The following is a 263,559-nucleotide window of genomic DNA, read 5'->3' as shown; positions in this document are numbered from 1 at the left end:
CAGGGAGATGCACAGGAAGGGCCTAGAAAACTATCATTCTTCTTGTTATCTTTAATAATACACATAAAAACCAGAAGAGGATGTTCCAGTTAAGGTATTCTATAAGCTGCCCAGTGCGGGTACTGGGAATCAGACACTGGAAGGGCAGAACATGCTCTTTGTTTTGGTTTTTGGTTTGAGGTTGATGTTCAGGTTTTGGTTTGGTTTGACTTGGTTTGGTTTTGGTTTTTTGAGACAGCATTTCTTTGTGTAGCCCTGACTGTCCTGAAAATCACTCTGTAGACCAGGCTGGCCTTGAATTCACAGAGACATACCTGCCGCTGCCTCAAAGGTCCTGGGATTAAAGGTGTGTGCCCGCCACTGCCTGGCAAAAATTTATTCTTGGTGTGTGTGTGTGTGTGTGTGTGTGTGTGTGTGTGTGTGTGTGTATTTGCCACCTTCCTCCTGTGGAGGTCAAAGGCCAACTTTGTGGCATTAATTCTCTTTTTCCACCTTTACTGGGTTCCAGGAATTGAACTCAGGTCCCTGGGCTTGTTCAGCCAGCACCTTAACCTGCTGAACCATCTCACCAGATTTTGGGGAGGGGAGCTTTCTTTCGAAACAGTCTTCTTACGAGGCTATGTAGCCCAGGCTTGACCTCCTTATCCTTCAGCCTCCATCTCTCCAAGTGCTAGGGTTATAGAGATGAACCACCATGCCTGTCTTTAGTAACAAAATTTTGATGGGTAAAAGTTCTTAATTTTAACTTTAAGTTAAAAAAAATTAACATGTAGACCAGGCTTGCCTGGAACTCAAATCTTAGATACCCACCTCTCCCTTTCAAGTGCTGAAATTAAAGGCACATGCCGCCACTGCCCAGCTGTGTCTCTATGATGATACTTCTTTTATTCCTGAGGCGGCTTCTTTCTTTTTCTTTTAAGATTTTTTTTTTTTTATTGATGTGTATACGATTTGTGTGTGTGTGGCTGGGTGGTGTGTTGTGGAGAGGGTGGGGTGGCATGTGAGTGCAGGTACCTTTAGAGGCCAGAAGAGGGCACTAGATCCTCTGGAACTGGAGTCACAGGCAGTTGCAGGCTGCCTGATGTGGGTATTGAGAATCAAACTCAGTGTTTGAGGCCAGCCTGGTCTACAGAGTGAGTTCCAGAGAAACCCTGTCTCAAAAAACCAAAAAAAAAAAAAAAAAAAAAAAGAATCGAACTCAGTTCCTCTGGAAGAGCAGACTATCTTCTTAACTGCAGTGCTAATTTTGGGTCTACTCCTTCTCTCAGGTTGTGTCTTGTGCCCCAATCACCTCTTTCTCTGAATTTCTCCAAAGTTTCCTAAATTTTACTAAGTCTAGCGGCAGGAGAGATGGCTCTGAAGTTAAGAGTACTCACTACCCTTCTAGAGGATCAGAGTTCTGTTCCCAGAACCAAAGTCGGACAGCTCACAACTGCCTGTAACTCCAGCCCCATGGACCCAGTGCCCTCTTCTGGCCTCTACAGATACGTGTACGCACATGGTATGCGCACATGTACACGAAAGTTTTTAAACGTTTTTTATGAGTCTGGTCACTAACTTTTGGATTGGCTGGTCATTATAAGTTTTCATTAAATTTTCTTCCTTCTTCTCTCAGTGTTAATGTGTATAAGTGTATAAGTGCCTGCATATTTGTCTGTGCGCTGTGCTTGCCTAGTGTCCACAGAAGCTGTAAGAGGGCGTTGAGTTCCCTGGAACTGTAGTTTCAGATGGATGAACCTCATGATGGTTTGTATATGCTTGGCCAAGGGAATGGCACTTTAAAAGGTGTGGCCCTGTTGGAGTAGGTGTGGCCTAGTTGGAGTAGGTGTGTCACTGTGGGCGGAGGCTTTTAAAAAAAAAGACAAAATAACAAAAAGACCTTCATCCTAGCTGCCTGGAAGTCAGTATTCTACTAGCAGCCTTTAGATGAAGATGTAGAACTCTCAGCTCTGCCTGCACCTTGCCTGTTTGGATGCTGTCATGTTCCCACCTTGATGATAACGGACTGAACCTCTGAACCTGTAAACCAGCCTCAATTAAATGTTGTCCTTATAAGAGTTACCTTGGGCTGGGCAGTGGTGATACATGCCTTTAATCCCAGCACTTGGGAGGCAGAGGCAAGCGGATTTCTGAGTTCGAGGCCAGCCTGGTCTACAGAGTGAGTGCCAGGACAGCCCGGGCTACACAGAGAAACCCTGTCTTGAAAAAAACAAAACCAAAACACAAAACACAAAAACAACACCCACAACAAAAAAAAAAAAAAAAAAAAAGAGAGTTACCTTGGGGCTGGGCAGTGGTGGCGCATGCCTTTAATCCCAACTATTGGGAGGCAGAGGCAGGCAGATTTCTGAGTTCAAGGCCAGCCTGGTCTACAGAGTAAGTTCCAGGACAGCCAGGGCTACCCAGAGAACCGACCCCCTCCCCCCCAAAAAAAAAAAAGTTACCTTGGTCATGGTATCTGTTCACAGCAGTAAAACCCTAAGAGAAACTGCCGTGTAGGGTCCGGGAGCAAACCTAGATGGTCCAGAAGAGCAGCCAGCACTCTTAATGCTGGGCCATCTCTCTAGCCCCCTATTTTCTGTTACCTTTGTTCACTACTTTCTTCCTTTTTAGTGTATTTTGCTTTTTCAATTTTCAGAAATGAATGTTTATCCCGTGAATTTTTAGCCTTTTTTCTTTTCTAATATATTCATTAAAAGCTATAAATCTCGTTGTAGTCCAAGCTGGCCTCAAATTCTGGATTGCTTCAGCCACCTGAGTGCTGGTACCACCACCCTTAGCTGTCATGGTCTGACCCTCCATCCCCAACCGCCAATAGCTGTAGCCATTTTGCTCCATGCCTGCCAGTCACTGACACAGAGAAGTGACGTGCTGACCACATACCCTGGCTTGTTCAGTGTGTTCTCGATGTTCTATATGAGGTTTGCTAATCTTATATATACTTTTTAAAATTAATTTTTAAATTTTTTATGTATGTGAATACACTGTCACTGTCTTCAGACACACCAGAAGAAGGCATCAGATCCTATTACAGGATGGTTGTGAGCCACCAAGAGGTTGCTGGGAATTGAACTCAGGACCTTTGGAAGAGCAGTCAGTGCTCTTAACCACTGAGCCATCTCTCTAGTTTGAGGTTTGCTAATCTTAAAACACAAAGCTTTGCCAAGCAGTGGTGGCGCACGCCTTTAATCCCAGCACTTGGGAGGCAGAGGCAGGCGGATTTCTGAGTTTGAGGCCAGCCTGGTCTACAGAGTGAGTTCCAGGACAGCCAGGGCTATACAGAGAAACCCTGTCTCGAAAAACAAAAACAAACAAACAAAAAAAGACACAAAAGCTTTACACAGAACCCATCAAATCAAAGGTCAATATGAACTGTTATATCCAAGTATCCTGAGTCAGAGCTGACCACCAGGCAGCCCCTCCTGCACCTACATATGGACTCACTACGGTTTACAGTGTTTTATGGCTGACACTAAAGGATGTTACTAATAAGCCAAAAAGTTATGATTATAATGCACATGCTCTGTTATCTCAGTTTTCTGATATTCCTCTGTTCACCACCCATCCACCACGCCCCCATCTTACTCGGGACCAATCGGATTAAAGATTAGCTGATAATACTTTGCCTAGTGAGCCAACTGCTCCTTCCTTGCCCTTTAAACTTTTGAACCTGGTTTTTCCTATAAAAAGTCTACTGAGAGCAGATTAATTGCAATTAGGCTCCTGAGTCCATTTTGCAGCCCTGGGGTCCAACATTATGGTGTGCATTCAATAAACTATTCTTGCTTAGTGTTTGCACGGTTTGAGTGACGATTCTTGACCCCCAATATTAGCCTTGCAGACATTTTGTTATAAAATAAATGTGGGCTTACAGAAAGGTTACAAGAAACATAAACATGTGCTTTTCATTCCAAGAGGCAGGTATCCCTTACAATTTTTTGTTTTTTGGGTTTTTTTGTTTGTTTGTTTGTTTGTTTTTTTTTGGTTTTTCGAGACAGGGTTTCTCTGTGTAGTCCTGGCTATCCTGGAACTCACTCTGTAGACCAGGCTGGCCTGGAACTCAGAAATCCGCCTGCCTCTGCCTCCCAAGTGCTGGGATTAAAGGCATGCGCCACCACTGCCTGGCTCCCTTACAGTTTTTTATCATGCCAAGATTGCTTTATCATTCTCTGTCACTCACATCTCTATGTCACACACACACACACACACACACATACACACACACACAGGAGAGTTGTAGATGCTACCATGTCCTTTACCCCAAATTCTACAGCACTATTTCCCAACGACAAAGACACAATCTTTTATGTAACCACAGTACAACTGTTAAAATGAGGAAATTCAACACAGATGTGATACCATCTAACCCAGCACAGAATCTCATCAACGGTCCAGTAATGACAGTTGTGAGCTTTCTCTGGTACAGCATCCAGATCAGGATCACATATTGCATTAAACTGTCAAGTCTTCTTAATTTCATTTTTTTAGATTTATTTTTATTTTATGTAGATGAGTGATTTTTGTCTGAGTTTTCATACATATACCATGTGCATGCCCAGTGCCCAAGGAAGTCAGAAGTGAGCATCGGCTCCCCTAAAACTGAAGTTATAGATGGTTGTGAGCCCCCATGTGGGTGCTGAGAACAGAACCCAGGTCCTCTGCAAGAGCAACAAGTACTCTTAACCACTGACTGACTCATCTCTCCAGCCTCTTGTTTGTTCATTTTAGAGCCGTCTTTGATTATAAAAGACACCCAGACCTTAATCCAACTAATTCCATACAGAAGTACTACTCAAGCCATAAAACTTAGCATACAGGCAGCACCACCTGCCAAAACAAAAACAAAGACCTAACTCATCAAAATCCACAGCTCTGGGAAAGTCTCTAAATGTACCTGACAGGTCATTTCTCCACCGGTGAAACGAGTCGATTCAAGCACGATTACATTATATTAAAGCCAAGTTTATTGGGAAGCTGCTCTCTGGTGAGTTCACTGGTCCCAAGGACTGAGGCCAGGGGAGTTGCCGTGGGGAGAGAGAAGGGAAGGCAGGAGAGAGAGAGAAAGGGCATGGAGAAAGAGAGGAGAGGAGATGATGGGGGAGGGGTGCAAATTATCTGGATTATTTAAGGAGGAGCCTCTAGGGAAGGGCAGCTCAGCCCCTGGGCTGGAAAGTTCAGTGGGTTGGGGGTTGGGGATACCAGGTAGGGACTGAGGGATGCTGGGAGAATCTGGAGGCCAGGTTTGCTTTGATAGGTAAAATATGCACCTCAGTCCTTTGTTGGGGGTCCAAAAACCAAACAGTACTAACCTTGCATTTTGGCCTCTTTGATTCTGCTTCTGACTAACTGTCCTTGTTAACTAAAGTATGTCAACCCAGGATATGGCTTAAAAGCTCACCCTGAGAAAGGCTCTGTGTTGTACTGGGATCCCAAACAGGCAATGTAGTTGCCAGCCAGCTAATAAAGACTTTCTATTGGCTTAAATTCGTGTCTGAACAGTCTTCCCTGGTGGATACCCCCACAATATCATGTCATTGGAAAATTTCTAACAAGCTAGTTGTTTTTGTTGCTGTTTTAAATTTTATTGCTATTATTACTATTATTATTTTGCACTATACCGCACAATAAAATGTAGTGGTCAGAAGGCAACTTTGTAGTATCGGGTTCTCTCTCTCTCTTTCTCTCTCTCTCTCTCTCTCTTTCTTTTTTTGGTGAGACAAGGTTTCTTTGTGTAGCCATGGTTGTCTTGGCACTGGATCTGTTAATCAGACTGGCCTTAAAGTCACAAAGATCCACCTGCCTCTGCCACCAGAGTGCTGGTGTGTGCCACCACCACCACCTAGCCTCTTTCTTGCATATATGGGTGCCAGGGATTGAACTCAGGCCTCGGCTCACACAGTAGGTACTTTAATCTGCCGAGCCATCTTGCCATCCCAGAGGAGTTCTTTTGTAGAATGCGTGCGAACTTTAGTTGATTTTCTATATGCGGTAATTAGATTTACATTATGTGAGATCTCAGGCCAGGATTCAAGAACGACAGTGAAGCAAGTTGCCCTTTTGGAAAAAATGGTGCTTTTGGAAAGATAGCAACACAGGGGCTCTGAGAAATCAGACTCACAAAGCCGAGTGGGTCCTCCTCTTACGTGGTTCATAGAGTGACGGGGGGTGTGGGGGTGGGGGAGGGGGGAGGGGGGTGTAGGGGGGTTGGTGGGGGTGGGGTGGGGGTGGGGTGTTGGGAGGAGGGAGTGACGGGGGGAGGGGGGGAGGGGGGAGGGGAGGTCTCATGACACGTCGTTGCTGAGTAGTCATGGTACATGCTTGGAGAACAGTTGTCTGTGATTTCCAATCAGCAGGGGAAGGGAGGAAGTTCAACCCTTTAGTTAATGTGTGTCCATCAGAGAGCAAGCACTCCTGATAGTTTAGGGCACTTGGTAAACATCCTTTGGGGAAGTGAGGATTAGAGGATTACAGATTCACAGACAGAGCAGCTGTGAGGGCAGAGAATTTAAGTAAATTCAGATGGTGTTTGCCTCCTCTCTACACTGTAGCACTATTTTTTAAAATTTATTTATATATATTTTTTATTCTAATTAATAAGTCATTTATAGAATGGCATTTTCTTTTTTTAAAAAAACGATTTATTTATTTAATGACGTAAGTACACCATTGCTCTCTTCAGGCACACCAGAAGAGGGCATCAGATCCCATTACAGATGGTTGTGAGCCACCATGTGGTTGCTGGGAATTGAACTCAGGACCTCTGGAAGAGCAGTCAGTGCTCTTAACCTCTGAGCCATCTCTCCGGCCCTGGCATTTTCATTATGTATATATATTTCTTATTCTATATACATTTAAGTTTTCGCCACCGGTTTTAACATACGTTAATTGATTCTTTATATGGCAATGTTTAAGTACTTATAAAGTAATACATTTAATGGTGATATTTTCACTCAACATATAACATTATTAGCATTGCTGTTATTTTGAGCTAGGTCTCACTCTTTTAGCCCAGGATGGCTTTGAACTCACGGACAGGCAGTCCTCCTACCTTAGCCTCCAGGCTTATTTGTCCTCCTCTGCACCACTTTCCCTTCTCTTTCTGATCCTCTTCTTCTCTCCAAATAGTTCCTCTTGCTTTCATTGTAACTATTTATAGGGTTTTCCCCCAAATTGCGTATCACTAGAGTTGTTGTAAGAAAATGATTTCCTAACTCTGCCATTCCTTCTACAACTGGTTGACTCTCTGTCACTAACCTACCAGTCATCAGTGCTTACCCTGCTATTGTTCAATCGCTTATATCATCCATTTACTGTTGAATCGTTTTAAAATTAACCATCAAGTCAATGGAGACTTTTAAATGTCTTTCAAGATAATCTGAGATCAGTAAGATGGTGAAGATCCTTGCTATCGGGGCCTGAGGACTTGAGTTCCATCCCAGGAACCATGGCGAAAGGAGAGAACTGGCCACGGTAAGCTGGCATATTCATTCATAAACACAAACATGTGTGTGTGCACATACACACCCACAATGCAAAAGCCATTGAGGTATATTTTCTATACAGTACAGTTCACTCCTTCCAAGTGTACAACTTAACTTTACCAAAGCCATGCAACGTCCACCGTAGATTAGTCTGGGAACATTCCCATGGCCTGCATGGCAGGTCTTCTTCTACCCCCTTTACTTTCAGCTTTATCATTTAAATGTCTGGACAGTATACACTACAATGTTATTTTTTTATCCTTTCTGATTATCTCTGTCCTTTAACTGGATTACCTTCTTTTTTCCTTCTTTCATCTTCTTCTTTTTGTTGTTGGTTTGGTTTGGTTTGGTTAACAAGACAGGGTTTCCTGTGTAGCCTTGGCTATCCTGAAACTCACTCTGTAAGCCAGGCTGGTTCTGAACTCACAGAGCTCTTCCTGTCTCTGCCTCCTGAGTGCTGGGATTAAAGTCATGCTCCACCACCACCCAGGTCATCTATATTTACTAATGAAATTGAATAGTTGAATTTAGTGTTATTATTCCATATATTTCTATGTTTTCTGCTTGTCTCCTTTGTTGTTATTCTTTTGTTGTTCCTTTTTGCCACTTTGTATGGAATTAATTGCATACTTTTTAGGATTCTATTCTTATTTATTTGTTTGTTTCTTCGTTTGCTTATATTTAGTGTTCATATGCGTGAAATGTGTGGAGGTCAGAGGACAACTTGCAGGAATCAGTTCTCTCCTTTCACCTTGTGGGTCCCAGGTTTCAGGCCATTAGGCTTGGAGGCAAGGTTCCTTAACTACTTGAACCATCCTGCCAACCATAGAGGTCTATTTAATTAATTCATTTATTTTTGAGCCACGGTCTCACCACGTATCCTTAGCTGACCTAGAACTCACTATACAGAACAGGTGGGCCTCAAACTCAGAAAGATCTCTCTGCCTCTACCATGCAAAAGATTTAAGGTGTGTGCCACCAGGCCTAGCCCAAATTCTTTATGTGTATGAATGTCCTGCCTGCATGTATGTCTGTGTACCATGTGTGTGCCTTGTGTCCGCAGAGTCCAGAAGTGTTACAGTCCCTGAAACTGAAGGTATAGACTGTTATGTGCTATCATGTGGGTACTGGGAACTTAACCTTGGTCCTCCGGAAGAGTGGCAGTCCTCCTAACCACTGAAGCATCATTTCAGCAATCTGATAAATCTGATATATATACTTTTTTTTTGATGAATGGGTGTGTGCATTTAAGAGTCAGAAGAACATACCTCAATTGTCATCTTCAGGAATACTGCCCACCTTCTTTGAGACAGGGTCTCTCCTTGGTCCTTCCTTGGCCTGGAGCTCATCGATTAAGCTAGGCTGGATAGCCAGCAAGCCCCACTCTACCTGTTTAGCACTGGGATTACAGGTCCACACTGCCACACCCAGCTTTCCCCCTTGGTTCCTGGGGATTGAACACTGGCACTCCTGCTTACTCCAGTTTAGCTGAGCGTCTTCACATCTTGTGTGTGTGTGTGTGATTGTTATAGAGATTACAGAAGATAAGCTTCCACGTTTTCCAGTCTCCTTAGCACTAACTCCGTGACAGTTCCCATGGAATATGAGCCTCTTAGCACTTTTATAGCTTCATTCCGTTCTTTCGGTGGGGGTTTGGGTTGCTCATTTTATTTTACTTTTGAGACAGGATCTCTTTATGTAGCCCTGGCTGTTCTGAAACTCATGATATAGACTGGCTCCAAACTCATGGAGATCCCCCTGCCTCTGCCTCCCAAGTGCTGGGATCAAAGGCATGAGCCACTATTGCTGGATGTACCTCCATTCTTTTTGCAGTAGTCATCACATGCCATACATGCCATACAATGGTCTAATCCCCACATGAATTTTTTTTTTAATTAAGAAAGACAAAAGTTGAGCTGGATAGATGACTTAGCAGTTAAGAACACTGGCTTCTCGGCCAGGTGCACGTCTTTAATCCCAGCACTTGGGAGGCAGAGGCAGGCAGATTTCTGAGTTCGAGGCCAGCCTGGTCTACAGAGTGAGTTCCAGGACAGCCAGGACTACACAGAGAAACCCTGTCTCAAAACAAAACAAAACAAAACAAAACACTGGCTTCTCTTCCAGAGGACCCAGGTTCAATGCCCAGCACCCACATGGCAGCTCACAGCTGTCTGTAAATCCAGTTCCAGGGGATCGGATGCCTTATAAAATAAAATTAAATAAATTTTAAAAGAAAGAAAGAAAAGAAAAAAGAAAAAACCCTTTCGGATGCCCACATGTCTCATTCCTGGCGACGGGAGTTTGTCCCATGAGTTACTTGTTTCTTCCCTTCAGTAGAAGAACGCCTTTTACAATCCACAAGGTTCAGATCTAGCAGTGGCAAAGTCTTTGTTTTCATTTCTTTTCCCTCCCCTCTCACCTCCCCTCCCTCCCTTTCTTCTCCCACTTCTTCTGAAAGCCCTCAAACCTAGGGCCTTCCATTTGCCTCCAACTTAAATCTCTGGGCCCTGCTTTATTTTTTTATGATTATTATTCATGAAGAATATTTTCACTGGATCTAGAATTTTAGATTAGTACTTTAGTAATATAATTTCACTGTCATGAGCACACACACACAGAGAGAGAGAGAGAGAGAGAGAGAGAGAGAGAGAGAGAGAGAGAGAGAGAGAGAGAGCTAGTTACGATGTGCCTATGCGGTTTTCTTTGTATTTGTTCTGCCTGTGATTTCATAAGAATTTCTTGGAATCTTTTTTTCCTGCCCACTTCTTCAGATTCTCCCTCTCACTTCCCCTTTCCCTTTCTTCCTCTTCCTCTCCTCTTCCTTTCTCTCCCCATCTCCTCTGTCTCCCAGTGAAAACTCAGAAATGCGACAAAGTCTCTCGATGAAGCTGAGATTGGCCTGAATTTACTGTGTAGTTCAGGCTGGCCTCAATCTGGAAATCCTATTGATATTGCAGGAATGGAGACTTCTTGCTCTGTCTTCTTCTCCGACTCCAATTAAACAACATCAGTTTCTTGTATCATTGTTGGGGCAAAATACCTGAAAGAGAGCAACTTAAAGAAGGAAGGGTTTATTTGGTTTAAGGGATTGAATGTATAGTCCTCTCGTGGCAGGGTAACATGGCGGGATGACGTGGCGGGATGACGTGGCGGGATGGCGTGGCGGGATGACGTGGCGGGATGGCGTGGCGGGATGACGTGGCGGGATGGCGTGGCGGGATGACGTGGCGGGATGGCGTGGCGGGATGACGTGGCGGGATGGCGTGGCGGGATGACGTGACTGGTCATACTGCATCTGCAGTCAGGAGCAGAGTGAGATGAATGCAATTCCTCAGCTCCATTTCTTTTTATTGCCTTGAGCCCCAGCTCATGGGATGATGCGGCTCTTTCAGGATGAGTCTCCCTGCTTCATTTAAGCCTTTCTGGTAACTACTTCATAGGCACTCTCAAAAGTGTGTTTCCGGGCTGGTGAGATGGTTCAGCGGTTAAGAGCACTGGCTGCTCCTCCAGAGGTCCTGAGTCCAATTCCCTGCAACCTCATGGTGGCTCACAACCATCTGTAATGGGATCTGATGTCCTCTCCTGGTCCGATGCTGTCTCCTGGTGTCTGAAGAGAGCAACAGTGTATTCATATACATAAAAATAAATAAAAATCTTTTTAAAAAAAGTATGTTTCCATGGCAATCCCAAATTTACTCAAGTTGACATGAAGATTAATCATCATAATGTGTTGGACATATTTATTGACACAATCTCTCACTATGTAGCCTAAGCTAGTCTCAAATTTCAACAAGGCTTGGCCAGTGAGTGCGCAGGATCTGCCTGCCTCTGTCCCCTAATGCTGGGGTTACAGGCATTCAAAGCCAAGCCTGGCTTCCTATGTGGACGCTTGGTACTTGAAGCCAAATTCTCGTTACTAAATCTTATTAAACCATCTTCCCATTCTGCCACCTCCGTTTTACCCTGAGCTCTCTATCTCCTGGCTTCTAATTTTTATTCCCAAAGCTATTTTTTACAGTTAGAATTCTCTGTTAAAAACGTTTTATTACCTTTGCTCCTCTGTTTTTCTGTGGAGAAGTGGAACACTCATGCATGAGTACCGAGGATAACCTGCTCAGAGTTTGTTCTCTGCTTCCACTGTGTGGGTCCCAGGGATTGAACTCTGGCCCTCAGGCTTGGCAGCAAGCTCTCTTACCTGCCTGGTTTGGAGGCAAGGGCAGTGTTATTGGTTTGTTTGTTTTTTGAATCAGGGAGACATAGTCTTGTTCTGTTATTCAAGCTGGACTGGAACTCACTATGTAGCTCAGGCTAGCCTTCAATTTGTGGTGATCTTTTTAGCTGTGCCTCTTAAATGCTAGATTCATAGGCTGGAATTAAAGATTGGTGCTACCAAACTGGGCAGTGGTGGCGCATGCCATTAATCCCCAGTACTTGGGACACAGGAAATTAGATATCTGTGAGTTTGAAACCAGTCTGATCTACAGAGTAAGTTCCAAGCTATCCAGGGCTATTATACAGAGAAACCTTGTCCTGAAAAACAAACCAAACTAAACAAAAACAAAGAACAAAGGAAGATTAGTCCCACCATGTCTGGTCAGATTTGTAAGTTAGAGTACAGGGTATTTATTGTGCTTCATAATGGCATTTTTCCTGTATCAAGATTCCTCGTTTAGCATTTTACCAGCACACTTTCTTCTCTATCCTTGAACACAGTTGTAATTGTCTTACGACTTCCAGCTAATTCCAGCGTCGGGTTCATCCCAGGCTTAGTCTCTACTGCTTGCCTTTTCTCTTAAATATGGCTCAGATTTCCACTTCGTCCTTTGACTAGTAACTTTGATTCATAGCTGCGGGCATGGCAGATGACACTGTATAGAGAAAAATCTGAATTTTGTCACACTCCTGTGGAAATTATAAAAACTTTTACAGTCAGAGGAAATAAACTCTGAAGCTGCTGATTGTCTGTTTATCTTTAGCTAAAGGCTGTCCTTTGCATGCTGAGCTAGAGACTTGGGAGGAGATTTTAGTCTACCTTTCTCCCTTCGTTCCTTTGTTCGTTCGTTCCTTCCTTCCTTCCTTCCTTCCTTCCTTCCTTCCAGAAAGGTCTCACTAAATTGCCCTAACTAGCTTTAAAGTCACAGTCCTCTTGCCTCAGTCTCCCAAGCAGCTGGAACTTTCAGATGTGAAGCTCCACGCCTGGCTCTTAGCACTTTGTTCTCCTTTCATGAGATTTCTTCCCAGAATCTCTACTCAGTTTATCTTTTCCCTTTAAGTTTACGAAATTGTGGGGACTTTTTTCAGGGTTTAACTACTCCTTGTAGGTGTCTAGCAGGCTAAAAGTTGTTTTAAAAAAAATAAATAAAAAAGAAAACCCGGGCTGGGGGTGTCGTTCCCTTGGCAGAGGGCTTGCCTAGCATTTGCCTGATCTTTGGTTTCTTCCTCAGCACGACAGAATCCACAGATGCTGGGTAGTGTTCCTCCATTTGACACAAACAAGTGTCATCTGGGAAAAGGGAACCTTAACTGAGGAATTGCCTTGTTAGATTGGCCTGTGGAGCCATTGTTTTTTCTTGATTAATGATTCATGTGAGAGGGCTCAGCCAACTGTGGGTGGTGCCACCCCTTAGGCAGGTGGTCTTTGATCCTATAAGAAAGGAAACTGAGCAAGCCATGGAGAGCAAGTCGGTAAGTAGCTGTTCTCCCTGGTGAGAACATTGTAACACATTGCTGAAATCCTCAACTCTCTGGAATGGAGGTGGGAGGATGCAAGGATCAGCAGAGTGGCTTTGGAAACACTGGCTTGTCCAGACACGTGTTTTGTGTTAGAGTAGATATGCCTCAGCCTCCCACCCCCATAATGGCCTTGGCAACACTTTTGAGACTCTCCATGACCCTGATTATGGCCCAGACGTATTAGCTAGAATAACTGATATTTTATAAGCTAAAGCATAAAACTAAAATAACTAAAATAAGAGAAAGTCCAAATCAGGCAGGAGAGCCAAGGCTACATGGAGAAGCCCTGCCTTGAAAACGAGAGAGAGAGAGAGAGAGAGAGAGAGAGAGAGAGAGAGAGAGAGAGGGAGGGAGGGAGGGAGGGAGGGAGGGAGGGAGGGAGGGGAGGGGAGGGGAGGGGAGGGGAGGGGAGGGGAGGGGAGGGGAGGGGAGGGAGCCGTGGGCAACAGAATCTGTAGAGGGTGAAGGGAATGTATAAAAGCTTGTGTTCTCCAGAACATAAGATGTTTCCTTACTTATTTATTTTAGTTTTTTGAAACAAGGTTTCTCTGTGTAGCCTTGGCTGTCCTGGAACTCTGTAGACCAGGCTGGCCTCAAATTTGGCATGTCCCTGTCTTTTTGTCGTGAGTGCTGGGATTAAAGGCCTATGCCACCACCACCACACTCATAATAGAAGAAAATTATTCAAAAAGATGGGGCCTGGAAAGATGACTCGGCAGTTAAAAGCTCGTGCTGTCCTCACAAAGGATCCAGGTTCAATTCCCAGCATCTGTGAGGCAGCTCACCACCACCTGTAACTCCATTCCAGGGACTTCCGTGACCTTTTCTGGCCTCCTTGAATGTCAACCATGCATACGGCACATATACTTACCTACAGGCAACACACACACATAAAATAAAAGTATGTAAATCTAGAAGCAAGAGATCCTGAGTGGCCCAGTTGGTAGAACAATTTTCTAGCATTTGAGAAGCCCTAGATTAGCTCCCCAGTACCAGGTGAACTGGGCATAGCAGTCCATGTCTGTAACCTCAGCAACCTGAAGCAGAGGCTGGAGAATCCCGCAGTAGACACAGAGACATCCAGTCTGAAAGGAAAAATATTTGCTCAGGATCCCCAAGACCAAATTTGCAACACAAAGAAGATTTATTTGCCTCAAAGGAACAGAGGGGATTGAGTAAGAGACAAAGACAGGAAATAGAGGGGTGTTCTGGTACACATTAAAAACATAAAGAATCAAAGTTTGAGGGAAGAAACTACATCCCAGTCTCCCTTACTTTGTCCTTCAGGGGAAGACAGGGAACAAGATGACAAAGGACTGCCTCTGGATAGAGAGGAGACAGACCTGGCACATAGGAAAATGACAGTTTATAAAGAACACACACACACACACACACACACACACCGTGCTAGGATGAGGTGTTTAATTTTGATTGGACATGTTAATTAGTGAGCCAAAGGAGGCTTCCGATTGCTGGACTTTAATACTTCCATAGTTCAATCTTCTTAGCCTCAGAAGAAGTAGCCAAATAAGAGAGTAGACTTGGTAGCTAGCTTTAAGAATATAATCTAACAGTACCCAAGTGGAGTGGTGCACGCTTTTAATCCCAGCACTCAGGAGGCAGAGACAGGCAGATCTCTGAGTTTGAGGCCAGCCGGGTCTGCAGAGTGAGTTCCAGAAGAGTCAAGGCTACACAGAGAAACCCTGTCTTAAAAGGGAGAAGGGCAAAGCCATGCTATACACACTCAGGCTAGCCAGAGTCTGTTCATAGTCCAGGCCCAGTAGGACTACAAAGTGAGACACTGTCTCAAACAAAACACAGAGGTGGGGATGTAACTCAGTCGGTAGCGTGCTTGTCCAACAAACCTGCAGCCTGGGTCCCGACTCCACTCTGGTCAATGCAGGAGCAGCCGTGCACACCAGTTATCCCAGCACTCAGGAGACAGAGACAGGAGGATCTGAAATCCAAGGACATCCTCACCTACATGGGAGTTGAAGGACAGCCTGGGCTACATAAAACTGTTTCAGAAAAAAAAGAAAGGAACCAGAGACAGCATTGTGGCCACACAACCTCCGGGATCTCTTCATAAACACAGACCCTGTCTCTGCCTGTTGAAAAACCCCAGAAGCACTAAAACTATGCAACAGTGTACACACTTGATGCCAGGGGCCAGATTTTGAAATAGTATTCCTCTCTCAAAGGAGGCAGAGCTCCTTGGAGAAATGGACAGCAGAACAGGGAAGGTGTAAGCTAAACTGGGACACCTTCCTGTGACAGAAATTCAGCAAGTCCCTCCTGCAAAGGATGGGAACCTGTCAAAAAAACAGGAAGAAGCTCCCTTTCCAGTAAGAGCTGAGCTGTTCCTTCACAGAAAACCTTTCCTAAAAAAGAAGTAAACACACGTAGATAAAATATAAAAGGGAACTCCCTAAAGGCACCAGCAAGCCTGGAAAGATGGCGTCCTTAAAGACTGCTCTTCCAGTACCTGTTGCTGAGTTGTCACAAGTATTAGGTTTCAAACCTGGAATGAATGGCTGAAGTGTCTGTTTAACATATCAAAGCAGCAGAAAACTAAAAAGACAAAAGACAAAACAAACAAGCAAACAAAAACATATCAAAGCAGACCTGGCTGCCAGGTTCTCCAGCATCCTTCAGTTCCTACCTGTTACCGGGCCCTTCTGGCTGGTACACCCCACCCCTACCTCCCCACCCTTGTACCCTGACTCCTCCAGCGCAGGAGCTGGGCTGCTCTTTCCTGTATAATCCAGCCATTTTGGTTACATGTGCTCTCTTTGTACCATTGAGCCTCCTGATCCCCCTGCTCTCCTCTCTCCCTTCTCCTCCCCGTCACCCCAGATGGCCTAGCTCAGTCTGGTCTTGTCTCTTCTGGAGTCTCCCTGATGTCCCCGCCTCTGACTATGCTCTTTCTTATATCTAGAATAAACTTTCTCCTCTGCCATACCTAGGACAGTTAAGTTTCATGAAATGGCTATGTTTCATATGCAGAAGGAACGGGGGTGGGGGGGTGGGAGGATCGAGGGGGCTGGACATGCTGAGGTAGGTGTACCTGAACAATCATGCCAAGCAACAGGCTTAGTATAAAAGGAAGTTCATTGGGAGAAAGGAAGGGGAACTGGAAAAGGGTAGAGACGGAGAAAGAGGGGACGGAGGACAGAGAGAGGAGTAAGAGGCTGGCAGGAACACGTGGCAACAGAGAAAGAGAGAGTGTGAAGGAGGGGGAGAGAATAGGAGATAGAGAGAGCCAGGGTGCAAGCAATCCTCTTATATACCTGGCTGGTACCTGGTGGCAGGTGATGATGTAAGCTGTTGCTAGGTCACTGTTGCTAGGCTCCTGGAAGGAGCCTAGTGGAACTGTCTGTAAGAAAACAGGACTGTTTTCTTCACTTTTTATTCCTTTTTTCTCATATATCTGATGCTGAAACCTGGGACCAATCATGTTCCTTTTCTTTCTTATTTCTTTTTTTTCACTCAGCAACTACCTGTAACTCCAGCTCCCTGGGATCAGAAGCTTTTCTAGTTTCTGAGACACCTGCCCACATGTGACACACAGACACATTCGAGGAACACACACACATGCACACACTTCAAGAACAGGTCTCTAATTCAGGCTATCCTTGAATTCCTGAAATTGTTGAGGAGGATCTTGAACTTCTAGTAAAATGGTCCACTTACAAAAGCTATGACAACCACCCTAATTAAGCCAATTAAAAGTATGTAAGTCCTCTCATTAGCCAATGACCAAGAACGGGCTCTTGCCTCAAAGTCTCTTGGTGCTGAAGCTCTGGGGTGCAGCATTCTTAAGAACAAAACCACAATTACCACAGTGTTTGAAAGGAGTCAGACCTACATCTGTCTCTTTTTTGCAGAGTTTAGCGGTATTTTCCAGACACCACATGACTTTAATCCCAAGTGCTAGGATTAAAGGCATGAACCCCATCGCCACCACTCAGCCAACACCTCCCTCCCCTCCCTCCTCTCTCTCTGTCTCTCTCTCTCTCTCTCTCATCTTTTGGAACAGGGTCTCCTTGGAACAGGGTCTCCTGTATCCCAGGCTGGCCTTAGACTCACTGTGTACCTGGTTCCTAAGATCACAGGCCTGTGGCACTGCATCTGGCTTAACTGAATCTTTTTTTCTACTAGAATCTTCAATGTCTTTCTCACTCCAGGTGAATCAATATAAAGTCAACACACTTATAAATGCTAGATTATTTCTTCAAAAACCTAAAGCTGGTTTCTCAATCTTCTGGGCGAGTCTTTGAGGTCTGAGGTCATACAGACTTGTCTGGCCTGTGTGGTCCACCCCATTGTTCATTCCCAGCATGCTTTGTACATTTAACTTAGTTAGGACTCCCCTTTGCACAGCATTCCAAGGCCCACACGATAAAGGACTTCCTGCCTCATGTGTCTGAGAGTCATAAGGGTTGCTTTAAAATGCTGCCTGCCTTAGGCACACTCTCATCTCCTTGTCTGTGTAATCATTAATAGAACTAAAGGGAGTTGACCCTTGAGGCATCAAAGGCTGCCTCTAAATGCATTTTGAAAGCCTTTTTTTTTTTTTTTTTTTTTGCATTTTACCAAAAGACCTTTATCTTAAACATTCTTGAGATTTGAAAGTAAAAGCCTCTGGGTGGGGGTGGGGTGGGGAAAGGGGATAACATCTGTAATGTAAATAAAATATCCAATAAAAAATAATTTAAAAAAAGGACAACATTTAATTGAAAAAAGAAAGAAAGGAAGGAAGGAAGGAAGGAAGGAAGAAAGAAGGAAAGAAGGAAGGAAGGAAAGAAAGAGAGAAAGAGAGAAAGAGAGAAAGAGAGAAAGAAAGAAAGAAAGAAAGAAAGAAAGAGAAAATGCCTGAGTATTATTTTGGGAAACTCAAGAGGAAAATTGAAAAATAGACCCCTTCCATGGAAACAAACTGCCAATCAACACCTCACGAATGTCCAAAGGTTTAGTAGGTAACATATAGGTTCTTGTACAACTCTCTCTCACCTCAAACTCAGATTATTTACTGAACAAGGTAAGAAATAGAATCTATTTTTTTTATACAACAGGAAGATACTTTAAAATTACTGGACTAGATACAGATGATCATTGATTTTCTGTACTTTCAAAATGTGCAGAGATAAGTTGTGTGTCTGTATGTGTGTGTACACATGTGTGTGCAGCATGTATGTGTGTGTGCATGTATGTGCACGTATGTATGTGTGTGTACACATGTGTGTGTACCCCTATGTAGACCAAACTCAACACATGTGTTGTTCCTCTGGTTTTGTCCAACTACTTATTTTATTATTTTTATTTTTTGAAACAAGTTTTCACTATGTACCTCTGGCTGTCCAGGGACTCACCATGTAGATCAAGCTGGTTTCGAACTCACAGAAATCTTCCTGTGTCTCCCAAATCCTGTGAGTAAAGGCTTGTGCCACCACAGTCAATTAGACTAGTCTGACTGATTAGTGAGGCCCAGGGATCCTCTTGTCTCTTTTTCCCCAGAGACAGGATTATTCATGAGCACCATTCCTGGCTTCTTTTTATTTGAATCCTGGGGACTGAATTCAGATTCTCATGCTTGTGTGGCAAGGTCTTTACTAAATGAGCAATCTCCACAGCTCTCACAAATAAATTCTTTTTCTTTTCTTTCTTTCTTTTTTCTTTTTTATCTCTCAGATCTTAGGACCAAACCAGAACCTTGTACTTTCTAGGCAAGGACTCCACCACAGAGTGAAAGCCCAACCCCTATAAATTCATATAGTTGAAAAATCATGTACAGCAAATTTCTTTACCAAAATCTATACAAGAAGTATAATGGATTGAACAGTTGTCCCTCACATTTACAGCTAATCTAAACCTGTGACTGTCCCCTTATTTGGGAGTAGGGTATTTTTCAAATGTAATTGAAACAAGGCCCTATTGGACTCATGTGGGTTGTAATCTAGTAACTGAATTGAGCCTAATTCATGGTAAACATGTGTTTTTATCTCTGAACCATACCCCCAGCTTCAAAAGAATTTACATTTTTATCTTGTTGGATAATGCCTCAAACCCGCCATATCCTCTGATAAATGGGTGTATCTACCTCCTAGGGTGATTTCGATAGTTAAACTAGTCTGTATTTACAAAGCATCGAGGAAATTTCCTGGCACATAGTACAGTATTAATCATTGCACTCACCTCTTTCCCTTGTCATTTCTTTAGATGCTTTGTTGATCTACTTAGCCTAGGTATTCACTAGGAGGCAACCCTCCTGAGTCAGCATTCCAAATTACTAGGGTTACTACAGGAGTGAGCCATTCTTTCTCTCTCTCTCTCTCTCTCTCTCTCTCTCTCTCTCTCTCTTATATTGAAGTGTACTTCTCAAGGTATTTTTTTTTTTTTTGGATGGGAAATGTACCTGCTCCATTTTCGTATCTGCAGTACCTAATACTGTTGGGTTCATAGATGTAGACTTCATCAAATATATTACCCATGAGGTATCTAACAGACAGAAATGCCCTCTCTGACCATAAAGAAAGGTGGTGGATAGAAAAATAGACATGAATGCCAAATCATAGGATGACCAGGAATAGAGCATGGAAAGAGAATGAATGAACACTGGGGAGAGGTGTCTGGCAGAAGATGAAAAAGAAAAGGAGCCGTGGCTTAACAAGGTAAAGATTTTTTGGACAAGCCTGATGCCTGAGTTCAATCCTGGGGTAACAAGGGGTTAAAGAGAGAACCAACTCCCACTAAGCTGTTTTCTGATCTCCATACCTACACCATGGGACGCATGCACACAAATACACCTGATGTTGTTGTTATTATTATTATTGGACCTCTAAGAGGATGTACTTTCAGGGAAACCACTGTGTGGGGTATAGAAACAGCTCAAGTGAATTATAGTCCGGGATAGGCTTTCTTATAGGTAGTGTGTATGAAACATTTGTTTGTGGTTAGGAAGCAGCTGACTCTGAGGTTAGCTTTTTTTTTTTTTTTCAAGTCTGTGAGGAAGGAAGTGACAGACAGTCACTGTGAAATACTTGGCAGGATTTCAAATTTTGGTCCCTCTCTGCCTTGCCAGGAAAGTAGAAGGAGCTTCAAAATGTGAAAATGGTAAAGTCTAGGTCTCAGAAATGCTCCTTCTCAAGAGAATTGTAATGAAGCGATACCTTCAATTACTATATGCAGTAGAAAAATTCAAATAAAATGTCCACTGTGTCCATCATTTTGTTCGGGCTCACAAAACACATTTTGTAATACTTTTGCCAGGCAGACAAAATTATCAGTACAAGTTGTTTTTTTCTTTTTTAATCCGAAATACATCCTTCACTACACTTGAATCTCAATGAGTTCTGCCACCCACAGAGATTGACTGACCAGTTCTCCGAGTTCCTCCTGATGTTTCTGCTGTCCCTACTCCTCCTTTCTAATAGGGGAAAAAGGACTCTATCAATATTTATTAAAGGAGCTTTTAAAAAAAGGTAGGTATCATTTGCATTCAAAAAGATATATGAGGAACTGAAAACTCCTACGTGGTCAGATGGGTTCACAAGAACCTAGTAAGCAAGATAAAAATAATTACTTTGTCAACGTATGATCTTCCGTGGCTTTTCTTATCATTAAAGTGTAAATCCTAGGTAGCTGCTGGAAGAATGAATCTGACACTTTGTAAGTGGACGAGATCGAATGTCTCTATTATAGGATTTATCTTAAGTTGCCCTCCAGTCTGGGGCTCGAATATTTTCAGAGGTCTAAGAACGACAAAGGATGCGTGTATGTAGAGAAGACGAGCTTTGAGGCCCCCTGCACCTCTCAGATCATTCTATCATGTGCTTATTTCTTTCTCCAAGAAAAGGTTGCGAAATGGTTCTCTGGAAAGTAGAGATGACAGGTAACCTTGCTCCGAGAATAATAGAGAGAAAGGATTCTAATGGGCTTGGAAGGCAAACACTTCAAAAGTCACACGCGCAGCCCGGATGACTTCCAAGCTGGGATAGAAATCACAACGCCGGAACAAAGATGGCGACTGCACACCAGGACTCGCCCGAGCCCCATAGACTCTGCACTGCGGCAGCAGGGGAGAGGCAGCACCCCATTGGTCAACTGAGATGAAGTCATCTTGGGGGCGGGACTCGGCGGTGGCGTGGGGGCGGAGCCTTGCTTGCGTACGCTGGTCGGCGACTCTGCTCAGCCTGAGCCGGGGGCTTTGCTGCGGCGGCTGCGGTCGCGGCGGCGGGGAGGACGAGAGGTGAGCGAGGGTTGTAGAAAGAGCGCTTCCCCGAGTGGCCTTCGAGGGGCCGTGGAGCGCACTCCGATACCTCGGACGCTTGTCAGAAGAACTAGCCAGGATCTTAGGTCTTTGAGAGAAATATGGGGGGCTCATCTCCCTCTTCGGACACCCTTCCTGTGGGCAGAGGAACTGGAGAGCCACTGCCCAGGGATGACCCGGGAGGGGAGGAAGCGAAAGGACAGAGGAGATCGGATAGGCAGAGGGATCTGGGGAGGATTTCTTAAAGGGTCTTACAATTTGGGGATTTCTCCCTTAACCAGGAGACAGGTTATGCCTGGTCCAGAAATTTTCTGCTATCTCACTGTGCAACCTAGAAATGAAGAGGTGAACGACAAATGCTCCCTGCTGGGAAGGGAGGGTTGGAAAACACGAGCAAGAGTCCTCCTGGGAGGACCTTGGGTTTGGATCACCCTTTTGCAGAGTTACTCTTTCTTCGCATTTCATTTCGCGACTCCCTCCCCCGAAACTGTGTTTCCAATTTCGTTTTGTGTTTGGTTTCAGTGGGGGTATAGATAGTCTTGGAGAGGCCTGTAATCATGAAGGAACAGGAGGAGGGCGGCAACTCATTGGAGGTTGTCATCCCTATCAGCTCCTGGTCTATGCCTGTCAGACATGATTTCATTTATTTTGAAGTTGTGGCTTTTATCCTTGTTCAAGGTGGAAAGGACTGGTTATAGCTGATGTGGGTGATTCAGATTCTTAAGTCAACCCACATAATCTCTTGAGAAATGCTTGCTTTAGTCGAGTGTGTTGATTTGCTCTCCTTGAACACCAAATGCAGAAAAGAATTGTCATTCAGGTTCCTCAAAATGTCTTCCTGCCTTCCCGAAGAGCAAGCAAATCTTTCCTGAAACATCCATCTTACCTATCAGTTAACATGGAATATGTATGACGTTAGGACATTAAAAGTGATGCAGTGTATGATCTGCTGAGGATAGATATTGCAGATGGTGCTGTACGTTAAACGGAACGGGAGCTTATTGCGAATAAATAATTGCATTTTCAGTACCACTGATAGCGCCAGCTGCTGACCTGAACGGAAACCTTCAGGCTCCTAGGAGAGACGTGACAGATGGAAGAAGGCAGTTGTCTAGAGGATGGGGATGAGTCGTAGGAAGCTGCAGAGGTGGAAAGCTTTTCCTTTGGCTTGTTAAAAGTGCTTTGTCATTACCAATGTTTTCCTGTCATGCCTGAATTGAAATTAAGCTGTGTGGGCTCCTTTGTCTTTCTAAAAATGATGCTAATATGTTGGGATTCCTTAGGAGAGGAATACTGTTTTCCCAGAGTTTGGAAACTGGATCCCTTTAGCCATAGCTTTCGGATAGTGCTGGGAATTTTAGATGTTGGAAATGGGATTTAGATGTTGGCAGAGAGAGGGGAAGCCAGTCACATCTTTTATATAAGAGGGTAATTAAAGTCTCTTTTATTGTTGCCTGCTCACAAAACAAAACAACCCCAAAATGAAACAACAAAGAGGAGGGGTTTAGCAAGAAAATTTGTGTCAAGTGTGAAAAATCAAACAGTAAGGACAAAAAGCTCTGGGCATGTTGGTGTAACCCTACAATCTCAGTCTAAAGAGATGGAGGCAGTGCCATTGGTGGTGGCTCACTAGCCCAGCACTCAGAGGCAGAGAGGCAAATGGATCTCTGTGAGTTCGAGGCCAGCCTGGTCTACAGAGTGGGTTTTAGGTCAGCCAGGGCTACACAGAGGAAACCCTGTATGGGGGCCGGGGTGGGGGGAAAGCAAAACAAAAACCAAAATCAGGTGGGAGGCAGGAGGATCAGGAGTTCAAGGCCAACCTCCACTATATATTGAGTTTGAGGCAGGCTATGGGTTGTCTAAGACCCTGTCTCAAACAAAATAAAACCAAACCCCCAGGTACTGTGAATGTCACTGCCTCATATTAAAGAGCTATTGGGGTTCTCAGTTTCTGTCCTTATTCTGTGTATATTCTTTTGTATTGTGTTGTTCTAAAACACGGTCAGTCAATCCTGATTCCTTGGTTTGATTACAAAGGAAATGACTCTTAGTCTAGGCTCCCTAGTCTGGGATTTAGTAACCGCTTTTGGCAATTTCTCTTTTGCACCTTTCTAAACCAGATAGCAAGAAGTGTTAAGACTTTCCCTCAGGGCATGCAAGAAAAGGATCTCACCTAGGGTATTGTTTGTTCTTGGTCCTATAGGTTAATTCTCAAGCCACGTCATTTTCTCCTTGCCTCTGATCGGACTGAACTACTGTCGCCACCATGGGGGAGCTTTTCCGGAGCGAGGAGATGACGCTGGCCCAGCTCTTTCTCCAGTCTGAAGCTGCTTATTGTTGCGTCAGTGAATTAGGAGAACTTGGAAAGGTTCAGTTCCGGGATGTAAGTGAAAGTGAAGCTGCTTTCCGAGCACCATTGAACCGATTTTTGTTTGTCATGTTTAATAACTCTATCATGAGGGGTTTCTTCTTTTTTATTTGCAAAGTAACAGCATAGCACACTGGCTTAGTTCTGGTAGATATGAGCTCAGGTCATCTTTTGTCTTTCTAGAGATAGAAATGGTTTTTGCTAAGTTTTCCTTGGACAATTATCTTAAGCTGGGCATGATGGTTCATCTCTATAATGTTAGCACCTGGGAGGCTGAGGCAGTGAGGTGATGAACCTGAGAAGGAGGGGGGGAGGGGGAAACAACAAATTCTACCAAAACAAAAAAAAACTAAGCATGATGGGAAATGACCTGTGATCCCTGCACCCCAGCACTTGGGAGGTAGAAGAGCAATATTTGAATTCAAGGTCATCCTTGGCTACATAATAAGTTAGTTTGAAGCCAGCCTGAGCTACATGAGACCTTGTCTGGGGGGAAAAAGAAGAAAACTATTTTAAGTACTCTTGAGGTAGTTGTTAGGAATGCTGGTAGGAAATTTTTACTTTGTTTAGATGTCCTTTAAAATTACAGCCTGATATTTAAAACAAAAACCGAAAAACAAAAACTAAAAAACAAAACAAAAAACAAACAAAAAAACAAAAAAACCCTGTTGTTTCCCATACAATAGGATCTAAAAGAAAAAAAATTAAAACAAAATCTGAAACATCTAGGTTCATCAACAAACTTATATAGTATATAAAAAAGTATATACTAATAACTTACTGTTTTGGATACTTGGAAAGGATCTCAAAACTAAAAAGATAGTCTAAGATTTTTTTTTTTTAAAATGTTCTGGGAGTTTATAATCTGAGCAAGAAGACACCGTGCACATGACTGAAGGCTGTGGGTAGTCAGGGGTTGGCCAGCATGTCCCAGACTCAGATCCTGCCGGCTCAGAGTTCCAGGTACTTTGTATAGTTTTTATAATGGTCACAACTTCACATTTATCAATGGGAACGGTTGATTAAAGTTCCACCTCACAATGATCTCAGTCCCACGGAGAAGACTCTCTGTATACATTTTTGTGTCTTTAGTGCCTGTACAAGGTATTCACATTGCTTGGTTGGAATGAATTCGTGAATTAAACAAGAGTGATCAGAAACAGGCAGGGTTAACTAATAAAGTCCTGGAGCTGGCAAGCTCTTAAGACGTTAGCCGATAGGTGGTTCTTCTGGTACTACTGAGTATACACTGTGCTGCTCACCCTGTCTTCAATACACTTGTCTTTTTCTTTAAAAAACAAAAACATAAAAACCAAAGCTAGATAAGATAACTGGAATCTCCAGTCTCCTCATAGTCCTTGGGAGGCCAACATGGTCTACATAGTAAGTTCTAGTCCAGCCACTGCTAGATAGTTTTTGAAACTAAAAGGTTATCGTGGGGTTGCAAAGGCAGCTTAGCTGGAAAAATGCTTGCCACATGGCAACCTACATGGAATTCCTAGCTCTAAAAAGGTAGCTGTGGTAGGTAGCACGTGTTTGTGATTCCAGTCCAAGGGAGGCTGAGACTTGTGGATCCCTGGAGCTTGTTAGCCAGAGGGCCCAGCCTCATCCGTAAGCCTCACGTTCTACTGAGAGATCCTATCTCAGAAAGCAAAACCAAAACAAACCATGGTAGATGGCTCTTGAGGAACGACATGAAGGTTGACTTCTGGCATCCATGTGTGAGAGTGTGCTCAGACATACACACACACACACACACACACACACACACACACACACACACACACACCACAGAAGCACCACCAAGTATCACATGGATCTTTAACACTTTTTATGTTGTCATAGTGTACTTGACAATGGACACGCATGTGCTATGCTCCCGTTGGCTGTCATGTTCAAGTGTGTCAATAGGTCTGTAAATACAATAATTTTACAGGTATGCAATGGGCTTTTGTTTTAATCTGTACTTTCTGTATGTATAGTTGGCATTTGTCTGCTTGTGGACAGGGACATTCCTCGTCTGTGAACTGTGTGTCCCTTTCCTTTGCCTATAGCTGTCTGTGGGGTTCCCTTTTGCTTATTGACTTGGGAGGTTTTAAATTTTTCCCATGTGTCCTAGGTGTGCTCTTCTCTCTCTCTCTCTCTCTCTCTCTCTCTCTCTCTCTCTCTCCCTCCCTCCCTCCCTCCCTCCCTCCCTCCCTCCCTCCCTCCCTCTCTCCCTCCCTCCCTCCCTCCCTTCCTCCTCTTGCCTGCCCTGCTTCTTTTTGTGACAAGGCCTTGCTTTGTAGCATGGACAGTCCTGAAACTCACTAGGTGGTCAGACTGACCTTGAATTCACAACAGTCCCTTCTGCCTCAGCCTCCCTGGTACTTACGTGTGTCTGCTCTGCTGGTTTTGTTCTATTATTTGTGTATGTATTTGTGTATTTGTGTGTGTGTGCTTGTTTGTATATACTTGCACGTGCACATGTGTACACATGCGAGTAGAAGCCAGAGGTCAATATCAGGTATATTCCACAGTTGCTTAGTATTTTATTTGTTTTTTTTTGACACAAAAACTCTCTATGTAGCCCTGGATATCCTGGAACTCTGTAGACCAGGCTAGCCTCAAATTCACAGAGATCTGCCTGCCTCTGCCTCCTGAGTGCTAGGATTAAAGGCTTGCTCACCCCCACCCTACTTCCACCCTAGTTTTTGAGACATGGTTTCCTCACTGAACCTGGAGCCTGTCCAGCTTTTTTCCCTGGGTTTGATAGTGAACTCAGGCTCTCAGGTTTCCATGGCAGGCCATTACTGACTGAGCTGAGTCCATCCCTGTTCTATTATTAAAGATAGATTTGATCACTCAGTTAATGCATTAGTTCTTAGATTTCTCCAATGTAAAAGTATCTCATCCCTTGTATAATTAATAAGTAATCTGGGGTCATACTTCTGAAAGCTGTGTGACTATCTAGTTTACCAGAATTTTTTTACCCAAAAGATTTTTAAAAATATTTATTATTAGTATTGATATTTGAGTTTGGGGGGATTGTTTTTGTTTGTTTGTTTTTTGAGACGGGGTCTCACTATGTAGCTTTGGCTATCCTGGAACTTGGTATGTAGACTAGGCTGGCCTCAAACTCACAGCGATCCTTCTGCCTCTACCTTCTGAGTGCTGGTAGATGTGCAGCACTACCCAGCCTACTTATTATTTTTAAAATTATTATTATTATTATTATTATTATTATTATTATTGTAATTTATTTTGCTTTTTCAAGACAGGGTTTCTCTGTGTAACAGCCCTGGCTGTCCTGGAACCCACTCTGTAGCTCAGGCTGGCCTTGGACTCACATAGATCTACCAGCTTCTGCATTTCGAGTGCTAGGATTAAAGTCATGCGCCATCATGACGAGCTTTATAAATTATTTTTAATCATGTGTATTGTATGTGTTTGTATGTGGATATGCACACGTGAGTACTGGTGCCCGAGGAGGCCAGATTCCCTGTGGAGCCAGAGTTGCAGACAATTTGAGCTACAATGTATGTGGGTGCTGGGAGTTGAACTTGGCCCTCTGGAAGAGCAACAAGTGTTCTTAGCTGCCTAAGTTTCAATGTGGCAAACATAGTTTTTTCCTTTATAGCTCGTGGAGTTTTTTGTTTTTATACATCTTAACTTTTCAATACTTGAAAGGCAAAAGCAGAATGCTAGCCAGCTTAGGGCTATCCTGGGCTATAGCAGGTTATATTTTTGCTACTTTTTTCTGCTGTGACTGAGTAGCCAGTGAGGTGCACTGCTGTAATCCTAGCGCTTGGGTGGTGAAGACAGGAGGCTGGGGAGCTCAGGTCACTCTCCTCAGCTCCATGTTAAGTTCAAGGCTATCTTGGCTGTATATTAGACCCGCTCTTAGAAAGTCAAGTGGAGGGGCTGGAGAGCGGTTAAGTGTACTTGCTGCTCTTTCAGGAGACCTGAGTTCAGTTCCCAGCACCCATGTCGGGCTCTGCTCTTGTTGCTCTGGAGAGAGGCACTGCTGTACCGTTTATTTATTTACTCACACTTGTATTCGATTATGTAGTTATTCTTGGTGCTGGGAATTGAACCCAGGTCCTCATGGGTGTTAGGTAAGTGTTGTGCCTAATGAGCTATTTCCAGCTCTTTTTATTTTGAGATAGAATCTTACTAAATTGTCCAGGCTAGCCTAAATTTGCTCTGCAGCACTGGCTGGCTTTGAACTTAGAGTTCTGTTTTAACCTCCTGAAGAGCTGGGATCATAAGGCCTTTACCACATCCAGCTCTTTTAGTTGAATGTCTAACAGTCTTCAGGCTTGATCTCTAACTTCTGATGTGGCTGAGGAGAGTATTAAACTTCTCATCCTCCCAAATGTTAGGGTTACAGTCATGGACCCGAGTTCACCTTCGATTTTGTTTTAAGTTTTATTTACTATTGCTGGTGATGGCGGTGGCAGTGGCGGTGGCAGTGGCAGTGGCGGTGGTGGCATGTGTGTGTGTGTCACACACATGTGGAGGTCAGAGGACAGCTTTTGGGAATTGATGCTGTTCCTCTAGCTTTATGGAGGCTCTAAGGTCACCGAGCTTGCCTTGTCTCCAGGCACACTCCTTTATACACTGAGCTGTCTTGTCCACCCTGCAGTGGTTGAACAGTTTATTTCTGGGCTCAGTGGTTAAAGCATTAGCTGCTCTTACAGAGGAGCCAAGTTTAGTTCCCAGTTTCACATCTCTCCAGTTATGTGGAATCAGATGCTCTCTTCTCCATGGGTACCTACACCATACACACACACACACACACACACACACACACACACACACACACACACTAAAATGTATTACAGGAGTCAGCAAGAAGGCTCAGCAGGTGGATATAATAGCACTTCTTGTCAAGTCTGACAACCTGAGTTCGATCCCAGGAACCCACATGGTAGAAGGAGCAAAGCAACTCCTGCCACCCAGTCACCTCCACATGTGCACTATGGCAAGCATGCACCCACACACATGCATATGCATTCACACGCGCACACACACACACACACACACACACACACACGAAGTACATAAGTAAATGTTTTTTAAAAAATGTATCCCTAATAGCTCAGACTTTTTACCCTTTGATCACTACTTGACATTTCCTCTTCTATCTGAAAGTTTGTGAACTCTGACCTACACCTTCCCCTGCTGGCCACACCTCCTCTCTGTCTCCCTCTCCAGTAGCCACTTACGTAGCCACCTTCTTCTCAATACTTCTGTGGATTCAAGTGTCTAAAATGTACATATAGGGGCTGAAGAGACGGCTCCGAGGTTAAGAGCAGTGGCCGCTCTTCCAGAGGTAAGGTTTGGCTCTCGGCACCCACACGGCAGCTCACAACCATCGCTCATTCCAGTCCCAGAGGATCTGATACCCTCTTCTGGCCTCTGAGGGTACCTTGTATGCACATGGTACACATTCATGTAGACATACCACCTACCTAAACACATAAAAATCTTGAAAAACAACCTAAATAATAACATAAAATTGTATGTGTAAGTGAGATGCAGTGTGCCTGGTGTATTTCATTCAGTATAATGCCCCATGTTTTCTTTGTCTGTACATCTCCTGGTAGGTTGATTCTGTATATTAGTTACTGGGAATAGCTTTACATATTGAGTTTGGTTTTTCTGTGTGTACCCAGAAGTGGGGCTGCTGGTGTATGGTAGTTCTGCCCATTCTAATTTATATTCTTATCAACAATCCACCAGAGTTCTCTTTTGTCGACATCCTCATCAGTTCATAACACTTATCTTTTTAGACAGGTCTTACTATGTAGCCCAGGCTAGCCTAGAACTTGCTTTGCTCTCTAGGCTGGCTTCGAACTCCCAATCACCCTGCTTCTACAGAGTTGGGATCACAGCCTGTACCCCCAAGCCCAGCCCCCATCTTTTTTATGAGTCATTCTAAGTGGTGCGAGGTGATACTTCTTACGGGTTTAGTGCATGAATAAAATCAGACTGTCAACAGAAGGTGACAGCCTGGGGTAGAAGAACAGATACTTGCCTTCTGTCTTCTTTGCTTGGGAAGAAAGAGAGAGGAAAGCCAGGCAGAGAGCCTGTGACATGGCTGCCCAAGTTCCAGGCAGAGAGAAGGAAGGGAGCTCAGTGCTTTGGCTAATTTGTCTTGTGCTGCAGTAGCGCAGGAGGCTTTTAGCTTTGCTCGTGTGCCTAGCTACAGCCCTTTCTGTTGATCAGCAGACAGTCTTGATTAGAGTTGCACTGGAGACTGGTTCAAGATTACATTTCCATTTATGGTGTGTGTTGCTTATAATACAGATTGTATGTAGACTTGGTGTTTGAAGTCTTGCTGTTATGTTCTTGTTCTTTCAGTTAAATCCAGACGTGAACGTTTTCCAGAGGAAATTTGTGAATGAAGTTAGAAGATGTGAAGAAATGGATCGAAAACTCCGTATGTGCAATTTGGTCTTGTATGACATTCCTGTGCTGAGTCATTTGTCTCATGTTAGAGTCATTAGTCCTCTCAGTAAACGAATAAAAACTCTACAGTAGAAAAAGGAGTTCAGGCCCCAAGCCTGAGTAAAAGAAAGCCAGATGTAGCTGCCAGCAGGATCTTAGTTACCATCCAGCCTGCTGGCCCTTTACAGTGTATTCAATAAGCAACAACAAATAGTAAGAACCGGACGTGCTGGTACACATAGCAACCTCAGCATCCCTCCAGTGTGGTGGGAGGGGGAGACCTGCGGGCCAGCCAGCCTGGAGTACACTGTGCAGCAGAAACAAGAAGCAGGGTGGAAGTCAGAAACCAATCCCCCAAAGCTGGCCTCTGAGCGCCACACTCACACGTACATGTACACACCTACGCACATACACAATCTAACTACACACACATACACAATCTAAATAAGTTTGTTAAAAGATTTTAAAAAGGAGAGGGGAAAATCGGCAGCCACAACATTAAGATGAAGTTCTTGTATATGAACAGATTTTATGGACTTTGAGCTAGGTGGTGCTTAAGGGAAATCGTGTTCAAACAACAAGCCGAAAGAAACCACTGTGGTTGATTTTTGTTGTTGTTGAATTGTTTTTGTTTTCTTCTTCTTCTTCTTTTTTCTTTTATTCTTTGACACCATGTAGCTCAGGCTGTACAGCTCTGTGTAGCTAGCTAGCTCAGGCAATGATCCTCCTGCCTCTGCTTCTCTGGAGTAATTTGGTTGCCTGTATATGCCACTATTCTCAGGTTCTCGGGGGATTTTGTTTTGTTTTATTCGTTTGTTTGTTTGTTTGCTTGCTTGCTTTTCAAGACAGGGTTTCTCTGTGTAGTCCTTGCCATCCTAGAACTCACTGTGCAGACCAGGTTAGCCTAAGTTTAGAGATTTACTTGCCTCTGCCTCCCATGCATTGGGATTTGAGCAAGGCACGCACCACCTCAGCCTAGCTAGATTCTCATGGGATTTTAAAAGCAGAACTATGTTTCAGAATTCTAAAAGATAGGACTCAGAATACTATCAAATTTAGATGTCATTGGAGCAGCTTATGAGAAGTATAACATTTTCTAAGGCTTAGGGTACTGATGAGTGATTGAAAACTTGATTCATTCCTCACAACATGCCTTTAAGATGTAGTGGCATACACCTTTAATGCCAGCACACAGAGACCTACGAGACCTACCATCTCTCTTAGTTCCACGTCAGTTTGGTCCACATAGACACTGTCTCAAAAAAAAAAAAAAAAAAAAAGATAGGTGTTACCCTCATGAAATACTAAGGAGCCTGTAATTTACTTAACTTACTTTAGGGCATACGCAGTCATAATGGAGTCAGCATTTGAAACTAGGTCATTCTGTCTGGCTCCAAACCCATGATCTTGCCACTCAGCCAAGTTGATAGGTAAATTGGTCCCTATTTAAAAAAAAAAAAAAAAAGTCAGTAGTTGTCATGGAAACGTTTTCCTCTTTCAGTGTTTTGGGTACTTTCATGCTTAATTTTTGATGTTTAAAAAAAATGACCCAATTGTTTCTAAATTTAATGAATCCTTTTTCTTATTCACTGTATTCTTCTTGCACATCGATTGGCCAATCGTACTTGCAAAGAGAGCTATCTTACCTGAAGGGAGTGCGACACATGGGTGGCGAGGTGAAGGGACTTCGGGCCAGTTTTAAACTAACAGAAAGTCAGCCCTGGCTGTGCATCAGGGAAAGCTGCTTCTTTTGTCTGCCAGTTGTTGGCACCGAGTCTTCGTAGGCGTGTTTTCTCAGTGAGAATTCCAGGCGTGTGCACCGCATGTGAACGCTCTGCCTCTGTCACTTTTAGGATTTGTTGAGAAAGAGATAAGGAAAGCTAACATCCCAATTATGGACACTGGTGAAAACCCAGAGGTGCCCTTCCCCCGGGACATGATCGACTTAGAGGTAAACAATTCTCAGATAACTTTCTACGTAAATGCAGGAGTTGCCTTCCTGACTGGTTGGCACAGAGGCATTCTTGCCAACCTTGTGAGCGCTGTTTTTTATTCTAAGTTTTTACTAGATGGGATTGAATCCCTCTTTTATAATGTCAAACAGCATCTCACAGAGAGGTAATATAATATACCACCAAATTCATGCTCACTGGCTTACTGAGCCCTTGTGGGATGATGACCCTCACATACTAAATGGGTTTTTGATTATTTTGAGTGTCTGAGTTATCACTGAATGTATAGTGGAATCTGTAGACAAAGGCTCATTTAAGTGGAATGTTTTGCTTAAAGTTGTTGGGGGATGGGGAATCACAGTATTTGTTGGAGCTGTAGATCATTCGTTACCATGGCAACAGTTGGGGGTGCAAATTCAGTTAATGTCTTTTAGAGTGAGCACAGCAAGCTGAATTTGAGTTAACTTCTTAATTTTTTCTTTCTCTTTCTTTCTTCCTCTCTTTCTTTCTTCCTTCTCTTTCTTTCTTTCTTAACCCTAGGCCAATTTCGAGAAGATTGAAAATGAACTGAAGGAAATCAACACTAACCAGGAAGCTCTGAAGAGAAACTTCCTGGAACTGACTGAATTAAAATTTATACTGCGCAAAACTCAGCAGTTTTTTGATGAGGTCAGACTATTGTTTCTTCTAGTCCTAGAGCAGCTGGTATACCTGCGGAAGGGGGCCATGTCTTTATGCCAATGATTCTTTTAACTTGTTAGTTTGGGAGCAGCTGTTTTGCACCCTGTTTTAGTTAAAGAACTCGTTCCATTCTCCATGTAGTACACGGTCAGCCATGGCTTCATATGTGTTTTACATTTTCTGCAAGCTTTCCTCTCAAGATAGGGGTAAGGTGGGGGAGTCAAGGGGGAAGGAACCCTCAAGCTGATGTGCAAGTATAGTTGAAATGTTTATGTGATACCTCTAGCTGTGTGTTATAAGGTAAGTATAATTTATATGAAGCTGGAGAAACAAGTCTGGTTACGCACAAAATTACAGTGAAGTTTCCATCTCCAGACCTTTAGTCATGAAATTATTTTGTTCACCACATTTGGGGTTGTTCAGTACTTCAGATCTCACGTCACTGTTTTTTCTGAGTTTTCATTGTGTCCTATGGAAATAGTGATATGATGCTATCATAGACACATAGACACAGTTTATTATTTATAAGGAAAATGTTACTAAGTTCCCGGGTTAATATAAAGGTACTGAGTTGCCAAATGACAGCTTGCTAAAGAGACCCCTGAAAAGAGTTAGCTCACATTTGTAGATGGCTTCCTTCTAATTAATCGTGGGAAGGAACATTTGCTTCCAATCCAGAAGTGTTTTTTTCTGATGGTCTAACAGGTGTCTTTGCCACACTGTAGACACTTTAGATATCACCCTAGTTACTATTACTGTGTTCCACCCAGAACGTTTATTTCCTTTACTTGACAAAAAGCCTTGACAAAGATTTTTAGATATGAAGGATCCATTTCAGTTAGTATCTGGTAGGTTCTCAGGTTCACTTTCAATTTGCCTCGCTTGAGAAGAGACCAGTCCTCCATAGTTGTTAAGGTTTCCAGCCAGCAACGACAGCCTCACCTGGAACCTTGGGAGGAGTGTAAATGATCAGTGCCCACCGCAGACCCGCTGAGTCAGACACTGGGGTGAAGGCCGGGTCAGGGCCCAGCTAACCGTTTTAACACGTTTTAACTCAGGCATGCAACTGTGAAAACCACTATGTGGAGAAAAGTCTGCCGAGGATGTGATACACTCTTTAGTAACCACGGATTTTGATTCAGACAAGTCACGCTAATCCAAGGAATCTATGGAGGGAGACAAGGAGATGAGGAAAGTTCATATGAATGTAACTACCCAGTCTTCCCAAGAGTAGGAATCTGGTTATAAACTGATAGAAATTTCCTACGAATATTTGTTTGCCATTTAAGCTGAGAGTTTTGAGCCTGGTCACGTTTGGAGGCTCGAGGCAATGAGATCAACTCTCTGCAGGTGCTTACATCTTTGCCAGAGGCAAAGCCACTTGTGCCATTCAATCCCACTGAGTGTGAACTCCTGGATGCTCACTGCCAAGTAGCAATGTATTCTTATGCGTTAACTCCTCAAGTGTATAATGAGCACTTACTCTTTATGAAGTCTAGGTTGAGAAAGACCCAATCCCTTCAGTCAAAGGATAGATCATTCATTATATCAGGAGACCCCTGAGCATGGCTCTGCATATGCTCACAGATTCATACTTTTCTAAGTGTGCCCAAGCTGCCCTAGTATATCCTACCTGGCCTCAGAGTCAAAGCTTAGCTACTTTTACATTCATCTGAAGCTTCTTTTACTAGTTGTGCAGCCATGAGGGAAAGGATCTCATTATATCACTCAGCCAGGCCTTGAATTTGAGATCCCTCTGGTTGCCAACTCAAGGCCAGCATAAGCTGTACAGTGAAACTTTTTCCCACCCCCAGCTCCCCCAAGGGAAATCACTAAAAATAAGATGAACTATTTAGAAAAATGAGTTGTTACTTCAGAAGCATAGTTAGGACCTGGGTGTGGTGGTGCATACCTGTAATCCCTGCATTTGAGAGGTGGAGGCAGGAGGACCAGGAATTCAAGACAAGCCTCAGAGTCATAGTGGTTTTGAGTCCAGACTGCAATACATAAGACCCTCTCTCAAAACAAAACAAACAAACAAACAAACAAACACAGAAAAGACAGCCCCAAAGAAAAGAACATAAATGGGATTTTTAAAATGATTATTAAGTCTAAACATTTAGTTCCAGTCTTAAAAAGAGACTCCAAGTCTTTATGGCCTCCATGCTCTATCCACGGTGGGTTGTTCTCTCTTTCTTATGCTAAGCCACCCCAGCCCTGATCTCCTAGGGCCTTTGAGCATAAGGCCTTGGCTCTGAGAGCTTCTCCACTGCTTTTTTCATCATTCTCCATTTCAAGCACGACCCAGCAGCGCACAGTCTTCTGGCCACAATCACTGTGCTTTCTCTCGCAACTTGCAGCTGGCACCTGGCCCATTTTTGCCATTGTCCCACAGTCTCAGCTGGGTCCCTTTCCATAGACCTTGCCCTACTGCCAAATCACAATTGCAGATGCTGCTGCCTTTACCAGAGGCAAAGTCTCACTGGGTGATCACATTATATGTGCAGTTAAGCAACACAGAAAGGTGAGCAAACCTGGGACATCAGATGCTGGAAATTCAGTTTGTAATAAGATTTTGCTTAATGTTTGCAAATGGCACCAAACACTGCCAACCACAAACCTCTCCTCTTTTCTTATAATTGGGTGAACTCAATCAATAACTCAGAGTAATCAGTCAAAAGTGGCTAAATCAGAAAATGATGCTTTTCTATTGGTGACAATAATTGGCAGGGTGTGTAGAAAGGGAAAAGTCAACATATTGAATATTCTTATGATTTAGGATGATTGTTAATTCAACGTAGCCATTTCTTACCCAGAGCATTTAAGATGATTTATTAATGATTATCCTTTTCTAGTCTTCTTGCTTATGAAGAACTGTAAGAGCTGGAGAGGTTTCTCTACATCTTTTACCATAAGCACCATAACATATGCGAACGTAAAGAAGACTGGGAAAGTAATGGTTAATGGCATGCAGATCCCCGCCTCCCCTTCCTTCTCTGTTCCTCACCCGTCTGCTTTCTTTATTTTTCTTTTCCATCTGCCATCTCTGCTGGGTGAAGTAGCAACATTTCATTTCTTTCTCACTGTAGCTAGACAGCTAAAGTGTTGGTAGTAGTTGACATAGCTTGACTGGATGTGCTGTTTATATTGAACTGCTACAGACAGAGCTCAAGTTCCATCTAGCAACTTGCTGTCTGTAAGGTGTGGTTTTCAATGTTCTCAATGGAGAAGGGGAAACATCGAGGAAATAACAGGTGATTTAGAAAACTTGGCAGTATTATCGTGACTAGAGAACCATTGTCTTGGGTTGGAGAGATGGCTCAGTGGTTAAGAGCACTAGCACTGCCTGCTCTTCTAGAGGACCTGGGTTCAGTTCCCAGCACCCACACAGGAAGTTTTCAACTGTCTGGGACTCCAGGTCCAGGGCATCTGGCACCTTCACACATACAGATATCCATGCAGATGAAACACCAATGTACATAAAATAAATAAACAGAGAGAGACAGAAACAGAGAGACATACACAGAGAGAGACAGAGACAGAAGGAGATACCCAGAGAGAGACAGAGACAGAAGGAGACACACACAGAGAGAGAGAGAGACAGAAGGAGATGAGAGAGAGAGAGAGAGAGAGAGAGAGAGAGAGAGAGAATGAGAATGAACGAACACTATGGTCTCTGTGATCATGTTTTGCTTTTAGATCTTTTTTATACAGGCTCTTAAGTTCTGGTCACTGTAGTCTCCCAACAAGCACAGTTTTATTTATAATTTTTTGACTTTCCTATCTAAGATTTGGTGTTCTTAAATATGAAGTGGTGAAGTTAGTATTTAGAATTTGATCTTTCTGTTTAATTTTAATTCTGTTGTTTTTTTTAAGTCTCAGCCCCAGATATCATCTTTGGAGCAGTTGAGTCTAAGTACAGTCTGTTCTTGTCTGTTGTCCCCTGTAAGAGCACACATGCCACACAGACTCTAGTAAAAGCCAGGTTCTGAGAACCACATAAGCCACTAGGAGAGTCTTGTGGGGAACAATTAGTGCTATTTACTTTGCCAATGCACACCCCAAGAGCCATTGTAATATAGTAATTTGACTATTCAGATTGTTTTCAGTTGGCTTATTTGTTTCCTGGTTGAAAAAAGAAACCCTTATCTACCCATGTGACAGAAAGTAGTAGCCAACAGTCCCATTATCTCACCTTAAATTCTAATCACATGGCAATATTCCTCTGCTCTGTGTGCCAAAAAAAAAAAAAAAAAAAAAAAAAAAAAAAAAAAAAAAAAACAGCCCTGATCCTAACATCACAAAACAATTACTTTTTTGCCCTTCAGAATTATCTGGTTTACACTGTTGTTTGTTATATGTATGGTCCATGACTTTACCATATAAGGCAAGCATATGCCTTTGTTCCCTCTCATAGACAGGATTAAGGTGAAATTGAAATTTGGAATGAAAATGAAAGAGAACTTCTCCTGGTGTTTTGTTTGATTTTGAACAGCTGGGTAGATTAGGCAGTGAAGGTGGATATTACAGCTAGGTAGATTAGGCAGTGAAGGTGGATATTACAGCTGGGTAGATTAGGCAGTGGAGAAGTTGATTGGAGTCCATGTTCTAGGGCAGCTTCTTCATTCTGATGAGACTAGAGATGTTAAAGGGAGAAAGGTGAGAAACAACAGATCTCTGTGGGAAATCCTTTGCCTTCATTTCATTGTATAAACTGTCCTAGTGGAAGTCATTTTAAGTCTCACCAATTAAGCAAGGGTAGTAACTCTAGACTATTTATCTGTGGCCCTTTATTTATACTACTTGGTTGTTGTTCTGTGCTGGAGAATCTGTACAGATTTTTCAGTATCCCCTTATTTGTAGTCAGAAATTATAACCATTGGATGTTTTACCTTTTTCTTGCCTTTATGAATGCAACAGAGCCCCAGCCCTGTCCAGCTGCTGCACTTCTTATCCTCATGAAGAAACTCTCTTTAAATCCTGTGCTTTGGGGCATTTGTGTGTGGCCATGCTGACAGTCCTCATGCTTTGCATTTACCAAAGGCTAGTCATGTCCTTTCTAGCTCCAGGTCACTGCTTACTTGAAAGAGTATCCCACCTTCAGCATGCTTGCACAGACACTTTCTGCTTGGTAGCTGCCTAGAAATGAAGTATTTGCACTATCTCCAGAGCTGTTTGGGAGTTTGTTTGTTTGTTTGTTTGTTTGTTTTACTCTCAGAAAGGAGAACTTTGTGGCTTACTGCCCAGGTTTGTTCAGGAAAGCATTAGAACAAATGACTTCCACCTAGTAACAGATTTATACATGTCACCATCACTTCACATTTTCCTTCTGTTCTATTTCCCCAAATGCTTTTCTGGGGAAGTTTTGCTTTCTTTACCTTGTGTGTAACCTTTGTCTTTTCTTATTACTCTTCTCTTCTTTTTGTGGGTTAGCTCTATCTTTTGGTGTTTTGGGTTTTTGTTTTGTTCTGGTTTTTTTTCTTCTTTCTTTTTTCATTTTTATTTTCTGAACCCATCTCCTGGTTCCTCGTTCCCTGCATGCCACTAACTATTTTCATTAGATATTAATTGATTTGTGAATTCAGGCTGAATTGCATCATCAGCAGATGGCGGATCCAGACCTGTTGGAAGAGTCCTCATCACTCTTGGAGCCAAACGAGATGGGAAGAGGCGCGCCTTTACGACTTGGGTAAGCAGCACTTCAGCCTCCATGGGTTTGTGTTCTTCTCTGCTGTTCAAAAGAGCAGTGGGTGCTACATGCATGTAATCTCATCCCTCATCAGGCAGATGAAGGAAGACCATACATTTGAGGCCAGCCTGGGCTACAGTGAGGTCCTATGGAGACATAGATCAGTGGTAGACCTGGCCCTGGCTTTAATCTGAGGCAGTGTGTGTGTGTGTGTGTGTGTCTGTGTGTCTGTGTGTCTGTGTGTCTGTGTGTGTCTGTGTGTAGAATCATGAGTGTAGGGATTGATTTGCTGTCAGGAGCCACTTTGTTCTGAGACACTGAGAGCTTTTCCTAGATTTGTCTGGATTTTCTAACAACCCACTGGTGTGTCCAGAGATGTCAGGAAAAAAAGGAGTAGCAGACAGCCCTCTTGACACCATAGTGCAAATCTCCTGAGCAGTGTGTAATCTTTCCGTTTCCCCCCTCACTCTCCTGCTTTGTCTTAAGTCTCCCAGCCTGGAGTTCCCAACCTGACTCTTTTCCCCACAGCTTCGTGGCTGGTGTGATTAACCGGGAGCGGATCCCGACCTTTGAGCGCATGCTTTGGCGAGTGTGCCGGGGGAATGTGTTCCTGAGACAGGCTGAAATCGAAAACCCGCTGGAGGATCCTGTGACTGTAAGACAAGGAAATCATGTCTTGTGGAGTAGGTCTAGCCCAGAGCAGTAGCACAACATGGATCTAGATCTGCCATTCACTAAAGGAGCCCTCGCTTGACCAATACTTGAGGGCTCACTCCCTTCTCTCTAACTTAGCTCCTTCTATGTCTACACATATGTAGACATGACATACACATATTTTCAAACTTTACCCATGTAAGGGTTTTTTTTTTTGCATGTTTTCCTTAATTATTCTAAACCTTAGCTTTTATATAGTTCTTGTTATTAATCTGAGCTGAAATAAAAATGGCCTTTTATGAAAATTAACATAAAATCAAGATACCTCATTACAAATTTGGTAATATTGTGTATAAAAAGATAGATTCCCTAGACTTTAATCTTTATAAGCTGGTGGAAACTTTACTCTCAAGATTTATCTGCTTATTTCTTGGGAGAATCAGAAACTTAATTTAAGCATAGATACATGCATGGTGAGAGTGATCTTGACCACCCAACTCTTTGGAAAGTAGGAATTGTATAATGTCTTGGCATTGGACACAGGCAGGACAGTGCGCATAGCAACATCTACATGGCGTGGGTTCAGGTGCGCCACAGGGACTGCCTGTCATTCTTGCCTGAGTATTAGTTAGAAGCCTATAGCTTACCTTACAAACGTCTTAAGACGTTTTTTTTGTCCTAAGAGAAATTTAACTTGGAAATTTGTGAGCTTTGGTGGGTGGCACTCTGTGGCTTTTGCCCCAGCCCCCTCACTGAGTAGGAGTGTGGTGATGACAGTGTAAATGCTTCAGTCTTGGGGTACATTTTTTCAGGTACCTTGGGTTGTGGAAGCATTGTAATCTGTAGCTATGTCCAATATGGAGCCCCTCTCAAGAGTGTTTAGTCAGGTTTCCTCTCCACAGCAGAAAGATTATCACAAAGCCCCGAAAGCAGGGCATGATATCTTGAGCTGAGCGGCCATGCCAAGAGTGGGCCCCAGTTTAGCCAGGAGTGTTAGGGATTGATTGTCTGGAATCTAACTTTCCTCCCTCTTTATCTTGAGGTAGCCAGCTGATGTTGTTTTCTTTTATAAAAGCAATACATACTCTGTATGTGAGGTGTTATACACAGCCAGATGAATGGAATCTTGGTAAATAGCTCACACACATATTTTTTTCTGATTTTTCCTGGCTGCCCTGGTACTCGAGGTGTGAGCTTGGCATTTGAAGTCTAAGTTACTACACTTCTTAAGATTCAACACCACTGTTTCTGCCAGTGACAGTCCCTTGCATTCAGTCAGCACTTTTTATCTGCGCAGGAAAAGACAGGTTTCCTTCTGTTTCCTCTGTGCCTTTGTCATCCTGGAAACACAAGAGTTGAAGTACAACTGGAGAAACAGGCTCCACTGTGCTCTGAGCATCTCTCTGTGCTGAGCATCCCTCTGTGCTGAGCATCCCTCTGTGCTGAGCATCCCTCTGTGCTGTGAGCATCCCTCTGTGCTGTGAGCATCCCTCTGTGCTATGAGCATCCCTCTGTGCTGAGCATCCCTCTGTGCTGTGAGCATCCCTCTGTGCTCTGAGAATCCCTCTGTGCTGTGAGCATCCCTCTGTGCTCTGAGAATCCCTCTGTGCTGAGCATCCCTCTGTGCTCTGAGCATCCCTCTGTGCTCTGAGAATCCCTCTGTGCTGTGAGAATCCCTCTGTGCTGAGCATCCCTCTGTGCTCTGAGCATCCCTCTGTGCTGAGCATCCCTCTGTGCTGTGAGCATCCCTCTGTGCTGTGAGCATCCCTCTGTGCTGTGAGCATCCCTCTGTGCTCTGAGAATCCCTCTGTGCTGAGCATCCCTCTGTGCTATGAGCATCCCTCTGTGCTGAGCATCCCTCTGTGCTGAGCATCCCTCTGTGCTCTGAGCATCCCTCTGTGCTGAGCATCCCTCTGTGCTAAGCATCCCTCTGTGCTGTGAGCATCCCTCTGTGCTGTGAGCATCCCTCTGTGCTGTGAGCATCCCTCTGTGCTGTGAGCATCCCTCTGTGCTCTGAGCATCCCTCTGTGCTGTGAGCATCCCTCTGTGCTCTGAGCATCCCTCTGTGCTCTCTGCATCCCTCTGTGCTCTCTGCATCCCTCTGTGCTGAGCATCCCTCTGTGCTCTGTGCATCCCTCTGTGCTCTGAGCATCCCTCTGTGCTCTGTGCATCCCTCTGTGCTGAGCATCCCTCTGTGCTGAGCATCCCTCTGTGCTGAGCATCCCTCTGTGCTCTGAGCATCCCTCTGTGCTCTGAGCATCCCTCTGTGCTGAGCATCCCTCTGTGCTGAGCATCCCTCTGTGCTCTGAGCATCCCTCTGTGCTGAGCATCCCTCTGTGCTCTGTGCATCCCTCTGTGCTGAGCATCCCTCTGTGCTGAGCATCCCTCTGCTGAGCATCCCTCTGTGCTCTGAGCATCCCTCTGTGCTCTGTGCATCCCTCTGTGCTCTGAGCATCCCTCTGTGCTCTGAGCATCCCTCTGTGCTCTGTGCATCCCTCTGTGCTCTGAGCATCCCTCTGTGCTCTGAGCATCCCTCTGTGCTGAGCATCCCTCTGTGCTCTGAGCATCCCTCTGTGCTCTCTGCATCCCTCTGTGCTCTCTGCATCCCTCTGTGCTGAGCATCCCTCTGTGCTCTGAGCATCCCTCTGTGCTCTGAGCATCCCTCTGTGCTGAGCATCCCTCTGTGCTCTGAGCATCCCTCTGTGCTGAGCATCCCTCTGTGCTCTGTGCATCCCTCTGTGCTGAGCATCCCTCTGTGCTGAGCATCCCTCTGTGCTCTGAGCATCCCTCTGTGCTCTGAGCATCCCTCTGTGCTCTGAGCATTCCTCTGTGCTGAGCATCCCTCTGTGCTCTGTGCATCCCTCTGTGCTGAGCATCCCTCTGTGCTGAGCATCCCTCTGTGCTGAGCATCCCTCTGTGCTGAGCATCCCTCTGTGCTGAGCATCCCTCTGTGCTCTGAGCATCCCTCTGTGCTCTGTGCATCCCTCTGTGCTGTGAGCATCCCTCTGTGCTGAGCATCCCTCTGTGCTGTGAGTATCCCTCTGTGCTCTGAGCATCCCTCTGTGCTCTGAGCATCCCTCTGTGCTCTGTGCATCCCTCTGTGCTGAGCATCCCTCTGTGCTGTGCATTCCCTCCCTTTTCCCCTCATCCTTCTGGTTGTATCTGAAAGCAGGAAGGTGTTTGTGAGTCTGGGGCTGTAGGGAAGAGAGTCTCCACATGGAGCTTAAGGGATCGAGTAAGGGTGAAGCACAGAAGACAGTGTCCTTAAAGGATTGGTTTTAATGCCACCCAGGTTTAATTGTTCTAGAATTTTAAAGCTAGGCCTGTAACCCCAGCACTCAGGAGCCTGGGGTAGGACTGCTGTGAGTTCAAGGCCAGTCTAAGCTACACAGTGAAGCCATGCCAGCCTGAGCTGCAGTGTAAACTGTATCAAAAGTTTTCACCCATAATGAGAATTCTGAACTCTTGGTTTTCCTTCTGGGGCCCAGGGCGACTACGTGCACAAGTCCGTGTTCATCATTTTTTTCCAAGGTGATCAGCTGAAAAACAGGGTCAAGAAAATCTGTGAAGGGTAAGAGATGTCGCCTGCAACCAAGAGGCACAGCTATGCTGTCTGCTAAAGGCTCAGAAAAGTGAAGCGCAGATCCATTAGTTCTGTGTTACTCTGTGAATGATGTTAGGAATATTTGAAACTGTCAGAAGCAGCTCAGGTTTTACTTTATGTACTTTTCAAGTCTCAGAATTGCGGCTCGGGCTGTGGAGATGGCTCCATGGATAAGGTGCTTACTGCATATGCATAAGGCCTGGAGTCTGGATCCCTAAAACCATAAGTGCCAGGTGCACATGAAAGCTATAATCCCAGCATTTGGGAAGCTGAAGACGGGATCTCAGGAGCACGCTGGCTAATTAGGTTCTCTGCATGGGCGAATTCTGAGGCCAATCGAGAGCCCACCTAAACGACTCCTGGTGTCAACCTTTAGTTCCCGAGACATGCACACACACATGCACATACAAGTTCCTGACCACACACATACACATATACACACATGTACACTACACATACATACACATGTCCCCACCCAAAAACCCCAGCAAAGTCATAATTCCTTTATTCAGGGACAGTGGGTTTACATGCCAGCATAGTGCCATAGGCATTATATAAACTTTCTGATATTCTGGTTATGGGCAGAAATTTTACCATGCCATTTTTCTCTATCAACTTATAATAAAAATTGTTTTTATTTTTTCAACATTTTTTTGCAAAGATTTATTTATTTTGTGTTTATGAGTGTTTTGCCTGAATGTGTTATGTGCACCACATGCATTCCTGGTGCCTTTGTAGACCAGAAGAAGAGTGTCAGATCCCCTAGAACTGGAAGTACTGGCAGGTGTGACCCACCCCCCTGGTGTTGAGAACTAGACCTGGGTCCTCTGAAAGAGAAACAAGTGCCCATAACTGCTGAGCAATCTTTTCAGCCCCTTATTATTTTTTTAATCTCAGAATTATTTCATAGCTACAGAGAATGTCGGGACTGTTCAGCATTACTGCTGTCTGCAGACCACTTCACAGAAGTGATTAATGTTGATTACCACAGCAGGCCAGTCTAGTTGTGATTATCCTATAGTAAGCTAGGATTATTTTCTAAGGGGATTTACATTGAATGAACTAAGAAACTTCAGTGTTCCTAAAGCTCTTCCTGTCCCCTCCAGGTTCCGAGCCTCACTCTATCCCTGTCCTGAGACTCCACAGGAAAGGAAAGAAATGGCTTCCGGAGTCAATACCAGGATTGACGATCTTCAAATGGTACAGGGGGACCATGGGAATCGGACTTTGTGAACTACTACAGTAGTGAGCCAGTCTCCTCCCTTAAACCCTTGACAGTTTATTAAGACACCTGCAACAGTTGGATACCAAAAAAAGAAATGTGTGTGGGTAGGAAGTCCCCCTGGGAACTGGCAAAAGTCTCAGGCTAGGACTGTTAAAAATAGCGTTAGTCATTCTCCAACACGAAAGGAATGCTGTGTCTCTGGAATCCTTACTGCTTAAGGATTCCCCTCCATTTCATGAATCTGCGATGGTTTTTACATTTTTCTTAAAATATGCTGCATTTGAACAACCCAGAACTTCATGTAATGTCAACTCTATGTTCACACAGTCTTCCCGGTAGCCTCTTACAACAGCATGATATGTCTTCTTTGGTCCACATGGTCCAGTCAAAGAGCCCAGAGCTGACTCTTGAACCCAATAAGAGATTGTTAGATTTTTATCAGTTTACAATGCAAAAGTCATGCACATCATAGTCCCAACGGGTCCTAAGGGAAGAGTCATGATTAGCGCTTATTTGGAAGGAAAAGGTGACCAGGGGCTTGTTACTTTAGAAAAGAAAGTGTGGTAGTTGTTTGTTTTCTTTAAAACATTAACAACCCCCCCCCCATCCCAAGGCAGTTTTTTGTAGCAGTGACATCACAGATAAGGGATGGCTCTCGTTGCCCCTCCAGCCTCCACTGTCTAGGACCCATGAGCTTGACCTGCTGCTAGCTTCCTTGATACACTTACCCATTTAACCATGGGAAAGACAGAAGGGTGATGTTTGTGAAGAACTGTTGTTGGGTGATGCAGGCCATTTTTAACACAGCCTGGCATCTAAGCCGTCATATTCCCTTCCAGGCTTTGGGTAGGTTTATGGAGCATGTGTAGGAGCCGTTATTAACGACTAGAATTTGATTTTTTTAAAAGTCCAGCTAGGGGCCAACACAATGACTTAGCAGATAAAGGCATTTGACACCAAGCTCAGCATTTCTATATCACACACTGTGACACGGCATGCTTGCACACACACACTACACACACAAGTTTTTGAAAAGTTACAAAAAAAAAAAAAAAAAGTGGCCAGGGGCTGGAGAGATGGGTCAGAGCATTGGCTGTTCTTCCAGAGGTCCTGAGTTCAATTCCCAGCAACCACATGGTGGCTCACAACCATCTGTAATGGGATCCAATGCCCTCTTCCGGTGTGTCTGAAGAGAGCAACAGTGTACTCATATACATTAAATAAATAAATAAATAAATAAGTAAATCTTAAAAAAAAAAAAAAAAGTCCCGTTATAGAAAACTTTTCACAGGGATGGAAAACCAAGGAGAAAGAGAAAAGCAAATAAAACCTAAGAGCTTGCAAATTCAGACAATATTCAGATAGAATATTAAGAAATTTCAGTGTCAGCTGGGCAATGGTGGTGCACACCTTTAATCCCAGCACTTGGGAGGCAGAGGCAGGCAGATTTCTGAGTTTGAGGCCAGCCTGGTCTACAGAGTGAGTTCCAGGACAGCCAGGACTACACAGAGAAACCCTGTCTCAAAAAAACAAAAAAACAAAAAAAAAAAAGAAGAAAAGAAAGAAAAAGAAACTTCAGTGTTATTTTTTGTTCAGTTTTGTTTGTTTTTTGAGACAATTTCTCTGTGTAGTCCTGATTGTCCTAGAATTACCTCTGTAGACCAGGTTGGCCTTGGATTCTGTCTCTGCCTCCTAAGTGCTGGGATGAGAGGTATGTCCCACTACTGCCTGGCAGCTTGAGGTTCTGAGCCTTACTCTATCCCTGTCTTTCCAGAAGAAAGTGGAAAGAATTCTGAAACAGTCACAATTAGCAGGGAAGAAATGAGCATAACACACTCCTAAAGTAACACAGTGGCATGTCAAGCATGGTGGCATTTTATTTTATTTTTTTTACACTTACAGAAGTCACCTCTTTTGTGCACGACAGTTTTTCTGGGATTAGCTGCTGCCCTGTGAGTGGAGACTTTTCCTTTACATAACTAATATAAAACTTTCCTTTTCAAAGAATTTTAAAAATCTCTTCAAAGCTTTAAGAGATTCTCACACAGAAGTGTGAGGGTGGGTAGCTCCTTCTAATTGGGAGCAGCGGGCTTAGCTTCATTTTTATTTTTAAATTACCTTTTTATTTCATTGTATTTATTGTATACATATGTACATCATGGCACATGCATGGAGGTCAGAGGACAACTTGTGAAATGCATTATCTCTTTCCACCTGGGAATGGTACTCAGCTTATCAGGCTTAGTGGCTTACCTGTTTAGCTATCCATCTCACTAGCTCCTCAGTTTCCTCCAACTACTACCGTCTTACATATTTGACGATAAACAAGACACGGGAACATAGAATATCGGTGTCTCTTCCTCTAAGGGCGTACCAGTTTTTACAGGTCCAGCACACAAGCTGTTTTCCTCCTTCATCAGCTGTGTTTGTTCATTTGTAAGCGCCTGGACCTGTTCTTGCTCACTGTCCATTGATCCTTTAAAAAAAAAAAAAGATTTATTTTTATTATTTTTTTATTATATGTGTGTATGCGTGTTTATGTGGTAATGTGCGTGTGAGTGCATGTGCCTTTGGAGACCATGGGATCCCCAGGGCTGGAGTTACAGGTGGTTTGGAGCCCCGGCATGGGTGCTGGGAACTGAACTCTCGCCCTCTGGAAGAGCAGCTCTGAACTGTGAGCCATCTCTCCAGCCCCTAGAAAGTCACTGACCTTACCCACTGCAAGCAAAGCCAGGGGTCTTTCTGTGTTGTGCCTTGGATTAGTGGTAAGATTGAATATTGAGAAAAAAATCTAAAAAATATTTTTCTGTTCGTCATCAGCTTGAAGCTAAAGCTATGAAGATAGTTATTATCAGAACTCATTTTCCTGTGTGTGTGTGTGTGTGTGTGTGTGTGTGTGTGTGTGTGGTGGTGGTGGTGCTAGAGCCTCATACATGCTGGACAATTTCCTCTACTACTGAGTTATATTCTCCACCAGAACTCAGATTTTGCGAGCTAGAAACACAACTCTGTGGTAGCATGCTTTTATAAGATGTACAAGGCCCCGAGCTCCATCCCTAGCACTGTAAGAACTCACATTTCTTGCAATTTGACCCCCACAACCCTAAGCCCACAGTACCCCAAATAACACACATTGTTAGGGAAGAATAAGACTGTTTCCTGGCAATCCTTTTTTTTTTTTTTTTTTTTTTTTTTGGTTTTTCAAGACAGGGTTTCTCTGTGTAGCCCTGGCTGTCCTGGAACTCACTCTGTAGACCAGGCTGGCCTTGAACTCAGAAATCGCCTGTCTCTGCTTCCCAAGTGCTAGGATTAAAGGCTTGCGCCACCACCGCCCGGCCTGGCAACCCTTTTTAGAAAGCAATGCCAACTCGACATCCTGCCCTGTGCTGAAAGACTTGTGTTGGAAAGATCCCTTCCCCCTACTCCTTCCTCTCCCAAAAGGTTCTGAATCAAACGGAGGACCACCGCCAGAGGGTTCTGCAGGCAGCTGCTAAGAACATCCGCGTCTGGTTCATCAAGGTGCGGAAGATGAAGGCTATCTACCACACCCTGAACCTGTGTAATATAGACGTGACCCAGAAGTGCCTGATTGCAGAAGTCTGGTGCCCTGTCACTGACCTGGACTCCATCCAGTTTGCACTTCGAAGAGGCACGGTGAGTCTCCAGCTAGCACTGAGCCTGGTGGGCAGGAGGCGAGCCTCCTACTAATCAATTTCGTATTTACGACACTTTGGTTTTCAGAGCTCTTTAATGTGTTCTTCTACCCTGAGAGTATACTCTGTCTGTTGTCTGGAGGACTGGCCTTATTTCACAGAGCGGAAACTGCAGCTCAGTAGTGTGAAGGGATTTGGTCATGGCTGTGATTCCTCAGGGCAGACCATGCTGGAGCATTAGCTTCCTGACTTGCTCTCTCTGTTGACTGCTCCTACTTGGTAGTTACAGCAGCCTACTTTCCAAGACACTGACCTCAGTAAGCCAGGAGGGTGTGTACATGCATATGTATGTATATATGCACATATATATGTGTGTAGGGAGTAGTTCTCACCCTTCCTAATGCTGTGGCCCTTTAATATAGTTTCTCATGTTGTGGTGATCCTCAGTCACAAAACTATTTTCATTGCTACTTCATAACTGTAATTTCACTACTGTATTGAGTGGTAATGTAAGTATCTGATATATAGGATATCTGATATAAGACCCCTGGGAAAGGGTGGTTCAAACCCCAAAAGAGGTCTTGACCCACAGGTTGAGAACCACTGATATAGAGGGAGGGTGGACTTGTTTCCAACGAATGTGACTAGAAAAAAAATGACAAGAAAAAGTGGAGTTTGGTGGAACAAGGGGTGTCACTCAACAGCAGAGAGTTGGCTTGGCATGTGTGAGTCCCTGGGCTCGGTCCCCAAAGCTGAAAAGAAAAAAGCAAACAATGAAAGGGTAATGTGTGATCAGGAGCCAGAACGGTATGATGGGTACATACATGGGAAACTGTACAGACAGGGCAGGGGAGGCAGCTGAGCTGGGAGATTGCTTGACTTGCATGTATAAAGCCCTGGTATTTTTGTTTGTATGTTTTGTTTGTAGGTTTCCCTATGTAGCCCCTGCTGTCTTGGCACTCACTCTGTAGACCAGGCTTGCCTTGAACTCAGAGCTCCACCTCCCCTCTGCCTCCTGAGCCCTGCCCGCCCTTGCTATCTGAAGCCCTGGTTTAATCTCCGGTGCTGCATAAGCCAAGGATGGTGGTGTATCCTTGTAATTCCAGTGATTGGGAAATAACAGCAAGGGAGATCAGGATTCAGGGTCATCCTTGGCTATCTCGTAAGTTTGAGACCAGCCTGGGCTACATGAGACCTTGTGTTAACAAACAAAACCTAAAACAAAAGGGACATCACTGCAGATAGTGCACAGTGTTAGGCGAGAGCAGGGTTTATAGTGGCTCAGTTGGAAGAGCAGCAGCTAACCATGCATCCAATAGACTGAACGCAGCTATGACTTCTCAAAGGTTACAGGATTTAAAACTTACTCTGGGAGGTTAGAGAGGCCATGAGTTATGTAGCTGCGATCAAAGCAGATTCAAAAGCATGATCAGCAGACCATAAAGAGCGGAGAAATACTGAGGGTTGGTGGCCAGTCCCGAGTCTACTGTGAGCATAGAGCCGTCACTAATGAGGGCTTTGGGCAGGACTTGGCAAAACCTGATGGATCTGTGAGACATTCTCAAGGGAAAATAGTGCATAACCTCTTTTTTTTTTTTTTTTTTTTTTTTTAAGTACAGGAACGAGAATTATTAAAAATGGTTCTTAGGCACCAAAGCTGTGTGTCCTAGTTGATTAAAGTTCATGGGAGGTGGAGCCCAGCAGGAGGAACTTCTTAATAGGAAGGATGGTAGGTTGAGCGGCAGTGACACTGAGGCCCTGTCTGTGAGAAAATATCAAGCAGACGATGGGGCTAAACTAAAGAGATCAGAGTGTTAGCAAGTGTGGCAGCACCTCCGGGGACCTCTCCAGGATCACCCGAGGTCCCCGGAGGTGGGAGTCCCCCAGAGCCCTGCAGTGTCCCTGGGTGGGCAGAGGAAGAGCTGGTGTGTGGTCAGTTGTTTCATGAGCATCTTAGCTGAACCACAGGCCTTCAGGAAGGAAGAGTGGGTGGGGAGCAGGGCAGAGCGTGTGTTTTGCTTTCTCTGGTCTTGAATTCTCCAATTCAAGGGATCCTTCCCCCCTAGCCTCCTGGATGTACTTACTTTTTTTTCACCATAATGATGCACTTTCTAAGAATCCATTAAAGTTGACTTTTTATTTTTATCTATTTATTTGCCTGCAGATATTCACTCTGTTTGCTTTATTTATTGCTGTTTTCAATTATTGAAACCATTTCTCACTCTTTAGCTCAAGCTGGCCTTGATGCCCAGGCCTCTTACCTCGGCCTTGTGGAGCACTGGGAATCACAGGCATATACCACCATGGCGGGCTCCAAGACTTACAGAAATCTTCTGTTGTCAATTTTAGATCTAGTCCCAGAAAAACATAAAATAATCTTAATTTTTCTTAGTTTAATTGGAATGTATGTATGTAAAAAAGATATATGTTTTATGTGTACAGCGTGAATGATAATATGTATGCACACCTGCATAGCCATGAGGACAACCTAATTCTGACATGTTGCTAATGTTCCCCAGGAACACAGTGGGTCCACTGTCCCCTCCATTCTGAACAGGATGCAGACAAACCAGACACCCCCGACATATAACAAAACCAACAAGTTCACACATGGCTTCCAGAACATAGTAGATGCTTATGGGATTGGCACTTACCGAGAGATTAACCCAGGTAAACACATTTGATCTTTACCCTTAGCAGGTGTGTCTGGTCATCCTCCTATTGGCAGCCTATGCCTTAGGATAGCTATGAGTGCAGCCCTGCACGACGCTGCAATTTATTTAATGTTTTAAGGGGTGTGTGTGTGGGTGTGTGCAGTTCTCTAGTACAAACTTTGAAAATGACAACATTATGTCACAGGGTCAAGAGACTGGACATGTTTGCTACTTCTTTTGGTTTTTTTTTTTTTTTAATACCTTAAACTGTTTTTGTTGTTGTGTTGTTTTGTTTTGACAAGGTCTCATTGTTTATCCCTGGCTGGCCTGGAACTCACTCTGTAGACCAGGTTGGCTTTAAGTCACAGAGATCTGCCTGCACCTGCTTCCTAGTGCTAGGATTAAAGGCATGTGCCACTGTGCCTGGCTAGTATTTCAGTTTTAGACTCTGCTAGACAGCTGTTTTAAAGACCTAAAGATGGCCAGGCTTTCTGTGAAACGCGCCCATCAGACATGAGCAGATCTGTCAGTGACTCACTAAGAGCTCCTCAGCGGGTGCTTGTGTGTCCTCAGTGCTACAAAATACCTGGCCTCTCAAAAGAGTGACATCACTGTGAATGGTGGCGCACACCTTTGATCTCAGCACTCAGGAGGCAGAGGCAGGCAGATCTCTTGAGTTCAAGGCCAGCCTGGTCTACAAAGCAAGTTCTAAACCAGACAGGTCTACACAGTGAAACCCTGTCTCAAAAAAACCTAACCAAACATACACTTGGCTTTGGGAGAGCTGCTTTAAACATGTTTTTTTTTTTTTTTTCAAGTTTTCTTTTATTTTAGAATGATTTCTTGGTTTTCCTATCCTGAGGCTAGACAGAAAACAGCAATAGGAACTGTTTTCTGCCCAAGTCAGGGGTCTCCTGTGTTCAGTTAATTGTTGATTCAAGGGTGTGAGCATTCATTTTTAGTCTGCAGCTCAGAAGTGGTTGCTGCACAGAGAGGCGACAGCTGGCCTAGCCCAGAGCAGAGTCCTGAGGCTGAGGAAAGGAAAGAGGACAACAGGCTAGTGTTGTCAGGGCTCTGTTTCCCCTTTCATCTTCTTAGTGTTAGGAGTTGGCTGTAACAGACAGCCGTCAGCTGCCCTGTGAGGGTGTGGATCTCACTGTGACAGATTTTCCTGAGAGAGGGTCTATTCATGCAGCATGCAGGAGTAAGCATCCCATGTCAGCCTCAGAGTACAGCCAGGAGTGAGGCATATGGGGCCTCGTGCCTTTACTCAGCCTCGTGTCTTTCCCTCTGGCTCCTTTGTAGCCCCGTACACCATCATCACCTTCCCCTTTCTGTTTGCTGTGATGTTCGGAGATTTTGGCCACGGCATTTTGATGACGCTGTTTGCTGTGTGGATGGTGTTGAGGGAGAGCCGGATCCTCTCCCAGAAGAACGAGAATGAGGTACTGTTCCAGTGACCCCTGCACTGGACTGGGTGGTGTGCTCTCTCCAGCATTTGTGATGAAAGTAATGATCAGAAGGTCCATGAAATTACAGAAAGGGAATAGAAAGTTGTTTAAATATTGAAGAAGCCATGTGCTGGGCCAGTGAATTTATTTTAGCATTTTTCTTATTTCATTTGTGGTTCTGGGGGTGATCCTTGGCTTCACTGGGGCTAGGCTAGTACTCTGTCATTGATCTGCTTCTCCGGCCATCTTAGCCTTATATTTTGGTTGGTAGCTGAAGCTTTCAGAGTCAGGATGGGGTGGGCTGCTGTGTGGTTGGTGTAAGTAGCATTGTCACAAGGGCCACTGCCACACTTCACTCTTGTAACCCATTTCCTCTGGCTCCCAGATGTTTAGCATGGTGTTCAGCGGCCGATACATCATTCTTCTGATGGGACTGTTCTCCATCTATACTGGACTCATCTACAATGACTGTTTTTCCAAGTCTCTGAATATCTTTGGGTCATCATGGAGTGTTCGGCCAATGTTCACTCTAGGGAACTGGACGTAAGTTGCGGAAGCCAAAAGCCAAAGCTAATTCCTTGTATGTTCAGATCTGACTGGTAGGACCAGCAGTAAACTAACACCCATCAGGAAGGAGTGGAAAATGTTTGGTTCAGAAGGATACACTGTCTCCTCGTATTTAGTCTGTGAAGGGCTTTATGATTTCCTCAGCAAATATCAAGGATCTGAGCCTATAAATTAATGTAATCTATCTACTTATTGGCTTGTATATTAAAAGCAAGTTACCTAAATACCCTACTTAGTTATGTATTAGTGCTTAATTTTTCTTTTTTTTTTTTTTTAAGATTTTTTTTCTATTTATATGAGTACACTGCAGCTAACTTCAGACACATCAGAAGAGTGCATTGATCAGACCCCATTACAGAGGGTTGTGAGCCACCATGTGGTTGCTGGGAATTAAACTCAGCAAAGAAGAGCAGTCAGTGCTCTTAACCGCGAGCCATCTCTCCAGCCCTTAATTTTTCTTTATGTTTGATTCCCTCTTGTTCTTAACTACTAATTCCTCTTGTTTTCTTTTTGTGTGCTCGTGTGTGTGTGTGTGTGTGTGTGTGTGTGTGCTTTGATTGTGTAGAGATGCATGTGTGTGTTGTAGAAGCCCAACGTTGTTGCTGGTTGTCTTTCTAACTGACATTCTCCTTACACATGGAGGGTCTCCTTACACATTCAGGGTCTCTTCCTGAACCTGTCTTGCCATTCAGCTAGGCTGGTTAGCTGGCTTGTTTGTTTCCACCTGACATAAGGGCTGCTACACCTGCCTGGCTTTTATGCAGGTTCTGGGGATCCAACTCTGGTCTCCATGCTTGTCAGGCAAGCACACTCCATTCTAGCCATCTCCCCCAGCCCCTAGTTCCTTCATTTTCACTGAGGAATAGAGATAGCTGTAGTTGTTTGGTTTGTGCTTGTTTTTTAGACTGAGTAGTTTCCTTTTCTCAATTAAAAATAAATGTGACTTTCTCTAACGAAATAGGGAAGAGACACTTCTGGGGAGTTCTGTTCTCCAGTTGAACCCAGCTATCCCCGGAGTTTTCGGTGGCCCGTACCCATTTGGCATTGATCCGGTAAGTGCGCCTCTTTCTGACATGCAGCTTTTCCCTAAAGATTGTTGCTTGTTTGAGTACTAAGAGTTGAAGCGAAGGCCTTGTATATGCTAGACAAATCTCTGTAGCTCTTAAGCTGTGGGCCAGCCCTCTGTTTTGTTTTGTTTCTTTTTAAGATAAATTCTCAGCAGGCTGTCTTTGAACTCACTCTCGCTCAAGCAGGACTTGAACTTTTTAATCTTCCTGCCTCAGCTTTGAAGTTTTTACCTGATCTTGAAATGAGAGGTTTAAAGTAGGGATAGCTAGAGCACACTCCTCAGCACTTGGGGAGCTGAAGTAGTGAGATCACCCCAAGTATGAGACTAGCTCAGGCTCTGTACAAACACCACCACCACAAAAAAAAAAAACAACAACAACAAAAAAACTCCCAACAACAAGAAACAAAACAAAAAACCAAACCTGACTTAAATACTAAAAATTAAAGCAGGAGCTGGGAGATGCCCAGTCAATCAAGTGCTTGTTGTACACATGTGAGGACCCAAGTTCAGATCCCAGCAGCCACATAATGGCTGCCGTGTGGGCGTGCACCTTTAATCCAAGCGATATGGCATAGAGACAGGCCGAGCCTGGGGGGGGTCATTAAGCAGGCAGTTGCTGAGCAAGTGAGTGGTGGGATCAGGGAGAGACCCTGCCTCATCAGCCTCTAGCCGCCATGTGCACACGTACACATAGACACACTCAAAGTATCCAAGTTTTTAAAAAATGTAAAGAAGTGCAGATATGTTAAAAAATTACAGATTTTTAAATGTGTCTATAAGGGCTTCTGTTCTTGTGGAAATTCAGTCGTATAATTACGGGAAACAAATAATGTTTCCTGTCACTGCTCCTCAGCGTCTAAGTGTCAAGGCAGCTTCTCTTTGGGTTGTGTTCTCCTGTTGGAACGTTTGGTTTTTATTTTTTGTCTTAGTGTGGATTGGACCTAGCATCGTCTCAGGCAGGCTGGGCAAGCCTCCTAGCCACTGCGTTATGTCTGCACACACTGTGTCTGAGTCACTTGCCTTAAGTTCATTTAAGAGGGAAAAAAAGACATTAAATGAATCTTGTGTGAAATTAGGACAGAATTTCCAACAATGTTTGCAATGAACCAAATATACTTGCGCAGTTTTATACTATGTACCTCTGCCAGAGCGCATGCGTGGGCAATAATCATAAAGTCAGACGATCGATCGATCGAGTCTGAGAAATGTTGGAGATGCTTTACATCAGACAATATCAAATTCTCAGTCAACATCTAACTCTTGAGTTTGTTTGTTTGTTTGTTTGTTTGTTTGAGACAGGGTCTCACATAGCCCAGGCTGTCTTCAGACTCATAATGTAGTGGAATGTGGCCTTGAACTTCCAATTCTCATGCCTCTACCTCCTAAGTGTTGGCATTACGGAGCTGTGCCACTATGCCTAGTCTAGGATTTAATTCTTTATCTAAAAATAAGCACATCTAACTCATTGCTGTATTAATTTGCTTTCTTCTTGAATAAATGATGAAATTATACCAAAATTGTTTTCAAAATAAGTTTATGATTCACTTTGCTTGAGTGTTTGATTGCCCAGCCTAGTTTATTTACCTATCTAACCAGGGTAGTGGTTTCTGTCTCACTTCTGAGACAGAAAGAGGTTAGAAAAAAAAAAATCTGTGAAACCTTCATTTAGGTAATGTGTCTTGATGGCTCCATAAGGGAAAGCAAAAGAACCCAGCAATGTAGCAAGAATTCTCACATGAGCCAGGCAGTGGCGATGCAGGCATTTAATCCCAGTGCTCAGGAAACAGGCAGGTGGATCTTTAAGTTCAAGGCCAGCCTGATCTATAGGACCAGGACAGCCAGGGCTACACAGAGAAACCCTGCCTTCAAAAAACAAAACAAAACTTCTTATGTGACAAGAGCTATGCCAGTGATACTTGTGGATTTGCCTTTATTTTTCTCTGTTCTGAGTATGGTGCTTTTCCTTGTCTGTGCATCACATGTATGTGGTACCTCAGGAGGCCAGACGTTAGACGCTCTAGGACCAGAGTTATAGATGGTTGTGAGTCACCCCGTGGGTTCTGGGAATTGAAACCAGGTCCCCTGGATGAACAACAGATATTACTAAACAACTGAGCCCTCGAGGCCAGCCTGGTCTACAGAGTGAGTTCCAGGACAGCCAGAGCTATTACAGAGAAACCCTGTCTCGAAAAACAAAATCAAATCAAATCAAATCAAATAAACTGATGGGAATGATCAAAGCTGACTGATAGGTACATAAACGTGTTTTAGTATCATCTTTATTTGAATAAATTGTTTCGACTTTTCAATAGAAAGGGTATTCTTTTTTTTTTTTTTTGGTTTTTCGAGACAGGGTTTCTCTGTGTAGCTCTGGCTGTCCTGGAACTCACTCTGTAGACCAGGCTGGCCTCAAACTCAGAAATCCACCTGCCTCTGCCTCCCAAGTGCTGGGATTAAAGGCGTGCGCCACCACCGCCCAGCAGAAAGGGTATTCTTTAGGCAGATGCATAGTGTTTTCCCACTTGAGAATTCTTTGTGTAGTACCTTCTAGTTTTCTGTCATTGTAACAGATTTGGAACATTGCAACCAACAAGCTGACTTTCCTCAACTCCTTCAAGATGAAGATGTCTGTTATTCTTGGGATCATCCACATGCTGTTTGGAGTCAGCCTGAGCCTTTTCAACCATATGTGAGTCCCTCTGTCCCTGTCATCATACATTAGTCAGGTAACACCTTTGCTTAAAGATAGCACACCTTTGGAAAAGAATCAGTAACTCAGGACTCCAGCCTATATTGTAAAGCAATCTGTATTATACAAACCTCATGGTCTTAAATGAAGCTTCATATTAGTTCCTTATCTGTTTATAGGTACAAAAGAAGACCTTTGAAAAAGGATGCAGCAATTTTCTTGTGATTTAGAGAATTCTTATTTAGAACTGTGTGTATGGGGTGGATATGTGCACATGTGTGCGGGTGCCCACAGAGGCCAGAGGCATCAGATCTCCTGGAGCTGGAGTTACAGATGGTAGTGAGCTGGCTGATGTGGGTGCTGGGATTTTGTACTTGGGTCATGTGCAGTAGCAGTAGGTGCTTTTAACTGATAAGCCATCTCTCCAACCCCATTTTTTCTTCTCGTACAAAATTACAAAGTGTGTCTCTATAGTTAGATCTTCCAGGCACTTCCTTAGAGAGTGGTGGAGGTGGGTCAGGAGCCATTCGAGGCCCAGAAGTTTGGAAGAGTAGTGTCTGTTGTCTCCAGTGCTCGGCCTGCTGCTTCAGTGTGATGCAGACAGAACTGAGGGAACAGTGCGTGGACAAACCTATCGAGCACTCCCGTCAGTGCAGGGAGCCATAGGCCTGGCGCTCTTCATGTCCTTTCTCTTTCCCTTCTTAGCTATTTCAAGAAGCCCCTGAACATCTACTTTGGCTTTATTCCTGAGATAATCTTCATGTCCTCGTTGTTTGGCTACCTGGTCATCCTTATCTTTTACAAGTGGACAGCCTACGATGCCCACTCGTCTAGGAATGCCCCAAGCCTCCTGATCCATTTCATAAACATGTTCCTCTTCTCCTACCCAGAGTCTGGTAATGGAATGCTGTATTCTGGACAGGTATGTCAGCCCTGAGGAGAGGTGTTGTAGGTGGCTACCCAGGTCACAAAGCCCCATGTAACTCTGACCTGAAAAAAAGCCTAAATTGTTCTGTAATGCCTGGTTTTTGGTTTGTACCCCCATATTGTATGAACTATATAGTACCATAGAGTCAAACCACTCCCCCTGTACCTCTTAGCTCGGGACAGTGCGATGATGATTCCATTCTCTAAAGGCTGAATTTGTGGGGCTCAGTGCCACAGGCCTGTAAGCTGAGCACTCAGCAGGCTGGGGTGGGAGCAGCCAGAGATCTAGGCAAGCCTGGGCTACCTAGTGAGGTACATAGTAAGAGCCTGTGTCAAACAATTAGAAGAGTAAAGGGGGCATAATTTAGAACTACCATTTGATAGGACAGTTACTGGGTTTGCCATGGTACCTCCTCGTTATTTAGAGAACACAGATAATACTCATAGACCAATAAGAATATATCGTTTGGGGGAAATCTGTGCTGTTGTTGGAAGCAGTCTGTCTGACTAGTGGGCTTTGCTGTCTCCTACTTTGCAGAAAGGAATTCAGTGCTTCCTCATAGTGGTGGCAATGCTCTGTGTCCCTTGGATGCTGCTGTTCAAGCCGCTGATCCTTCGCCATCAGTACCTGAGGAAGAAGCATTTGGTGAGTGTGTTTCTATGACTGAAGGTTACTGGATGTTTTCCTTGTTTAAGACGGAGGCAGCTCCTTAGGGGATGTAGTTAACTATGCACACATGCATGGACTTGGGTTACTTATGAGCATGACCACTGGGCCTGCCCATGTCAGAGAACGACATATTTGTTGCTCAGACAGACACCTGGATCGGAGAGAATAAATCATGTTTTTACCTTTCCTGGTCGTGACTTTTCTCACACTCTCCGCAGCAGGGTCCAGCCCTGGGCCCACCCGTCTAGATGCAGCATCAGTCAAAACAAGGGTAGAAGAGCTGCAGACAGCGGGCTCACTCTGATTTGCCTGGGCAGCCACAGGACTGACACAAAGACATTTTTCTTTTGAAATGAAACTGTGACACTTTCACCAACTGAAACACCTGGGAAAGGGTCTGATTTAAAGCACACTGATTTTTTTTCTTCTTCATTTAAGAAACAGCATATGCACGCAGATGTTTACTTAACATATGTGTGTATACCACTCTACACACATACACACAAAGTTAAGCTTGCCAAATGTTCCAGACTGCGTGTAATTTCTGGCTATCCAATAATGCTTACTTCCTGCATTGCCCGGGAAAACCCAAGAGATCTTGTTGCATGATCCCCATGGCTGTGAGATGATCCCTCCGTTGGAGAGCAGCTGAGTTACAAGACCCTCCTTCTCCCTTTTCTGACCATCTTCATCCTTTCATGTGCCCTCCATTCGTCTCTCCTCCCCCTCCCCATCCCTCTCTCGTTCTCTTCTCTCTTCTTTTCTCCCATTCACTATCAGGAAGGGCAACCCGTGGAGGCCCCAGTCACACCAACCCCGAGCCAACAGGGACTAGAGGCAGCACCGGCTGCAACAGTGAGTCACTTAACTCCGGCAAAGCAAAAATGTTTGTTTAAAGAGGTGGCAGACAGTGCAGCTGAATTCTTTTTTAATGCTTTTGAGAGTGTGGGACATGTGCTATCAAGAAGGGTGGCCTTGTTGCTCACTGAGACCATGACAGAGGAGCCGTCTACCTCTTGGGAATAGATCAGGTATCATCTTTACCATTGGCCTACTAAGTTTCTGTTTGGATGTGTAAGTACAGTCCTACCTTCTGGAGCCAAGTGGCCGCTGTATCCCCTCTTCGAGTCCTATCATCTTATTTCAAGACAGCACCTTTTGGGCTCATCCATGTTTTTGTCTGTATCCTGTGACCACGTGTGGGGTGGGTTTTCAGCATGGAGACAAGCAGGGCTCGAACTCTTTCATTGATGTCTCTTCTCTGTACTTGCAAGCCCTTCTTTAAGGGATACTTGTCCTTGTTTTAGGGGGTTCAGTCATGACTTGCCTTCTTCAGAGAAGGTCACAGAAGGCCTTGTGTGCTCAGCTGTTTTCCTGAGCCCCCCTGCATGCTGCACATCTGTCAGCCACCAGAGCCATCTGTCTAGACCTTCCCTTCTTCTATACTAACTTACAGTTCAGTGACAGCACTTCAAATGTCAGACATTTGACATCATTTCAGCAGAATCTTAGAAAGCACTGTGTCTGTGCAGCCCAACATCGGAGATTTTCAGTCTCGCTGGTCAGGATTGTTCTGTTAGCATGCACTGCTTTAAGGGAAACAATGCATGTTTATGCCAGATGAAACTTCAATCTTGCCATGTGAAATTATTTCCAAGTTGAGAATCTTACTGCCCAGCATTGATTTTCTTTCCACATCATTTTCTCGTTTGCTCGGCATTGCTCTTGATGCCTTTAAGTGTGGCTTCATCTTCCACACTGAGCTCCATAGTAACCCTCCTTGTCTGGAGGCTCTCACACTCGCGGTGTCTGCTTAGCCACTGATCTGTAGCTGAATCTATGGAGAGCAGCCCAACAGCGTCAGGATGACCACACTCCAAGAAGGACCCTGAACCCTTGAGCCCAGGGGCCGAGGCTGTGAGCACACATCTGCTCCTGCCCTGCTTCTGTCTCCTCGGTTGTCCTTGTAAGAGGCGTTGTCACAGCTCAGCATTTCCTTCCTGCCTTTGCTAATGTCTCTCATCTCTTTCCTGTAACTCTTGTTCCCTGAGCCTGCAGGGAACTCATTAGAGTCTGCCTGGGAGGTCTAACCTGTTCTCACCTCTTCTGCTGGCTAGGGAGATTTTAGGGAAATGGACTCTGCTTTGGAATTTTGAATTTGGAAGCTTTCTTCCTCTACCCTGTATAACCCAGGCCAAGATACAATGGCACCTCCCCTGTGCCCTTTATAATGCTTAGAGCCCTCCTTTAAAGGTAGTTAGGCGTCATGAGCCTGACCTGGAAGTGCTTAGTGATTCCCAGGGATCATTTGAGCCTGACCTGGAAGTGCTTAGTGCTTCCCAGATCTGAATCACCTAGTAAGCTTTGAGCATCGGTATTAAAGCAGATAAGAGGAAGAAAAAAAAAAAAAAAAGCAAAGTGGCCCATAATTCCATGCATGACCCCGACTGAACAGGGAGAAGGGGAGGGAGAGAAAGCAAGCAAGCAATAGGTACATTTTGGCTGGAGAACTCTTGTACTAACTAAGAAGCCTCAGTGCTCCAGGGCATTGCTATCAGGTGGAGGCTTTGCGTTTAGCACATGTCTGTCGTCTGTGGAGACATGTGTAAACATATGTGTACACCTAGAAGGAGAGAGATGTCTCAGGACCTGTTTTAAACTGACGCAATCTTCTGCCTCTCAGTGTTTCTCAATAGAGTTGTTTTCTTAGAGGTTGCCAGTCTTTTTATGGTACCTAACATTGCCTAGAATCCGCTGGATATGCCACGATCACTATTGAAGATGCGTACGGTAATTGTTCCAGTTTTTTGCTATTATAAACAATGATGCAGAGAGTATCCTCATGCATATGTGTCCTACTGGATTTTGTAGATGTAGATGTCTTGGCATTGGGACTGTTGAATCTCCAAGGGTCAGTGCGTTTTGTATTTTGGTGTACCCATCACAGTGAGTGTATCATTTCTCAGCGGTGCTTTCCTGCACCCTTCCCCAGACATACTGAGTCTATACTTTCTGGGGATAGCATATGAGAATCTATTGAGAGTGTAGCTTCCAGCTGGGTGTAGTAGCACATGCCTTAGTCCCGAGCAGAGGCAGGCAGATCTGAGTTCAAGGACAGCCAGGGCTACACAGAAAAACCCTGTCTCAAAAAACAACAATAACAACAACAAGGCAGCTTCCATAGAGTTCCTCCTGTGTCCTTTTCTATGAGCCTTGTAGGACTGCTGCTACAAGAAAAGGAGAATCTACCACATAAACCCTGGGGTCTGAACTGGCCAGTGAGTCGTAGTAAAAGAGGTCCCCAAAAGTTGAACCTCGGGAGGGGAGCCCAGGGATGTTCCCAGCCCTACTTCCACGTTGTTCAAGCTTACTGGAGCAGCCACACTGCAGGGAGGCAGTCCTCCAGCTTTGTGTTGAGAGAACCCATAGGAAGTGGTCCAGGGACTGCTTCCTAAGTCCCTTTCACTCTGCCAGAACCCTCTGATGAAAAGGGGTCTCTTCCTTACTTTACGGTTTTTAAAACTCAGAATTCTTTAGTCACAAATGAATGTCTGTTAGGATGTTGTGATGTTTTGTTTTTTCTTCCAAGACCTTGGGAATCTCTTTGTTCCTAGACAGGCCTGATATATTTCTGGTGGATGTTGCTGGAACCCTTGAGCTCCTGTTGAAAGTCTGTCAGAGCAGGGTATAGTCATCGTGTCACCCACTGCCCTCCCTACCCCCACACCGCACTCGGAAAGTCTCATCTTCAGTTTCAGCAATGCTTGGGCCCTCTCAGACTTTACAGATTGCTGTGCTCACTGTGAGGGAGTGTTCATGTTGAGCTTCTCACTCACACAGAACTCTGTTAGTATTAACCAAGGCAAGGTTGCTTTGTCTTGGTGTCACCAGAGGAGGTGGTAAAAGGCAGGCTGTCATTTGTGGGGTCCAGAGTGGTGGTGGTGGCTGGGGTGGGAGAGTTACTTGTTTTTACATAGCTTGTCCCTTTGGTGGCCGTTGCTTCTGTTGATAGGATGTATGCCTTTCTGAGGATCGTATGTACTAACCATCGCCCTTCCCCACCTCACAGAGTGCCACATTAAAGCCCAGGCAAATACTGCTCTTTCTGTTCGTCTGTGTAGGGAACTCTCAACTTTGGTGGGATCAGGGTGGGCAACGGACCGACAGAGGAGGATGCTGAAATTATTCAGCATGACCAGCTCTCCACCCATTCAGAGGACGCAGAAGAGGTAAGAGCCGGTGGCGTGGGCTTCCTCTCCTTACCTTGGGCAGGTCTAGTCTTGTTTTCTACAAGGCTTACTCAATCATCAACTTGAAAAATAAAACTACTAATGATAGGCCACTGTCAGGCCTTTTTAGGATGCCACGGCTTGCCCTGTGGGGCCTGCTCTAATCTGTGGCCACAGAGCCCACACAGCTTTGCTCTGCTCTGCTCTTCTTGAGTTCCTCGGGTCTGTGGTGCACTGCATGTGACCTCGGTTGCTAACTGCTCTCCACCCAGGCAGCGCCTAGCATCTCACCTCTTGGTAACCAGAAGCATGGGAGTCTTCAGGATAGCTTCTTCATCCTCCGATCCCAAGAGCCCGCAGCCACACTGCCTCGCAGCTAGCTGTATTCAGTGCTTCTTTTTGAGCCTGCCCCATCCATGTGTTCTTGATCCAGGGGTTTTTGTTTGTTTTTCAAGAGCTTTTAAATTTTGCTATCTGTCTTCTTTTTAGATTGAGAGGAACCAGGCCAGGCTAGCTTTTCTTTTTGACCCTACTTCCAGTTTCAGCTATTTAAAATTCATTCTCCTTGCTCGAGCATTCGTGGTGTAATGCCTGCAAACTGAACTAGTAACTCTCACCTATTCAATATATAAATATATTTTAAGCAAATAAAATAGCAGCGAGCAAGGGACCTAGGCTGTTTTTGGTCTAGCCACTCTAACTATAATTTTGGTTTTTTTAATGTGTGGGTTTTTTTTTTTTTTTTTAATTGCAAGAGTTGGGGTGCCTTTAAAAAAATCCATATCTTAATTCTGTGATTTCCTTTTATGTGTATGCTAAGGAAGAGTGCCTTTGACACACTATCCCCGTTAACCATCCTCCCCCCAAATAGTCAGAAATGCTTATAGCTTGTGACCTTGTGTGTGGCACGGCTTCCCACTAAGTGTGAATTTGTGTTTTCAAGCCTACCGAGGACGAAGTGGTAAGACTCGAGCCTTCATGTCTATCTGGGGCTTCTCTCTTCCCATCCTTGTGCTCACTCTGTCCACCCCTCTGCACCCTGGGGCCACACACATGACGCCGTGCATCCCGCATCTCACTGGCCATGTCTAACCAATTTGTGAGCCTGCATTCCGAAACCAACTCATCTCCATTAACTGCATCCGTGTTGGTCACCTCTGTCCTTGTGTTGTTGACTGCTGATCTAATACCTCTGAAACTGGCTTGGAAGGAGCTGCAAGTAATGTCTATACAGGCATTCTTGAAGTCACTGCCTCCGGGGTTAAGTCTCAGGAGTCTCCTCCACCTTCCTCTCCTGTAATGTGTTGGTTGCTCTGCCACCGGGGTAGTGGTTCCCACCCTGCTCCTCTGAGTGCTTGCAAGCAAAGCTTACCCTTCCTCCCGTCTGAGATGCAGCCTCTCCTGCTGCCTCCATCAGCTTGGTGGTACTTCAGCTTAGGGCCACAGGACCCTTGCTTGGAGTCAGTCCTAGCTCCACATGACCTGGTTGAGAAGTGAACAGCCTTCCAAATGAGCTCTGCCTCTCAGGTACATGCAGGGAAAAGAAACCCATCTGTATGAAAGGCCTTCTATGTTCAGTCCATGAAGAAGAAACAGAACGGAAAGGATGCTAAGTGCTCAGGCCATGTCTAGAGTACCAGGCCTCGTAGCTCAGCAGCAATTCACTTACCAACACTCACGTTTTGAGATAGGTTTTAAATGACCTTTCTGCACTGTTTGCATCTTTCCCCTAAACTTCTCTCTGACATACCTGTACCTGTGAACTGTTCCCTTCCCTCTCCTGGTCTCTCCAAGGGACAATGCATGACTGCAGGAAAACCTTTGCTGTTCTGTGTCAAAACAGGCAGTGTTTGGTCTCCCTGATGGCTGGAGAGACTTTCCTTGCCTGCATCAACAACCTTTGCTCCTGGACCAGGTGTCTGTGCAGAGTTGCTGGCTAAGCTGCCTGACATGGCTGAAGGGGATGGGGGGGATGGGACTCCATGTTGCTGAGGAGCCTGGCCCCTCAACCTGCATCACCACCTCCAGCAACACTGCTTTCCAAGTGTCTACCTTATGGAGTCAGCTATCTGCCAGTGTCCCAGATAGCCATGTCCCTGGGAGTTGGACAATCCAGAAGATGGGGCTCCGGTGCAGTCTTCCCATTCTCTGGCCCCAAACACACTAAGGAAGTTGCTTTTTCCTGGCTTCTGCCATGGTTATAACTTTGCCTTTTTCCGGCATTGATTCCCCACAGCCAAAATTAGAAAACTGTTATTTTTTGTAATGATTTCAAAAAGAGTCCTGAGAAACAGTGCAGCGAACCTTTATAACTCCTCACATCACTTGGGTGTATACCCGTGTTTGTTCCAGGCAGGGCGACTGTGCCCTCACCCTAGGGGCACTCAATCCAGGCCCAAACCAGAGCTAGACTAGTTGATATCTGGGAATCTTTGAAGGCTGTAACCATTCAACAAGGGTCAGTGGCTCCTTCCCCACTGTGTCTTCTCACCTCCTGCTTTCACCAACTCACCACGCTCACCCACCCCTCTGCCAGTCACGTACCCTCAGTGTGTCAACTCACCACGCTCACCCACCCATCTGCCAGTCACGCACCCTCAGTGTGTCAAGCACTGTGTGGTGCGATAGAAATGGAGAGACCGTCCAGACAAGGTAGGGACCTGGTCTGTTGACAGACACCATGATGGATGTGTGCCCAGGATGCTTTGGGAGCACAGAAGAGCGACTGGCAGGCACTGGGGGAATTAGAGAGAGAGAGCAGGAAAGGATTCCCTTTGGTTCCTTCTGGGCTGAGCAGGAGTGTCTGGAGGCAGGGAGAGAGGAAGAGGGGCAGACCCACCACCATCTACAGTATTAAAAAAGATGCAGGCCTACAGGCTCAGCTCATGCTCAGGATTGGTCCAGCTTTAATATGGGAGCTGGGGACTCGTAGGAGGAGGGGCTGGCAGAGAGTGACAGAAGTTGTCTTATTTTGGCAACAAGGAGCTCAGAGTAGTGAAGCTGAGGAATGCAGGCCCTGCTGCTGAAACCCGTGGGCAGAGCTGTAGAGTACAGTGGGGGGGGGGGGGGGGGGGGAGGGACACATCCTGAGGCAAGGACATCCTATAGTGTGATGTGATGTAGTAAAGGACTGGATAGCTTAAAGTGAATTAAGTCACTCATGTTGAGGAGGAGGGGTGGAAGGGAAGGCCCTGACTTGGCTATGGAATAGCAAGTATCATCTTGGTGGGACCAGAGGACAGACTGCTGTGTTTCAATCGGTGATATTGAGTCTGGAGACCTGTGGCACATCCCGAGACAGCATAGCTAGCCAAGGGTGGGCATCACAGGGGTGGAAATGTTTGCTTGAGAATGAATTACTCCTGGGGTTCCCCCGTGTGGCTATGTCAGTCCTACAGAAAAGACTTAGGGCGAGGCCATGGCCCCATGGAAGGACACGATGCACAGGAAGGAGGAAGGCCAGGAGGCAACAAGCATCTCTTGGGGGGGGGGGTGTGACCACAGTGACAGGTGCCACAGAGTGCAGCCAGGGGCACAGTAACTGTCAGATGTAGCCGCTGGGAGACGGTGTCGCTACCTCCCTTAGAAAAGCCATCTGGAGGATAAAGGGTGAGAGCCAGGGCGTAGAACAAACAGGCCAGAGAGAAGCTGGGGGAGAGCATGGATGGAGACCAGAGAGGGACTTGCTGTCACAGAGAAATGCTTGTGTTAGGCGAAGGACAACTCCTTCCAAATGCAAGAATACATTTCCCCCTTAATTCTTATCCCTCCTGAGAAAACATTCCCAGGAAGCTGAGAAGGAAAGAAAAGAAAAAGCAAAGTTATTGCCTAAAAGTGAAAGTTTTCCCCTTCTTTCCTTCCCTCTGGGATAGACATGGAGACAGTGTCTCCTGTAGCCCTGGATAGCCTAGAACTCACTACATAGCCAAGGATGGCCTTGACTCTTCACCTTCCTGCGTCTGCGTTTCAAGTGCTGGCATCACAAGTGTCCACAACTATACCTGGGTCTCCTTTATTTCACTTTTTCCTTTTATTGAAAATACTTTTTTTTCCTCACACAGTATACCCTGACCATGGTTCTCCTTTTTTAATGAGAGAAAATTGGGCTGAATGAAGTGAAAACACTGAAACCACCATCCTTTTACTGAGCCCAGGAAAAGAAGACTGGGTCTCCTTAGAGGTCCAGGCGTTCTTCTGCATTAGCTCATGCAGCCAGCCTGCCTAGGAAAGGGTTCTGCATTGCTGGGCTGGGGTAGCTCAGGGTAACAAGGGCCACTCATTTTCAGAGTAAGAGGCCTGAAGACAGAGAAGTCCAGAAATTCACAGGGTTAGACATGAGGCATTCCCCAAGGTAGCTTGCTGGAAGTAGCTCCTTTCCTACTGGCCCTACCCTTACATATAGAAACTATGGCATATGACAGGCCCTGACATAAAGACAGGGAAGGCTGACCAAGCCTCAGGAGCCCGGAGGCTGAGAACATGCCGTGCTGCTCTCCAAGAGAAAGAAAAGTATGACTTGATCTGTGGTGGACTTTTTGATTTCTTCACCCAAGCCTTCTAGAACATACAAGTTCAGAAAACTGCTCCTAAAAACTCTAAAGAACTCCGAGAGCCTGAGCTCTCCCCCGTGCCCACTCCCTTTATGTAATACACAAAGTCAGATGGAACCCAGGCCAGGCAAGTGTCCCAGCTGAGCTAGCTGTACCCTGGCTCCCCAACACACTTGTTTGGTTACTGTTTTTTACAGACATAATCTTACTATGTTGTCCAGGTTTTCCTCAACTTCACAGTCCCCCCACCTCAGCCTCCTCAGTGCTGGGATTACAACATGAGCCACCAAGCCAGTGAGCCACCAGGCCAGCCACACCTATAGTATTTCCCAACTAGCTCTTCATGTGGGAAAGTTGTGTACTTTTGGCAAAAATTTCTCCTGGTGATCTTCTCAGAAGTCAAAAGGAAGTCGTCTAGATCTCAGAAGACTGGGAGGAAGAAGTAAGGAGGCTTGCGGAGCTCGGTGTGCAGTGGCTTCCTGCCTGGGAGTTACCTGTCTGCCCTTGCCATAGTTCAAGCAGAGTATGCCCAGAGCTCTGCTGTAAGGTGGGAATCAATAGGGCCAGGCTACTGGCAGGGCCCTACGGTCTCTAGGATGAATGCAGTACATGGGACGGTTAATGTTAATTGTCAGCTTGACAACATCCGGAGTCACCTGTTCGGGTCACGCCTCTGAGAGGGTTATTGCAGTTCAGTTAACAGAGGTGAGAAGATAGGGTTAAAAACAAGTGGCAACGCCGGGCGGTGGTGGCGCACACACCACCCACATCCCAGCACTTGGGAGGCAGAGGCAGGCAGATTTCTGAGTTCGAGGCCAGCCTGGTCTACAGGGTGAGCTCCAGGATAGCCAGGGCTACACAGAGAAACCCTGTCTCGAAAAAACAAAAAAACAAAAAAAAAACCAAACAAACCAGGTGGCACCATTCCTGGGCATGGGCCCTGCACTGAAGTGGGGGAAAGCAGACAGACATGCACTCACTCAGTGCACTCTGCTTCTTGGCTGTGGATGTGACATCACCAGTTGTTGTAAGCGCCTGCTGCTTTGAGTTCTCACCATGATGACTGTACTCTGAACTGTGAGCCAAATAACCCTGTCTCCCCTAAGTTGCTTTTGTCAGGGTATTTAATCCTAGCAACAGGAAAAATAATAACACAAGTGGGTTTTTTTTTTTTTTTTTTTTTTTTTTTTTGACTCAGAATGCCCCACTGTGGAGATCAGAGCCCACCAGGGAGAGAAAAAATTGTTGAAGACAGTGTGGCCAGGTGGTGGTGGCACACTCCTTTAATTCCAGCACTCAGGAAGCAGAGGCAAGCAGATCTCTGTGAGATCAAGGCCAGCCTGGTCTACATAGTAAATTCCAGTACAGCCAGTGCTATACAGAGAAACCCTGTCTGGAAAAAAAAAAAATTAAAAATATAAAAAAGATGTACAATATAGTGGAAGTGGTGGCTCACACCTTTATGGGCCAATGGAACTCTGAGTTCAAAGCCAGCCCGGTCTACAGAGTGAGTCTACAGAACAGCCAGAGCTACCCAAACCATGTCTTGAAAAAACAACCCTCCTGTCACTGTCCAGTTATACAGTGTGGACCTGGAGAGATAGTTCAGTGGTCAAGAGCATTGGCTGCTGTTCCAGAGAACCATGGTTCAATTCCCAGCACCCTGCATAGATGCTCACAGTCTCTTAATTCCGATTCCAGAGGTTCTGGTGCCTTCTGCTGGCCTCTGCAGGTACTGCATACACATGGTGCCCAGACATACATGAGGAAGATAAGTCTTTGGGGAAAAAAAAAAGATAGACAGTGAATGTGATGAGCATGGTGGCACACACCACTAAAGCCAGTGCTTGGGAGTCAGAGGCAGGCAGATCTCTGAGTTTGAAGCCAGCCTGATCCACAAGGTGAGTTCCAGACTAACCAGGACTATATAGTGAGACCCTGTATGAAAGAAAAGATACACATTGAAGCTGGAGAGATTGCTGTTCTTCCAGAAGACCTAGGTTCGTTCCCAGCACCAACATAGTGGTTCAGAACTACTTGAAACTCCATTTTCAGAGAGCCAACTCCATTTTCTAGACCCCAAGGACACTGCATATGCACCTACTTGCAGGTACAATCTTACACACACACACACACACACACACACACACACACACACACACACACACACACAAAGATAGGCAGCTGGATGGTGGTGGTGCACACCTTTAATCCCATTTCCAGGCCAGCCTGGTCTACACAGTGAGTTCCAGGGTTCCAGGACAGTCAGGGCTACACAGAGAAACCCTGTCTCGAAAACCAAACCAAAAGATAGACATTGCCTGATGCAGTGACCCACACTGTGAAACCAGTACAAGGGAGGCCAAGGAGGTAGGGTTCCAAGTTCAAGATCAGCCTGAAACTACATAATGAAATTCTGTCTTTAAATAAAGTAAAAAAAAGATACAGTGTAGCGTGTTGATAGGTATTAGGGTGCCCCAGTTGGAAGCCAGGCCAGGAAGGATTTCTGGGGAAGTCATTGCTGAAATCACCACTCAAGCAACACCAGTACTCAGCCCCTCTACCGGTGAGAGGTCAGCTATGAGAAGTGTAATCCCTGCCCTGGCATGGGCTCCGGGACCACTCAGTTCCTGCGTACTCCCCTCCTCACCTGATCATCTCTGTGGTTTCCTCCCATGCCAGTTTGACTTTGCTGACACCATGGTCCACCAGGCCATCCATACCATTGAGTTCTGCTTGGGCTGCATCTCCAACACTGCATCGTACCTGCGGCTCTGGGCCCTCAGCCTGGCCCATGCACGTGAGTGTGTTCTCTCTCTCTCTCTCTCTCTCTCTCTCTCTCTCTCTAGCCCTCCTTCCCTGGAAACTCCCTTAGAGTGGTGGGGCTCCCTCAGCACGGAGATACATGAAGGTTCTGGAATCCATCCAGCTCCTGTCTCCAAGAACGAGTGTAGATAAAGTGTGTCATGGACTCGGGATAGCTAGCTGTCTGTAGTGACCCGGCCCAAAGCGGCCAGGGATACAAGGAACTCACCACAGAAATGGTGGAAGAGCAAACTGCAAGACCTACATCCCTGCCCTTTTGCAAAACCCAATTGCACCTTGTGTCTCTCCCGACCCTAGAACTCTCTGAAGTACTTTGGACCATGGTGATCCACATCGGCCTGCATGTCGGGAGTTTGGCAGGGGGTCTAGGGCTGTTTTTCATCTTCGCCGCCTTTGCCACGCTGACCGTGGCCATCCTGCTGATCATGGAGGGCCTCTCAGCCTTCCTCCACGCGCTGCGGCTACACTGGTGAGTGGCCAGGGCCGGGGGTGGGGCAGGCCACACCTTGGCTCACAAAGAGTAGACCGTCCTCTTGCTTAGCACCAGAAGTCTGTCCCTTCTCCAGTTCTCACTGCAGTGCCCTTCCCCCACCTTCCCTGGCACAGAACCCTGAGAAAAGGGCCACAGGAAAGCCCAGCTTGGCTTATGGCTTCCAGGAAAGGCTCCCACCCTTTGCATCAGTATTCCTCAGTGCTTCTGGTTGTGCTTTTAAAGTGGAGGGGGAGTTGTGGTAACAGGTCTTGCTGTTGTTTGTTTGTTTGTTTGTTTGTTTGTTTAAACAGGGACTTACTATATAGCTAGGCTGGTCTTGAACTCTCACTATTCTTCTGCTTCAACTTCCCAAGTGTTAGGATTATAGGCAAGAACTACCGTGCATGGCTGGCAGTTCGTTTTGTGTGAGGCTGTTTCTGTTTTGTTCTGGCCTGTGAGGCCGGTCTTTAGAGCACTAGACTGGACCCCATCCAGGAACTTGTAGAGCATACTCTATCCCAACTGTCCCTTTACTGGACCGCTATGCCAGTGCTGCCTTGGTGGGATGCTAGGTACACTAAAGCAGCTTTTCCAAAGGTGTGTCCGCGTGTGTCTGTGCGTGTGCGCGTGTGTGCTTGTGTGTGTGTGTAGGGGCATGGTGTTTGTTCTCTAATGTACTGTGTGACTGACCCTTAGGGACTCTATATAAAGAAATGGCTGTGGAATAGAGGAGCTAGGGGCTGGGCTGCGACTGTGACTTCAGATGAGAGTTTCTAGGCCTAGCAACTGCGAATACAAGAGAAGTCTAGCAACGTGGCACAGTGGGGTAAAGCATTTGCTATCAAGCCTGCCGACCTGAGTTCAATCTCTTAGAACCACATGGTAGAAGGAGAGAGCCAACCTTTGCAAGTTGTCCTCTGACCTCCAGATGTGCACACTTAGACCCCCCAGACACACACACACACATGACAAGTAACTGTAATGTAAGAATTCTTTAACACTACAGGGTGTTCAGTTAGAGTTTCAGATAAACAGTGAATAATTTTTTATGACAATTTAGTAAATGTGCCTGAACTGTAATTTCCTAATGGCCAGGAAGCCTCTGTCTCTTTGGGACTCCATCTATACTTCTTTATGTTGTGTCCCCATTTCAGGGAAGGGTTAATCCCAGAATCCTGGGAAGCTCTAGGTGACCCCACACTGTGAAGGGGTCACAAACTCAGAAAGCTCTGGCTGAGGTGATGGTGGTGTGGGTGACCTCGGGCCCTCATTGTTCTCCCCTGGCTGCTTGCAAGTTTAAGATCCTGCACCTGGCTATTCAAGCTGTGGGGAGACTTGAGGCAGGTTACGGGTGGGTTGTAGTCCTCCCCCCATAGCTGCTTTAGAAGGCCTGTGCTGCGTCAGCAGAAGCTGCTCTCTGGAGCTGGCCCTCTCCCCCTGGCTCCTCTGCACCCAGTGGTTTGTTTACTGTAAGCCCGGGAGGTTGGGAGTGCTTCGTGCTTTCAGCTGCTGGCTTGGCACCCTCTCTTCAGTGTATCAGCCAGCTTACCTCCTCAGCCGCTCCCACAAGGGAGTGTCCATGCACCCAGCCCCCCTGCCCCGTGACTCACTAGGTCTCCTCCTTTTGGCCCCCTTGCTTCATGTTCACATCTGTGTCTCCTGAGCTCTAGATGTAAGAGAAGAGCACCTACCTCTCCTTAATTCCAGCCTGTGTTAAAGCCTGGTTGCCTCCCACTCTGGGCACGGTGAGGAGCCATGAAGGTTGGATCAGAACCATCAGGCAGATCAACAAGGTAGCAGCGCCTTGTCGTGAGGAGGTTGCCTGGCCGTGGGTCTCACTTTTGTCAGGAGCTGAGGCAGTTTGGGATGCTATGTTTTATTGCGAGATCCCCCATGATTACAGGCTTACCTTTGACCTTTAAGTGACCATGTGTCTTCCTCTACTCTCCTAAAGGAACATGGAGAAGTAGGGTGGTGTGAAGAAGTAGGGTGGTGTGAAGTAGGCTCCAACCTCACTGGTGGCAGACCCTGAGCTCTCTGAGCGTGACTTTGTCTCATGTGGTGACAGAAGACAGTAGCCACATGGCAGACCTGGCTGCATGCCCCATAAACAGACTTCTTAGGCTGGTTAGAGGATGGGGAGACCCTGAAGGAGGCGGGGCCGCCATCTGAATGCCCTTATGCAGTCTGCAAGCACCAGCTTGAATACATGTCTCACATTATTTGTCTGTATGCTAGTGTGAGTACTGAGTAAAGAGGAGAATCAGAGGAAGCTTCCTACACTGGTTTCGAAACCCTGGCTTTGGAGGGATGAATGGCTGCTGAGACGTGGCACCAAGTTTAATTGGTGCTTGAGCGCCCTCTATTGGCCAAATGCAGAAGTATGCCAAGACCTGGAAGGAGCTGAGCAATAGCCTTTTGGTGAGAGAGGGACAGCCGAGAAACAGGGGTAGTGCCGCTGATTCCTGGCACCAGACACAAGTGTCTCCACGCCCCTCACAGCATCCCTGCCATTTCCCTGACACGCAAGTTCTGAGTTTCTTTGGTGGGATTGAGAAGAAAAACATTTGATTTTGATTTGATTTGATTTGATTTGATAACACAAACCACTAGTCTGAGATTTGTGAAGGTTGTAAGGTCAGTGACATTTGAAAATATAGTTTCTTTCTCCTGGGTTGTATCTCTTCCCACCTATCACGGAAAGTATGCCTGGTAATCATGCCCACCATAATTAGACAGGAAGCAGGGATCTGGTTGTAACCAGCCATCAAGATGATACATAAAACTGTTGTCACAGGGCAAGGGTCCATCAGTGTTCATGCTAGTTGATGAAACAGAACCAAGGAGCAGCCTGAGGAACGGTGTGGTGCTGAAATAAAAAACCCTGGGAAAGTAGTTCCAGGCTGATGGCGCTGTCTGATGTCCAAGGCATCAGATGATGTGAATCGTGGAGGCAGAGCCAAGAAGCAGCCGATCCAGGCCTCTTCCAAAGCTGCCTCCCTCCATCACACCACACCAGGAAGGGTTGGGCCCCACAACCCCTTTCTCCTTCGCCCAGCCCTGAAAAGAATGGACCATGGCAGGAGCACTCGTATCTGCTCCCTCAGCCCCGTCCCCGCCCCCCATGGCTTACTGGATGGCCTTTGCCAGGAGCTGAAGCTGGCAGGGGTGACAGAGAAGCCCGTTTGCCCTCCTGATACTCTTGAGTTGTAGGTTCATTTCAGCAGAACTGAACAGCACAAGAGCTTGCCGGAGTCGGCACCTCTCACCCCACAAAGCAACTTTGGGTCTGTTCCTTCTCAGGAAGCACTCATTTCCCTGGCTGGGGGGGAAAGGGTGGGGCCAGAGGGAAATTGTTTTCCATCTCTGTACTTGGAGCTTGAGGTGAGGACCCTGGGTGGGAGGAAAAGTCAGATTTGACCTCTAGATAACCCCAAGATACTGGCCGTGTGTGTGTGTGTGTGTGTGTGTGTGTGTGTGTGTGTGTGTGTGTGTGTGTCATAAAACACTGTGGAAACAACAGAAATCTTAAAAGATCCAAGATGTTCCTGGTTAGGACTGCCCTGAGCTCCTGCTGGTGGGAAGGCTTGCCCCAGCGGGACCTTGTCCATCGGTCCACACAGCAGAGCTTTTATGGCTCAAGCCAAACAGGCAAGCAGGCCTTTTGCTGAACAGGCTGGGAGCCCTTGATCCTCCAAGGAAAACTCAGGTTCTGTTTGCCCTGTTCGGAAATTAGAATTGTCTGACTTTGGGATCGAACAGCCAGGGAGCTGAGACCCGTGAGGGCACTCTTGGGCCAAACAGTGTGGACTAAAGAGAGGTGCACATCTTTTGTTCAGTTGTTTGCAAATACCCCTACCTGTGAATGAGACCTACTCAAACCCAGTGGGAGCGAGAGCAAACAGGAGGCTAGCTGCCCTCCCCCAGAGCCAGCTAGGACTTAAGAAGGACTTAGAAGCCAGCACTGCAGTGGTGGCTCTGGCCCTGGAACACTGTAGCTGATGTTAGCGCAGGGCTCCATTTCCCCCCCCCCCCCCCAGGCCTTGGGCCCTGCCCCTGCAGAATGTGGGGGCGGGGCACCATAGAGTCAGTTCTGCAGCTTCTCCCCACTTCTCACAACAGGAGAGCCTGTAGCTCTGACACTGTGTCCTCAAGCAGGCATCCTGGAACTGAAGGGGCAGCTGGGACTCTGATCCACCACTGGCCACCTCCTGCCTGCCGTTGATAACTAAAGCTGAGGGGCAGGCTGTGGAGCTGGGTTAATCTCCAGGCCTTAAAGCCTTTGTCATCTGTCCCCTCAGTCCCACAGTCCCATCCCTGTCTGTTCTTGCAAGAGTCACAGGGTGCCGAGTGGAAGCTGTGCTCCAGAGCTTTTTCTCTGAGTCACGCGTGCCTGTTTTTGCCCATATTTGGTCGTGGTTTGGCTGCTGGGCTGCTGTCCAGGGGAGTGTGCGGGAGGAAACAGGCAGGCAGGCAGCCCTGGTGTTTTCCTGTCTCTCTGAGTAGGAAAAAGCCCCAAAGCCCAGCAGGGATGGCTGCCTGCAAGCTGCCTGGGAAGACAGTTAAGGCCCTGTTTTTCCTTTTAGTCTCTAGAGAAGAATTCTTTCTCAGATGTTTTTGAGGTTGGAGAATATTTTTGCTTTGAGAAGAATTTCCCCTCCCAGCCTCCCCTCCTTCCTCTGAGTTTCCTCCCCTTCAACATTTGCTCCTGGGTCTCCTCTCCTTGGTGGTGGAGTTGGGGTGGGGGTTGTTTACCCAGAACCTGGAGGCTTCCCTGAGAGGTGAGCTCCTACCAGGAAGGGATTTGTGGGACTTTTCTTTGTCAGCTTATTGCTGCCACATTGTGCTTTCTGGGCCACTACAGTGTTTAGCACAAATACCAGAGGACAGAGAGAATGAGATGTTAGGACAGACAGACTTACCCAGGCATCCTCTCCTTCGGGCTTGCTGAGGCTGGGTCTGGACTCTAAGGAGGTGGCAAGGTAGGCCTGTGGGAAAGATGCAGCCACTCAAGCCTGGCGAGCTGAGTTTGACCCCCGAACACAGAAAAGGTGAAAGAGGAGAACCGAGTCCATGAAGCTTGACCTCTGACCTCCCCTCGTAATAAATTTGAAATGTTAATTTTTTTAAAGATTTATTTATTTTATATACATGAGTGCACTGACACACCAGAAGAGGGCATCAGATCCCATTACAGATGGTTGTGAGCCACCATGTGGTTGCTGGGAATTGAATTCAGGACCTCTGGAAGAGCAGTCAGTGCTCTTAACCACTGAGCCATCTTTCCAGCCCCCTATTGTTTTATTTTTAAAACACTTTTATTTATGTGTCTGGGGTGGGGGGTGTGGAGACCAGAAGAGCCTGTCAGATCTCTAGGAGCTGGAGTTACAGGCAGTGTGAGCAGCCATGTGGGTGCTGGGAACCGAACTCAGGTCCTTGAGAAGAGCAGCATGTCTCTAACCACTGAGCCGTTGAACCTCTTTATTTTATTTTTGACAGGGTCTCACTATGTCACCCTGGCTGGCCACAGATCCCCCTGCCTCTGTCCCCTACAGCTGAAGCGTGGGCCACCATACTCACTCAGCCCTCTTTTATTTTCCCTGTGAAATGACAGCTTTGCTCTTCTTCTTTCCAGGGTGGAATTCCAGAATAAATTCTACATGGGGACTGGCTTCAAGTTCTTCCCCTTCTCCTTTGAGCATATTCGGGAAGGGAAGTTTGATGAGTGAGTCCCAGGCAGGGCGCACGCCCAGAGCAGCTCTCCTGCCCGCCTCCACAGTGATTGTCTGTCTCTCTTGCCTGCTGGTCGTGATCCCTGGATACCTGGGTGTGCATTTGTGTTGCCCTGCAACCCCTGCCCCTCTGTGACTCACTTAGGTAGTGCTGGCCTTCCTTGGGTCTCTCTACCCCAAGCCTTGTGTGTAACGTACAGACTGGTACCCATCCATTCCCACGGCACCAGCTTAGCCTCCTGGCCTCCAGACAGACAGCCCTGTTCCACCCCTGCTGGTGAGCCAACCTGTACAGCCACATGGGGGCACGGAGCCCTCAGGATGCAAGGGGTCCCTCTTCAGTCCGGGAGTTCTTGGTCAGACCTTGGAGGAGGATGGCAGTCTGTACCCTTCTAGATGGGGACATTGCTTATGGAACATATCCCACTCCACTAGCAGGGACAGTCAGGAAGATGCCACTGTCATCCCTTGCCTAGCCCTCTCCAACTAGTATTCAGGAAATTTGGCTGGCCCCACCTGGGCTACCCCAAGGGTCCCAGGATAACCACCATCCTCCTAAACACCCTCCTCCCCCAGCCCTGTTGGTACTGCACAGCATATCTGGGAATGGGAGGGGTCTCACTGACTTGCACTGGGCTTCTGGATCTTAGATTCCCTTCTGCCCAGTCTGTGGGTGAATGGGCCTTGCCCAACACTACACCCCAAGGCAGAAGTTAAAATTGGCACTCTCCTGGTGCTTCCCTGAGCCCTTTTGCACCCTGATCATGATGTCCTGAGGCTGTGGTCAGTAAGGCTGGTTCTGCCGGCAGGCCTGCCTTGATCTGCCCACTGAGACTCCCTCCCCAACCCCCACACTGACCCAGGTTTCAGGAGTGGTGTCCTGGGCAGGGCAGGGCAGTGTCATTTACAATTTGCTAATCAGAGGTGACAGTTGGGCTGCTGGCACAGGTGTGGGGACAGACGCTGCCCAGGCCTACCAAGCCCCGGCCTACCTCCTGTACTGTGGATCTCAGACCCTTCTAATCATGTGCTGACTCCCCAATTCACTCACTGCCTTCCCTGTGGAGGTAACACTAAATCTGCAAGGCCCCTCCCCTCCCCCACCCTGGTGCCCATGAGAGCTGCCCCCCCCCCACTTGCCCAGGCAGGGCTGGCCCAAGGTGACCTTGTCCGGAACCCCTCTGTCCTTTTGTGCCCGGTTTATGTGATGATCTTTGCTGTGTTCACAGAGAGGCCTGTGGCAGAGCTCTTTGCAGGGACCCTGCCCAAGGCCTTCTGTTCAGACATTCTTATCTGGAATAAAGTGTGTTTGACTCTCACAAAAGCTGCCTGTCTCTTGAGTGTGGACAGGAGGGGGGTGGGGGGTGAGGGCTGTCACTCTAGCTCCAAGCCTGTCTGGTACCCACACCCTCTTCTTCCTGCCAGCATTTCTGCTTTTCTTCCTGATCTGAGGCCACAGTTGCCACAGCCCTGGCTGGGCAGTGAGTCTGTGAAATCAGCACCTTATCTCAAGTTGCCCAGGCGCCTTCCCACTACTGTGAGCCAAGTTAACTTTGCATGGCTTGGGCAGTCGTTATCTCCCTTCCTTTCCCTGTGTATCCCAACTGGAGAAGGGGCCCTGGGTGTCCGCCCCGACTCTCTCCAAGTGCATTCTCCATGGCCTGGCTATTTTGAGCCCGAATGCCTTTGGCCTTGGTGTAAGTAGAGGCTTGGCAGACTCCTCAGGGCAGCTGGAGAATGTGACGTGCTGAAGTAGCAAGCTAAGGGCCAGAGAACCTGTAGACTATGCAGGGAGATGACTGGGTGGGGAGGGCACGTCCCTTCTCTGAGACATACACATTCTTTCTCTGCCCTGCCCCTACACACACACACACACACACACACACACACACACAGAGGGTTGGTTTATGGCACAGGAATGTAACACCTGCTTCTCACAAGGACAGGGAGAGGCTGGAACATCCTGTTCATTCCATCTTCTTAGCCCACCCTACCTAAACCCCTCTCTCTCAACCAGCAGGTCACTTCCCCCTAGAGCAGTGCTCCCCAACTCCATCTTTACATGAAAGCCCCAAAGGGAACTCTGACCTTGCTTATAGGGAGGCCTAACTAGAATAGCCAAGTCAAGAATCCAGGATCAAATCCTAATTTACAGTCAGCCAAGTTTAGACAAAGAGGCCAAGGTAATTAATTCTCTGCAGAGAGAACAGAGCATGACACTACATGCCTGTAGTCCTGGCCCTCTCGGGGTGGATTGGGAGGATTGGGAGTTCAAGACCAGCCTGAACTGTATGAGACCCAGTTTCCAAAAACAACACAACAAAAACCCCTGTGTTTTCATTAACTAGAACTAACACAACTGAGTGTCCACCTGCAGGGAGAACACATTTGGATTGCTCCTTAACCATAACAAAACTAAAACTCAAACACCAAGCCTGGGCCTGGGAGCCCAAGATTTAAGGGCCTAGACCAGAAGGATCCTGAGTTTAAAGCCAGCACATGCTGTATAACTAGGTCATATCTTATCAACCATAAATTAATAATTAAAATTTTAAAAATTAAAAAATTAAAAGTAGATTACAAACCTACATGGAAGAATTAATGCTATAAAAATTTGAGTGGCCTTCGAGCTAGGCAGTGAATCTCCATGTGAGTAACAAGATAAAAACACAGATGTTAGCCTTCAAACTGCTGGTAAGCTTTTGTGATTGAAGGTCAGAACCCAAGCGCCTGGAGATAGAGAAAGATAGCAAAAAGGTCACAGCCTGATACCCAGGCAGGTTCAAGGAAAGGGTGAAAGGCCCCCAAAAGACTGGAGAAGGCGGAGGATCCGAGATGCCATCTCCACGGAGTGTGTGTCTGGGCAAAGGTGACTCTGCTGCAGGATCTGTTCACTGCTTCTCCAGCCCACGTGTCCCTCCCACAGAAGACCAGCTCTGTGTAAAGATGGAAGGTTGCTTTCCTTCCCTTTCTTTAAGAAAGAAAAGGAGTAGATCCCCCACCCCACCCCCCCATGCCTGTATAGTTCCCGAAACTTGGAGTTGAAGCTAGAAGGAGTAGCATTGAAGGTCATCCTCACCCTCGGCTGCATAGTGAGTTTGAAGCCAACCTGGGCTACATGAGACACTGTCAAAAATGGTTTTTAAAAATCTGGCACGAAATAAGAAAAAAAAAATCTGGCACGATGTCTTAGCAGATCAAAGCGCTCTTCACACAAGCCTAATGACCCGTTAGATTCCCAGACTCCAAGTAAAGTCTGGGAAGTCTTGGTCTTGGGAAGACTAAGTCCAGAGATCAATACTGGGTCTCTTCCTCCATTGATCCTCCCTGTCTGGCCTGCTTGAGACAGTTTTGTCCTATCCCTGGTTGGCTCTGAACTCACAGATGCATAGGCATGCCCCACCATGCCTGGCTAAAGTACACACCTGGAAAACTTGTTAATGTCTTAGTTACCTCTGCTGCTGTATACCCACCCTGGCAGAAATCAACAGAAAAGTCTGCTCCACTACATTCCTGAGGGAGACTCCCTAATGGCAAGAGGCGGGGCTGCAGATGGCCAGAGCCTGTCTTTGACCACAGCAAAGAGGGCAAACTAAAGCGGAGTAAGACTGTAATATACTCTCATCAACTCCTGAAGCAGAGGTTGTCAACCTTCCTACTGCAACCGTCCTGTTGTGGACACCCCAACTGTCGCGCCCCCCCGCCCCCAGATCAGCAAGGAAGACGCGACAAACCGGATCCTTCTCAACAGCCTTTATTGGAAGTGCTCTTTTAGATTTCTGGGAGAGACCTCGAATGCCCAGAACGGGCTGTTTATATACCCCCAGCCCTGGGCGGAGATAAGCGCATGGAGGTGCACGATTGGTCCATTTGCAGTGCTTCATTAGCATACACCTCAGCATACCCCTGCCTGGGAGGGGGTGATTGGTCAGGTTCGTGGTACCCTAGTGGTACCTCATTTGCATGCCCCTTTCAGGAGGGGCTGGAGCCAAATTCCAAAGTGCACTGCATGCTTTACTCAGCCGACAGATCTGCTGCACCATTTCAGTCAGCCGGCTCCGTTTAGTCAGCCGTCAGGTTGAAGGCTTACACCCAACCATAGTTTTATTGCTCCATAACTATCATTTTGCTACGGTTATGGATTGTAATATAAATATCTGTGTTTTCCAGTGGTCTTAGGCGACGCGACCCCTGTGAAAGGATCTGCTGACAAACACAGGGGTCGCGACCCACAGGTTGAGAAAGTACGGTCCTAAAGATTCTATAACCTCACCCAAACAATACCAGTAATCCAGGACCAGGCGTTGTAATTCATGCGCCTACGGAGGACATTTCTCATTCAAACCACCACAGTATATAATCTGAATCAAGCAAGTAAGAGAAGGGAGAGGCCTAAGACTTCCTTGGAAAGTCTCCCGTCTGGCTGATCAGAGTGGAGAGAGAGAGCATAGTCCTTTGCTAGGCTGAGTTCTCAAAATCCAGAAGCTTCTGGTTTCCTCCAGCCTGGGATGACCTGGGCTGGAATGTGTGGAAAGTTAGGGATGAGGAACAGGCTCCCTGTGCCTGTTTCTAAGGCGCCTGTTCTTTTTCCTCTCCAATTTCCAAACGCCACCCTCAGATCCTGAACAAGCTTTAGAGATGGTAGCCGCAGGTTTCCTGGAAGGCCCAAGCTTCTTCACAGCAGCGGGGACAAATCCATCACCTTCAGTGATAGTACCAGCTGTTTTCCCCCATCCCGGGTGAGATGTAGCATCTTCAATCCACCTGTGGGGCAGCGCCCAGCCTACCCAAATCATGTGCTGGGTGTAGGCTGCCCCCTGGTGGCCACCCAGGGAAAGAAGGTCTCATGCTTCACACCAAATGGTTAATTAAGGCTGTAAATGTCCCAGGACTTTCAGGGCAGGGCAAAAAGAATTCTGGGGTTGTTCTGGAGTGCGTAGGCAGAGGGACAGGATGGTCAGAGAGAAAACCAAACAACAACAACAAAAACAAAACAAACAAACAAAAACCCATAGCTGGAGAGCAGGCTGAGACCCAGCCAGCTCACTTCACGCATTAGTGAAAGAGTGGTAACACCTGCCACACTCAAAATGTTCTTAAGCCCTATTGTGAAAGTGAGTTCCATCTATGCCAGCACCGGAGGAACAACCTACATGTTAGCACTCAGGAAGTAGTGGCAAGGGAACTAGCAAATTTGAAATCAACCTCATCAACATAGAAAGTTCCAGGCAAGCGGGTCTATTTAATGAGATCAAAAGAAAAAAAAGAGAGAGAGAGAGAGAGAGAGAGAGAGAAAGAAAAGAGAAACAGAGGGAAAAATGACAACAAAGCCCATGGCACACTCTTTCTTCTTTATTTTGTTTTTCAAGACAGGCTTTCACTGTGTCGTCCTTGCTGTGCTGTCCTGGAACTCACTGTGGCTGGCCTGCAACCCAGAGATCCACCTGCCTCTACCTCCTGAGTGCTGGGATTAAGGGAGAGCACCACCACTGCCCAGCTGGTGGCACATCCTTTCAACCCCAACGCTTGGGAAGCAGAGCTCTGTGGAATCAATGCCAGCCTGTACACAATGCGTTCCGTGCTATCCAGAGTTGCACGGTGAAACCGTTGTCTCAAAAAAAGGTGTGTGTGTGGGGGGGAGCTAAAGTGAGGGTTCAATATTTAAGAGCACTGGCTGCTTCCAGAGGACCTAGAATCTATTTCTGGCACCTACATCGTGCCTCACAAGCCTCTGTAACTCAAGTCTCAAGGGGTCTGTAGTCCTTCTCTGGTCTTGCAGGTGCCAGGGGAGCATGTGGTACATAGACACACATGGAGGCAAAACACCGATAGACAGTTAGTTAGTTGTTAGTTACTTAAAAGTAGGCCGTCCATCCCTAGTACCCCACTTTAGTGCACCTGTGCACATGCCATGATTGATGCGTGGAGGTCAGAGGTCAACTTTCAAGAACCAGTTTTCTTCTTCCTCTTCCATCCTGTGGGTCCCAGGGACTAAATTCGGGTTGTCAGGCTTTGTGTGGAGTGCATTTGTCTGCTGAGCCATCTTACTCTGTCTTCCCTACTGGTTTTTGAGGTTTGCTCTCGTTCAGGCTGGTCTTAAACTCCTGGGATCAAACTACTATCAACATACAAGTCCATAAGCCTACCACAACTTCCCTGTTCTTAAAAAAGTTAGGTATACCTATAGTCACAAGAACTTGAGATTCTGAGGCAGGAGCTTTACCTTGACTTCAAGGCCAACCCAGCCTATAGAATGAGACTTTGTCTCAAAACAAGAAGAAATTAGAAAATGAATTGATAAAGGAAAATGGATCTGTCTAGAGTTTGGTCTGAAGTCAAAATTTCTGGTTTCTTTGAAGACTCCTTTGTGCCATGTGATGTTTTTCTAAAAACTATCTATGAGAAAATGTTTTGCTAAAGACGCTTAAAAGGGTGTTTTGCTAAGAACAGACACATGATGTTGTTTTAGAGACAGCCTAAAAAAAGGGCATGTGATCTTTTACTAGAGCAGGTGCTTTTTGAAAACACATGATGGCCGGGCGGTGGTGGCGCATGCCTTTAATCCCAGCAATTGGGAGGCAGAGGCAGGCAGATTTCTGAGTTCAAGGCCAGCCTGGTCTACAGAGTGAGTTCCAGGACAGCCAGGGCTATACAGAGAAACCCTGTCTCGAAAAACAAAAACAAAAACAAAGTAGATTTAATGGCTGGAGAGTTGGCTCAGCAGTTACGAGCACTGACTGCTCTACCAGTGGTCCCAAGTTCAATTCCCAGCAACCACATGGTGGCTCACAACCATCTGTAATGGGATCTGATGCCCTCTTCTGGTGTGTCTGATATCAGAGACAGTGTACTCACATACATAAGATAAATAATTTTGTGTGTGTGTGTGTGGGGGGTGGTTGGAGACAGGGTTTCTCAGTGTAGTCCTGGCATTCACTCTGTAGACCAGGCTGGCCTCGAACTCAGAAATCCGCCTGCCTCTGCCTCCCAAGTGCTGGGATTAAAGGCGTGCACCACCACCGCCCGGCTCAATAAATAATTTTTTAAAGCCTACATTGGTCAGATTGGGAGACATTTCAACCAAACCGTAGCCAGCATGGCTGTCTTCAATGTCAGTCCATTCTGAAGTGACTTCTAACAAGTTGAAATCTTCCTGTCTGCCCAGAGGGCCTCAGCCCTTTGTAGCTCCCAGCATGAGATCCTCGGAAAGTTTCTTAGTGTGCATGGTCTCAACATCTAACAGACAAGAAGAGGAATGCAAATACCTCCAGAGCAGTGGTTCTCAACCTGTGGGTCTCGACCCCTCTGTGGGGTCGAATGACCTTTTCACATATCCGATATCTTGCATATCGGATATGCACATTATGATTTGTAACAGTAGCAAAATTGCACTTATGAAGGAGCAATGAAATGATTTTATGGTGGTGGTAGGGGGGTGTGAGTCACCACACCATGAGGAACTGTATGAAAAGGTTGCAGCATTAGGAAGATTGAGAACCATGGATTTAGAATATCCAGGATATTTACTATATCACTTTAAAATTATTTTATTTTATGCACATGTGTGAATGTGTGTGGCGTATGTGCATGCATGTTTATGCCCCATCTGTATACAGAGGCCAGAGGACATCAGGTGCACCCTACCACTCTCTGCTAGCTTTCCTTGAGACTTCTCACTGAATAGACAGCTGGCGGCCAGCAAATGCCAATGATCCCCCTGTTTCTGTCCTGTTGAGGCCCGCACTAGTCCCACGGTTCGGGCGCCAAAAAATGTCACAGCCTGAGCAAAATGTTAAGGCCCCAGCTGCCCCGCGCTTGGCGGCCACTGTATCCTGGCCCAAGCTGCCGCTCCGGTCCGCGGGTCAGGGTTCAGCAAGAGAGAGAGTGAGGACGAACTCAAAGAATGGAGACCAGAGTGTGATTCAACCCCGTTTATTCTTCAGTCTCTCTTCCTAGTCCAAGTCCCAAGTCTAGCTGTACTCTCTAAAGAGTCTCCCTAAAGAGTATATTTCCTCTAAGTGTCTGATTGTCTCATCTCTCTTCTGTCTGCCTCTCACTTCTAAGCCATGACTTTTGGTCACACCTTTAATCATGCCCTTAGGTCTTGTCTCTAAATCTGATCTCTAGGTCACACTCTTAAGTCACACACCTTTAATCTCATACACCCGAGGAAAGTCCTGGGTATCCAAAGCAAGATGTTATCAGAGTGTGCTCAGCTGTTGTAGGCTATTGTAATCCAAGTCTCATGTCAGAGTATATGGCTCTAGATGGCTGCAAAGCTGATAGCTGCTTTCTGCTAAAAGTCGGCCCCCAACAGTGTCCCTCAACAGTGCTGCCTGGGGGGAGGGGTGTGAAAACAGAGATGCTGTGGCTAGCAGGAGGCCAGAGACCCTCCTGTGTATTGTATGGATGCCTCACCTGTAGATTAAAAGGCCTATGGCATAAGGCTTAGGCAGGAAACAGAGGTGGGACATCATCGGGAGGAGAAAGGATTCTGGGAGAGAAGAAGGTGAAACGGACCCTGAAAAAAACGTGAGGAGACAGATGCATGGATGTATGGTACCTAACCACAAGTAACTGCCACGTGGCAAAGTGTAGGTTAAAATAAATGGATTATAATTAGTTATGATCTAGTCAGAGTCAAGCCTAGCTATTTGATCAAGGTATCTGTAAATATAATTTGCGCCTGAGTCTTATTTCTGGGAGTATGGGGCTGGAAGTCAGAACAGAGTCATAACTTCAACATGTTCCCAGTGTGCTGTTCCTGCCAAAATAGTCACTTAAAACTGCCTTTTCTAATAAGCACTTGAGGGGCTGGAGAGATGGCTCAGTGGTTAAGAGCATTGACTGCTCTTCTAGAGGTTCTGAGTTCAATTCCCAGCAACCACATGGTGGCTCACAACCATCTGTAAAGGGATTTGGTGCCCCCTGCTGGTGTGTCTGAAGACAGCTACAGTGTACTCACATACATAAAATAAATAAATAGATATTAAAAAAAAAAAAAAAAAAGCACTTGAGTCCAGAGGGTAACTCACAGCAGGCTGAAAGTCCGACTCCCACCTTCATTTTTCATTTGTCTTCCCCCACTTTGGGTCAGCTGCTTCTGCAGCTGGATAATCTCTCCTTGAGTAATTAACCTATCTCAGCCTCTTCCAGGATAAGGCAGATAAGACTTGCTTGGGTCTTTTGTTTTCGATTTCATGCTGTTCTTGAACTTCCAAAGATCTGCCTGTCTCTGTCCCAAATGCTGGGATTAAAGGCAGGCGTGACCATGCTTGGCTGCAGAGAGCACAGCCTGTGAGCTATAAGGCACTCAGCAATTAGGATGTCCACACAAGATGCTTCTTTTCGATATGCTCAGTTTATTCACACAAACATCCCTTATAATGTGATGCTAATACAAAAGATAAAACAGACATCTCACCAAGTGGGGAACGATTATGGTAGAAACTCTCCAAGTTTCCACTGGGGAATCCTCTCTGGTGAGGGTGCTTCAGTAGCGATCAGGCTCGGCCCACATATGCTGCAGACACGAGGGTAGCACTGATGGAGGTCAAGGAGGTTGTTGAGTGTGTAGGCCAATGGCTAGTGCTGTCGTGCAAACCTATGTGGGTCCACCGAGGCTCAATGGTCACTGAAGCTAGTGCCTGAGGTCACTGAAGCTAGAGCCATGCACAGTTTCAAGTTCTCTTGTGAATGGACATCAACACACAGGCTAGAGACGCTGTGTCTCAGGAGCACAGCAGAGCCACCCTAAAGACCAAAGTTCCAACTTTCGTATCATTTCATTGAACTGTGGCTCTGGGCTCACAAGGCTCACGACCCTGGTAGTACAGCAACACCATCCAATGGTGTCTTAGTCAGGGTTCCTAGTCCTACACAAATGCCGTGATCAAGAAGAAAGTTGGGGAGGAAAGGGTTTATTCAGCTTACACTTCCACACTGCTGTTCATCATCAAAGGAAGTCAGGACTGGAACTCAAAAAGATCAGGAGTCAGAAGCTGATGCAGAGGCCATGGAGGGATGTTACTTACTGGCTTGCTTCCCCTAGCTTGCTCAGGTTACATTCTTATAAAACCCTGGACTACCAGCCTAGGGAAGGCACCATCCACAATGGACCCTCCCACCCTTGATCACTAATTGAGAAAATGCCTTCCAGCTGGATCTCATGGAGGCATTTCCTCAAGGGAGGCTCCTTTCTCTGTGATAACTCCATCTGTGTCAAGTTGACACACAAAACCAGCCAGTACAATTGGCATATCAAGCCTGTCCCTGGCTAGGCTGGTAGGCTGGTACCTGAGCAGCCAGCAGCTGGCCCTGTGGCCTACCTGGAGCTCAGTTTTGAAGCCTAGGTCCTATCAGAACTTCCTGGAGGCAAGTTTCGACATCGTATTATTCTAAGTCACGCAAAATGGCTTTTGAGTTACACAAAATGGTTTTTAAAGCTGTTATTAACACCAGTTAAAATGGGTTTCCCCCTTTGTTCTGTTGATTGTTTGTTTTTTTGAAACAACCAGGCTGGTGGGGTTGCCTCTGTGTCCCGTGTGCTGGGATCAAAGGCTTATACCACAGCACTGCTGCTGCCGTCGCCACCAGACTCCCAAGTTCTTTTTAGCTGATACTTTCTCACAGCATCAGAAAAGCAAACTAGAACAGACACCAGTCTCTAATGACAGCAGCATTCATGGTGACCAGCTTAACAGCTGGTGTTTCTGGACTGAATGAGTATTTAAAGTGTCCTATAGCACAATTAACACAAAATTAAATATTTATATTTTGCTAAAAAGTGACCACAACGACAGTAGCTTCTTCTACAGTCCTGTTTCCATTTTTTTTTCTTCTTCTTCTTCTTCTTTTTTAATTTAAGAAAACTCTTTCAGCTGGGCGGTGGTGGCACACACCTTTTCTCCCTGCACTCAGAAGGCAGAGGCAGGCACATCTCTATGAGTTTGAGGCCAGCCTGGTCTACAGAGTGAATTCCAGGACAGCCAGGGCTACACAGAGAAACCCTGTCTTGAAAAACTAAACAACAGGGCTGGAGAGATGGCTCAGTGGTTAAGAGCACTGACTGCTCTGCCAGAGATTCTGAGTTCAATTCCCAGCAACCACATGGGGGCTCATAACCATCTGTAATGGAGATCTGATGCCCTCTTCTGGTGTGTCTGAAGAGAGCTACAGTGTACTCACATACATAAAATAAATAAATAAATAAATAAATAAATAAAATCTTTAAAAAAAAAAAAGAAAGAAAGAAAGAAAAGAAAAACTAAACAACAACAACAAAAAGAACTCGGTGGAGGGAAGGGTCCACCATTGTGGTTAGCCAAGACAGGGGCTCAGGGCAGGAGGACCTCGTTCCCTACTGCACAGGTGACCCTAATTTGTGGCAAGTTGCCATTACAACCAACCACCACAAGCTCTTTTGTGTAATCGAATTAAGAAGACCCGCATAAAAGCCAGGTACAGGGTTCTCATCTCCAATGGCAGCACCTGGGAAGTGGCAGGTGAAGGCAGGCGGATCCTTGGGGCTTTCTGGCCACCTAGCCTCACCCAGGAAAACTCCAGGTTCAGAGAGACCCTGTCTCAAAAGCGAAGGTGGAGCATGAGGTGAAGGCAGGGCCCTCTGGCCTCCACAGCTGCACACGGCAACCTCTACTGCTCTGCGAGCATACAGTGGGGCTGAGGTCCCAGGGGCAAACCTTTCCATTTCCATCCTCCTTTTGCTTCCTCAGAAAGAATGAGAATGCCCCGATAACGGAACTGGGAGGGAGCAGGGGCCTCTCCTACTCCAGGCACTGCTCTGAGAGCAGGAATAGAAGTTTCTCCAAGCCCCACCCCCACTCCAGTAGGGCTGCTCAGAAACTCACCCAGGTCTTGAAATCTAGGTCCTCCTTCCTCAGCCTCCCCAGTGGAATCACAGGTCTGCCACCATGGCTGGCTGGCTCCAGCCCATTGCTCTCCGCCCCCACCCAGCCCCAGGTGCCCCTCCCAACCTCCCTGCCCTTCGATGGGCATCCTGAGCACTTGCGAGGTTTGGAGCATCTTTTGGGGCCCATATTGAGCTCTAGAAACTAAGAATCTTCATCCGCCTTCAAGTTCCCGGAGCTAAGGCTTTCCGTTTTTCCATCAGCTTCTCTCCTGCTGGGTCTTACCCAGGTCACCTCCTCACTTCCAGGTTAGTCAGGTAAAGGGACAATTCCTGTTCTGCTCTCTTTGAGGAGCCACTGAAAGCCTTCTTGACCTCCTGCTGGCTAAGCTGGGCTCATGTGGTTCCTTTCTCATCTATCCATGCATCCCTCTGCCTAGAAAGTTCCTTTCCTTCCATCATTTCTAAATTCCTAGTCAGCCTTGGGTTCCAGATAAAATGCCACTGCCCCTTTGGAGACCCTGATATTCATCATAGTTTACAACCCAACGAGAAATTCTGTGTGTACGGGGTGTGTGTGTGTGTGTGATGAGTGTAGGTGTCTGGCACACAGGTGATGGTCAGAGCTTTGAACCAAAGCTCTGGGAAAGCAGTTTCTCCCGAACCTTCTGCAGTACTGAGTGGCTCATCAGAACTTCAAGGCTCTGAAGAATTTGAATTGTTGCAGGCCCAGAACCAAATTGGGCCGTTTCCAGCCTTCTCAATAGCCATGGTTACCTACCCTCCTCTGTACCCAACCTTTATAACAATGGGTAAGTCTTTTTGAATGTACCAAACACCAGTGTTTCTTTGAAATGCATTAATTTAGCAGACCACCAGCTTCCAGCATCCTGGAAGCTAAGAATGTTATCTGAAGCCTGCAAGCGAAGTTTCCAGATTCACTATAACCCATCTCTGATGTCTCCACCAATGTATTCGAAAAAGCATCTTGATTTATGGCTTTTTGCTATTACTATAAAAACTTCATCAAATTCTTTCCACGTTGGAACATGGAAACTGGGGAGACCTAAAGCTGTTTGGGGGACATGGTCATTCATATTTGGCTTCCGAATAAGTACTCGGTCCTTTTGAAGTGAGAGTTGTGGGTTTTGGCGGCAACAGAGGACAATCTTGGGTGTTACCTTCTACCTTGAGGTAAGGTCTCTTCTCTGTTTGTCACTTTGTACACCAGGGCCACTGTCTCCAGTGCTCATCTCCCCGGAGCACTGGGATTGCAGACTGTCAATACTGGGTCAGCTTTATGTGGGTTCTGCTGATTCAAACACGTGTCCTCACGTGCAAGCGCTAGCTCCTCGCCCAGAGAAACGCTTATTTGGTTTCTAGCTCTTTAGCCAGGAATGACAACTGAGGCCACCCTTCACTAATACAGTAGCAATGGTGGTGTCTGATACGAAATAAAATCCAAACACACATTTATTAGATGAGGGGTTAGGATATGGCTTAGTGGTAGAGCCCTTGGCTGGCTTCAATTCTCATCACTTAAAAGAGTGCCTAGATGTTTGGAAGGGAAGTGACTTGCAGAAGAAAGCGGGCCGCATCCGAAAGAGCTTGGGCATGCGCAGCGTCCCATCTGACCGAGGATGTTTCATAGGGTCACGCACCCTCCAACCACGCGCGGGCGGTCAGCAGACCCAGAGGGTCTGGGTCCGGAAACCGAGTCCTCCGGACGGGTAGCAGAAGCCAACCTTCAGGCCACGTGGCCAGTGGTCAGTAGCCGATTGGATACTGGCAGCCCCGCCCCGCGGGTCCCGAACTTGGTATTGGTTGTGAGCGGGCCACCGCCTCGAGGTTGGCATCATGGGAGCCGCGGGGCTGGCTGTGATTCTGGGGTTCCTACTCCTGGTCAGGGGCTCCGTGGGTGATGAGGCTCGGGAGGCAGAGGCCGTACGGGAGCTGGTGGTCCGGCTACTGGGACCCAGGCCAGCGGCCAATTTCTTGGTGTCCGTGGAGCGCTCGCTGGCGGACGAGTCGGGCCTGGACACCTACAGCTTGAGCGGCGGCGGCGGGATGCCAGTGCTTGTACGGGGCTCCACGGGCGTGGCAGCCGCCGCAGGACTGCACCGCTACCTGCGTGACTTCTGTGGCTGTCAGGTGGCCTGGTCCAGCTCTCAGCTGCACCTGCCGTGGCCGCTTCCCGCTGTGCCCGACGGGCTGACCGAAACCACGCCCAACAGGTATTGATACTGTGGGTCCCAGCCGGCTGGGGCAGCTGCCTGCACCGTTGGATGAGAACCTGCACGCCTGGGTTGGGGCTGCAGCTACAAACACTCCTGGAGACTGAGAAGGAAGTGCTGGCTTCTGGAGTCTGTGCCTTCAGATCTTGGCTCCCCTCTAGCTGTGTGTTCTTGAGCCGAGTCACTTAGCTTCCCCGCCCCGCCTGCTGCAAATAATGATCGAGCCCTGTTGGCTGAGAACCTGCGCATGATAGTAGAATTTCAAAGGCGTTCTTGTGATCCATGCATGCATTTCATGTCCCTCCTTTGACCTCTCTGAAGATGCTTCGGAGTGACCCTTCCCGAAGCCCTGGGCCTTTATTCTAGCACTTGCCACACTATATGGGCATGACATGTTTGCACATGTCTCCCCTATCAAACTATAGGAACTTCAGGACAGAGACCAATTTTGCCTTATGGCTCTGACACCCTAAGACACCACAGAATGCACTAGGGAACCCTGCGGGAAGTCCTAGCTTCACCTGAGGTGGATCTGGAATGAGCAGGAGAGGGGCCATTTTGAAACCTTTGCCCACTGTCCTGTATGTATACTGTGTTGGGGGTAGTAGTCCAGCACCAGGCTGCCTCTGAAGTGTTCCAGAGTGGTGAGTTGAGGCATCCCATATGTCCCCAATAATGTCCCCTACCTGCAGGTACCGCTATTACCAGAATGTCTGCACTCACAGCTACTCCTTCGTGTGGTGGGATTGGGCCCGGTGGGAGCAAGAAATTGACTGGATGGCGCTGAATGGCATCAACCTGGCACTGGCTTGGAATGGACAGGAGGCCATCTGGCAACGGGTTTGTGCCATCCTGGCCCCTCACACTCTCCTACCTGCCTTACACACCCCACTGGCCCTGGGGATCTGAGGCTTCCCACGGTGGGACAAACTATCTGGCAGTACACGCCCATAATTCCCAGGTAGAGGTAGGAAGACTCAAGAGTGAGTTCCGAGGCAGGAATTGAAGTAGAGACCTTGGAGGAACACTGCTTCTATCGGCTTGCTTCCTGACTTGGTCCATTTGCTTTCTTATATACCCAGAACCACCTGCTTAGGGATGGCACAGCCCACAACAGGCTCAGCCCTTCCGTGTCAATCACCATATCAAGAAAATGCCCCAAAGGATCCCTTTCAGGCCAATCTGATGGGGGTATTTTCTCAATGGAGGCTTCCTCTTCCCAGATGACCCTAGCTTAAGTAAGGTTGGAAAAAAAAAAAAAAAAAGCCGGGCGGTGGTGGCGCACGCCTTGGGAGGCAGAGGCAGGTGGATTTCTGAGTTCGAGGCCAGCCTGGTCTACAGAGTGAGTTCCAGGACAGCCAGGGCTACACAGAGAAACCCTGTCTCGAAAACCAAAAAAAAAAAAAAAAAAAAAAAAAAAAAAAAAAAAAAAGCCAAAGACTCCCTGGTTTGAAGAAAACCTCTTTACCTCTTTGTATCCCAGATCATCACAAAGGTGACACTTTAGTGTACGTCCTTCTCACAGAGCTGTTTAATGGACCCTGAGCTCCCTGTAGGCTGAAGTCCAGATCTAGCTTAGTAGCAATAGAACCCAGCTCAGAGAGGAGGAGCAGGAACTTGTTCAGTGACGTGGTGAATGGGGACTCGTGTTGATAGGTGGGGGCTCCTCCTGCTCCACAGGTATACCTGGCCTTGGGCCTGACCCAGTCAGAGATTGATAAGTACTTCACCGGTCCTGCCTTCCTGGCCTGGGGACGCATGGGTAACCTGCACACCTGGGATGGCCCCCTGCCCCGTTCCTGGCACCTCAAGCAACTCTACCTGCAGGTAAAGTGTGACTAAGGGAAGGTGGAATGGGTGCTGGGTGTTCACAGACCCAGGGATGGGTGTTTAGCTAGCTTCAGGGCTCCTGAATGGCCTATACATCTATCTAAATTCCCTCCCTGAGAGAGCAAGGGACTTCCCCAACAGAGGTCCTGTCACATTGACCTCTATCCCTCCCAGCATCGAATCCTGGACCGGATGCGTTCCTTTGGCATGATCCCCGTGCTGCCTGCCTTCGCAGGGCATGTCCCCAAGGCCATCACCAGGTGAGGTCCTCCCTCCCTGTTCAGCTCTAAGGGAAAAGGGTTGTCCTGCAAAGCATGATGTAAATGCTGAAACTGTGGATGTTGGTGCAGCCACTGCAGTGACAGATTACTTGGTGACTGTGACTTGGTTTTCTTGCTTGTAAGATGGAATCATTGTTAGGTATGATGGTACACTCTTCTGACCCTTGTACTCAGGAGCCTGGGGCAGGAACCCCACCCCAGAGCAGCCTGAGCTACATAGAAAAACCCAGTACACACACACAGACACACACACAGACACACACACACACACACACACACACACACACACACACACGTATATACACACTCAGGAGACAGGCCTGCTGGAGAGCTGTCTCAGCTAAGAGCACCTGCTGCTCTTACAAAGGACCATGGTTCAGTTCCTAGCACCCACATAGTAGTTACCAGCCACCTATAACTCCAGATCCTGAGGAGCTGGTGACCTTCCAGGCACATCATACACGAGGTGCACAGACATAAATGCAGAGAAACATTCATACCCATAAAATAACAATCAATCTAAAGTATTCCCAGGATTCCTAAACAGTTAACATCAAACTTAGAAAACTCACCACATTTTAAAAGGTTTTCATTTATTTTATGTGTATGGGTGTTTTGCCTGTATGTACGTCTGTGTACCACATCCATACCTGGTGCTCTTGGAGAGCAGAAGAGGGCATGGGATGTCCTGGTGCTGGAGTGACAGATGACTGTGAACTACCATGTAGGGGCTAGGAATCAAACCTGGATCCCCTTGAAGAGCAGTCAGTGCTCTTAACTGCTGAACCATCTCTTCAGTCCCTAACTTTAATATGTGTGTGTGAATAATTTATATATGTTATATATAATTATTTAATTAGGGAATGTTTAAAGAAAAGGAATGAAGAATTACTCAGTAACCAGATAGCTCCTTCACCTGCTGGCCTGAGTATTGCCAGGCACAGAACGTTAGCGAGTAGCTACTCTTGTGGGTGGCCTAGGGAGTGGGCTGCTCTCTGTCCTTGTTTTTGAACTGTCTTCTCTTCTATGGCTGGAGAGAGAGACCTTCAAGGTCTGGATGAGGCTCCTCCCCCTTTGTGAAGCTTTGCCAGCCAACACCTGCAAGAACCCTTGTCACACCTGGGAGCACCTGCCTCCCACCACTGTCACAGTGTGTGCTGCCAGCTGCCGGCTGCCCGGGATGCCCATGTGTGCCCGTGGCTCTGTCCCTAACAGGAAGAGATCATTGGTAGAGCAAGATAGCAGAAGCTTTTTAGACAGGTGACTCTTAGGGACAGTGAGGAAGAACCGGTAGATAAGCCTTAGGGGTGGAGGGAAGGATACCAGGCAGGGGACGGAGCATGCATAAGTATGGGGACGAGAGAAACCCAGGCACCATCCAGAAGGCCACAGACGTGAAGCTGGTAAGGGGTGAAATGCCAAGACAAGCACTGTATCAGCCTCTATCAACTCTAAGCCTTCCCTCCCCCCCCCCCCAGGGTGTTTCCACAGGCCAATGTCATCCAGTTGGGGAGCTGGGGACATTTCAACTGCTCCTACAGTTGCTCCTTTCTTCTGGCTCCAGGGGACCCCGTGTTCCCCCTCATCGGGAACCTCTTCCTACGGGAACTGACCAAGGAGTTTGGTACAGATCATATCTATGGGGCTGACACCTTCAATGAGATGCAGCCTCCCTTCTCTGACCCCTCCTACCTCGCCGCCGCCACCGCAGCCGTCTATGAAGCCATGGTCACTGGTATGGCGCTTGGGATAGGAAACCCTCTGAAACACCAGGGAGGGAGGCTGGGTGGGAGGAGGACCTGTATCCAGGTGATACCATGCTTTCCTGCTCAACAGGCCTCTGTGCACATATGCCATCCTACTTAAAGACACTGGGTGCTGAGTGGCCAGTGACCTGTGACCTTGGGCATATTCTTTCCCTTCCACAGTTTGTCGCTTCATCTGTGCAGTGGGGCTTGCTCGTGGACCAGGATGCCTAGCCCTGTTTAAAAAAAAAAAAAAAGTCACCGAGTACAACCTAATGGAAAAGATTTTAAGCCAAGCATGGTGGCATATGTCTGTAACACCAGTGCTTGAGAGGTAGAGGCAGGAGGATCAGGAGTTCAAGGCCAGCCTGGGCTACTTGAGACCCTGGACTACTTCAAAAGGGGGTGGTGGCAGCAAGGAGATGGCTTAGCGAGCAAAGGCACTCAAATCTAATGACCTGAGTTTGATCCATGAAACCCACAAAAGATTGGAGGAGAGAACCAGCTCCACAGAGTTGTCCTGTGACTTCCACATGTGTGTTGACATATACATGTCATACCCATGAACAACAACCATCATCACCACCATCATCATCACCATCATCATCACCATCATCACCATCATCACCACCATCATCATCACCATCATCACCATCATCTTCATGTTTTTATTTGGAGCCAAGCATGGTGGCACATGCTTTTAATTTTTGCACACAGAAGGTAGAGGCAGACAGATCTCTATCAGTTTGAAGCCAGCCTGGTCTATGGAGAGAATATCAGGACAGCTAAGGTGATATAGAAAAACCCTGTCTCAAAACAAAACAACAATTTTTTTTTTTTTTGCTTTTCTTTTGTTTATTTTTTTCAAGACTGGCTTTCTCTGTGTAGCCTTAGCTATCCCGGAACTCACTCTGTAGACCAGGTTGGCCTCAAACTCAGAGATCTGCTTGCCTCTACCTCCTGAGTGCTGGGATTAAAGGTGTGCACCACCACCGCCCAGTAACAATAAAAATGTATCTGTTCTCCACCTCATTGTTAAAGTAGGTTGTGTGGGCCAGACATTACTCGTGTATCCTGTCACACAGACGTGAGGCCAAGACTCTGTTCTACCACTTATAGAGTAGAAGGGGCCCAATTGAGAGAGAGCCCTCTGAGAGGTGCCCTGTCATCCTTGAAAGAGAGGGACACATTGGTACAGTCTCTCATGCCGTGGTGGCCCCTCAGCCATCAAATTATCTCATTGCTACTTCACAACTATAATTCTGCTATTGTTATGAATCATAATGCAAATATCTAGTATGCAGGATATCTGCCATGTGACCCCCGGGAAAAGGTCATTTGACCTGCAGAGAGGTCCAGACTCACAGGTTGAAAACAGCTGCTTTTAGAGCCTTTGTTCTTTCAATTGAAAGTTACGTTTATTTGCGTGTGTGCGTGTGTGCGTGTGTGCCACACCTGGTGCACATGTGGAAGTCATCGGATAGCTTGTAGGAGTCTGTTCTTTCCTTCCAGGATGTGAGCTCCAGGGTAGAACTCTGGTTGTCGGGTCTAGCACAAAATACCATTCCTAGCTTGAGCTTCTCAAAGGCCCGAGGCTTGACCTTTTTTATTTCACAATGGAGATCAGGTGTGAACTTTAACCTTTAATCTTGAGCCCTTGGAAAACCGTTAAAGCTTTATGCAAACCCAAATATGCCAGTATTCGGATATAAGGATTCTCAGACCCAACTCCTGGATGTCCTGATCGGCAGGTCCAGAATTTGGGGACAGGCATCCGTGTCTTCATTTCTCTGGGTAGCTCTGATATCTAAGAAGCTAGATCAGTAGTGTCCCGGAATTTCGGGAGGCAGATGGACAGTGGAGCCCCGATGATGGCAGAATAGCCCGATTTCCTCAACAAAACCACTTCTCTCATCGCCTCTCTTTGTCTTCTGCCCACTGTAGTGGACCCTGATGCTGTCTGGCTGCTCCAAGGCTGGCTCTTCCAGCACCAGCCCCAGTTCTGGGGCCCCTCTCAAATCCGGGCTGTGCTGGAGGCCGTGCCCCGTGGTCGTCTCCTGGTTCTGGACCTGTTTGCTGAGAGCCAGCCTGTTTACATGCGCACAGCCTCCTTCCATGGCCAGCCCTTCATCTGGTGCATGCTCCACAACTTTGGGGGCAACCATGGCCTGTTTGGAGCCCTCGAGGATGTGAACCGAGGCCCCCAGGCAGCCCGCCTCTTCCCCAACTCGACCATGGTTGGCACTGGCATAGCCCCTGAGGGCATTGGCCAGAATGAAGTGGTCTATGCTCTCATGGCTGAGCTGGGCTGGCGCAAGGACCCTGTACCAGATTTGATGGCCTGGGTGAGCAGCTTTGCCAGCCGCCGATACGGGACCTCCCAGCCGGATGCAGTGGCAGCCTGGAGGCTTCTACTCAGGAGTGTGTACAATTGCTCTGGGGATGCGTGCAGTGGGCACAATCGAAGCCCCCTGGTCAAGCGGCCATCTCTACAGATGAGTACCGCTGTCTGGTACAACAGATCAGATGTATTTGAGGCTTGGCGACTGCTGTTAACAGCTGCTCCAAACCTGACCACCAGCCCAGCCTTCCGCTATGACCTGCTGGACGTCACCCGCCAAGCAGTGCAGGAGCTGGTCAGCCTGTGTTATGAAGAGGCACGGACTGCCTACCTGAACCAGGAACTTGATCTCCTGCTCAGGGCTGGAGGCCTGCTGGCCTATAAGCTCCTGCCTTCACTGGATGAATTGCTGGCTAGCAGCAGCCACTTCCTGCTGGGTACCTGGTTGGATCAGGCCCGGGAAGCGGCTGTGAGTGAGGCTGAGGCCCAGTTCTACGAACAGAACAGCCGCTACCAGATTACCCTTTGGGGGCCTGAGGGTAACATTTTAGACTATGCCAATAAGCAACTGGCAGGACTGGTGGCCGATTACTACCAGCCACGCTGGTGCCTCTTCTTGGGGACTCTGGCTCACAGCCTAGCCAGAGGTGTCCCCTTCCAACAGCACCAGTTTGAGAAGAATGTTTTCCCACTAGAGCAGGCTTTCATCAACAACAAGAAGAGGTATCCCAGTCAGCCCCAAGGGGACACTGTGGACCTCTCCAAGAAGATCTTCCTCAAATATCATCCCCAGCCTGACTCTTTGTGACTGTGCAGCCATCCCCGGGACCTGCTGGAATAGGTCCTTAACTCCAGACAAGCACAGGCTGCTCCCATGTCTGGGAGAAGGAGCCAGGGTCTGACAGTGAGTGACAGTAACGGCTTGGAGGGAAACGAGGTGCTTTCTTCCACCCCAGACTTGGGGATAAAAGTACCGTTCTCTATGAACAATAAACTACTGAATCTGCCTGGGTCTATTAAATTAAAGTTCCATACATTGCTGGCGTCCTTGGAAGGGCTCAGGTGCACATGGGAACCCTGGTGTGGAGATGGTTCTCCCTGGCCCTCACATCAGCTCCATTTTAATACTGGTCCCCAACCTTAGAAGGCCTACAGCAGCAAGCTGACAGTTATAACTGTCCCTGAGAGTGTAGTGAGTGGTATGCGCCTGGAATAAGAACCCTGAAAAAGTAGAGGCAGGAAGATCAGAAGTTCAAGGCCAACCTCGGCTCCATAATGAGTCTGAAGGCAGCCTAGGGTATACAAGGTAGCCAGCCTGTCTCCAAAAAGCTAAAAATGAGGCCCTTGCCTTTAATCCCTGCGTTCATGGGTCAGAAGTAGATGGATCTCTCTGAGTATGAGGCCAGCCTTGTCTACTCGGTTGTCTCAAAACCAAACAGGAAGTTCCATGGACAGAAGTGCTTTCCCTGTAGTCAGATCTGCCTAGCACTGGTCAGTTTGAACCTAACAACCAGCTGCTACGACTATACAGAGCTGTGTGCTACTTTGTAGAACACCCTTCCCCTGACCAACTGAGGTAAAAAAACAACACCCTTTTCTTGTGCTTTGACCCACACCAGGCTGGGGAAAGCCTGCCAGGGACCCAACTCAGCCTTGAGATTGCCAGCAGACACAACAAGGGGTGGGGACACTGTGGGCAGGAGCAGAGCAAGCAGATACCCAGCCCTAGCCTGCCACTAGGACCCTTCACGCTCTGAACTTAAGTCATTTTCCACATGGACCCCACAGTAGTGCTCATTACCGGCTGCTCCTCTGGAATTGGCCTACACTTGGCCGTTCGTCTGGCTTCGGACAGGTCCCAGGGCTTCAAAGGTATAGGAAGGGAAGAAAGGTCTGGAGGCCAGGGGAGAGTCCCTAGAGGTAAGCAGAATGACGAATCTTTGTCCTCTCCCAAATTTTAGTTTATGCCACATTGCGGGACCTGAAGGCACAGGGACCATTGTTGGAGGCAGCTAGGGCTCGAGGATGCCCTCCTGGCTCCCTAGAGATACTGGCATTGGATGTCAGAGACTCTGAATCTGTGGCAGCTGCCCAGGCATGCGTGACTGAGGGTCGTGTGGATGTACTGGGTAAGCCTCCCTGAAACATGTGATAGGAGTCCAGTGTCTAAACTGTGCCTGGAGTTCAGGGAGCATGGGAGGATGACAGGGGAGGGGAGAGATCGGTGCACAAGTGGGGTCTGTTCTCCCCTCAGTCTGTAATGCTGGCCGCGGCTTGTTCGGGCCTCTGGAAGCCCATGAGTTGAACGCTGTGGGTGCTGTGCTGGACGTGAATGTGCTTGGGACCATTCGGATGCTGCAGGCCTTTCTGCCAGACATGAAGAGGCGCCACTCCGGGCGTGTGCTGGTGACTGCGAGTGTAGGAGGCTTGATGGGTGAGCAAAAGGGACAGAATAAGAGGTTCAGAGTACAGTGAGGAGCCGCAGGGCCTCTGCAACCGTGTCTCCCTTTCTAGGGCTGCCATTCCACGAAGTGTACTGTGCCAGCAAGTTTGCGCTCGAAGGTCTCTGCGAGAGTCTGGCGATCCTGCTGCCGCTCTTTGGAGTTCAGTGAGTTACCAGCCCTCTGGGACACTCTGAAGCGTGGGAACCCCAGCACCAGATCTAGCAAATGCTCTGCCTCTGGCCCTCCTTCTCCAACTCCGGTTGTATGCTAGATACTATGCAGGGAGCTTGGCACAGGTTATCTCACTTCAGGAGCCACCCTAGCTCTTAAGGCATACTGGGATTCGTAAACAGAGCGAGTAGGTGACTGGACCCCAGATGGACATGGGAGCCCTTCCCTGGCAGCACTCTGGCTCTGTAAGCGCTATGGTTCTGTCAGCATCTGCTACCAGTGTTCAGTCCCTTTCGGTGCCTTCCCTTAACTAGGGTCAAGCTTGTGGTCCCGGCCACTAACTGTTGTCGTCACTCCTTCCCCTTCTTCTACCGCTTCCTCTGCCTTCCCCTTCCTTCCCCTTCCTTCCCCTTCCTTCCCCTTCCTTCCCCTTCCTTCCCCTTCCTTCCCCTTCCTTCCCCTTCCTTCCCCTTCCTTCCCCTTCCTTCCCCTTCCTTCCCCTTCCTTCCCCTTCCCCTTAGTGTGAGCCTCATCGAGTGCGGGGCAGTGCACACAGCCTTCTATGAGAAGCTGGAGGGCGGCCTGGGCGGGGCTCTGGAGCGAGTAGATGCGCAGACCCGCCAGCTCTTTGCGCACTACCTGCGTAGTTACCAGCAAGCCGTGAGCGAAGCGCAGGACCCAGAGGAGGTGACGGAGGTGGGTGCAAATGGGGTCTCAGGGCGCAGTCTCTGGGTGGGGCGTGGTGATGCTCTCCCAGGGGTGCCACGCAGACACAGGCTGCTCCTCCTGCTTTAGGTCTTCTTGACTGCAATTCGAGCCCAGCAGCCCGCGCTGCGCTACTTCTCCACGAACCGCTTTCTGCCGCTGGCCCGGATGCGCACAGAGGATCCCAGTGGCCGCAGCTACGTCGCGGCCATGCACCACAAGGCCTTCTCTGATCTGCAGGCCCAGGAGGATGCCAAGGCTGGGGCCCAAGTCCCGGGGGACCCCGACACGGCCTCCAGCGCCCCCATTTGTCTCCCTGAGTGTGCAGCCCCTAGGGTGGCATCTGAATTGGGGTGGTCAGCCTCGGACAAACCGGGTCAGGACAAATCCTGTTACCGGCAATAGATCTAAACCAGCATATCTCTCTCTCTCTCTCTCTCTCTCTCTCTCTCTCTCGTTAGAATGTGTTTTGTTTTGAGACAGGATCTCACTATGTAGCCCTGTCTGGATTGTAACTCATAAAGATCCACCTGCCTCTGCCTCTGCCTCCTGAGTGCTGGAACCTTAGGCGTGTGCAACCACACACTTCTCAGAATCCTTCGAAATAGTGCAAGCGTCTTCATGGGTCAAGATAAGAGGGCTGATATCCAAGGTGCTAGGTTAAGGGGTTTTTCTTTCAATAAATAAATAAATTATTATTATCATGCATGATGTGGAGGGGAACCCGTTCCATTGTTGCAGAGTATGGAGATTAGGTGACTAGAGATTAGATTTGTTCCCTCCCCCACCATGGGGTTCAGGGATTGAACTCAGGTCTTCAGGTTTGAACTGTACGTGCTTCTAACCCAGAAGCCAGCAAGTTGGGACAGGCTTTAACAAACCACACCCGATTTTTGTTGAATAGTGTCTTGTGTAGCCCAGGCTGGCCTAGAGCCTGCTATGTTGCTGAAAATGACCGAAATGTCTAATGCTCTGTCCTCCCCTTGTGTTACTAGGGCCAGGCTTGGGGGTCCCTACCACTAACATATAATCATGTATTCCCACGTATATGGGGCAGGTGTGTGTGCATGTGTCGAGGTCCATTAAGTCAGGAGTCTTGACTTGCTCCTTATTGTTGACACAGGGTCTCATTGGAATTGGAGCTTATGATTTCAGCTTGTCTAGACTAACAGCTTGCACTCAAGAATCCTAGGTCTCTGTCGCCCTAGTGCTGGCATTACAAGAGGACACCAAGGGAACACCTGGGTTCTGGGGAATCTGAATGGGGTTCTCTGGGCTTTATCCAGGAGTCCCTGCATCCTTTCTCTTCCTCGCTTCTGATCTCATGGCCTCCTTAAAAGCTTCACTGACAGTTGTTTTTGTTGCTGTTTGTTTGTGTTTGTTTTTTTTGAGACAGGGTTTCTCTATAGCTCTGACTGTCCTGGAACTGGAACTGTAGACCAGGCTGGCCTCAAACTCCACCTACCTCTCTGCCTCCTGAGTGCAGAGATCAAAGGTGTGTGCCACCATCGCCTGGCTTTGACACTAATCTTTTAACTGGTTCACTTTCCCTGGTTTATGATTGTACTGGGTTGTCAGGTCTTTGCTATTTTCCTGAGTCATCCAACCTAAAAAAGTATTCCTTCCACTCCAGCAGGGGTCTTTCCATCTGTTTTAATCTTTAGTGTCTAATCACCACCAGATGTATTCTGGATTTATTATGTATCCATCCCATCCCAAGCCCTTCACGAATCAACTTCAGTGACCTTTGTTCTCTGTTCTCTCCTTTCTACCTAGAACAGTACACTAAAGAGACACTCACTGAATAAAAGCTGTGTAGGCTACATAGTGAGATTCTGTTTCAAAACAAAAAAACAAGCAAATAAAAAAAGTAACTGTGCCAAATGTAACATTAACACTTGCTTTGATTCCCTTAAATGCCTCTCTAAAATCCAGTTTGGATTGTTTCCTGCAAGAGGTTCGATTCCTTAACAAATTAGTTACTTTACAAGGCCAAATTTCCGGATCACAGCACAAGTGTCTCCTCTCCCCCCTGAGTGGCTGCAGCACTCCAGTCCCGTCCCCGCCCCTCCCCCGGCCCCGGCCCCGGCCCCGGCCCCGCCCACAGTTTAGGGCTTCGCTATATAATTCAGGCTGATCTCAAACTCAAGCAATGCTTCTGGGGTCGCACATCGAATCTTGAGGCTGGTTTGCTTTCTTTTTCGCTATCTCCGTAGATCTGAGATGTTTTCTGATGGGCATCTGGCTTTCCCTCCACGCCCGCGACTACCAACTTAACTTTTCAGTCTTCATTAACTTCTCCGCGAATCCTGACCCTAGGTCTTCTTCCTCCCCCACCCCCACCCCCGCCCCGTGGCCAGTGATCCCTGAAGCCCAGAGAATTCTATAGAAGGCACCAAGACTTCGCCTCTAGGTGTCCCAAAACACTCAGGAAACCAATTTCCCGTGTGTGGAATAGGGATGTGGGTAGAGATGTCCAGTAGCTTAGCTTGGAACTCTGGCCAGAGCAAGCACAGCAAAGCGATCCGACTGTCCCCGGTCCTGGCTTTGCTACCACCTCCTGGCGAACTGGAGGAGGCAAAGAACACCAGGAATCCCCAAAATTAGCTTTGCAGCCGGCTCTGCCCGCTTCCTCTCAGTGGATCCGGTGCCAGGGTTTCGCTTAGCCCCGAAGGCTCTGCGCTCAGCCCCGCCCCGCCGCGCCCCGCCCAGCCCAGCCCAGAAGTCTCTCGGAGTTGCAGTGTTTGATTGCTCTGGCTTCCCGTAGCGGCGTGCCTTGAGGTTGGAGGGTAGTGCTTCCGGGCCGCAGCCTAGGACGCCTCCACGGCGGTGTAAGTAGAAGCAGAATCCCAAGAACTCAGTGAGTAGGGAAGCAGCCCGAGCCATAGCGTCCCCTCTAGTCCCCGCCTCCGAGGCTTCGCAGATCCCGGTTCAGCTTAGCAAGAGGGGCTAGGATTCCTGAAACCCCGCTCCTATGATTTAGGGGTTCCTGGCCGGTTCCCCCTGCCAGGATTCCGGTTTCTGTCAGCGAACGGCCCCCTGCCCTGCTCCAGGTCCCTCCTCCTGAGTCCGAGTTCCCCTGCAGGCCTCGGCCTCAGCCCGCCTAGTCACTCTCGCTTCGTCTCCCTGACTGTCTGCAGGCCTGGATAGCATGGCCGTATTCCGCTCAGGCCTCCTGGTGCTGACAACGCCGCTGGCCACCCTGGCCGCACGCCTGCCTCCCATCCTGACCTCGGCGTCCCGCCTGGTGAATCACACCCTCTATGTGCACCTGCAGCCGGGCATGCACCTGGGGGGACCCGCTCAGCCCCAGGCCAGCCCTGTGCAGGCCACATTTGAGGTTCTGGATTTCATCACACACCTCTACACTGGTGCCGACCTGCACAGGCACCTGGACGTCAGAATTCTCCTGACCAATATCCAAACCAAGAGCACCTTTCTCCCTGTGCTGTCCTCAGTTCAGAATCTGGCCCACCCTCCAGAAGTAGTTCTGACGGACTTCCAGACCCTGGATGGGAGCCAGTACAACCCTGTTAAACAACAGCTAGAGCGTTATGCCACCAGCTGTTACAGCTGTTCTCCACAGCTGTCTTCCGTGTTGCTGTATCCGGATTATGGGACTGGAGAGCTGCCTTTGGAACCCCCGAATGCCCTCTTACCCTCTACCATAAGGCCAGCTTCCCCAGTTGCCAGATCTCCAAGGCAGCCTGTGCGTGGCTACCACCGTGGGGCCGTAGGTGGCACTTTTGACCGCTTGCACAATGCCCACAAAGTGTTGCTCAGTGTTGCGTGTGTACTGGCCCAGGAGCAGCTTGTGGTGGGAGTAGCGGACAAAGATCTGTTGAAGAGTGAGTGAAGGGACCTGGATTAGGGCAACGGAGGACACCCTTCACGTTTTCTTGTCTTCCCCAATGTCAGGATCAAGGAAGGGTAGGGCCGTTTCTCACCTTTGCAAAATGTCACAATGCCTGACACTCTGTTATTGTTAAGGGACTTTTTGTTAAATGAATACATGTGGTATCTTTAGTGTGTGGTTCAGTTACCTTCACTGAAGTCAGAACTTCCCAAATGGGAACTAAGAAATCTGCACATCATGGTTGTCCAAGTGACCAGTCGGAGGTTTGAAACACTGAGGATAAATGGATAGGACATGATTGTGGGTGATCCAGTACTGCCATGGGCAGTGAGGGGACTCTAGAATAGAGTAATTCTTGGGGTTCTCCACCAACTGAAACCTACTGGTACTGCTGCTCTGTGGGCTTGTCTTAGCTTGTTCTCGGGGTACATGCCAGCCCCCACAGTGACTGATGCTTGTTTTCCCCCTTCTGTCCCCCAAACCTGTCCCCATTTTACCCTTTCTTGCTGCCTCAGTTTGGGATGATTTCAGTGCTGTGGGACACGCTTCCCCAAATGGGCTCGCACGTCTACCCCAGTGGAAAGATCTCACTGTTGCTCCTCACTCCTTCCTCAGGCAAGTTGCTTCCCGAGCTGCTCCAGCCTTATGAAGAGCGTGTGGAGCATCTGACTGAGTTCCTGGTGGACATCAAGCCCTCCCTGGCTTTTGAACTCATCCCCCTGCTGGATCCCTATGGGCCTGCTGGGTCTGACCCCACCTTGGAGTTCCTGGTGGTCAGCGAGGAGACCTACCGTGGGGGGATGGCCGTCAACCGCTTCCGCCTTGAGAATGTAACTCCTGAAGGAGACTGGCAGAGGGGATGGGAGGGGGAGGCCTGTGAGAAGTACTGTAGTACCAGAGCAGGGAAGGGAGGGTTCAGCGCCTTGTCTGTGGAGTTGGAAGAAGAGGGGGCTAGGTAAAGAGCAGACTGGGCTCCAGATTCATTCTCCCGTCTCTTACGCCTCTCGGCTTCTCCCTTTCCCTAAGGGCAAAGAGGAACTTGCCTTATACCAGATACAGCTGCTGAAGGACCAGAGTCACAATGAAAACGAGGAGGACAAGGTCAGCTCCTCCAGCTTTCGCCAGCGGATTCTGGGAAACCTGCTTCAGCCTCCAAATGTGAGCCTCTCATCCCCCTCACTGGTTGGACATGGTGAAATGCTGAGCGACAGAAACAGGCCCTCCATTGGAAGCTGAGTTTTGACTTCCCTGGTCACCAAGGTCCCCTCTTCCTTATCTCTAGGAGAGGCCAGAACTCCCCTCCGGACTCTATGTGCTCGGGCTGACCGGCATCAGCGGCTCTGGGAAAAGCTCAGTGGCTCAGCGGCTGAGGAGCCTGGGAGCGTACGTCATTGACAGCGATCATCTGGGCCACCGGGCCTACGCCCCTGGGGGCCCTGCCTACCAGCCTGTGGTGGAGGCCTTCGGAACAGGTACTAACCGGAGAAGGCTGGAAGTGGCCTGAGGTGAGGAGATGGCTTGGCCTCTTTGCTTAGCCTTCTTCCTCTGTCACCCAGATATTCTCCATAAAGACGGCACTATCAACAGGAAGGTCCTGGGCAGCCGGGTGTTTGGGAACAAGGTAAACACACGCCTCTTCAAGAGTTTTTCAGCTGCTACTGCCAGATCCATGGGCGGGACCCAGTGGACTCCCTAGTCTGGCACAGGAAGTCAGTCTCTGCTCCTCTGCTCCCACCCCCACCTCCCAGCTGTATTTCTCAGGAAAGTTAACCTCTGCCCACTCCCTCTGTCCCCCTCCCCAGAAGCAGCTGAAGACCCTCACAGATATTATGTGGCCAGTTATCGCAAAGCTGGCCCGAGAGGAGATGGATGTGGCTGTGGCTAAGGGTGAGTGGGAGGGATGACGGGAGCAGCCAAAGTGGGACAGTTAAGCAGCAGCGCCCTTTGGGATCTTCCTTGGCCCCAGGCAGACCATTCACTACCTAGGACAGCATTGGGTGCACTGACAGGTAGCTAGTGTGAGGTGCTGTTGGCAGTGACTGGCGTTTCCCCACAGGAAAGACCCTGTGTGTGATTGATGCTGCCATGCTGCTTGAAGCTGGCTGGCAGAATATGGTGCACGAGGTGTGGACCATCGTCATCCCTGAGACTGAGGTATCTGGACCCCAGTCCACCCCATCTGAGCCCACTGCAGACAGTTTCCTGCTCTGATCCAGTAGACTGGGCTGGGACCCTTCCTGACCAGTGTGTCATCTGTGCTCAGGCTGTACGACGCATCGTTGAGAGGGATGGACTGAGTGAGGCGGCTGCTCAGAGCCGGCTGCAGAGCCAGATGAGTGGGCAGCAGCTGGTAGAGCAGAGCCACGTGGTTCTGAGCACCTTGTGGGACTCACATGTCACACAGCGCCAGGTTGGTGCAAAGGGAAAGATGAGATTAGATTGTGGGAAGGGAAGGTTCGGTGGTCATCTTCTCTGACCCTGTCTTTTCTTCTATCATTCTGGACTGGTCAAAGGTGGAGAAAGCTTGGAATCTTCTACAGAAGCGCCTCCCTAAGGCTGACCAGACCAGTAACTGACAGTGGATTTCCTATGGCCCTTGGAACTAGCAAATCTAATGGTGAGGAGAAATGGGGGCCTCAGTGTTTACCCTATATCAGGCCTCAGGGGCTTCACGCTAAGCTGTGCAGGACACAGAAAAAAAGCTTGGAAGTCCACCTAGCATGCTGGAATTTGGCCAGCAATGAGGACACAGTTAATGGGGAGTGGCCCCCTCTCCGGTTCGGTTCACTTTTTGGTGGTGATGTGATGACTACCTAGTGTTGATGGGCTTGATGAAGACTGGACCCAGTAACTGAATTAAAGATGTTTCCAAGGGATGTTTGTGTGGTGTCTGTTTCCTCTCCAGTGACTCTAGGTATCTTTGGATCGTTAGGCTCCAAATTCAGGGGCAAGGCCTGAGCTGGAAGCCAAGGAGTGCTGTGGTTAAGTATAACCTAGTAGTGACTAACTATGTTAGTATGTTTGAGTATGTTGTAGACTTTACTGTAAGCTTAACTTAAAAAGTTTTTTACACACAAAGCGCCCTGTCAGACACTTGCTGTGTATTGGGAGATCAATGCTGGAGGTGGCTTTGTGACCCCTTGGATCAGATCATGTGATGTACGGGAAGTGTTCTTGACACAGCTGCTATTGCCGGGCGGATCAGCTGTGCGCGTGCGTACATGGTGTCAGACTGTTCAGACGATTTTTTTTTTCTGAGATGCTAGGGCTCTCACACGGGTTCTACCACTAAACTAATTACATTTCTAGCCGTTCTGACAATATTTTTGGAGGTACTCCATTGCACAGAAAATCGCCCCCAAAGAAGATTCTCATTCGGAGGCGAGTAGAGACCTTCAGGGGTTGACACTGCCTACATTAATGCGAACTGGCCAGATTTAGCCACCTCTAATATTCACTTTAACAACTGGAGCCGCGCAAGCGCAGCGCTTTTGCACCGCTCATGACAGCAGTTGCGGATTGGTGGTTTGGATCACGTGATCGAACCTCGCCTCTTCCTGGAGGTTGGGGCCCAGTCCGCGGGCTTGTTTCCGGTTCGGTAGGTCCACGATGACGGAGCCGGGCGCCTCTCCGGAGGACCCTTGGGTCAAGGCAAGCTCCGCGGACGCGCACGCCGGCGAGGGGAGGGCGGGTCGGGCTCGTGCACGTAGGGGGTCCGGAAGACGTGGGGCTCCCCAACTATCCCCAGAGTCTCCCCTGCTGTCTGGGCCCCGGGGCTGCAGAGAAGACAGCTCTCACCCGGCCTGTGCTAAGGTGGGGAGACAAACGGGGTGTGTGTGCGGGAACCAGGGGGTCATGGCTGGGAGATGGGGCGGGGACGGTAGGGAGCGTGCAGAGGGGGCGGCGCCTCCGCGGCCTAGCCAGGCCTTAGCTTAACCATTCAGTGGTCCCTGCACCCGTGGTACATGTATTCACGGATTGGTGCCTTCCTAGAGGCAAAGGTCTGACAGGATTCTCCCTTGCTTGGTGCTGCAGGTGGAGTATGCCTACAGTGACAACAGCCTGGATCCCGGTGAGTGCCTCCCCTACTGTCCTGTTTCGGCTCTGTAGATTCTCATGGTCTTGCCAGCCACACCTGAGCACAGTCCACTGTCGCTGCGCCAAGGACTTGGCTTGAGAAGTGAGGGTGGAGCTGGAGAATAGGCAGGAAGCAACCATGGGTCACACCTGGTTCCTCTGCTCTAGAACCGGAACCGATGGAAACAGTGACAGCTGGTCATGTTCACCGCATCCAGGTGCTCCTTTGTGAGCCAGAAATAAGTCCTCTTGGGTAGTGTAGACACTGGGACGGGAGCATTGCAGCATGAGATGGGGAGCCCGTGGTGGCTGGCTTTGCAGTTGATGGGGAAAGGTCAGCATTTGAAACCATTGTGCTCATAGGTAACTGAAGACATGGCAATGTTCCCCACTCTTTAGTGATTGAGGCCTCTTTTTTCCAGGGCTTTTTGTAGAAAGCACCCACAAAGGGAGTGTAGTGTCCAGAGCTAATAGCATCGGCTCCACCAGTGCCTCCTCCGTCCCCAACACAGGTAGGCAGCAACATAGCGTGTCACACACCCGAGGAGACTTAGCTCTCCCATCATCTTAGTATCTTTCCTAGATAGGGAGCTCCGCTGTCCTCAGGGGGGTGGCTGGAACAAAGCCTGAGTCTCACTGTCTTTCACCTCATTGGAGATTAACTATTCAACATCTCTGGGCACCAGGTTCTTCCAACTGGGGAAGGGTGGGCTAATTGGGTTTCGTGTACCCTAAAGTGACCTCTCCTTCCTCCATCTCTGAGCTTAGACGATGAGGACAGTGATTATCAGCAAGAGTCCTACAAGGAGTCCTACAAAGACCGGAGGCGGCGTGCACACACTCAGGCTGAACAGAAGAGGAGGGATGCTATTAAGGTGACTGGGAGCCTGTATCCAAGGCAGCAAGGGAGGACCCTGCCCTGACCCTTCAGCCCCAGATGTCTGCAGGGGTAGGGGTGAGGGAGCTGGGCTGGTTTTGTGCCTGCACCTCTCCCTTCCAGCCCTCTATGCTTTGAGTCTCTGAGCGAGCATGAACTGGTATCAAAGGTGTGTGCTAGCCTTTGTTGTTCCTGCTGAACCCATTTCCCTGCTGTTTCCAGAGAGGCTATGATGACCTTCAGACCATTGTCCCTACCTGCCAGCAGCAGGATTTCTCCATTGGCTCCCAAAAACTCAGCAAAGCCATCGTTCTACAGAAGAGTATGTCCAGGGCGAGGGCAGGGGGGTAGTAGTGGCTGGGAAGTGGCCGGGACCTGGTCCCACCCAGGTGTGGCAGCCATAATGGGAAAGTTGGGTTATAGGAGGAGGGCAAATAAGCCCTCTTCCTGGTTCAGACTTCTTCAGTGCCCAACCTCTCTCTTGGCCCCTACTCCAGCCATTGACTACATCCAGTTTTTACACAAGGAGAAAAAAAAGCAAGAGGAAGAAGTATCCACACTGCGAAAGGATGTCACAGCCTTGAAGATAATGAAAGTGTAAGAGGGGTGCTGAACTGAGGGGCTGAGGTCAACTCTGGGGCACTCTTGTTCAGAGACTATTGGAGAATGTATGTAGGTGACACTGACAGCTAGGCAGTTGCTGTAAGGCACAGCTGACTGGCCCCACCAGTCCTTTACAGACGTATAGGAAGTAAACACGCATCAGGATAACAAAGAGGTCTCACTGTTTCTGACTTACAAGTGTTTAGCTGATACTTAATGTATCCCCAAAAGTCTCTAAGAATCCCCATGTGGCGTGGCCTATGGGATTATCCCACCATGCTTTTCAGGTTGACTGAGCAGCCATAGCAGCTCAGCCCTGTTTGCTTGTACGCTTTCAGGAACTATGAGCAAATCGTGAAGGCACATCAGGACAACCCTCATGAGGGAGAGGACCAGGTCTCTGACCAGGTCAAGTTCAACGTCTTTCAAGGCATCATGGACTCCCTATTCCAGTCTTTCAACGCCTCTATCTCTGTGGCCAGCTTCCAGGAGCTCTCGGCTTGTGTCTTCAGCTGGATTGAGGAACACTGTGAGCCACAGGTATGTGGCAGTTGGGGTCATGGTGCCTGAGGTTCTCTTACTACCTCCAGGCAAAATGGTCCAAGCCATTCAGAAAAGCAATGAAGCTGCCTTTAAGTTTCTTCAGGGTGTATACAAGGCTTAGTACTCTGTCTTTGCTGCCTAGCCCAGTGAAGGTCTCATCTGGCAACTAGGATGTGAGCATTCAGTGCCAGGGTCAGCTTGGGCCCATGTCACTCGTTAGCTACTCTACTCCTTGGCTGTCCTGTGTGGAAGCCAACAGCTTGAAGTTTCTGGAAACAGGAAACATGCAGACTATAAGACACCTTCACTTCCCCCCCATCCCCAGGGCTTTTGATTGTGCTGGCTTCTACTCTTGAGTCTTGAGGCCTGTTTTTTCTCAGACTTTCCACTTTCATGTTTCTCAACATTTTCATTGTGAAATACTTTACACAAACACTGCACCAGTCAAGGACTGTTGGAGTGAACACCCATATCTACTATGTCAGTTAGACCAATGACACCCTCATCTCTGTCTCCATCTTAGTCCAGGGACTTTGAAATTAAAAGTAGGCAACATTCCATTTCAGGGGCTTTGTTTCCTTTTTAAAAAACATTTTATGTACATGGGTATTTTGTCTGCATAAATCCACGTACTACATGTGTGTGCCAGAGGCCAGAAGAGGGCACTGGACCCCTGAAACTGAACTTGCAGGTGGTTGTGAGCCACCAGATGAGGGTGCTGGGAACAGGACCTGGGTCCTCTTTAAGAGCTTTAAGTACTCTTAACCACTGAGACATCTCTCTAGCACCCTCCCCTCACCCCCCCAATAAACAATTTAGTGTGTGTGTGGTCAGAAGCGAATTTTTAGTGAGTTCTTTCCTTCCACCTTTATGTGGGCTTCAGAGACTGCGCTCCAGTGACCAGGCTTTCATGCAAGAGGCTTTTCTGCCGAGTCACCTCACCAGACCTTTTTTCTTTGAGTGCTAGGAAAACTCCACCAAGCTCCAGACCTTGGGTGACTATTTTATATGCCTTCAAGAACATGGCCAGTCTGTTACCTTAACATTGTCTTTCCTAGACTCTACGAGAGATTGTGATTGGTGTCCTTCATCAGTTGAAAAACCAGCTCTACTGATGGTCCCTGGAAACATGCAGGGCAGCCAACAAGAGGCCTTTGAGTGTGTTTGGCCATGGAACTGCTGGGCCTATGAGATTGGACTGCAACACCTCACACCGGTCAGCTGGTTTCTACTTGGTGTTTGGTTTTCCCAGCCCTGCTTCAGCTTTGGTGGGGCTGACTGTTTCATAAAACCTTCTGATTAATTTATTATATTGCTTATAATGTTGAACCTACCCAACCTTCCCCTTCCTAGGAAAAGTCTCTAGGATAAGAGTCTGTTCAGGGAACCTCACAAAACCCTGAGCCTCTCGGCCCTTTCTCTACCCATTGGGTTCTTGCTCACAATCTATATACATAATTTGAAATTTGTTTGCCTCTGCTTGGTCTCTTGGGCAACATTTGGCTCAAGTTTGGGTATTTTGGCAGTTCTTAAGTTGGAGAAAAGAAATAGCCCCATGGCCATGAAGGGTAAAAGGCTACCTTGGGGTTAGGCTAGGGTTGTGTGGTTGGTGCTGAGTAAGGCCAGGGTGTTCTAGCCAGCTCAGGGTAGGGCTACCAGGTTCCTGCTGCCCCCTTCTTCAGCTGCTGGGACGCTACAGGAAACAATGTCCCATCAGCTCTTGTCCTATCTTCCCTAAGACAGCATTACATATTTGAATTTATTTTCTAAATACCAACAGTGAGAGCATTTTTGTTACATGTAGTTTTCCAAAATTCTTAGTGGACCTCCAAAGCACCCCAGCCTCTTCTGCATAATGTGTGTATCTGCCTCAGCAGTGTGTTGCCTATATTTCTCCTAGGACCTGGGGATACAGAAGATACTCAAGTCTTCTGGGGGTAGGCCAGGGTGATACCTTGGGATTTTCAAATGTTGGTGTGTGACACCCTTTCTGTACTTTTATCCCATGTTCCCTACTGCCTTCCCCAGGTTTGATATCTGGGAGATTTGATCATCCAGAGGAAATTAAGTATTTTTATATCAAATTATATTACAATAAATACTACAGATACCTTCCTTTAGCATTGTTAAAAGTCTTTGTTGAGGCCTGTGCAAAATGGATGTGACCGTCCTTATCCCCAGCCTCTAAAACACTAATGCCTTTGTGCTCCTCTGTCCACTGCTCAAAGGTGGAGAACAGCAAGAACAAAAAGTCCACCTAAGTAAGGTGGCCAGCGCAGGACGGTCTGTTCCCACCTCCACCAGGGGCCCCTTAGGGGTCCGGCAGCGAAACATTATGATCTTCATCTGTCTCTATTCCAACTTCCTCCTGTGGGACAAGGAAAGTACTGAAGGCGTCCTCTGGGCACAGATCCCAGGGGAGCGAGAGGGGAGTCACTTACAAAGAACTGCTTCTTGCTCTTGGGGTATCCTTCAAGGATTGCATCACACAGCTCTGTGGTCTGACAAACAAAGCCCCCTATGAGATGAGCAGCAGCAGCACAAGGCCCTTCCTGCCGGCTGGATCAGTCTACACAAACTTCCCTGTTGACTGTCACTTCCACGAGCACCCTTGGGATTCCCACTCACCATTCTCTTCCGCTTCCTCCACTCTCTACAATACTTCTGTCTGTCTCTGTACACCTGAAAGGAAGGCACATGTTTGTCTGAGCTCTGGTGTTTGTTCCTGCAGACCTGCACAGGCAGCCTGCAGCCTCCCGACTTACCTTCTCCTTCTCTTCAGGAGTGACATGGTTGGTGGCTGCTTTGATGTTCTTCAGTCTCTCTGTGTAGTGAGCACACTCCTTCTTTAACTCCTGAATCTCTCTCTGCATCTCAGGAGTGGTCAGCGCATTTGTTAATTCCTTCAACTCTGAAACCATATGCACTCAAGAGTTACTTGGAAGGAGTGAGGAAGGGATTCTGCCTTGCCCTGCAGGCACTTCCCAGAGGTGGGATCTCTCTAGAATAGGACCCCATTCTGGAAAAGCTCAAGAAAAGGCTTATAGCACGATCAGTCTGTTTTCCTATTTTTCTTTCCTCTTCCATCTAAAAGCAACAATGGCTTGTAAGGTTGAGCAGAGGGCTGTACAGGTAATTAAAGAAGTGGAAAGAAGATGCAGTGTACTCGCAGTGGCAGTGAGAGTCTGTGGCTTGTCTTGCTCTATTGTACACAGAAGCCATAGCTACTTCTGCGTTTCTTTCAGTGCAACATCATAGGCACCTGGCAGAGGGGTCATAGCTGCAGTGAGATGTTGCAGACAAGGAACCTTTCTCTTAGCAATTTAAGACCTCCAGACCACAGCACTTTGGAGGGGGTGCCCAGTCTTACCAGCCTCCATGTGTCGGCAGCTCTGCTGCAAGCTCTGCACTTTGGCAGTGAGGGCCACGATACTGGCATCCAGGCTGTGGAGGTCCGTGTCACTCACTGTGTCAAACTGGTCCTGCCAGCCAAAAGAAATACAGCTGATTCCATGAGGCACAAATCGGGAAAAACAACAACAACAACACATCTGGGGAGGCAGCATTCAAATACGGAAGAACCAGGTACACCCCTAAACCCTACAGTGAGAGAGAATGCTGGGGTTAGTGGTACAGGCCCCTAACTCCAGCAACCTGGAAGGCTGAGGCAGGAGGACTGTCTATACTAATAGATGGCTGGACATATAGCTCAAAGGCAGAGTAGAGCTGAATAAGTGAGACCAAATGCTTTAGAAAGTCTGAAAATACAGTGAAGCTACTGAGCTATCTTACCAGCCCTGATTTGCATTTAGATAGATCATTCTGGATACAACATCCAAGATGAGATCTTAGTACATTACTTTAGACAAGAGGGTCTGACAGAGAACAGTGACGACAGGTTAGATTCAACTGCAAAAAAAAATTGAGCCAGTCTGGGCTACATAGGGCCAGTTTAAAAAAAGAGGGCGGGTGGGAGTAATCAGATATAATTGACAATGAGCCACACATGTCAGATGTGTAAGGTAAAAAAAAAAACCAAAGAGTTACATTTTAATCTCTGATCTGAGAAAAGCGGCCCCCTGACAGAAGACTGCTAGGAAGACAATTAGGGGGCAGAGAGTAAGCATTCTACATTGCCCATACTGATACTGATGCTTACTTAATATTACCTGGATAATAATTATCCAGAGAGAAGGCTGGGTGGGAGAATACAAATTTGATGTGTTTGGGGTAGAGAGGCAGAGGAAGAGGAAAAATGATTTGGCAGAGGTGGGGCTAGACGAAACAATAGTAGAGATGAGGCTGGGAGTTGTGAATCGGGGTCTTCTGTTTATAGCTCAAACACCAAGTGTTATTACAGGCAGCGTACACCTGACTTAAGGATATCTGAAGCCCTTTTATAGCACAGATGAAATTAATTTTGTGAGATGCCGCAACATTCCTAACTGCTGAGGGCAGATTCACTCAGGCAGGCTCTTAGATGGGCGTTAATCTGCTGGAGTTCTCACCTGGTCGGCAAAATATATTTTCTGCTTGCCGTACGTCTTCTCTTTGATCTTGCCTTGCTGGGCCAGCTGATCCAGTGCCTTCACCACCGCCTGGCAAAGGGGAGGGTGGAACTATTAGAGCGACCCAGGGCAGGGGAGATTTCGGTTGGTGGTCACCGAAGGCAGGACCCAAACCTAATAAGGGAGTTCATCGGGGAGGGAACCCCTGCAAAGGGGTTCTCACCGCCTTGCCCAGTCCATGTTCCTTCTGCAGGTTCCCGAACACGTCCTGGGCACTGTAGGGCCGGTTTTGTTCTTGGAGGTACCTCAGGATGATCCCGGGGGCTGCGGGAAACGGGGTAAGAGATGGGGTCACCTCCAACCCTCTCTCGCCCTCCCTTTCCGGGTCTTGCGGGCGCTGCCGTTACCTCCAGCCGCAGCCTCCGCCCGGCTTTTACTCATGTCCTTTCCCGCCACCAAACTCGAGAGCTGTACCGGTCGGTTGCTCTGGGAAACGCCTCCTTCCGGTGAGGGGGCGGGACCTTAGTGTTGATTGGTTAAGGAAAAGTTTTCCGGAAGCGTGCCCGGGCCTTCCGGAACCCCGTAGTCCCGATAGCCGCCGTCCAGAAGTCGCAGCCCCCGGCCTTTGCCACAGGTCAGCCACCGCCTCCAGGGCCCGCCGTGCTGGTTGCGGTGAGCGGCCCCTTCCACTTTAAGCCGCAAGACCCAGTTGGGCCGTGTTTGAGCACTCATGACCTTGAGCTAGACCCGTGTGGTGTGGGAACGGGAAGAAACTTTATGGTTCAGCTCCCACGCCGGTCAAGATTACACAGAGCTGGTCATCCACGGGTGTGGGACTAGTTTTCTCACGTGTAAAGTAGGACCTGTGGCTACTTTTGTCAGAGGGTGGCTGCGAACGCGAGCATACTAACGATCCCTTTCCATGTGCCGCATGTAGGGGGCGCTCGACACCTACTGTCGTTTGAACGCCCAAGGACAGTTGGGGGCTACTCAAGCCACAAAGCTTGACATCTCCAGTTAGAGCAGCAACATCTGGCAGGTGCTTTCCATTCCTGACCACAGTGGCCAGTCCGGAGGCGCCCGAAATAAATATTTCTAGTTTCTGAGGTCTGCTAATGACCAAAGAGCAGCTGTCCTTGCAGCTAAGTGGAAGGGCACAGTATTAATTTTTCAATCCTTCAATCTAAAACTTGATTAGCTGCTGGGCAGTGGTGGCGCACGCCTTTAATCCCAGCACCTGGGAGGCAGAGGCAGGTGGATTTCTGAGTTTGAGGCCAGTCTGGTCTACAAAGTGAGTTCCAGGACAGCCAGGGCTACACAGAGAAACCCTGATTCGGAAACCCCCCCCCCGCCCCCAAAAAAAGCAATTATTCAGAACATGTATTTGCTTGTCCCTACTTGTTTAAGGAACAAGGTTAAGAATTAAAAATGATGGAACGCTGAGGCTGGAGAGAGGATGGCTCAACAGTTGCTTTTCTTTGCAGAGGACCTTGGATTGGTTACTAACACCACAGGGCTGCTAAAAAATTGTCCTAACTCCAAATCCAGTAGATCTGTTTTCCACAACTGGCAAGCACGTGGTGCACACACACAGACAGAACATTCATGTACATAAGATAAATCTTAAAAGAGGGAAAAAATAACAATTGACAAATGCCAGCAAGGGTGTTAGCTGTATTTATGTCTTGGTTGTAGGGGGGAGACGTGACCTTGAGGGAAAAATAGAAAGGGCACAGGAGGGCCCGACATCTACCTGGGCTTCCTCTTCTGAGGGTCACCACCCCAGATTAGCTATTATCAGATTAATGCGAAGACCTATCAAGGAAGTACACAACATAACAGCAGTCTCTTAAAAGATTGTTCTCATACAAGATTTATTCCCAGCACCCTCCCACCCCACCCCCAATTCACAGTGGAGGCATTGGGAGATTCAGAGCAGGATCTCACTGGTACAAGACCTGGATTTGCTCCCCTTCCCTCCCTCTTCCTATTGCCAGCTCCCAAAGCATGAAGCTACACACATTCATGCAAACACGTAAAATCCCAAGCCTTTCCCTCACCTCCCTTTTTTTTTTTCTTCCCACATCAGAGTTCACCCATAAGACATCTGGTTCTAAGGAAAGAGATGTCCAAAGTATTGAGAACCCTAAAGTGGGGAGATGCCATTATTATGCCTAACTTTCACACTCACTGACTATGAAACAGGCACCTGCCATTCCTCTTCTCACTGTTATTTTCAATCCCTGGCCTCTACCTTGTCCATTAACCAAGAGCAAAAGTGTTAGCACAACCCCCAACCTGCAGCACATGAAAATGGGTTCTGTCCAACATCCCTCACCCAAACATGGGAGTGCTGGGGGAGTGGTCCCTGAGGATCAGCAAAGGGTTAATGCAAGAGGGAAAAAGGATAGAAGAATTTGGCTTGAGCTCTGATTTGGGAGACAGAGAGGCAGTATGCTGGCACAGGTTTGAGAACCACTGATCATTTAAGGGGTTTTGTTTCACACAATTTGATTCAGGACTGCATAACACCTACCCTTCAGAAGAGTCTCTGCTGATTACCAACACATCCTTACTAACTGGGCTCATCCTTACAGGAGTTAGGAAGCAGTATGGTAAGAGCTGGTGGCTCCTGGGATGAATGCCATGGCCATTTGTAAAGTGCTACTTTGCCATCCCCCGTGGAATTATTGCTTCTCCAGAGGAGGAGCAGGGGAAGAAAAAGGAACATAAAAATGGATATGATATTGCTTTGCTCACTACTCAGACTGATGGTCAAATGGAGCCAAGGGTTAACAGCACCAAAGACAACCACACAGCTCCAGAAGATTTTGGAGACCTCAAAATAGGCACTCACCAACCCTATCAGCCAGCTGATCCTTTAGCTCACGGTGATATAGAAGAGGCTCAGCCCATGTTCACATTTCTCAAACTCTGCAAGCACTCTGGAGTGCTCAGGGTCAGCCATCTAGAAATGAAGATGGGCTCAGAGACAGGAAGTGGGCCTGCTCTACAGAACCGAAGGATAAACTTGCTTTGAGAACACAAATCAAATCATGGTAAAAGTTGTCACACAGGTGACAACTCCTGCTGCCTGACTTCTGTGGCTCCAGTGAGGTGAGAAGAGATGGGCTCTTGTATCAGTGAGGGCCCCTGAGCACCCAGACCTAAAAGCAAACAGCACTACCTCCTCAAAGGGGAATCAAGTCCCTATCTTGTTGCCCGTAGTACCACCCTGATGGACAGAAGCCTCCCTTGAGGGAGTATGTTCTCACTCCAGTGACTAAGCAGAGATGGCGTCTCGCTGGCAGCAGGGTAAGAGTATGTTCTCTCAGCAGGCCTCTGCATCAGCCAGATCACCCAGCACACAGATAAAATTCAGAGGACAAGACTGGGTTCTTCTCTTGCCCCATCACAGTAAGTGGGGTGGAGGAAAATAACCTACATCACAGTGACCCCCTCAAAGGAGTCTCTCAGTGGCTCCTAGAACTGGCAGGGTCTAGCTGATTCAGCTCTGATTGGTCCAGAAGTTCAAAATCATCTCCCTCAGCATCAGTGTCCAGGTCTGAACTAGGGGCCCGGAGGAAGCCTCTTGTTGCTCTTCGGGGAGGTAGGCCAGAAGGGTCTGTCTGGGAGGCCTCTGACAAGGCCAGTTGGATCATACCCTGGGAGACCAGGCTGGCAAGATTGCTGGTAAGGTTAGATCCTCCAGGAAGGGAACTAAGCAGGAGCTCAGGCAGTGCAGCCTCATTCCGACTAGCAGGCAGGCCCTGGGTGTCCCCAGCCCCTGGTGGGGAGCGGTACATCAAGCTGGGCATCCCAATGCTGGTGTCATCCTCATCATCCAGGCCAGCAGGATCCACATTAATGGAAGGGAAGTCTGGAAGGTCTCTGGCAAATGATTCCTCTGGATCACTGTGACCATCTAAGTCTGAGAGAACACAGCTGTGTGAAACATGGTAGCTACCTGGTCTCTGTGCCCAGACCCACAAAAAGTCAGCCCCATACAACTAGGTTTTCCCACCCTGTACTGCTTAAGATGAAGCAAAACCTGTGGGACTGGTTAGTTGTTTGTCACCACTCACATGGCCATGACTGCTGATGGGCAGAGAACTGCCTGACTTCCTTCACTGGACTAGTAAGTGACTGGGGGCGTCAAGGGCAGCAGCACCAGCCATGTCAGATCACACCCTCAGACGGTTCTACTACTTACACCATAACTCAGGAGAGGAGGGACACAAGCAAGCCCCTGTCCAAGGAAGCTACAATGCAAAAATCAGAGTTACCATCGACTCAGGTCAAAGGTTCTTACCTTCAGAGCCTTCTGTTAGAGGTGTTTGGCCCCTTGACAGGTTAAATGTGCCGTTTTCTGTACAGGAGACCTCAGCATCAGAGTGCTCCGAATCTGTGATAGCCAATTCCCTGGCAACAGTAGAATCATCCAGCTTAGAAAAAGAAAACAAGTCTGAGATGATGCCATCTGCAATCGTCTTTATAAACTGCAAGCCCTGGAATATCCTCAAGCTGACCCATGAAACCAGGGATAGATGGAAACGGCATCCACAGTCCTGACTCGTGAGGCTGCTTCCCTAAAGGGAATTCTTTCTCATCAACCTCTTGAGCTCAAGCAGTCTTGAGTAAGCAGAAAAATATACTTATTAACCAAAACTCTAGATGGGGGCTGCTAAACCAACAGATTTATGTCACTTCCAGTTTATTATGTTCCATGGTGGCAGGGTAACAGCAAACCCGAGTTGAATGTGATGTTCTTCAGGCTCAATCATAGTTCTAAGGTCCCACACAACCCCAGGTTCTCTCTCAGCTCTGTACGAAGAGTAAGGGGAATCTAAGGTCTCTTGAGGGTCCCTGATAGGCTTGAAACCTGGTTACCATCTCAATGTGTGTTGCCAGATGGATGAAAAGGGCCAGTGGGGCAGCGTCCACACATAGGATACCTGAGGACAGAAGGCAGCAAGCTCCTCTTCACTGTCACTGTGGTTGTCCACGGCGCGTTCTGCGTGTAGTGCCCTGCGGCGCACTGTATGGAAAGAGCAGAAGGTTCTGATGCTTGAGAGAAAAATCTCCCTTTGGACTCCAAAAGCATGTATCAACACAAGAAGAAGCCCTCTATATATGGCCCTAGGACTCCATAGCAATGTCTGAAGGTAAGGATGCTAAGTCTAAGTAGTAACACATGAAACTACATATCTTCTCCAATATCCCTCCTTGCAACCCAACATATCTCTAGAGATCCTGGCTAATATGAACTACCAATCTAGCCAGCAACTCTGAGCATCTCCTAGGAGTAAATACAAAGCAAGGTGGTACGTGGGCACAGTCATGGGACGGAGGAGGAAACTGCTCACCTTGGGTAAATGAGGCTTTTAAGGACTGATACTTTTCAACTAGTTGGCCCAGATGAAGCTGGGCTTGGTGACCACATACGAGATTCTTTGAAGGCCAGTGCTTAATGAAACACCCAAACTGATAAAACCAAAGAGAGGGACACATTTGCACCACCCTCTTCGTGTCAGGTAGAGCTCAGGCTAATAACAGTGCCCTCCTGGTGTCTATGGTGGCTGTTCTCAAATCATCTCTGGAAAACAGCTTTCATTAATGCAAAGAGGCTGCTTAGAAGTGCAAAATACCTGCACCAACATTTGCTCAGTTTGAAACCACTTGAGTCTCATGGTTAATGCGGATTATTTAAAACAGTGCACAAAACAGTCAGCCCAGCACTGGGACACTTGGAAGGCGTCTCGTAACAGCGGGTGGTACTACAGACCTCTACCATATCTTTTACTGAATTTGGGAGTTTTTTTCAAATCAGTTTAAAATGGAATTTTAAAGCCTTTGTAAGGAAACCTGGCAAGCCTGCCTGGTTTCTCAGAGAAAGAACATTACCTTTCCTTACTACTTTGTGCTCCTATCAACCACCCCCCACTTCTACTTGGAAAATTTAAAATGACTCTTATATACAGCTGCCTGAGGCACTCACAGCACAGCTGTCGTGCGTGCATCCTGAGGCTCCTAGGGATTGAACTCAGGTAAGTCACCAGGCTGGTGGCAAGCCCCTCCACCTGCAGAGCCATCGCATGGGCCCTATTTCTCCCACTTTTTACTTATCCAGTTTGTGAGGCCTGGCTTCTCCTCTTTCCCTGTTAGGAAGAAGAAAGCCATCCCATGACACTTACATTGCCTTTCTCTCTGCTTGGACATCATGTAGCCACGGACACTGAAGTCCAGACGCTGCAGAGCTGGCTTCAGTCGTACATAGGCTCGATCCCACAGTCGGTGATAGATAGCAAGAGGCCACATCATAATGATGACAACTGAGAAAAGTGGAAACAGGAAGAAAATGGAGATTGCACAAAGCAGTCCTACCTGCCCCTCTGCTATGTGTCCTTAGGACTCTGGGCAGAACAATTCAACTTAATTCTGGTTAAGTTGAATTACCACTAGTGACCCCTATCATATACAGTTTTTGAGAGCAGGGACTTCTGTAGCCATCCCCAGGATCCACATCATGGCTATACACAACACAATATGCTATAGAACCAGGCAGTGTGGACATGTAAGTAAAACGATGACAACTGGCCATGTGATTCTGAGATAAAATTACGTATATAAAATACTACATATGGATGTCCAGCATGGCGGCACAAGCCTTTAATCCCAGCACTCTCAGGAGACAGAGGCAGGGAGTTTGAAGCCAGCCTGGTCTACATAATGAGTTCCAGAATAGCCAGAGCTCCACAGAGAAAACCTGTTTTTCAAAACCAAAAAGAAAGAGATGGGCTAAGGGAAAGTCGCTGTTGGAGAACTAAAATATAGAGGGTCTCTTCCTAGACAGCAGTTCTCAACCTGTGGGTTGTGACCCCTATAGAGGCAAACAATCCTTTCATGGGACTCACATGTCAGAATAGCAAATTTAGGTTTATGAAGTAACAACGAAAATATTTTTATGTTGGGGGTCCCCACAACATGAGGACTATATTAAAGGGTTGCAGCGTTAGGAAGGTCGAGAATCTCTGTTGAGAACCACAGTTGATGATGACAGGAAAAGCTATGAACAACCTACAACTTGTAAGGAAGCACTTTGACACTTACCCATCAAGTAGGACAGCAGGAGCCCAGGGATGTAGCGGCCCAACACGGCCAAAAAGGTCAGAATCCCACAGCTCAGCAGGCAGAACTGGGAGAAGCAAAAAGCAGTATTAAGTCTCTGCTACATGTCAAGGGAGTGGGGGACTAATGAGGACATGATTAAAGACTTCTATGATCTGAGTCAAGCATGGACATGCCAGAATGACAGCCTCAGCTACCATCCAGTAGTGACTCTGTTTTGGCAGACAAGAGAACACTCCTTTCTACTCAAGCTTCCTTCACATGAAGAACCCCATATGGCTGTACCTTTCATGCCAGGAAATTGGTTTAAGTTTTAGCCAAAAATTCTCTCTGAAAACATGCATTGGTAGTGGGTTTTTAAGTAAAAATAAGAAAACAGAAATATTAAAACCCAACAACTTAGCATGTTTAATGTGACACAGAACACACATAAGCAAGCTTTCCTTCTCTTCTTGAGACAAGAAAATGGCCTGCTCTGTGGGGCTGGAGACATGGCTCAGTTGTAGAGGCTGCCTAACACACAGGAAGCCCTGAATTCATACCTAGCACAGAAAGAAATTTAAAGAGAAAAAAGGAAAGGAAAGAAAGAGGCTACTCCAAGGACAAACAGAGCAACCATGGAGTCAGGCTCCTGCCTCTACTACAGCAGCCGGTCAGAACCCTTCCTATCACCTCCCTTTGCTTCTATGAACCTCATGTCTTTTATGAATGAAGGTACATGGGGAAATAGTGTTTCAACTTAATGTGAACTGAGCTGAAGGCCAGAGCTGAAAGTGAAAAGGGAGGTCTTACCTTGCCTGGGTTTTGCTTTTTGAAAAGCAAAAGATTCCTTATGAAAATGGTCCCACTAACCCAGACTTCAGCTACATGGTGGCAGAGCTCGGGCACGCTGAGCAACCGAGGGTGCACAAAGCCCCAACTATGGGAGAGAGAAGGGGAGCTGTGAAAGGAGGCTGTTTAGGGGCCCCCCATCTTGCTATGCTGGCAGCCAATGCTTCCGGGTTTAAAGAGGGCTTGGGGAGCAGCTAGTCCCAGGTGCTTTAGAGGTGAAACATGTCATTCTTCTTGGCTTACCAGGTTAAAACTTGATTTTGGGGACTAGGAAGACAAACTTGTTCTGACAACTCCACCCTATGAGCAAGTGGCTCCATCCACATGTATAAACCTGCCACCAGCCCCAAGGCCCTGTGTGCTTAAAAACACCATGTTCATCACACTCAGACCACAGCAATTCTGTGCAACTGCAGTCCACGGACACAAGCAAAAGCCTGACTGATTCCTCTGCAGCTGAGAAGGAGGCAATGTGAGGGCACAAAGCAAAGCCAAAATAAACCTCAGCCTCAGCAGAGGGAATTCCTTATCAAACATACAGGTGGGTGGATAAGGGACGAAAGCAGAGGCTCTAAGACACACGAGGGATCTTCAGCACTGGCTTGCTGATGCCAGGAACCAATGTTTTCTGACCCAGAACTTAAAAATGGCCACAGGTCACAGAAAACACCAAATGATGCAGTACAAAAGCCAGGAGACAATTAGTTGCCTCTAGGTTTTCACACTGTGGCTTATTAATGCAGCTGCTTCCCTGGCATGTCAGGTTGTAAGTCACTACTACTTCTTTTCCAGAAATGTCTCATCCTATAAAGATGAGAAGACACTGAGTATTCTCAACTTGAATTTTAGAATTTGTTATTACTTGAAGCAGACTAGGAGTATTATGTTGCATCCAGAATTTGGGGCTAAGAACATGTTACCAAAAACCAATACAACAGACTCCATTAAACAACAGAAGGGAAGTAACTGGCGCTCCATACCTCTCGTTGTCCACTGCGTCAGGTCTCGGCACTACAACATTAAAAACAAACATCAGTATTAGCTGGCAGGCAAAACTAAACATGAAAATATTAGGCTGTCTGATGGTCTGACCAAGTTTTATTATGTTTAGGAAAAAGTAAGCATTAGTAGTCAATAAAAAGGAGACCCCATGTTATATTGCCAGAGTTAGGAAGCTGCAGACAATGGAATAATGGTTTATGTGTCTTCAAATGAGAAAATAAAGGATTTTTCCATGGGGAAGGAGAGGGTACAAATGGACCGCAAGAGCTACAACTAAACACTTCAACTTCCAGCCACGGTGTATGAGAGCATGGACCACCGTCCCCTGAGTATGTCAGATGCTCGCTCATACATCACTGTGTGCCAAGCTTCTAAGGCGTGTTGTGACTTCTCCAACCCTAGAGATCTGTCTGTTTTTAGAGATTCCTATTATCTGCTCTGAACAATTCAGTCTTTTGACATTTACATATATGAGACAGGCTGATTTCTTGAACTCTATAAAATAAAGAGAGTGATGTACTTAAAAGCTATATACTGTAGTGAATATCCTGCCAGCACTCCAAGCTGATGTGTCCAGAATCGCCATCAGTTCTCCTTTCAGACTCCCACCTGAACCAATCCCCACTGCCTCTGCCTATTGCTGGCAAGTGCATGCAATTCTCCCACTCTTACTTTAAAGTCCCAAGTCTATTCCTAACCATCTGTTTTCTATTCCTAACCATCTGTTATGTATACTTAAGTCCCTTCATTCTTCGTACTCTCCAAAACACCCACCATCAAACGCTGGACATCATGGTTCCCCCCACCAAGGATACAGCTGCAGTATCCTAGCAGAGCTTCTACTTCCCCTTTGGCTCACTCTATCCCACCCTATGAGATGCTATCAAGTTAATCTTTACTCTCTACTCAGTATGCAGCTCTAATTTAAACAATCTTCAATGATCATGTACTACCTAAATATCTAAGCCTAACTTTCAAGGACTTATAAATCTAAGTTCTCTCTTGAAAACAGACTCCTCATTCCTACCAAAATGTTCAATTTTCTGTTCCCAGAAGATACTTAGCAAGTTGTGGTTCTTTTGTGTGTGTGGTTGTAGACAGGGTCTTGTGTACTCAAGCTAACCTCCAACTCACTACATAGCTGAGGCTGACTCTGAGGGCCTGTTGTGCTGGCATAAAGAACTACTTGCCTGTGGTTCTTTAAGCAAGCTTCTGCCCTGCCTGGAAATGTGTTCTCCCTTTTTATAGTCACTGATTGACTGGAGATAACATATATAAATCTATCAACTACACACTACACAGTATCTCTGATTTATCCCTTGGGTTGTCATTAATTTTTCTTCAATTGTCTATAGTTTTTTAAAAGAGAAACTATATTTCTTATTGCTTATTACATAATTTAAAAGAAATTCCTGGGAGGTAAAACAGATGCTGCCTGGAGCTGGACATGGTAGTATATACCTGTAATCCCAACAGAGAGTAAAGACACAAGAATTAGGAGTTCAAGGTTATCCTAAATTACACAGTGAATTGGAAGCTAGTTTGGGCTACATAGACACTGGGTTTTGTTTTTGTTTTTAAGTAATGGCCAGGCATGGTGGTGCATATCTTTAATCCCAGTACTCAAACAGGAGTGTTAAGTGAACCTGCATGAAATTGAGGCCAGCCAAAGCAACATAGTCAGACCTGGTATCAATAAATAAATGAATAAATAAATAAGAAAGAGCTGGAGAGATGGCTCAGCACTTAAGAGCACTGACTACTCTTCTAAAAGACCTGAGTTCAATTCTCAGCACCCTTGTGGCAGCTAACAATAGCCTATAACTCCAACTCCAGGGGATTCCTCTGTGTACATCAGGTACAAGTGGTATCCAGACATGCAGGCAAAACACCTATTCAAATAAAATAAGAATAAATTTGTTGGGGGCCGACTTTTAGCAGAAAGCGGCTATCAGCTTTGCAGCCATCTTGAGCCATATACCCTGACATGAGACTTGGATTACAATAGCCTACAACAGCTGAGCACACTCCGATAATCTTGGTTTAGATACCTTGAGATTAAAGGTACGTGAGATTAAAGGTGTGTAACTTAAGAGTATAACTTAGAAGTATAGAGATCAGAGTTAGAGATAAGACCTAAGGGCATGATTAAAGGTGGCTTAGAAGTAAGACATATAAAAGGCAGAGACAGAACAGATCAGAATCAGACTGAGATCAGAGAATCAGACACATCAGACATTAGGTAGAAGACACTTGGCTCCAGACAGAATCAGACACAGCAGACAGAGGAGACAGAGAAGGAGACACTTAGAGGAAGAGAGACTGAAGAATAAACGGGACTGAATCACACCCTGTCTGGTCTCCATTCTTCTGCCCTCACCCTCGCTCTTGCTGAACCCCGACCCTCAGACCGGAGCGGCAGCTTGGGCCGGGATACAGTGGCCGCCCAAACGTGGGTCGGCCCGGGCCTCAACATTTTGCCTGGGCTGCAACATAAACTGATGCTGTCTCAGTAGCTAACAGTATCCAGTAAGGTCATCTGAGTCCAAAAGATAAATAAGAGTGGTAAAGACTTTGTACTCCTCAGGCCGGTTGCACCATTGACATCAGCTCAGGTGGCAGACACAGACCTGCCAGCATTAATGTGGCGACAGAAAAGCAGGTCCCGGCTCTACAGGCCCACAGATGAGCCATGAGCTTTTCTTTTCTTACTTGTCTTTTTGAAGACAGGGTTTTTTCTATACAGCCCTGGCTGTCCTAGAACTCACTAATGCCTGCCTCTGATCCAGAGTGCTGGGATTAAAGGTGTGCACCACCCCTGGACTGAGGCTTAAACTTTTCAAATGTCTCCTAAAGCAACTAATTCAGACTTCAGCAATCAGTCCCCAGCAACCCATACTCCTCAAAACAAACAAACAACCCTAAAGGCAAAAGTCCCTTAAAAAGTTACCAGCTCAAATTGTTCTAAAAGCTACAAACCTTACCATTTATCTCAGGCCAAATTTTATTCTTCCATTGGTCAATACAGACAATGATCATCAAACTGAATGCAAGTAAAAACACAAAACGAAGGGATGTCAGTGCAAAAAACCTAGAGAAAGAAAACAGAAGAGGGTTACTAAGTAATAAAGCCAGTTCAGAAAAGACCCATGTACTCTCTGGGCTAGGTGAACAAACCCAAATTCTAGTTCTAGGTTTTGGTGGTTGTTCACATGTTAACTAGTTATATATACACCTTGGTTAGGTAACTCCAATTTTCCAGACCCCAGCTATTTTCCTATGGTGATAGTACTTTCTTCTGTTAAAGTAAAGGACGAAATCAAACAACCTCTTGGACACCCTTCCAACCTTTCAGTCTATTCAGCAGGAACAAGCTGGGATGAAAGCGATTATTTATTTACTAAATTTAAGCCCTAATACAAGTCAATAACTGACACATGCACATAACAACACATTTAATTTAATTAGGTATGCTGCTACAGATGAAAGGACCAAGCTGCTCCCCCAACCAAAATGACTCAATTAAGGTCACACAGAAAGTCAACACTCAAGGTATATCAAAAAGGTACCTCAGGATTAGCACCAATACTCAAACTCTTGTAAAGAAACCCACAGGAAAAACCAGGTGTAGCACTCCATGCCTGTAGTCTCAGCACTTGGGAGGTGGAGACAGGGTGATCAGGAGTTTGAGGTCATCTTCATCTAAATCATGAGTTTAGGGCCAGCCTAGGCTATCTGAGACCCCTCCTTGGGGACGGAGTAGTGGTGGTGGTTAAAAAAAGCAGTTTTTAGAGAGGACAGTATTACCGTTACTGACGCTAGACATAAGCGAACGGCAGATCTTATCCCTTATGATCACAGATGCAAACTCTTCAATAAAATAGAAACAAAATAAATTTAGCAGTATATTAAAAATTTGTGTTTATGAGTGTACATGGGAACACACTCATACACGTATGTGCTGTACATGGGGCACGCTTCATCTCCATGCCCTCCATTTCTCACTCTTCCCCATCATTAGTTCTCTTTGTTCCCCGAGAGTTTCATGTCAACTGTCATGTCATAAGTAAAACATGACTTAATGTAGCTATTTACAATCTAAGAAGCACAAATCAAAGAAAGCATATGGTATTCATCTGAGACTGGCTTATTTAATGTGATTCTCCCCAGCTGCATCAAGTAGGAATGTGTGTAGGTCAGAAATCTCTATCACTCCAGACAGGTCTTCCAATACAGTCCTGGCTACCCTAGGATATGTAGTCCAGGGTAGCCTTAATCTCAAAGAGTCCTGCCTACCTCCACCTGAGTCTTGGGAGGAAAGGTGTGAGCCACTATACATGGCACTCCATTTATCATTTAAAACAGGGTTTCTACTGAACCCAGAGCTCATCAACAAGAAAGACTTCTGGCCAGTGAGTTCCAGGGATCTGCCTGTCCCTGACCCCTCACTGGAGATACAGATGTGTGAACAGTCCAGGCTTTTACACGGATGTTGGAGACCCATGCTCAGGTCCTCCTGCTTGCATGTCAGGAGCTTTAACATATTTTTAGTTTCCCATTCCCAAGTGAGGTGTATCTTACAACAGCAAGGGTCAGCAAGATCGATAATGTAGCACTTCATCACCTCAATAAGATGAGGGACTGGTTGGTACAGTGCTTGTCTAGCATGCATGAAGACCATGGGTTCAATCCCCAGGACTACATAAAGCAGGCACACTAGTGCAGACCTACAGCCATCACTCCAGAATGCACATTTTAAGGGCTGAAGGAATCTCTTGTTTCAGCCTTCAAACTCTGAGACTACAATCAAATACCACTGCACCAAGCAAGATACAGCTTCTATGTAAGAGGGACTGAGAGATGGCTTGGTGGGTCAATTACTTGTAGCACAAGCCTGAGAACCTGAATTGGATCCCTAGAATCCAAAGTGAAGGGAGAGAAGGACTTTGGGAAGTTGTCCTTTGACTTCCTCGTGTATATATCTACACCAGCAGACACACAAACAAAAATCACAGAATTATATACACTAGTGATAAAACAAAAATTAGGCAAAACATGGTGATACACACCTTTAATTCCAGCCCTTCTAAGGCAGAAGGTGAATCTCTGAGTTTGAGGTCAGCCTGTTCTAAATCCCAGGCCAGCTGGGGTCATACAGTGAGAAGCCTGTCTCAATAATAATAAAAATAACAATAATAAAAAATTAAATTTAAATTAAAAATAAAATCAAATGACCCTGAGTTTGATTCCCTAAATAGAACCATTATGTGAACTTTAATGATTAATCTATTTCCTCACTCATAATGTGATGCTAACAAGTCTTGAGTTAGGGATATAGCTCAGTTGGCAACCTACTTGTCTTGCATGCGTGAATACCTAGTTTGATCCTCAGCATCAAATAAAACCAGTGTGGCAGCCAACACTTACACGCCTACCACTTGGAAGGTAGAGGCAGAGGATCAGAAATTCAAGGTCATCCTTAGCAGTATCCTGAATTTGAAGACAAGCAGGATTATAGAAGACTTTCTCTTTTTTAAAAGGAAAACAACAGACTTAATCACCTATAAAATATCACATTTGATTCTGGCCAAAAAGCCAAGAAGAAAATGTAAGGCACCTGCCCCTGCCTAACAGTTCTCCTCAGCTGTTCCACATCACAGAGGCACTAGGTATTAACACAGCAGCTAACCAAACAGGTAAAGATGATCAGAAGCTGCTCATAAGTCACCATTCTGGAATACCCTCAGCTCAATACTTGATTAATAGTGTTCTATAATCACAGAGCAAGCCTTAAGGATAGAATTCTCATACTATAAAAAACAAAAGGCCAGGGATAATGCTCAATTGGTAGGGCTGTCTGGGTGAACAAAGGCCGGTCTTGGATCCTTAGCCAGGAGGGAGAAGCAGGACAAGCCAAGCAGCCTCACAGAGTTTAATACCACACGAGGCCCATGAGACAGTCTCCGAATAATAGGCTGGACATGGTGGCACACGCTTTTTATCCTAGCACTTGGAAGACAGAGGCAGAGTCCAGCCTGATCTATATAGTAAGTTCCAGGACAGCCAGACAAACTCTGTTTCAAAAAATACAGTAAAATAAAAGTAAATTTTTTAAAAATTAAAAGCTAGGGCTGGAGAGATGGCTCAGTGGTTAGGAGCACTGACTGTTCTTCCAGAGGTCCTGAGTTCAATTCCCAGCAACCACATGGTGGCTCACAACCATTTGTAATGGGATCTGATACCCTTTTCTGGTGTGTCTGAAGAGAGCAAAAGTGTTCTCACATACATAAAATAAATAAACCTGTCGGGCAGTGGTGGCACATGCCTTTAATCCCAGCACTTGGGAGGCAGAGGCAGGCAGATTTCTGAGTTCGAGGCCAGCCTGGTCTACAGAGTTCCAGGACAGCCTGGGCTATACAGAGAAACCTTGTCTCGAAAAACAAAACAAACAAACAAACAAACAAAAAAAAACCTTTAAAAAAAATTAAATACAAGACACTCAGAACAATCTCCAGCACCAAAAGTAAAGAAGCCTCATCTGAGCATGTATGTGAAGAAAATACATTCACAGTAATTGCCAAAGGAAATTCAGATTTTTGTCTACAGACATTTCTGTACAATAAACATCACTGCATACTACCTGCATGTTTTTTTTTTAAATATATTAAAATGAAGGAAGAAAGGAAATGGAAATCAGGAATCCAGTCACCAGTGATAACTCTATCCCAGTTCCCCTACCTATCATTTAAAGGGCACAATCACACATGAGATTAAAGAAGTTTAGCAGAGACAGACTGAAGAGCTGCCCCAGGTCATTAGACTCCTCAAAGCCAGCATATCTTCCCAACAAAGAAGCAACTTCAACAAGGCCACACTAAGGGCTCTGCTACCTAGTACTTGAAGGTGATCTCCGAGGGGTAAGCCAGGCTACAATCAGAGCACTGACTGCCCACAAGAAGAAACTCAGGCAAGAGGAGGATGTTTTGCTCTCCTTTAGAGGGTCATTTTGCACAATAACACATGCCTGTGAACCCTGCACTTGGGAGGTGAAGGCAGGAAGATCAAGAATTCAAGATCACCCTCAGCTACATAGTTTGTTGCCATTCTAGCATGAGACCTTGTCTCAAAACAAACAAGAAATCATTCCAAACTAGACTATCAGAGTAGCCTGTCACAACCTACCTTCCTATTCCCACTGCCTATACTTATGTGAACAAACCAATCTGAGGGCGTACTAGCCATGGACGAGCAGCCCAAGCACAGAGTAGCAAAGGCAGGGTATGGCAGTGGGGACCTTTAATCCCAGGAATTGGGAGGCAAAGGAAAGAGGATCCAAACAGACCTCTGTGAGGAGCCAGGGATACACTGAGACTCTGTCTCAGAGCAAATAAAACAACACAGTAATAAGGCATGTGCCTACAAAGTACAGTTGTATGTGTTTACAGTATCACGGGACAAAGTAATGATGAGGGAGGAGGGTGTATAAAATGATTTGATAAGACAAGGGATAAGAAGACAAAGAGCAAGGAAACAAATGGTAAGAAATCCAGACAAGAGGAGTAAGAAGAAAAGACATCTGGGCTAGGAGCAGGGCACACCTATAATCCTAGTACCGAGGAGCTGAAGCAGGAGGACCAACAGTTTGCAGCTAGTCTAAACTATATAATGAAATCCTTCTAGAACACGAACACACACACCCCCAAATCCACAAAGCTTGCTAAAATAGCATACAAAACACTTTCAGCAACTACAGTCTGCATAAAAACTTTTCAACTAAGCAAAAAGCACCTACAAATACAACCAAATAGGAATATGCACACATGAATTAGTCACCTGGGACTCCTCCTGTCTGTGTCTTTCTGATCATTACGGGATCATCTCTTTTTTCTTAATGATTTTTCCTTATTTCTAAGGCCAAGCATATTTGTTAAAGGTTTAGAAAATGCAAGAAGTAATAAAATGTCAGGTGAGGTGGCACATGCCTTTAATCCCAGCACTCAAGGGGCAGAGGTAGGCAGATCTCTGTGAGTCTGAAGCCAGCCTGGTCTCCAGGGTGAGTTTCAGGAAAGACAGGACTACACAGAGAAACCCTGTCTCAAGAACAAACAAAAAGAAGTAACAAAATAAAAATGAGTATATCAGTATAAAATAACCTGGCTTACACAGTGGCTTACACTCTAGCTACCTAGTGAGACAGGAAAAAGTCGAGAAAGGGAGAGATGGAGAGGAAGGGGTACAGAGGAAAGAGGAGAAAAAAGAAAAGGAAGAAGAGAAAAAGAAAAAGGAAGAGAAGAGAGAAAGAGAATTAAAAATCTGTATCTGTCCAGGCTTCTGAAGTCACCGCTGATTTACAGGAAATATGAAACAGGAGAACATGCTAAGCCCCAGGGAGGCGGCCAGCAGGGTCTCAAGGGTACCCTCTGGACAAAGGATCTGCTCAGAGCAAATGGTCACAGTGTATACACTTCATTTTTATTTATTTATTCATTTATTAACCTTGCAAGTGAATAAAGTTTTTTGGTTTTTGGGGTTTTTTTTGTTTTGGTTTGGTTTTTTGTTTTTTTGAGACAGGGTTTCTCTGTGTAGTCCTGACTGTCCTGGAACTCACTCTGTAGACCAGGCTGGCCTCGAACTCAGAAATCCGCCTGCCTCTGCCTCCCAAGTGCTGGGATTAAAGGCGTGCGCCACCACTACCCAGTGAATTAAGTTTTTTTATTGTTTTATTTTATGCCAAAAAGTAGTATTTTTGAGGGGGATTAAAAAAAAAACACAAACATTTCAACAGTGCACGAAATCATTTTCCATATGATAAAGTTAGTGGCATTTTAAGTGTCTATTTTACAGAAGCATATGTAACAATTAATACCTTTAAACTATTAACATACAGAATCAGTGGGAGGCCAGCACCATGGCTCAGGATAAAGGCACTGGCCACCAAACATGGCAACCTGACTTCAATTCCTGGAACACATAGTAGGAGGATAGAGCCAGACTCTGGCAAGTTATCCTCTGACCTCTACATTTGTGGCCCTGAGTGTGTACACACATACAAAAATGGAAACTGGAAAGATGGCTGGGGGACTAGGGGAACTGGAAAGATGGTTGGGGGGTTAAGAGTACTTGTTCTTGCAAAAGACTTAGGTTCTATTCCCAGAACCTACATGGAGGTTTACAACCATCTGTAACTCCACTCCTGGAGAACCGGACACATCCTCTGAAGGCACTAGGTATATACCGTACAACATCATGCAGGCAGAACCCTCATGCACATAAAAGACTAGGCTTAGTCAAGTCTAATAACAAACAAACGTAAACAAACAAACCACTGGGAAGTAAAATGTAGTGGTTTGAATGAGAATGTTTGAATACTCTGTCCCCAATTAGTGGAACTATTTGGGAAGGATTAGGTGTGACTTGTTGGAAGAGGTGTGTCACTGGGGATGGGCTGCAGAGTTTCAAAATCACACACCAATCCCTTTCTCTTTCTCTTTATGAAATTCTCAGCTACTACTTTAACACCATGCCTGTCTGTTTCCCGACTAACCATTTAAAACTGTAAGCAAGCTCCCAATTAAATGTTTCTAAGAGTTGCCTTGGTCATGGTGCCTCTTCAAGATAGAAAACAGTAACTAAGACATATACCTAATTATAAAACATTTTTATTTAATACATAAGCATGTTTTCTCACGGTGCAGGAACCTTTAGTACAATCACTTGGGATAGGGAGGGGACATGGAGGCAGACAGATCTCTGTGAGTTCAAGGCTAGCCTGGTCTACAAAGCAAATCCAGGACAGCTAGGGCTTGTTACACAGAGAAGCCCTATCTGGAAAAACCAAAACTAAAACAAACAAAAGGATTGCATCATATATTACTACTTTTTTGTCAACTGTACACACTCAGGAAGCAGAAACAGGTGAGTTTGAGGGCAGCCAGGACTACAGAGTGAGTTGCAGGACAATCGATGTTACACAGAGAAACCAGGTCTCAGAAAGACAATCAAAAACAAAACAACAAAAAACCAACCAAACAAACAAAAACCCCTAAGGCTGGGGATGTGACTTAGAGCCTACCATGCACAAGGTCCTGGGTTTGAGCCCAATCACTATATAAACTGAGCACAGTGGTGTGCACAAGTAATTCCAGCACCAGGGAGGTAGGGGAGGAACTATCAGGAGTTCAAGGTAATTCCTGGGTGCAAAAGGCAGCCTGGGCTACAGGAGACCCCAACTGAAAACAAAAAGCAAAAAATATATGAATAAAAAACCAAAACAAACAAAAAACCAAAATTGGGCCAGTGAAATGGCTCAGAGAATAAAAGCAAATGCCAAGCAAACCCAATGACCTAACTTTGATCCCTGGAACCAACAGCAGAAAGAGTAAATTAACTCTGACCTGCACAAACACACCAGGGCTAGTGCCTGCCCACATTCTCATTCTCTCTCTCTCTCCCTCTCTCTCTTCTGCCTACATTCTCTCTCTCTCTCCCCCTCTGCCTACATTCTCATTCTCTCCCCCCACATACACACACACACACACACACACACACACACAATATGTACACATACACAAGAATAAATTAAAAAGAAATAAGAAAGAGGAGCCGCACTACATAACACGAAACACAAGCCTCTGACCTTACCGTAATTAAATCGGTAGAACATTAGGTCATGATGTATTCATTATTTTTTATAACAATATTACCATAGATTCACCCTTTAACATACCTAATGCAATGGTCTGGAGTATATCCAGAGTCGTGCAACCGTCACTATTATCTAACCTCAATAACCGCATCCCCATTATCAGCCACTCCTGTCCCCTCTGCCCCAGAGGAGGTGCTAATCATTTAGCTTAGCAAATGTTGCCAAACTATTTCCTAGAAAAAACCATCCAATGTTGGCTTCTATCAGCCATAATTCAGTTTTCTCATATATTCCCAAGAATTAAACATTATCAGTTCTTAAAACTTAATAAGCAGTTAGGCAGAGTGGTATACAACTTTGATATCAGTACTCAGGACGCAGAACCAAAACTCTGAGTTCTAGGACATCTGTGGCTACATACTGAGACCCTGTCTCAAAATAAAATTCAAGAAATAAAACTTAGTAAGCAGAAATTGGTAACACAACTTGATTTCTATTTTTTAAATTAATTTATCCTATGTGTATAAATGTTTCACCTGCATGCATATACATGTACCACATGCCTGCCGGATGGTCCCCAGGACTGGAGATGCTGGAAGCCACCACGTGGATGCTGGGAATCAAACCTAGTTCCTCTGCAAAAACAAGAGCTCTTAACACCTGAGCCATCTCTTCAGCCACTACACTTGAATTTTTAAAATACAGTGACAGTAAAGTTTTATATACCCAGTTTTTTGGGAAGGAAACGAGACAGTCTCATGTAGCCCAGGATGGCCTAGAACTCACTAGATAGCTGAGGATGACCTTTAACTCTTTATTCTCTAACACACACACACACACACACACACACACACACACACACACACAAATGCCTAGATTATGGGCTTGCACCCCACCACATGTGGATTTTCCTTTTGTAAACGGTCCTTTTATTTGTTGGGGGCTAAAATCCAATTAGACTGCCAGCCCAAATAAAATGTATTCCTTGGAATAGCTATTTGGTGTTCAAAAAGACCATGAGAAATCCTAGAAATAGTTTTCTGGGAGTTAGCTACAGCACGGATTTCCAGTAGTAACAGAAGCTCGAGTTTGTTATATAAATAATAATAGCTTGCCTAGAATACAGGAGACTCTGGGCTCAATCCACAGTAGCAGATACAATCGTAAACAATGACTACCCATCTATTTTCAATGAAAAAAAGATGCTGTTTCTGGGTTTCTTTGTTGTTACATAGCATGCTTGTCTCTGTGGCACTTCAGAACAAAGCATCCCATTCTATAGGGACAAGGATCCTGTTATTGTGCAACACTTGTGACTGCCTAGTTAATGAGCCAGTAAATGAAAAGGAAAAAAAATTAACCCAACCTATATCACATGATAGCTGCTGCTTGCGCGCGCGCAAGTGAAACCAGCTAGATGCTAATGATCTACCCGACCCTTAAACAGAGAAAGTGTCAACCTTAAAATTACAGACAAAACTCCAAGGCAACGCTGGCTGCAGAGCTCAGAGACTATGAAGCCACAGGTTTAATCCCAGCATAGAAACAAACAAATGACCAATCAATCCACCTTTAAGAAAGGCAAAGCTGAGGAAGACATAATTAACAGCCGGCTAGGTTACCAACCACACAAGAGAGTCCTACCAATGCAATAGACTCCCAAGAGCAGAGGCCAACTTTGGCTGCACAGACCCAAAGGCAAAAAGACAAAGAACTGATCATCAGAAACACTTGTCAATCAGTTTCAAAGTTTGCCCTTACAGTCCATGTAGTCCCAGCCAGGAACTCACTATATAGAACAGGCTAGTCCTGATCTCGCAGAGACCTGCCTCCAGAGTGCTAGCTTGCACCACTCTGGTTCCACAATTTTTTTTTCTTTTCCATGCAGAATAAATGTCTATTGAAATGGGCTTTCCCTGTCATTTAAAGGAAAACTAAAATCTTAAAATGTTTACTTTTCTAAACATCTCCAGAACTCATTAAAGAGGAAGAAGAGGAAGATGAGAAGAGGCTGGGTAGTGGTACACACCTTTTATCCCAGCAGTTGGAAGACAAGAGGCAGGTGGATCTCTGAGTTCGAGGCCAGCCTGGTCTACAGATCCAGAGTTCCAGAGCAGCCAGGGCTACACAGAGTAATCCTGTCCTTAGGGAAAAATAAGGGAGGTAGGGGCAGGCTCTCCCCTCCTATTAATTTCCTATTAGCCAATAGGAAATGGAAGGCTCTCCCTTCCATTTCCTACTGGCTTCTAGTTGGATTCTAACTTTGTAAATGAGAACTGTTGTATACCTTTAATCATTTCTCAGATCATTTTTAATTTTGTTTAGGAAAAAAAAAAAACTTTAAAAAAAATTCATTCGAATAACATAGTCCATAATCACAGACCCCCTCTGAGTACAAATTGTTAACACAGGTTAAGATTGGTGACTGTGAAGCAATCCCCAAGAGTTCAATAGGGCATCAGTTGTGGGTTATACTCATGTCCCCAAAGGCTACTTAGAATCACAGGGACAACTCTGGAAAGGCACCCTATAGTCTATAACCACCTGTGAGCTCTGTGCTGTTCATGAAGTTAGGGCCAGCGTGCCTGCTCACGTCTAGGGCTCCTTTACCCTCACGCTCCCTTATGGCCTATCAGTCCAATCAAAGTTCCTGGTCCTGTCCTTTTCTGATCCTGTCATGATGCACTCCTGCGGACTTTCATGTCTCCCTGTAGACCACTCATCTGCAGATGGGGTAAGACTAATGAAAAAGTAAGCTTTTAGAGGGAGGCCATCATTATCCTAAAGACAGTAACAGATCAGGGACCAGAAGTGAGGCAGGTTACAAGATTTTTGATAGGGTCACCCTAATTCCTCTGGAACCTGGGAGGGGACACCCTGGAAATACATTGTGACACAGTGCCAGATGGATTTCTTTTATGAACCTACTGTGTTTAGAAAGTAAGACGACATATAAGGTAAGGGAAAACTACACCAGAGAATGCACAACACTAGAAGCACTATGTGCCCTGAATTTGGAGGACTTGGGAAAAAAAATTCTTTCAAAGAGTGTGTGTGTAAGTCAGAGGACAGCTTACAGGAGCTGGGTTAGGGCATCAGGTTCGGAGATAGGCTCCATTACCCTAAGGTGCACCCCAGCACTCAGGTGATTTCTCTGCACTCCTAACTAAGCTTCTGACACATCGAAACCCACCTTAGCTTTTGATGCATCGTTATTCCTAATAAATAATGAGAAGTATTTCAGATTTGTTTCTGACCTAACTTAGCGATGTTTCTTCAAAACGCTCAAAATCTAAACAGGCATTGTTTACTTTCCCAAGTGAAATGTCAACACCACAGACACTGCTGACAAGTGAACTATGTTTATTTAACCCTCAAACTTCGAAGGAAGTTCATTCCTCCCAAAACAATTCTATGAGTGCCAATGTCTGACTACTTTAGACCCTTAGACCTTAATACTATTTGTACCCTTCCCAAGGTATGCGTCCCCTCTACACATGACAAGCTCAATTGTTCTGTAAGTCTTAAACCACCCTCACTTTGGAGGATCCCTCCCTGACGTCCTATATTGTGGCTAAAAGCAGGCAAACTACCAGGAAATGCCAGAGACAAAGCTCAGTCCCAATTTTTAAGAGGGTCCAAAGCACAAGAGGGGCTCTGAGAAAGACTCTAAATACAGACTTAGCTTAAGCAAACAATACTGGTAGAGCCTGGTGGCCAATGTCAATACTCCCAATCTTTAGGTGCCGGGAGCAGGAAGATCAGAAGTTCAAGGCCTGCTATGTAGAGTGGATATATGGAACCAAAAAAGAATACACTGTTGAGGACCAGCAAATACTGTTGCAGTTTTCAAATGTGTTCAGGGCTGGAGAGATGGAGAGTGGCTAAGAGCACATACTACTCTTCCAGGGAAGTTCAGGTCCCAGCACCTCCACTGGGCAGCTCAGCCATCTCCAGCTCCAGGGGGATCCAGTGCTTCTTAAGCCTCCACAAGTACCCACAACTCAGTCACACATACTCCCTCACCACCAACACCACACACACACAATTAAAATGATAAAAACAAATCTTTAAAAACACGTTTCATCAGCCAGGCCTACTGGTGAACTTCTTAAATCCCAGCACTTGGGAGGCAGAGGCAGGTAGATCTCTTGAGTTTGAGGTCAGCCTGGTTTACACACAGAGTTCCAGGCTAGCTAGGGCTATGTAATGAAACTCTAACGCAGTTTAAAAAAAAAAAAAAAAAAAGTTCAATCAGAACTGCCCATGATGCACACCTGAAGCCCACATTCTAAAAACTGGTTTAATAAACATCAATTTCTTTTTCCTGGAGGTTCTGACTGGACAAACACTAACAATGGGGAGGAAGTTGGTATCTGAGGTCAAGAAAGAAGCATGACCAAAAACAGCTGATAGTGGCCTGAAGTGGGGCTTCACTGCTAGAACACTTGCCTAGCATACACAAGGTCCCGGGTTCGAGCTCCAGAACTACACGCACGCGCACACACACACCCCACTTTGTTGTTCCAGGCTTATTCAAGATAGTCTCATCTCTTTTGGCTATAGAGGCCTCAATAAAGTGTCACTTCCCTTGGAATTTGACCAGCATTACGGTTATTAATAAACCCAAACCATGGTTGGGAGACTCAATGAAGCCCAAACTCTTCCTAGGTGCTCTCATTTTTCTACAGAATGAAACACACTTGAACATAAAGCCACATGTCCGGGTAAAGAGAACTGACCCCTCTCAGACAGCCTCAAACCCCTTGAACTTTAAACCACTTTAAACTTTTAAGGTCTTTCTGGTATCTTGGGAGAAGGGTTGCAATCCTAAGTGACTCTGAAACAGATGAAATCTCATCACTGTTTTGTAATTCTTTTTCTTAAGACATCTATTTTTCTCTGAAGCTGAAACGCCATACCAACTTCACCAACTTGACTGGGTGAGACAGTATCTAACATGCTAATCCAGGATAACCAGCTCTAGCCTGTGTTCCTCCTCACACCCATGGTTACCATTTTTTTTCAAGCCCTTATGCCTCTCCTCTCACCCAGTCAAGTAAACCCAGTAAGTTAAAATCTCTGGGAACCACTACACTGGGACAAGCAAGAGAAACGGAGGAAATGGTCTCAAAGTGAAATCGCTTTCTCTAGCTAACAAGGGGCACTCTGGCTTACTGCGAGCCACTGGGGATGTTACCAGAAGCTCGAGGAGAGTGTCCGGGGCGAGGGTGGGGGCGCGGGGAAGGCAGGGAAGACCGGGAAGGCTCTGTGAACACCCGGGATGCAAAAGACTGGAAGCGGGAGGGATGTAAGGGAAAGTGAAGCATCATTAGGCAAGTATGAGAAGCAGCCAGGGCGGCGAAAGAAAACAGGGCAGGGCAGGTGAGACAGACCCCCCAGAGCAACCTGACGAATTCCCGCCTAGTAGGGTCAGCGAGGGTCCGGGTCTCTCACCAGAACGCCGCGTTCAGCCCCAGGCACCACAGGGCGCTCCTGGCCGGCCGCTCCCACACCAGGGCTGCCTGCACCCGGCTCAGCAGAGGCTCGTAAGGCCCCAGCACCTCCACCAGGGCCCGCTGCGTCGCCTCAACCTGCTGGTCGCGCTCCCAGGAGCCGGACATAGCTCGGCGGCCCCTGAAAGCCAACCCTGAAGCTGGGCCCGGGGCCGCAGCCACCCCTTCTGCCTCCTCCATCTCCCCTCCAGCAGCCACAACATCCGGGGCCACGGCCCGGCAGTCACAATAACACCAACTGCGCAGAAGCGCGATTTGGCTGCGGCGAGGCGGAGAAGGGCGGGGGGCGGGGGGAGTGGGTAAGCCGGTTCGTCCCACGCGCGCATGCGCATAAGCTTCTGTGCGCATTTTTCCCCAGACGGAAGAGAACGTTGCGTCAAAAAAGCGTTCCCGGCGCTGAGCGCGATTCGGAGCCGCGCACGCGCAACCTGCCCGACTGAAGCCCAATGAAGGAGGAAATTCCATCTGCAGAGCTTAGCTCCCATTGGAGCGGAGAAAGATCAGGGGGTGGAGCGCATTGTCCAGCGCCTGCGTCTTGCGGTCGAGCGCGCTAGCGGTCGGCGGCGTTGCTGGCGGGAGTGACTGCAACGCCGATGTCTGAGGAGCGATGCCGAGAGAAATCATCACCCTACAGTTGGGCCAGTGCGGCAATCAGAGTGAGCGAACCTCCAGACCCTTTGCCTGCCAGGTTCCTTAGGTGCTATAGGCCCTCGCAATAAGGTCGTAGATTCGGTCTGTCCTCAGAATCCTAGTTCTCCCCCCCACAAAGGCGATCCCCAATCCTGTGCCCAAAGCCAGTGGACCTTCCCCCTGTCCAGTTGCTGGCCTGGACACTAGGGAATCCCAAGGCTAATCTAGATCCCTAGACCCAGGCGTTCAATCCCCCACTGGCTATTTGGAACCTACCCAGACCCACGTATCCTTTTCTTCTCCTCCCGCCACCCTCTCTTAGTTGGGTTCGAGTTCTGGAAACAGCTGTGTGCTGAGCATGGCATCAGCCCCGAGGGCATCGTAGAGGAGTTCGCCACCGAAGGCACTGACCGCAAGGACGTCTTTTTCTACCAGGTGCCTCCCCTCACTCACACACCCCCTCCCCCAGTGACTTGACCAGGACCCTGGGGACCTGAAGGGACTGGCAGCGGCCTGGTGCTGGGAAACTCACTGGGCAGATGGGAACAGAATGGTAGTCTTGAGGGAGGGGGCCTGCAGGAGCCAGAGTTGGGAGGATACAGGACTTGACCCATCCTAGCTCTCTGGGCTCATCCTGGCTTCCCTTTGACAGGCAGATGATGAACATTACATCCCTCGGGCTGTGCTGCTGGACCTGGAGCCCCGGGTGATCCATTCCATCCTCAACTCCTCCTATGCCAAGCTCTACAACCCAGAGAACATCTACCTGTCTGAGCATGGAGGAGGAGCTGGCAACAACTGGGCCAGCGGATTCTCCCAGGTCATTTGCTGTTCTCTTGCAGGGCTCTCAACTCCTTGGGTGGGCACAGGCCGTATGAATTTTCTACAGATGAAACGAGGTCAGAGACTTCTGAGTGCTGAGCAAGAGAGCCATGGCTCCTGGAACTAACTGGAACACTAAGGAGCGGTTCTAGCTAGTGCTTCATCGCAGGCCATTTAAATACTTTATATGTTAGCTTTGTAAACCTCTGACTAACCTTAGAAGTAGGTACTGTGGGTTTATGATATTTTATCTACTTTTTCAGACTCAAAACAAAACTCTGAAACCAAAGATGTTTCAAATTTTGCTTAGCAAAACCAAAGCTCCATGGAGAAAGCTATGTTGATACTTCTAGTCAACTTATTGTCATCACTCAGACCTCTTGCTGTAGAAATATTACCATGTCTGAGAACACACCTCCAACCTCCACGGTTGTAGTATTGTTTATTTTGCAGGTTCTAGGAATGTGTTAAACATCACATACTAGACAAACTTAGACTGCTGAGCTGTATATCATATTCCCAACCTTGATGCAGTCTTTTTGTTAAATATGAATATTTATTTATTTATTTATTTATTTGGAGACAGTCTCTCTGTGCAGCCCTGGCTGTCCTGGAACTCACTGTGTAGACAAGGCTCCAACACACAGAGATCTGCCTGCCTCTGCCTCCCTAATGCTGAGATTAAAGGTGTACACCACCACTGCCCAGCTAATATGCAATTTATATTTGTATACACAAAACTACTTTTTAGTACCTGAAGTGTTTCGATTTCTAAAAATATCTGGCCCCATGAATATTAAATAGAGGAGCGAGGAACTCTGTTTTACCTGAAGTCACATGACTAGGTGACCATGAAGTGCAGTGGTAGAGATGGCTGGACATGTAGCTCAGCTGGGAGAATACTGGCCTAGTAAGTATGAAACCCTGGCTTTAGTCCTTAAAATTTCATGAAACTGGGCAGAGAGGTACATTCTGGAGGTGGACACAGGAGAATCAGGATGTCAAGGTTATCCTCAGCTAAATAGAGAATTTGATGCTACATGAAACCCTGTCTCAAAAATAAATAAATAAATAGATAGATAGATAGATAGATAGATAAATGTAGAGCCCTTGCTAGCATAAACAGGGTCCTGCAGGGGCCCCAGGAATTCAAAACTGTATATGAACAGATCGTCATGGTTGGGTTCTAAAGTACTTGCTTGTAACCACTGTTGTACCTCTCAGTGTAAAGCAAGGCAGCTATGATGCATGTAAGAACCAAGGGTGGAGGGCCGGAGAGATAGCTCAGCGGTTAAGAACACAGAGGTTTAGAGTTCAATTCCCAGCAACCACATGGTTGCTCCCTATCATCTATAATGGGATCCGATGCCCTCTTCTGAGTGATGCTGCCTTCTGTCATGCAGGCATACATATAGAGTGCTTGTATGCATATACATATATATTATACGTATCAATCATGGGTGACTACTCTGAGGTCATTTCCCGTCCTGAGCTCTGTCCCACCTCACCCTTCTCTACGTCTGTCCAGGGAGAAAAAATCCACGAGGACATTTTTGACATCATAGACCGGGAGGCAGATGGCAGTGACAGCCTAGAGGTGAGTGTCGCAGGAATGTCAGTGGAGCTGGACATGTGGAGAAGTCCCCTGTTACGGGCCACTGAGAAGGCTGAGAAAGTAACAGTGCTTGTGTAGAAGCTTGACGATCTGCGTTTGATCCGTAAGACCCATGATAGAAAGAGAGAACTCACTCCAAAAAGCTGTGCTCTGACCGCACGTATGTAATGACACGCACACGCAATAATGATAACTTTTTAAAAGCTACCTATTCGATACAAGACCGACTCATTTATCCTTTGCGTTGGACAGAAGCCACTGAACCTTACTGAAGAGAAGGCAGAGTCTCCTAGGCAGTGAGGGGACTTGGGAAGACAAGAGTCCAAGACATTGTAGGATGTGTCTAGTTGGATCTTGGGGCTAGAGAGATGGCTAGTGTGGTTAAGAACACTTTCTGCTCTCGTAGAGCATCTGGGTTTAATTTCCACCACCATGGTGGTTCACAGTTACCTATAACTCCAGTCCCAGGAGATCTGATGTCCCCTTCCAACCGCCACAGGCACCAGGCACACACATGTATGCACGTATGCATGTACATACAGACAGGCGGGCATGTAAAATAAAAATAAGCTTGAGCTTTTAAAACTAAATCCTGTCACACCGAAGTGCTTATAGCCCCTTTCTTACGCAGGGATTTGTACTGTGTCACTCGATTGCTGGGGGGACAGGCTCTGGCTTGGGCTCCTACCTCTTGGAACGGCTAAATGACCGGTAAGCCTGTGTCTGCGGGACTAGGTGAAGATGGGTCCTTTCTCTTTGTTTTCTAAGGCACTTGAGGCCCAGCAGACGTAGCTCCCTGTGTGCTCTAGCCCTTCCCCTTTGACTGGGAGGAAACTGAAGGTGTAAGGCAGAAACCCAGTAATGCTCAGAGCCCAGCATGCAGGCCCCGCTTTGAATGGCCAAGGGATGTGTCCAGGTTTGGAACCTAGGATTTTAGTGTCTCTTCCCTTGCCCTTTGGCATTTTATCCTTTCAAAAACTGTGTCCTCCTGTTCCGCTGTTTATGGCCCCACTCTGTTTTTCCGGTTCACAGAAGGTTGATGTTCACCAAATCTCTGATCTGCTGCCTCTTCTCCCAACCCCACCAGGTACCCCAAAAAACTAGTGCAGACATACTCCGTGTTCCCCAACCAGGACGAGATGAGTGACGTGGTGGTCCAGCCCTACAACTCCCTCCTCACGTTAAAGAGGCTGACCCAGAATGCCGACTGTGTGGTGAGGCCTGGATTCCTGTCCCTGCTCCCATCCCCTATCTGTTCATCTTCATTTTGAGCTCTCTTGTGCCATAAGCCTGAGAAAGGCCCTTTGGAGTGAGTGTTTCTGACCATTAGGCTCAAGGCTAGACTCAGGCCAAGCTCCCGATGTTCTTGTCTTCATAAATCTTCAACGACTTGCTAACCTTCTAGGTGGTGCTGGACAACACGGCCCTGAACCTGATCGCCACAGACCGCCTGCACATCCAAAACCCATCTTTCTCCCAGATCAACCAGCTGGTGAGTCCCCCTCCTGGAATGCAAGCCCACTGTCTGCGAGAGGATCATCAGAGGAGACATGCTCCACCTCCATCCAGTCCCATAATGCAGTCTCTTCCATTGCCAGGTGTCCACCATCATGTCAGCCAGCACCACCACCCTGCGCTACCCTGGATACATGAACAATGACCTCATCGGCCTCATCGCCTCGCTCATTCCCACCCCTCGGCTGCACTTCCTCATGACTGGCTATACCCCCCTCACCACGGACCAGTCAGTAAGAGCCCCCGCGGTGTCCTGGAACTGTGGCCTTTCCCTTTTCCATACTCTTCCAGGAGCCACTCTTTGCAGCTCTTCTCCACCCACCTCCCCAGGTTCTGTTCTCAGGGACTGACACTGCCACCAGCTTGTGGCCCTGTCTCTTCTTTCTCCTCCTACCTTTGGCTCCTGCAGGAGCAGAGCCCATGGGGATCTGCTTCTGCCCATTGCTCAAGGGCATGGGATTGGTGAGCTGAGAGCCATGATCCTAATCCCATGTCAGAGACTCAGCACAGACCTGGACTAAAGACAGTCCCCTGAGACCATGCCACCTGCAAGCCAGTGGGGACAGAGTTGACTCTTCTCCTCTGTCCATGTATCTCTGGGTTGCTCCCTGACTGCTGACCTGGTCCCTGTTCCCTCAGGTGGCCAGTGTGAGGAAGACAACGGTCCTGGATGTCATGAGGCGCCTGCTACAGCCCAAGAATGTGATGGTGTCCACAGGCCGGGATCGTCAGACCAACCACTGCTACATCGCCATCCTCAACATCATCCAGGGAGAGGTGGACCCCACCCAGGTAAGGGAGGCCCCTTCACCCTAGCCTGGGACTCACAGGATGGAGAAGCAGCAACCACCACCTCTCTGCCCACCCCAGGTCCACAAGAGCCTGCAGAGGATCCGGGAAAGGAAATTGGCCAACTTCATCCCCTGGGGCCCAGCCAGCATCCAGGTGGCTCTGTCAAGGAAGTCTCCCTACCTGCCCTCAGCCCACCGGGTCAGCGGGCTCATGATGGCCAACCACACCAGTATCTCTTCGGTGAGCACAGTCTCCTATTGTCTTTGTGTTACCAGAAATCAAACCAGGGGCTTCAGGAATAGTAGGTAGTTCTCCCTGCTCTGAGCCACACCCCTAGCTTCTGGTCTTTGGCCACTCTGCTCCACTCCCTAGTGTTGTCAGCACCACCCCCACCCCCGCCCTGTCTGTCTGTCCCTAGTTCTGTGTCCTGCACTGGATGCCGTTCTGAAGCTCTCCTCTCCAGCTGAACAAGCAGCTTGTACTTTACCGACTATCTCCACTCCTTACACACACACACACCCACTACTAGCCTCTGCCTGTGGAGAATAACCCTGCCTTGGTTCCCTGGCTCTCTGGGCTGTACTGTTTCTTGATTTCATTGTGACCCTCGATACCTCTGTGCCCTAAGCTTTTTGAACGGACCTGTCGCCAGTTTGACAAGCTGCGGAAACGGGAGGCCTTCATGGAGCAGTTCCGAAAGGAGGACATCTTCAAGGATAATTTTGACGAGATGGACACCTCCAGGGAGATTGTACAGCAGCTGATTGACGAGTACCATGCGGCCACGAGGCCAGACTACATCTCCTGGGGCACCCAGGAGCAATGAGTCGCCCAGGACAGGGACCCTCATCTGCCTTACCGGTTAGCCCAGGCCCTGCCTGCCTGACCACCCCTCAGAGCACAGATCAGGGACCTCACAAATCACTCACATACACATGCACTGTCTGTTGGCTTGAGGGTGGGTTTACTTCTCTGAGAGTATTTATCTTTAATAAAGCACTGGATGTAAGTCAAGTCACTCACCGGTCTCTGAATTCACACTTAGGAGCAGGGGGTGGAGGTGTCTGTTTCTGCATCGCTGACAGCTTCCTTCTGCTCTTCCTACATCTTCAACTCCGGGCAGAAAGCTGCCTCTAGCTGTGCCTTTGGCCTAATAGCAGAGGACGCAGATGGCTCTTGACCCTGCTGGAAGTCCTTTCCAGAATAAAAGGGACCACAGATAAGATCTTTTTCTCTGTCCAACCTCCTCTGGTCTCAGTTCCTCCACGCTGTATCAGATGAATGCTCCTCTTTGCACATTTCCACACTGGAGTGCCTGTTTGCAATGACACGCCTGGGGCCACCATACTACCTACCTCTAGCCCCTTAACCAGTAAATCAGCCTGTGTGCCTTCCAGCTTCTGGCCCCATGATGAAGAGCCAGTCCCAGAGAGCCTTGACTGAAGTCTAGGGAACATCAGGAGACCATATCTAATGCCCAGACCAAGCAGAGTCAAAACTGGTTCCATTTCTGTTCTCAAAGGATCTTCATTTATGTAAAGTTTTTTATTACTTTTTAATTCTTTCAGATGTAATTTTGAGTATGTATGAGCCTTGGGGTATGTGTGGAAGTCAGAAAATAACTTGGGAGAAGTTTCTCTCCCACCATGTGGGTCCAGGGAATGGAACTTAAGTTGTCAGACTCAAGGGCAAGCCAAGTCACCTCACCACCCCATTTTTTTTTTTTTTTAATTTATTTTTGATGTATGGATGTTTTAGCTGCATGTATGTGTGTACCATGTACATGTAGTACTGGTAGAAGCCAGAAGAGGGTGCCAGGTCCCATGGAACTAGAGTTACAAACAGTTGTGGGTTGTGAACTGCCCATGTTGGTGCCGGGAACAGAACCCTAGTCCTCTGGAGTGCCCAGTATTTATCCTCTGAGCTGTCACACCAGCATCTTCCACCATTTTAAAATTTTCTGTTCTTTAAAGGGCCAGTGGGGGGAGATAACAAAGAGTGAATTTGTGGCTCTTAAGAGTCCTGCTGGGCAGTAGTGTGCGCCTTCAGTCCCAGCACTTGGGAAGGAGAGAGAGACGGATCTCTGACTTGGAACCCAGTCTGGTCTAGAGTGAGTTCCAGGACAGTCAGGGCTACCCAGAGAAACCCTGTCTCAAACAACAACAACGAAACCCAAACAAAACAAAACAAAACAAAATCCTTGGGATCCAAGCCAGACAGTAGTGAGGCACAACTTTTCATCCCAGCACTCTGCAGGCAGGTAGATCTCCAAGTTCGAGGACATCCAGGGCTACACAGAGAAACCCTGTCTCAAAAAACAACAGAAAACCTACCTACTCCCCAAAAATCTTTGGGATCCACAGGGCAGATTCTCCCTACATTATGAAGGACCGCAAAGGACCCCACTAAACTCTTCCCCACCCCACAGGAAAGAACTGCGATGGCTGTTGAACATCATGCATCATGTACATTGGTTTGTTTCATTGTAATTACAAAGCTATGAAAGGGTCGATGTCATTACCAATCTCATTTTATAGACGAGAAAACAGCCAATTAGATCACAAAGACACCCCGTTGTTAAGTGGCCTTAAGTGGCAGAGTTGAAACAAGCTCTGCTATGCCTGGCATCTGTGTTTTTTTTTAAGTAATAGCCAAACAAGCCATGTTTTTAGATGCATTTATTTTATCTCTACACGGGTGTATGTGTACTGTGCTTGCCTGGTTGCTCACAGAGGTCAAAAGAAGAAGGTATTGGATCTTGTGGAATTGAGTTCCTGATGGTTACAAGCCACTGTGCGGGGGCTAGGAACGCAGATCCTCTCCAAGAGCAAGGATTTTTAGCCCCTCTTCCCTTTTTGGAGATTATATCACACTATGTAGTCCAGGCTGACCTCAGGCTTGCCTTACTCCTGCTTCTGCCATCAACTCCACCTCTGTCCCCGCCCCTGCCACACCCACACCTTTATGCCCCGCCCCTGCCACACCCACACCTTTATGCCCCGCCCCTGCCACACCCACACCTTTATGCCCCGCCCCTGCCTTGTACTAGGACTAGGTTATGTGCATCCATTATTGGCACATACACACCACATTTGTGCGGTGCTGGGGAGCAAACTTAGAACCTGTGTGAATTAAGCGAGCACTGTGCCACTAAGCTACACTCCCAGCAATGGTGTCTGTCTCTAAACATTGGCAATAATGCTTCCTTTTGTATCTTCCAGGCCAGTATCTAACCTTCTCATTTCTGGAGGGCTTCTGGAGCCATGAGATGATCCCATCTCATGGTTTGCAAGGACGTGTGGACCTTGACTGCTTATGCAAAGAAAGCATGTTTGATTCTTATCTTGAGAACTTCAGCGTTAACTGGCTACACATTCAACTGCCAAGTATCCATCTCATAGCCCAAGGTAGCTGGTGACAAGCCTGCCCTCAGGCTGTTTCAAGCAACTCCTTCCCGGCTCCCAAGGCTGGGAGGCTGAGTCCGTGGAAGAGCCCTTGCCTTGTCTGATAGTCAACAGAGAGAGGAGTATACAAACCAGCCCCCTGTGATAAGATGAAAGCCTCATGGAACTAGTAGGCAGAAAAAGGGCAGTCAGACCCAAGTCTCAGACTGTCTTAGGAATGAGGACTCCACAAGCCAGTTCCACCACAGTCAAAGCAGCCAGCCTGTCCCTATCTTTTGCCAAGACCTATAGGGAGCTGACTCAGGGACAGGCAGCATGATCATGACTAACCAGCTGCCTGTTCCCTCTCAAGGAGAAAGGTGACTTCTGTGAAAGCCAGTGTGCACCTGGTCCCCCCTCAACTCCACCTCCTACTTCTGCACCCCTGGGTGCTCAACATAGTCCTTCCTATTTGCTGACCTTAATCCTGACAACCAAACTTTTATCGTCCTCTGGAGCCCTCCGCATAAGTGATCTATTGGCCCACCTCCAGGCCACAAGCAATCCCTGAGCCCTCCTTTGTATGTCCAGTTAAGGCAAGTATGGATTCCCAGGCTTAGACCGGGTGTGGTGCCTTTAATCCCAGCACTCAGGAGGCAGAGACAAGTGTATCTCTGAGTTCGAGGCCAGCTTGGTCTATATAGTGAGTTTCAGAACAGCCAGGGCTACACAGAGAAACTGTCTCAAAATAAAACAAAAAGAAAGGAAGGGAGGGTATACAGGGAGGGAGGGAAGGAGGGAGGGAGGGAGGGAGGAAGGAAGGAAGGAAGGAAGGAAGGAAGGAAGGAAGGAAGGAAGGGAAGAAAAAAAGAAAGTTAGGTTTGCGTAGTAGTGTGTTCACCAGCCCAAAGAGGTGAATAAATTCCCTAGCCTAGCAGAGAGGAGTAAGTCTGCAAGGACGCCTGTGTTCTCTGACTGGGGAGTACCAGGTGTTAGAAGCATGGACTGTACTTCAATACCAGCCTCAGCCAGGCCCCTCCCCCAAGGCTATTTCCAGATCACCCAACACCCCAGACAGACTACAGGGCCGGCCCCTCCCAGTTCTTGGCCAGCAGCAAACCCTAAACTGTGTCAACCAGAGGGCAGTACAGGGGCCAGGTGGAAAGAAAGAGGCCTCTGGGAATCAGGGCAGCAGGTGGTACTGGTACTGAAAAGGTCTTGTCGTTAGAGGTACTGCCAGGCACAGCTATAAAGTGTCCTGACTGGACAGCAAGGGTTGCTGTGGAGAAAGCAGAACACCCAAGCTTGGAACAGGATCGTCTTTAACCAGATGACAAGAGAAAGTTAGCCATTTAAAGGTGATGTTCTCAGAATATTCCATGGGAGGTGATGTAACTCCAGGGGCCCTGGAACGTGGGTGAGACAGAACTTGGAGCAGGAAGTGCATATCCCAAAATAGACTCGAGTAAGTGAATCTGACACATAGGGACAGTAACTTGGGAGAATGTGTTGACGTTAGGTCAAGAGGTGACAAAGCGACAAGCAGAAGTGGCAGAGGGTGAGCAACTAGACAAGGAGTTGGTAGGTTAGTTAGGTAGTCCATCGGGTCTCATTCAGGGTCTCCACCAGCCATAAACATTCACCCCTCCCTAGAAAGTGGCACTCCTCTGTGAAGAGCTGGTTTAAACCCAAAAGAAAACACACACTCTGATAATGCCACCTCCAATATGTCTCCCCTCATACTCTCTCTACAGTGTCTTAGATGAGGAAGAATCTACTCTGAAAAAGAAACAAAAACATTTAAGTTTGATGTTTGGGAACTGTGAATACGGCTCGGTGGTTACAAGCACTTGTTCTTACACTTGTCTTTGGTTCCCAGCATCCACATGCCAGTTGACGACCATCTATAACTCTAAGTCCAAAGGATCTGATGCCCTCTGACCTCAGGCACCAGGCACACATGTGGTGCACATATGGACATTCAGACAAAGCACACAAACACATAAAACAACTCTTTAAAAAAGAAGTAAAAAAGGGTAAAGTGAAACAAAAGTGACATTCCGGTTTTTAACCCTATCACGAGTCATTGGATCACCTCGTTGTTTTGTGACAGGGTTTCATTTTGTAGCCTAGCCTTGTCTTGAACTTGTAATTCTTCTGCCTCAGCTCCCCAAGTACTAGGATTAGGGGCTCATGCATCTGCACCCAGCTGACACAAGCATTTCCTAAAAATAGAAACTGAAAGGCTGGCCAGATGGCTTGGCAGATAAACACTCTCATGAGGAATGATGGCTTTCTGGGCCCTTCCTGTGTGTCTCCCTGTAGTCTTTCCTCCCGTTCTCCCTTTACTTCTGTGTCTTAGTGTCCTCTTCTCAGCAAAGACTTCTAAAAAGAGAGGGAGACCGTATTAAATTCCATAGAAACTTCTGGAGAGCCTCTGCTTTCACTGAAGGATCCATAGTGTGCAACAAATGTTCTTGATATCCTGTCTGTCTGACTGCTTTTTTGTTTTATTTTCTTTTGTTTGAGACAGGGTTTCTCTGGCTCTTCTGGAACTTATTCAGTAGACCAGACTGGCCTCGAACTCAGAGCTCTACCTGCCTCTACCTCCTGAGCGCTGGGGTTAAAGGTATGTGCCAGCACATCCACCAATAGTTTTTACTGTATAAGTATTGCCCACAGAAATCTGAGGCTTTAAAAAAAAGGATTTATCTTTATGTGCATAATTTAAGAAGATTTAAATTATGTACATATATGTTTACATATGGGTACGTACTCATGTGCATGCAGGTCCCCACAGAGTCCAGAAGAGGGAGCTGGAGCTACAGATGGTTGTAAACAGCTGGACTTGGATGCTAGAAACTGAACTTGGGTCCTCTGGCCTTGCAGCATGAGCTCTTAACAGCTGAGCGTCTCCCTAGCCCCTTTCTTTCTTCTCTTCTCTTTTCTTTTTAAAAACCATCCTAATTTTTTTTGTTTGTTTTTTTTGAGACAGGGTTTCTCTGTGTAGCCCTGGCTGTCCTGGAACTCACTCTGTAGACCAAGCTGGCCTCGAACTCAGAAATCTGCCTGCCTCTGCCTCCCAAGTGCTGGGATTAAAGGCATGAGCCACCACTGCCCGGCCATCCTAATTTTTAAAGGAAAGAAAAGCACATTCTTTTCTGGTGGACATTGAATAACCTAATTCAATCCCTGCAGCCCACAGTGGAAGGAGAAAACCAAATTCCAAAAGTTGCTGCCCTTGGACTTCTCCAGAAGGCACTATGACATGTGCTCTCTCTCCTCTCCCTCCCTCTCCCCCCCCTCACACACACACTAGTAATAAATTAAAAACTAAGAATTTAAAACATCCTTAAGATTTATTTTATGTGTATAAGTGTTCTGCATGCATTCATCCATGTGGACCACATGAGGTCAGACAGCGTTGGCTTCCTCTGGAACTGGAGTTACAGACGGTTATGAGCTGCCCTGTCAGTGCTGAAAACCCCAAACTGTAAGAACAACAGTGCTCCCGACGGCTGCAGCATCTCTCAAAACCTCTAAGTAGCAATTTCAAAAGATAATAAAAACTGAAACTTGGCTGAGGGTTAAGCTTCACAAGGGGCCCCTAAGGGTTTCCAGTGACAGAGGGGAGGAGAGTGAGACTGCTGCCGTTTGTATGGGAGCCCTTTACCCTGCATGATACACTCACACACACACTGATTATCCTGCCCTTTGAGGAAGGATATTTGCCATTTGTCATCAGAAGGAAACGGGCACGGGAAGATAAGGAACTTCCTCGAGTTCACATACTGGTAAGCGAAACAGCAGGACCTCTGGCTCTAAATCAATACTCCAGTCCCGATGACCCAGTATCTAGGAAGCACTCGGAAGCGTGCTTCAGTCAGCACTGAGGATGGAGGTTCTTGAGCTAGGAGGGGGTATGGGGGAGTCTTCCCTTTAGGATTCTTCATCCAGCACTGTCTTGGAGACGGCTGTGATTTGAAGCTGGATGTTCCCTACTGGCTCATGTTTTGGACACATGGTCAACAGCTTATGGGTGTGTGTGTGTGTGTGTGTGTGTGTCTATGTGTGTGTCTGTATATGTGTGCCTGTGTGTCTTGTTGTTTTGCCTGTATGTATAACTGATGCCCATGGAGGCCAGATATACACAGATAAAAATATTCTTAATAGACTCATCCTCTTGGCATCTCAAATCTATACTAACAATTCCTGGTAGCAAAAAAAATAAGGACACTTCTTTACGGGCAAGGAGGCAAAAGAATGAAAGCCCACTTTTTGGAGTATGTGGGTACCTTATGAAAGATCAGAGGATAACCCTGACGAGTCATTTGTCTCTTTGACTGAACTCAGGCTGTCTGAAGTCAGACAGCAAGTGCCTTTAGCTGCTGAGCCGTCTCACTGGGCCAGAAGCTTAACTCTAATTTTTCTCTAACTGTTCTCCACAGACATAAAACTCTGCAGAAGATTTGAAAATAAAAACTGATTAGTTCATGTGTGGTATATACCTACAGTCCTAGTCATGGAGAAGCTGAGACAGGAGGATCATTTAAGTCCATAGTTATGTGTGGGTGGGGGAGTAGGGGTGGGGAAGTGCAGCGTGGGTATAAGGGTGTGTGATGTAGAGGGGCATTGTAGGAGGGGGTATGGGGTATGAGAGGTGTGGAGGTGTGGGTGTGTTCATGTGTGGGTGTAGGGGTTGGGATGGGAGTGTTGACTGGGAATGAAGCTCAGCTGACAGCATGCTTGCCTGGCATGCACGAAGCTTTGGGTTCAATCCCCTGGAGCACATAGAACCGGGCAAGGTGGCGCTCTACTGCAATCCGAACACTCATTGGGAAGATCCGAGGTTCAAAGTTATCTAAGGACACGTAGTGAGCTTAAAGCCAACCTGGGCCATATATCAAGACCTCACTTCAGAGGAAAAATAGGAATTATGAAATCCATGAGGTGGGGGAGAGAGAGATGGCTCAGCAGTTAAGAGTGCTGACTGTTCTTCCAGAGGACCTTGGTTCAATTCCCAGCACCCACAGGACCACTCACAACTGTCTGTGACTCCAGTTCCAATGAATCTGGCACCCTCATAGCAACGTACCTGCAGGACACCAATGCACATAAAAAAAAAATAGAATCTTTAAAAAAAAAAAAAAAAGAAAAGAAAAGAAATCTACGAGGTGCTGTTGTCTGTCCTTTGTCCACTGAGCTCAGGCCACAGGTAGGTACATTGTGACCAAACGAGGCAACATCTTTCCTCTGAGACTGACACAGGCTAGCCCTCCTGCTCTCACCTGTACACCTATGGCTCTAGCCCAGACCTTAGGCCCTTCCCCTCCAGACAACCAGGCCAGCCAGAATAGTCTGGCTCTTAATTGTCACTTTGTAACAGTGGGTGAAAAGGACTTCTAGCTGGCCAGCCACACAGTTCTCTGTCCCTACTTCTCTGCCTTATCTCTCATGCCCTCCAGCTGCTGTGGAGAAACCAGAAAGCATGGATACCAGGACACTCTTGGGGCAAATTTTCTGGAATCTATATTCTGGGAAGTCTCTGCTTCACTCAGTGAGGTCTGCCACTTGGCCACTGGCCAGATTACATTTTCTGGGTCACGCTGACCTCTTCAAAGGCCACAGTTCCTAGGATTCTCCCACGCTGGCATCTTACTCCAACTCTGTCTGCCTCAACAGAACCAAACGAGCCTCCATTCTGGCACCAGCCTAAGCGCTCGTCCGTACAGAGAGGATCACTCAAGCCTCCCCACAACCTAGGCCCTAGAGAATGATGGCATTGCCCCCTTTATTCAAGGTCTGGCTGCTTCCCAATTCAATTATGTCTCCTCTAAGCTAAGTGTGGTGGTGTGTACCTATCATCCTAGAGCTCAGGAGGTGACAGTAGGAGGGACCAGGGCTTCAAGACCAACATGAGACCCTATTGCAAAACAAAGATAAACAAAGCAAACCAGTGGCTGAAAAATAATAGGTGAAACTTCCAGAAAGAACAACTCATTCACTCTACTGAACTATATCCCTCTGGGGAAGTTCTTCCAGTCAAGCCTTTCCCAACTGTGAGACGCCAGGCAGCTCCTTCCACAAATACAGACCTATTTATTCCTACAGGTACAGGCAGGCCCTAAGGGCCATCTTGGAGGTTGTAAATTATTACAGGACATATTTTAAGGTTTTGTTTTTGTTGGTTTTGTTTTGTTTTGTTTTTGTATCTCATGTACCCAGCATGGCCGAAAAATAAAATTAAAAGAAAAATAAAATCCCTCTAGAACCACACAGCCATGAATGTTTGAACTCTTGCCTCCACCTTCAGAGTGCTCCACCAACAATATGTTTTTATGAATATTTGTTTTTTTAGCATTTTGCCTGCTTGTGTGCCTGTGTACCACATTCCTGATGACCTTAGAGGCAAGACAGAAGGGGGCATTTTTGTTTTGTTTCCAGAATTTTTCTGTGTAGCTTTGGCTGTTCTGGAATGCACCCTGTTGACTATTAGGCTGGGTTTGAACTCACAGAAATCCACCTGCCTCTGCCTCCTGAGTGCTGGGATTAAATGTGTGCACCACAGCCACCTGGCTAGAAGAAACATTTTGATCCTCTAGACCTGGAAATTATTGAGAGATGTGACCTGCCACGTGGTATGCTGAGACTCAAACCTGGTCTTCTGCAAGGCCAAGTGTTCTTAACTACTGAGCCATCTCTCCAGTCCCAACCCAGTTCTTTAGTTTTATTTGTTTGGTACAGGATCTTATTCTACAGGCTAGGGTGCCCTGAAAGTCACTATGTAACCCAGGTTGGCCTCTAACTCATGACAACACTCCTACAGGCATGAGCCAACCACATTCATCCCACAAATTGTTAATTCTGTAAAAAATCTGCCACCAAAAGTTTATTTCAAGATACAGTTTAACTGGGCATAGTGACTATACCTTTAATCTCAGCACTCAGGAGGCAAAGGCAGATGAATCTTGTTGAGTTTGAGGTCAGTCTGGTCTACATAGGACAGCTGGGGTCACATTGTAGACCCTGCACCAAAAGAGAGAGAGAGAGAGAGAGAGAGAGAACCAAGATATACCCCAATTCTGGCCTCTGACATTTTTCTTTCTCTCTCTCCCTTCCTTCTGTGAAACAAGGTCCCAATATGTACCTCAGGCTGGCCTGAAAATTAGGTCTTTCTCCTTCTTGTCCTCAAGCGCTGGGTTGCAAGTCAGTACACCATACCCGGACTTACGACTCTTTGAAATAGTGCAGGTCAATTAAAATGTCTTGGTAATCTCCCTCTCAGAAAGTTGTTAAGTAGATTTGTGATCTTGGGCAGGTCATTTCCTGTCCCTGGCTCTTGGTTTCATCATTCATTCATTCAGACAAATATTTATTGAGGGACTACTAATTTGTAGACACCTGTTAGGTGCCGGAGACAACAAAGATGGGCAAGATATCACAGCGGTAAGATTCCTCTGCCCATGGTTCTCCTGTCAGTGTAAATAACTCATCAAGTTGCTGTGTGATTAGGGCTCTGATGAGGGGGTTGGACAAGACACTGGAGGAGCTGGAGGGGAACACATAAGTCTCATTAGGGGTGCAGGGGTCTGCAAAATAAGGGGTTGCATCTCTAGAATGGGGTCTATTATACGGTTGAGATGCATTTTTAAAGCACAGAGGTTGCTAGGATGCTCAGCTTCAGGAGAACTGCATGAAACACCAGCTCTGCACAAATGCACATCAGGAGTTGGCCAGCTATGGCCCAACACCTTCCGGCCAGGTTCAATGTTAGAAGCACATTTACACATTTGAGCTATGCGTGCAGTTAGGGGATTGAAGACACGAATACATCATTTGGCAAAGAACTCAAATCTAGACATACATAAAATGAACCCATCCTAATGTTTTCTCTCAAACAAGCCAAGTGTGGTGGCAAACGCCTTGAATTCCCAGCACTTGAGAGGAGCTTCTCTCCAGAGGGAGAATCGGGAGGATGGGGAACACAAGGCCAGCCTCAGTTCCATACGGAGTTGAAGGCCAGACTGAACCATAAGAGACTCTGTCTCAACAAAACAGACCAAAAATAGCAGCAACAGAAGTTGTCTTTAAAACAAAGCTACAAAGAAAGCTTTCTTGCCAGAAACTCTGTATTCACCCCAGTACCATTGAATTAGTAACTTACTAGCTGTGATTTATGCCTAAGTCAAACACCAGCTGATACTATGTAAATCCTTAAGTGCTGAAGAGAGTAGTTATCCATTCCTAAAAGCCACTATGAATCCTCCCATGCTACTCTGGTCTATAGAGCAAGTTCTGGGACAGCCAGGACTACACAGAAAAACCCTCTCAAAAATAAAAATGAAAAAAACCAAGATTTTTGTTAGCATATGGGTGTTTTTTTCTGTGTGCCATGTACATGTCTGGTACCCCTTCAGGCCAGAAGAGTGTATCAGATCCCCTGGAACTGGGGTTTCATGGTTGTGACATGTCATGTGGGTGCTGGGAACTGAACCTGGGTCTATCTGGAAGAGCATCTAGTGTTCTTACCCACTAAGCCATCTTTCCATCTCTCCTGTGTTTTCTAGACTTACTTCAATAAATACTTTTATTGTTGCAGTGTTTATTTATTGACTGATTTCTGGACTTTTGGTCAAGCCAGAGATGGACCTCGGGGCCTTGCACATACAGGCAAATGCTCTACCACGGAACTACATCCCTAACCTGGTTGTCAATTTAAAGATTGAGAGAAGTTACTTTATACAGAATGAAGTGTGCCTCAGGATTCTCTACTTACAACCATACCTGATTTTCAAGATTTATTCTTTTTATGGATATGAGTCTTTTGCCTGCCTGCATGTAAGTGTACCTACCATATGTGGGCCTGGTGCCCTTAGAGGCCAGAAGAAGAATTCAGATCCCCTGGCACTGTAATTACAAATAGCTGTGAACTGCTGTGTGAGCTGCTGTGTGGGTGCTGGGAATTGAACCCAAGTCCTTCCCAACTGCAGCTAGTGCTCTTAATTACTGAGCCATCTCTCCAGCCTCGAGTCCTGTTGTCTATAAACAAACAAACAAACAAAAAAAAAAAAAAAAAAAAAAAAAAAACCAACTTTATTTCCTCCTTAAAACAATAAAATAAAACAAGACATCTCCACATTAGCAAGTAAAAGACAACAGGGACTGTAGTAAGATTTTTTTTTTTCTGTATAAGATATTTTTTTCTGTACCGAGGTCACTTCCAGATAGGCTCTGGGGGGTGGGGGAGAGCCTGCTAGATAAGGAAACACAAGATTAAAATCACTTTGGTTCCAACACCTGAGAACAGCAGAAAACACCTCAAGCCATGTGTGTGTCCCCGGAGCCATGAACAAGGGTGTGACGTAGAAGAGGGCAGGATCCAGCTTGTGGCTCTGTCTCTAGGGTCCCTTGGTTTTATCGGCTCCTTATTATTAGGGCACAGGGTGATTCAACAAGAGATCAGTTCTAACCTGTTTGGTCCACCCTGGGAACTTCCTGGTTCACTTGCTTCTTGCTTTGTCACCAAGGTGCAGATTGTAGCCGCTCTCACCACTGGGGACTCTTCAGAGACATCACACCTCCACTGCTCCAGGGTCAACAGCCAGAGTCTTACTCAGAGTAGGTAAGTACGGGAAGGCATTAGGCAGGTGACCAGAGCTGCTGCTCTCCACGAAATGCTGGGTGTGGTGGGCATGAGACTGTAATCACAGCACTTGGGAGGAGGAGCCTGGTGGAGGTGGATCAGGAGTTTAAAACCAGCCTAGGCTACATGAGACTCTGTCCAAAACAAAACAAAAACCAACCAACCAAATAAAACTCAAAAGTCTCTTTTCCTCACCCATGAAATGAAAAGGTGAATCAGGCTTGTGAACAACATTGAGACCCCTCACCTTGGTGCTTGCTGCCTCTAGCAGCCCATCCAGGGCAAGCTGTTTCTACCTCCCTGCTGTATGACATCATTTCCTGTGTGAACGCTGGGGGCAGGGCTGGGAAGGCCTAATTAATAAATGATCTCCAAGTCCGGTCCAGCTGTAGCATGCTGTCACTGCCCTAGAAATGAATCAACTGCAGGATGCATGCTTGCTGCACCGGAGTGGACAGAGTCCATCCTCATTCTACACGAAGGCCAGAAAGAGAAGGGCAGAAACAGCAGCAGCCCCTTGAAAGCTACCTTATCACTGGGTACTATTAAAGAACATCAAGATTTTGAAAATTAAATACAACCTGAGGAACGGTTAAAAATAATAATAGAGGGTTCCTTTTCTTTCTTTCTTTCTTCTTCCCTTTCTTTCTTTCTTTCTTTTCTTTTCTTTTCTTTTCTTTTTTTTCTTCTTTTTCTTTCTTTTTTTTTTTTTTTAAGATAGGGTTTCTCTGTGTACCCCTGGCTGTCCTAGAACTCACTCTGTAGACCAGGCTGGCCTCAAATTCACTGAGACCCACCTGCCTCTGACTCCCCAGTGCTGGGAGTAAAGATATATACCACTACTGCCCAGAGAGAATCCCTGTTTCTTGAGCTGGGCATAGTGGCACAGGCCTTTAATTCCAGCACTTGGGAGGTAGAAGCAGGTGGATCTCTGTGAGTTCGAGGCCAGCCTGGCCTACAGAGTGAGTTCTAGCACAGCCAGGGCTACACAAAGAAGCCTTGTCTCAAACAACATACTGTGGTGCAGTGCATATGACTCAAAGACCCCCTAAAAACGCAGGTCCAAAGGCAGGAACTCTGCAGTGGCCCTGAGATGAAGCAGTTGCAGGGTGCCCTGGAGATGCGGCTGCCGCAGCTGGTGCAGAAGCCCATGGATCCCAGGACAGCTGAGGACTGTGCCTCTCGGTTCTCAGGTGCTACAGTCACCTGCAGGGCTCCTTAGACCAGATTGCTGGTTGCTGACTTAAAGCCCTTGGATAAGCACAAAGCACTGTGATTCTGGAGACTTGCCAGGTGTTGGTGTTGCCTGCCTGTGACCACTCTTACTTAGAACCCTTGCTGCCCAGGAAAGATTCCAGACGGTTAGGGTACAAAGCTGGGTTTAGCTTCGCCTCTGTTACTAGCCAGTCCTATGACTCTATCGAGCAGGAATGCATTCAGCTGCAGTCAACAGAATGCCCAATTAACAGCAGCTTAAGCAAACAGCACACTGTGGATGTTTTTTTTACTTGCTAAATCCTGAGACAAGCAGACCAAGGCTAGGGCCCCTCTTAGAAAGTCAACAAGAACATTGTGATCTGCTTGAGTTTGGATCTTGAATGTCCCCCAAAAGGCCCATATGTTAAAAAACTTGGTCCCCAGTGTGGCCCTGTTGGGAAATAGAAAAGTCATTAATCTAGGGCCAGCAAGCCTGGGAGATGGCTCAGTGGTCTGAGTGTTTATCCTTAGCCTGGTGAGTTGAGTTCAATCACTGGAACTCACAGGGGAAGGAAAGAGTTGATTCCTGAAAGATGTCCTCTGACCTCCTTCCATGGCACAAACCCACCTGCACTACAACACCCACGCACGCACGCACGCACGCACGCATGCATGCACACGCATGTGCATGCGCACACACAATAATAGCAAATTAAAATAAAAAGAGGTAGGGATTGAGCCAGACTTGGTGATGTAGCCCTGTCATCATTGCATTCCAGAGGTAAAGGCACAAGAATAAGTTCAAAGCTATTCTCAGCTATATAGCAAGTTTGAGAGACAACCTATGTTATATGAGATCCTGTCTGCCCCACCCCCTAAAAACCCCAAACAATAAAGGGATGGGGAAGAGCTCATTGTTTAGAAGATTATTACCCTGGGTTTGATCCCTAGCACCAAATAAAAACTGTGTGTGGTGGTGGACATCTGTAAGGCCAGCATTGAGGTAGTGGAAGTAGGAGGTCAGAAAATCATTGTTATCCTCAACCTCATAGCAAAATCCAGGCCAGCCTGGGCTACATGAGACTCAGTTTTTAAAAATAAGAGTCAGGGACTGGCAAGAGTTCCTAACATTATGGAGTGCATCCTCAAAGGGAGTTATGGGAACCTGACTCTTCCTCTTCCGTTCCTTTGACGTAAGGTGAATGGGTTTGTTCCACCATGAGACCCTGCCTCATGATATAGATATATAGATAGATATTACTTTGCTTTGACTGTGGGAAGCCATGGCAAAGCCTTACTCTTGGCAAACACTCACCCTTGGCTCTCCTATCTACTATTCTTCTTTCTGCTTACCTTCCATGATTCACTTGTCAGTTCTCAGAACTTCAAACAAGGCCTCATAGCAACCCACCTTAGTAACCCTTCCTCCTGATCTCTAGATTTAGCCAACATCCTGCTAGATAGATGTTTTTAGAACCGCTGGTAATGGCAAGGCTTTGTAAGAACAACAGGTATAACTTAGTTAGACCCCACAGCTGCAGCTAGCTTCCTCCACCTGCAAAGCCCTCTTTCCTTTCCTACCCCTCCCCATATCCTGTGTTTAGAGTATATAACCGGTGTGAACAATAAAAATTTTGCCAGCTTGATCAGACTTCTTGACGGGCTGTGCCTTATGCATCTCAGTCCTCTCCACAGGGTCTAAGGGTCCCACTTGATTGTCCAGCTGGCCTGGACAAGTGGCGCCCATTGTAAGGCTCTCAGACCCTCAGAGGGGACCACCACCCCACCTTCAAGTGGCAGCATCGGAGCCAGCATTCAGGACTCTGGGAGTTCCCAGACGCTGAGATGGGCATTTGGTGAGTAATCAGGTGGTGCATTATATAAGACATGGGTCAGAATATTTCTCAGCAAGATTTATTCATTTCAGGGCTTAAGGAGTCCCTTGAGACCCGGGGAGCCAGGGTTGAAGAGAAAGACTTAAAGGGATTTTTTGATTTTTTGGTTTACCTTTTTCCCTGGTTCCTCCAAGAAGGAACTATTAATCAGAAGAAGTGGAAGAGAATTGGTGATTGTTTACAAGATTATTATAAGACCTTTGGTCCAGAAAAGGTCCCTGTTACAGCTTTTACTTACTGGAATCTCATTCATGACCTATTACACATACCTAGTTTTGGTAAGCTCAAGTATGTTCATGTGTCTATTGACACCTACAGTGGCTTCATTTATGCCTTACCCCTCACTGGAGAGGCTTCCAAACATGCTATTTCTCATGTTATAAATTGTTTAGCAGTCACGGGTTGACCTAAGATCATAAAAACAGATAATGGCCCTGGCTACATAGAATCTAGCTTTAAAACTTTCTGTGCCACACTTGGCATTAAACACATCACTGGTATCCCCTATAACCCACAAGGTCAAGGTATTGTGGAAAGAGCCCATCAGACTCTTAAAGTCACGCTCACTAAACGTGGCCATTCCTCCCCTCCCCTACTGTCTGCACCAGGAGCAATCCTTCACATCAAAACGCAGCAGATCATTGAGCATTGTCTTTCCATTGTCTCCACCAAACACATAGATGGCATCCTTATATGCTACCACTGTGTGTTTGCTGCCCCAGATGCCCACGAACTGTCGCAGGGAGGGAGGCGCCGCTGGCGATGCACTGTTTCGAAGGGTCCAAAGTTGAGAGTTATGTACTTGACACTGTCTGAGCAGCTGTGGTCAAAGTCTATGGTTGGAGCCACCTTGGAGAGCACCCCTCCGGTCAAAGTCCCAGGCCCAATGGAGCCTCCAGAGCCTCTGGAGCCCGCCATCCCGACATCCCGTGTTCAATCCGGATAGGCCACCAGGTTGCAGATTTACGGCCATTGACTAACATCCATCATTCCTTTGCAGCAAACTCATCAAAGAAATCCCGCATAAAACTTCCTCTGTCACCAGAGGACCTAATCCAGTTTTGGTCTTTCACCAACCTGCTCCACATTCCAACTCTCAACCTCCTCCTCCCGCTTCTCCTTGCTTCTCCTTCACAGGATCATGCCGCGCCAGAGCCAGAGTCGACTCCCTCAGTCGACTACCTCGTTAACAACAGTTTCTCATCATTCTTCACTCCTTGTCTTTTCCCTTGTAGAACAGACGTTTGCTGCCATCAATGATTCTCGCACAAGGCTCACACAGGAGCGCTGGCCTTGTTATCCTTCTTCCCCTTCTTTCTATGAAGGAATTGCTATCTCCCATAATAATTTCACTCTCTCCATAGAACATAGTTCCTGCCGTTGGCAATATTCCTCCTTTAAAAGATTTTCTTTGGAGATGGTCTCAGGATCTGGTACCTGCGTCACCCCTCCTGGGAACAAGCTGCCTCCTACCCTTGCTTGCATTATAATCAGACTCAAACCTCTTTTAACCTTATAGGCGACTTTTACCTTATTCCTCTTGAGGATACGTGGTAGCCTTGCTCCTCTGGATTCACTCCATGCATACACCTTACTGTAACCTTTATGGCTTCAAAAGATCTTTTGTACAGGTTCTCCTGCAGCTAGCCTATTAATCCTCAGATGACTTTTTCCACTTATGGAACCAAGAGAAGCGCCTTTCCTGGACCTCACCCTCAAGACACGATGAAGTTCTCCTCCAACAAAAGCGACAAAAGCGAGAGCCCATCATTGCAGTGACCATTGCAGTCATCTTGGGGCTGGAGGTGGTGGGCGCTGGGACTGGAATTTCCTCCCTTGTCCTCTCCAACTGCTACTTAGTGCCACCGTTGATCAAGATGTTAGAGAGCGACAGCAGAGCATCAAAGCCCTTAGTGAGTCACTTTCCTCTGTAGCTGAAGTTGTCCTCCAGAATAGACGAGGCCTAGATCTCTTGCTCCTTCAACAGGAAAAGCTCTGTGCTGCTTTAAAGGAAGAGCGCTGCTTCTTTGCAGATAAATCAGGGGTAGTAAAAGATAGCATGTGCAGAGTTCGAGAGGGCTTAGAAAAAAATAAAGAAAAAAAGAGCGAGAGCTGGTATAAGAACTGGTTCTCTACCTCGCCTTGGCTTTCTACCTCGCTCCCTTCTATCCTTGGGCCTCTCATTGGCCTTCTCTTGCTCATTTCTTTTGGCCCCCTGGGCCTTCTCTCGCTTTACTACTCTCAAAAAGATCCAGGTAGACAACCTGGTGGCCAAGCACTCCAGGTCCATTACCTAAAATTGGACTCTGATGATGAACCCACTCCGGAAGTTGTCAAGCGCCAGCCCCGATGCGGTGCTTCCAAGTTCAAACCCCACAAAATTTCCTAGAGTGGCTACCTTTGTGGGATGTCCTACCATTGATCCTCCTCTGTAAAGGGAGATGCTGGAGGGTGCGAGACAAAGTACTGCAGGGATACCTCTTTATTCGAGCTCAAAGACGGGATCCTGAAAAGCATGCCTGATTGCATACAGGTTGGCGTAGGTCATTCTTCCTGTCCCCTTGAAAAAGCACCCGGGAGGCTGGGGCTTGGCCTCCCCAACCAAGGAGTGCTTAGCCCTTCAGTGCAACTCCTGAAACTCAGAAGGGATCAGGCCTCTGCTTCCCCCTTCATGCTTCCAGTGCTCTATTATACAGGGAAGGGGGAGACGTGGAAAGCCATGGCAAGGCCTTACTCTTGGCAAACACTTACCCTTGGCCCTCCTATCTACTATTCTTCTTTCTGCTTACCTTCCATGATTCACTTGTCAGTTTTCAGAACTTCAAACAAGGCCTCATAGCAACTCACCTTAGTAACCCTTCCTCCTGATCTCTAGATTTAGCCAACATCCTGCTAGATAGATGTTTTTAGACCCCACAGCTGCAGCTAGCTTCTTCCACCTGCAAAGCCCTCTTTCCTTTCCTACCCCTCCCCATATCCTGTGTTTAGAGTGTATAACCGGTGTGAACAATAAAAATTTTGCCAGCTTGATCAGACTCCTTGACGTGCTGTGCCTTCTTATCTTCTTATGCATCTCAATCCTCTCCACAGGGTCTAAGGGTCCCACTTGATTGTCCAGCTGGCCTGGGCATTTGTCAAAAAAAATTCTCCTTCTCTGAGGCCTATACTACATACTCTGCCACTTTCTGTACCAGAAGTTTCCAGTGATTGTAGGAAGCTGACCTGACAGACCTGACGGCTGGAAGGCACCGCAGGTCTGTCATGTCAGCTTGAAAAGCGGGCCGATTCAAAGCTGCTAAAAGCGGCGGAACTGCCGCCACTTCAAAGCAGCTACCTGTTTTTTCTTACGGTGCAGCCGCCGACTCAAGGCGGCTGCCCGTTTTTTCTCTCGGTGCCACAGACTAAAAGCGGCTGTGGCTGCCAGCCGAGAGAAGCAGCGCCGCAGCCTCAAAAGCGGCTGACGGGCTGACATTCGCCCGTCAGCCGCTGAGGCGACTATCCAAGATGGCGGCTAACTCAAGGCTTTCAGGGAAAACCATCAGTGCACTGCGCATGCGCAGTGCATTTAGGAACTTGACTCCAGCCCCTCCCAAACGGGGCATGCAAATAAGGTACAACTAGGGTACCACGAACCTGGCCAATCACCCCGCCCGGGCGGGGTATGCTAATGAGTATGCTAATGAGTCATTGCAAATTGACCAATCGGACACCTCCATGTGCTTTGCCACGCCCAGGGCTGGGGGTATATAAGTAGCCCATTCTGAGCATTCCAGTTAGTCTCTCCCAGAAACCTAAAAGAGCGCTTCCAATAAAGGCTGTTGAGAAGAATCTGGTTTGTCGCATCTTCCTTGCTGGACAAGCGGGGCGCGACAAGTGATCAACTTCATATTTGTTTATTTTTCAAGGCAATCAACTTGAAGGGACCTGAGTCAGATGGCAGAATCTTCTGGCAACAAAGGTTTCTGGAGAAGTGTGTGTGTGTGTGTGTGTGGTATGTTATTATTTATTTTTATTAGTGTATGTATGTATGTGTGGTATGCATATGACGACAGGCACGTGGATGCACTGCACATGTTCAGAGGTCATTGGACAACTTTTGGAGTCCGATTCTCTCCTTCCAAGGTGGGTTCGAGGGATGGAACTTGGGCCATCGGGTTTACACCAAGATTCATTTGTTTGTTTGTTTGTTTTTCGAGACAGGGTTTCTCTGTGTAGCCTTGACTGTCCTGAAACTCATTCTATAGACCAGGCTGGCCTCGAACTCAGAGATCCACCTGCCTCAGCCTCCCTAGTGCTGAGATTATAAAGACATGTAGCACCACCACCCTGGCGTATTTCCTTCTTTCTTTTTTTCTAGTTTTTAATTGTGTCTGTGCATGTGTGTGCAAGTGTCCTTGGAGGACTGAGGTGTCTGGTCTCCAAGAACTGAAGTCACAGGCAGTTGTGAGATGCCTAACATGGACGCTCAGAACCAAACTCTGGTCCAGTACATGTTCTTCTGCTTAACTGCCCTGGATGAACAGTAAGTGCTCTTGAACCTCTTAACCACTGAGCCATCTCACCCGCCCCTGCCCCACTGCTTTCAACCTTAAACTTGACTGCTTATTCCTGGGGCTGCATTTCCGCACCTCCATTTCCTCTTTCTCTTTGTCTCACTGTCTGCATAGGGCTGCTTTCTCTCTCCCAAGTCATCTATGGCTTTGTGAATTTACATCCTTCTCCCTGGAGTCTGGATGACCCGATCTAATTATCTTTTACTCTGTCGTCATCTTCAGCTGGCCCCTCTGGTGAAACCCGGGACCAGCTCTCCCTGCCTGCCTGCTCTCTCAGTCATCCAGCTGAGTACCGAAGCAGACAGTGCAAGCCTAGGCAGCAGACAGTTGCCATGGCAACTCAGTCTCTAACCCAGAGATCTTCCTCCATCTCCTGGGCTGGGAGTACTGGGCTGTCCTCACCAGCTCTCCTGTTTCCTACCTTTGTCTCTCTCCCCTCTCTGAATGCAGAACTTCACTCCTACTTGACAGTGAAAATCAAAGCCCCCTGAAGCCCCATTAACTTCCTGTTCCCCCACTTCCATCCCTACTGACTTATTTTTAACTGCCCTCATCCTTTCCTCCTTCCAGCAGTTAATCTCTCCACCTGATCCCTGAATCCAGTAGCTCCACCTTCTCAAGGACCTTGGAGCGCCAAACCCCTGCCCCTTCAGTATTTTCGAATGGAAGTTTCCTTCTGCATTCTGAAAAGCTGAGTTTTCCAGACACCACATTCCAGTTCCATCAGTACACAACCTTCCTTCTTGTCTTTCTTTTAGATTTCTTCTTAACTTACTTTAAAATGATTGTTATTGTATTATTAGCAGTAATTTTTATTATTATTTTATATATTTAGTTTTTATTTATTAGCATCATTTTTAGTTTTTTGATTTATAGTTTTTTGAGACAGGGTCTTTTTATACAATTCTGGCTGTCCTTGAACCCACTGTGTAGAACAGGCTTGCCTTGAACTCAGAGAATCACCTGCCTCCAGAGCACTTGTATTAAACATATGTGCCACCATGCCCAGCTTCTTAATTTCAAACTACAGATACCTTCTGCTGCATATTCTTTGACTGCATAAAATAGCATGTGTGGAATCACCATGAAAGTCTACTGTATTATAAATATTGTTACAATATTTGTAAGTTTTATGATAATTGGGGGTGGGGTTGTGAGCCTGTGTGCATGTGTTGGTTCTTGTATGCTTGCAGAGACCAGAGAAGGATGTCGGTGTTCTGCTCTGTTACTGTTTATTTATTCCCTTGAGATATGTCTCTCAACAAACTGGATCGAGGCTGGCAGCCAAGAAAGCCCAAAGATCTTGATCAACAACTCAGTGCTGGGGTTAAACAGGCCTTCATGTGGCCATGTCCAACTTTAAAAAAAAAATATATATGTATATATATATATATATGTGTGTGTGTGTGTGTGTGTATACACATATACATATGTATATATACATAATGCATATGGGTGTATATACATTTACATATGTATATATACGTATGTGTATATGTGTATATACATTTACATATGTATATACACATATGTGTATATGTGTGTATATACATATGTATATATACACATATGTGTATATACATATACATATGTATATATGTGTATATAAACATATATACATATATGCATATGTATATATGAAGCTGAAGACATGATTTGGTCAATAGGAGCACTTGTTCCTTCAAAGGACCCAGGTTCAATTCCTAGTATCTCTGTGGCAGTTCACAACTGTCCATAACTTCAGTTCCAGGGCATCTGCTATCTTCTTCTGACCTTCTCAGGCACCAGACATATGGGTGATGGGGATCTGACATAGCTGTGGATGTCAGAGAACAACTCTGTGAAGTTTGTTCTTTTTATTTGGGTTTCTGGGATTAAACTCAGGTTGCCATACTCAATAGGGCAAGCTCCTTTATCCTCTGAACCATCTCGCTGGCCCTATTTTCTTTTCTTCTCTTTTTATGATTTATTTATTTTATATGCATTGGTGTTTTTTCTTCCATAGACGTCTGTGTGAGTGTGTTGGATCCCCAGGAAACGAAGTTACAGACAGTTGTGAGCTGCCGTGTGGGTGCTGGGAATTGAGCCCCAGTTTTCTAAAGGAGCAGCTTGTGCTCTGAACTGCTGAGCCTCCTCTCCAGCCCCCAGGCCCCCATTTTTTTCTTATAAAGAGTTCCTCCACGTTCCATTACACGGATCTGTAAAATATATTTAACTAGGTTTTTATTGATGAACACAGGAACAGCTCTCTTCAGGAGTATAGCCACTTATGACACCATGAATACTGTGCAAAAATCCTGCACAGAAGACGCTCCATCAACACTGTTAGCATCAGAAGCTGTTTACAGCCAGGCTCTGAATCCAGCGATGGCATCATCCCCAGGCAACAAGGAACCGCCTGTGTCTGTTGCCATGGCAACCGTCGCACACCTTGTGCGCATGCATTACCTGCGTGTTCCCTGTATCACCTGCACCTGTCACCCCCTGTGTCACCACCTGCGTTACCGCGTTACCAACGTCATGGCCCAGATAAAAGACACTGACCCCCCACCCACAGCTCTCTTCCCTCTTCCACATTTCTTCCCATCTTCCAATAAAGGCCTCCCACAGGGAGAACTGTGCTGGCTTGGCATGATCTGTCCAGGAATACGCCATTTTCAACTAACAAACGCTAGATGCTAATCAGTCCTTTATATTTGTCCTCAAGCAATTTGTCGTCTTCAATCTACATGTTTTTTTGCATGTGAATCTGTGTGGTGTACATGCATGTGTGCATGTGTACTCCTCTATGTGTGTACACGTGTGTTTGAGGTTTCGTGTGCACATGCATACATGCGTAGAGGCCATAAGTTGACTTTGGGTGTCTTCTTCCAGCACTTTCTACTTATTGAAGTGGGGTCTCTCATCAAACCTGGAGTTTGGCCATTCTGGCTAGTCTAGCAAGCCAGCTTGCCCTGAGGAATCCCCAGTGTCTGTGCCCTGAGTGCTGGGATTGTAGGCAGCCATGACACCTGACCAAAGTTTACAAGGGTTTGCAGATCCAAGCTCTGGTCCTCCTGTTTGCAAGGTAAGTGTTTAATCCAGTAAGCCATCTCCCCAGCCCTAAACTAAATCTGTGCATTTCTGACAACTAGTGAGACTGGATATCATATAATTTATTATGAGCCATTTATCCCCTATTATTATTATCAACATCATCACCATTATTAGGCCAGATGCCACCTCCTCCAGAAAGTCTTTCCTGGTTGATTCCCACCTTATCACGTTCAACACTTTTTGCTGAAGTCAGGCCCAGCTCATTTGCAAGTTTATTTTCTCCACAAGACCATGAGCAGATTGGTTCATTATCAAGATTCACCAGCTCAAACCAGAGTCCCTGACAGAGTGCAGATACATAATAAAAGAATCAGCAAAAGGACCATGAGCAGGATTGCTTTCGGCTTTATTTCCCCTTTCCTCTTCCTCGAGTAAACAACACAGCACAGAAAAAGTCTGTTTCATAATCAAAATATGAATTTGCCACAACTTCCTTCACACAGAGAGTTCTGCCTCTTCGCCCTCCCTTGTTTTCATTTTCTATGCTTTAATTTTCAAAGATTTTATTACGTTTGTGTGTGTGTGTGTGTGTGTGTGTGTGTGTGTGAGTCAGAGGGCAAACTGAGGAGATTGATTCTCTTCATCCATCATGTGGTTTCAGAGGATGAATCCTGGGTTCTCAGGTCTGGTGGCAAGTGTCTTTACCCACTGGCAGAACCTGTGTGTCTTAATTTTGAATTTCCTGGGGTAACACATTCCCAGCCTGAAGATTGAGAGCAGCTTTATATAGCTGCTGTGTGGGATGAGGCCACTGTTCTTCCTTCCAGGCCCTGGGAAATAGCCTCATGTCCCAACCTCATCCTTCCACCTCTCTTTACCTCTACAAGACACTTGAGTTACTAACGCCGTAAATCCAAGCCAGGCAAAATAAAGGTACAGCCAGGGATGACGGCTGGTGGATCTCTGTGAGTCTGAGACCAGCCTAGTCTACAGACTCTACAGAGTGAGTTCCAGGCCAGTCAGGACTGCACAGTGAGTGCCTGATCTCAAAAAGCAGAGAGGAAAAAAAACTGAAATGACAGTGTACCTAAACCCATGTTTCCTCAAGTATTGGGATGTCCCCAGTAAAAGACCCATATGCTTGATGCTCTTCTTAGTTTACAAATTCAACAGGTATTTTGTAAGGCAGGCTGAGGCCTCAGACAAAGGTACCAGACACATCCTGGATAATTATCATAACCTGGATCAAAAACTCTTGAGGCAAGGAACTCTCAATACCAGCAGTGGACAAACAGCCTTGAGATCCTGAATGAATCTGAGATCAACCATCTATCTATGCTTTCTGCTTGTCAGTAGAATTCAAATCTGAAACCCAATCTGTACAGTCATAAACATCTGAGTTCAGGTGTTTTGTTTTTAGTTACTTAAATACTTATTTTCTTTGTTCCCTGAGTAAGATGGTCCATCTGTAGCAACACCTTAGCTTGATACATCTCTCATTATATCCAGTGATGATAAGAACAGCTAATGTTCCTTGAGGGTTTGCTATGCACCAGGCGTGTCAAGTCACCATTCTCCATCTCACTTAAGCACTGATGATCAGTTCTCAACAGACACAGATGGGAGGCTTTACCCTCAGCTCTGCCAACACATTTCTCAGCTTCCCATCCATCTCCGCATAACTTAGAGGAGAGGCACTTCTGCCATGTCAGAGTATGACCTACACATTCTGGTCTTGCTTGCCTATAAACAGAGATTTGAAGACAAGTCTCCCCACTTCTGGCAGAGTAGAAGGTGCAGTAAGGAAGGCACTGTTATTAATCCAAGAAAGGGTAAAATTCAACTCTCTTACTCCCCAAGCTTTTATAGACTGCTTACAGCTTATTTGAAAGGTGGTAAACTGAGCCCCACCAGGCTCACACAGTGGGGAAGAGAGTTCACGCCCATTTGTCCAGGCTTCTGGGCAGGCTCAAAAAGTGGAAGGCTTGGCCTTTGAAGATCATCCCACCCTGCAGTCCCAAACCCCCAGCTCTCCCACCCCACCCTCAAACTTCAAAGGCTGCAGCTAGGCCCTCCCTGGCACTTCCTCTTGGGGTCGCTTGCTAAGTAACCTGTAAGAGAAAGGAGTCCTGGCACCGTGAGGGGATGAAGACAGCCCAGGGCAGGGAGGACTGTGGTGATTTAAAGCCTTCTACAGAAGTCAGAAGACTCTAGGCGGAGAGCCTGGAAGGCAGCCAAGTTCTCTTTTTAAAAGAGAAAGAAAAGCCCTTGTCTGATCATGACTTGGTAGAGGCACTTTGCCTAACAATTTTCAATGTCTCCCTCCCAGAGAAAGGCAGCCAGAGACCCGGACTGCCAGACCTAACAGAGGCCAGAGGCCTGCAGCTGGTGGCTAACAGCCCAGCCAGATTGTAAGGAGCAGCAAACAATCTGAGCAAGCAGGGCTTGGAATGTTCCAGAGGCTGGAGGAGGAGGCTCCGACCCCTCAATAATTGGTTCAGAGACAATTAGACATCCATATGGAAAAAATAAAATAGATCCCTATCTCAGGGCAGGCCTCCAGATAAATTCCAGATGAACTGAAGACCTACAGGGAGCAAACTGAACTGTGCCAGCATAGCTGGAAGAATGCATAGGGTGGATGTCAGGCTCTGGCACAAACAGCATAAGGAACACCATGAACGAAAAGATGGGTGCTATCTATACGAAGAGGAAAATGTCAAGCTGGCCTGGAGTTCAGGAGTGATGCCCACTACGCTCTGGGGCGTGCTCTGGGTCTGGGGGCGGGAAACAAATTTCTTTTTCTTTCTTTTTTTAAATTTTATTTTCAAGACAAGGTTTCTCTGTGTAGTCTGGCTATCCTGGGACTTCCTATATAGACCAGGCTAGCCTGGAACTTAGAGGTCTACCTGCCTCTGCTTCCTGAGTGCTAAGATCAGAGGCATGTGCCACTTTTCAAAAAAAAAAAAAAAAAAAAACTATTATTATGCATAAGTGAAGGTCAAAGGGCAATTGTGTGGAGTGGTTTCTCACCAACATTTGGGTTCTGGGAATTGAACTTTTGTCAGCAGGCTTATGAAGCAAGTGCTTTTCCCACTGAACCACCTCAGCAGCTCACCAAAATCTTTTCTAGGTGTAAAAATTAGGACATACCCTGAGACAAGAATATACACACATACATGCATACATACATATATACATACATATAATGTGTATGTATTATATATATATTTAAAGACAATGTCTTGATTTGTAGCCCACACTTCAGCCAACCACGTGCTGAGATTACAAATGTGCACGGCCAAACCTGGCTGAAGAATATCTTTAAATGTCTAAAAGAGACAATCCAAAGGGCAGGCAATTCAGAGAGGAAAAAAAACCCCAAATCATAACAGAAGTACAAGTGTCTGTCAGGTGGTAGTAATCCAGGCTGCCTTCCCTTGCAGGGTACTTATTCAAAAACTCGTTTTCTTCCAAAAGAAAGAGGGGTGGGGGAGGTGGGTAGGAAGACCCGATAGAGTTCACTGTGATAACTAGAAACAAGAAACTGCATCCAGGATCCATGGAACTGACAACTATCACCGTCTAATAGCCCAGGTGAAGATTAGGTACAAGAAAAAGGAGAACAATATAAGTTGGTACAACAATCTATAATCAAATGAGAAATGTGTTGACTCACAGGTTCCTCAAGATTAAAATTCCATCCTGGAAGAAGCTCCTTAAGGAGGAAGGTAAACAATTCAAAATAACTTCAGGAAGTCCCTGAAACTGATGAGAGTCACTAGGCCAGTCCTTGTCAGGGTAAGCAATAAAAGCTGAGATTGTTATGAATGAAGAATAAACTTACTTTATTCATCCATTGGGATACTACAAAGCCGCCACAAAGAACGAAACAGAGCTGGGAATGCAGTCCAGAGGCAGAGTATATGACCACAAAATCCAAATAAAACAAAACAAACAGCAAAAGGAGCTTTAAGACAGCACAGCGGGCAAACATACTGACCACGCAAGGATAAAACATGTGTTTCATCCCTGGAACCCACATGCTAGAAGGAAAGAACCAACTCCTAAAAGTATGACCTCCACAGGTATGTCATGATACATTCCTGCCTGGTGCCTACACACACATCATATATGCATATACCCAATAATAATAATAATAAAACAAAAGTAGTATGGGCTGGAGAGATGGCTCATTAGTTAAGAGTACTTGTTGCTCTTGCTGAAGACTGGAGCTCAATTCCCAACACCTATTTGATGGCTTACAGCCATCTGTAACTCCAGTTCTGGGGGTCTGATACCCTCTTCTGACCTCTATGTACACCAAACACGCACATGGTACACACACACATGAAGTATATGAAGATGTGGGCAACACACTCATATACATAAAATGTAATTAAATAGATAGATAGTACACAGTGGCGAGGGATGTGTCTGAGGTGGAGTATGCTGGCTGAACACCTGCAAGGCCTTGGGTTCCATCCTTAAGAACAAATATTTTAAAATTGTTTAAATAAAAGTTGTGTGTGTGTGTGTGTGTGTGTGTGTGTGTGTGTACAGGAGAGAAAGAAAGAAAAGAAAAACTAAATTTACATATGTAAACATAACTAAGTCTCAACACTTCTAATGCATGGGGCAAAAAATAGGTTGCTTCTCTCTGCTGTTATACTCTGATGTCATTTATATAAGATTTCAGGGGCTGGAGAATTAGCTCAGCAGTTAAGGACACTTGCTGCTCTTACAAAGGACCTTCCCACTGAGGTAATCTGATGCTTTCTTCTGGCCTTTGAGTGCATATTCATTCATGCATGAATACAAACCACTCAAATACAGAAAATAACAAAAATCAATAAATCCTCTCCAAGGTTGGAAAAGTCTTGGTCTGACCTCAAAGCTGAGGTCAGTCACAAGTTCAAGGCTAGCCTGAGCATTTTAGTGAGATTCTGTCTCAAAATAAAAAGTGAAAAAGAGCTGGAGAGGTGGCACGGAGATTGAGGACCCTGACCAATCCTGGAGGGGATTGGAGGTCGAATTTACACACACACACCCCACAGTTAAAAGCAAATGTTTAAATTTTAATATTATTTTTAAAGATTTAGGTTTTTTTTTTCCTTCTTCTGCATATTGGTGTTTGGGCTGCAGGGTCTGTGCTACAGCAGGGACCAGAAGAAGGCATCAGAACCTCTAGGACTGGAGTTAGCCATGATACAGTGTTGGATAACCATTTTCTCAGAGATTGAAACATTCTATTTCCTCAGAGATTGAAACATTACATGTCCTCAAGATTGAAACACTCTACCTTGCTAGGAAGCTCCTGAAGCAGGAAGGTTTAAAAAAAAAAAAAAAAAAAAAAAACTCAAAAGCGCTTCAGGAAGTCCCTGAAATTGACCAGAATCAATAGACCCCTCCCTGCCAGAGTAAACAATAAAAGCTGAGAGTCCCTTTCAAACAAGGTAAAGCTGAGCTGCAAAGATTCTCAAACCAAATGAGTTTTCTGGAAGAAGCAAAAACTAGAAAGCTGCTTGAAGGAGGTGTAGACCAACTGAGTCACTTGGAAAGAACACTGTCCAACCTGTTGAGCTGCCTGTAGACTGTGCAGCATGTTCCAGGTTCCCAGCTTTGTGAGTTGTCACCATACTGGGTGGGCTTTGGTGATGCACCGTGATTCATTTCTGCTCCTGCAAGTAAGCCCTCACCCACATCCCTGTAAGTAACCCCAATAAAACTGACTGGTTCACCAACTTTATACTATGGTCTGTGGTGTACTTCCAATCTGGGGTGAATAGATGTGTATGTTGGATCTCTCCAGGAAAAGTTTTGTCCCACAATACAGGAGTGCTGGGAACCAAACGCAGTGCTCTTAACTGCTGGGCCATCTCTGCAACCCCAGTGATGTTTGTTTCTTTGTAAGTAAAAAGAGAGCTGTGATTATGGCTTGAGGAAGGGTACTAGCCTCATGTGAAAGCAAAATCCTAGGTTCAGTTCCCAGCACCACAAGAGGAAGGAAGAAGGAGAAGACAGCCATTAAGAAAAGAATGGCTCAAACACCACACACACACACACACACACACACACACACACACACACACTCTTTATTTTTTATTTAATTTTTAATTTTATTGCTGCTATTATTTTATTTATTTATTTTTGTTTTCCGAGACAGGTTTTCACTATGTAGACCTGGCTGTCCTGGAACTTGCCCTATAGACCAGGCTGGTCTCAAACTCAGAGATCTGCCTGCCTCTGCCTCCCAAGTGCTAGGACTAAAATCATCTTCCACCACTGCCTGGTTTATTAGTCAACTGTAAAAAGGCCAAAATATCCTGACTTCGGTACAAACTGGAGAAATCCTAAAGACATTATGCTGCCTAAAAGAAATGGACAGGAACAAGGGGGAAGATATTGTATGAATCCCTTTAAGTAGCTAAAGAAGGCAAATCCCTAAGACAGAAAGGATGGTCAATGACAAGGGCTGGAGAGGGGTGGGACTAGACAATTAAGGAGTGTGGAGCTTTAGTTAGGGAGGATAGGAAAGCTCTGGCCGTGGTGGCATAAGCCTGTGAGGCTAGTAATTGAGAAATATCAGCTGGGGGATCAAGAGATCAAGATTATAAGCTACAGAGTGATGCTGAGGTCAGCCTGCATCGCACAAGGGACCCTGTCCTTCCCCAACCCCTCCAAAAATCAAACCAAAAAGTTCTTACACTTACAAAAGGTCAAAATAGTAAACTTTGGTGTGGCAGTGGTGGCACATGCCTTTAATTCCAGCATTTGGGAGTCAGAGACAGGTGGATTTCTGTGAGTTCAGGGCCAGCCTGGTCTCAGATGGAATTCCAGGACAACCAGGGCTACATAGACACTATTTGGTACCTTTAAAAAAGGTACATCTTAGTTAATTACTTAGCTTAGATACAATGTAACCTCAGCTGTCCTAGAACTCAATATGTAGATTAGATTGGCTTGCCTCTGGCTCTGACTGCTGGCTGAGTTATGCTTCTACCTGGACGTAGTTTCTTTCTTTTTTAAATATATATATGTATATATTTTCTTTTTTAAATTTTTAAATTTTTATTGGTTATTTTATTTATTGACATTTCAAATGTTATCCCCCTTCCCAGTCTCCCCTCCACAAATCCCCTATCCCCTCTGCCTCCCCCTGCCTCTATGAAGGTACTCCCCCACCTGCCCACCCACTCCTGCCTCAGCACCCTAGCATTCTCCTACTCTGGGTAATCGAGCCTCCACAGGATGAAAGGGCTCCCCTACCAGTGGTGCCCAATAAGGCAATCTTCTGCTACATATCCAGCTAAAGCCATGGGTCCCCCCATGTGTATTCTTTGGGGCAACTGGTTGGTTGATATTGTTGTTCTTCCTGTGGGGTTGGAAACACCTTCAGCTCCTTCAGTCCTTGCCCTAACTTCTCCACTGGGGTCCCTGCTCTCAGTCCAATGTCTGGATTTACTTTCTAATTACATTTATTTATTTATTCCTCGCAAGTTTGCATACTTAAGACCACAAATATAGAGAGGTCAAAGGACAATCCAGGAGTAGGGTTTGTTTGTTTGTTTGTTTTTGTTAGTTTTTGTTTTTCGGGACAGTGCTTTTCTGTATAGACATGGCTGTCCTGGAACTCACTTTGTAGACCAGGCTGGCCTTGAACTCAGAAATCCACCTGCCTCTGCCTCTCAAGTGCTGAGATTAAAGTCATGTGCCACCACTGCCCGGCAGGAGTGGGGTTCTTGATTTCTTTCTTTCCACCATGGGGACCCCACAGTCAAACTCAGATGCTGTCAGGCTTGGCAGTAAGGGCCTTTATGATACCTGCCAGTCTAAGGTGATTTATTTTATTACCCAGGGTCTCACTATGTAGCTCCAGCTGGCCTGGAATCCAATAAATAGATAAGATGACCTAAAACTCACAGAGATTCACCTCTCACTGGCTCCCAAGTGCTGGGATTGAAGGCACAAGCCACCACACCTGGTCCCAAATGACAAATTTTATATTTTTCATAGTGTAAGAATGTGAAAATATCTGAATGCTTTTAATCCCAGCACTCGGGAGGCTGAAGCAGGCGGATCTATGAGTTTGAGGCAGCCTGGTCTACAGAGTGAGTTCCAGGACAGACAAGGCTACACAAAAAAGCCCTGTCTTGAAAAACCAAATAGAAAAAAAGAAAAGAATATACATAAACACACACAAGCTAGGCAGTGGTGGCACACGCCTTCAATCCAAGCACTTGGGAGGCAGAGGCAGGCGGATTTCTGAGTTCGAGGCCAGCCTGGTCTACAGAGTGAGTTCCAGGACAGCCAGGGCTACACAGAGAAACCCTGTCTCGAAAAACCAAAAACAAACAAACAAACAAAAAACCACACACACACACACACAGATAATAGAAATTCGGCTTGGGATAATTGTGTAGCTAAATGATTACTTGCCTAGCATGCTCAGGGACATAGCTTCAATTCCCCAACACTTGAAAAGAGTTGGCTTAAATGTAGCCCCTCAATTTAGCAGATCCGGCAGGTGTAGGCAGGTGACTCCCACACTTGGTGCATCCACCTGGCCGCTTCTCCCTCCCCTCCCCCACATCCTTGGGGATCCTCAGCTCGCCAAGTGTTACCGTGCGCACGCGCACACAGTGACAGGAAGCGTGGCCTCACTCTGCGCCTGTGCTGAATTCCAGCTGCAGCAGCTATGAGAGAAAATGATGCCCAGGATGGGCTCTGCCGCCCGCCGGCTGCGGAGAGGCCGACACTGCACACGCGCAGACCCAGCGCCCGCGTCAAAACATCGACAACGCGTTCCCCATGCCCTGCGCCTCTGGCTGGCAGGAGTTCCTCTCAGCCGTTGACCCTCGCCGGGCCCGGGCGGACGAGCTCCCGTCTGATCAGCAATGCCCCGGGAGATCATCACCCTGCAGCTGGGCCAATGCGGCAACCAGAGTGAGCAAGCAACCACCGTGCCCCGCTAGTCTCTGGTTCTATCCCTCAGGCCTCACTGAAGTGCCTGGTACCCATCAATCCCCTTTGTCCTTCCCTTGAACCACCTTTCCTACTGATGATCCAGGCAAGACCTGCCTCCTCAGCCCTGGGCTGTGACAACTCCAGACCCAGGCATCTTGGGTCACCTTCTGGAATGTAATAGCCTCTGAGCCTGGGCTCCTCAGGCCTTAGGCTCTAGCAGACTTGGGCCTCTTCCCCCTCCTCAGTTGGGTTCGAGTTCTGGAAACAGCTGTGTGCTGAGCATGGCATCAGCCCCGAGGGCATCGTAGAGGAGTTCGCCACCGAAGGCACTGACCGCAAGGACGTCTTTTTCTACCAGGTGCCTCCCCTCACACACACCCCCTCCCCCAGTGACTTGACCAGGACCCTGGGGACCTGAAGGGACTGGCAGCGGCCTGGTGCTGGGAAACTCACTGGGCAGATGGGAACAGAATGGTAGTCTTGAGGGAGGGGGCCTGCAGGAGCCAGAGTTGGGAGGATTCAGGACTTGACCCATCCTAGTTCACTGGACTCATCCTGGCTTCCCTTTGACAGGCAGATGATGAGCATTACATCCCTCGGGCTGTGCTGCTGGACCTGGAGCCCCGGGTGATCCATTCCATCCTCAACTCCTCCTATGCCAAGCTCTACAACCCAGAGAACATCTACCTGTCTGAGCATGGAGGAGGAGCTGGCAACAACTGGGGCAGGGGATTCTCACAGGTGTCAGTCCCAGAGTTCCTTGGTAATCCTAGCCTGGGACAAGGCAAGGGTCAAGCAAATCTGGGGACCTGTCCAGGCTAGACTTGAAATAAATAAAGAGACTAATGGATGCGTTGGAGAAGAGGGACTGCTATAAAGGGTATGCAAATTTTATGTCAGTCTTCACAAAGTAGCATTTCTCGGTTGAGAAGGATTCCATTTGGGAACCTCAGCTTCAGGATGGCGACAGAGACAGAGGGTGGAGTTCTTGAGGCTAAGAAGAGAACCTTTGGCCTGAATTTCCCTTCCCCATGTCTGCATACAGGGTGAGAAAATTCACGAGGACATCTTTGACATCATAGACCGAGAAGTGGATGGAAGTGACAGTCTAGAGGTGAGGGTCTTCCACAGTGAAGCTTGCTGGGAGCAGAGGTGAGGCTCTTCCACGGTGAAGCGTGCAGGGGGCAGAGATGAGGGTCTTCCACAGCGAATTGTGCTGGGGGGGAGGTGAGGGTCTTCCACAGTGAAGCGTGCTGGGGTGGGCAGGGAGAGGATCAAGCACGATTTAAACACGTGATGTGATGGAAACATTCAACTCAACATCCATTAGGGGACATCATATAGAGTGCATTAAGGTGACTAAGGCACTGTCTCGTTCTAGGGAAATCAGAATCTCCTTGGTCTCTGAGCCTTTCCAAGCAGCCTTAGAGACAAAGCTGAAATCTCTCTTTAAGATACCTGAACACTGCCTCTTTCTCTCTCCCCATACAGGGATTTGTGCTGTGTCACTCCATTGCTGGGGGGACAGGTTCCGGTATGGGCTCCTACCTCCTTGAGCGACTGAATGACAGGTAAGCCTGTGTTTAAGGAGCTCATTAGCCTAACCTCTTTGGTGTGCTGATTAATATTTTAATTACATTGTTATTTATTTTGGGGGAGGCATACCTCTCGATGCATACCTGTGGAGGTCAAAGGACAGTGTGCCCAGGTTGGTTCTCTTTGTGGATCTCAGGAACCTCAGAGGTCATTAAGAGTGGTGGCAGGCATCTTTACCCTACCCACTGAGTCAGTTACCTTGCTGTAGTGAGAATTTTGGTTTCTTTTAAAACCCAGTTATATTATATGAAAAGTTTTGTTTTAATCCCAGATGTGGGGTGAGAGACTGCTTCACAGCGGGTGATAATGATTTGCCTCATGCACTAGCAGGAGTGTGATCTTTGCCAGCTGCAGATAGTTTAATTCTGGGGACTCTGGAGCAGCAGGAAGTAGTCTAAAGAGGGCTATGCTCCTTTTTCCCTCTAGCCTTCTTTCTCCCCTATCTAGTGTTGGGGCATTGGAAGGGATCGGGGTGGAATAAAGGTTGGAAGGGAGGTAGAAGTAAAAAACAAAAAACAAAAAAACAATAAAATAGCACACACACACACACCAACACCATCTCATCAGTCAGTAAGAGAGCTGACCTGTTAACATGTCTGGTGGAAGGGACTGTCTTGATAGTTAATTGATACAGGAAGACCTGACCCATTGTGGGTGGCACTATTCCCTAGGCAAGTGTTCCTGCACAGCATAAAAGAGGAGAAAGCTAGCAGCCAGCTGGCAAGCAAGGATCCACACATTTATTCCCTCTGCTCTTGACTGTGGACATCGTGCTTTAACTTCCCAGAAATCATGCATTGTAACCTGGAACTGAAAGCCAAATAAGTCCTTTCTTTCCCATGTTGCTTTTTGCTGAGGTATATGTCATAGTAACAGGAACTAAAGCAGAATTCCTAGATAGTTTCCTCCCATGTTGTGTTACTGTTCCCCCTTGAGCTGGAAGTTTTTGGGTTTTGTTTGTTTGTTTGTTTGCCACTCCTCCTTGAGTCACAGGGACAGAACCATCCAGAGAACACCTTGTAAGCAAAATCTGGGCAGGGAGATGGGATGTTACCTTGGGACCTACAGAACATGGCTTGTCCTTTGGGTGCTGAGGACGGAGGTGTGCTCTTCATCCTTTTGTATACCAGCTCAGTGGCACTTGGAAAGGAGATTGATGGTCAGGGAGGTCCTTTGAGTTCACAGTGCCTCCCTCTTCTTTGCCCTTAGGTACCCCAAGAAATTGGTGCAGACATACTCTGTGTTTCCCAACCAGAACGAGACGAGTGATGTGGTGGTCCAGCCCTACAACTCCCTCCTCACCCTAAAGAGGCTGACCCAGAATGCGGACTGTGTGGTGAGCAAAGGAAGACTGAGCCAGGACTTCGCTCACCTTCTAAGACTTGCCCTTGCTCTTCTCTGGCCCTGGCTCACACAAAACGCCCAACAAAACCATGACATGTGGGCCAAGTTACGAACTAAGATCCCAGCTTCCAAGTTCCTTCCAGGATTTGGGGGCAGCAAAACTCTCAACAGTGTTCCCCTATTCCAACATATACCTCATTTTGCTTCTTCAGTGTCTCCTTATGCTTGAACTCAAAGGTCACTTTAGTAGCAAAACCTTCCCTCCATTATTCAGACAAGGCCAGATTCCTTTGTGTGTATTTTTTAAACTAAAGTTGTCTTGCTTTATTTATTTAGAAATGTTGTCTTGGGTGGCTATGGTGGTTTATGCCTATAATTCCATTTTTCAGTAGGCTAAGGCAGGAGGATCACTATTCATTCAAGGATAGCCTGGGCTACATAATTAAGTTCCAAGTCAGTCTGAGCTATGGCCTGAGATCTAGTCTCAAGACTAAAAAAAGAAATTTCTTTGAAGGTAGCAAACCCACTTTCTGGTTTGGGAGTTTACAGACATTAAGAATTATCTTATTTCAAGGTCCCCTTTTGCCTCAGAAGGTGTTACAGAGCCCCTGTATCCTGCCAGGTGGTGCTGGACAACACAGCCTTGAACCGGATCGCCACAGACCGCCTGCACATCCAGAACCCATCCTTCTCCCAGATCAACCAGCTGGTGAGTCCCCCTCCTGGAATGCAAGCCCACTGTCTGCGAGAGGATCATCAGAGGAGACATGCTCCACCTCCATCCAGTCCCATAATGCAGTCTTTTCCATTGCCAGGTGTCCACCATCATGTCAGCCAGCACCACCACCCTGCGCTACCCTGGATACATGAACAATGACCTCATCGGCCTCATCGCCTCGCTCATTCCCACCCCTCGGCTGCACTTCCTCATGACTGGCTATACCCCCCTCACCACGGACCAGTCAGTAAGAGCCCCCGCGGTGTCCTGGAACTGTGGCCTTTCCCTTTTCCATACTCTTCCAGGAGCCACTCTTTGCAGCTCTTCTCCACCCACCTCCCCAGGTTCTGTTCTCAGGGACTGACACTGCCACCAGCTTGTGGCCCTGTCTCTTCTTTCTCCTCCTACCTTTGGCTCCTGCAGGAGCAGAGCCCATGGGGATCTGCTTCTGCCCATTGCTCAAGGGCATGGGATTGGTGAGCTGAGAGCCATGATCCTAATCCCATGTCAGAGACTCGGCACAGACCTGGACTAAAGACAGTCCCCTGAGACCATGCCACCTGCAAGCCAGTGGGGACAGAGTTGACTCTTCTCCTCTGTCCATGTATCTCTGGGTTGCTCCCTGATTGCTGACCTGGTCCCTGTTCCCTCAGGTGGCCAGTGTGAGGAAGACAACGGTCCTGGATGTCATGAGGCGCCTGCTACAGCCCAAGAATGTGATGGTGTCCACAGGCCGGGATCGTCAGACCAACCACTGCTACATCGCCATCCTCAACATCATCCAGGGAGAGGTGGACCCCACCCAGGTAAGGGAGGCCCCTTCACCCTAGCCTGGGACTCACAGGATGGAGAAGCAGCAACCACCACCTCTCTGCCCACCCCAGGTCCACAAGAGCCTGCAGAGGATCCGGGAAAGGAAATTGGCCAACTTCATCCCCTGGGGCCCAGCCAGCATCCAGGTGGCTCTGTCAAGGAAGTCTCCCTACCTGCCCTCAGCCCACCGGGTCAGTGGGCTCATGATGGCCAACCACACCAGTATCTCTTCGGTGAGCACAGTCTCCTGTTGTCTTTGTGTTACCAGAAATCAAACCAGGGGCTTCAGGAATAGTAGGTAGTTCTCCCTGCTCTGAGCCACACCCCTAGCTTCTGTTCTTTGGCCACTCTGCTCCACTCCCTAGTGTTGTCAGCACCACCCCCACCCCCGCCCTGTCTGTCTGTCCCTAGTTCTGTGTCCTGCGCTGGATGCCTTTCTGAGGCACTCCTTCCCTCTAGCTTTTTGAAAGTTCCTGCCAGCAATATGACAAACTATGGAAGAGGGGGGCCTTCCTGGAGCAGTTCCGCAAAGAGGACATCTTCAAGGACAACTTTGAGGAGATGGACAGGTCGAGGGAGGTGGTGCAGGAGCTGATTGATGAGTACCACGCTGCCACCCGGCCGGATTACATCTCCTGGGGCACCCAGGAGCAGTGATTCTATTCTCTGCTGTCCCCTGGACAAGAAGCACAGCCCCCACCATGCCTGGACCGTCTGACACAACTTCACATCACATTTCTGGGCTCATATCCAGTCTAGAAGCTTCCTGGCTTTTCCTTTTCATTCCTTGCTCTTGACTGGCTTGTTTAGTTCTAATAAAGTAATAGCTTGATGATGAAGCCAGCAGAGCTTGGTCTGTGATTATGGGATGGGGGGGGGGGGCGGCGGCCGGGTGAGCACACCTTTCATATCCAGGCACATGACAGTAGGCTGGCCTTCACCTGTTCCAACTCATGCCTTAGCACAGGTCTTAGTGTGTTTTCACGGTTCCCACCTTACCTCGAACCAGTCTGTTTTCCTAGGGGTCAGTTCCTCTCTTGGGATTACTGAAAATTCCTGACCTATTATAACCTCAGTGTCTATGCCCCTGTTCCCAGTTGGGCGATGTTGCCTTAACCTCTTATACTCAAGGAAGAGATACAGGGTCTAAGGGCAAAGGGGCCATGGTGTTCTGAGCAAGTCAGAATAGCTAGGACGTAGGAGTCCCTTTGGTTAGGACCACCAGTATATACTCTCCAGGAATTTAACAGTACTTAACCAACCTGACAGGATAAGAATTCAAGAATAGGCCTGCACCGACCATACCAGAGATGTGTCTACATGTGCATTCGGCCCCAGCCATCTCTCCATTTCATTTTGAGAAAGCATGGGGCAACCAAACATGGACCCAGATAGGGCCCAGGAGCTGAATGAACACCCAGGGAGGACCTGGATAATGCCTGTCTTGATGACACACCGCCTTTGAAGGCCAGGGATGACAGGAGGCCACCCTCATACCACTCAACGGCAAACAGGGGTGAGTAAATGCCAGCTTCCAGCATTGCCTTCTTGCCCGCCCCACCCAACACCCGATGATGGCATAGTGGCCAGGAGGAGGTTAAGTCCAGAAGGTCAAGGAGGGTGGAGCTCTGTGGTATCCAGACTCTCTTCAGTGCCTGGTAAAAGCCCAGTGTGTGGGTGTCCTGGAAGGGGGTGGTGGTGTTGAGCATGGAAATCCAACTTCTCCCACCGACAACACTCCCACAGGAAGGCTTTGTGTAAATAACAATTTTTTTCTTCTACAAATAAATTAAGAAACAAACTAGAAAACTGTCCACACCCATTGCTGCCCTCGGGTGTGGGTGTACCCTGTCCCTGCAGGGCCAAAAAGGGTCCATGGTTGCCTCAAATCTCAGAGCACTCTGTCTCAGGCTGGAGGCAAAAAGAAAAGTCCTGACCTCTTGGCAGGCTTAGTCCTGCAGCTGCCTCTAGCAGCCAGACTGTCCCTGGGGCTCTTCCAGAATTTGGTGCTGGCTGGGAGGGGAGCTGTCCGGCAGGTCTTGGCTTGGAGGACCAGAGCTGCTGCAGGGCCTCTCTGGGGAGGGGTTGGCCAAGTAGGCATTCACCAGCTCCATGATCTCGTCCACCTAACAGAGGGCAGAGAGCAGTGTGCAACCGGGCCCACTGGACTCCCTTTTTCCGATTTCTTCCCAAGCTCCAGGGCTCAAGTTTCCGCTAGGTAGGTTCCTGCATGCTCCAGGCCTGACAACTTTCTCTTCCCTTTCACCTCTCTCCCTTCACACTCATCCCCCTACCCTCTCCAAATGCTAGCCTCACCCTTCCCTAGGCCCTTGCCCTTGTGGTTCCCCCACACACACACACACACATCTCTTTCCCTATATCTTAAGGCTATCTTTGTGAGAATCCCTCCCCACTTACCCAGTGCTTCAGGACTCTCCAGTGGCTTCCTGTCCAGTTACTCTTCGGACTGTCTTAGTCTTAGTCTATCATTTGACTCCCCCCAGATCCCTTGAAAGGTCCTTAAGCTTGCTTCCTACCACAGCTGGAACCCTAGTCTCTACAGACAACCCCTGTTCTCACCTGAGGACTCTGGAGGAGGAGCTGGCTGTCACCCACCCTTAGTGCTAAGGTGTGAGGGCCTATTAGCTGGCAGGCGGCCACATGACCATAGCTGACGCTGTGGATGGGTTCTGTCTCACCAGGCCTGGAGAGAGACATGGCCTTTGCTCCAAGACCCAGGCATAGCTTCTGTGGAGCACCTCCACCAGGCTCCTGCAGAGAGATGGGTGGGGTCAGGGTCAAAGGCAGAGCCGATGCATCTTTATTTCTGGTAAGTGAGATGGTTGTGATGGCTGTGACCCCCGGAAGCTTCCTTGACCCTTGATTGACAGCACAGGTATGGAGTGGTCAAAAGCACCTGGAGGTGCAAGCCCAAAAGCCTGACATTCCAGGGGTTTGAGATGGGCAGCTAGCTGTTCTAGATGTGGCGAATGATATGACCCTCACTGGGGATACAGAGGGAAGCCTGTGGCTCTGGGATAAAGGTCGGTGCTTGGACCACCAGAGTCCCCTTCTCCCTTCTCCCCCTCACCGTGCTCAGCTCCAGAACGTCATACCGAGCAGCGCCGAACCCCGGACACTGCGCCGCCAGAGCCAGGTAGGCAGCCATGGCCTCAGCTTGGCCCATGCCCCGCAGCCGCTTCCAGCCACCTAGCACCGCGGCCGTTGTGCTGGCGCCGCCTCCTCCCACCTGGGCCGTGCTTCCCGTCGAACGGCTGGTCCCGCCACGCCGGGCACGCTCCGCCCGCCTCTTGGCCAGGCCGGGGCTCCAGAGCGCCCCGGCCAGCAGGGCGGCGGACGGCGGTGGCCTCCGGGTAGGGCGCGGCGGTTGTTCGAGGGGCGGGGTGGGGGGCGGCAGCAGACGGTCCAGGAGCGGCAGAGGTCCCCGTGGGCAAAAGTCCCGGTGCAAACTCTGCAGGCGCAACGCCGCCAGGGCGCGCAGCGTGTCGTCGGGTGGGGGCGGCCGACCGCGCAGCAGCAGAGCGTGAGCCTGCAAGGGAGGCACGCGGCGGCGTCAGTGGAGAAGCTGTAAAGACACCTCTGGGTATAGAATCTGGGGAGGTCTGGGTTTGGGAAACGTCTCTAGTGGGCTGACGTTGCCACAATAATTAAATGAAGATGGTTGGGAATAAGAGATGTTCGAGCTTTGGTCGGTCTGGAGGCGTGAAAACCAGAGATCCCACCTGCTCAAAGAGGAAAGGCAATTCGTGACCCTCTGGAGATAGCCCTTCTGGGTGCAAAGGCCCGTGAAGACGAAGGCACAGTCTCCACCCGGAGTCGGGCGAGTCCTCCAGTCCGGCTCCCTCTGAGGTCAAACTGCAGAAGGGAAAAAAAAGATGCGTTGAGAACCGGAATCGGGGCCCTTTGGACGCAGGCTAGTGGGGGGAAGGGGCGGGGCCAAGACACATTTGGGGGCGGGGCCCTGGCGAGCTTTTTAAATCAGACTACACACCACTGGCGGGTAAGGACTTGTCTGCGGATCAGCGAGCTACTGGCACGCCTCGATAAACGTGCTCAGGGATAGACAAAAGCTAAGTGGATTGGCTAATAAAGCGCAGGGCTGGGGCTGGACATTTACTTCTCAAACCTGGTGAGCACGTCGGCCACGAGGGTCCCCCCAGCCAGGGCTCGCTCCTGGGCCCCTCGCTGCTCATACAAAGCGAATGCATTCCGGCTCCGGGCCAAACCTAGCCTACCCACCAACTCTCGAGCCACCTAGAAAAAAGAGAAGATGAAAGTCAGATCCCTCGGGAGTCTTTTTTTTTTTTTTTTTTTCAGAATTCTGATCCTACTTGGAGAGGGTCCCTTAGTTTTTGTCACCATCATGCTGGCTTTCCAACTAAACAAATCTGAGACTAGGGGCAAACAATGGTAGAGCCGGGCATGAGAAGAGAAGCTAGAAAGGGTGTGTACTGTACTGGAGACCCCGAGTTCAACCACCAGTACTGTGGGTAAACAAACAAACAAAGCTGGAAGGCGAGTTTCAGAAGTGGAAGCGGAGGTTGGGGGTGGGGGTGGGGGCGCTTTCTTTGGCCTCACCTCTCCCGCTGTAGTGTGGGAGTCGATGGACACAGGGCAGGCTCCAGCTCCGGGACAGTGCACGGTACACAACAGCTCTTGCCGTCTGCTCAGTGCAGAAATCTCCGCTAGTGAAGGCACCAACTCTCGGCCCCGGGTACGGCCCAGAGCTTTCCGGATGAAACGTGCATATTCTGCCAGTTCTGAGTCCGGGAGTGCCTGCTCCGTCCTGAAGTAGAAGGAATCCAAGGACCAGTGTGTTCCAAAAGCTTCTTTCTTTTATTGTAATTTATTTTACATGACCAAGGGTGGAAATACATTAACTCAGTAGCTGCTTAGCGTGCTTGAGGTTTTAAGTACGACTGCCCAGCATGAAAAAAAAAATTCATTACATCTGGTCAGTTTCCTCCTCATATCTCATGTTTCTTGACTACAACCTTAATGTGTCCGGGTGTTTTACAGGGAACTGAATTATTTTCGAAGTCTCCTGCCTGCTTTCCTACAATTGGCCCGCCTACTTCCTCCAGCTTGATCTTGGGGGTGATTAAAATCTGAAATCCAACCACGTTGTTATGCTTCCTTAAATTCTGCCCTTTTTATATTTTTTTCCAAAGGGAGTGCCTCCTTGTGATTCACCTGGTCACACGTGGGATATGATCTTGTAATTCCCATGAAGGTACTGAATATATTATTAGCACCAGACCAGCTCTTGGGCATGTCTCATCCCTTCTTTGGATCTAGGTTCTCCGTTTCTCAAACTATTACACCGGTCTTGTCCATTCTCTCCCAGCCCTGTGGCTTTTTGGCTGACACCTCTGCTCTTACCTCTCCAAATGCCCCAGGAGGTGCCCTCGGACAGCTCCCCCTGGCCGAAAGGTGCAGCTCATGCAAGTGAGAAGCTGCCAATATCGCAGGGTTGCAGGATCTTGAGTAGCAGGGAGCCCAGGGGGACCGGCAGGACCTGAAGTCTGCTTAGCCAGCTGCAGGAAAAGTTCGTCCTGGAGTGCAGGCAGGTCCCGACAGGTCTGGAGCACACCCTGCATCAGGGGCCCGGGGCGCCGTGCCCCCTCCAGCGCCTGCAGTGCCAGGAACAGCCTCACTGCCTCCTCTCGTAAGGGTGCGTAGCCTGGACCTGCGGGAGGGTGGGGGTGGAGGGATGGTTTGGAGAGGGGACACAGAGCAGCGCCCTGGGAGGAAGGCATGATCCAGAGGAAGGTCAGAGGGGGTTTAAGGGCACAGGGGATGGCATGGAAAGGAGGGTACGAGTGAAAGGAAAAGCAGTGGTCCACAGACCCAAACTCTCAACCTGTGCCTCCCATGAGCCCCTCTCACTAGCCTGCTTAGCCTTTTCTAGTAAGGAAGAAGGACTAGGGGCCATATATTCAACCCCTCCCCACATTCTTTAACTGGGTGCTCAGAGCCATCACTGTGAGCCAGAAAAAGAAAAGAAAAAAAAAAGCTGCCCTGGAAACCAAAACCCAAGCTTCCTGATATTCTGTAAGCCTTGAGCTTTATGACCTGGGCTAGTCAGTACTCCCTTTGCAGACAGAAGTGTCCCTAGATGAAGCCAGCCCAATTCTCCCAAGTGATGGTTTTCCCACTGCCTGTAAAGGTGATATGTCCCAGTCTTAAGAGCATAATGAAAAAGATAGGGAAGTGTAAATGCTTCTGAAGGAAGTAATCAGAATGAGACACTTAGGGGTAAATGCCGGGGTTGGGGGGCGGGCAGAGTTTTTATTCTGTTCTGGTTTGGCTGTCCTCCAGTCTAGACTGCTTTCAGGTTCACCCATGTACACTTGGAGAAGTTAGGAGATGTCTAGAACTCCGAAGCCTATAATGCTCTCCCTCCCCCCACCACCCCTCCCAGCTATCTAGTTCTTATCCCAAGTCTTACCCCATCCCATCAAGGAGACTTGACCTAGGGTTCACTCACTCACCTGGAGCGCTGACTTCATAGGGCAGGGGCAAGAGCGGCGCGTACAAGGCGCTACTGGTGTGCCTCAGAATAGGGTTCCGCCGGTAGATGAGGGCCACTGCTTCTGGGTCCCCACAGCTCTCCTAGACATCAAGAAGAGGGTCACTTGATAGAGGAAGGGAGCTTTCTATGAGCCCTGAAAGTTTCTAGACCCACAACCCTGCTGGCTCTTATTGGAGAACTCTCTTACCTGTATGTCCCTGAGCAGTAGTTGGGTAGGGGTCTCCAGCGGGGCCTTGGAGGCAATCACTTCACGTAGTGCTACCCCCCAGCGCTCTGCCTCTGCCTGGCGTGGGGAGCAGAGGCGGATGCTGTGTTTCCGGCCAGACACAGTGACTGACCACAGACCTGGTGGAAAGAGAGGCCACAGAGGGCAATCAGGGACTGTTGGGACCCCTACCATGAAGGTTGGGAGATTCTCAAGATGTCTCACCCGTCTCTTTGGGCCTCCGCTCCGGCCCAGTCACTGAACACAGGCTTGTGAGGACCAGGCTTCCGAGGCGTTTTGCCCCCTTCCCGCTGCTGCTGAACTGGTCTAGGGAATCTCTGGTGAGCACAAACCAGGCTCTGCGCGGGAGCAACCATGGCCGTGCCCCTCCTCCACGGGGTTCCCGGTACAGCCAACCTGGGGGCGGGGGTGGAGGATAGACAGAAAGAGATTAACAAGAGAAGACATTATTCCTAGGAGGACTGTGTTTAGGGCCCTCCAAAATTGGGCCCAGGTGTTCCCACCTTTCACAATGACGTCAGGGTCGTCCTCCGGAAGTCCCTTGTCTGGGATGAGGCTCCAGGTCTCTTCCCAGCTTTGCAGTCTGGACCAGAGATGAAAAGTTGGGCGAGGCTGAAGGGCCTCCACTCCGCCTCCTTATTAGGGGTTCCCCAGACTACAAGGGGTACATGCTTCCAAGCTGGGCACCCATCCTCCAGGCTGTGGGAACTGCGGGGCCGTTCTGACCTTGCACCAGAAATAACTAGGACCCCCCTTCCTCCCCGCGCCCCTGGCTGTACCGACCCCTGGGACCCCAGCCAAACCACAGCGTCCGGAGGCACAAGGCCTCTCCCTTGTTGCACAACTTGGGGAGGGAAGATGGCAAGGAAGGGGGGTCCTAAGAACTAGCTGCAGCATCCGAACTAAGAGACTCAAGTAGAAGCTCACCTGTCTGAGATCGGCCCATTCCTTGTAGGCTGAGTCAGTGTAACGTCCAGGGAACCCTAGGGAGATAAGCAAGAATATATTCAGAGGCCTTGACCCCTAGCACCAATGGTTTCATATGAGCCCAGGACATCACTCATTAGATTGAGGAAGGAGTGTCCGAAGTCCGACTGTGATCGGGCAGGAAGAGCCAGAGCCACTCTGGGATTGTCCCTTCTACATACAAGTCTCTGTGGACCACTAGAGAAAGCCCGAGAGCCATGAGCTCTAGACTTATATCCATTGCCTTTTGAAAATGCAACCATGAGGGTATTGGGGTGGGCAGAGAAACACAGGCTAGGAGTCAGGGGATCTGGGTTCCCCTGATAGAGGTTGTACCACTAAGCAACTGCCATACCTTGCGAAAGTCCCCTCCCATCTCTGGGGCTTAGTTTCTCCATCTTTCCGAACTGGAGACGTGATGAAGTCCCTTCTACCCGTGGAAGCCTCTCCAATTTTTTTTTCCTTCACCCTCCTAGCTTTGCTCAGAACCTCCAGGGAAGAAGATGGGCTCCCAGGGAAAGTGCAGGATTGATGGAAGGGAAGAGGGACCCTTTTACAGAAGATGTTCTCCAAGAGCTTTTTGTGTGTTACTTTGCAGACAACCCTGAAGAAACTGACACACTACCCCCTTGCTAGGGCTCAGGGGGACAAGCGGCTACTCTTCAGGCCAAGGGTTACTTGGAAATTTACCCTTCTCATACACAAACCCCTGCTTAGGAACTTCAACTGTAACCTGGGGTCTGATGTTGGTCAAAAATCAACCCAGAGCCAAGCAAGCTAGACAGGAGCCGTGTGCCATGGTCCCGTTGCACCCAGACTGCTAAAGCCAGGAAGGGGGTTGGGGGAGGAGGACCAGGGACACCTGTCCCTGAGCTCCTAGGAGGGGGTGGAGGTGGGGCAAGAGAGAGGCCATGGCCTATTTGACAGAGATCCTGTCCATGCTGGAAACTTGGGGACTCCCAGGTTCCACTCTTTCCCTGGGAGCCTACCCGTTTCCTTTCTGGAGGTTCCAAGCGGGGCTATCCACCACTCCACCAGAGGGCAGGTACTGAGCCCCCCCTCCCCCAACTCCCCTAATCGCAGTCCCCTGCTTCCCTCCTCCTCCTCTCTATATTTATCTGCCCTCTCCCTCGCCAGGTGCTGGCGCCTTCACTGGCTGCGGTGCAGCCCGCCCCACCCAGAAATGGAGCCACGGGACTTGCTGGGGACCCCTGAGTGGGGTGAAGGGGGGAATGGGAGCTGGACCCAGGCCACAGCACACAGAAGCCTGGTTGCCTCTGGTGGGTAAGGGAGTGGGAGAGAGCTCCTCGCAGGATGGAGGTCTTACACACCAATTGTGCCTGAGTGTCTCTCTCCCAGGGGAGATTTGATTAAAAAAAAAATCAGTAACCAAGTCACCCTCACCCATTCCCTCTGGTTTCCCAGGAACCTCACCAGAGAAGGCAGAGAGTTCTGTCTTAAGTGGCGGGATAATGAGAAGTCCTCAAAGGGGCATCGTCCCGAGCTTTTTCTTTGTGGGGTCCCTGATGCAGACCCCAATTCTAGGATGCCTTTTTTCCCTCGCCCAGGATCCCGCGGTGGGAGCTCCCGCATCTGGCCCCAGTGCTCATGAACTGAGAGCAGAGCGAACCCAGGCGTTCCAGCCGCCCAGCCGGCCTCGCCACATTCCTTGGCTCTGGCGGAGGCGGAAGGAGACGGGATGGGACGCGGGCCCGGCAGGGAAGGGAGAGGCAGGGCCAGGTCGGGCCACGCGTGACGCCTCCTCTGCCTCAGGGCCCCCAGCAGGTGGACAGCGCCTTGTGTGCGGCGCAAGGCCCACAGGCACATCCCGAGTGCTACTTGCCCCTGGAGCTCCCTGGGCTCTGGCCTTCAGACAAGAATCTCCCCCACATTTCCAGTTGGCCAAGAGGACCGCATTTGGCCCGAGTATGGAGCAGGCTCAGGCGTGACGGCGGGTTGTAGTGAGAAAGATTGAACACGGTTCTAAATCCCTCTAGACTTACCCTCCCGCCGCCCGCTGGACTCGGGGTCCTTAGCTCAAAGGTCTCGTCGTCCTCGTCTTCGTCCCCGTCCCCGCTAAGCTCGCCGTCCCCGTAGTCCCGGTGCAGAAGAGTGAAGCCTCGACGGCAGCAGAGAAGCCACCACAATCCCCCGGGGAGAGGCATCCGGGCGAGCAGCCTGGGAATGGGGGCGCGGGCAGCTTTGCCCGAGCAGCAGGGAATCTGAGAAACTGGAGGTGCTCCGACCCGAACTGGATAGAGATGAGGTACGACGAGAGAAAAGAAGGGGGCCGGAAGGAGGCAGTGTCCAGCGCTGAGGTGCAAGAAGACTATCACCAGAGCCCGCTGGGGGCTCGATGTCTGGGCCCCGGCAGAGGAGGGGGGGAGACAGCGTCCAGGGCAGGGGGAAGGGAGCAGGAAGCAATGTCCGGAGCTGGAAAGTAGTGTTTGTTGTAGTGTCCAGCCCTGTAGGAGCAGTGCCTGGTGCAGCGATCGTGGAAGGCAGTTGTCCAAGCTCCAAGGAGGGTGGTGTCCGGTAGGGCGTCCGGTGGCCGGGGCCCGGGCGGCGCGCGCTGCGCTCCCTGCAGCCCCGGGACTGGCGCGTTGGGGGCGCGGGCAGAGTTCCCAGACCCCGCCTCCCTCTCCAGTCCCCCTCCTTCCCTCCGCCTTCCCTGTTCTTTCTCTCCTCCCTTCTTTACAGGGTAGGGTCTACGTTGCGTCACAGCCTCCGCTGCCCAATCACTGTTCCTGGCGCCGGCCAGTGCAACCAATCCCAAGCTTAAAACCTCGGCGGGTTGCATCATGTGTCTCTGGCTGAGTGACAGTGGGGAGGGGCGGGAGGAGGGGGGGGGACGGGGAGGGAGTGGGCGGTGCGATGTTAGGCACGCCCCAGCTTCTGAGGTCGGACGCGGGGTGTCTGTGGCGTCACGTAGGACCGCCTTCGTGCTCTTGTTTTAACTCTTGGCTCACCAAGCAGCAAATTAAAAACCCTTTTCGAATGTCTGGAGAAGGAAGGGCTACTGGCCTGTCATTACCTGTCATACCTTGGAATCCCTGCAAAAGTAAAGAGCCTTAACATCTTCGAGGCATCCCACACCTGCGTGTGAGAGTTAGCTGCAGAGGCAGCTCTCTGTCTTTGGAGTTAAAAGGGTCCAGATTTAGATCTTAGCCACCCCCACTTTTGAGATGAAAAAGCTGAGAAAGGAACTCCTGGAAGCGTCAGACAGAATCTGAAATAAAAGCGAATTTACAGGGCATTGAACTGGAATGGAGAGAGTGGCTTGGCATGCTGGGGATTCTGTGCTCTAAGAAAATCAATAGATCCGAGGCCTTTCAGGGCGACTATGCTGCATTTCTGAACAAGAAGGAGTTAACAAGGGCGCTAAAGAGTCCAGGGCGGGTCCGCGCGCTACAGCCTAGGCAGCGGCGCGCTAGCGCACTGCTGACTCAGCGGCGATTCCCTGGTCACTGGCGGAGGGTTCCAGGTTCGCTCCGGTGGGTAGTATGCACCTCTTGGGGGATCTGCGCAGTTTTCGAGCCTTTCCTCGTTTATGGCTCCAAGAAGCTAAAGTTATAAGTCTCTACCGCTAGAGGCTCTAGGACACATGACTAGCCAGGCTGGGCTAGGCTAGGCTGGACGAAGTACAGACTTCAGGTCAACGCCTCCCTAGGGACCTGTACACCACGCCCTTTTTGCCCCTGGACTCCAGGCTGGAGCGGTGGTCTGACTTTACTGACCAGATACTAAACTGGGAGTATTTGAGCACAATCCTGGCAATTGTGATTGTGCAAAGCAAAGCCCAGAAATCAATGCACCATCTCTAGAAGCCATCCTGACAGTACTTTCATATTGAAGTGGTGTATGCTGAGATTTCCGAGGGCCAGAGACTCCACAACCAGGACCTCCCTTCCTCTTCAAGATCCTAGACTTGCCGCTGGAAAGTTCTGTCTGATATCTAACCTCCTCTTTACTGGCAAGCTCAGCGCATTTCCTTTGACTTGATCCCCAGGGGAAATAATCGGTGCAAGCGCCCCACACTTTGAGCTCAGACCCAGCAACATCTCTTGGGAAATTTGCAAATTGCAATCCCCCCCCCTTTTTTTTTTTTAATCCTAGGTGGAAAACTCCACCTCAACATTTTTCTCTTTTCTTCTCAGGCAGGATATTACTCTTGATCCTCCTGTCTCAACCTCTGGAGTGGCTGGGGCTACAGGTATCTGGTCCACACACCTTCAGACTCAACTTTTTTAATTAGCGTTTTTTTTTTTTCCATAGCAGGACTTTAGAAGGGATCCAAAAACCCACCCCAACTAGAATCTCTTGCCTCCTACCCCTACCAGACGCACGCACATACAGCTTGGGACAGCGATCACCCCGTACATTTCACACACTGGGAGCTAGGTACTTGCTAAAGCAGCCATTGCTGGATAGCGCTAGGGTTGTTAGAAAGCCCTTTCTTACCAGTCCCGAGGAGAAACCCCGCCCCTCCTCACCTGGCAGCCTTCCCACCTCACCTCGGTTGGCAGAGACTGAGTGAAGCAGAGGGCGTGTCAGCACTCAAAGCTTTAGCCGACTCAGCAACCCCTGTCCCCTCACGCCTCCCACTCCTCCCACTCAGACTCAAGTAGGGGCGTGGGGGTGTAACCCACTGTCTTGGCCCTGCTGCAACTCCTTTCCAAAGCTAGTAATTCAAAAATAGTAACAGTAGTTGGGTTGCATCTCATTTGCATTAGATCAATTTAATTAAGCGCAGAGGCAATCCCTTTAGATCCTGAAGTCTTTCTCAACGTCCCCCTACTTACTCCCCCTTTTTATTACCCGCCCTGGGATCGTTTCTTTAGCCCTCCCCCTTCTCTGGAATTGTAGCTCTAGTTGTCCCAAGAGAGACTGTGGGTCTCAGTAGGAGCGGAGCAGGAAGAAAGGCGGAGTCGGCGGGGGCAGCGGCCACGAGGGTTGGGCTTCGGGCTGCATCCTCCGCCCTGTAGCAGCCTCCGCAGGTCCCGGCGGAAACGCAGGCCCAAAAAGGCATAAAGCACCGGGTTGAGGCTGCAGCGGACCAGCGTCAAGCCGCCGGTGACCAGCAGAGCTAAATCCTTGCGCTTGCTGGAGGAGCAGCTCCGCTCGCGGGCTGCCAGTAGATCGGCTGTATCCAGCAGAAGGGCGAGGCTGTAGGGCAACTGCAGCACCACGAAGGCCACCACCAAGGCCACCACGACACGCAGTGCACGCCGCCTCTCTGGCCCCCTGGCGGCCAGAAGCGTGCGGCCCAGGAGCGCATAACAGGCTGCCATGACGCCCAGAGGCAGCGCGAAGCCGAGGACCACCTGCGCCACCGCGCTTGCCCCTTTCACAGTCTGCGTGAGGCTTTCGGGAAAGATGAGCCGACAGCGTCGTTGGCCTTCCCGTGGCCCGTCCCGGCTGAAAAGGAGCGCAGGTAGAGCCAGAAACAGCGACAACAGCCACACTAAGACTGAGACCAAGTGCGCACGGCTAGGCGCAGAGGGCCGCTGCCCGGCTGGGAGAGCTCGTGCGATGGCCACATAGCGGTCGGCGCTGATACAGGCTAGGAAGAGGAAGCCGGCGTGGAAGGAGGCGGAGTAGAGGCCTGAGATGGCACGGCAGGTGGTACTTCCTAGATTCCAGCCCTGAAGAACCCCTGCTGCAGCAAAAGGCAAGGTCAGGGCCAGTAAGAGGTCAGCCAGGGCCAACTGGAGCAGGTGAACGGAGGTGGGAGATCTGGTAGTTCGTCGGGCTGCCAGATGTGTGGCCAAGACTAGGCCATTGCCCGCCAGACCCAGCACAGCCACCATCAGGGAGACACTGGGTTGGAAGGCCCGACTGAAAGCCTGGACATCAGCCTTGTAACAGAGCTCCGGCAGCGGCCCAGCCGAATAAGCCTCCTCATCATACCCGGAGTAAGGTCCCCAGGAGACCTGGTGGCATCAAAATGAGAAGAGGGACCGTGTAAGACACATCCCTACACCCCTCCCTCTCACACAAGAGTTCCTCACTCCAAGAGAAAACACACACTCTCCTCTTCTCTCTCTCTCTCTCTCTCTCTCTCTCTCTCTCTCTCTCTCTCTCTTTCTCTCTCTCCTGATACTTGCGAGTATGCCCTGAACAGACAGTTAAGCTTCGATTGCAGTCTCCCTAGCTCTGCTTCCAGCTTCCTGGGTGACCTTGAGCCGTCACCGGCTCTTTCTGGACCCCACTTAGTAAATGTGTTCTACCCAGTGTATTAGTCCTGTTCGGCCCACCTGGCAAGGTTAGCAGTAAGCACTGTTGAAACTGTGCAAGATAAAAGACAACAGAAACATCTAGCTCGCCCTAGACCAAGCATTTGTATTATTAATAAATCTCGGCGCTTCTGTTCGCTTTTGCAGTGCCCTCTCCTGGAAGGCAGGTCAGATGCAGGGCTTTGCTTCAGCCCTGGACCCTAGGCTTCAAGCTTAGGCTAAAGGGGCTTCTGTTGCCTTTTCCTTCTCTCTTCCCCGCCCTACCGTTGGAGCACAGATGTATTGAAAACATTCACACCAAAGGGGTCTTAGGTAAGATTTATAGGCTCCTGCACGGGTGCTAGATGACAGAGGCCTGCTGTCAGGCAAGGAATCCCACTCCTTTCCCCTCCCCCACCCTCTCGGCAACCCTTCTCCCTCTCCCTGCCCCGACTCCCACCTGCTCTGTGGGCTTGGTCCCCATCTCTGGCTACAAGGGTTTCTGAGGTACAGCCACAGGGGCTAAAGTTAAATAACTATCAGGGCAGGAAGGAAGGGGTGGGGAGAAGGGCCAAGAAGGAGGGTGGAGATTAGGGTCTGCGGGTATACTTTTCCATCCCACCTTGCCCGACTTCTATCTAGTCAAAGGAAAAGGAATGTTTGTATGGTCTTAAGTGCGCTTTGTTTTCCTCTGAGCCTTCCCTGTGTAAAGTATGCTAAGGTGAGAACGCCGAGTTCACAGTTACGAAGGTGTCCAGCACTGAGCCAGGAGCACTATTTACCTTCAGAAAACATTTTTAAAAAATTGCTCTTCATTCCATCTTTAGGCGCCCTTCTTCAAAGCTTTTCCCTTTTCCTCGAAAATGCCAGGCTCCACCTCGCCTCCTCTGACTTCTCTTTTTGGCTACCCTGTAGCCCCAATCTTTGTCAGCCTTGGGTTACTTGGGGGTATTTCCCAGCGGCAGGTTGTCTACCCCGCCCTTTCGTAATAGGGCTGAGGCACGCGCTTGCGCGGGGTCCGGGAAAAACGTGCGTGCCAGGAGAAAGGCTGGGGGAAGGGGGCGGAGAGAGAGAGGGAGAGAGGGAGAGAGAGGGACAGAGAGAGAGGAGAGATTGGGGTAGGAGGGAGGGAAAGGTGGGTAAGGACGAAAGAAAAAGCATCGGTCAGCCGCGAACCCAGGAGAAAAGCTGGGGGCCTGAGCCAGAACGGGAGCCCTAGCGGCACAAGGCAGACACCCAGGGTTGGTCAGCTCCGCATGATGAGTCTCCGGCTCTTCAGCATCCTGCTCGCCGCTGTGGTCTCTGGAGCTCGGGGCTGGGGCTACTGTGAGTGCTGGTCTCAGAGGCAGGTGGGATTTGATGCGGGAATCTGGAGCTCGCAGGGCGAGTCCTGCACCGCATTGCGGCTGGGTGGTCGCCGGTGCTTTCCGTACGCGCCGGCTCGCTCCCATTTTTTCCTGCCTCTCCCCAGCGCTCCGCAATGCAGCTCTGGGGTTGCTGCGCGCGCGCCGCCGTCTGGGGCTGGTCTCTGATCTGAGAAACCAGTCAGCCCAGGGGATTTGGAGCTGTTAATCCAAGCGGGAGCCGGTACCTAGGTTTGAGGTTAAGGTTGGCTCTAAGTGCGGTCCTGGTGACCCAGGCTAGAGTTGAGGCTTTTCCCTAAGGGGCTGGGGCTAGAATTGAGAGCTAGCTCCTGGACTAGGTAGGGTTTGTGGTTGAGGCTGGGTTTTATGGCTAATCCAAATAGGAGTTGTTGACCCTGACTAAGACCAAGGATGATGCTAAGAATGGGATTGGCGGGGGGTGGAGGGGGGGGATAGACTGAGAGCAAAGTCTGATTTGGGGATTGGTGCATGTTTTAGTGGGGGGGGTGTACTGATGAAGTGATGGTAACGCTGGGGTTAATTTCGTGTTCTGAGGCCCATTTAGGTTTTTAAATACGCCGAAGTTTGGGGATTATGTTTAAGGGAGGACTGAACCAGAACAGGCACTGGGCTAGCAAGGATCTGGCTTTGAATCTATAGATGGAGGCATAGAGTTACCTTAAGAGGAGAAGGCAAGCTCCCCCGAGGGAGTAGCTGTTGCAGAAGCCCAGGTTGAGTGCACGGCTTTAAGGTAGGGCTGAGTCAGCCACAGGGGGGCAGTGAAGAGGTGCTTTAACTGCTAAGTGGGCACAGCCTTTGGAAGAGGGGTCACACCAACAAGCTCATTCCCTCGCCCCCACCCCCACTCCAGATGGCTGCAATGAGGAGCTGGTGGGGCCGCTGTATGCACGGTCTCTGGGCGCTTCCTCCTACTATGGACTCTTTACCACAGCCCGCTTTGCCCGGCTACATGGTGAGCTTTCCCAACCAGGGAGGGGAGGAGGACTCCAGAGAGCTGAGAGAAGATAGTGGGTGGTAAAAAACCCTTGCCCCTTCTGTAGGCATCAGTGGATGGTCTCCTCGGATTGGGGACCCGAATCCCTGGCTCCAGATCGACTTAATGAGGAAGCATCGGATCCGGGCTGTGGCCACACAGGGAGCCTTTAATTCTTGGGATTGGGTTACACGTTACATGCTGCTCTACGGGGACCGTGTGGACAGCTGGACACCATTCTACCAACAAGGGCACAACGCGGTACTCTCGGTGCCCAGGCACACATACTTGGGGAGCCTTCCCCAGCTCTGGGCAATGGGCTGGGCACTAGCCTGAAGGGAAGGGGAGGGGACAGCATGAGGCAAAGGTGAAGACTCTACTCTTGGAATTTAGTCAGCTTGGACTGTTTCTGGCCAATCATAAGGTTTAACATACTTTAGGGTAAAACCTAGGAGAGCTTCCTGAGGGCAGTGACATTACACTTTCACTTTGAAGAAATAATAGAACACTCTAGACCAGGAAAACTAGTGTGTAATCATGGAGACATGGAAATGGAGTAAACTCCTGTTACTGCTCCAGTCAAGGTTGGGGAGGTTTGAAGCCATTGCTGCCAGGGAAGCGGAGGGTGGGGACATAGTTACTACTGTTCCCAATCCCCGCAGACCTTCTTCGGTAATGTCAATGACTCGGCAGTGGTGCGCCATGACCTGCACTACCATTTTACTGCTCGCTACATCCGCATCGTGCCACTGGCCTGGAACCCGCGCGGCAAGATCGGCCTGAGGCTGGGCATCTATGGTTGTCCCTACAGTAAGGCTGTGGAGGCCAGGGGGTGGGGGGCGAGGATCCTGAGAGGGACGGTCTCCCTGGTCCCCCACCCACCCACGGTCCTTTGCACAGCATCCAACATCCTGTATTTTGACGGCGATGATGCCATCTCATACCGCTTCCAGCGAGGCGCCAGCCAAAGTCTTTGGGACGTGTTTGCTTTTAGTTTCAAGACAGAGGAGAAGGATGGGCTGTTGCTACACACGGAGGGCTCCCAGGGGGATTATGTGACGCTTGAACTGCAAGGGGCGCACCTGTTGCTGCATATGAGCCTGGGTGAGCTTCAGAACCCCACAAGGGCTGCCCTGCCTCAGTCTGATCTTTCCCATTAACTGTCTGAACCAAACTACCCTTTATAGCTCTTGGGGCTAGCAATAGAGCAGGCTTGGAGTCAGAGCTGGATTTGATTTACCAACTGTGTGGGTAGCCTCTTTTCTGTGTTGAGATGCTGCTGGCATGGGAGCTAGAGCCTGCTAGAGTCCTCACTCTGTCCTGCATTGCCCTCAGGCAGCAGTCCCATCCAGCCAAGACCTGGTCACACCACGGTGAGCGCTGGTGGAGTCCTTAACGACCTAAGCTGGCACTATGTGCGGGTGGACCGATATGGCCGAGATGCAAATCTCACCCTGGATGGTTACGTCCATCGATTTGTGCTCAACGGCGACTTTGAAAGGCTGAATCTTGAAAATGAGGTGACCAAGGGTGGGGTTCCATTTTGGGGATGTGACAGTGGATAAATGGGGGGCGGGGGGAATCCACTCCCCATCCTACCACATGTGCCAGAGAGTCAGTTCTTAGTCACTGTTCTGGTCCTCACCGGAGATCTCCTAAGATGGGTCTAGAAATCCAGATTTGGGGTGCAGGGAGAAAAGCAGAAAATTGTCCCCTAGTCTCCTCCCACAATTTTGTGCGGTTGATAAAGACCATGTCTCCATCTGCATTTTAAGTATCTAAGACAGTTTGAGTGCTGAAGACCTAAGCTAACTAGTACTGATGTTTAAGGTTTAAACCTGAACGCAAGCTTTATTAGTAATTACCCTGGGGAAATGTGGTCCAAGTCTTTCTGAAGCCAGACCTAGTACCCTTCTGTGGAAAGGGTACTTACTGTGCATGCACACAGGAAAGGCAGGCATTCCCCTAAGCCCAGGGAAACCTCTCTTCACCTGCTTCCTACAGATATTCATCGGGGGTCTAGTGGGCGCAGCACGTAAGAACCTGGCCTACCGCCATAATTTCCGTGGCTGCATAGAAAACGTGATCTACAACCGGATCAACATTGCTGAAATGGCAGTGCAGCGCCATTCACGGATCACCTTCGAGGCCAGTGGGCAGGGAGATTTGGGAGGACAGGGACACTAAAGCCACTTGGAAAGCCAAGAGGCAGAGAGGAAAGAGGTCTGGTTGGGGATGAGACCCATTCTGAATGGTCAGATTCTCAGATGTGGGGGAGTACCAGGAATTCAGAGATCTAAGTACCATTCACCCCTTAGTTGTTAGACTAGGAGGAAAATGAGGTGCAGAGGCTGAGAGCAGTTTGACCAGGAGCATGTGACCCCGAGGTGACAGGGTAGTCACTGAACTGTCACTGGGAAGTTGTTTGATTGATAAGCGTTCCTCTTTGGTCGACTCGGGAGCTTGTGCGCATGCTCCACAGCCTTTGGGCTAAATTTGGCTTGTACTATATGATACTGCTCTTAGCACTCTGGGAGGGAAATTGTTTTGCTTTGTGGATATTGGGATTAGCAACGAAAAGCAAACATGGGGTGGGGGTGGGGTGGGGCGTCCGATAGCAGGCTTGTTTGGGTCTCTTCCACAAACATGGACATATTTGCATGGGGGATGGAAGGACCACATTTGGAGGTCTTATCTCCATTAATATTTAGGGAGTGTTTCAACTGTGTTAAACCCAGTGAGAATATTGATGGCGAGTCCTGATGCATCCATCCATTCTTTTCTAGGGTAATGTGGCTTTCCGGTGCTTGGATCCCGTTCCACACCCCATCAACTTCGGAGGCCCTCACAACTTCGTCCAAGTGCCTGGCTTTCCACGCCGAGGCCGCTTCGCAGTCTCTTTTCGCTTCCGCACGTGGGACCTCACAGGGCTGCTCCTTTTCTCCCGCTTGGGGGACGGGCTGGGTCATGTGGAGCTGATGCTTAGTGAAGGGCAAGTCAATGTGTCCATCGCTCAAACTGGCCGCAAGAAGCTTCAATTTGCCGCTGGTGAGGGGCTCTCAGGGAGGCACAGGCAGGCTAGAAAGGGATGGGATCTGGAAGAAACAGGTGTTCTCCGGGTCCGGGGGATTCCTGAAGATGCTTGCCAGTTATAAGCAGCTTTACACACTCTATCAACGATGAGGGCTGTGGATAGTGAAGGGAGCCACCAGAGGTGCCACTGCACAAGGAGTGAAGTGTGATAATGGGGCGCACTTAGACGCTGTTGGGATCCAGAGCAGGGCTGCTGCTTCCCCACTCGAGACCATCTTCTCTCTGGGCATGGTGACTTGTGGTAATTTACACCCATAATGTCAATATCTGGGAGGCCAAGACAGGAAAACCACAAGTTTGAGGCCAGTCAAGACTACATAGTGAGTTCTAGGCCAGCCTGAACATTTTGAGATACCCTGTCTCAAAAACACAGCAAGAGGGCTGGAACCCTGCTTGGGTATTGTGCAAGAATAGTACCATTAGCTACAAAACTGCTCTCCATCCACCTAGCCCCTGTAATTCCATGTGGATCCAACTCCCCCTTCTGGCTTCCCAGGGTACTGCATTTATGCACACAGTTAAATATTTTTTTTAAAAAGACGGGGGTTGGGGCTGGGGGAAACCAACCAGTCTTCTTGTATTCTGGTTACTGCCTCCACCCACTTACCCCATCCTCCTTTCTTGTTCAGGGTACCGTCTGAATGATGGCTTCTGGCACGAGGTGAACTTTGTGGCACAGGAAAACCATGCGGTCATCAGTATTGACGATGTAGAAGGGGCAGAAGTCAGGGTCTCATACCCACTGTTGATCCGCACAGGGACTTCGTACTTCTTTGGTGGTAAGTGAGGGGCAACTCTGCCCTGCCTCTGGGTGGAAAGGTTCTACTTCAGTTCTGATGGGACCACATGGAGAGTATTGGAGAGACCAAGCCTCCTTTCATCTCTGGGACTTTGGGGTGTAGGTCCTTGCCATTATTTGCAATTTGCTTCTTGCATACTTTCATGGCTCTCTCTTAGCATTTCCTCAGCGGGGGTGGGGGGAGTCTCCGAGCTCTCCTGGGAAGGACCTGACAGGCGTGGTTGCTTCAGGTTGTCCCAAACCAGCCAGTCGATGGGGCTGCCACTCCAACCAGACAGCATTCCATGGCTGCATGGAGCTGCTCAAGGTGGACGGTCAACTGGTCAACCTCACTTTGGTAGAGTTTCGGAAGCTTGGTTACTTTGCTGAGGTCCTCTTTGACACATGTGGCATCACAGACAGGTATCTAGAAGGTTCTCTCCCTAACAAGTGACCCCTCCAAAGCTCACTTCCATTTTTCTTTTTAAAATAATCTCCCTTCTCCTTATGTCCACGCCCTCCCACACACACACACACACACATACACACACAGTTTCTTCCTTTGCCGCTTTCCTATTTCTTCCTGTAAAGTTGCAGGTGCCCAGGATTAAAATTTTCTATTCAGTCCTAAGGTTTTTTCCTGGCAGGGTCTATTCACTTTCTTTTCTTTTGGCAGGAGGAGGATAGCACTTGATCCCTGTAGACTACCTAGTTTCCCTGTGTCTGGGGTTGTACCCAACTAGTTAGGTGTGAATTAAGCCAGGGGCCTGGTCCTTTGGGCAGCTGGTCCCAAGCCTCCTTCCCTTGGTGCTGACCCCTTCCGCAGATGCAGCCCTAACATGTGTGAGCATGACGGACGCTGCTACCAGTCTTGGGATGACTTCATCTGCTACTGCGAACTCACCGGCTACAAGGGAGTTACCTGCCATGAACGTAAGCTGGATGGTGTGGGGGTCAGGGGAAGGTTGTGGGGGATCAGGAAGCTGCTAGAGATGGTAGGGATGACCATTCTTGTAATCTTCTACCTCCACAATTGTCTTGTTGCCCTCACTAGCATTGTACAAGGAGTCCTGTGAAGCCTATCGGCTCAGTGGGAAATATTCTGGAAATTACACCATTGATCCTGATGGCAGTGGACCCCTGAAGCCATTTGTAGTGTATTGTGACATCCGAGGTAAGTGGCTTTCATGGGTGGAGATAGAGGGTTGATTAGACAATGTATGAGATGTGGGGGCCAGAGAAGCTGTAGGAGGGGTCAAGATCAAACTACAGTGAGGGTAAAGGACAGTGTGAAAAGGGACACCTAAACATTCGTAATGTAGCCTTACATCTAAATTCCCACTTCTGGCCATTCCAGCAGCCTCAGCTCCATCCTCCAATGTGGAGGGCCCAAGGCTAGACTGAAGGGAAGTGGCTAGCCACTTTTATTGACTCTAGTTAGGTTGGCAGGGAGGGAGACAGAATGTTCTTGTCCAGCCAAAGCTCTGTCCCCTTTCTTTCAGAGAACCGAGCATGGACAGTTGTACGACATGACAGGCTGTGGACCACTCGAGTGACAGGTTCCAGCATGGATAAGCCCTTTCTGGGGGCCATCCAATACTGGAATGCCTCCTGGGAGGAAGTCAGTGCTCTGGCCAATGCTTCCCAGCACTGTGAGCAGTGGATCGAGTTCTCCTGCTACAATTCCCGGCTGCTCAACACTGCAGGTTGAGGCTGGCAGCAGGGAGGGCAAGGCATAGCTGGAGGAGAGCCTTGGGGGTGGGGGCTAAGGTCAGGGAGGCTTTAACTTGAGGAACTTAGAGGCTGATGGAGAGGCCGGGACTGTAAGCTGCGGGTGTCTTCCCCAGGAGGCTACCCCTACAGCTTTTGGATTGGCCGAAATGAGGAGCAGCATTTCTACTGGGGAGGCTCTCAGCCTGGGATCCAGCGCTGTGCCTGTGGGCTGGACCAGAGCTGTGTGGACCCTGCACTGCACTGCAATTGTGATGCTGACCAGCCACAGTGGTAAGGACAGGAGGGCAGGCTTTTAGAGACTCTAGAGGCAACTGAGAGGCAAGGTTGAGTCACTGCATCCTATTCCCACAGGAGAACAGACAAGGGGCTCCTGACCTTTGTAGACCATCTGCCTGTCACTCAGGTAGTGGTAGGTGATACGAACCGTTCCAGTTCTGAAGCTCAGTTCTTCCTGAGGCCTCTGCGCTGCTATGGTGATCGTGAGTGCAGACTCCTTTGGTGTGCCTAGCCAGCATTGACTGTTTCCAAAACCTAGGTCACCTGACCCACTGGGAATCTCTAAGCCACATGGCCAGATGTTCCTGCTGTGATCTGACCCTTGCCTTTTTCTTCTGCACTTTATTCACTCCACATCTTAATCTCTCTCCAAAGAGTCTCGCCAACTCTCCCTGCTCCACCCTCCCTCCTGCCCACTGAGGCTTTTTTATTCTTCCACCTTCCAATTCTCTTGACAAGGCCTTCCTCTCTGTTTTTGCAGGCAATTCCTGGAACACCATCTCCTTCCGCACTGGAGCTGCACTGCGTTTCCCTCCAATCCGTGCCAACCACAGCCTTGATGTCTCCTTCTACTTCAGGACCTCGGCCCCCTCGGGAGTCTTCCTAGAGAACATGGGGGGTCCTTTCTGCCAGTGGCGCCGACCTTACGTGAGAGTGGAGCTCAACAGTGAGTGGGAAGGCTAGGTGGAATGTGGGGAGATAGAGATGGCTGAGGGGACTGCATTAGGAGACAGGGCAGTCACCCTTCTGAGGTGGCAGGGAGAAGATCGGAATCACCCTGGGTCCTAGTCTTGGTGTTTGGCTATCCTTGGGCACATGCTCTGCTTCTGTGGATCCTTGGCCCTTGTGAAGAAGGAGCTAGGCTCTTGAGGTCTCAACCATCTCTAACTAGCTTCCATGCTTCTAGCCTGGGCATGGAAGCTGGGAAACGGCAGGAAATCTGTAAAACTGGGGAACAGATTGTGTGGTTTTAAGCCTTTTGTAGATTTTGTCTTAGGCTATGAACGACGTGGAGGGCTATAGGGGGTCCCATTAGGTGAGGACATTGTATTGGGCAAGAATACTGTGAGGGATTGGGGGACCCGAGCTCCCTTTTACCCCCTTACCCACTGTCATGCTGTCCAGCATCCCGGGACGTGGTCTTTGCCTTTGATATTGGCAATGGGGATGAAAACCTGACGGTGCACTCAGATGACTTCGAGTTCAATGATGATGAGTGGCATTTGGTCCGGGCTGAAATCAATGTGAAGCAGGCCCGGCTACGAGTGGACCATCGGCCCTGGGTACTAAGGCCCATGCCCCTGCAGACCTACATCTGGCTGGAGTATGACCAGCCCCTCTATGTGGGTAAGCAGCAATCCAGAAGGGAGAAAGCTTCCATGACATTCCTATACTCTCATGGGCCATGTTTCCAGGAAGCCCATGTTCTAATCCTCTCTGCCTGTGTGAGCCAAGGGGCCATGTGTCTCCTTTGCTCCCTTATATCCCTCCTCCTGGACCCCAGGGCTTCCTTCCCACTCATAGTACTTATTCCTGTCTCTGCCTCTACAGTCACTTTAGGGAGCTCTTAGGATATTCTGCCTTTGAGCTACACCCCCAGCCTCAGCCTCTCCACTTTCTCTTGACCAGGTTCTGCAGAGCTTAAGAGACGCCCTTTTGTGGGCTGCTTGAGGGCCATGCGTTTGAATGGAGTGACTCTGAACTTGGAGGGCCGTGCCAATGCCTCTGAGGGCACCTTCCCCAACTGCACAGGCCACTGCACCCACCCCCGGTTCCCCTGTTTCCATGGAGGCCGCTGTGTGGAGCGATACAGCTACTACACATGTGACTGTGACCTCACAGCTTTTGATGGACCGTATTGCAATCATGGTCAGTGCTGCTGGTTACATAGGATGGGGGTGGGGAGTAGGATGACAAGGGCCTTAGGGCATGATGGGAATTCAGAGGGAAGGGGAAAGAATACAAGCCAGCAGTCGTGGAAAACTAGAATTGTCAGTAGACTTCTGAGCTCTTAAATGAGTCAGTCAAGCATTTGAAGATGCTGGGTAACTCCAAAGTCGTGATGAAAAATGGAGTGACAGTGGAGCTAGCTAATACAAGAGCTGCAACATTAGGCAAATAACTCCCATTTTCCTACTATCGTCAAGGTCACACAGGATGCTCCCAAACCCCATGTACACCTACTTTTTTTTTTTTTTTTTTGGTTTTTTTTTTGGTTTTTCGAGACAGGGTTTCTCTGTGTAGCCTTGGCTGTCCTGGAACTCACTCGGTAGACCAGGCTGGCCTCGAACTCAGAAATCCGCCTGCCTCTGCCTCTCAAGTGCTGGGATTAAAGGCGTGCGCCACCACCGCCCGGCATTACATCTACTTTTTGTATGTGCAGATGTATGTGCATATATGTGTGGTGGTGCATGCGTGTGTGCATGTGTGTGTGCACGGAGGCCGGGGGCAACCTCAGGTATTGTTTCTCAGGTGCATCTACCTTGTGCTTTCAGACAGGGTCTCTCACTGGGACCTAGAGCCCAGTAATTAGGTAGGCTAGCTGGACAGTGAGCCAGAGATCCTCTTGCCTTGGCCTCGCCAGCAATAGGCTTACAAGTGTGTGCCATGACAGTTAGCTTTCTGTGTGGGTGCTAAGGATCGGATTCATGTCCTCACACCGGCACAGCAAGCGCTTTGCCAACTGAACAGTGCCCTAGCTCTGGAGTTGACTTTGGCTTCACAATACATTTCCCCCCTGGCCATTTCCTGTCTGACCTGTCACTGAATTCCCAAAACATGTCTACAAGCTGACTGTTGGTTGAGGTGAAGCTTAAAATTCAACATATCCAAACTATATTTTCTTAAGGCTGGCCCAAGGTAATCTATGGGGCACGTGGGTTACTGTGGGTGGAGCCTGGTAGTTTAGGGAGATACAGGAAGTATGAGTGACAACACATAATTGGATGGAGTCAGGGTATCTTGATTCTAATCTTGGCCATCCACATAAACCGAATCCTTAGGGAAGTCACTACTCATCTTTAGGGTTCGGTCTCCTCACCTGTAAATGCAGGGATGAGGCCAGATTACTTTTCAAGTTTCTTATATCATTATTCTATTAAGTGCTAGATGGGGTGGTGTGAGCCTGTAATCCGAGTACTTGACAGGCTGGCTGAGCCACAGGACTGTAAATTTGAGCTACAAAGTAAGACAGTGTCCCCAAAGTTGAAGGGGGAATAAAAAGCAAATCATGACAGATACAGGTGTGTGGATGGGTTGGTGACATAAAAACCCTTTAAGCGTGTGACTGAAGTCTGGAGCCTTCACCTTGTTATCTCTACTTCAGATATTGGTGGATTTTTTGAGACTGGCACATGGATGCGATATAACCTCCAGTCAGCACTGCGTTCTGCAGCCCGGGAGTTCTCTCACATGCTGAGCCGACCAGTGCCAGGCTATGAGCCTGGCTATATTCCGGGCTACGACACTCCCGGTTACGTGCCTGGATACCATGGCCCTGGGTACCGTCTGCCAGACTACCCGAGGCCTGGCCGGCCGGTGCCTGGGTACCGGGGGCCTGTCTACAATATCACTGGAGAGGAGGTCTCCTTCAGCTTCAGCACCAGCTCTGCTCCTGCCGTCCTGCTCTACGTCAGCTCCTTTGTACGTGACTACATGGCTGTGCTCATCAAGGAAGATGGTAAGTCCTCCATGGCACTCTCCGTCCAGGCGCCCAAACTGCCATAGAGATTAACTAATGCAAAGATCCAGTCCTTTAGAAGATGAGAGGTGTGGAAGCTGAGAGAAGAGCCCATGTTCCTCCTCCCACCCTACAGGGACCCTACAGCTTCGGTATCAGTTGGGCACCAGTCCCTACGTGTACCAGCTAACCACCCGGCCAGTGACTGATGGCCAACCCCATAGTGTCAACATCACCCGGGTCTACCGAAACCTCTTTATCCAGGTACAGGTGGAAGGGGATGGGCCAGTTAAGTTATAGCCTCATGATCCTGGCTATGGTACCAAGAAAATGATTACATGTCTGAAACACAATTCAGTATACAAGGAGTTTTCCACATGCATCACCTCTCAAGACCCTCACATCAGCTCTGTGAAGTGGGTGTGGCTAGAAATTATTCTGAGCTTCACTTCACAAACCAGTAAACAGGCTGAAGATAAAATGTTTTCCTCAAACTAGTAGGGGATATTGAGGTAGCTTAGTTGACAGAGTGCTTGTCTACTAGGCATGAAGCCCTGGGTTCCATCCCCAGCACTGCATAGCCTGGGCATGTTGTCTCAACATATGGGAGGATGGGGCAGGAGGCTCAGAAGTTTAAGATCATCCTTGGCTACTTAGCAAGTCTGAGGCCAGCCTGAGCTACAAGAACCATGTATCAAAAGAGGATGGTGGTGCTGGCGAGATGCTCAGTGGGTAAAGCCTGATCACCAGAGTTTGATCCTGAGATCCACATTGGAAAAAGGAAGAAACGACTGCCATGTTGTTACCTGAACTCCAAACAAATTGTGTTATTCCCCATAATAAATAAAGTGTAGCTGGGTACTACTAGTAGCTCAAGCCTTTAATCCCAACACTTGGGAGGCAGAGGTAGACATGGATCTCTGAATCTAAGGGCAGCCTGGTCTACACAGTGAATTCCATGACAGCCAGGGCTATGAAGATAGACACCCCCCCCCCCCAAAAAAAAAAAAGAAAAGAAAAGAAAAGAAAAAACAGAAATGAAAGTCAAACTGTTAGCAAACTGCAAAGCCAGGGGTCAAAACCAGACCGAGTCTCATGTGTCAAATCCTATCTCTGGGCCCAGGGGGGTTGTTCATTTTGAGCAACACTAGTTTGGGCAGAGTGAATTCCTTTATGGTCTTGGCTGTGTCCATCCAGGGTTTTCCTCCCTCCCGCACTTCTCCTATCCCAGGTGGACTACTTCCCGCTGACAGAACAGAAGTTCTCTCTCCTGGTGGACAGCCAGCTGGACTCACCCAAGGCCTTGTATCTAGGGCGTGTGATGGGTAAGCTGCTTGTGAGGATAGATCTGGGGAGAGCGGCAAGTGGGGGGGAGGGGGGAGGGGAGCAGAAAGAGCAGCAAGGGTAGTGGGAGGGAATAGAAGAGGGGCAAGGTGAACCCAGATGCCTCTTTCTCGGCCACCTGTCCCTCAGAGACAGGAGTCATTGACCCAGAGATTCAGCGGTACAACACCCCAGGTTTCTCAGGCTGCCTGTCTGGTGTCCGGTTCAACAATGTGGCTCCTCTCAAGACCCATTTCCGAACCCCTCGCCCCATGACTGCCGAGCTGGCGGAGGCCATGCGGGTTCAAGGAGAACTATCAGAATCTAACTGTGGAGCTATGCCACGCCTTTTCTCTGAGGTGCCACCAGAGCTTGATCCCTGGTACCTGCCCCCAGGTAAATTCCTAGACACAGGTGAAGAGGGGGTGGGGCAACAGTGAGGGAAATGACTCTGAATACAGAGGCAGTGTCTCTTAATCCACCTTTCCTCCTCTTTAGATTTCCCATACTACCATGACGACGGATGGATTGCCATACTCTTAGGTTGTAAGTAGCACTGACCTCAAAACTGATTTCCTAAGATTACCTTGCCAGCATCATCCCTGGCTCCTGTCCTCAGATGAAGGGTGGGTGGAGGTATTAGCTGTGAGATGGCAAGAAGAGTGAGAAAGGCTATGCTGACATCAGTATATAGCTGGGGGAGGACTAGGCAGCTATAAATTTTTAATTAAAATGAAATATTAAAATGCAGCCCTAGCTACAGGATGAAGAAAAATAGAGTTATAGTAACATCTAGAGAAAATAAGAAATTAGAGAAGCCATCAGAGACATGGAAAGAGTAAAGTGGGCAGCGGATAAGCCAAGAATTCAGACATTCTAGACAGAGCCATGGCCTGACGGCCTGACACAGTTATATGTTTGCTATACACAGGTGTACACGATGCTTTGGCCGAGCGTGTTTGTGTGTACCCCAAAGACCATCCCCTAAGTTGTTCCTTTTCTTCCATTCAGTTTTGGTGGCCTTCCTGCTGCTGGGGCTTGTGGGAATGCTGGTGCTGTTCTATCTGCAAAATCATCGATACAAGGGCTCCTACCACACCAACGAGCCCAAGGCCACCCAGGAGTCCCACCCTGGCAGCAAAGCTCCCCTACCTCCCTCAGGCCCTGCCCAGCAGGCCCCTGCCCCTACTCCAGCTCCCACCCAGGTTCCAACCCCAGCCCCAGCCTCTGGCCCAGGCCCCAGGGACCAGAACCTCCCCCAGATCTTGGAGGAGTCCAGGTCTGAATGAGTCACGAGGGCTTCAGGGACCAGGGCCAACTCCTCTAAGTCCCCACAGCTCCTGCCTCCCCCTCCCTTTCCCTCCCCTCCCCTCCCCTGCCAGGGACATTTGGCTCTTCTCAGCAGGCTTTGTTCACCAGGAGGATTCCCCTCTTGCCAAGTTTGGTGCACAGAGCTACAGATGGGACCAAAGGGAGTGGCCGAGCCTCACTGCCTAAACCAATGCCCTGCTCATCCTCCCCCCACCCGTCCCCAGTTCCAGGCTGTTTGCCTGCCCTACAGGAGAAAGCTCATGGATCTGAGACAGGCCTTTCCTGCCATCTCTGTCCCAGCTGCTGGCAAGGATTAACACGAAGGGCAGGGGAGATGAAGTGCCTCCCTTCCTGTGTACATTATCAGCAGGGACAGATGTGGGAGATAGAGGGGCTGCACAGGGCAAGGAGAGAGGAGGCTGCTAAAACACACCCTGGAGCCTCCCCCCTGCCCTGCTGACCGGCTGTCTTCCATCTGCTTCCTCTCAGCTGGGGCTGAGGGAAGAACTTCGTCATCCCCACCCCCACTTCACCCAACCCTTTTTGTTCTTAGAGACCAAGAGGCCTCGGTTTAGCACTTTAGTACCTCCACTGCTTCACATGCTTTAGCCAAAGCCATAAAAAGCCTGCAAGTAGAAAAAATAATGCAGACACCCTGCCTAGCCAGCCCTCTACTCTTCTACCCCTTTCCAACATATGCAATAGCCTTGGTGCCTGTGTGCAGGCCTGGCCCCCTCCAGTGCATGAGGAGCCCTCCCCGTCTGCTCAGAAATGCTGCTGCGTTTGCCCAGGAGGTCATATTCTTTATATATATCTTTTGTTGCAGAGTCTCTCTCTAGAGAACTATATATTACTCTAATTTTTTAATTATCTGTTTATATATAAAAGAACTCAGTGGGCTGTCCTGTGCCCAGTTTGTAGCGGGATCCTCTGTTTGATGTCTCAGGAGTCCTGTCAGCCATTCACCCACGTGCTGGGCCTCCACTCCAGAGCAGGGCAGAGCCCACTGTGCCCTCAACTGAGCAGGTTCAATAAAGCAGAGTGGCAGAGCCCCAGTCTGTGCGTGGTAGCTGAGTCATGGCCAAGAAATGAATGCAGTCTTCTTAAGGGAACTACTGAGCTTGGAAACTTCTAGTCCTCAAAACTTACGCTTATAAGCCAGGTAATGGTGGCACACACCTTTAATCCCAGCATTCAGGAGGCAGAGGCAATCGGATCTCTGAATTCAAGCATGATCTATAGAGCAAGTTCCAGGGCAGCCAGGACTGCACAGAGAAACCTTGTCTCCAAAAATCAAAACCTATGCACCTGCCAGGGGCTTCACCTGGTCACCCCACCTCCCACACCTGCTCCCAGAGGATAATGGGGATCAGATGCTACAGGTTCTACCCAATCTGCTCCCATGCCATCTCCTCTTATGCTTCCCGCCCAAGCACGCAGGACACAACTTGCCAAAATGGACTCTAACACTTTATTAGATAAGAGGTCACAAGCCACAGGACTTTAAAGTGCAAGAAATTCACTGGCAATAAAGCCACACGGACGCCAGTTCCCCACCAGTCCACAGCACCTCACTTTATCATTTTATATGATGTGGGGCAGAAGTGGAGAGGAGGGGTGAAACCCGTCATTAAAAATAGAGGACAGCAGGAACCAAGAACGAGCAGCTGGAGGAGCATGAGTATTATTGGCCTGAACTGCGGAAGGAGGGGCTGCCAGTGATGCTTGCGGAGGTCAGTCTAGAGCTAACACGTTTTAAAGCATTCTCATGACCAGTCGCTCCTCCACCTGTCTCTGGCTTCCCAGAGAATAAGTAATTTACCGCCTATAGTTAGGCTTGAGGGTATCCCTGATACATATAATAGACACAAACCACTGGCAGATGTCAATTTCAGAACCGTGGTGGAGACTCTATCAACTGGTGTGTGGGGAAAGGCTACTGGCAGGAGCTGTGGGGTGTGTACTGAGTGTGAGGTACACATGGATCTACCAGCATAGTGAAGGAGTGTGTATGTGCACAAGCATACATGTCCCATGCAAATCTCTAAGATGTGGTGGAAGAGAGCCTGGTTTCTTTGGTGGAAGAAGGGAATCATTAGCAAAGACCACAGGAGCTCTGGTTCTCTGGGAAGCAAGAAGCCTGTCCCCCATTCTACCACTAGCTAGGGCAGCTGTGTCTGCCCGAGACCTTCCCAGAACATGCCCTGTTCTCAGAACATGAATCCCAGAGAATGGTGGTCTGCCTGCCAGTCTACCCTGCACTGTGACACCCTCCTAAACGTGCAATGGCAACCCTCACCCACCCGTAAAAACAAATCAACAGCAGGTACTACAGATAGGGAATAAAGCAGACCAGTAACATCTCCCTCTAGTCTAGATTAGAGCCAGCTACCCTGAAGAAAGAAGCAAAGCTGCTCCATGGATAAGCCTCTGAGGAAGGAGGGCCTGAGGACACCTGCAGCTTCACTGGCCCAGAGTACTCACTCCCAACCATGCTCAGCCCATGCTCACCCACCTTAGGCATGCCATGCTGCCACTGAACCAGAACTTTGGAAGGAGTCTAGTCACTGGCACATATTCCTGGGAGCCTGAAAACGCCCTACAACCCCCATAATCTATAGGTCTTTTCCCAGGGTCTAGCTGGCTTCCCTATGTCCGGAGGATAGAGAAACTTAGCTTTCCCTCCTGTATCCTTAAATTCCTGCTTTGATGTCATGGAGACACATCCCCTCTGAGTTCTGTCTGCAATGCCTGTCAGGCTCACCTTTAACCCTGAGCACCTGTAGGCTCCAGGGACCTGGTTTCACTTAGCAATGCCTGACAGCCAATGACATAAGAACTCTTGATTGAGAAAGCTAAAATGGTAGCACTGTAGATTCCTGAGGGCCCACAGCTTGAGAGCTGAGGAAAAAAAAATCAAGCACTGATATCATCCCAAGCCCACAACCTCCTCCTCTGACATGGAAGTGCAGCTTCTCACATCTGAACTCTCCTGGGAGAGCAGGTCTTCACCGCCTCTGTTTCCCCTCTCACTGAGGCAGTGTGTCCCCTTGGAATAGAGTGGAGGCCTAGTTATGCAGGAGTGGGTGGGGTTTCTCAGCATGGAAGACATTGCAGGAGCTGGAGCAGCAGTGGTGTATGCCTGAAGCCATGACAGTGCTGCCACCACAGCACTGGCACGGGGCCCAGAGGGCTAGAAGACGTCCGTTTCCCTCTCAATGCCCACATACTTGAGGGCATCAGCTTGGCTGTACCTATCCCAGGGCAGGGAGGAGGAACCAGGTTACTCTGTGATTGACAAGATGGGGTCCCCTCCTGTTTCCCTTCCACCCAATTTCCAGCAGCCATTTGTAATGTTCCTAGTTCTGAGGCAAGCAGTGGCGACTAGAGACCCTCTCCTCCACCCACCGTAGCTGCTGTAAGCCCCAAAACAATTCCCAGCAGCCACTCCTGCCTCCTTCCCAACCTCCTCACCTATAATCGAAGAAGAGTTCTTCACCAGCCTGAATTGCTCTCTTGGCAAAGATCCCAATGCGGTGGTCTCCATTCACCATGACCACTGTGGGCGGAGAGGAGAGGACAACCTAGGCTAGCTTCCAAGGCTTCCTAGTCACTCCACTCTGCAAGCCTGCACTCAGGAGAATTATGGGCTGATTTTCTCCAAATTCCCAGTAGGATCGAATGGAAATAGAATGTAGTCATGATGGCAGGCAATTATTTCTCTTCTTTTGACTTTGCTATTACAGCAGTGAGTTTGGGGAAATGGTGACCTTTAAATCATGGGTGTGGGAGCAGAGTTTTTATGTTGTCAGTAGAAAAGGCGTATGAAAGGAGAGGCCTAAAATGATGGCAGATAGGCATCAAGAGTCTCCTTGGAAAACGGTAACTCAGCCATGAAAGAAAGGAATAAAAATCACAGGACTTGAGTTCAATCAGCCCACCCGCTTCCTAGGCTCCTGAAGACTCACTCACCTTTAGCATAACAGTTGGGGTTCACTGAATGGTTTGCAAAGCGAATTTTGTTTCCTTTCCGGGTAGCATCCACTACAAAATCTACATGACATAAATCAAAGAAAATCATGAGTGTCCCAGGAAACTATACTTTGTGGGTAGGGGGTGGTATAAGGTCTAGCTCTGTGGCCCAGGATGGCCTAGAACTTATTAGCCTCCCCAGGGCTAGGATTACAGGTCTGTACTACTGTGCCCTTTTGTTTGTCAAAGACACGATCTCCTGTAGCTCAGGCTAGCCTTGAATTTATGGTTCTAGCCTGTCAAATGCTGGGATTACAGGCATGAGAAATGTGCCTAGCTTCAACCCCCCACTTCCTTACATCTAGTTTAGGACAGTTAAGAGGAGACAGAAATGATTTAGTCTAATGGGAACATGAAGCCCAGAATAGTACCAGGAGATGGGCAGAGCGCAGCCTCCTCATGTGGGAACATCCCCTGTGGTCCCCCCTCTGAATTTTGGATCTCCTCCCACCTACTGGTTAGGGTAGCTTCTCAAGTGGAAATGCCCACTGTTCCCACACCAAACACAACTCAGAAATGAAGCAGAGCCCACGAGGCTTCCAAGCTCAGCTTAACACTCTGTTTAAAGAATCTGTTGACAGACTCAGTGTTGATTTGAACCTGGATCACAGCAAAGGATGCTTAGCGTAAAGACTTGCACATGATGACCTTGGTAGAGAAGGCCATGGCATACCATTGTTGAGGTTGAAGAGGAAGCTGGACATATATTTATCATAGACTTTCCCTCGTCGATCAGCCTCATCCTGAGAGATGAGCTGGAGGAGTAAACAAGGAAGAAGAGGATGTCATGCCTGCTTTAGGTGCAGCAATGTCTGAACTGGGAAGGGGCAGTGCAGGAGAGCAAGACTCTGCTGGCTCCATCTCTACCCAAAGCTGCCCAGGGTGAAGGCTAGAGACAGCCAGACACCAACACTTGACAAACAGTGGTTTGTTTCAGGATTGCAAACAGTTCTGTGGGATCCCCTGAGAGGCCACATGAAAACTGGGCTGAGTTATTTAGAGATTAATTCACAGAAGCCTAACCCACAGAAAGTCACAGAGTTTCTTGTCAGTATCTTCCCAGTAAGAACATGGGCTGAACCTGGAACACTCACCTCACCACAATATTCAGAAATGAATTCATTCTTCTGCACAGACTCCTTGATGAAGGTACCCCATCCGGCCACATCGGAAGGGGCCAGCAGCAGGTGCTGGGGGAGAGGGAGGCAAGCCTTAGATGGCAGGCGGGTGTGAGTGGGTGTGAGTGCTTCATGTGCACGTGTGTGCTGGGGGCAGGTGGAAAGAACTACCAACTGTCAGGGGAACCTGAAAACAGAAAGGGTCCAAACCATTCGCTCTTGAGGGGGTGAGAACAAAAACTGGAAATGGTAAAAGAAATAGGGTATTTTCTTTCTCTTCCTTGGGGACTTCTGGGGCTGAGTCTGGGCATACACCATAATGTAGGCAGTAGAAGGGGCAACAGTGGGGCTGTGGAGCCCCAAGGTAAAGTGCTTGCCTCCCATATGTAGAGACTTGAACTTCAACCCAACACCACAGGGGAACAGAATGGTGCATACACCTCTGCTCTTTTTAGTAGAATGGAAAATTAGATTAATTTGACCACTGACAAAATCTGTCAACCACTTTTACATACAACCCCTGAGGAGCCAATAGAACGACACCTGGCAACATTTCCTCTTTCCCACTGTGATCTTGACCCAAGAAAAGACCTCACCTTTTTGAGGCCACGCTGGATGCTGCAGTTTTTGCAAGACACCACCTTACAGTCCCAATGCTCTGAGGCCCCACAGGTGAGGCACAAGTCAGGGTCACACTCACGAACTGCCAAATAGCATGGACATTGCTTGGTATTGCACTGAGTCTTACAGCGACAACCAGGAAAACGGTTCTGGCCTGAGTGGGGAGATGGGGATGGTTAGGAAGCGGGCCCGCACTGATGCAGGTCAGACTCAGTCGGGCACAGCAGAGAAGTGAATGTGACATGTCCGAGGACTCTTGGCAGAACAGACAGTAGGTTCCTTCCCCTGAACATCTGGCTATTCCCTTAGACAAGAAAGTACCTCCTTTAGGTCTCAGGACATGGCTCAGTTGGTAAAGTACTCACCATGTAAATATGAAAAATTAAATTTGATCCACAGAACCCACATACAAAAGTCAGGCATGGAAACACCCGTGCTTAGAACCCAGTGCAGGGAAGGTGCAGACAGATGGATTCCTGGAGCTCACTGGCCAGACAACCTAGCTAATGAACAAGCCCTTAGTTGCAGTGAGAGATCTCATCTAGAAAAACAAGGTAGGTGGTTCCTCATAAATGACACCCAAAGTTGACCTCTGTCCACACAGGCATGCACATGCACACGTGTGCTTACACAGATACACGCACTATGAACTAATTCCCAACAGACTAAATGACAGGTATGACTATTAAGTGTCATCTGGAGATTTCCTACAGGGTCCCCCTCTCATCCTTGTTGACAGACTTTGGAATTGAGGTGGTAATAACCCTAAAGAAAATGAAATCAGTGCTTTTCACAGTAAATCCTCCTCATCAAAACAAGCATCATCTTCTGAAACGAACACATCCGCTGTATGCCGTCCTCCGCTGCCCACAGCCCTCAACAGCACTAGCTCTTATCTGCTGTGGCTGAGATCACTATCTGTTCCTTGTCAGGTGACAATCACAGCACAGAAGCCTAGGCGCTGCCCTCTGCAAACCCAGAGGCTGCCATCTATTGCTCTGCCACAGGCAGGAAAAGTGAGGAAAGGTGAGGTGGGTAAGAAGTAGACAACTACTTTTCTGCTGACACTACCTACCCTGTCTCCTACCAGAGATGTACGTACCTATGTATGTATATATGTATGTATGTATGTATGTATGTATATTTGATGCATGTGTATATCCATGTATCTATGTAAAACACATGCATGAGTAGCCACAGAGGCCAGAAGAAGGCAGCAGACTCCAAGAGTGGAGTAATAGCTGGTTGTGAGGGTGCTGGAAACAGAACTCAGGCGCTCTGCTTTTAACCACTGAGCTGTCTCTCTCTAGCCCCCTATACATTTATTCTTAATTTTAATTTTATGTATCTTTGGGTGAGTATGTGCACCTGTGTGCAAAAGCCCTTGGAGGCCAAAAGGTGGCATTAGATCCTAAGAGCTAAAGTTACACTTTCTTGTAAGCTGCCTGATGTGGATGCTGAGAACCAATCTAGGGTTCTGTAAGAACAGTATGCACTTTTACCTGCCCTAGCCCCTCCTATAAGATATTCAAACTCCTCAACTGAGTATGGTGGTGCATGCCTTTAATCCTACCACTCAGGAGACAGGACAGGGAGATCTCTGTGAGTCTGAGGCCATCCAGTAAGATCCTGTCTCAAAACAAACAAAATACAACAAAATAAACTCCAGCTAAACTCCAATGAAAACATTGAAACCAATGTTCTTTATCCTGTTCACGTTAATATATGCTGGGGGGAAAAAAGAGTTACTTCATCCAGGGTGAGTATATAGACAAAGGCTAGCAAGCACAGGTCATAGAGTCAACGGCTAGTCCAACAGCCAATCTGCAGTTATTACAGACATAAAGAACCCATACGGGATCCAGTGTGATGGCACACACTTGTAATCCCAGCAGCTAGGAGGTAGCGGCTGGAGGAGCAGGAAGGTCAAAGGTCAGCCCAGAGGTCTGTGCATGTATTCTTTTTCTTTAAACTTTTAATTACAGACTTAGTGGGTTTATAGATGTGGAAGGAGAGGACAGCACAAGAATCTATTCTTTCCTTTCCTCATGTGGTTCCAGGCTCTAATAACCAAGGCTTCCTGGCAAGTTCATTTTATTGCTTTTTCCTGGAAGATGGCCTCACAGCCCTCTTTTTTCTTCTCCTCTTTCCCCTCTCCTGTTCTCTCTTTTGGGGCAGGATTTAACCTGTGTTCATTCTCCCAATTCAAGGGTTGGTTATAGGTAGGTGCTCCTGTCTCTACCTAAACAAAACTGGAGGTGGTGGGTGTTGTTAAGAAAAGTTTTCTTAGTAGCACAGGTTGGCTTTGAACCCTGATCCTCCTGCCTCAGACTCCTACAGTGGAGTTCCAGACCTAATTACAGTTACACACTACCACACTCAACCCACATAACTTTTTTGTTCACTTTTATTTTTATTTATGTGTATGTGTGTGTCAAGTGTGCGTGGATGCCCAAGGACAGAAGGTGTCAGATCTCCTGGTGTCAGAATCACAGGTGGCTGTACATTGCCTGATATGGGTGCTGGGAACCAAACTTAGGTCTGCCAGAAGAGCAGACAGTGTTTTTAACCACTGAGCCATCTCTCTAGCTTTAAAAACCATCATCCTGAAGAGGAGACCCTGAGTGCAAAAGCTCCCGCTTCTCCATTCTCCTAAGAAGATGGAGAAGCATCCTGTCTAGTTCCTGCTTCCAGAATACCCACCTGAAGACTTAAAACATGACTTTCACAGCTAGGAAAGATGAAACATATCTGTAATCTCAACTACCTATGAGATGAAGAAAGGAAAATTGCTTGAAAATACAGAGTGGGTAGAGAGAGAGGAGGAGAAGGCAGGAGATGGGCGGGAGAGAAAAGACTTATTTTTTGGTGGTGGGGGCACGTGTTGAGACAGGGTTTTTCTGCGAAGCCCTGGTTGTCCTGGAACTCAAACTCACTCTGTAAACCAGGCTGACCTCAAACTTGGGAGGGCCACCTACCTCTGCCTCTGGAGTGCTGGGGCTAAAGATGTGTACCACCACCACCACCCAGTGCTTAGGATTTTTTTGAGACTTTGTGAGTTTAAGAGTTGGGGTAGAACAGGGGTTGGAGAGATGGCTCAGCAGCTAGGAGCAATGGCTGCTCTTCCAGAGGACCTGAGATTGATTCCCAGCACCCATATGATGGCTCACAACTGTCTAACTCCAGTACCAGGGGATCTTATTCTCTCTTCTGACCTCCTTGAACAACAGGCATGCCCCATAGTACAGACACACATGCAGGGAAAACACTCATATACATAAAATAATAAAGTTTTAAAATTAAAAATAAGAAAATAGAACAGACCAACCCCCACAACTTGGAGAATCACTCCTTCCTTCCCTGTAGGATGCCTGAAGCACAGTGAAGGGATATTAAAAGTCTGCAGGCAGCTAAGGGGCAGGAGAAAAGAGCCTGGGCACTCCAAGGCCAACCACTGTGGTAGACGATGGTGAAAGCAGGGTGCTCTTACAGTCTGGGCTGCACTGACAGAACTTTTCACAAAAGTTCTGGGTCATGATGCAGGGGCATGTGCTGTCACAGGGACGGTCCGGGTGGTCACAGGGTTGGTAGTTATACACTTGTGTAGAATTGTTATCTAAAAGAAAAGAATAGAGCAGGACATTGTTTCGACCAGGCTACACTGATGCCCTATCCCCCAAATGTTCCAATGCCTCAGCTCGAAGTCGGCTTGTCCCAACTGTGACCCTGAACACACTCAGCACTTGATAATGTAGCTGACCCCTGTGCATAAACAACAGAGTATCTGCTTTGTGGGCAGGGTGTAGAGATGGCCTGAGATAACAGGGCAGCTACTTGAAACATGAAAAGAGGTCTGGAACTGGCAAACAGCACATTAGGAAACTCGAGAGACCACAAGGCTTTACATTTATCTTCTGAGATGGCATCTCAGCTGTAGTCATTGGCTCAGCCCTAGAGATGCTGCAAAGAAATCTGCATCTGTAGAAGCAGGTAGGGCCAACAAGACAGCTACAGGTGCAGCAGGGTGATAACCACAGGGTGAGGCCTTAATCTGAACTTTGTGTGTGTTCCTATGAGCAAGGTGCCTAAGATGGAGCCCGTGCCCCTGAACATGGTAAGCATGTACTCCAGTCTCATCTCTCCCCACCTTTCTCTTTCTTCTACTGAACTTACCTTTCTTTAACTGGATTTTCCTGCAGTGTGCGGCCCACAACCTAGGGGAAAAAGAAAGAAGGATAGGTCTGAGTTATGGTCCTCTCAACAAGCATGATGACAGTGTCCTGCTCCGAGGGGCAGCTTGACAACCATAAGGTAAGTTACCCTTTCTGCTAAGTTCTTTAACACAAGGTTCCTCCTCCCAAAACACCAAAATAACAAAAACCCAGACAAAGCAAAGTCACAAAGCTGTCTCACACTGCTACTTCTCCCTCTTCGCACTTCTTCTCTTGCCCAGCAGAACTCTAAGCTGGTAGATGGAAGGCCTACAGTGAAGAGGCTGACAGAGACTTCCTCTGCAGCGAGAGCTAGAGCCACCTCCTTTATTTGTCTGGTCATACATTAGAAAACCTGGTCATCAGACTGACAATTTTCACCTTTTAGACAGGGTCTCATCATATAGCTCTGCCTGGCCTGACACTATATAGACCAGGCTAGCCTGGAACAAACAGAGGCCCATCTGCCTCTGAGTTCTGGGATTAAAAGCATATGACCAGACCCAGCTCTTAATTTTTTCAACTTCCAATCAATAACAGCACTATGTAACACAGAAAAAAACACTATTGTTAAAGAAAAAGACCACACTCTGCAGAGTGGGGAAGATAATCAATACCAGAGAAAGGGGAAATAATCTTAGTGCAGAGCCACAGGCCAGCTATGTCCTCAGTGTGGGCACAGGGAAGGGCTGGCCCTAGTCACAGGTCCTGAGGGAGTTCTGAGGATACCAGCTCTATCTGAGTGTCCCAATAAGATGGTCTGGCTCTGCCCAGTGCAGTGAGTAGCCAAGGTGGGGGGGGGCAAGGGTAACCCAACAAGGTCAGAGCACAGATAACCTGAGGAGCCTTCAGAGTCCTTTGTCTAACCCTTGCCTGTGTTTTCTTTTCTTCTTCTGTGCAGGGTTCATGAGCTCATCCGTTGGCAGCTTCAGGATAAGTGATTCTTTGACTGCAAACTGAAAGACCTGGAAGAGAAATGAATAGGACTTGTCACATCTCTGGGATGAGGTGACCAGGTGCTGGGCTTGTTAAGAATCTGGAATTTGCAAGCTGCTAACAGGGCATCTTTTTAGTAGAGACAGGATGTGGTGGGGTGGGGGTCACCGGCACTGAAGATTTACTTAGACCCAGGAGGCAGAGCTAACGAGCAGGTACTGCTGTCCATTACCCTGGCTTTCACCTACCACTTTCCAAGCCACAGTGAGCTGCCTGAGTGGCTCTGCAAGGGATGAGTGAGGCCTGTTGGGAAGGGTGTCACTGGGCTAAGCACTAGCTCCCTCTGTTGGTAGAAAGGTACCAAAGCCTTGGCTGTCCAGTAGAGCAGCGTTTAGGGAGAGCTAGCTCCTCCCTCTTCCACGAGCTTCTTCCTTTATAGCATTCATTTCTAGTGTCCCCTCCCTCTTTTTCTTTATTCCCTACTTAGCTATGAAAACTTCTGATATCCTTCAAAATCTATAAATAGTATCAGAAAAATATTTTATTTATTTGTTGATTTGGTTTTCAAAATGGGGTTCTGTATAGCCCTGGCTATCCTAGAACTATAAACTTAGGTTGGCCTGGAACTTAGAGAACTGCCTGGCTCTGCCTCCCAAGTGCTGGGATTAAGGGTATGCATCACCACTGCCCAACTGCCTTTTTAAAAAACACATATAACTCTATAGACTTTTAGGTTAAGAAACCTATGCTGTGGGCTGGCAATATAATGGCTGAGCAGGAAAGGCACTTGCAAGGCAACTCTGATGACCTGCGTTTAGTCCTATTGCTTAAGGAAAGGACCAATACCAAGAGTTGTTCTCTGTCCTCCATAGAAATGCTATGGCACATGCACACTTACACACCTACACACCACACACAGACACACACAGTAATAAAAATAATAAAATTTAAAAAAGAATCTGTGTTGCAAGGAAACACATATGGGCTCTGAGATGAAAGTGTAAATCCACCGGGCGGTGGTGGCGCACGCCTTTGATCCCAGCACTTGGGAGGCAGAGGCAGGCGGATTTCTGAGTTCGAGGCCAGCCTGGTCTACAGAGTGAGTTCCAGGACAGCCAGGGCTACACAGAGAAACCCTGTCTCAAAAAAACAAACAAAAAAAAAAAAAAAAAAAAAAGTATAAATCCCTTCCACTCATAATTCTCCTCAGCAGTTCACATGACAGAGCATGAAACAGGCTCCCAACGCCTACAGAAGTCCCTGGCTTAGTAATGCTTACAGATGTGCTCATAGAAAGAAACCATGCAAGCCTGCAGAAGTCAGGGAGCTGTGTGGTCAGGGTGTCAGCGTTGGGCTCCCTTCTTGCTGGGCAAACTGGCCCGGGCACCTGGCTATCATCTCTGTTCTGCACTCTCTTCTCCCTGCCATTTCTCTAGGAGAATTTTATTGCATTTCATTTATTTATTATGTATGCATGTGTATGTTTGTGTAGGTGTGTGTATGGTAGTGTAAGTGTGGAGGCTGAGAACAACTTTAACAGTTGGTTCTCCCTAATGAGTGGATCCTGGGTATCGAACCTGCAGAGCCATCTATCAGTCTGCAGTCTTTTCATGCCTCTGGACCATCAGTGGGTGTTGTCAAACCGTATTTTCAGGTATAGTATGAGCAAGAAGGCTAAGGTCTGCACCCAGGTACTGGAGTGGCAATTAGAAAACCTAGTGATAGGAAACTTGGAATATAGCATGTGAAGAAGGGCTGGGCATGGCGGCACACACACCTTTAATGTCAGCACCTGGAAGGCAGAAGCAGGTGGATCTCTGTGAATTCAATGTCAACCTAGTCTACATAGTGAGTTCTATTCTAGGCCAGCCAGACCTATCCCAAAGGAAAAAAAAAAATCACACACACACACACACACACACACACACACACACACACACACACACGAGATCAAGACCTCTCCATGATATAAGAGAGGTTCACAAGACAGTTTCTGTCTAGACCCAGCCTGCTAAGACAGTGGAGGAGATGAACTGTAAGGAAAAAACCCACATTCATCCTGTTGCTCTCAGGAAGTACCTGTTTGCATGTCTTTGTCCCCAGAAGCCTGGCTATTGAGCAGAAGTTGTTGAAGTAGGTGCCATGGAAGACTCGGAAAAGAGATTCTTCAGCTCCAGTCCATTCCACAGGCTCTGAGGGGGCTTCCACAACACAGAGCTGAGGTGGGGCTGGACTAGCTTTCTGCTTCGTGGGGGTCTGACAGCGAGAGTTAGCCTCTGAGCAAGGGAGAAAGCACAAACGTGTGGGATGCAGTTTGTTGGTAGCCCCTACGTCATTCTGACTTGAAAAGGAGAACATTTAGGAAATGTTAGCTGTACATGGGCACACTCCTGTAATCCAAACAGAGTTGGCAGGATCAGGACAAGTTTAAGATTAGCTTGGCCTACAGAGTTTGGGGGGGGTGGGGTGTGCATGTGCACGCGTGATTGCTTACAGGTAAATTAGTAGAAAAAATTAAGAGTTTTTAAAAGTTTTAAATATTGAGAGAGTGGGAGCTGGGTATTTTCTGTTTACCTGAAGAACTGGAGGCCCAGTCATTGCCAGTGTCTCTATCACTGTCTCCTTCTTTAGTCTCAGCTATAGCAGAGGCTGATGTATTGGAACAGGAAGCACTGACCACTGGGTGCCTTCGGCGGCGGCGCCCAGAGCACTTGGACCGAGGGTTATGCAGCATGGCATACTCCTTTGCTCCTTCCTGTGGTGAACACATTACAGGTAAGAAATAGGAATAGGCACAGGGTCTCCAAGTTAATGCCACCATCATAAAGCTTTCTACAACGATACTTTGTTTTTATCTGTACCATGTAAGTGTAACCATATTATGACAGTGATTAAACATTCCCAAAAACATGAAAACATCCTCTATAATCTATACATCTTCAGCTTTGAGAAGTATCTGAAATTCTTTCACATGTTAGCCAGCTGGGATTTGAGAACATCCCCTGCATATGAACCAAGGGTCAGAGAGGATGGAACCTGCTTCAGAGAATGTAGCTCCATGTTCCAGAGTAGATTCAGGAGTCAGGGCTCCTTTCCCTAGGACACTTTGTTCACATATGACCACAAAGCTTCCATTTTTGTTAACATATGTGCAATCTTTGAATTAAAACATAATCACTGTTTAACTTAAAAGCTTCTCCCTAAAACCCCATGAGACTCAGAAGAACACAGAAACTATAACTCAGCTGGGTCACAACTGCCATCACAACACACTTCTACCGGTTTCTCAAAAATAGTCCACTGTTTGAAATTAACTGGCTCTGATACCACACATGCCCTCCACTCAAACACACAGCACTGGTGGCTAATATGCTGTGCACTTTCTTCCTCTTTTTGGGAGGGTTTGCTTTTCAAGACAGGGTTTTTTCCGTGTAGCCTTGGCTGTCCTAGAACTTGCTCTGTAGTCCAGGCCAGCCTCAAACTCAGAGATCTGCCTGCCTTTGTCTCCCGGGTGCAGAGAGTTGTACCCAACCTCGCTTCCTCTTTTTTTCAGGGCTGAAAAATGAATCAAGGCTTTGTACACAGAGACAATTACTCTCAAACGGAGATGAATCCAAGCCCAAAATACTGCCTATCATAAATAAAACCCAAGCACAGAGCTACTTCTGAGAATCCTAGATCAAAGAACAGGCCAGTGATGCCCTAAGAAAACAACTACATTTAGAATTTAAATCATCTCACAAGACTGAACTACCAAAAGGAAGAAATGAGGGCTGGATGCCAGCACTTGGATGACAGAGGCAGGCAGATTTCTGTGAGTTTGAGGGCAGTATGGTTTTCAGAATAAGTTCCCAGTCAGAGTGCGACCTTGTTTCAAAACAAACAAACAAAAAGAAGAAACGAATGATGAAATTGTTTGAAGTAAAAATAATGAAGTATCGTATAGTCAAAATATGGTCTCTGACTAGATACTGTGATTTGAAAACAAACTCTAAGAGGAAAGTCAGGGACGTGGCTCACTGGAAGGGACGTACCTAGGGATTTATACTTTTTTTTTTTTTTTTTTTTTTTTTTTGGTTTTTTGGAGACAGCGTAGCGTTTCTCTGTGTAGCCCTGGCTGTCCTGGAACTCACTCTGTAGACCAGGTTGGCCTCAAACTCAGAATGCCTGCCTCTGCCTCCCAAGGGCTAGGATTAAAGGCATGTGCCACCACTGCCCAGCTGACAAGTCACATCTTAAACAATCAATAATCTATGTTGTAGACTGATAGAACCCAAGAACATTTGATAGCCTTCAGATAACATCAGTATGTATAAAATTCTGCATTATCCTTCAGTTTTATGCATCACACAAACCACATAGATTACTGGGGTCTAACAGCAGTATGTCTGGGCAGATGACTCAGTGGGTTAGTGCTTCCAGCTGACCTGAGTTTGATTCCCAGGACTCATACAAAAGGAGAAAACCACCAACTCCTGAAAGTTGTCCTCTGACATACTTTATATATATCTCTATATATACGATATGACACGCCTTACCCAATGCTCAAAATAAGTGATTAAAATATGTCTGCCCACAGAACTACAGAAACCAGCCTCAGAAGATTAAGCTCCATTGATATGTGCCAGTCAGTGAGAAAAGGACACATGCCCCAGATGACCAAGATCCCATTCAACACACACAACCCTCCCCCATCCTGTCTCCTGTTCCTGCTTTCCACCGGTAACAGCCTCTGTGCTTCTAAGTGTCCTGAGATGAGGCTTTCAGACAGAAACCCCATCTCTATCTTCTCAGAATGCTGGCCCTTGGACAGTCGGTTATAAAAGAAAAAAAACAAACAAACAAACAGGGCTTTTACGTTCATTTATCAGATACTATCTGGAATTAAACTTATCCTTGACATAATTTTAAAATGAGAACAAACACTCCTAATATTGACAATAATAAGCCCATCTTTGGCATTATGCACAAATGTATAATGAGACAATGAGGTTCTGACTACCCCTTCAGCAAAGGATCTCATACTTGACCATGTCAAAGCCTTCTATTCCCCAATCTGCCATCTTTTCTCCCATTTAGCACTGAAGAGCCAGAATGAATGAAGTGTTGGCAGCAAAATAAATCATGGCCCCTTAGCAGTTTTCCTGGTGAGTTCCTTTTACTATCCTTTGTCTTTGCACCCACAGTTACATCATCTTCCTTTGCCCAATTCTAAATACGAATGAGAAGCGCACCAGATGATTAAAATATTAAGAGCTAACTAATCACGTACAGAATGCAGAGTACCAGATAACAAGGACATATGAACTCCTTTACTGTTTAGTACTGTGCGTCAGCTCAGAGACCACGGTGAAAGTTACTTGGAAGGTTAGAAGTGATATATCTGCCTAAGTAACTAACTGTATGGGTTACAGAGGAGGCTGAGGACCACTGAGATGTGCAAGTCAGAGAACAAAAGAACCCTGCCTGAAGGGCAAAAAACCTGTTGGCAGATTGCCATCCTGCCTGTTCCTTCTGTTCCTCCCTAGAAGCCCTTTGTGTTCCTGACTTCTCTTGAGATTTTTTTTTTTTTTCCAGATTTTTCAAGACAAGGTTTCTCTGTGTAGTCCTGACTGTCCTGGAACTTACTCCATAGACCAGATTGGCCTCGAACTCAGCTATCCACATGCCTGTCTCCTATGTGCTAAAATTAAAGGCATGAGCAATCACACCCATTGAGATGGGATCTTAAAGGTGCCCCCCCCCACCACCAGTATCCTCAGGATGCCAGCCAGCTGTTGAGTAAAAACAATCTCCCCATCAACTCTTTCTTATCTTCAAATTATTGGCTTTTGTGTAGAGACAGTATATATGACACACACACACACACACACACACACTTACACACACACTTTGCTCTAATATCTCATATTCTAGCACCAGCACACAGGCACCATCTTTGCTCTAAATGGAACAGCAGTCTCAGACTCTGAAGTTGAAGTAGATAAGATTTAGAGCAGAAAACCCTTTACTAATGTTCATCGACTCTTACTCCATCACCCCAAGAGACTGAATCCATTCTGCCATGTCAGGAGGGCCTCTGCGGGGCTGTGGGCTCACTCATTTCAAGGACCATTTCCTGCTTAACTTTAAACAGAGTTAACAAAGCCAGAACAGCTTAAGAACCTACCAGCAAAAGGAAGCAGTCTGTGCCACATGGTTCTGGCTCAATCTTGATTTCCTTGTTCTTGCGTTTATATACATTAGGGGTGGCATGGAAAGCTGGAAAACAAAAGGCTGTGGTGTTTCCAAGGCTTTATCCTCTTGACATAAGAGGGAACAGGAAAACTGAGTTAGGGAGTTATGGCAGGTGTTAAATTCTATGGAAAAGGCAACCTGCAAGGTATAGAAATTTTAGTTCTGGTATCTATACAATCCTTTCAAAGACAGGAGGCACCAAGGGACAACCACAGTGCTTAATTAGGTTGTACTTATCATGTAAAACCACATCACACTATCACTGAGCAAATAAAAAGAGAACTGGCCCTTAATAAAACCCTTGCAGGAGCAGGAACTGGGAACTCCACACAGTAAAGCAAAACCCAGGGAAGGAGTTGGGATGGGGTGTGAGGAGAAAAGCACGTCACACAGAGCAGCCCCACTCACGGTGAAGGAAGCAGTCATATTTAAAACAGCGCCTGCAGAAAAGGGTGTGGAAAGAGTGCAGAGACTGCTCCCGCTGCACTGACTTGGCATTGGGGCCATCAATGTTGGGTGTGCACTGAGGGGGAAGTGCATTGGGGTCCGACATCTCTGTCAGCTCTCGATACCTGTAAGAAAAGAGAAAATTCCTCTTTAGGAAACTCCACTGTAGCCAGAGGAACTGCCATCCAGTCATGGTGTGCCAAGAGAGGATGGGTGGTTTTCATAGGCTTGGTGGGTCAGTAGATGGTAAGCAACTAAGTAGACACGCCATCATAATTTTGCAGGGATGGCCATAAGTATCAAAGTAAGGAGAAGACGGCTTGGTAAGTTCAGTGCTGGTATAACTAACCAGAAGGGTAGAGCAAGTTTTCTGCCCAGATGTCCTCAAAGCAGTACACAGAATGAACCCTAATATGACAAGGGACATTCAGACATAACTAGGCAAGAAAGACAAAAGTGTGGGCAAATCATGGCACACAACAGGGCTTTTTATTAATCAAAAAATGGACTAGGGTAAGAATGTGTTCACAAGCTGGGTGGTGGTGTCGCATGCCTTTAATCCCAGCACTTGGGAGGCAGAGGCAGGCGGATTTCTGAGTTCAAGGCCAGGCTGGTCTACAGAGTGAGTTCCAGGACAGCCAGGACTACACAGAGAAACCCTGTCTCGAAAAACAAAACAAAACAAAAAAAATGTGTTCACAAGTCCTGGGCACAGCCTGAGTGGAGCGCTGTTCCTACCTCTCCTTCATGTCATCAGGGACACCATTCTCAGGAAACATGGAAGCAATGGCGCTGAAGATCATGTCGTTTGGAAACTGCTTCTTGGAACTCTTTTTGTTGCCTGAATGGGAAATGACAGTGAACTCCTGAGCGCTGGCTGCAACAAAGTGATTAGAGCTGCTGGGCTCGTCCAGCCTCAACTACATTGAGAACCAAGTCTAGAGGCCCTGTTAGAATCTAGAGAAGAATCCCTCGGAAGTGAAGACAGATGATCCCACCATAACACTGGTGCTGAAGAACAGGATGGACCCTGGGACGTTTTCACAGGAAGAAAGACACTGTTTCTGGACATACAATTAACATACAATTTGGAAATTCAGCAGTTCCTTCTTTTCCCATTCTTATGTGCTTCTGCATGTATGTGGATATGTTCATGTATGTGGGCACACATGTGCATTGCATGCACACATATGTGAGGTCCTGAGGTTGATGTCTAGAATCATCTTCCTCCACTCCTCTTCCACCTTATTCATTGACCGAGTGTGCCAGCATGACTAGTCTTGCCAGCCATCTTGTCTTGGGGATCCCCTTTCTGCACCTTCTAAAGCTGGAATTACAGACTGGCTACCACACCCATCCTACATCTTCATGGGTTCTGGGTACCCGGACTCTTGTCCTCATGCTTATAGAGCAAGACTTTAACCACTGAGCAAACGCCTCAGCCCAGTAATATTGAGTTAAATACTAGTGACATGGAAAATATTTATAAAATTAAATTAAGAGGATAAAAGTTTGTATTACGCACCCACAGGATCTCAATTTTGTATGAGCATGCTGATTTATATATGTACAATTTAAAAGCTACAGGAAATAATCTGATTATTCCTATGTAGCAAGACTGGAGTGTAATCTTATTTTCTCCTTTATAAATCTTCCCAGATTTTCCAAACACAGTAGAATTAGAAACTAATAGCAGTGATTTTCTAGAAGTTTCTCTACTCTCGTCTTCAGCTGGCTCAGTCAGCTGAAGCTACCAGTTAATGAGCATGCTTTTCTTTTAAGTAGACCAATGAGAAACATGTTTTTTAAAGAATAATACACTTCTCAAGTTCTCCCTTCTTCCTTGTCAATTTCAAAACAGTCTGTGGAAGCAGGGTTATGCACCTTCGATAGCATGGCGTTTCCGCTTTCTTGTTACCGGCAAGTCCTCTTTGCTGTCATCCTGTTTTCCATCAGAGGTGTCGTTGTGCCCTTCCTCCTCCTCATCTGAGTACTGATTGAGGGCATCGACCAACTCCAGAAACACAGCATCACTGATCAGCACAGATCCAGGGATCATCTCTAAACACAAGGAGTAGAAAAGTGAGCAGTGGTGGTCTCACACTCTATTCATCTTTGTAGGTAGGGTCCCCCACCCTCTGAAGACAAAGTTTTGAAACTGGAGAGATAGCCCAGTGGTTAAGAGCACTGAGTGCTCTTCCAGAGGACCTATGTTCAATTCCCAGCACCCACATAACAGCTCACAACCATCTGTAACTCCAGTTCCAGGGGATTCAATACCCTTACCCAGACATACATATAGGCAAAACACTAATAGACATTTTTTGAAAAAAACAGTGTCTTACCCAGTGTGCCAGTGTGGTGGTGCACATCTTTAATCCCAGCACTTGGGAGGCAGTGGCAGGTGGATCTCTGAGTTTGAGGCTAGTCTACATAGTGAGTTCTAGGACAGTCAAAGCTATATAGTGAAACCAGTCTCAAAAAAAAAAAAAAAAAAAGACAAGGCAGGCTTTTTTACACTCACCCCTGAGGTCTAGGAGTGTAAGGAGTATAACACATCATTTGATTAATTCTAACAACTGTTAACAGTTAATAGTTAACAAGCTATAGACTTTATCCTTATTAGAATATTTCATTTCTGTGGTCACTCTTAACACTGGATTTGCTGTTCAAAAATCTCAACAGCAAGCCAAGCATGGTAGAACAAACCTTTAATCCCAAGATTTGAAAGACAGGGGAGGTGGGCAGTGGTGGTACATGCCTTTAATCCCATCACTTGGGAGCTAGAGGCAGGTAGATTTTTGAATTCAAGGCCAGCCTGGTCTACAGAGTACAGAGTGAGTTCCAGGACAGCCAGGACTACACAGAGAAACTCTGTCTCAAAAAACAAACAAACAAACAAACAAACAAGAAAGAAAGAAAGAAAGAAAGAAAGAAAGAAAGAAAGAAAGATAGATAGATAGATAGATAGATCAGGGAACCTGGTCTACAAAGTGAGTTCTAAGACAGCCAGGGCTCACGCAAACTCGCTCTCCAACATCAAACAGCAACAACAAAGGTATGCCAACAACCACAAGCAAGGAAGAAAAATAACAAGTGAAAAACCACTTGGCTTTGTGCTAATGTCTCAATGGTGACTTCTCTTAACACTAAAATCATAGTTCATTTGGTTATACTGCAACTTGAAATAATGCCTTTGAACACTAGAGGGTGCTGTAGATATATTTCTGAATCTTAGCAAGTGTGAGGGGTGGGCAGGGCTACTGGCGGGCATATGCAAGGGGAGTCCCTCTTCTGCCCACTGAGCTCAGGACTATGGGCAGGCTAGGCACACACTCTCTCACTGAGCTATATCCCTAGTCCTTTTTCTGATTTGAGACAAGGTCTCACTAGATTGCCTAGTCTGGCACTGAACTTCCTGTGGCCTAGAGCAAGCTCTGAATTTGTAATCCCCCTGCCCTGGCCTCCAGAGTTCCTGGGACTACAAGGGTGCACCACCATGCCCAGGTCCCCTTCTTACTTTTTTTTTTTTTTTTTTTAATTATTCAGGATAGGACTGGAAATGGCTCAGGGGCTAAGAATAGGTCCTGAGTTTAATTCCCAGCAACCACATGGTAGCTCATAACCATCTGAAATGGGATCAAGTACACACTCTTCTGGTGTGTCTGAAGACAGTGACAGCATACTCACATACATGCGATAAATCAATCTTTAAAAAAAAAATCCTTCAAGATAAGGTTTCTCTGTGTAACCCTGGCTGTCATGAACTCAGAAATCCTCTTGCCTCTGCCTAAAAGTGTGCGCCACCACACCTAACACCTCTTCCTACGTTTTATTCATTGATAACCTTTTCTAGAATTAAAACTAAGACCTGGCAACATGGCTCACTGGGTAAAGGCATTTGCTGCCAAACCTGGTGACCTGAGTTCAATTCTTTGTACCCTCATGGTGACAGAAGAGAATTAACTCTCTGACTTCCATCCCCACACTGTGGCATGTGAGGACCTGCATCCTCCAAATAAATGCTTTTTGTTTTTGTTTTAAATTACAATAGGGGGCTGAAGAAATTATTCAGAGGTTAAGAGAACCAACCCATCCGACCCAGTCCCAGCACCCACAGGGCTGCTCACAACCTTCTGGAACTTGAGATCCATTGCCCTCCTTTGGCCTCCTTAGGCACTGCAGACACATACATGGTACACAGACATCTGTGCAGGCAAAACAATCATACACATAGAATAAAGGAACAAAAACTCAAAAGAATTAAAAACAAATTTAACTCAGTTCAAATGCTTTGCTCTTATCCAATATGAATATTTAAGCCAATTTCTGAGAAGTCCAGAAGAAACCTGGATCAAAGTACTATGTTCTCTGAGAAGGAGAAATGAAAATCAAAATGGCCTCTGATGTATTTACAGAAAATGTCAAAGATTAATTCACCTGTTCAATAAACACTTTCCTAGCCACTGATTACTAGGCAATTCTTTTTGTGACCCAGCTTCTTTTATAATATAAAATCCTAATCCTAAATCACATCATCACACGAAATATTCTTTAGCATGCATCACAGGGATGGCACAGAACAAAAGCTGCAGGATGCTAACAAAGTCTTCTGGCAGTGAGCCCAGGATCACTACCTTCTTCACCATGGACTTTGCCATCATAGTTATTGATCAGCTCCTCGATGAAAGTTTCATCTTCTTCCTTCACTTCGTCACCCATGTAGGGAATATTGCACAAAACCGTCTCATCCTCCACCTGCAAAAACCAGATAGATTTACCCCACGAGCCACCCTGTCTTTCCTCTTTCCTATCCAGTGGAACATTTGCTAGGCTGGTCTTTCATTTGGCCTCTGAGTCTACTGAAAAAAATCTCTATGGACACAGACTTTCCTACACACCTTTTTAAGGACTATCCATTTTGTTTTGCCAACAAAATCTTAAATAAAAAGGGTTAATACTACTCTTAGGTTGAAAAAACAAGTTTAGACAATATTAACCACTAAATGTTTACCTTGACATTAGCAATGGTATGTCCAAGCCTAAAATGTGACTAAAGTCTCCATACAATTTTAAGTATTCTAGAAACATCCTCTTCCCCATAATGAAGAAGCAAAGCGTCGTTATAGCTCATATTAACATGGGTTATTTTGGGCAATAATAATACTAAAGGAGAAGGGTGTTCAGCAGAGAACACAGACACATACCAAGGCTAAGCACATACTCTATCACTAAGCTACACTCCAGTGCCAACCTAGTCATTCTTCAATCCCCAAGGATCAAGTAAAACCAGCTTTACTCTGAGAGATGGCTCCCTCCTGTAGGCCCGTGTCTTATCCAATAGGAGCACTGCTCTCAGTGGGCAGACGATGAGCAACAGCATTAGAGAGGAGAGAGGACCAGAGCAATGACCTTAGCAGGCCTCAGGATAAGGGAGCAGATGAAGGCACTGCTACCCACAAGCACCTCTATTCTCTCGGCTACCTTCAGAGCACCTTGCCATTAGAGGATTCCAAAAGACTTGCTCCATCAGCAGAGACAGCAACCTGCTTAAGCCTAAAGGGTCTGGTTTAGCCATATTTAACTGTGACTAATATTATAAAGTTGGGTCAAAGTAATAAGAAAATTGGGAGTCTTGTCCTGACTCAAAAAAAAAAAAAAAAAAAAAAAAAAGCACCAGCAATATTTTAGAGAGCACCAAAATCTAACAGGATAGAGCAACCTGTAGTGTGAATGAGAGCGTGTGTGTGAGTATGTGTATGTGTGGCACATATGTGAAGCCTAAAAAGCAACTTGCAAGAGTCAGTTCTTTACTCCTACCACACAGGTCCTGGAGACAGAACTCAGGTTGTCGGGCAGATTGGTGGCAGATGCCTGTATCTGCTGAGCTTCTCGGAAGTCTGTAATGCACATCATTTCAGAGGGAGGGATTAACAAGAACCTTGCACTCTCTAGGTCCAAGTTTGTGGCATGCCTGGACAGTCTTTACTCACACAGATGGCATAAAATGACAACACAGTTTAAACAATTGCGTTAGTGTTTAACACATACCATGAAGTTCTGCTGGAGAGGGGACCAGGAATACATGATGGGAACCAATGCAACAGTGTTCAGAGACCTCATCAGCATGTCCTGGCTGTCAAACCCTGGGAAAATGCTCTCTATGGTACACTGAAGAGAAAGCAGTGAGACACAGCAGAGTGTGAGCACATGATTCAGGAGAGGGTCAGCTACAGGTCAGCTACCACAGCATCATCCCTACAACACCAACACTCAGGGGCTGAGGCAGGCTACACTACACAGTGAATCTCAGGCCAGGCTAGGCTACAGAGCAAAATAAATAAAAACAAAACTATAAGAAACACTCTATAGTCACCAAAGTGGGTTCTGGGAACTGAACTCAGGTCCTCTGTACAAACAACCTTCTCCAAATTCTTCTAAACTATTGAGTTGGGCTAGTGTTAACAGCAGCTCCTAAAGGGAACCTCTAACCTGACAAGCTGTGGAAAGCAAGGACTGTCTCTAACTCACGTCTGTGTCTCCTCAGAGTTTGGTGCAATGCTTGCCATATGCAACTAGATGTTCGCTTCTGCCAGACTGTGGGTTTCCTAGAGGATCTCAGAATCCTGGGACTTGAGATCAGGAATGTTTTCTAAAAGACTTAAACTTTGGATATAGCTATAGAAGTAATGGGGACTGCACATGGGGAAGGAAAGTGGTGTACAAATCAATTATATCCTGCTTTAGGAATGATCATTGGTCTTAATACACTATCAGCTTTTTGTATTTAAAAAATATTACCAGGCTGTTAAAATGGCTTGTTAGGTAAAAATGCTGGCTACCAAATGTATGGCCTGAGCTCAGCTGCTGGGACCCACATGTGGAAGGAGCATAAACACACACACAAACACACACACACACACATGCAATTTGAGCAAAATAAAGACATGCAATAAAAAATTAAACATATTACCTCTTTAAAGCTAGAATGCTTTTTTTCCTTTTAAACACAGGCTCTAAAGTAGCTAGGATAACCTGATTTATTATGTAGCTGAGGCCAACCTCAAACTCCTTATTCTTCTTGCCTCTACCTCTAGAATTGGGTTTTAAAGGCATGTGCCACTGTACCCAGCAAGAATGTGCTTTTTAAACTTATAATTCAACTTAACAGTAAACAAACATATTTATTTATACTAAGGCAGTCCCTCTGCTTAGCACAACTAATTAATGTCCTAGTATCTAAGTCTATCCAGCACAAAACAGGACACCTTAGACATAAGACCCAGAAAAACAGTTAAATGTTTTGTTTTTCTATTAAAAGTCACAATTACACTTATTAACCAAGGAGGACAATAGAAAAACAGTCAATTTTCAAGCTAGATTTATAACTTCATGTCCAAGGAGAAAGGAATGCCGGCTCAACACCCCAAAGTACCTTTTTCAGAAAAGGGTGCCCACTCACAGGCTTCATCGGCTGAACAGGCTGGACACGAAGTCTCTTCCATTCTTCATTGAGGATTTGGGTTTTTTCTTGAACCTTTGCAAAATTTGCCACATACAGAGCCTAGGAAAGTCAAGGCAAAGACTGTCAAGAGTCAATGCAGGTCGCAAAGGGAAACCCCAGAACTGTACACTGGAGACACGCACACATACACAACCTTGTTCGTGGGAACCATCTTTACCTTTGCTCCCATATTTGCCTGGAGCCGTTTGAGCTGCCGAAGCCGCATGTACTCAGATTTCACTTTTCTTTTCCAGTATGTGATGCATTTGGAAGTTGGGGGACTTGCTATATCCATTTTCCTGGACTCAGAAAGACAGATATGACAAACAATACTTGATTACTTGGAAAGGAAGACTTCCTCAAATTCAAATGCATATATAGTACATCAGAAAGCCCAAATAACAAGTTTAAAGTCTCCACTGGGAACAGGTTTGCGGGTAATTTCTGGGTTTGGTGTGAAAATGTTGGTGCTTATCATCCTTTAGTGCCTTGTATACACTTAGAACGGGAGCAGCATGATGTGGCTCAGTGTACACAGATCACGTTTGACATGTGTGGCCCCAACACTGTAACAGACGCAAACAAAAAAGTTGTAGGGCTTCATAGAGAATGCCTATAACCTAATCTCATCACTTGGGAGTCAGAGGCAGGAAGATCAGGAGTTCAAGGCCAGCCTTGTCCATATAACAAGTTCCAGGCAGCCCTGAGCTACATAGTAAAACTGTCTCAAAAAACAAAACAGGATGAACCTCAGTGGCAGAGTACTTGCCTGGCACAAGCCAGGACCCTGAGTTCAATCCCCAGGCAATCCCTGTCCTCAATTACGGATGGTTATCAGAGGCTGAATTTTATTTATTTATTTATTTTTTGGATCCAGTGTGTGACTATTCACTAGACTATTCACAATTTTGTTTTTATTATTTTAAATTCCAAGTACATGTGTATCTGTTTGAGTGTGTGCATGTGCTAGAGCTGAGTTTTTTAGAGTATTCAAACCTCGCTGAAGTCACAAGCCCATCATGAATGCTGCAGCTAAACCTAGTTCCTCCAGAAGAGCTGCAAGCACAACTCACTACCTCTAACGCCAGTTTCGGAGGATCCAACACCCTCCTCCTGCCTCCTTGGGTACTGCATGCACATGAGGCACAGACATTTATGCAGGCAAAACACCCATATTCATAAACAAAAATATACATCTTTTAAAAAGGAGAAAGAGTTTTTTTAATGATCCATCCATCCATCCATGCCATCCATGCATGCATGCATGTCTTCTGTGCACTGTTGTTGGGTCTGTGTAAGGATGCAGATACCCTGGAACTGGAGTTACAGACAGTTGAAAGCAGCCATGTAGGTGCTAGGAATTGAAACCGGGTCCTCTGGAAGAGCAGCCAGTGCTCTTTCCTGAGTCATCCCTTCAGCCCCAAGAGGTTTAAACTTACAATCTCCCCTCTGTCAGCAGCAGATCTATGGACACTGACCACACTGTGAATTTCTTTTGGAGGTTGAATTACATTTGGAACATTTAGAGAATTTAGTGTGATATGCTCTACTTACCTCACGGAGTGCAGCAGGAAATGCTGCACTTTATAATGCACCTCTGTTCTTCAGATGAATGGCAAGACCTAAGGGGTAAAAAGAAGTGTCCAGCTTTTCATGAGAATAAAAAACTGGGTTTATTGAATCAGTCAGCATGCTCAAATATCAAGCCTCTGAGCAGGATGCTTCCCCAGAACCAGAAAACTTCAGGGTCTGTTACCATTTTGCATATTAAGTCAAGCCTCAAAGATGCTTAACACTATTTAGAAAGTTGCTTTCGCTGGGCAGTGGTGGCGCACCCCTTTGAATCCCAGTACTTGGGAGGCAGAAGGCAGGCGGATTTCTGAGTTCGAGACCAGCCTGGTCTGCAGAGTGAGTTCCAGGACAGCCAGGGCTACACAGAGAAACACTGTCTGGAAAAAAAAAAAAAAAAAAGAAAGAAAAGAAAAGAAATAGAAAGTTGCTTTCAGGACTGGAGCGATGACTCAGTGGTTAAGAGCACTGGCTGCTCTTCCAAACATCCTGAGTTCAATTCCCAGCAACCACATGGTGGCTCACAACCATCTGCAATGGGATCTGATGACCTCTTCTGGTGTGTCCCAGGACAGAAACAGTATACTCATATACATAATAAATAAATATATCTTTTTAAAAAAAAAGAAAAGAAAGTTACTTTAAAAATTCTGTTTCTAGGGCTAGAGAGGTATCCCAGAAGTAAAGAGTAAAGTGGACCTCTACAGGCACCACATACACACTAGCACACATGCAGTCAGGCAAAACCACCACACCCATAAAATACAATATTTTCTTAATTAAGAAAAAATGCAAACCTTCCAATCATGTAGATTCCCACAATCACCAAGCTTCTTTCCTTACCCAATTTCTAAGCTTAGCCAGCAGGTAGGCCTAAAACATTAAATATATGTACAAGTCAACAAAATCTAATTTTATACTATACTAACTAGCTTGCTAGAGATCTATTTTTTTAATTATATTTTCATTTTATGTGCATGAGTGTTTTGCCTACAAATATGTATATGCATCATGTGTATGTAGTGCCCACAGAAACTAGAAGAGGGTATATCAGATCCCTTGTGACTGCAGTTTCAAATAATTGTGAGCCACTGTGTAGGTGCTGGGAATCCAAACTAGGTCATCTGGAAGAGCAGCCAGTGCCCTGAACTTCTATGCCATCTCTCCAGCCCTGAGAACTACTTCTATTCACTTAGTCAAACATTTTAAGTTTTAAAAATCATTTCAAGGAGCCATAAAAAGCTAAAATTCAAAACAGAAACAAGAAGCTTCCAACTGTGTGTGTATGTGTGCCTTTCTCATACAGATTCTTATATCATCTACACTGGCCTCGAACTCTTGATTCTCCTTAGTTTCAAAAGTGCTAAGATTTTAGGTGTCCACTCACCGCACACATCCAGCTTTATGAAGCGAGGAAGCCTAAGGTGAAAGGTCAACCTTGCTACCTGGAGCTCACCCTGGACATGGTCTCAAACAATACATTTTAAAAAAAGAGTGCTATGATTAAAGGTGTGTACCAAAATATGTACTTATTAACAATTATTCTAACATCTTATGTACATAGGAAATTTTAACTTTAAAATACTTATTTATTTTTAAACGGGGAGGCACTGTGCATGTGGGGTCCACAGAGACTGGAAAGAAGCACACAGATCCCCTGGAACTGGAGTTATAGGTGTTTGTGAGCCTGGCTTGGGTACAGGTGACTGAATTCAGGTCCTCCAAAAGGACTGCTACAGTTCTAAATTACTAAGCCTCTTAAAATTATTATTATTATTATTATTATTATTATTATTATTATTATTATTATTATTATTATTATTTTGGTTTTTCAAGACAGGGTTTCTCTGTGTAGCCCTGGCTGTCCTGGAATTCACTCTGTAGACCAGGCTGGCCTCAAACTCAGAAATCCACCTGCCTCTGCCTCCCAAGTGCTGGGATTAAAGGCGTGTGCCACCATCGCCTGGCTAAAAATTATTTTTATGTGTCTATGTGCATATATTTCACAGGTGTAAGGGTCCCTGTATAAATAAGTGTTGGATTCCCTGTGCTGGAGTCACAGGTGACTGTAAGCTATCCAATAGGAGTGCTGGGAACCAAACTCATATCCTCTGGAAGAGCCACAAGCATCTCTCTAACCACAGGCAAAATTTAAAGTCAATAAATTTTTGTTTATGGATTTTACATGTTGTAGGTTTTTTCACTGCCCATAAAGTCCACTATAAGTCCCCTAAAGCTAAAGTTTAAGATTTTTCAAAATCACCTTTTTTGTTGTTTTGTTGCTTGAGAGAGGGTCTTTCTTATAGCTCTGACTGGCCTGCAATACACTATGTAGACCAGGCTGGCCTTGAAGTCAGGTCTAATCTACCTCCTGAGGACAGAGATTAAAGAGGCATGTGTCAATGAACCAAACAGCCCACAATTTTCAAATCTCAGCTTCTTTTATATCCATTTGAATCAAGGATTGATAACTTCAGAGTTTCCCATCTGAAATCTACAGCATTTAATTTCTTAAAATCATTTACTTCAGGACAGGTTGACTGCCTGGCTCTCAACTGTTAGAATCCTAAGCTGGTGGTTTTGTTTTTGAGAAAGACTCGTGCACCGCAGCATGGGTTGTCCTTAAACCCCCTATGTAGTAAAGGGTGACTTTGAATTCCTGACCCCCCTGCCTTCACCTCCCAAGTACAGTGATCATACATTACACATGGCTTCTGCTCTTATCACTTCTGCCCTGAACAAACTGAGTAACAAGCCTACTCCAGGAAATGAAGAAGTACTTCCAACCACAAACAGGACTGGCTACCTCAGAAACCTTAGGCTATGTTTACTGAGACCCACATGACCTGAATGCAAGCTCCAGTTTAAGGAGGCACAGCAGCCTTCTTTAACAAAAGTTTTCTCTGTGCTTACTCCTCACCCACCTCTCCTCCCTTCCCAAACACACACCTTAACTTTTTCTTTGTTGTTTTTTAAATTTTTTAAACAGGTCATGCTGTGTAGCCCAGGCTGGTTTTGAACTCAAGATCATTCTGAAGTAGCCTCACAAGTGCAAGAATTACAGAAATGTTCCATGTTTTGAAACAGTAAGCTCAGAACAGATTGCTCTATTCAACTGAAACTGGAGATTAGTACAGGGGAAAACTTACTCAACTGATGGCTGTTCCCAGTACTTAAGAGTGGGAGTGCTGTCTGTGGTGATGGGAGAGGATGGAGTGCTGGCTGTGGTGAGGAGAGGATGGAGTGCTGGCTGTGGTGAGGAGAGGATGGAGTGCTGGCTGTGGTGAGGAGAGGATGGAGTGCTGGCTGTGGTGAGGAGAGGATGGAGTGTTGGCAGTGGTGGTGAGGGGATGAAGGGTAAGAGAGAGTAATGGCTGTAGTAGTGGTGGTGTGTGTCTGGAGTTCTTAGAGGAAAGGGTAGCAGAAAAATGCCAGAATTTTCATTAGAGTCATAACTGAACTGTTATCTCCTACAAAGACTCTGTTGGGAGATGACAGTAAGAAAACAATCCAACAATTAATGGTACCATTTTGAATTTTTTTCAAGTGTTTTATCTGGCAAGGAGTATACACATGCACATAAAAAATACCCTAAAGTTTCAACTAGTCACAAGGCAAAATTACAATTTAAGTGGTATGTGAATCTTGTGTATCCACAAGACATATTATTTATCACACTTGGCTTTTTGATTCGCCTTCTATGTCTTTAAAAGTTTATTTAGCAGATGATTTCTCAAAGAATGTAGAAAGAAATGAATGAAAAGACTGTAGAAACAGGAAGACATGATCAAAAAACACTTGAAGGGCTGGAGAGATGATTCATCAGTTAGAAGCATTCTATGCTGTTTAAGAGGACCTGAGTTCTATTCCCAGAACCCACATGGCAACTCACAACCATATATAGGTCCAATCCAAGAAGATCTGATGCCCTTTTGGGACCACCCCTACTACCAGGCAAAGCACTCATATACACTAAATAAAAATAAAATTTAAAAAACAAAACACTTAAGTACAGATACATAATTGCATAGCAGCACCTGGATCCTACTAAGTGGTTATCACAACAAAGTCTAGAAAAAAAGCAAACAATCAATTGAGCATCTGGAGCAGCCTCAGAGAAAAATGGGGTCATCTGACTCAGGCATAGGAGGTGGGACATAAAAAAAACACTGCTTCTATAACCATTTTTTTTTTTTAATCAGCACTTACATTTCAGTTAAGTATTAGAAGCCTTCCATCATGGTCATTGTACATTGAAGACACCCCAAAACATACAGTTTGGGGCTTAAGTCTTCATATAATTAACTTCGGCACCACAAAAACAGCTCAATAAAGAACAGCATGTCAAAGAGATCATAAAGGACTCACTGAAAAAATGCAAATTAAACACCATAAGGGGCTAAAGAGATGGCTCAGTGACTAAGACCGCTTGCTGTTCTTCCAGAAGACCTGAGTTCAGTTCCCAGCACCCACATACAATCACCTCTAACTCCAGATCTGATACCCTCTTCTGACCTCTAGGGATACTGCACTCACATGTGTGTTTAAGCAATTAAAAATAAAATTCAAGGGCTGGAGAGATGGCTCAGTGGTTGAGAGCACTGACTGCTCTTCCAAAGGTCCTGAGTTCAATTCCCAGCAACCACATGGAGGCTCACAACCATCTGCAATGTGATCCGATGCCCTCTTCTGGTGTGTCTAAGGAAAGGTATGCTACAGTATGCTCATATACATAAAATAAATAAATAAATCTTTAAAAAAATAATAAAATAAAATTCAAAAAATAATGGGATTGTAAGTATACTCACTAGTATGGCTAACTTAGAAAAGGCTTAGAAAATTAATTCTAAATGGGTATGTGAAGCCAATAGAACCCCCACAGGCAGATAAGAATGTGAAATTTGAGTAAAAGTTCTTGCTGCCAAGCCTGACAACCTGAGTTCCAGCCCTGAAACCCACATGGAGAGAAACTACTCCTGAAAGTTAATTCTCTGACCTCATGTGTGCACACAAAGAAAAACAAGAAGCAAATCGCAACATATGCTTACCACAAAACCTGCCACAGAAAAATGAAAACACCACACACACACACACACACACACACACACACACAGGCATACAAAGACCACACTGAGTTTTCCACTACTTAATAATCTAGTTAGTAAGCAAAGTAAGAAAGGCTTTAGAGCCATGTGGCACCTTAGTTCCTTAATTTTCCCATCTTGTTTTATTATTTCAATTAAAATTTATTTTCAAATTTATTTTATGTTGCCGGGCGGTGGTGGCGCACGCCTTTGATCCCAGCACTTGGGAGGCAGAGGCAGGCGGATTTCTGAGTTCGAGGCCAGCCTGGTCTACCGAGTGAGTTCCAGGACAGCCAAGGCTACACAGAGAAACCCTGTCTCGAAAAACCAAAAAAAAAAAAAAAAAAAAAAAAAAAAAATTTATTTTATGTCAGTGTTTGGTCTACATGTATGTATGCATGCCGTGGAAAGGGCAGTGCCCTCAGAGTTGAGAGGCTGGTGTCAGTCAGATTCCCTAGAACCAGGGTTATGGGCCATGTGGGTACTGGGAGCCAAATCAGCATCGCTGACAAAAGTAAAACAGACACTCTAACAGCTGAGCCACCTCCCCAGCCCATTGTTGTTTCACCCTTAATTCATAACAGAAGTGGGAAGTAGGGCTAAACTATAAACATATATATAAGATATATAAGATGGGGGCTGGAGAGATGGCTCAGTGGTTAAGAGCACTAAATACTCTTCCAGAGGTCCTGAGTTCAATTCTCAGAAACAACATGGTGGCTCATGACCATCTGTTATAGGATCTGATGCCCTCTTCTGATGTGTCTGAAGACTGCTACAGTGTATTCACATACAGAAAATAAATAAATCTTAAAAAAAATTATAAAATGGAGTCACTATTCTCATTTTATCAACTTTGTATTAAAGTCAACCATGAGACAAGGAACACAATTAAGAGAGTAGACACATTTTGTATTCATCCAGGTATGTCCAATCTGTGGCCCACAAGTCATTTTCAAGACAGTAAGAATACAACCCAACAAACACAATGTAGATGATAATGTCAGGTAGTAAGGTCAAAAGACTGGACAACAATACTTCCTTCTACTTCTCCAAAGTATTTACATATCAAAGGTTTAGTTTCTGAGCACAACAGGCCTCTATTGTGACTTTAAAAAAAAACAGGATCTCTGGGTGTAGGCCAGTACACACCTTTAATCCCAGCATGGCAGAGGCAGGCAGATCTCTTGAGTTTGCAGCCAACCTGGTCTACAGAGTAAGTTCTAGGACAGCCAGGGCTATACAGAGAAACCCTGTCTCAAACAACAAAATGCCAGGATCTCAAGCATTCTATCAACCCTGCCTCAAGTTTGCTAGGGCATCAAGGATGACCTTGAACTACTGAACCTCCTACCTCTACCTCCTTAGTACCAGAATTACAAACATGTACCACCACACCTGGGTTGCTGGGAACCGGAATCTTAACTAAAGAACTCTAACATTGCCGGGCAGTGGTGGTGCACGCCTTTGATCCCAGCACTTGGGAGGCAGAGGCAGGTGCAGATTTCTGAGTTCGAGGCCAGCCTGGTCTACAGAGTGAGTTCCAGGACAGCCAGGGCTTACACAGAGAAACCCTGTCTCGAAAAACCAAAAAAAAAAACAAAACCTCTAACATTAATATTTCCTAGTGTGCAGTAGAACCAGGTCATTTCCACTGCAGACAAGAGTCACAAAAAGCAAAGATTTGGCTTTCTGGGGGAAAGGGGAGTAGATTTTTAATTTATTTATTTTATTTTTTTATTTTATTTTTATTTTAGGAATAGTGCTACCTTGGAGATGTGCAATGTTGATGGAGGAGAGCTACCACAGCCACAGGCAGGGCCCTGCCTCAGCTGGCACGAACTACATCAGCATCAAGTTTTGTTAGGGACTATCCATTATCATTTAATAAAAACAAGATTTTTCAGTTAGACATACAAGTATTAGAATAGATGAGTCAGAACATAACATATAAAGCTCTGGGAGGGTGTGTGCACCATATCCCATTACATGTTGCATTTTTAGAGATGGTTCTTTCTTCCATGTTTACATACTTTTGTGGTTGTTTTGACACAAGGTTTCATTTAGGCCAGGCTGACTTCGACAAGGCTGGCCTTGAACTCTTAAACCTCCGTATTCTATTAACCAAGTTCTGGGACTGGAAGCCTGCAGCATCACAACCTGATTTCATGGTTATGTGATTAAGTTCTTCTCTCCTGACTGACATTCACTCCTACATCAGCTGGTCATCTCCCTTTCGGTGCCACAACTGGGTCTCCAAGGCTGAAAACATGTTTCTCAAAAATCAAAAGACTGGGTAATACCTTCGAAGGCTGGAAAAGCATTCAAAGGCTTTCCTATCTTAAAATCTTTGGGTGGAGGGTGGGTCGCACCTTTCAATTCTAACACTCCTGAGGCAGAGGCCTGAGGATCATGTGAGCTCAAGGTCTACCTGGCCTATGTGGAGAGTTGAAAGACAGTCAGGGACTATGTAGAAACCAAAAACAACAACAACAAAAAAATCCATTGGGTTGGAGATGTCTTAATCTGATATATCATGTAGCAAAAGTACCCCCAACAAACTCTACATTTTCAGTGTCGCCCCTGTACATTTGTGATCCTTGGCTCTTTTTCCCAAGGCATAGGTTCCACACTTTGGCTACTCAGTTCACCCATCCCCCAACACTAACCTCCATCTATATCCGTTCTCTTCCTTGTGCCCCACCATCACTTTGGCCAAAATAAGCTCATGACCAAGGGCTGGGAAGCCTGCTCTACGGCTAAGAACACTTGTTGCTCTTGCAAAGAACAAGGACTGGTTTAGTTCCCTGCACTAACATGGTGGTACATAACCATCCTTAACTCTAGTAACAGGGGATTCGGCGACCCTGGTACCAGCCACACATAGAGTGCACTCACGTTAAAAAAAAAAAAAAAAAAAAAAAAAAAAAAAAAAAAAAAACACCTAAATCTTAAAAATTCTTTTAAAGTTTTTGTCTTACATTTGCTTCCTGACAAGTTATGTCCCAAATACAGCACCTTCCCTTTTACTTCAGGACGCGTTCATTTATATATCGTTTTTTTTTTTTTTTTTTTTTTTTTTTCTCCAGAGAATTCTGGGGACAGGAGAGACAGTCACAGTTGGAAGATGAATCCTCACTCAAACCCGGAACTAAAGTGAGGCAAGTTAGAAAAGCGACAAGCTCCGGGAACAAAATGTTGGGGAGGTGCCGCGCGACCCTGGGAGCCTGACCCTTATACTTGAGAACCTCGCTCACTTCGCTGTCATCTCGGCCTGACCACCGCTTCCTCAACACCACCCAAAGGCTCCGCAGGCTCGACCCGGGCCTCTGGCCCCGCTGCTTACAAGAGCCAGGGTCCCCTGCAGACGCCAAGGCCCACCCACGCTTGTACTGGACAGGAGCCGGGCCCGCCCCCGCCGCGCCCCCTCTCCACGCGGCCCCCCGCAGCTCGCACGCGCTCTCGCCCCGGGTCCCAGAACACTCGGGGCGGCACCCTTCGCGCTACCCCGGGTCAGGCAATGGTGTGGCCATCAGCTTCTTTCCTCATCTCTTCGCCTCCCCGGCCCTGAGGTTCCAGCGCCATGCCATGCGGAGGCCCGGCCCCACCGCCCAGCCCCGGCTTGTTTACTCACTCACCCTCCATCCTGAGACGCAGACACCCGCCACTAGGACGCCTGCGCGCTACGGCCACGCCCCTGCGCCGCGGCCACGCCCCGCGCCACCCCTCCGTGCGCGTGCGCACTCTGAGGGTGGATCACCTGGGCCGCCTTCTTCGCAGGTGTGTTTTCGCTAAGGTGATGCAGCCTTAGTCCGACACTTTCCTAGGTGGCGTTGTCAGAGAAAAAAAAAAAATCACCCTGGAGCCACAGATCTCTTCTTGAAGACTTTATTCAGCAGCAGCGCACCATCACCAACCGTGTTCACACAACTTACATGTCAAGTTTTGGAAGACAGCCTAGAATTTCTTCACTCTGATACCTCACATTTACTAACATCTCAAATACCTCTGGGCTCTTAAGTTACTGTTTTATTTATATTTGATTATCCTATTTCTGCCCATCCACCCTTCACCTAAAAATATATAACCTTGTATTAAAATATCTCCCCACAACGCTGGAAGAATTGGATTAGGGGTTAAGAGCATAGCTTTTCTAGATGATTCAGGTTCAATTCCCAGTACCCACAGTACCCAGCCTCACAACCATCTGTAATTCAAGTCTCAAGGGATTCGACTCATTCTAGCCTCCAGTCATCAGGCACACAACCCCATGGACATACCAGAAAACAAAACACTGCATATATATATATTTAAAGGCTAGGATTAAAGGCATACTCTACCACGTCCAGCCTTGATAATGTGTTTTAAACCTCTCCACAAGATACTTAATATTACAAGAAGGAAATAATACCTTTAGAGGTAAGAAATATCAATCACCAGAAATGAACACGTTCTTCTTTTTAAAATTTTTTTTATTATTTACTTATTTGTGTGTGTGTGCGTTAATATATGCTCTGGTGGTTTTTTGTTTGTTTGTTTGTGTTTTTGTTTTTTTAAAAACAACTGTCAGGCCGGGCAGTGGTGGCGCATGCCTTTGATCCCAGCACTTGGGAGACAGAGGCAGGCAGATTTCTGAGTTCGAGGCCAGCTGGTCTACAGAGTGAGTTCCAGGGCATCCTGGGCTACACAGAGAAACCCTATCTTAAAAAAACAAAAAACAAAAAAAACAAAAGCAAAAAAAACAAAAGCAAAAAAAAAACAAAAAACTGTCAGAAGTTGTTCCTAGCCTTCTGTTATGTGAGCGCTAGAGCTGGGACTCAGGTCATCAGGTCAGGCTTAGTAGCAAGTGTCCTTGCCTCCTGAGAGAGCCATCTTGCTGGCCTCAGCAGTACTTCTCAATATGATGCAATGAAAGGCGCACAAATTCACTTTTGTATGTCCTTGACAAATTACATGACTTCAAGTTATTCTTTCAGTTATGTTTTTAAAGATACATTTCTTTCTTTTATTGTACATGTGTGTTTGCATGTGTGCCTGAGTATATGTATCTGTACCACCCCGTGTGTGCAATCATACTTGGAGGCCAAAAGAGGGCACCAGATCCCTTGGGACTGGAGTTGCTGACCGTTGTGAGGTACCATGTGGGTGCTGGAGATCAAACCCTGACCCTTTGTAGAAGTCGCCATTGCTCTTAACCTCTGTAGCCTCTCTCCAGCCCCTACTATTCTTTTCCTCTTATCAAACCCTTTGGAGGTGGGATGGTGGCACACACCTTTAATCCCAGCACGTGGGAGGCAGAGGCAGGTGTCTGGAAACTAGAGTCTGAGATGCATGTTTTACATATCAAAGTGGACCTGACCTCCAAGTTCCCCCAGCAACCCCTCAGTTCCTACCTGGTATTACCCTTTCCCCACACCCCCTACCCCGCCCCAACCCTAAACTTTCCAGCCCAGCTGTTCCCCCAGAGTCTCTTCCATATATAATGCAGACATTTCTCTCGCTCGTGCTTGCTCTCTTCTTCCTCCTCTTCCTCCTCCTTCTTCTCTTTCTCTTCTTCCTTCTCCCTTTCTTCTCTCTTCATGGGTGCCCTTCCTCTCTTTCTCCCTCCCCATGCCCCCCTCCCCCATGGCAACTCCCCTGGCCTCAATCCTTGGGGGCAGAGAACTTGCCCACAAGAGAGCACTTCCTAACAAACCTGCCCTGAAACTCTGTCTCAATAAATGAATACAAAAAGAAAGGAAGACAGACAGACAGACAGACAGACAGACAGGAGAGGAGAGGAGAGACGAGACGAGACGAGAAGAGAAACAACCTTTGGGTTTCTAGGCCAATGAGCTGGCTTAGAATAAGGTGCTTTCTCTGCAAACCTGGTGATGTAGTGACCTGGGTTTAATCCCCACAATCCCACAATCTATATAAAATTGAAAGGAGAAAAGTCAATCCTGGGACCTCAAAAGTGGCTGCAGCACTCCCACCCACCCACACCTACTGCTGCTGCTGCTAATAATAATAGTAATTATTATTATTATTATTATTATTATTATTATTATTATTATTTAAAGACAAAAAGGCCATTTTATTGTTTTCCTCTTGTATCTATTTGTCCAATAACCAATCAAATTAAGTATTCCTTTATGTTGTTTTGGGTTTTTTTTTTTTCTCTGTAACCTTGGCTGTCCTGGAGCTCACTCTGTAGACCAGGCTGGCCTCAAACTCAGAGATCTGCCTCCTAAGTGTTGAAATTAAAGGCATGCATCACCGTTGCTTGGCATTCCCTTATATTTGCAATTTGCAATAGTATTCTCTTCTATTTCTGCTGCCTTCTGTATTGTCGGATATTCAGGTCTCAAGCTTGGATCATACTAAGATTATCTGGAGAATTCGAATAACTGAAGAGGTCTGCGTACCACCTTCCAGAAAAAGAAAATGTTTAATCAGTCTAGGGGATAGCCTTGGCTTTCAGTGTTTTAAAAACATTTGAAGCGGGCTGGAGAGATGGCTAAGCGATTAAGAGCACTGGCTGCTATTCCAGAGGTCCTGAGTTCAGTTCCCAGCAACCACATGGTGGCTCACAACCATCTGTAATGGGGTCTGATGTACTCTTCAGGTGTATCTGAAGACAGCTATAGTGTACTCATATAAATAAAAATAAATTAAAAAAAAACATTTGAAGTAATTACAGCATGTGGCTACGTTTTGAGACCCATTACATTGCATTTATAATTAGTGAAGTGTTGCCAGAGACAGAATCTCTGAAGTTATAGAAATAAAATTGAGCCAAATGTGCAAGAACACTGGCAGAGGTTTTCTGGAATTTCAGCTCGGGAGCAGAAAGGACCCAGCACTGACCAAAGAAATCAGACATTTCTCCCAACAAAGAGAGAAATGAGCTTCTATTGATTTGCTGAGGTGGGCTAAACCTCATCTTGCCTGGAGGTCAGGTGCTTAACCAGGTACAGTTGCAGAAAAAACAAGAAGCTGAGATCAAAGAAAGCACATACCAAGCGTTTAACCGTGAGCAAGCTGAGTAAGGGGCCCTAGCTTCTTTGCCTTCTATCCTATTGTGGTAATAACTGACTTTCTCATAATAATGTGCCTTATCTAAAGAGGGGTTCAGAAGATCTGTATATCAGAGAGACTAGTGAGAGATGTGGGAACCACCAACATACTGATAACTGAAGCCAAGGGAGGGGACCTGGCCTTGGGAGGTGTGCCAAGTAACAGTGGAGATGAAAGAAAGAAACACTTGAGCTAGCTGAGACAGCATGGTTCCAGGGATGTTTCTAGAGTGGCAAGAAAGGGAGTTGGAAAGATTCCTAGGGATATGGAGGATGAGAGTTGGGGAGCCCAGCCAGAGTTCCACCTCCTCATTCAGCCTAGCTGTCCTCCTCTTTCACCCCCAATTTCACCCCTTTCCTCCCCGCAATAATTGGCATGGGACTAACCACAAGGTTTAGTAACCCTTGCCAATGAAGGACTATAAACACAACTTTCCACATTATCCTCCAGTAGGAGGTTCATGGGGGAAAATTTGCTTGCCAGTGTGTTCCTCCTCCTTGGGCTGGGCCAGGTATCCCCCCCCACCCCACCCCCAGACCAGGCACTTTCTCAGCTGAGGATATTCCTCCAGATACCATCAGCCAGCCTTTGTTTGGCCAGCTCTTCTTCTGAATCTCTTTTTCTTTTGCAACCCTTTAGGTCTTTGTCGGGGGTGGGGTGGTTACAATGACATCTGCTGGCCAGTGGTCAGCAGCTGGACCTTTGAAAGACCAGCATCTCAGCCTTACTCCCCTCTTGGCCCTACCCCCCCAGCCACCCTATCCTCTCTGTCCTACTCCCAGGAAGCTACAGAGAGAAAGGAATAGCTGTGTCACTTCTGGCTTCTCACTGAGCATCTTGCTCTGAAATTGGAGGCCTCTGGGGCCAGGAGAACCTGGACACAGTGTGCCGAGCAGTCTAATAGGACTGGTTCTTTTTCTGAAAGTTCCCCTATTGCGGAAAAATAAAATTATGTGTTTAATTTCTGAAACCTAATGCCTCATTTGCCTTGGCAGCCATTCTGCCTGGCTTGGCCGAGAGTCTGGCAACACAAGTAGACTGATTAATACCAGCTCAACTTGCTCCCCGGAGGAAAGGGTTATTTACTTGACTATTTTCTTAAATCCTCCTTAATTGGCTTGTATTTCAGTATAATCGTATTGGTTTTAACATGTTCTGTCTCTGACTACCGGCCCCAATGAAGCCCGGGAGAGCTCCCACTCTGTACACTCTCATCCTTTTCACAAAGCAAGATTTTGTTCAACCCAGTGATTAGAAATGGAACATCACGTGTTCTACTCCTTCTGGGATGGGCAAGTTCTAAGTGTACTTTCATCCGGTTAGTCCTGGATCCCTGGTAGAAAGGGAAAAAGATAAGGTGTCTCAGAATGTCAACAGGTATTCTCCTCTCCAACCTGAGATTCCTTCAGATAGCGACACCACCACTATGTCTTGACTCTCCCTTGTGAAGCCCCCAAGGATATCAAATAGCAAGTGTTGGAGGGGGACACAGAGGGATTGTGGAAAGATTAGGCCCCAGATTTCCCCAACAGTGAAGTGTAAACACAGCTGTGGAGATGGGCGTGAGGCATCCTCCCTCCCCCAGTTCCCACCCAGAAGCAGGGAAAGGCCGCCTGCAGTCAGCAACCAAACAGGAAAACAAAGCAAGGCACAACCTAAACGCCCAGCAGGAAGGTCACCAGAAACTGGGGCTGCTGCCCAGGACTTGGTGTGACCAGTGGAAGAGCCAGACTCCTCCCTGAATGCTTAGGGGCCAATCCAATTCCAAAGCCAGTGGAGGTCTGGACATTATGGAGCCTGGAACCACGGCTTGATTTTGGAAACCTCTCTGGACACTTTGTCCTCTGATCTCGGAAAACTCACTTTCTGCCTTAGGTACTTAGCCTCTGGCCCCTAGTGGCTTAGGGATAGTTAAGAATGCATTTGATTCAGCAAGCAAGAGCAAGCCCACAATAAACCCTTGTCCAGGGCAGTTAGAAACTTCAACTCTGAGCCTCCAAGCCAAAACATTAAACAGGACTTCCTCAGCCTTTGTTAATTACTAAATAAATAATTCCAGCCCGAGGAGCTTGCCTCTTTAAGATTGCTTGACAGGGAGGTTGTGTGGGTGGGTGGGGAGAGAGGCACTGCGGTACTCTAAAAGTTCCAACCCCACAGCTAGGCTGATGCTACCCATTTCCCTCTCAGAGTCCAGCTCAGTTACTGCAGGACCTTGATCTCTCAGGACACACCTTTGACATAGCCCCGCCAGGGTAGTAGCTCTGGTCAGCTGGTCAGCTAATGAGCTGTGCTTCCTTTCTGGCCACCAGGAGCCTCCAACTGTAAAAGTGAAATTGCAGAGCTAGAGAAAACAGAAACAACAACAGCTGACAGATATTAAGCTCTCCTGGGCCCGGTCCTATGTGAAATACTTTTCTTTACAGCAATCTTCTCATTTCACATAGAGTCAGGAATATTCTCCTCCTCCTTTTACAGCTGAACAAATTAGGGTTTATAAGATTCTAGAACTTTCCCTCAGGTTATGCAGCCATAAACTAGAACAGCCAGGAGTTGTGCCTTCACTCTGCTTCCTTAGCCCATGCTCTGAAATTCCCTACTACCCCCTCCCTCTGCTGAGGTCTTCTAACTCTGACATCATGATTCTGGATCCACTCCCTGGCTTTCTGCTCTTACCAGTGGCGCCAGAAACTGAATCTATTAGGGCGTCCAGTCTGCTGGTCCAGAGGGAAATAGCTGAAAGTTAAGGGGGCTCCTCACTTCCTCTGTACTAAAGATGCCAATCAAAGCTAGACACTCCACAGACCACCATATCAGCAGGGAACAGTCTCTGTGGAAGACAAACAAATCTAGCCAGGCAGGAAAGGGGAGGTCCTTTGGCTGGGTGACTTCCCTTTTCTCTTTCCTGGTGTATCAGTTTATCAGGGGATACACTCCCCCACCCCCACCCCACTCCGGTCTGTGTAACCCTGTGGTTAGGATGGGTCATCCAGCTACAGATCTTTCAGAGGACCAGAGTTCAGGTCCCAGAACCTACATTAGGTAGTTCACAACATCCTATAACTCTAGCTCCAGGGATCTGACTTCCTCTCTGGCAGCCCTAGGTACTTGTACTCACATGGAGACACACACACATACACACACACCTCACATTTATTTATACATTTAACAATTTATTATAGTGAATGTGAATTTATATAATGCTTGCAAGACCCTGAAAAATAGATATTATTATTCCAAAATTACAGAAAAGGAAACTGAACCCAGAGAAATTGCCACCTGGTCCATAGCCTCATGCTGCTAAAACGGAGAGCTGAAATTCCAACACATATTAAAACTGAGTCCAAAATTTATATTATTTACAATAAAAAAGAGTATTATATAATGAACACAAAATTATGAGACTGGAGAGATCCCAAATAACTTAGAAATATAGCTGTCAGATTCTTATGTGATTATAATTATGGGTCACTTCTTTTTTATTTTAAAAACTTGGCATTTTTAGTGAGACAGCACACATCACAGTGAGAGCATGTCAGTCTGGACTTGAACTTACTATGTCTTGGAGAATGACCTTGAATTTCTGATCTTCCTGCCTTCGACTCTTTAGAGTTTAGATACGGGTAAGCATCGCTGGCTTTATCCAGTGCTAGAGATCAAACAGAGCCCGGTGCTCGCTCCAGGGTAAGTGCTCAACCAACTGAGCTGCATCCCTGGTAATGTAGAGTGAAAAATTATAAAGGCCATTTTATGAAATATGTGTAGATTTTTCGCCTTACAGAACTCGGAACTAAAAATAAGATTTCAGGCCTTCACATTCCAGGTGAAGGACACTTGCTGGATTACATTCCCCAAGACTCGCCCAAGGCAGGAAGGCATTCCTGACTACAGATAAAGATGCTACCACCTAGGTGGGGCCATAGCCCTATAGCCGGAAAAAGTAAAGATAGTAATCTGAAATGGCAGAATAGGACACAATAGCATGGTGAAAACCACATTTTTGAGAAGAATGAGTGTGCAGAGTGATCTCACATGACTCTAGATCATTTGGGCTAGATTCTCTGAAATGTTCCACTGTTCTTGGTTACCCCTCCCTTGGTCTTCCCAGTGCTATGTTCAAAATTTGTAAAACAACCAATCATGTGTAAGCGTGCGAAAATGCCTTCCTCCCCCCACCCCATGCTATAAAAGACCCTTTAACCCACCACACGGGGCCAAAAACCCTGCTCTTGGAGCTAAAGAGCTTGTCGTTTTTGACCGCCGGCGCCTCCCCTAATAAACCTCTGCTGATTGCATCCAGGTATGGTTTCTTGTGATTTTTGGGTGGTCGCATTTTCCGGAGGCTTGAGGAAGGGTCTCCCGAGTATGGGGGTCTTCAGTAACTTCTTCTCAGATATATGCATGTTCACAAAATCCCAGGCATTTGGCCACAAGCTTTGCATGTATTATCTATACTGACTGGTGAGATGCACCAAGTAATCCCATTTGGCAGATATGAAACCAGCTTAGAGGGGATAGATGCCTCAAACAAAGCCATTCCCAGCCTATGAAGCAATGGAGCTGGGTACAAACTTGAGCCTACTTACTGCATATTGAGAATGCTCTTAACAACAGCAATAGTACTACAGATAGACTGTTGTGGATTGCCTTGGTGCTGTTTGTATTTTGATGTTAATTCTGCTTCCTCAAGAGGGGCTGCCCCAATGGCTGGCGAGTGGATCCTGTGATTTCAGGTGAACCTTCTCCTCATTTTAACTGGTCAAATAAAGGCTAGAGCCTGTGATTGGGCAGTGGAAGGGAAAGGTGGGGCTGGAGGTGTTAGAGCAAGGGAAGAAAGGAAGGTAGAGGGGGAGACAAGGAGACAGGGATTTTGAGGAAGAAGAGGTAGAAGGAAGATGGAGCATAACCATGAAAGGGTTAAAATTTTTCAAAATCTCCTAGCAGGCTGGGCAGAACCAAGAGTGCAGGTCAGCTCGGTCATGAGCTCTGTGTTTCAGGAACTTGGCTGACCACAAGATAGATGGTTGATTATGAATAGGCTCTTAGAGAATAGCCTATACAAAATGTTCCCCATGACTGTTCCTTGTACCCTGTCACAAACTGAATAATGGGCTGGGACTTTCCACAGGTGCTCTCCAATAGCCCTCCTTTACTCCCCCTGGGTTGTGGTTTCCCCCCTGAGTTGTGGTTTTTGGCTTTAAATTCGCTCTGTCTCCAAAGCCCCGGGGTCAGACCCCACTGCCCCTGCATGGGTCATGGGTCTTGACCTCAGTATACTGATCGAAATATACCTCTTGCTGATCACATCAAGTTCAATGTCTTGTGAGTTAATGGGTGGCCACAAATTCCTGAGGCTTGGGTGAGGTCCTCCCTTCGTGGGGGCCTTACAACCACATGATCCCAAGAAGCTGCAAGTAGCAAGGGATCTCACAGCTGGGGAATAGATTAGCATATTGGTAAATCTGCCCAATGTAGGTGTGCAGCTTATAAGTGTTGTAACTGACTTGTGTGTTCTTTGCATAGGTTTATTGAGGTTGGAGATTTACTGCAACATTCTGCTCTTAAGTGTTTTATGCCTTATAACTTATCGGTAATTATCCCCTGTATTAGTTACTTGGACATCACTGTGACCATAGTACCTGATAGAACCAAGTTAAGGCAAGAAATATGTATTTTATTTAGTTTATAGTTTCATAGTTTCAGCCCATCACAATAGAAAAGGAAGACGTGGTAGACAGAACAGCCCAGGCCTTGGTGGCCGGACCAGGTGGCAGAGGCTGTTCATGTTATTGTAGACCAGGAAGCAGAAGAAACAGAAACCATAGGCAGGGTCATAGTTGTATACATACTGTGCAAAGGCCCTTCCTCAGTGACCTACTTCTTTGATGATGTTTCTAGAGAGGTGTAACTGAGGAAAGGAGAGTGATTCTGAATGTGTGTAGCATCATCCAGTGTAGCTTGCAGCCTCACCGGTAAGGAGAATGCCACACTCAGGATTCTTCTGACAGCATTTATTGAACAGCTCTTCAAGCTGGAGAAAAGGGGAAGGACGCCGAGCTCAGAAAGCCCGCTGCTTAAATAGAGCTTTGGGAGACGTGCAGATCCCTCATTGGCTCAAATCTTTCATCCAATTGTCATACTCGGTTTTCGTGCCATGCGCAGGCGCATTCTCAAGTAAAGCTTCCGTGAAGAACCAGGAAGCAGAAGCCTGCGCCATCTTTTAATGGCGAATGCGGCTCCTCACAATCCAGTAGACTGGGAGGTTCAAGATTGAAGACAATGAGGGCTGGACACATGGCTCAGCAGTTAAGAGCATTGGCTTCTCTTCCAGAGGTTCAGTTCCCAGCAACCACAGAACCACATGGTGGCTCACAACCATCTATAGTAAGATCTGATGACCTCTTCTGGCATGCAGGTATGCATGCAGATTGAGCATTCACATACATAAAATAAATAAATCTTTTAAAAAAGAAGTTGAGGGAGATATGGGGAAACAGTGTTCGTTTCTCCCAAAGTTTCCAGAGTCCTCCAAAGATCTGCCATCAGCTAGAAATCAAATGTTCAAAATGCCTGTGGGGGACATTTCAGATTCAAACTATAACACATCTGAAAAAAAAAAATCAATATAAGGAAGGAAAGTTTTATTTTGGCTCACAGTTAGAGCAGCAGTTTTTAATCTGGGCCTGGCATATAAGAAGATATCCTGCATATTAGATATTTAGATTATGACCTGTAGCAGTAGCAAAATTACATTTATAAAGCAGCAATGAAAATAGTTCTTTGGGGCTAGAGAGACTGACTGCTCTTCCAGAGGTCCTGAGTTCAATTCCCAGCAACCACATGGTGGCTCACAACCATCTGTAATGAGATCTGATGCCCTCTTCTGGTGTGTCTACAGGTACAGTGTACTTACATACATCAAATAAATAAATCTTTTTAAAAAATGATAGTAGTAGTTTTATGGTTGAGGTAATCACAACGTGAAGAACTATCTCAGCATTAGGAGGGTGGAGAACCATGGAGTTAGAGGGTACAGTCCACCATGACAGGAAGAGCATGACAGTGAGAGCTGCTCTAGATAGTATGAAGCAGCTGGTCACATTGCCTACATGGTGGTCAGGAAACAGAGTGAGATTGGATGCTGGTGCTTGGTACTGTCTTCTTTTTTATTTTTGTTTCAGTTAAGGGTCCCAACCCATGGGATGGTACGGCCCACATTCACACTAGAACCTCTCTGGAAACAAAATCACAGACATACCCACAGGCATGTCTCCTAGATGATTCTAAGTCTAATCAAGTTGACAATCATGACCATCCATCAGAAGTCCTATACCCTTTGTCAACTTGTCACTGAAACACATTTTAATCCTTAATGCCCATTTTGCAGATGAGGAATAAAAAGGCTCTTATAATACTTATGCTTGTATTGCAGATATTGTATGTTAAACATGCATGGGCCATTAATATCACATTTGCTTAACATTCATTGGATTCATTTATTATTTTCATTAGCCATTGAATGTGTTAAGGCTTAATTAGGGAAAAGAAGGAGAGCATACTTATCCTAGCACTCAAGAAATTGAGGTAGGAGGATTGCAAGTTCTAGGCCAGCCTGAGCTACATAGGGACACTTTGCCTCAAAAATAGATAGCAATGCTGCCTACAACAAAGCAGGCACAGGGAGGAGGAAGAAGAATTCTGAATGAAGAAGACTACAAGATCTGTCTGCCTGTCCTTCCATCGAGTCTTCTTCATTCCTTCCTATTGAGGTGGTTTTTTTTTTTTTTTTTGGTTTTTCAACACAGGGTTTCTCTGTGTAGCCCTGGCTGTCCTGGAACTCACTCTGTAGACCAGGCTAGCCTCGAACTCAGAAATCCACCTGCCTCTGCCTCCCAAGTGCTGGGATTAAAGGCGTGCGACACCACTGCCCAGCATTATTTATTTGTTTTTTAAAGATTTACTTATTTCATGTATGTGGGTACACCGTCGCTGTCTTCGGATACACCAGAAGAGGGCATCAGGTCCCATTACAAATGGTTGTGATCCACCATGTGGTTGCTGGGAATTGAACTCAGGACCTCTGGATCCAGAAGATCCAGAAGGAGTATCAAACATGGAGCTAGAGTTACAGGAGGTTGTGAGCTGCCTGACGTGGGTGCTGGGAACTAAGCTCCAAGAGCAAAACGTGCTCTTAGTATTGGTTAACATTCAATTCCGCTAGGCTCTGCCCAACTTCTACCTAGCAACAGCTTGTGTCACATCCACTGCCAAGTGCGAACCAGGTATGGCAACATATAAGAGGACTGCTCCATACTTCAGCTGCCCTTCTTCTTCTACTGTCTTTCCCACTCTGTTCCAACATGTTCCTGGCAGACCTCTCTTGCTCTCTTCCTCTCTTTCTGTCCTCTGTTCCCCCATTTCTCTGCCTCTACCCTTTCGCTCTCTTTTCCCACAATAAATCTTTATTATTAAATCTGTCACTTGGCCTGATTCCTCAGAGGGACACCTCAGCATGGGCCTGCCAGGTATTCCCTTACTCCTGAAAGGTCCGGGACTCCCCAGAAGGGAGGTCCATTTAAGTCACAGGATAGCACGCACCCAAAGGACACACGAGAGACCATCTTGCTGTAAAGCACATGAGGTGGTTTATTAAATCAGAGCTCTGGGCCAGCCCATATCCCCATATCTCACATAGGGGATAGAGGGACTGACCTCCTGGCTCAGGGGTCTAGTGCTTATATATGGGCGGGGTGGGGAAAAAGCGAACTTTCGAGCGGGTGCACAGGATTGGTTGTTTTACTTTTTTTGAACACTAGTAGGCCATACCATGGGGGCAGGGTGTAGTTCCTCCCTTGGCCAGTCAGTTTCTGGGATGTTTTTAACAGGCCTTTGTCTTGTAACTCCCCCTCCTCTGTAACTAATTAGATGGGCCCAAACCTGCTGGCAGGTGCTTTTCTGCCCAAGGTCTAAGGCGAAAAATTTACACATATTTCATAAAATGGCCTTTATAATTTTTCACTCTACACTCCCACTGCCACCACATTACTACTACACCAAGACTGAGGATGGTGTCATAGGCCAGCCATGAGGGACAGGGCGAGGGTCACAGCAGTCTTTGCATCTGGCATTGGATCCTGAGAGTGACAATGAGTCAGCCTCAGGTACTTAGGGACTAGTTGTGTTCTCAGCATAGCAGGGCGTATGCTGTGGTCATTTTGGCCATGGTCCTTCTCAGTCACGCTGTCTGACTGGCATTCTTGTAAATCCGGCCTGGGTTCTTCTCGAAAAACAGCCTCTATTATATGATGTCATGGTCCAGTCTGGGTCAGAGAAGGAAGGGGAAAGCAGTTTGCACATATGCCTTATTTCCAGATGAGTCTATCTGCTCCCGGGAGAAAGAAAGAAAGAAAAAAAGAAAGAGAGAAAGAGAGAGGAAGAAGAAGGAGGAGGAGGGAGGGAAGAAGGAAGGAAGAAAGAAAGAACCCATGTCTGTTTTCCTCTCAGAACTCAGTAAAGAGGGCTGGTGGTATAGCTCAACTGCAGAGACTGTTTAGTATGACAGAAACCCTGAGACTAACCCCAGTACCCAGTACTGGATCCCCCCACCCCCCAAAAAAAAAAAAAGACCTAGTAGGAAATAGGATTTTAATCTGGGATAAGAAGTGGGTGATAGGGGCTGGAGAGATGGCTCAGTAGTTAAGAGCACTGACTGCTCTTTCAGGGGCCCTGAGTTCAATTCCCAGCAACCACATGGTGGCTCACAACCACCTGTAATGAGATCTGATGCCCTCTTCTGGTGTGTCTGAAGACAGATATGGTGTACTCATATAAATAAAATAAATAAATCTTTAAAAAAAATAAAAAAGAAGTGGGTGACAAAGCATATGGTTAAGACACAGCCCTTAGCATCAAGCTGCCCTGGGTTCAAATCTTGGCTCTGCTAGTACCTCAACTGTCTTCTCATTTCTGATTGAGAATTGTGCCCTTCCCCCAGCCTTGAGCAGGCCTGAGAGACCTTGTTTGCCACAACAGACCAAGTGATAGGATCTAGGTGGAGTTACCCACCTTAGCTGCACAGAACACAGAAGCAGAACTGCCCCCCCTGGGCTTGCTGGAGACATCTCCTGCCTTGACCTAGAACGGATTGCTGGAGACATCTCCTGCCTTGACCTAGAACGGATTACGGATTATCCCACCCATCTCTGAAACCAGGAGGGGTTTTGGGTTGGGCCTTCCCCTTTAAATTGAGAGCTGAACATTAAAGCTTGGAGCCTTGATCAGAGAACTTTGTCTTGGCTTCATCTCTTCTCACCCTCCTTCCCTTTTCATTCCCAGCCCCCCTTTCAGGTGAACCCAGTTGACTCGTGGCCACAGGCAGCTACAGAGAATATAATTCTGATGTTATTTATTTATTTTTTATGTTCTTTTGTTTTTTTTTTTAATGATTCATTTCTTTTATGTATGTGAGTACATTGTTGCTGTCTTCAGACATACCAGAAGAGGGCATCAGATCTCATTACAGTTGGTTGTGAGCCACCATGTGGTTGCTGGGAATTGAACTCAGGACCTCTGGAAGAGCAATCAGTGCTCTTAACCACTGAGCCATCTCTCCAGCCCCCGATGTTATTTATTTTTTAATTCTGGGACCAGGTTCCATTGTATAGCTCTTGCTAGTCTAGAATTCCACATGTAGGCCAGGTTGGCCTTGAACTAAAGCACAGAGCTCAGCTTGCTCATGCTTCCTGAGTGCTGGGATTAAAAGTGAGTGCCAGCATGCCCAAAACATGTGTACATACATACATGCAGGCACTTACACATATGCATAAATAAAAATGAAAAATAAATCAAGAAAAAGGATGTGTGCGCAAAGGGGTTTGGAATATAGCTGTTTGGTGGAACACTCACCTAACATACACAAGACCATAGATTCAAATCCAAGCACCATATATGAACACCAAAAAAGTGTCAGAGACATAAACTGTAACTCCCCAGAAGTGTTCCATGAATGGTACCTACTATCAAATCCCCGGTGCTGGAAGAAAGCATACAGTAACGTTGAAATGTGATAGCCTCTCAATACCTGGGACTCTCAGTGCTGCTGAGACCCAGTGCCAGATGCCAGGATTGCTGTCTCCTTCCCTATTCCTCAGAGCTGTCCTGTGAGGCCATCCCTATGTCCTAGCACCCACCCCAAGGAGCCTGGATGTTATATAGCATGAGAAGACTATTCTTTCAGGGATCATCTTTATAGTTCATTCATTATACAACACAGGGCATAACACACTCAGGCCCTGAAAACGCAGTATAGGAAACGTAGTTCTTCAAACAGATTGCTCCATTTTAAGCTCACACCTCTGTTAAACTGGAGGCCCAACCCTTTGCCCTTTACCAACTTAGGAACCAATTTTCCTCCGAGAACTATCCTGAGAAATACCCTGAGAAATACCTGGGTGTCACACTAGGTGTGCCAGCCTCCTGGGGATGAGGAGACTGGATGGAGAAATCCTGTGTCTCTACCCACTTCATCTCCCTTCTCCGAGCCAGCTGGCTCCATGCTGATAGCTCCTCTCCTCCCTGGCGCCGGTTTTTCCCCCCTGAAGAAGTCTGTCTCCTCTATGATTTGAGAGGATCGGCCCCTTCCAGCCAGGACTTCTGCTTTCCCTTACCCTGCTTCTCCCCCCGCCCCCCGCCCTCCATCTTCTCATGTGCTCTGCTTTTTATTTTGCCGTCAGCTGGGGAAGAAGCCAGCAATGTGTAAACTAACGGCAGGATGCTCCACACAGGATTTCACAGTGTAGGAGGCCTCTGGTACTTTTGACTCCCTTCTGTGTTGTTCTGACTTTGTGGGTGTGTAAGGGGAGTTTAAAGAGTATAAATGGCACCCCTTCAAAGAGTTGAGTCACCCCTCTCTTTGCTCCGGGCAAGATGGCCGTTGGCCTGAAACAAGAAGCGAACTCATATGGCAGTAAGTTCCCCTGCTCAGAAGGAATCAATCTACACTGGGGTAAGAAATCTCAGGATAGTGTCCAGCTGGATCCAAACCAGATCCTTCTGCTTGCAAGCACTGGGACATAGGGAGTGGGGTGGGAACAGCAGAAGAAAGGACTGTGTGAGAGCCTTAAACACAGGACTCTGACGAATATAAAAGCAAAAAGTGAAAACACCCTGCCATGGTTAAAAGGAAAGAGATATATCTATATGCATTAACATGGACGCTATTCAAGACATACTAGTACATTATGGGGGAAAAAGGCACTGAATGGGCTGGCAAGATAGCTCAGCAGATAAATGTATCTGCTGGCTGAGTCTGACAACCTGATTCAATCCCTGGGCTCCACGTGGTAGAAGAAAGAATGGACTCTGACAGGTTGTCTACTGACATGCTGTGGTGTGAGCACCACATACACACACACAAATAAAAAAAAAGTGCAATAAAAAATTTAAAGTAATTGAATAAAAGATATATGAAATCTCATTTATGTTTTGCTTTCATCTAAAACATATGTAAGGCTAGAGAGAGAGATGGCTTAGATATTAAAAACACTGTTGCTCTTGTAGAGGACCCAGGGTCAGTTCCTAGCACCCACTATGGTGGCTCACAACCATCTGTAGCTTCAATACCAGGAGATCCAGGAGATCCAATACCCTCTTCTGACCTACACAGGCACCAAGTGTGCCCTTCCCCCCCCCCCCCCCCCCCAGCCTTGAGCAGGCCTGAACCATTTACCACAGTAGACCAAAACAATAGGACCTAGGAGGCACTGCCCTCAGTCTGCTACAGGAGCTAAGAAGAATGGACCGCCTGCTGAGCTTGCCTTGCCACCCGGGGGCTGCTATCCCCTCACCCAGCCTTTGGGCTGAGAAGAGACTCTGGGGGTGGGGCTTTACCTTTATATGTGAAAGCAAAATATTAAACTTCGGGCCTTGATCAGAATATGTTACCTTGGCCCCATGTTTTCTCTCGCCCTCCATTCCCCTTTCATTCCCAACTTTCCTTTCAGGTGAACCCAACTACCTGTAGCTGCAGGCAGCTACAACCAAGTATGCATATGCAGGCAAAACACTCATATACATAAAGTTATTATTATTAAATTTTTTTCAGATAGGGTCTCTACATAATCCTAGCTGTCCTGGAACTCTCTCTGTAGACCAAGGTGGCCTCAAACGTACAAAGATCCACCTGCCTCTCTCTGCCTCCTGAGTGCTGGGATTAAAGGTGTGTACCACTATGCCCAATAAGTAATAATGATGATGATAGTTATTATTATTAATAGTTTTTTATGTTTTCTCTGTGTAGCCCTGGCTGTCCTGGAACTCTCTTTGTAGACCAGCCTGGCCTCAAACTTACAGAGATCTGCCTTCCTCTGCCTCCCTCCCTAGTGCTGAGATCAAAAGTATGTGCTGTCATGCCTGGCCAGGAAAATTTGTTTTTAAAATTTTTTAAATGTTGAGAAGCCGGGCAGTGGTGGCGCACGCCTTTAACCCCAGCACTTGGGAGGCAGAGGCAGGCGGATTTCTGAGTTCAAGGCCAGCCTGGTCTTCAGAGTGAGTTCCAGGACAGCCAGGACTACACAGAGAAACCCTGTCTCGAAAAACCAAGAAAAAAAAAAAATGTTGAGAAGGTAAGACAGGAGTAGGGGTATAAAGTTTTCTGTTTTAAATACTCTGCAATTAGTATACACTTGTATGTTATTTGTAATTAAAAAAAACCTTTTTTTTTTCTAGAGGTGGCTGTTTATGTCTGCAATCCTAGCACCTGGGAAGCTGAGCCAGGAGGATTGCTGTTAGTTTGAGGTCAGTTTGGATTATACAGTGAATTCCAGCCTATTGAATGTAATTACTTTTGTGAGTGTTAAATATGCCTTTTTTTTCTAACTCCTTAATATCCTATTGTGTGGCCAGGCAGTGGTGGCGCACGCCTTTGATCCCAGCACTTGGGAGGCAGGGGCAGGCGGATTTCTGAGTTCGAGGCCAGCCTGGTCTACAGAGTGAGTTCGCGGACAGCCAGGGCTACACAGAGAAACCCTGTCTCGAAAAACCAAAAAAAAAAAAAAAAAAATCGTGTGTGTGTGTGTGTGTGTGTGTGTGTGTGTCTGTGTGTGTGTGTGTGTGTGAGTTCTACCCTACTTCTTGTCCATACGTTCCCAGTTAAATGACACAGAAACACTACAATTTATTAGTACGCTATAGGCATCGTGCTGGGCAGAGTTGGAGCTGCTCTAATTCTTCTACCTGTTCAAAACCACACAAATGCCAGTCACTTGCCAACTTGGCATCTCCCAGGCTGCCTCTGCTCCATCAGCCTGTCCTCAGGGTCCACTTTTTCTTGGTCATGTATGTGCTCCTGAGGGTCCGTCTGTCTAATATTGACCTCCTCCTTCCTCTGACTCCTCTCCTTCTTTCTCATGGTCTCCTAAAGTTTCTCACTTGATTCTTAGTCCTGCCTTCCCGTCCTCTCTGCCCAGTTATAGGCCCCAGCCATTTATTGGCCAGTCAGGAACTAATAGGGAGTACTCTTTACAGTACGTAGGTTAATACAGTGCCCCAAGATCAGGTTACAGCCCAGACAGGGGCACAAAACTCAGCTTCTAAATACATAGCACACAAGACTAACCCCAACACCAGGTTAGCCTTTGCTACAGACTGAGACCTTCTCTTGGAAAAACAGAACAAAGCCAGACAAAACAAAGTTGTATATGTGCATGTGATTGTTTTAATTTTTATTACATTTTATTTACTATTTTGTATGTATGTGTGTATGTGTATGCACATGGCACATTTATGGAGGACAAAGGACAACTTGTAAGAGAGTCAGTTCTCTCCTTCCACCATGTAGGACCCCAGGATTGAACCCTACCTGCTGACCTGCCAAGCCATCTCTCATCACCTCCACTCAGTACATAATTAATAGCAGGAGTGGACTTGGA

At 47.2% G+C, this 263,559-nt stretch overlaps 13 protein-coding genes and 1 long non-coding RNA gene across 36 annotated transcripts; 8 read left to right on the top strand and 6 right to left on the bottom strand.

Annotated features, from left to right (window-relative positions):
* Nucleotides 1-21,319: 21,319 nt before the first annotated feature.
* Nucleotides 21,320-76,904, top strand: Atp6v0a1 (ATPase H+ transporting V0 subunit a1). 7 transcript variants are annotated; one of them, XM_076935789.1, is made up of 23 exons: nt 21,340-21,462; nt 23,687-23,866; nt 30,200-30,278; nt 32,140-32,237; nt 32,779-32,907; nt 38,526-38,608; nt 39,137-39,263; nt 42,751-42,833; nt 43,973-44,066; nt 47,533-47,745; nt 50,264-50,414; nt 51,704-51,843; nt 52,235-52,392; nt 53,378-53,468; nt 56,056-56,174; nt 56,880-57,096; nt 57,640-57,747; nt 58,552-58,626; nt 61,893-62,000; nt 62,944-62,961; nt 69,233-69,350; nt 69,674-69,845; nt 75,484-76,904. In XM_076935789.1, exons 2-23 carry the CDS (start codon nt 23,750-23,752, stop codon nt 75,575-75,577), a joined length of 2,592 nt encoding a protein of 863 aa, XP_076791904.1. In that variant the 5' UTR covers nt 21,340-21,462; nt 23,687-23,749; the 3' UTR covers nt 75,578-76,904. The 7 variants fall into 7 exon arrangements, with proteins under 7 accessions (XP_034362516.1, XP_034362518.1, XP_076791904.1 ...); XM_034506630.2 differs by having other exon boundaries at nt 38,505-38,608; XM_034506625.2 differs by lacking the exon at nt 58,552-58,626 and having other exon boundaries at nt 21,320-21,462; nt 38,505-38,608.
* Nucleotides 76,905-89,254: 12,350 nt separating this feature from the next.
* Nucleotides 89,255-96,884, top strand: Naglu (N-acetyl-alpha-glucosaminidase). 2 transcript variants are annotated; one of them, XM_034507203.2, is made up of 6 exons: nt 89,255-89,680; nt 90,373-90,520; nt 91,361-91,507; nt 91,685-91,770; nt 93,270-93,526; nt 95,481-96,884. In XM_034507203.2, exons 1-6 carry the CDS (start codon nt 89,304-89,306, stop codon nt 96,683-96,685), a joined length of 2,220 nt encoding a protein of 739 aa, XP_034363094.1. In that variant the 5' UTR covers nt 89,255-89,303; the 3' UTR covers nt 96,686-96,884. The 2 variants fall into 2 exon arrangements, with proteins under 2 accessions (XP_034363094.1, XP_076791899.1); XM_076935784.1 differs by lacking the exon at nt 91,685-91,770 and having other exon boundaries at nt 89,284-89,680.
* A 149-nt stretch (nt 96,885-97,033) lies between these two features.
* Nucleotides 97,034-101,086, top strand: Hsd17b1 (hydroxysteroid 17-beta dehydrogenase 1). Of its 3 annotated transcripts, none has more exons than XM_034504657.2 (6): nt 97,034-97,749; nt 97,839-98,006; nt 98,132-98,311; nt 98,392-98,485; nt 99,014-99,188; nt 99,288-101,086. In XM_034504657.2, the coding sequence occupies exons 1-6, from the start codon at nt 97,653-97,655 to the stop codon at nt 99,600-99,602; spliced, it is 1,029 nt and encodes a 342-aa protein (XP_034360548.1). In that variant the 5' UTR covers nt 97,034-97,652; the 3' UTR covers nt 99,603-101,086. The 3 variants fall into 3 exon arrangements, with proteins under 3 accessions (XP_034360548.1, XP_076791902.1, XP_076791901.1); XM_076935787.1 differs by having other exon boundaries at nt 99,269-99,586; XM_076935786.1 differs by lacking the exon at nt 97,839-98,006 and having other exon boundaries at nt 97,034-97,797.
* Nucleotides 101,087-101,897: 811 nt separating this feature from the next.
* Nucleotides 101,898-105,929, top strand: Coasy (Coenzyme A synthase). The gene is made up of 10 exons (XM_034504654.2): nt 101,898-102,028; nt 102,338-103,045; nt 103,669-103,883; nt 104,080-104,211; nt 104,336-104,525; nt 104,610-104,674; nt 104,856-104,940; nt 105,110-105,207; nt 105,317-105,463; nt 105,567-105,929. The coding sequence occupies exons 2-10, from the start codon at nt 102,349-102,351 to the stop codon at nt 105,627-105,629; spliced, it is 1,692 nt and encodes a 563-aa protein (XP_034360545.1). The 5' UTR covers nt 101,898-102,028; nt 102,338-102,348; the 3' UTR covers nt 105,630-105,929.
* Nucleotides 105,930-106,082: 153 nt separating this feature from the next.
* On the top strand, nt 106,083-111,273 carry Mlx (MAX dimerization protein MLX). 2 transcript variants are annotated; one of them, XM_034504659.2, is made up of 8 exons: nt 106,083-106,704; nt 107,089-107,125; nt 107,553-107,642; nt 107,899-108,005; nt 108,230-108,329; nt 108,505-108,604; nt 108,949-109,150; nt 110,212-111,273. In XM_034504659.2, exons 1-8 carry the CDS (start codon nt 106,663-106,665, stop codon nt 110,266-110,268), a joined length of 735 nt encoding a protein of 244 aa, XP_034360550.1. In that variant the 5' UTR covers nt 106,083-106,662; the 3' UTR covers nt 110,269-111,273. The 2 variants fall into 2 exon arrangements, with proteins under 2 accessions (XP_034360550.1, XP_034360549.1); XM_034504658.2 differs by having other exon boundaries at nt 106,083-106,866.
* Psmc3ip (PSMC3 interacting protein) lies at nt 111,270-114,212 on the bottom strand. The gene is made up of 8 exons (XM_034504660.2): nt 114,069-114,212; nt 113,885-113,985; nt 113,662-113,751; nt 112,524-112,635; nt 111,919-112,064; nt 111,782-111,835; nt 111,595-111,654; nt 111,270-111,521 (listed from the first exon to the last, which is right to left on the bottom strand). Exons 1-8 carry the CDS (start codon nt 114,100-114,102, stop codon nt 111,465-111,467), a joined length of 654 nt encoding a protein of 217 aa, XP_034360551.1. The 5' UTR covers nt 114,103-114,212; the 3' UTR covers nt 111,270-111,464.
* Nucleotides 114,213-115,506: 1,294 nt separating this feature from the next.
* On the bottom strand, nt 115,507-139,102 carry Retreg3 (reticulophagy regulator family member 3). Its single transcript, XM_034504740.2, has 9 exons — nt 138,725-139,102; nt 125,607-125,713; nt 122,601-122,631; nt 121,582-121,708; nt 120,772-120,856; nt 119,856-119,993; nt 118,617-118,699; nt 117,974-118,106; nt 115,507-117,592 (listed from the first exon to the last, which is right to left on the bottom strand). The coding sequence occupies exons 1-9, from the start codon at nt 138,961-138,963 to the stop codon at nt 117,135-117,137; spliced, it is 1,401 nt and encodes a 466-aa protein (XP_034360631.1). The 5' UTR covers nt 138,964-139,102; the 3' UTR covers nt 115,507-117,134.
* A 146-nt stretch (nt 139,103-139,248) lies between these two features.
* LOC117710126 (tubulin gamma-1 chain) lies at nt 139,249-145,175 on the top strand. The gene is made up of 11 exons (XM_034504741.2): nt 139,249-139,439; nt 139,736-139,848; nt 140,066-140,233; nt 141,764-141,832; nt 142,482-142,561; nt 142,938-143,064; nt 143,256-143,342; nt 143,449-143,598; nt 144,005-144,157; nt 144,236-144,397; nt 144,786-145,175. Exons 1-11 carry the CDS (start codon nt 139,391-139,393, stop codon nt 144,981-144,983), a joined length of 1,356 nt encoding a protein of 451 aa, XP_034360632.1. The 5' UTR covers nt 139,249-139,390; the 3' UTR covers nt 144,984-145,175.
* A 31,377-nt stretch (nt 145,176-176,552) lies between these two features.
* On the top strand, nt 176,553-182,141 carry LOC117710712 (tubulin gamma-2 chain). Of its 2 annotated transcripts, none has more exons than XM_034505854.2 (11): nt 176,553-176,810; nt 177,077-177,189; nt 177,405-177,572; nt 177,877-177,945; nt 178,323-178,402; nt 179,637-179,763; nt 180,394-180,480; nt 180,587-180,736; nt 181,143-181,295; nt 181,374-181,535; nt 181,762-182,141. In XM_034505854.2, the coding sequence occupies exons 1-11, from the start codon at nt 176,762-176,764 to the stop codon at nt 181,957-181,959; spliced, it is 1,356 nt and encodes a 451-aa protein (XP_034361745.1). In that variant the 5' UTR covers nt 176,553-176,761; the 3' UTR covers nt 181,960-182,141. The 2 variants fall into 2 exon arrangements, with proteins under 2 accessions (XP_034361745.1, XP_076791900.1); XM_076935785.1 differs by having other exon boundaries at nt 176,554-176,810; nt 181,714-181,848.
* A 910-nt stretch (nt 182,142-183,051) lies between these two features.
* Plekhh3 (pleckstrin homology, MyTH4 and FERM domain containing H3) lies at nt 183,052-191,688 on the bottom strand. Of its 4 annotated transcripts, none has more exons than XM_034505852.2 (13): nt 191,054-191,688; nt 189,012-189,067; nt 188,588-188,667; nt 188,289-188,480; nt 188,046-188,203; nt 187,818-187,938; nt 186,706-187,012; nt 185,902-186,109; nt 185,441-185,577; nt 185,046-185,178; nt 184,394-184,852; nt 183,883-184,074; nt 183,052-183,428 (listed from the first exon to the last, which is right to left on the bottom strand). In XM_034505852.2, the coding sequence occupies exons 1-13, from the start codon at nt 191,213-191,215 to the stop codon at nt 183,270-183,272; spliced, it is 2,364 nt and encodes a 787-aa protein (XP_034361743.1). In that variant the 5' UTR covers nt 191,216-191,688; the 3' UTR covers nt 183,052-183,269. The 4 variants fall into 4 exon arrangements, with proteins under 4 accessions (XP_034361743.1, XP_034361744.1, XP_076791897.1 ...); XM_034505853.2 differs by having other exon boundaries at nt 185,450-185,577; XM_076935782.1 differs by lacking the exon at nt 191,054-191,688 and adding an exon at nt 190,485-190,892.
* Nucleotides 191,689-193,281: 1,593 nt separating this feature from the next.
* Nucleotides 193,282-195,769, bottom strand: Ccr10 (C-C motif chemokine receptor 10). Its single transcript, XM_076935781.1, has 2 exons — nt 195,726-195,769; nt 193,282-194,983 (listed from the first exon to the last, which is right to left on the bottom strand). Exons 1-2 carry the CDS (start codon nt 195,747-195,749, stop codon nt 193,919-193,921), a joined length of 1,089 nt encoding a protein of 362 aa, XP_076791896.1. The 5' UTR covers nt 195,750-195,769; the 3' UTR covers nt 193,282-193,918.
* Cntnap1 (contactin associated protein 1) lies at nt 194,879-210,872 on the top strand. 3 transcript variants are annotated; one of them, XM_076935774.1, is made up of 25 exons: nt 196,495-196,591; nt 197,290-197,380; nt 197,501-197,602; nt 197,691-197,884; nt 198,286-198,433; nt 198,524-198,727; nt 198,959-199,143; nt 199,628-199,771; nt 200,410-200,671; nt 201,346-201,495; nt 201,746-201,917; nt 202,321-202,427; nt 202,549-202,668; nt 202,997-203,200; nt 203,342-203,498; nt 203,580-203,707; nt 203,986-204,171; nt 204,630-204,851; nt 205,134-205,373; nt 206,830-207,183; nt 207,320-207,447; nt 208,415-208,508; nt 208,657-208,902; nt 209,005-209,052; nt 209,518-210,872. In XM_076935774.1, exons 4-25 carry the CDS (start codon nt 197,750-197,752, stop codon nt 209,793-209,795), a joined length of 3,912 nt encoding a protein of 1,303 aa, XP_076791889.1. In that variant the 5' UTR covers nt 196,495-196,591; nt 197,290-197,380; nt 197,501-197,602; nt 197,691-197,749; the 3' UTR covers nt 209,796-210,872. The 3 variants fall into 3 exon arrangements, with proteins under 3 accessions (XP_034361739.1, XP_034361742.1, XP_076791889.1); XM_034505848.2 differs by lacking the exons at nt 196,495-196,591; nt 197,290-197,380 and adding an exon at nt 194,879-195,014; XM_034505851.2 differs by lacking the exon at nt 197,290-197,380 and having other exon boundaries at nt 196,456-196,591.
* A 402-nt stretch (nt 210,873-211,274) lies between these two features.
* Ezh1 (enhancer of zeste 1 polycomb repressive complex 2 subunit) lies at nt 211,275-245,288 on the bottom strand. 7 transcript variants are annotated; one of them, XM_076935777.1, is made up of 24 exons: nt 245,215-245,277; nt 238,756-238,863; nt 237,290-237,365; nt 236,478-236,545; nt 235,102-235,222; nt 234,855-234,983; nt 233,471-233,590; nt 232,057-232,177; nt 231,553-231,627; nt 229,304-229,480; nt 228,158-228,260; nt 227,381-227,544; nt 226,905-226,996; nt 223,310-223,490; nt 222,815-223,011; nt 220,673-220,764; nt 219,762-219,802; nt 219,079-219,204; nt 215,564-215,742; nt 214,944-215,039; nt 214,523-214,604; nt 213,790-213,870; nt 213,292-213,376; nt 211,275-213,071 (listed from the first exon to the last, which is right to left on the bottom strand). In XM_076935777.1, the coding sequence occupies exons 5-24, from the start codon at nt 235,216-235,218 to the stop codon at nt 213,011-213,013; spliced, it is 2,319 nt and encodes a 772-aa protein (XP_076791892.1). In that variant the 5' UTR covers nt 235,219-235,222; nt 236,478-236,545; nt 237,290-237,365; nt 238,756-238,863; nt 245,215-245,277; the 3' UTR covers nt 211,275-213,010. The 7 variants fall into 7 exon arrangements, with proteins under 7 accessions (XP_076791892.1, XP_076791891.1, XP_076791890.1 ...); XM_076935776.1 differs by lacking the exons at nt 237,290-237,365; nt 245,215-245,277 and adding an exon at nt 245,084-245,098; XM_076935775.1 differs by lacking the exons at nt 237,290-237,365; nt 238,756-238,863 and having other exon boundaries at nt 245,215-245,288.
* Nucleotides 245,289-247,653: 2,365 nt separating this feature from the next.
* On the bottom strand, nt 247,654-251,458 carry LOC143442513 (uncharacterized). Its single transcript, XR_013110750.1, has 3 exons — nt 251,309-251,458; nt 250,867-250,954; nt 247,654-249,968 (listed from the first exon to the last, which is right to left on the bottom strand). It is a non-coding gene; the product is annotated as an uncharacterized LOC143442513 (long non-coding RNA).
* Nucleotides 251,459-263,559: the final 12,101 nt, after the last annotated feature.

The sequence above is a fragment of the Arvicanthis niloticus genome, chromosome 6 (assembly GCF_011762505.2).
Source record: "Arvicanthis niloticus isolate mArvNil1 chromosome 6, mArvNil1.pat.X, whole genome shotgun sequence".
In the NCBI taxonomy this organism is placed as follows: Eukaryota; Metazoa; Chordata; class Mammalia; order Rodentia; family Muridae; genus Arvicanthis; species Arvicanthis niloticus.
This window is presented reverse-complemented; position numbering and strand designations above follow the sequence as displayed.

What these genes read in the sequence shown, in the direction of transcription:
- Ccr10 (XM_076935781.1), bottom strand. Translation starts at nt 195,749, where the DNA reads ATGGGGACCAAGCCCACAGAGCAG. An exon ending in GGACCAAGCCCACAGAGCAG is followed by an intron (nt 194,984 to 195,725) that starts GTGGGAGTCGGG and finishes TGATGCCACCAG; the next exon opens with GTCTCCTGGGGACCTTACTC.
- Naglu (XM_034507203.2), top strand. Translation starts at nt 89,304, where the DNA reads ATGGGAGCCGCGGGGCTGGCTGTGATTCTGGGGTTCCTACTCCTGGTC. An exon ending in GTCCCCAAGGCCATCACCAG is followed by an intron (nt 91,771 to 93,269) that starts GTGAGGTCCTCC and finishes CCCCCCCCCCAG; the next exon opens with GGTGTTTCCACAGGCCAATG. An exon ending in CTATGAAGCCATGGTCACTG is followed by an intron (nt 93,527 to 95,480) that starts GTATGGCGCTTG and finishes TGCCCACTGTAG; the next exon opens with TGGACCCTGATGCTGTCTGG.
- Cntnap1 (XM_034505851.2), top strand. Translation starts at nt 196,522, where the DNA reads ATGATGAGTCTCCGGCTCTTCAGCATCCTGCTCGCCGCTGTGGTCTCT. An exon ending in ACCGAAACCTCTTTATCCAG is followed by an intron (nt 207,448 to 208,414) that starts GTACAGGTGGAA and finishes CTCCTATCCCAG; the next exon opens with GTGGACTACTTCCCGCTGAC. An exon ending in TCCCTGGTACCTGCCCCCAG is followed by an intron (nt 208,903 to 209,004) that starts GTAAATTCCTAG and finishes CCTCCTCTTTAG; the next exon opens with ATTTCCCATACTACCATGAC.
- Psmc3ip (XM_034504660.2), bottom strand. Translation starts at nt 114,102, where the DNA reads ATGAGTAAAAGCCGGGCGGAGGCTGCGGCTGGAG. An exon ending in AACATGGACTGGGCAAGGCG is followed by an intron (nt 113,752 to 113,884) that starts GTGAGAACCCCT and finishes CCCCTTTGCCAG; the next exon opens with GCGGTGGTGAAGGCACTGGA. An exon ending in AGAGCAAGAAGCAGTTCTTT is followed by an intron (nt 111,522 to 111,594) that starts GTAAGTGACTCC and finishes CTTGTCCCACAG; the next exon opens with GAGGAAGTTGGAATAGAGAC.
- Hsd17b1 (XM_034504657.2), top strand. Translation starts at nt 97,653, where the DNA reads ATGGACCCCACAGTAGTGCTCATTACCGGCTGCTCCTCTGGAATTGGC. An exon ending in CAGGTCCCAGGGCTTCAAAG is followed by an intron (nt 97,750 to 97,838) that starts GTATAGGAAGGG and finishes CCCAAATTTTAG; the next exon opens with TTTATGCCACATTGCGGGAC. An exon ending in GAGTGTAGGAGGCTTGATGG is followed by an intron (nt 98,312 to 98,391) that starts GTGAGCAAAAGG and finishes CTCCCTTTCTAG; the next exon opens with GGCTGCCATTCCACGAAGTG.
- LOC117710126 (XM_034504741.2), top strand. Translation starts at nt 139,391, where the DNA reads ATGCCGAGAGAAATCATCACCCTACAGTTGGGCCAGTGCGGCAATCAG. An exon ending in ATGGCAGTGACAGCCTAGAG is followed by an intron (nt 141,833 to 142,481) that starts GTGAGTGTCGCA and finishes TTTCTTACGCAG; the next exon opens with GGATTTGTACTGTGTCACTC. An exon ending in TCTCCCAGATCAACCAGCTG is followed by an intron (nt 143,343 to 143,448) that starts GTGAGTCCCCCT and finishes TTCCATTGCCAG; the next exon opens with GTGTCCACCATCATGTCAGC.
- Plekhh3 (XM_076935782.1), bottom strand. Translation starts at nt 190,877, where the DNA reads ATGTGCCTGTGGGCCTTGCGCCGCACACAAGGCGCTGTCCACCTGCTG. An exon ending in AATGGGCCGATCTCAGACAG is followed by an intron (nt 188,668 to 189,011) that starts GTGAGCTTCTAC and finishes TCTCTGGTCCAG; the next exon opens with ACTGCAAAGCTGGGAAGAGA. An exon ending in CCCTGACGTCATTGTGAAAG is followed by an intron (nt 188,481 to 188,587) that starts GTGGGAACACCT and finishes CCCCGCCCCCAG; the next exon opens with GTTGGCTGTACCGGGAACCC.
- Atp6v0a1 (XM_034506630.2), top strand. Translation starts at nt 23,750, where the DNA reads ATGGGGGAGCTTTTCCGGAGCGAGGAGATGACGCTGGCCCAGCTCTTT. An exon ending in GTCAAGAAAATCTGTGAAGG is followed by an intron (nt 42,834 to 43,972) that starts GTAAGAGATGTC and finishes TGTCCCCTCCAG; the next exon opens with GTTCCGAGCCTCACTCTATC. An exon ending in CTGAGCCTTTTCAACCATAT is followed by an intron (nt 56,175 to 56,879) that starts GTGAGTCCCTCT and finishes TTCCCTTCTTAG; the next exon opens with CTATTTCAAGAAGCCCCTGA.
- Coasy (XM_034504654.2), top strand. Translation starts at nt 102,349, where the DNA reads ATGGCCGTATTCCGCTCAGGCCTCCTGGTGCTGACAACGCCGCTGGCC. An exon ending in GGACAAAGATCTGTTGAAGA is followed by an intron (nt 103,046 to 103,668) that starts GTGAGTGAAGGG and finishes CTCCTTCCTCAG; the next exon opens with GCAAGTTGCTTCCCGAGCTG. An exon ending in GGTGGAGGCCTTCGGAACAG is followed by an intron (nt 104,526 to 104,609) that starts GTACTAACCGGA and finishes TCTGTCACCCAG; the next exon opens with ATATTCTCCATAAAGACGGC.
- LOC117710712 (XM_034505854.2), top strand. Translation starts at nt 176,762, where the DNA reads ATGCCCCGGGAGATCATCACCCTGCAGCTGGGCCAATGCGGCAACCAG. An exon ending in GGGCCAATGCGGCAACCAGA is followed by an intron (nt 176,811 to 177,076) that starts GTGAGCAAGCAA and finishes CCCCCTCCTCAG; the next exon opens with TTGGGTTCGAGTTCTGGAAA. An exon ending in ACCACACCAGTATCTCTTCG is followed by an intron (nt 181,536 to 181,761) that starts GTGAGCACAGTC and finishes CCTTCCCTCTAG; the next exon opens with CTTTTTGAAAGTTCCTGCCA.
- Mlx (XM_034504658.2), top strand. Translation starts at nt 106,663, where the DNA reads ATGACGGAGCCGGGCGCCTCTCCGGAGGACCCTTGGGTCAAGGCAAGC. An exon ending in CTCCTCCGTCCCCAACACAG is followed by an intron (nt 107,643 to 107,898) that starts GTAGGCAGCAAC and finishes CTCTGAGCTTAG; the next exon opens with ACGATGAGGACAGTGATTAT. An exon ending in AGGAACACTGTGAGCCACAG is followed by an intron (nt 109,151 to 110,211) that starts GTATGTGGCAGT and finishes TGTCTTTCCTAG; the next exon opens with ACTCTACGAGAGATTGTGAT.
- Retreg3 (XM_034504740.2), bottom strand. Translation starts at nt 138,963, where the DNA reads ATGGAGGAGGCAGAAGGGGTGGCTGCGGCCCCGGGCCCAGCTTCAGGG. An exon ending in GACGCAGTGGACAACGAGAG is followed by an intron (nt 121,709 to 122,600) that starts GTATGGAGCGCC and finishes TCTCTCCCATAG; the next exon opens with TTGGGGCTTTGTGCACCCTC. An exon ending in AAAAGCAAAACCCAGGCAAG is followed by an intron (nt 120,857 to 121,581) that starts GTAAGACCTCCC and finishes TGCTTCTCCCAG; the next exon opens with TTCTGCCTGCTGAGCTGTGG.
- Ezh1 (XM_076935775.1), bottom strand. Translation starts at nt 235,218, where the DNA reads ATGGATATAGCAAGTCCCCCAACTTCCAAATGCATCACATACTGGAAA. An exon ending in GGCACCCTTTTCTGAAAAAG is followed by an intron (nt 233,591 to 234,854) that starts GTACTTTGGGGT and finishes CTTTCTCTTCAG; the next exon opens with TGTACCATAGAGAGCATTTT. An exon ending in GAAACGCCATGCTATCGAAG is followed by an intron (nt 228,261 to 229,303) that starts GTGCATAACCCT and finishes TTTCCCATTCAG; the next exon opens with GCAACAAAAAGAGTTCCAAG.